The sequence below is a fragment of the Dreissena polymorpha genome, chromosome 13 (genome assembly GCF_020536995.1).
Source record: "Dreissena polymorpha isolate Duluth1 chromosome 13, UMN_Dpol_1.0, whole genome shotgun sequence".
Lineage (NCBI taxonomy): Eukaryota > Metazoa > Mollusca > Bivalvia > Myida > Dreissenidae > Dreissena > Dreissena polymorpha.
In genome coordinates, this window is record NC_068367.1 from 5,388,892 (window position 1) to 5,642,407 (window position 253,516).

At 36.7% G+C, this 253,516-nt stretch overlaps 4 protein-coding genes, 2 long non-coding RNA genes and 1 other non-coding gene across 7 annotated transcripts in view; 4 read left to right on the forward strand and 3 right to left on the reverse strand.

Moving 5' to 3' along the window:
- Nucleotides 1–3,111, forward strand: part of LOC127855437 (uncharacterized) — a 16,430-nt gene extending 13,319 nt beyond the window's left edge. Inside the window, exon 3 of the long non-coding RNA XR_008037529.1 lies at nucleotides 3,023–3,111. This is a non-coding gene — a long non-coding RNA (uncharacterized LOC127855437). The remainder of the gene's footprint in view (nucleotides 1–3,022) is intronic.
- Nucleotides 1–86,620, forward strand: part of LOC127855433 (potassium voltage-gated channel subfamily H member 6-like) — a 110,815-nt gene extending 24,195 nt beyond the window's left edge. Inside the window, exons 2-3 of the mRNA XM_052391014.1 lie at nucleotides 54,921–55,151; nucleotides 86,402–86,620. Of these exons, the coding sequence (XP_052246974.1) occupies nucleotides 54,921–55,151; nucleotides 86,402–86,553 (383 nt within the window). The 3' untranslated portion in view covers nucleotides 86,554–86,620. The remainder of the gene's footprint in view (nucleotides 1–54,920; nucleotides 55,152–86,401) is intronic.
- On the reverse strand, nucleotides 24,327–24,480 carry LOC127856683 (5.8S ribosomal RNA). The gene has a single exon (XR_008038191.1). It is a non-coding gene; the product is annotated as a 5.8S ribosomal RNA (ribosomal RNA).
- LOC127855436 (uncharacterized) lies at nucleotides 48,449–49,978 on the forward strand. The gene is made up of 2 exons (XR_008037528.1): nucleotides 48,449–48,821; nucleotides 48,967–49,978. It is a non-coding gene; the product is annotated as an uncharacterized LOC127855436 (long non-coding RNA).
- LOC127855429 (uncharacterized) lies at nucleotides 77,974–82,531 on the reverse strand. The gene is made up of 2 exons (XM_052391002.1): nucleotides 81,146–82,531; nucleotides 77,974–79,499 (listed from the first exon to the last, which is right to left on the reverse strand). Exon 1 carries the CDS (start codon nucleotides 82,189–82,191, stop codon nucleotides 81,151–81,153), a length of 1,041 nt encoding a protein of 346 aa, XP_052246962.1. The 5' UTR covers nucleotides 82,192–82,531; the 3' UTR covers nucleotides 77,974–79,499; nucleotides 81,146–81,150.
- Nucleotides 86,621–101,365: 14,745 nt separating the features above from the next.
- LOC127855424 (potassium voltage-gated channel subfamily H member 2-like) lies at nucleotides 101,366–233,563 on the forward strand. Its single transcript, XM_052390968.1, has 18 exons — nucleotides 101,366–101,410; nucleotides 111,260–111,634; nucleotides 127,168–127,224; nucleotides 133,153–133,388; nucleotides 184,418–184,834; nucleotides 187,719–188,115; nucleotides 188,450–188,649; nucleotides 191,480–191,567; nucleotides 196,833–196,997; nucleotides 198,234–198,257; nucleotides 201,226–201,249; nucleotides 206,022–206,215; nucleotides 213,171–213,312; nucleotides 213,871–214,131; nucleotides 218,812–218,936; nucleotides 223,925–224,118; nucleotides 225,130–225,508; nucleotides 225,955–233,563. The coding sequence occupies exons 1-18, from the start codon at nucleotides 101,398–101,400 to the stop codon at nucleotides 226,609–226,611; spliced, it is 3,948 nt and encodes a 1,315-aa protein (XP_052246928.1). The 5' UTR covers nucleotides 101,366–101,397; the 3' UTR covers nucleotides 226,612–233,563.
- Nucleotides 233,564–235,644: 2,081 nt separating this feature from the next.
- LOC127855892 (sepiapterin reductase-like) lies at nucleotides 235,645–241,867 on the reverse strand. Its single transcript, XM_052391784.1, has 4 exons — nucleotides 241,717–241,867; nucleotides 241,342–241,548; nucleotides 240,009–240,158; nucleotides 235,645–235,760 (listed from the first exon to the last, which is right to left on the reverse strand). Exons 1-4 carry the CDS (start codon nucleotides 241,865–241,867, stop codon nucleotides 235,645–235,647), a joined length of 624 nt encoding a protein of 207 aa, XP_052247744.1.
- Nucleotides 241,868–253,516: the final 11,649 nt, after the last annotated feature.

Consider the following 253,516-nt stretch of genomic DNA (forward strand, 5'->3'; position numbering starts at 1 on the left):
TAGGAATCAAAATTAGGATCTATAGATTCAAAGGCCTTCTTGCTGTCACTACACCATGCAAGGCTTTGATGTTATAATTAAGTTAGTTAAAACCTTGTATCCATATCATATACACCCTATGCTTAATTATCAATAATTAGAATTACAAATGCTTAATAATTTTTACAATTTTGATTTATATTTTTACGTTTTTCTGAGACAGGGGTTGTATTTGCTTGTTTGAATTGAATGCATTCAAGTGTTTTAAGTCCCTGTTATGAGAATGTGTGGTTTTGTTAGCAAAAGTTTAAGTCAAGGAGCAAAATTATCACTGCTCAAAACATAAACAAATTAATAACGACAATTGTCTTCATTGTTATCTTTGTATTCTGTGCTTTTGAGTAAATCTTGCTAGGTAATGTTTTTGAAACATCTTGCAAAAAGGTAATTAAGGACTTTATTAGCACTGATAAGGTGAGCACTATGGGCCAATGTGGTCCCTTGTTTTCATATTAATAACTAAGCTGCCATTAATGTGTGCTTTCTGCATCTCATCAGAGGATGTTTAATAGACTTTGATTAATAGTTTGATTGTATTGATTGGATTGGTGTATGATATCAATACAATATTCTTTACAGTCTCTTATTGCTACACCATTGTCTGTTCTTCCCATGGATCTTTCAACAAAGCTCATGGAGTCCTCTCAACTCAGGAGAACTAATTATCTTTATGCAAACAGAACAATTTCTAAATTGAATACATAAAATATCATGTATTAATTATTAATACATAAAAATGTGATAATTATACCATTGTGCATATGGATTTGCTTGTCATATCTTATATGTAGTGTTGCAAGGCTATTAAAACAAAATTCTGTTGGAAGTTTTAATCCTTAATGGCAGATAATATGTTATAATATTACCAGTCTGTGAAATGAATTGTTGACCCTCTTGTCATATCTTTATAGTAGTGGTTTTAGGCTAAAGAAGCAAACATCTATTGCAAGTATTAACCCTTCACCCCTTATAAATGCATTTTATTGTATTGTAGTCCCTCAGAAAATCTAATTAAATTTAAAAACTACTTAAGAATCAAGTTTTAAAGGCTTCATTTGAAACCTACTGATACTGATGAGCAGCAAACAGCATAAAACATGGACAGACTGTGAGTTACTTGCAGGCTGTTCTGGTTTTATGCTCAGGTTGAAAAGCCATTTTTACTGGGCTTCTGATGGGGAAAGTGTTAATCCTTTATGGCAACTATTCATGTGTAGCCTGCAGTCTCATGGCGACTATTCATGTGTAGCTTGCAGTCTCATGGCAACTATTCATGTGTAGCCTGCAGTCTCATGGCAACTATTCATGTGTAGCCTGCAGTCTCATGGCAACTATTCATGTGTAACCTGCAGTCCCATGGCAACTATTCATGTGTAGCCTGCAGTCTCATGGCAACTATTCATGTGTAGCCTGCAGTCTCATGGCAACTATTCATGTGTAGCCTGCAGTCCCATGGCAACTATTCATGTGTAGCCTGCAGTCCCATGGCAACTATTCATGTGTAGCCTTTAGTCTCATGGCAACTATTCATGTGTAGCCTGCAGTCTCATGGCAACTATTCATGTGTAGCCTGCAGTCCCATGGCAACTATTCATGTGTAGCCTGCAGTCCCATGGCAACTATTCATGTGTAGCCTGCAGTCTCATGGCAACTATTCATGTGTAGCCTGCAGTCTCATGGCAACTATTCATGTGTAGCCTGCAGTCCCTTGGCAACTATTCATGTGTAGCCTGCAGTCCCATTGTGTTAAGATGTGCATATTAAGTGGAATATTCTGCTATTGAATTCAGTGCATGTTAAACATGAATGAATGGGTACATTATGTAAATGTTTAATGGTTACAAATTGTGTATATATCAGAATAACATTGTATATGTATATAATAATTGAGTTAGTTATTTTGATTGATACATTAATACAAAAGATAAACCCTTTTTCACTCAGAAGCAAAGTGAAAATGGCTATGTGCAAACAGCATAAAACCAGAACAGCCCGTGAGAAACTCGCAGTCTGTTCAGGTTTTATGCTGTTTGCTGCTCATCAGTATATTAGGGTTGGAAATGACGCCTTAAAAACTTGAATGTAGTAAGAAAGGTCTTTAAATATATTTAATTTTCGAAGGGACTATGCGTCAAAATACGTATCTAAGTGGTTAAGGGTTATTTAGAGACCTTTCAGAGTCTGAGTTCACTGTATCCTTTGTAAATGTTTATTTTTTGCACAAGAATGAAACTCCAGTTTTGCCATACAAATTTACAACTTCATATTGCTGTTACAGCTAATAAAAATTGTGTTTGAATAAAAAACCCTTATGTTTAAATCTATCAAAACTGAAAGTTTTTACTTTGTAGTGTTTGTATAACAGAATTATTTAATCTAAATAAGAAATTTAACAATACAAAGATTCTATGGTATACAGTAAAATAGATTCTTGAAAAATTAAAAAATTTGTCACCTAAAATGCTGTTAAATTAGCTTGCTATTTTTATGTCCCCCACTATAGTAGTGGGGGACATATTGTTTTTGCCCTGTCTGTTGGTCTGTTGGTCTGTCTGTTGGTCTGTTTGCGCCAACTTTAACATTTTGCAATAACTTTTGCTATATTGAAGATAGCATCTTCATATTTGGCATGCATGTGTATCTCATGAAGCTGCACATTTTGAGTGGTGAAAGGTCAAGGTCAAGGTCATCCTTCAAGGTCAGAGGTCAAATATATGTGGCCAAAATCGCTCATTTGATGAATACTTTTGCAATATTGAAGATAGGAACTTGATATTTGGCATGCATGTGTATCTCATGGAGCTGCACATTTTGAGTGGTAAAAGGTGAAGGTCAAGGTCATCCTTCACGGTCATAGGTCATATATATGTGGCCCAAATCGCTTATTTTATAAATACTTTTGCAATATTGAAGATAGCAACTTGATATTTGGCATGCATGTGTATCTCATGAAGCTGCACATTTTGAGTGGTGAAAGGTCAAGGTCAAGGTCATCCTTCACAAGGTCAAGGTCATCCTACAAGGTCAAACATCATATAGGGGGACATTGTGTTTCACAAACACATCTTGTTTGCTTTTAATATTCAGCAAAATTTCAGATATATTTTATGAATAAACGTATAACAGTACATTATGCTTTTCATTATGATTCTTATAGCGCACATCCCACATGGGATGCACTTGTGCATAAACATGTGTATGCAAACAGAACAATCAGTAAGTTGCCTTATTCTTCTGTGACGTTTACCAGCATATGAAAAGGAATAAGCTTTTAGTGGTTTCAAAAATGTGTATTAAAAAAACTTGAAAAATGTTTAAAAACAATATGGGAGTTAGGTTCTGAGAAAACACAGCATAATGCATATGCTGAAAGTGTTGTCCCAAATTAGCCTGTGCAGTCTGTACAGGCTAATCTGGGACAACACTGTGACGTATAAACTGGATTTTTGCCAAGAAGAGACTTTCTTTAATAAACAACAACAACATAAAGCGGAGAATGTCATCCCAGATTAGCCTGTGAAGACTGCACAGGCTAATCAGGGACAACACTTTACTACATGCATTAAAACTCAGTTTTAGCAAGGCTCTGGATAATTTCAGGGTTTTGTAATAGTGTGACACTTTGCTTTGTGGCTACGGCTGACAAATTCATTTTATGAGCGCCAGAGGAATAGAATTTATTTCTAAGAAGTTGACAGTTAACTAATTAATGGAAATTCAACAGTTTGTATTTCACTAAATAACTCATTTAATCTTTCATGATTGCACACCTTTAGAATTACAGTTGTGATTTATTTCTATCGTACACAGCATGAATGGATATTCAACTTTTCAGACTTTTCAGAAATTTCAAATAAACAATTTGACCTGATTAATGCAATTTTGATTCCACATTTGCTGTTATTTCACATAGAATCGAAAATTAATTAATTAATAACAAAACTGTGGCGCTAAACACATCAATTATTCATTGTTTTCTCATATTCTTTGACGTACTCAAATGATTATATTCACAAATGAAATATTTGTGCTTTAAATTAATTATTGACTTAGGCTATAGTATGTTTAATGTGTAAGAATATCTGTTTAACCAGGCGTTCAATAAACTCTGAGAAATTAAATGAAAGTCCTATTAATAAACACAGTTTTTTGCTTCCAATAATATCTTGGCCTACCATAAGAACTACTAGGGCCTGATGATTAAACATATATATTTTGTTTTTGTTTGTACAGAATATCAGAATGAATTAAAGATTTGCACATAATGTTGGTCTAAGATGCAAACATTACATTTTTAAACATAAAAAACAAGGTGTGATTTGGTTTAAACCGATGGATTGAAGCTCAATCACATTGCAAAACCATAAGCTTATTCAGACATTCTCAAGGTTTTTTCCTATGTTAACAAGTACTTGGTGTCTTAAACATGTTTTGTCCATGGATTTTTTTCCATGTCATTAAATGACTTTACAATCAGAACTTGGTGTCTTAAACATGTTTTGTCCAAGGACTTTTATTTTCCATGTCATTTAATGATTTTACTATCAGAACTATAATATATGTAATTGTTGAAAAGAAATCATAAAGGCAAACAAAAAAATTGATTAAAAAAGGTTCGTATTCAGGGATACAAGAGAGCGACATTTGGAAGCTAAATCCATCTCTCCTGTGATAGGATAATTAACTGGAAGCAACTGAATGTGACTAATAATTGTGTCATCTAGTTTGTAATGAGGTCCAGTAATTGAAGAAACTTGCATGTGCTCCATGGGTGGATCCAGGCGTTATAGTTGAGGAGGGGCTTCATTTATTGTCCAATCTTCATGAAACTTGGTCAGAAGATTTGTACAGGGATATCTTGTCAGAGTTTGAAACAAGGTCATGTGAGGTCACTAGGTAAAATTTATAAGAAAAAAAGCTTCTGAATGCTTTAGGATAGTGTTTGTTAGGAGAGCGTTCAATAAACCTCAGGGTTGTCTTGTTTTTATAGATAACGGGGTAAGGAAATCCGAAGGATTAAAGGGTAGTTGATCTCATAATCTCTTGGTAATTGTTGGCATGCTTTAAAATAGTCAGATTTCCAGGAGTGGTCTACAAATAATTATGTTCTAAGACCCCCTAAATGTGGAAGTACTTACTCCAACCACTGACCTTATAATGAACTTTCAAATCTGATGCTATTGGTTGAGGCAGTCTTTATGCTTTCTGTTTTTGCCCATTAGATGTGTTTATATTTCTTGGGTTTAAAACCAGCTGTTGCATATTGCATGTCTGGTTTGTTAATCTCGGGAAAGCTGGAAATATCATTGTTTTGCATAACAATTTAGTAGAGAATGGCACTTTAAGTCCCTTTCTCTTCATAGCAAAAATCCAGTTAAGGCGGAAAGTGCTTACTGCACAGGCTTATCTTGGATGACACTTTACGCACATGCATTAAACCACCTTTTCACAGAGCAGGGCCCTTTAGAATTCTACTTGACTGCATTATATATTTTCTGTATCACAATTATAATTAATATCACCACAAAAAGTGTAATGTTAACATTGTTATTAAGAGTTCACTTTGTATTGTTTGTTTGTTATGACAGATGGCTGTTTGAGCACTAATTGTTATTTGGGTGTTTGAATATTAAAGGGAAGTTATCTGTTTCGGGCCACCCACCATAAATAATTATGTTATTGTTAATCATTTTGATGCCAATGAAATTATACTTGTTTACAATGAAGGTGATTGAATTTATGTTATTTATTGTTGCTGCACAGCTGTGAACCATCGTTAATAAAACAACAGAAGGTTTATCTAATCCCAAACATGTCAATCATGTTTAGGAACCTTATAACCTGCTCAAATTAATCTTCAGAGTGATTGTGATTGGTATGAATAAATGAGCCTCACTTTGAGACAAAGTGACTATGCATGTGATTGGTTTATTCTGTTAGTCAATACTGTCATAGCTGTGTGATTGGTTTATTCAGTGAGTCAATACTGTCATAGCTATCGGTTTGTTAAATGTTCCTAGCTGTCATAGTGATTGGTATATTTTATTAATCAACATTGTAAATGTAATAGTGTTCAGTTTATTTTTTATTATTCGCCATATTGCAGTGGTTTGTACATACAATGTGAGTTGACTTTTCCAGAATGAATGCTTAACCCATTTATGCCTAGTGGACTCTCCCATCCTTCTAAATTGGATCAATTTATTTAAAAAATTAGGGATGTCTAGGATATTTATTTCTATATTTAAAATATTTCTTACAAAAATTTCATTAAGCAAACAGCGCAGACCCAGATGAAACGCTGCATCATGCTGCGTCTCATCTGGGTCTACGCTGTTTGCCAAGGCCTTTTTTCTAGACGCTAGGCATAAATTGGTTAACAAACACAAACTAGCTTTATGCTGGTTTTGGTATAGGTGACCTGACCTGTGGTGTTTGTTGGTCATCTGCTGTTGTCTTCACTAATTTTACATAGTTTTTTGTGACCAAAAGAATAAGAGTTGCATTGAATTTAAAGAGCCAAATTTTATCAGAAACACATGGGAGCCATATTTTAGTGAATACTTGCAAATAGGCTTTTTTTCTGAGCATTGATGATTTGTTTGTCACACAATCCTACCTCAGCTGACACACTTCGCTAATAATTACATGAACTTGGATAAATAGTTTAGCAGCTTTGGTGTGAATAGCATCACTTATTAGCCTTTTTGTTTGTAAGGAAAAAAGATATTATAATATCAAAGCAGTCTTAACCTCTTTAAAACCCATCTTGTTTAATTATTATTCAGCACTATTCCAGTAATATGTTTATAAAATAATTGGATGCTTTTTTTTTTAAATGAATAACTTAACAGTGCCAGAATAATTTATTTATGACATGGATTTCATAAAAAAAAACACTGAATATTTTAACTATTTATCTGCAAGAAAACAAAAAGCTTTATTGGGGCATGGTCAATGTTTTCCAGTCTATCCACTGTAACCTTCTCATCAACTGTCCAGAGCATAATTAATGTCTGACAACACATTTAAGAAAAGTGCATTTGACGTTTCTGCAGACAAAATCAATTTAAAAGGTGCATCAATTGGCACTTCAGTATAATTTTAGGCTGAAGAAAGTTGTATGCTCTAACAATGCATCAAACAGGCAAGCAATAATTATTTATACAAAAGCCTTTCAATAAGTTTATGTCGTATGTCAGACAGATGACTTCGGAAAATTAAATAAGTAATGTAAAAATGTTAAGCACTGTTTGTTTTTTAGCTCACCTGATTGCTCAGGTGAGCTTTTGTGACCTGTCTGTGTCCGTCGTCCGTCCGTCAGTTAATATTTGTTCGTAAACACTCTAGAGGCCACATTGATTGTCCGATCTTCATGAAACTTGGTCAGAAGCTTTGTCCCAATGAAATCTCGGTCGAGTTTGAAACTGGGTCGTGCCGGGTCAAAAACTAGGTCACTAGGTCAAAAAAAAGAAAAACTTGTAAACACTGTAGAAGTCATATTTCATGCCCAATCTTCATGTAACTTTGTCTAAATGTTTGTCTTAATGATATGTTGGTTGAGTTCAATAGTGGTTCCAGTGCGTTAAAAAAACATCGCCACCAGTGGGCGGTGCAGTTTTCCTTATTTGGCTATAGAGAAACCTTGTAAACACTCTGAAGTCACAATTTTTGCTCAATCATCAAGAAAGTTGGTCAAAACATTGGTTAAATTGATTTCTCGGACGAGTTTGAAAATGGTCCAGATAGGTGAAAAACATGGCCGCCAGTATATAGTGAAAACATGTCAACACTCTAGAAGTCACATTTTTAACCGAATTTTCATGAAATTTTGTCAGCATTTTTGTTTCCTAAATACGTGAGTTAAGTTTGAAAATGGTTCCGGTCTGTTGAAAAACATGGTTGCCAGGGGGACGTGGCAGTTTTCCTTATATTTATATAGTAAAAAGGCTTGCAAACAATCATGAATTAAGGTCATGTAACATGTGAGACAACTCTTCTAAATATTGCATTTAAGAATACAGTAGTTACTCCCCTTTGATTATTAATGTTTTCAAAATAATACAGTGTAGTTGTGTTTCATTTATGTGTTAATTGTTCTTCGAGCTTGGATGTTTTTATGCCCCCTTTCGAAGAAAAGGGGGCATATAGTAATTGGACTGTTCGTCCGTCCGTCTGTCTGTCTGTTCGTCTGTCCGTCTTTCTGTCACACTTTGCATTTAGGTTTCCAAAAATGCTCATAACTTCTATGTCCCTTGAGATATAACCTTTATATTTGGTATGCATGTGTATATGGACAAGACCTTTCCATACGCACACAAATTTTTTACCCCTGTGACCTTGCCCTTGAACTTAGAGTCCACGTTTAGGTTTCATAATCTGCGTTTAGGTTTCGAAAAATGCTCATAACTTCTATGTTCCTTGAGATATAACCTTCATATTTGGTATGCATGTGTATATGGACAAGGCCTTTCCTTATGCACACAATTTTTAATCCCTGTGACCTTGACCTTGAACTTAGGGTCCGTGTTTAGGTTTCGAAATCTGCGTTTAGGTTTGGAAAAATGCTCATAACTTCTATGTCCCTTGAGATATAACCTTCATATTTGGTATGCATGTGTATAAGGACAAGGCTTTTCCATCTACAGTACAGCCAAAGCAGAACAAACGTATTTCGCAATCCGCGGCGGCAAGGCGAAATGAGTCGATGCCGCGTCAGTCGTTGAAGTTTGTTTCCTGCTCGTAGTGTATGTATTACACACATAAACAAGGTCACGTAATTATGTTTTTGCACATACAAGTGGTCAAGGCTCCAGCATATGGTGGATTTATAAATTAATTGCATGTTGATTTTGCTATTATATTTAAGCTGAGAAAATTAGCAGTTTGAAGCCACATCAATAATCAAGACGGTGACGACGTGTTTGTTGTTTTGTTAATTATCAGCTTATTATAACTATTGTTTGAATCAGGTCCCTGTTTGAATATGCGTATATAAACACGTTTATTTTGTTCATATTATACAGTTAATATCGCTACTAATTACCCGATAATCCCGTATATTCCAGTTTTAAAGCAAATGCTGGTAAATATTTATGATACACAAACATTCTCGATATTTCCTTAAGTATCAAATACATTTTGGCATTTGTTACTATTTATAGAGAAGATGAAATAACGTCTAATCGGGGCGTTTTTTTCCCCACTGAACACGCGATTTACGCCTGACGTGATGTTCATAAATTTATACAACACAAAATACACCCAAACTTTCCAAACGACGTTCTACATGTCTGCATAATTTTTGCGCGCTTTTTATGAAACAAAGGATATTTTACCACTGTTTATTTGATGCTAAAATTTGACAAAGGTCGCGTTAGCATTAAAATTTGGAAGTGTGTTTCGGATTACAAATTTAATAATGATAATCGAACGAAACATAAACAGTTGCGCGTAATTACTTCTACGCTACACATACATGTATGAACATGTAGGTGGATATCTTTTCACTCAATCCGCCACGTACGTATGCGGTGGATTTACTCCGCCAAAGTACGCTACGTTAATACAGACTCGGCGTCGTTTTGCGGATCGATGCCGAGTGCAACGGCGATACGCTGCGTGAACACACGATTCGGATGCCGCGTACTAATAATCTGGCCGTGGCGTAGCTGCGGATTATGTTTGTGCCGCGTTGGCTGTACTGTAAATCTGCATTTGTGTATAGTTTTATTCATTAGGCATTTTAGTCAGTAATCAATTATACAAATGTCAATAAGTGATCAAAATTGCAGCTTTCTTATTTAAACTGCAATGTAGTATAGAAAATGGGAAATTTGCATGGCAAAACACAATCTAGACCATATTTGGTTGACTCTGTATCCAGTAATGGATAGATTGATTGCAAAGATTGATAGATGGCTTTACAGACCCTGCTAATCAGACACTCTGATAAATGCTGGTTAGACCGTCTATACAGACCCTGCTAATCAGACACTGATAAATGCTGGTTAGACCGTCTATACAGACCCTGCTAATCAGACACTCTGATAAATGCTGGTTAGACCGTCTATACAGACCCTGCTAATCAGACACTCTGATAAATGCTGGTTAGACCGTCTATACAGACCCTGCTAATCAGACACTCTGATAAATGCTGGTTAGACCGTCTATACAGACCCTGCTAATCAGACACTCTGATAAATGCTGGTTAGACCGTCTATACAGACCCTGCTAATCAGACACTCTGATAAATGCTGGTTAGACCGTCTATACAGACCCTGCTAATCAGACACTCTGATAAATGCTGGTAAGACCATCTTATGCATGTGTAATTTGCAGCAATTGGTTACACCATACCACTTATAATTGTGCAAGATTACACATTGGAGAGAGAAACAGCAGCTAAATGACAATTACTTTGAGCCTCCCTCTGTGAAAACAGGGCTTAATGAATGTGTGTAGTGTCCAAGATTAGCAGGGCTTAATGAATGTGTGTAGTGTCCAAGAATAGCAGGGCTTAATGAATGTGTGTAGTGTCCAAGATTAGCAGGGCTTAATGAATGTGTGTAGTGTCCAAGATTAACAGGGCTTAATGAATGTGTGTAGTGTCCAAGATTAGCAGGGCTTAATGAATGTGTGTAGTGTCCAAGATTAGCAGGGCTTAATGAATGTGTGTAGTGTCCAAGATTAGCAGGGCTTAATGAATGTGTGTAGTGTCCAAGATTAGCAGGGCTTAATGAATGTGTGTAGTGTCCAAGATTAGCAGGGCTTAATGAATGTGTGTAGTGTCCAAGATTAGCAGGGCTTAATGAATGTGTGTAGTGTCCAAGATTAGCAGGGCTTAATGAATGTGTGTAATGTCCAAGATTAGCAGGGCTTAATGAATGGGTGTAGTGTCTAAGATTAGCAGGGCTTAATGAATGTGTGTAGTGTCCAAGATTAGCAGGGCTTAATGAATGTGTGTAGTGTCCAAGATTAGCAGGGCTTACTGAATGTGTGTAGTGTCCAAGATTAACAGGGCTTAATGAATGTGTGTAGTGTCCAAGATTAGCAGGGCTTAATGAATGTGTGTAGTGTCCAAGATTAGCCTGTGCAGCCTGCAGAGGCTTATCAGGGACAACACCTTCCACTTTATTGTACTATTTGTTTGAAGGAAGACTCTTCTTGGCAAAGACCCATTTTAGGCAGAAAGTGTCACCCCTGATTAGACTGTGCGGTCTGCACTTATGCACATGCATTAAGCGACATTTTCTCAAATCGGGAATCATTTTATTTTGGGCTGACCAGAACTTTGAAGCAACAGTCATTGTCAAGTCTTGTTCACATATTTGTCTTTTCTCAATGTGCTATGTGTATAAATACAGTGATTTATTGACTCTCAGCCTTAAATAAAAAAGTAGTTCCCTCATGACATATATCTGAATACATCTACTGAATGGTAAATCCAAAAAAGCTAAAATAATGTTACTAGTGTCTATTTTGTACAAGTTGTTATCTCTTCAAAAGGCGGAGGGATAAAGTATTGGCGTCATCCATCAGTCCTTCTGGCTATATCTCAGATAGGCTACACTATTTCAACATCAAACTTCATTGGTGTATATATATCAATGAGGAGAAATGCAAGACATAAATACGATTACCCTACACATAATTCTATTTTAAGGATTATACGCTATATCAAGGGATTTGCACCCGTACAAAAATAAAATTTATTTAATTGGGGATATTAACCCTTTGCATGCTGGGAAATTTGTTGTCTGCAAAAATGTTGTCTGCTGAATTTCTAAAATTAACATTTTCTTCGATTTGTTTTCAAAGAATACTATCAGAATAGCAAATAGTTTGGATCCTGATGAGACGCAACCTTCTGTTTGCAAAGGCCTTCAAAATTCGGTTCCAGCACTCAAATAGTTAATTCAAACACTTTGCTTGTTTGTACTGGAATATTTGGGTTCACCAACAGATTCATGTTCCACTGCAATCAAGTGTTAAAAAAAACAAATTTTGTATGAACAATGTTCTGCTAAATTTACTGGCACAGAATGTTCTAAATTAGACTGCTCTTAGTGTTGAGATATTTATACAACTTTTAGCCAACATCTTGAAGGCAATTAATTGCAATATGGTTTTGGATGCTAAAGACAATTAATAATGATGTTATGATTAATCAGTTTGGTGCCAATAAAAGTATTATTGTTTATAATGAAGGTGATTGATTATTGTTTATAATGAAGATGATTAAATTTATGTTATTTATTGTTGCTGCACAGCTGTGAACCATTGTTAATAAAACAACAGAAGGTTCATTTAATCCCAAACATGTCAATGATGCTTAGGAACCTTATAACTTGCTCATATATAGAAAAGCGTGGGGATATTGTGGTTATCTCTGCTGTCAGTCCGTCCATCCTGGCCACTATCTCCTCCTACACTATAAGCACTAGAACCTTGAAGCTTACACACATGGTAGCTATGAGCGGGGCCGAGTCAGAGATTTTCACTTATTTTTATGCCCCCCCCCCCCCCCCCCCCGTATGGTGTATTGGCCATAACTTTTGCAATATTGAAGATAGCAACTTGATATTTGGCAAGCATGTGTATCTCATGGAGCTGCACATTTTGAGTGGTGAAAGGTCAAGGTCATCCTTCAAGGTCAAATGTCAAAAAAACAAATCCAAGGGAAGTAATAAGCTTTAAAGGGAGGTAAGTAATGAACCTGCCAAATGAAAAAAAAATCATCAAAAAACAGAGCCGCATAGGTGGGGGCATTGTGTTTTTGACAAACACGTCTTTTGTTTTATTTTATTTTACATTAACTTCTTCATTTCTACACCGATTCACTTCCAATTGGTACTGAACATCTCTTGTGACAATACGGTAAATCTCAACTATGCATTGCCCCATTACCAACCCTGGGGTGCCCCCTGGGTCAAACATGTGGCGTGGGGATATGCGTCGGCCTTCTAGTTGAAACTGGGCTAAAATTATGTCCATAACTTGTTATATCAGATAGCCTGTGCAGTCTACATTGGCTAATCAGGGACAACACTTTCTTTTGAAACAAGATTTTCACAAAGAAGATGAGACTTTCTTTAAGCAAACAATACGATTCAAACAGAAAGTGTCGTTCTTGATAAGCTTGTGCAGACTGTGGGAAGACTGCATTAAGCCCAGTTTTCAAAGAACAAGGCTTCAGAGTAGTTGGGATTGGATTCTATTCAAACAAATCATAGGCTTGTGATTGGTTCATTGTAACAGACTCTAGCTGTCATGATCCTTGACTTGCATCCAGATTCCATACTGTCTTGGTGATTGATTTATTCTATCATCCAATAATTTCATAGTGATTGGTTTATTCTTTGATTCGATACTGTGATAGTGATTGATTTATTCTATGAACCCATGCTGCCATAGTGATTGGTTTATTCTATGATCCCATACTGTCATATTGATTGGTTCATTCTATGATTCATGACTGTCTTAGTGATTGGTTTAATCTATGATTCAATACAGTCGTAATGATTAGTTTATTCTGTTATTCAATACTGTCATAGTGATTGGGGTATTCTGTGATTCAATACTGTCTTAGTGATTGGTTTATTCTGTGAGTCAATACTGTCTTAGTGATTGGTTTATTCTATGATTCCATACTGTCATAATGATTGGTTTATTATATGGTTGAATTCTGTGATAGTGATTGGTTTATTGTATGATTCAATACTGTCATAGTTATTGGTTTATTCTATAATTACATACTGTGATAGTGATTGGTTTATTCTGTAATTCCATACTGTGATAGTGATTGGGTTTTTATATGATTCCATACTGTCATAGTGATTGGTTTATTCTATGATTAAAAAATCGTCATAGTGATTGGTTTATTATATTATTTCATACTGTCATTAAGTGATTGGTTTAAACTATGATTCCATTCTGTCATAAAGTTGGTCTATTCTATGAATCAATTGGTTTAGACTGATTCATTGGAATAATTGACTTGGGATAAAAAAAAATAAAAATAATATCAACCATTCATAACCCTTTGCTGTAACTGAATAATCATTGTGATACCATTATTACCAAAACATCAGGTGAGTGCTTTGGGCCATCATGGACCATCTTGTATATGCTTTGGGCCATCATGGACCATCTTGTTTATGCTTTGGACCATCATGGACCATCTTGTTTATTCTTTTGGGCCATCATGTACCAAATTGTTTATGCTTTGTACCATCATGGACCATCTTGTTGATGCTTTGGACCATCATGGACCATCTTGTTTATGCTTTGGACCATTATGGACCATTTTGTTTATGCTTTGGGCCATCATGGACCATCTTGTTTATGCTTTGGGCCATCATGGACCATCTTGTTTATGCTTTGGGCCATCATGGACCATCTTGTTTATGCTTTGGGCCTTCATGTTTATGCTTTGGACCATCATGGACCATCTTGTTTATGCTTTGGGCTATCTAGACCATCTTGTTTATGCTTTGGGCCATCATGGACCATCTTGTTTATGTGTTAGACCATCATGGACCATTTGTTTATGCTTTGGGCCATCATGGACCATCTTGTTTATGCTTTGGGCCATCATGGACCATCATGTTATGATTTAGGCCATCATGGGCCATCTTGTTTATGCTTTGGGTCATCATGGACCATCTTGTTTATGCTTGGGGCCATCATGGACCATCTTGTTTATGCATTAGGCCATCATGGACCATCTTGTTTATGCTTTTGTTCATAATGGACCATCTTGTTTATGTTTGGACCATCATGGACCATCTTGTTTATGCTTTTGGCCAACATGGACCATCTTGTTTATGTTTTGGGCCATCATGGACCATCTTGTTTATGCTTTGGGCCATCATGGACCATCTTGTTTATGCTTGGAGCCATCATGGACCATCTTGTTTATGCTTTGGGCCATCATGGACCATCTTGTGTATGCTTTGGGCCATCATGGATCATCTTGTTTATGCTTTGGACTGTCATGGACCATCTTGTTTATGCTTTGGGCCATCATGGACTACTTGTTTATGCTTTGGGCCATCCTGGACCATCTTGTTTATGCTTTGGGCTGTCATTGACCATCTTGTTTATGCTTTGGGCCATCATGGACCATCTTGTTTATTGTTTGGGCCATCATGAACCATCTTGTTTTGGCATTGGGCCATCATGGACCATCTTGTTTTGGCATTGGGCCATCATGGACCATCTTGTTTATGCTTTGGGCCATCATGGACCATCTTGTTTATGCTTTGGGCCATCATGGACCATCTTGTTTATGCTTTGGGCCATCATTGACATCTTGTTTATGCTTTGGGCTATCATGGACCATCTTGTTTATGCTTTGGGCCATGGTGGACCATCTTGTTTATGCTTTGGGCCATCATGGACCATTTGTTTATGCTTTGGTCCATCATGGACCATCTTGTTTATGTTTTGGTCCGTCATGGACCATCTTGTTCATGCTTTGGGCCATCATGGACCATCTTGTTTATGCTTTGGGCCATCATGGACAATCTTGTTTATGCTTTGGGCCATCATGGACCATCTTGTTTACGCTTTGGGCCATCATCGGCCATCTTGTTTATGCTTTGGGCCATCAAGGACCATCTTGTTTATGCTTTGGGCCATTATGGACCATCTTGTTTATAATTTGGGCCATCATGGATCATTTGTTTATGTTTTGGGCCATCATGGACCATCTTGTTTATGCATAAACAAGATGGTTCATGATGGCCAAAAGCATATACAAGATGGTCCATGATGGCCCAAAGCATAAACAAGATGGTCCATGATAGCCTTAAGCATAAACAAGATGGTCCATGTTGGCCCTAAGCATAAACAAGATGGTCTATGACAGCCCAACGCTTTGGGCCATCATGGACCATCTTGTTTATCCTTTGGGCCATCATGAACCATTTGTTTATGTTTTGGGCCATCATGGACCATCTTGTTTATGCATTGGGCCATCATGGACCATCTTGTTTATGCTTTGGGCCATCATGGACCATCTTGTTTATGCTTTGTGCCATTATGGACCATCTTGTTCATGCTTTGTGCCATTATGGACCATTTGTTTATGTTTTGGGCCATCATGGACCATTTTGTTTATGCTTTGGGCCATCATTGACCATTTGTTTATGCTTTGGGTCATCATGGACCATCTTGTTTATACTTTGGGCTGACATGGACCATCTTGTTTATGCTTTGGGCCACCATGGACAATTTTGTTTATTCTTTGGGCCATCATGGACCATCTGGTATAGGATTTGGGCCATCATTGACCATCTTGTTTATGCTTTGGGCCATCATGGACCATCTTGTTTATGCTTTTTGCCATCATGGACCATCTTGTTGATGCTTTGGGCCATCATTGACCATCTTGTTTATGCTTTGGGCCATCATGGACCATCTTGTAATGCTTTGGGCCATCATGGACCATCTTGTTTATTTTTTGGGCCATCATGGACCATCTTGTTTATGCTTTTAGCCATCATTGACCATCTTGTTTTTGCATATGACCATCATGGACCATCTTGTTTATGCTTTGGGCCATCATGGACCATCTTGTTTATGCTTTGGGCCATCAAGGACCATCTTGTTTAATAATTATTCAGCACTATTACAGAAATACGTTTTGGATGCTATCGTTTTTATTATTTATATAGCAGCACCTCAATGACATATTTATTATATTGATTTGATACAATGCAATTTATTATTTTAGTTATTTGTTTGGATGAAAAAACTTTAAAGACTCATTGTGAATGTTTTCCTATCATACATTCCCATCTTTAATTGTTTGTAGCATTGCCAAACATATTTTAAGCATTAAAATTACTGTCTGACCACCCATATGAGAAAAGTGCATTAAATGATCCTGCAGACAAAATTGTAAAGGTGAATAAATTGGTGCTTCAGTCAATAGACTTAGAAAAGTTGAATGCTAAAATCACTGCAATCATTCTTTATGCAATAGACTTTCAATAGGTTTATGTGGTTTGTCAGACAGGTTAATTCAGAAATTGTTATGCTGTTTAGAAAAACACATACAATGTTTCTTAACAAAATGTAATGGCTATATGCATGAGATAATGTTGGCGCACAAAATTAATTGAGTTTGTAAGCATATATTATTTTATCACATGTCATACTCTGTTTCCCATGTAATATAATCATTACATATATTTTACACATGTGTAATATACTTTTTAAGCATTTTCATTAGCTTAGTTTTCGTTTATTGACCAATCGCATTTTGTTATTTTGCTGAAATGACGTTGCAACGTCAAATGTGGTCACAAAAATGTAAACAACATTCGGGATTTATCATTATGTTTGCGTAAACAGCTTTTATACTGTAATTGGTAATATGCACGGCAAAACACAATCTTGACCATATTTGGTTGACTCTGTATCCAGTAATGGAAAGATTGATGGTAAAGATTGATAGATGGCTGTTACAGACCCTGCTAATCAGACACTCTGATAAATGCTGGTTAGATGTCTAATGCTGGTGTATTTTGCAGCAATTAGTTCCACCATACCACTTATAATTGGGCAAGATTCCACACTGGAGAGACAAACGGCAGCTAAATGACAATGTACTTTAATTGGGGCTGAAGAGATAGGCCAACTTTGTAGCAACAGTCATTGTCAAGTCTAAGGTATGCCTTACCATTTTGGTCAAAAGTACAAATACGCCACCATCTAAAATAGATATCACAATTTTGTCACTGCGGTAATATTTTAGTCATTGCGGTGATATCTTTTTTGTCATTTCAGTAACAATTTGGTCACAGCAGTGACAATTTATGACTGTTGGTATATTTTTATGCCTGCTGTTTCATTTATTTGTTTGGGTCAGATTTCAACCAATCATTTTCCCCGTAACAAACCGAGATTTTTTCAAGGAAGTAATTAAATATTTAACAATAGTTTATAATAAAATCATTACAGATGAATAAGGATAGTTGATAAGTTTATTCATATGTTTTTGTCCTTATTGATTTTATTAAGTAAAATAATTGGAAATATAAATATTGACCCCGCAGTAAATGCAATATTCGAAGAAGATGGTGGGGCAATTCGAGCAAAAGAAATCAATTTATCATGCAGAAGAATTTTTCTTGGTGATCAAAGTAGTAATGTTTTACAAAACTCATGGTCTTAACGCCAATGTTCTACAGTAATCCATGGAGGCAGTCATCTTGAGAACTTTGCAGTAAATATTCGCAGATTTGCCGTTTTGCAAGATATATATTTCATTGGTCAGTTTGATTTAGCTCTTATCAAACTCTTTGGTTCAGACAAAGTATCACCGCAGTTACAAATATATCACCGTGATAAATTTATTACTGCTGTGACAAAATTGTCACCGCGGTGACAATTTTGTCACCGCGATTATATCTATTTTTAGCTGTCGGGGTATATGTACTTTTGACCCAAAGGGTACGTCATACTTAGGCCAACTTTGTAGCAACAGTCATTGTGAAGTCTTTTTCACATGTTGTCTTTTCTGTAGACCTTTAGATGTGTCATTTTGAGGTTCATTTATGTACCAGTATTTAATAAGATACTTGTTCATACAAGAATTGGTGAATTGAAAAAACTACAATTTTTTAAATGGACTATAAACATTTTCAAACATTAGCTAAAATATATTGATAGGACAAATCTGGGGACAGCCACCACAATTCCTATCTGACTTCATTAAATAGCTGGATTTGTAAATTAAATAACTAAATATGCAAACAAAAGAGAAGTATTGCACCCATAACATTTGTACAAACTTACACTGCTTTGCAACAGAGGTCTCTTGTAACCATTGTTGACTTCAGATTATGTCATCTTAATGGGCCGTGCTCTGTAAAAATGGGGTTTAATGCATGTGCGTAAAGTGTCATCCCAGTCTGCACAGGCTAATCAGGGACGACACTTTCAACCTAAACTTGATTTTTGCTAAGAAGAGACTTTCTTGAAACAAAAAATGTCATTAAAGTGGAAAGTGTCGTCCCTGATTCCCCTCTGCAGACTGCACTGGCTAATCTGGGACAACATCTGGGTTGACACTTTATGCACATGAATTAAACCCCTTTTCACAGAGCACGGCCAAAATCTATTAGAGAACTGAGTCTATACCAGATTGATTTCCCAGTGACAAATGTCCATCCTGATTGTCTGTCAATGTGTCCTCCTCCCAGGACATCATTAGGACTCTCTACAAGCCTTCAATGAAAGGCAAGCCAGGGAATTGACAAAACATTTCAATCTTTGTCACACATAGCACACAGTCCAAATTTAAACAAGAAATATCTTTTAAAAAGATATACGGCGTTGATAGTTCAATGAATGAGATCAAGGATAGCGAATGTCTTTTTCTGTGCAGTTCTTAGCTGCATAACACGCAGTACGGGATGTTACGTGGAGTTTTTGCGGCTTATTAAGCATGTATTAAGCAAGAGCGCGATGATTCTCGATACTGTTAATAATCAAAACAAATAGCAATGCCCGACAAACCACTTAAACAGGTTTGAAGAACGCGAGTATACATATTTAAAATATGTACGGATACTTCGCGTGTGGTTGACTCATACGTTTTAATTTCACTTCCATTTTTCTTTTGGTTTTCTGTTTTGTATCTATAGGTTTATGACCAGCAATATGTAATAATGTAAAATATTTATATAAAAAAATACATTATTACGTATTGTTTGTCATAAACCTATAGTTTCGAAACAGAAAACCAAAAGAAGAATGGAAGTGAAATTTAAACATATGAGTCAACCGGCCACAAGCGAAATATCCGTACATATTTTAAATATTTATACGCGCGTTCTTCGAACAAACCTGTTTAAGTGGTTTGTTGGGCATTGCTATTTGATTCGATTATTAACAGTATCGAGAATCATCGCGCTCATGCTTAATACATTAGTCAATATAGTGGAATAATTCTTGTTAAATTAATTAAAAATAATATTTATCATGGCATTGTTGGAAACAAATTAAGAATCTATTATTGACATACCATAATAATATCGCTGAATATCTTCATTTAACATCTTTCTGGTCTAAAGAAAATTCCAATTCACCTAGTTCACAAGTAGCGTCTATATCATATTATAACGATTCTCTTACTAGCCGCGAACTCAGGTCAGCACATAAGCGTATTCGAAGACGCAGCTATGACTTGTAAATAAACCACACACTAACCGCAAACTGACCCGTGATATCTCGTGGGTTGAGATGCAATGCATTAAAGTGAGGCCACGCTTCCACTGCTCTTTATACTTTTACATGTTAAAATGTTGACAAGAATATGGAAGTCAGTACTAAATATAAGAAAATAGCCTTTAAGTATTAACGCTGTTGCCTCTGAAAATAAAAGGTGCACGCACAAACTGTATTGATGTCGAGATTGAGTGTAAAACTGTTCTATCTATTAAGCCTTTTCTTTAGAGATAAAAAATGTTTCATGCTGAACACGCAGTAAAACAGTGTTACAAAGACGCGGACATGTTTCCAATGTTCCGGTGGAATGCTCAAGTCGGCCTATGGGATAAATGAAGTCTATTCATTCTGAACTAGCCGCGGGAAGTTTTATTTGAATTTTATTGGACAGTTACAAAGGTCAGGTAAGGTGAAAAGCTGGCGTATACAGCTTCGCCGAAAAAGCATGGCATATCTTTTCATGTAGGATTGGTACTTTCTAAGTGATCCCATGATGTTTTTCCATGTTAATTAGATGTCTTGGTATCCAGAAATAGGAATGGGGGAAAAAAAAGAATTTGTTAGCCAAATTACCTACAAAGACAATATCACAAGGAGAAGATTAAAATTGTGTTTGTCAGTGAATGTGTGTGCATTTACAAGACAAGACCCTCCATGATGTGAGAGAAATTGTTTGAAAAAACAGCACAAGTGGTTTCTCATGATAAAATTATCAACATTATATTATATTTATCCTATTACCAGATCAAAATCGATAGTATTACAACGATCGTATAAACTTGATCTTCATACTATTGCTATTTTTAGATCAGATTTGGGTTTTTCCAAAAATCGGAGAATCTGTTTTTGTCCACTACGGAAAAACAAAATCGTCAAATATGCGATATTTAATAATTATTAATGGTAAACAGGGAGGAAATTATAGTATAAATAGAATATTATGTGAGTTATGTATAAAGATCAAGTTTATCATGCTCAGCTCGAACCATGTTAGCGTTCGGCAAGCCTCGTGCTACATCTGTTCTAAGCCTCGCATGATAATCTTGATCTTTATCCAAAACTCACATAATATTCTCTATTTTCATTATTGCATGAATTAATTATTTAATTTACTACAAAAATATAAAAGCTATAATATCTCTTTTGCAGCAAAAGTGCTTCACAGTTCAAACATATTAGCAGCTTGTGAGGAAAACTTCAGAAATCTGTTGGAATTCTGTGTCAGAAATCTGTTGGAATTTTACCTAATTTTCTTAATTAAACCAGGTTCAACATTATGTACTTCAGAGTTGTACTATTTAAGAACCAATTCATTAAAAACACATTTCTAGATCATGAAGAAATTCCTTTTAGCTCGGTGGATAATCACTTAGCAAATTTCAAACAGTAAGGCTTTTTGAATTTCTAAACATTTCAGAGTCATCTCTATCATCCAGAAACCATGTTGAAATTAATTGCCTTTGGGATGTTGGTTAAGTGCTTATGAATAAATCCTTCAGCACTTTGAGGGTCTAATTGAGAACATTATGTGCCAGTAATTATATAAGTCACTTGTTCATAAAAAAATTGGTGAATTGAAAAAACTACTTTTAATGAACTTTTAATGGTAGTGGCACATGAATCGGTTGGTAAACCCAAACATGACAGTACAAAAACATTAAAGCAGGTACACACTAGTGACCTCATTTTACATTTTCGTAACCATATTGATTGTAAGAGAAACCTTCTTTAAACTCTAGTGGCCACATTTACTGAATCATGATGAAACTGGTTTAGAATGTTTATCTTCACAATACATAGGCCAAGTTACTATAATGGGTCATTTGCATCTAGAAACTAGGTCACCACATCATATTTTCGAAAACCTTGCTACCACATCAACCCATCTATGCCTAGTGGACTCTCTGATCCTTCTAAATTGGATCAATTTATTTCCAAAATTAGAGATGTCTAGTATATTTATTTCTATATTTAGAATATTTCTTACAGAAATTTCTTTAAGCAAACAGCGCAGACCCTGATGAGACGCCGCATCATGCGGCGTCTCATCTGGGTCTACACTGTTTGCCAAGACCTTTTTTCTAGACGCTAGGCATAAATGGGTTAAATGCTACTCTTATGACTCATTCTTATGAAACTTGGTCACAATGATTATTTTGACAATATCAAGGCTGAGTTTAAATCTGGATCAGATACATAAAAAAAACTAGGTCACCAGGTCAAATCTTAGATAAACATTGTACACTTTAGTAACCTCTTGTATGATTCAATCTTGATGAAATTTTTTCAGAATATTTATCTTGACAATAATTGAATGCCATGTTTCAATCTGGGTCAAGTGGGTTCAAAAACTGGGTCAAAAGGTCATGTATTCAACAATTATTGTCCATGAACGTGAGTGCATAAGGGTCACCATGACCCTCTTGTTAAATTTGAATGTCCCATAAATTAAAACAAGTGTCATCTTCGAAATTAAGTAAGTAGACCTAATCATATTGATGTGCAATTAACAATAACTGTCACTTGTGCTCTCATATTTTGTTAGTTATAACCATTTTATCCCTGCCCAAAAAAAATTTGGAGGGGATAGTAGTAATTGGTCCTGTCCGTCGTCTGTCTGTCCATCCGTCAGTCCGGCTGAAACTTTGTCCAGAGCATAATTCCAAATCTATTCAATGGATTTACTTTAAACATAGAATATAAACAGATGGCAACTAGGAGAATTGCAGTGACCAAGCGCCATAACTGTATCTACCTTAGTTTTTTATAAATCTCCCCTTTTATATAACTTTAAAGTAATTTTTTGTCCGGAGCATAACTCTAAATATACTAAAGGGATTTACTTGAAACTGGAAATATAAACATATGGCAACTAGGAGAAGTGCAGTGACCAAGAACCATAACTCTATCTACCTTAGTTTTTTAATTATCTCCCCTTTTATATAATTTTAAAGTTAATTTTTGTCCGGAGCATTACTCTAAATGTACTGAAGGTATTTACTTGAAACTTGGAACTTAAACAGATGGCAAGTAGGAGAAGTGCAGTGAATAAGAACCATAACTCTATTTACCTTAGTGTTTAAATTATATCCCTTTATTTAATTTCAAAGTAAATTTTTGTCCGGAGCATAATGAATTATCTCCCTTTATTTGTTTTTACAAATATTTTTCTACTCTCTAAAACAAATGTTGTCATACAAGCAAACACATTTCAGCGGGGATTTGGCACTACTGTGACAAGCTCTTGTTTATAGTTTAATTTGTCCGAAAGATATTATGAACACTAAAGAGACATCAATCGGAAACTTAATAAGTATGAATATATCATTCAGGGGATGCAAGTTCACAAAAGGATTAACTCCTGCTTTTTACCGTTGTGTTCCTTCTTTAGTTTTTATTCTTAATTATTGTTTGGAGAATATTTTTTAATTATAAGACCTGGTATCAACTGAACATAATATGTAGGAAGGTGTCAATTCCTACCTTTACTATTGGTATTTTGGACCGATATACACCAGGGTCCAGTTAAATAAGAGCGACAATGGTCGGGTGACTATGGTTGTACCAGCGAATAATCGTTGTGCTCCAATAACCGGGTTTAATATAGAGCAACGATCGTCAGTCGACAGCGCGTTGTTTGACATACTGTAAAGCGACCGCAGTCCACCCCTCACACCACGACTGCTCGTCGCTTGACGCTTTGTCGGCATCCAAAACCTATGCAAAATGCTAATAAATTACTGATATGCTTAAGTTCAGCGGGTAATCTCGTCTGATCCGATGTCAGTTAGGCTAAAGTGTTCGTGGCCGGGCAGTGGGCGTGAAGGTCGCCTTTCGGCTGTGCGAGACAAGAGGCTCATTGAGCCCTGCCGTCTTGCCCTTCGCGAGTATACGCTTGAGCTGAGACCGCCACACATGTGGTCTCGAGACGGCCGGACCAGCCGCTGGTGGGCCAGTGCGATGCGTCAGAGTCCAGCTTCGTGGTGCCCGAGTCCCCCGCTGCAGTACTGCTAGGACACTGATAGCTCTGGAGAATGTTTAGCCGACCATCGGACAGGCGAGGCCCCGGCAAACAGCCGGGGCTTCAATGTGCGTTCAAGATGTCGATGTTCAATGTGTCCTGCAATTCACATTAATTCACGCAGCTGGCTGCGCTGTTCATCATCGCACGAGCCCAGTGATCCACCGCATAGAGTTGTTTTTGTCTGCACATTGATGGGTCGACTTGCGGCTTCCGTGAGGCAGCCGTAGGCCCGCGCTTCAACGCCGTGCAGGGCAAGCGAAGACTTGCGTTCTAGGGCAACTAATACTAGTCAAGACCAAGTGTTTCATGAACCACAATTGGGGCGGCAGACTCTTCACCGCCGATCTTTGAACCTCGTGGGACAACCTTGCAAGCGGTCCCGCTGGCCTCAGGGTTGCAAGACCACTAGGTGACCCATTGTCTGGACGCTTAGGCGGATTCCGCGTCCGTTCACATTTTGCCCTGGCGTTTCCAGCTTGTCGAACACGCCGCCATCATCAACGTGGGCTAGTAGCGCAGGCGGCAGCCAGTACGTCAGCCCCATGCTCATTGCCGCTCAACTTTGTTGGCTTCGCCGCAGCGCAAGGCCCCCACGACTGGGACCGCGCGCGACTGGCCGGTGGTTTTGAGATTCGCGAAGCGCTTCGACTTTCTGCGATAGTCTCGGTAATGATCCATATGAAGGGTCACCTATGGATACCTTGTAACGATTTGTACAACCTCTACCCCGGTTAACTTGCACATCTTATCGGCGTACTGTGAGCTGAACACAAAGCAAGCCCAAGGGTCCAATCCGAAGAAGTCATTGACTGGAGCTATCAGTAGTAGCGACGGGCGGTTTGTACAAAGGGCAGGGACATAATCAACACGAGCTGATGACTAGCGCTTACTAGGAATTCCTCGTTCATGGGAACAATTGCAAGCCCAAATCCCTAGCACGAATGGGGTTCAACGGATTTTCCGGCCTTCTCGGGCCAGGCAAGACGCACGCTGATCCATTCAGTGTAGCGCATATGCTTCCCCGAACATCCAAGGGAATCACAAACCTGTTATTGCACAATCTCGTGTGGCTAAATGCCACTCATCCTTGTAAGAAGCTCAAGGGGCGCAGCAGAGGACGCCTAAGCTATTTAGCAGGCCAGAGTCACTTTCGTTATCTGAATTAACCAGTCAGATTGCTCCACAAACTAACAACGGCCTTGCACTACCAACCACCAAATCAAGAAAGAGCTCTCAATCTGTCAATCCTCGCATTCCTCCTTGTGGGCCCTACCAGGCCTGGCACACGCTGCTGTACGAGCGCCTGATGTCCCTGCTTGTGAACACTGGCCCGCGACGTTCGGCTACTGCTTACTGGGAGACCACTACTAGTGGTAGACACATCGCGAGAGAAACTTTTTCTTTCAACATTTTTCCCCCCTATATATATATATATATAAATAGTAATATTTCAGCGGTCCCAAACAATATTGTACCTTGCCAGCGGTTCCGTAGTTCCTCTCGGGACACGAAATCGCAGACACCGGACAGTTCTCGGCCGACAGCAGGCCAGAAATGAAGCCACATCTGCGATCGGCAGGGCTTCCGAGGTCCTATACGAGGCCACAGATGCCTCGCGAGCTCGGAAGCCCGCTGGCCTGCGCGAGACCAGCCGGGCCGGCTAGCGAGTCCCGCAAGCCAGGCTGACTGAGACCACGCCGGCAAGTCAGCGGGTCCCGCTAGCGGGTCCTTAAGTCAGGCCGACCGATGCTGCGCAAGCACGGAAGCCCGCTGGCCCGTGCGAGGAGGCGGCAAAACCACAGCGGCGAGTCCCGCAAGCCAGACCGACCGAGACCACGCGAGCAAGTCAGCGGGTCTCCCAAGCCAGGCCCACCGAGGTCCTGCGAGCTGGAAAGCCCGTAAGCCCGCGCCACTAGTACGCAGGTACCACTGGTACTACTACTTCGACTACCCATACTACCACTGGCGGAGAATAATCACAGCTTCCACCATAGTCGTCGTTGGTTCCGCGAGCGGCCTTCGCTCAGGCCTCTTGTTCGCGGTTCAACTGGGGGTGTTTTTGCTTGTTAGGGTTATTCAGGGCTTAGTTCCCTTAGTCACGGCAGTGTCTATCTCCGAAATGCTAATAACAAATAAAGAGATATAAAAATAAAAATCCTAAAAATAGCAACTACCATGACCGCAGTCGACTGACCACACCGTCTTGCGACTACAGTCGCGGCGCTTTGCTCCTTGAACGCGATGAGTGGTTAGTTGGCGGCCAACGAGCAACGGTCGACCACACAGTCGCGCGACTACAGTAGGGTTTTGTAGTTTTTCATTAAACCGGACCCAGAAGAAACAATCTGCTGTTACCAAATAGCCCTGCCTTTAGCATTGCAGTTCTGTTTGTCTGTAACTGTAGCATTATCTTAGGGTGTAAGCTGATCATGGCATACCATATCATGTTTGTTCTCTTTGCAAGATCACCTGTTACCCACTGGCTAATGGCAGTCTGTTTGTATCAATGGCAAGACAGCTAATGAGGTCTGTCATCTTCAAATTGCCAGTACAGTCCACCTGGCCATCTGAGAAGGTATTAAACACCAAGTCACTTTTGTTGAATACACTGAATATTATATTTTAAGATGTTTAACCCCAAGCTGCTTTATTTATGACACTGTGTATTTAATCTCAAGATATTACACCACAAGCTGCTTTGGTTAAGTACACTGGGTATATATCCAGAGGTATTAAACCTCATGCAGGTTTGTCTGAACACACTGGATATTTTATTTAAAAAATCCTGAGACCCCAAGCCACTTTGGTTGGAAAGGTATTTTAAATTTAATATTAAAACTCGAGCTACTTTGGTTGAACAAACTGGTTATTTATCCAAAATAATTAACCCTAGGCTTCATTGATTATATGTGTTGGATATCATATCCAAAATGATCTACCTTTAAGTACTTCAATTGAATAATATTTATTGCATAGCTTATCCAAAAGTTATGACATACTTTTGAAATGTTCAATGATAGTGGCTGTCTCTCAAGAAGCATGAACACGTCAGGTTTTCTTTTGTTTGCTGCTCATCAGTATATTAGGGATGGAAATGAAGACTTACAAATTTAAATCTAATAAGAAAGGACTTAAAGTAAATTTAACTTGTAAAGAACTACAAATGCGTCAAAATACATATCTCAGTGGTAAAGGGTTAAATTCATCAATTTTAGCTCGGCTGTTTCCAGAGAAAACCCGAGGTATTGTCATAGCCAGCTCGTCGTGTCCGCCGTCCGTGTCAAGGTTTGTTAAGGTTTTGAACATTGGCTCTAAAATCAAAGTGCTTCAAACTACAACTTTGAAACTTCATATGTAGATGCAGCTTGATGAGTTCTACTAGCAACACCCATTTTGGGGTCACTAGGTCAAAGGTCAAGGTCAATGTGACCTCTAAAAAAAAAAAAAAAGAATCTGTCAAGCTTTCATTTATTTAAAACTGCACCCGCCGCCAAACTTGGCACCCGTTATGCGGTGCTCTTGTTACACATATGAAATTGGCATTGGTAAGTTGTTAATGTTTGTATCAAGACTTTTATTAAACTATTTTTTTTTACTGTGAACAAAGTAGGTAACACATCAAGACCATTGCCTTTTTTTCATAGTACAGAGTCATTACGGTTCATTGCACTATGTATATTATGTATACAATCAAATTTGGATTAGGCCAGAATTTTCTAATAAAATGATTTTTGGACCCACCGACTATAATTTTTGACGAAACCAAAAAAAAAAATTTAAAAAATTTAATCTCGATTTTTTTCGGATGCCAGAAGGACTTAAAACACGAAACTGGTGCTGGGTTTAAGAAAAAGTTCAATTGTGCTATAATTTACCAAAAGCTACGCCATCATTGTTTGTACAAGAACGCTGTACAATGCTTTCACCAGCAAAGTCTGCTAACTCCATTCTATACATAGATGGTGACGTCACTACGTTATTGTCAATAAGACCGGTGTGTACACAATGCTGATAACTCAATAATTATGCAACCTTCAAATGAAATCCTGAACAGAATCGATTTGTAAGTAAATATTTTATTATTTCTTTATGATTTTATAAAATTGATAGTATTAAAATGACTAAAAATTATTATGAAAGAAAAAAGAAAAGAACAATTTTAATTCAACAGGTGCCCAAAATGCGAAACCCGTTTACGCCTATCAACTTTAAATCTTCAATATTTTACGCACAAATACGGTCATATTTTAAAGAATAAAATTGTATGTGTTGTTTAATGCAGTTGTAGTGAAGAATTTGTGCATATAATACGTGTTTTTTCATTATTATGCACCCCTCCGAAGAAGAGGGGTATATTGTTTTGCACATGTCGGTCTGTCGGTCCGTCGGTCCTTCCACCAGATGGTTTCCGGATGATAACTCAAGAACTCTTAGGCCTAGGATCATGAAACTTCATAGGTACAATGATCATGACTGTCAGATGACACCTATTGATTTTCAGGTCACTAGGTCAAAGGTCAAGGTCACAGTGACTCGAAAAAGTAAAATGGTTTCCGGATGATAACTCAAGAATGCTTAGGCCTAGGATAATGAAACTTCATAGGTACATTGATCATGACTGGCAGATGACCCCTATTGATTTTCAGGTCACTAGGTCAAAGGTCACAGTGACTCAAAATAGTAAAATGGTTTCTGGATGATAACTCAAGAATGCTTAGGCCCAGGATCATGAAACTTCATAGATACATTGATCATGACTGGCAGATGACCCCTATTGATTTTCAGGTCACTAGGTCAAAGGTCAAGGATACATTGACTCGAAACAGTAAAATGGTTTCCAGATGATTACTCAAGAATGCTTACGCCTAGGATGATGAAACTTAAAAGGAATATTGATCATGACTGGCAGATGACCCCTATTGATTTTCAGGTCACTAGGTCAAAGGTCAAGGTCACAGTGACTCAAAATAGTAAAATGGTTTCCAGATGATAACTCAAGAATAATTAGGCCTAGGATCATGAAACCTCATAGGTACATTGATCATGACTGGCCGATGACCCCTATTTATTTTTAGGTCACTAGGTCAAAGGTCAAGGTCACAGTGACAAAAAACATATTCACACAATGCTGCCACTACAACTGACAACCCATATGGGGGGCATGCATGTTTTACAAACAGCCCTTGTTTTCAATGGGTACGAAATGGGTACAAAACTTCGGTTTTGTTCCGGACTGGTTCGTACCAAAAGTTCAAAAATCGCAAAATCAACAGTTTTTACAACGATTTCAAACCGTGAATGTCCAAATAAAATAAATAAATTATTTGAAATAGTTTTTTTTATTTTTTTCCGGTTAAAAATGTGCAGTTGTATCCAAAATGAAATTCCCTGGTCCAACATGTCAGGCATTTGTGTGAACTGTGAACATTGCAAAATCTTGACTCTTTGAACAATGGGTTAGTGATGGAAATAAACAAATTTTGCAAGAAAGAAAAGCAGAAGTTTGTATGGCCTATCAGAGAGGATACACAGACTGTAGAGAGAAAGTTCATTCTTGATGTTTTCGACCTGCCAGAGTGCATTACCTCAGGACACCACTGTTTTTTTTCCAAATTACATGTATGAACATTATGACATTCTTTTAAACAACTCATTTATTGTAAGTAACATTACTGTTGTTTAATACATTTAAGAGCAAAAGGGTTTTATTATGTTGTTTGTATTTGTCTGCGGTATTGATTTTTACTGGACAATAAACTATTAAATGTTTCTTTCAAACCTCAATAGCTTATTTGTTGTTTGTTGAGATAAAGTATTTTTAAAGCAAAAAATGGATTCCTTGAGAAAAAATATACATAGAGATGGCAAGTTTCAACCAAATGAGACAATTAAAACACAAAATAAATTCAAATGAAAGCAAAAAAAGTTATTTTGTTCCACACACTAAGTCCGCAAAACGCACAGGTACTTATATAATGATTAAAATGCTCAGCAAACAAAAAATCACCAAAAAGTTTTTTTTGGACAAGTGAAAAAAATGCATAACATTTGAACCATTTAAGATATTTTTAAAATTCAAACTGATTTAAAAACTGCAAATCAAGACAATACAGTCTGATACTGATCATTTAGCAAATCAACCTGTTTGAAAAAAATCGGTGCGGTTGCTTAGTAAAAAGAACTTCATACCATAACATTTTTAAAATGAGTGCATATTTGGTCACCCATCTTTTTTTTTCTTTTTTTCCCCTCCTCTTATCCGACACTTAAAAAAAATAATCTGAAAATCATTTTATTAAAAAATTCTGGCCTTATATAAAAAGTCACCAGATATATTTCTTATATCAGCAGTTCGGATTGATTTTGTAAATAACCCATGGGCATGAATTGAGCCTGCTGTTATGTTTTCCTATTGTAAATAAGTGAATGAAAACAGATGTTGTTGTTCTAACAGAAGGTCAATGTCTGATTCAGGCTAGCCATAGACAGACCTGCCATTTGGGAAATCATCTGATGGGTCTGCCAGTACCCACTGGCTTGCTTTTGTGTCAGACAGCTTAGAAACACAGCAGTTGATCCTCGGTGTATCTTAGAACAGATTGCTGTAGTTATGTTTTAGCAGATTACTGGCAACATTAATTTAGTGCTTTTGAGGCACTTAAAATGGAAGGCATCTACCGTAATTACTCTATGTTTTCAGATACTGTCTATTTTTTTACACCCCAAATTTTAGCTTGGCTGTTTTCGGAGAAAACCTGAGGTATTGTCATAGCCAGCCCATCGTCCGGCGTCTGCCGTCCGGCGTGCTAAAACCTTGACATTTTCCTCTAACATCAAAGTGCTTCCCCCTACAACTTTGAAACTTCATAATATGATATATAATTCTATGTTATGTTGTGAACTGTGTATATGCTTCCTATGCCAAAATAAATCTATCTACCTATTCATAATTACTGCCTCTTCATTTTCGTTCAGTTTATTTTACCATGCTATTTTACCAGAATTCTTCCCAGTTGCACTTATATAGCGACACTTCAATCATGTGTTTTTACTAGGGATGGCAAAAATATTGGAATATTGTTTGAATGGTCAGTATTCGAATAACAGAATTGATATTCGCATATTTGCATTTTTTGTAGTTATTTTTTTTCAAACTTAATTTATCTAATATTTAATGACATGCAAGCTGCTTACTAATAGGCAGCCGAAATCATTTGGGATTAAGACTAGGTACCTGTGAACTCAAGATATAGAGCGAATACTAATACAAAATAAACGCTAGTAATTATCTGGCTGATATGGCTGGAAAGTGAGCAGCATTTAAAAAATTAATACAAGTAATAAAGGGTATCAAACGTTGAAAAAAACCTGCCTCGGCATGGACGTCGCCATCTTGACTATCACATGATTAACTGCTCTGTAGAGGCCACATTTTTCATCCAAAGTTGATGAAATGTTGTCAAAATGTTTATCTTAACAATATGTAGGCCTAGTTTCAATCTAACAGATGTGTCCAAAAACTAGGTCAACCCTTTTTTAAACGTCAAACTACCCGTCCGGCCACATTCATTGCGCAGTCTTGATGAAACTTTGTCAGAATGTTTATCCTGACAGTATAAAGGTCATGTTTAACTCTTTCAGTGCTAGAACCGAATTTTGAAGGCCTTTGCAAACAGTTTGGATCCAGCTGAGATGCCACAGAATGTGGTGTCTCATCAGGATCCAAACTGTTTGCTATTCTGATAGTATCCTTTGAAAAAAATCGTAGAAAATGCTTAGAAATTAAGCAGACGACATTTTAGCAGACAACAAATTTCACAGCATGCAAAGGGTTAAATCTGGGTCAAGTGGGGTAAAAAACTAGGTCACCAGGTCATGTCTTCAACAATTTTAGTTAAATTGCTTTCTGGTTTGCAATGTCCAAAGAATGTTTTATATGACATTCTGAAAATTGTAAGTCATAAAAAAGCCGCAACTGTCACTTTTCATTGTTTTATCTACCTGTCTTGGGACTCAGGTGAGATCAAACAGTAATTTACTAATTGTTCCCTATAGTAATTTACTAATTGTTCCCTATAGCTGAATGCTGTTATATTGGCCATGGCTTGTGTTCCAGGTAAAACAGATGTGGCAGTAAATTTTCCTGTAAATTCCAGCACCCTTACACCCTTTGAACATAGCTGTTTATTTTTGTTTTATGGGCAGATTTATGACAACAAAAAATTGAACATAGCTGTTTATTTTTGTTTTATGGGCAGATTTATGACAATTAAAGTAACAGTTTGGATCCTGATGAGACGCCACGTTCTATGGCGTCTCATCTGGATCCAAACTGTTTGAAAAGGCCTTCAAAATTTGGTTCCAGCATTGGAAGAGTTAGTTATGCCCTTTTTCAACTTACAAATTCTATAGCATCATCCTTCATATTAACCCATTTATGCCTAGTGGACTCTCCCATCCTTCTAAATTGGATCAATTTATTTCCAAAATTAGGGATTTCTAGTTTATTAATTTCTATATTTAGAATATTTTTTACAGAAATTCCGTGCAGCAAACAGCGCAGACCCGGATGAGACGCCGCATCTCGCGGTGTCTCACCTGGGTCTACACTGTTTGCAAAGGCCTTTTTTTCTAGACGCTAGGCATAATGGGTTAAGCAAAGTTGCGTCAGGAGGTATGTTTCATCACTTGTGTGACTATTGATTTTACTGTCTTTGAACAATTTCTTATTTCAGTCATTCTGTAAACAAGAAGGTGTTGTTTAATAAAATTGGACTAATTCTCTTTGATTACTTTGATTGGTGTGTGGTGCCTAACAACACAGGGGTAAATAGATTGTTGATTCTGATTACATGTTCAATGAAGTTGTTACTTTTATTATAGGAGCCAATCTGAGCACAATGGTATATCCAAGTAGTTGGAAAAGGGCAGAGATAATAATAGGACTACGTTCTTCTAGAAAATGTTTCATATTTACCAACTGGTAGACGATAGGAAACTTGATACTGATTTTATAACTGTTATGATGGTAGAGTCAACAAGTTAATGTCCTGTCCAATCAAAGCCTTACATTCATCTTTAACAGGTTTACCAACTCATCTAATGACAAGACTGCATATTGACAGGTTAACCCTTTTACCAACTCGTCTAATGACAAGACTGCATATTGACAGGTTAACCCTTTTACCAACTCCTCTAATGACAAGACTGCATATTGACAGGTTAACCCTTTTACCAACTCATCTAATGACAAGACTGCATATTGACAGGTTAACCCTTTATGACAAGACTGCATATTGACAGGTTAACCCTTTATGACAAGACTGCATATTGACAGGTTAACCCTTTATGACAAGACTGCATATTGACAGGTTAACCCTTTATGACAAGACTGCATATTGACAGGTTAACCCTTTTTGACAAGACTGCATATTGACAGGTTAACCCTTTATGACAAGACTGCATATTGACAGGTTAACCCTTTATGACAAGACTGCATATTGACAGGTTAACCCTTTTCCCACTGGATCAGAAGCAAAGTGCAATTGCTATGTAACTCACAGTCTGTTCAGGTTTTATGCTGTTTGCAGCTCATAAGTATCTATGAGTTGGAAATGAAGCCTTTAAAAATTGATTCTAGTAAGAAAGGTCCAGGTTTTTTTCAGCTTTTTGGGAAGATAGCCCATGGCTTTGAAATTGGGAATTTTATCAGCATTTTGAAGAAATCGGGAAAATTAATTGGGATATAAAACTACATGAATGAGTTCAGCTTCTTCAATCACAAACACCACAATGATCAAATGTTTTCCATATAATTAGCTCTCACAAAGTCATCAGTCACATCAGGCACCATTTTATTAGGAGGCGCTTCATCTTCTTCTGGGGAACTACTGCTTTCAACATGTTGAATATCAATCAGCACTTTGCTTTCGGAAATCAACGATGACGATGCAAAAGGGTCACTTGTTATTTAATAATTGTCATTAACAATGGAAGGAGTTTCAATGGGAAGACTTGTACTTCTTAACGATCTTTGTTTTTTTAATGACGCTTGCTTGAAAAATATCAGTTTTCGTTTTGCTGCAAGGTTTTTGCTTACTGCAATCTTTTTCCCGTAATTTTTCGAATTGCTTGACATCTTTGTTTTTCATTCAGCCAAATCACAAAACGCTTGAATTTCATCGCTAATATAATAAGCGCCTGAGCAACACGGAGAATATCATGCATGTGAATAATGCCAACAGTATCCAAATCGAGGTATAGTCTAAAACCCGTACGAGACTGGATCGTACGCTTTGTTAAAAAGCGAAACAGCTTATGTCATTAGTGTTTTTTTTCCCAATTGGGAATTGTTTTGGCAAATTTTGTGGAAAAAGTATACTTTTTGGGATTGGGATTATAGCTGAATTTCGGCTATAAAATCGGGCCAAAAAAAGCCCTGAGGTCTTTAATTTAATTTAACTTTCTAAAGGACCACACATGCGTAAAAATTCGTATTTAAGTGGTTAAGGGTTGAATACGTATCTAAGTGGTAAAGGATTAAGTGGCTTAGACTAGCACTTACACATCTTGCTATATGTGTTACACTTACAAAGTGGTTGCTATGGAAACTTTTCTAAACACTCTTATCAACAAACCTCAGTTGAAATTATTTGGACATAAAAAATTAAATGTAATTGAATGATAGTCTGATCCCGGAATTTGCTCAAGATCAGAAAAAGCACAGTGATCCTCCGGTACAAACAATGCTGGTCCATTATATCAAACAATGATTGCTTGATTTAAACAATAATGGTGTGATTTTAAAAGGATTATAAATGTATCAGCTTTATTTGTACCAGCAGATTTTTTTTCAAAAGGTTGCTTTTCCAGGATACATATGGCCATTTACTTGTTTAATAGTAACTGGAGAACACTTTATTTATGAAACTTCATACATATATGACTTAAATTTAGATGGGATTGCATCTTGAGTGTTCAAGGTCAAGGTGGAGTGTTCAAGGTCAAGGTCACCATTATTGTTAAAAATATGACAAAATGCACACATTGAATATAACACTTTTGTGATCAATATTTTATATCAATAACAATTATGTGAAAAACATTTGAAATTTATCTCCTATGGTGAATTTTCATTAAACCCTTTCCCACTTAGAGGCAAAGTGAATATGGGTATGTGCAAACAGCATAAAACCAGAACAGCCGGCGAGTAACTCACAGTCTGTTCAGGTTTAATGCTGTTTGCTGCTCATCAATATCTAAGGTTTGGATATGAAGCCTTAGAAAATTGAATCTAGTATGAAAGGTCTTTAATTAAAGTTCATATTTTAAGGGACTACAAATACATGAAAATACGTATCTAAGTGGTAACGAGTTAAGTCTGAAAAATTACCAAACAGCATTGTTGAACAACTGCATGGTGACAATATACTGCAATATCTTATTCTTGGTCTACACATATAATCTTTCTTAGATGATTTGTCAAGTATGATTATTTAAGTTGTTAGACACATAATTCTTAGATTGATGAAATATGCACATATTTGACAGGCTAGTGTCAATGAACCACATTTCCAGTAATCAAAAACACCAGAGCCGCTAATGCATGAATTATTTATAAGTTCTTAAACCATCCCAGCCTATTTTGACTATGGAGGGAAGGTAGACTAGATTTGTTATAGATAAGTTGATGGATGACATGGAATGTATGCTGTTGATTAATGTTAACCCATTTATGCCTAGCGTCTAGAAAAAAGGCCTTGGCAAACAGCGTAGACCCAGATAAGACGCCGCATGATGCGGCGCCTCATCAGGGTCTGCGCTGTTTGCTTAAAGGAATTTCTGTAAGACATGTTCTAAATATAGAAATAAATATACTAGACATCCCTAATTTTGGAAATAAATTGAAACAATTTAGAAGGATGTGAGAGTCCACTAGGCATAAATGGGTTAAACAGGTAGCCTTTATTAGTTGTTTGCCATTTTTTATTAGGAATGACTTTAAATAAAAGTTTTTGAAAAATGTCTTCCAGTTTGCTTAATCATGACAACCAACTGCAATTTTTAAATGAAAGCTTTTGAAGAAAAATAGTGTGGCCTTTAGAAAGTCATTGTTTCATTTCATAAATAAAACATTGTTCATTTAATTTGCTGTTGAATTACAAACATTGATTTTGAGTGATACCATGGCAATCATGTTTGTCCTGTACCAGTATTTTCAACACTGACCAATGTCTCTGATTATATCACAATCAACTGCTATCAAGTTTGAGTCGGGATCATTGTGTCTTAACATTTCTGTTTAAACCCACTCAGAAGCAAAATGCAAATGGCTATGTGCAAACAGAATCAAACCAGAACAGCCTGCGAGTAACTCACAGTCTGTTCAGGTTTTATGCTGTTTACTGCTCACAAATATCTAAGGGTTGGAAATGAAGTCTTAAAAACTTTAATATAGGAAGAATGGTCTTTAATTAAATTCAACTTTCTAAGGGACTAAAAATGCGTCAAAACACATATTACACTGCAACTCTGTTACATCGCGATCCGTTATAAAAATTATTTAAAAAAAATCGTTGACAAGTTATAATCAGACAATATGCAAACTGCGATAACAACTGGTTCTGGCTAGTAATTGATCACCCGTTTTTTCGGGGCTTATACATGACACGCAGTGGAGCGTGAAAACAGACCGTAAGTGACAGTGTTGTTTTAACACGGATTGAGTTGTTTGCAGCACTTGAGTTATTAGTGTCTCATTCTCGATAATAATGTCAGTTTGCTATTATATTTTAGCTGAGACAATTAGCAGTTTGAAGCCTCATCAATAATCAACACTTAATTGTCGTTTTGTTAATTATCAGCTTATTATAACTATTGTTTGACTATGCGTATATACAGTCTTTTCATTTTGTTCATATTAAACAGTTGATATCATCATTACCCGATAATCCCGTATATTCCAGTTTTAAAGCAAACTCCGGTAAATATTTACGATAAAAGTGCTCAGTACACACACATTTGCAATTATTCTTAAGTATCAAATACTTTTTGGCATTTGTTACTATTTAAAGATGTGATGAAATAACGTCCAATCGGGGCGTTTTTTTACCCACTGAACACGCGTAAATTGTCTGACATGATGTTCATGTTTTAATACAACACAAAATACACCCTCACTTTCCATGCAACGTTCTACATGTCTGCATAATTTTTGCGCGCTTTTTATGGAGACAAAGGATATTTTAGCACTGTTTATTTGACGCTAGAATTTGTTTATGTCGCATTAGCATTAAAATTCGGAAGCGTGTTTCAGATTACAAATTTAGTAAAGCTCATTTGAGAATCAAATCAAACATTAACATTTTGAGTAATTAATGCAACGATAATTTGTTTAAGCGCATTACGTGCCATATCGCATATTAAAACGTTAAAATAATAACTAGGAAAGTAGCGTCAATCTAGGTTTCTACACTACACAAATGTAGGTGTATATCTTTTATACGCTACACAAATGTAGGTGCATATTATGCTGATCGTACCTGAAAATAAAAATTGTTAATGGCATTACAATTTCCACAGTAATCAAAATTTTAATTACGATATTACTTTTATACAAATAAATATTTTGTTGTTGTTCTACTAAAGTACATGTAAAATTGGTTTGCAATTATTACGATATAAAGATAAAGCAGCGCCTTACATTAAATGAAAACACCGATGAAATTCGACACGTTAACTGCACATCAACTGCTTAACATCTAAGTCAGACATGTCTGAATTTATATCGCGCTCCGGATATATCGCCATCGTGATCTTTGGACCCTGTCAATCGCGATATAATGGAAATGTTGTGTAGTAGTAAAGGTTTTAGGGGCCTTTTCACAGATTTTGGCATGTTTTGAAGTTTTACATTAAATGCTTTATATTGATAAATGTAAATATTAAATTTTAAAAGCTCCAGTAAAATATCAAAAATGAAATTTTAAAAAGGAAAAAAAAGTAGCCCGCAGCAGGGCTCGAACCAGTGACCCACACAATCCTGAAGTAAAAAGCATTAGCCAACTGAGCTATCCTGCCAAGCATACACACTGGCGTATTTTATACGTTATAGAAGCAATATTCGTAGTTTCACAAATTTAAACGACAACAACAGAACTCTCCAAATTATATTCGTTTCGCGTTGCAATGCTTTATAATTTTTAGGTTTTTAAATCGTCAAATGATGCATATAATGGCTATATTAGACCATGGCAAATGTTCAGTAATACTGTTTCCTCACAAATATCATAACTAAACCAAAAATTTGCGATTCTGAAACAACTTTTTTCAATTTTGTCAATTTACCAAACAGTAAAAAGATCCCTTTAAAATGACTCAACAAATGGCAACAAAACATTTGAACGGCACTCTGTAAAAGAGAGCCATAATGCATGCAGTAAAGGGGTTTAACCCTTTGCATGCTGGGAAATTTGTCGTCTGCTAAATTGTCGTCTACTAAATTTCTAAAATTAGCACTTTCTTCGATTTTTTTTCCAGAGAATACTATCAGAATAGCAAACAGTTTGGATGCTGATGAGACGCCACGTTCTGTGGTGTCTCATCTGGATCCAAACTGTTTGCAAAGGCCTTTACATTTCGGTTCCAACGCTCGAAGGGTTAATGCATGCATGTAAAGTGTTGTCCCAGAATATCCAGTCTACAGTCTGTCAGAAAATAGTCATCAGGGACAACACTTTTTGCTTTTATGACATTTTCATTTAAAGGAAGTCTTTTCTTAAGAAAATCTGGTTTAGGTGGAATATAATGTCCATTATTAGCCTGTGCATAATGCACTGGCTTATCTATGACAACATTTTATGCTTATGCGTTAAAGCCCTTTATTTCAGAGAAAGGTTCATATGTTACTGTACTTCAACAAAACAGTCATTCCAGTGGGTATTAGGCGAGAAAAACATCAAGTTTGATGACCATGTATTGGGATCTCGATATCAAATGAAATTGATAGTTAATGAGGTTGTATTTACATTATTTGCATTTTGGGTCATAGCTTAAATGGTCAACACCATTTTATCAAATCATGAAGTTGCCATAACAATGAATGTATTTTATTGTGCTCCCTCAAAATTTGTTTTGGGGGGAGCATAAAGTCACTGCTTCGTCTGTCCGTGCGTGTGTGTGTGCGTCCGTCCGTGCACAATTTTTGTCCGGGCTATTTCTCAGCAACTAATGACCGGAATTAAATGAAACTTTATGGGAAGCTCCACTACCAAGAGGAGATGTGCATATTATCAGCGGGTTCTGGTCGGATGATTTTTCAGAGAGTGATGTCCCTTTGAAATTTTCCATTAACTGTACAAATAGTGCAATTCTTGTCCGGGCTATTTCTCAGCAACTAATGACCGGAATTCAATGAAACTTTATGGGAAGCTTCACTACCAAGAGGAGATATGCACATTATCAGCGGGTTCTGGTCGGATGATTTGTCACAGAGTAATGGCCCTTTGAAATTTTGCATTAACTGTACATATAGTGCAATTCTTGTCCGGGCTATTTCTCAGCAACTAATGACCGGAATTCAATGAAACTTTAGGGGAAGCTTCACTACCAAGAGGACATGTGCATATTATCAGCCGGTTAGCGTCGGATGATTTGTCACAGAATTATGGCCCTTTGAAATTTTGCATTAACTGTACATATAGTGCAATTCTTGTCCGGGCTATTTCTCAGCAACTAATGACCGGAATTCAATGAAACTTTATGGGAAGCTTCACTACCAAGAGGACATGTGCATATTATCAGCTGGTTCTCGTCGGATGATTTTTCACAGAGTTATGTCCCTTTGAAATTTTCCATTGTACATATAGTGCAATTCTTGTCCGAGCTATTTCTCAGCAACTTATTACGGGAATTCAATGAAACTTTATGGGAAGCTTCACTACCAAGAGGAGATGTGCATATTCTCAGCCAGTTATGGTCGGATGATTTTTCACATAGTAATGGCCCTTTGAAATTTTCTATAAACTACATATAGTGCAATTCTTGTCCGGGCTATTTCTCCCCAATTACTGACTGGAATTCAATGAAGCTTTATGGGAAGCTTAACCACCTTGAGGAGATGCGCATTTTATTTGTGGGTTCTGGTTAGTTGATTTATTTAGAGAGTTATGGCCCTTTGAAATTATTAAGTTGCTAAACCATGCATCGTATTATTTTGTCCAAAGTTATGCCTCTCAAGACGTTTCCTTTTATCTGAATATATAGTTCAATATTGTGACAAAAAAAACTTTGGGGAGCATCACCCGTCTCCAACGGTTTCTTGTTGTAACTATGCACATTGATGTTCGATATGTACGGACATCGGAATGTATATGTGCACTGCACTGTGGAAAAATTGAGATTAATACCTGTGCGTAAAGTGTGCACAGGCTTATTTGGGAAGACACTCACAGATTGTTTTGAATTTTTCGTTCAAAGGAAGAGACTTCTTATGAAATCTCATTTGGGTGAAAAGTGTGGTTCCTGATTAGCCAATACAGATTGCACAGGTTAATATTGGAGGACACTTTACACACATGCATTTAGCCCCATTGTCACAGGTTAATATTGGAGGACACCTTACACACATGAATTTAGCCCCATTGTGACAGAGGTTAATATTGGAGGACACTTTACACACATGCATTTAGCCCCATTGTCACAGAGGTTAATATTGGAGGACACTTTACACACATGCATTTAGCCCCATTGTCACAGGTTAATATTGGAGGACACTGTACACACATGCATTTAGCCCCATTGTCACAGGTTAATATTGGAGGACACTTTACACACTTGCATTTAGCCCCATTGTCACAGGTTAATATTGGAGGACACTTTACAGACATGCATTTAGCCCCATTGTCACAGGTTAATATTGGAGGACACTTTACACACTTGCATTTAGCCCCATTGTCACATGTTAATATTGGAGGACACTTTACACACATGCATTTAGCCCCATTGTCACAGGTTAATATTGGAGGACACTTTACACACATGCATTTAGCCCCATTGTCTGCACAGGTTAATATTGGAGGACACTTTACACACATGCATTTAGCCCCATTGTCTGCACAGGTTAATATTGGAGGACACTTTACACACTTGCATTTAGCCCCATTGTCATAGAGGGAGATTGCACAGGTTTATATTTGAGGACACTTTACACACATGCATTTAGCCCCATTGTCACAGGTTAATATTGGAGGACACTTTACAGACATGCATTTAGCCCCATTGTCTGCACAGGTTAATATTGGAGGACACTTTACACACATGCATTTAGCCCCATTGTCACAGGTTAATATTGGAGGACACTTTACACACATGCATTTAGCCCTTATTGTCACAGAGGGAGACTGCACAGGTTAATATTGGAGGACACTTTACACACATGCATTACGCCCCATTGTCTTCACATGTTAATATTGGAGGACCCTTTACACACATGAATTTAGCCCCATTGTGACAGAGGTTAATATTGGAGGACACTTTACACACATGCATTTAGCCCCATTGTGACAGAGGTTAATATTAGAGGACACTTTACACACATGAATTTAGCCCCATTGTCACAGGTTAATATTGGAGGACACTTTACACACATGCATTTAGCCCCATTGTCACAGGTTAATATTGGAAGACACTTTTACACACATGCATTTAGCCCCATTGTCACAGGTTAATATTGGAGGACACTTTACACACATGCATTTAGCCCCATTGTCACATGTTAATATTGGAGGACACTTTACACACATGCATTTAGCCCCATTGTCACAGGTTAATATTGGAGGATACTTTACACACATGCATTTAGCCCCATTGTCTGCACAGGTTAATATTGGAGGACACTTTACACACATGAATTTAGCCCCATTGTCACAGGTTAATATTGGAGGACACTTTACACACATGCATTTAGCCCCATTGTCACAGGTTAATATTGGAGGACACTTTACACACATGCATTTAGCCCCATTGTCTGCACAGGTTAATATTGAAGGACACTTTACACACATGCATTTAGCCCCATTGTCACAGAGGGAGCACATGCATTTAGCCCCATTGTCTGCACAGGTTAATATTGGAGGACACTTTACACACATGCATTTAGCCCCATTGTCTGCACAGGTTAATATTTGAGGACACTTTACACACATGCATTTAGCCCCATTGTCACAGGTTAATATTGGAGGACACTTTACACACATGCATTTAGCCCTTATTGTCACAGAGGGAGACTGCACAGGTTAATATTGGAGGACACTTTACACACATGCATTACGCCCCATTGTCTGCACATGTTAATATTTGAGGACCCTTTACACACATGAATTTAGCCCCATTGTGACAGAGGTTAATATTGGAGGACACTTTACACACATGCATTTAGCCCCATTGTGACAGTGGTTAATATTGGAGGACACTTTACACACATGAATTTAGCCCCATTGTCACAGGTTAATATTGGAGGACACTTTACACACATGCATTTAGCCCCATTGTCACAGGTTAATATTGGAGGACACTTTTACACACATGCATTTAGCCCCATTGTCACAGGTTAATATTGGAGGACACTTTACACACATGCATTTAGCCCCATTGTCACATGTTAATATTGGAGGACACTTTACACACATGCATTTAGCCCCATTGTCACAGGTTAATGTTGGAGGATACTTTACACACATGCATTTAGCCCCATTGTCTGCACAGGTTAATATTGGAGGACACTTTACACACATGCATTTAGCCCCATTGTCACAGGTTAATATTGGAGGACACTTTACACACATGAATTTAGCCCCATTGTCACAGGTTAATATTGGAGGACACTTTACACACATGCATTTAGCCCCATTGTCACAGGTTAATATTGGAGGACACTTTACACACATGCATTTAGCCCCATTGTCTGCACAGGTTAATATTGAAGGACACTTTACACACATGCATTTAGCCCCATTGTCACAGAGGGAGCACATGCATTTAGCCCCATTGTCTGCACAGGTTAATATTGGAGGACACTTTACACACATGCATTTAGCCCCATTGTCACAGGTTAATATTGGAGGACACTTTACACACATGCATTTAGCCCCATTGTCACAGGTTAATATTGGAGGACACTTTACACACATGCATTTAGCCCCATTGTCTGCACAGGTTAATATTGGAGGACACTTTACACACATGCATTTAGCCCCATTGTCACAGGTTAATATTGGAGGACACTTTACACACATGCATTTAGCCCCATTGTCTGCACAGGTTAATATTGGAGGACACTTTACACATACGCATTTAGCCCCATTGTCACAGGTTAATATTGGAGGACACTTTACACACATGCATTTAGCCCCATTGTCTGCACAGGTTAATATTGGAGGACACTTTACACACATGCATTTAGCCCCATTGTCACAGGTTAATATTGGAGGACACTTTACACACATGCATTTAGCCCCATTTTCACAGAGGGAGATTGCACAGGTTAATATTGGAGGACACTTTACACACATGCATTTAGCCCCATTGTCACAGGTTAATATTGGAGGACACTTTACAGACATGCATTTAGCCCCATTGTCTGCACAGGTTAATATTGGAGGACACTTTACACACATGCATTTAGCCCCATTGTCTGCACAGGTTAATATTGGTGGACACTTTACACACATGCATTTAGCCCCATTGTCACTGAGGGAGGCTCGTATCCTTGAACAAGAATGTCATCATTTTTGGAAACCTGATTCTAATGATGGTGCCCTATAAAGACCCAAACATTGAATCTATGCTTGATTATTTATTTGCTGATTCTATTGGAACTCATTTACACATGATGTCCTTTGTTAATAATATAAACCTCTAAACTCTTTGTTTGGTAAGTAGACTCAGTTTTTAGTTTGAGAAAAAAATAAAAATAAACATGAAAGAAATGGCATCAATATTTTTTCACATGAAATAATGAAGATATACTTCTTGTACATGCATCCATGTGTCCCTCCTTGTAGGACTGAAACTAAATCATTTATCAACAAATTAAAAAAACAAATCACACCATGGTGAGACTGCCTGTAGCCCACTACATCTTTTTCACTAGGATAAGGTCTCATTTTTTGGGTCAAAGGTCAGATAGGGGCCAAATACTGCTGTATCAATTAGTTATGGGGACATATGTGTTTTAACCTTACTATGGAAAAACAGGGTTTAAGGCATGTACGTATAGTGTCTTCCCAGATAAGCCTGGGCAGACAACTCTTTCTGCCTAGACTGAATATTTTTGTAGAAGAGACTTTCTTTAAACAAAAAATTCCATAAAAGTGGAACAATGTATTCCTGATTAGCCTGTGCAGATTGCACAGGCTAATCTTGGACAACATTTTATGCACTTGTATTAAGCTCAATTTTCCCAGAACATTACTCCATTATTTGAGCCTTGTTCTGAGAAAGCTGGGCTTAATGCATATGCGTAAATAGTCATCCCAAATTAGCCTGTGCAGTCCGCACAGGCTTATCAGGGACGACACTTTGCGCCTGAACTTGATTTTCTGTACGGAGGGACTTCCTTGAAACTAAAAATACCATAAAAGTGGAAAGTGTCGTCCCTGATGAGCCTGTGCGGACTGCACAGGCTAATCTGGGACGACACTTTACGCACATGCATTAAGCCCAGTTTTCTCAGGACGCAGCTCATTTGGTCAAAGGTCAGATAGAGACCTAAAACTACTGTATGTTTGTGTTGTGGGGATTGTGTCTATGAAACAATTATGTATGTTCAGTTAGTTTCTAGCAGTGTTTGATATAAAGCTTACTGAAGGCAGCAAAGTGACATTTTTTCTGAAGTCTTGTCACGATGTCGGCTGGAATCCACAGGGAGCATTTGATTGGACAGTGATTAGATACGCCGGATGACTCTTTGATTTCCCAGCAAAACTTTAAATTATTCTCAGAGGCTGCAGCATGGAGAATTTATGCAACTGAATTTATTGGCCAAGATGCAGCAATGACAGAAATATAATCTGTACTGCTTGTTTTATAAGATAATTTTTCTGAGAGGGAGAAATCATGTTTTCTTGCAATTGTGAAAAAGTGATAGATGACTTCAACCTTTGTTCACAAAGCATTGTCATTCCCTTTTAGTTTTGTCTTCATCAAGTGCATGGTAGGTTTTTGATTCAACTCAAAATTGCTTGTATAAATATTTATTAGCTGTAAGTATTCCATTCAACAACACCAAAAAAGCTGACTTATGCCTTATTTTTCTTATGATATAAAGAGAAGTGCCTTTTTTTAGAGATCAATTGAGGTCACCCTATGTCCTGTAGCTTGCGGGCTGTAGGGGGTGCATCAACTTTGAGCTTGTTACCACTCACAAGGCCACATTATACAGTGAATCTTGATGAAATGTGGTCTGTATGTTTATTTAAATGATATCTAGGCTGAGTTGTTATCTGGGTCACCTGCGTCCAAAAACTAGGTAACCGGGTCAAATCTTAAGACAACATTGTTACCACTTGACAGGCCATAAACCAATCTTGATGAAACAGAATATCTGTCTTGACAATATCTTGTCCAAGTTTGAATCTGGGTTATGTGCTTCTAGTACCGGTAACAAGGTCTTTGGGACAAACATTGACCCAAGCTTAATTATTAAATTTGGTTGGTAGGTTTATCTGGAAAATATCTAGGCCACTAGTCAGATGCATCCAAAAACTAGGTCAAAAGTTCAAATCTTGAAAAACAACATGTTACCACTCTAGATGCCACATTTATGACTCAGTCTTGATAAAACTTGGTCGGAATGTTTGTTTAAATTGGAATCAAGTGGGATCCAAAAACTAGATCACCAGGTCAATGGGATCCAAAAACTTGATCACCAGGTCAATGGGATCCCAAAACTAGATCATCAGGTCAATTTGTCAACAATTTGTGTCTGTGAGCTCAGCTGAGTGCTTAACCCATTTATGCCTTGTGGTCTCTCCCTTCCTTCCTAATTGGATCAATTAATTTATAAATTTAGGGATTTCTAGAATATTTATTTCTATATTTAGAATATTTCTTACAGAAATTCCTTTAAGCAAACAGCGCAGACCCTGATGAGACACCGCATCATGCGGCGTCTCATCTGGGTCTACGCTGTTTGCCAAGGCCTTTTTTCTAGACGCTAGGCATAAATGGTTTATGGGCCATTCTAGCACTCTTGTTTTGTTTTCTCTCTTTAATATATTCATTGTTTTACAATTTCTGTCAAAATTAAATATGTTTGCGTTTTGCTTAGAGGAAATTGTTCTTTCTGGTTTGCTTTGTACAAAATATGCTTGTTATGACAGCATAAACTTATAAGCTATACAAAAAGCCACAAGTGTCACTTTTCATTGTTTTATGTACCTGTCTAACGATTTTGGTGAGATCAAGCAGTACTTTACTAATTATTACTAATAGCTGAATGTTGTAACATGGGTCATGCCTTGTTTACTAGGTACAACAAATGTTGCAGTAAATTATACTGTAAATTCCTGAACATGCACCCTTTGAACATAGCTGTTCATGTTTTGTTCTATTAGCAGATTTATAAGAACAAATGTGAAAAAAAAACAGAGGATGTTTGCTGCTTAGAATTTGTAATTAAGGATTCTTCAAAGAAGTGTTAACCCACAGGTTTGTGATCTGATCAGAAAAACAATAAATTGATATTAAAGGGACCTTTCATGTGTTGGTAAATTGACAGAATTTTGAAAAATTGTGTCAGATTTACAAATTTTTGTTGTAGTTATGATATTTGTGAGGAAACAGTAATACTTAACATATACCATGCTCTAAAATATCCATTATATGATTCTTTTGACGATTTAAAAACCTGACAATTTTAAAGCGTTGCAACACGAAACGATTGAATAATTTGGAGAGTTCTCTTGTTTTCATTATATTTTGTGATACTACAAGAATTGCTTTTATAAAGTATAAAATACATGGCATTGTATGAGTACTGATGGAGGAGTGGTCTAAGCGATAGACTTTTAGTCCAGGGATCAGTGGTTTCAGCCGAGTTGAGGGCTACTTTTTTTTTCTCTAGTTTTGTTAGTAGTCTTGATTTCAGATTTACTATACAATCATTTGCATTTGTTGGTAGGAAATTTCTTGTTTTATTCTCAATATGAATTTCTTGTGGAAACAAAAATTCATGCATTTCTGATTACAAATATTTAGGTCAGTCATTTGCCAATGTGTTCATGTTAAATTCATGAAAAGGTCAACACGTGAAATAGAATAAATATGAACCATGCTCTGTGAAAAGGGGGTTTAATCCATGTGCGTAAAGTGTTGTCTTAGATTAGCCTGTGCAGTCCGCACAGAAGTACTGCTAATCAGGGATGACACTTTCCGCCTTAACTGGACTTTGGCTAAAAAGAGACTTGATTGAAACGAAAAATATCACAAAAGCGGAAAGTGTCGACCCTGACAAGCCTGTGCGGACTGCACAGGCTAATTTGTGACGACACTTTATGCACATGCATTAAACCACTTTTTCACAGAGCACGGCCCATATGTGAGTCCTATGAATACTAATGACTTTACAGCATGAGAATGTCAGGTGTTGATGATTTTGGGCCTTTTTGTCTAGTTATTAGCAGATTCAAACTCATCATGCCTAAATATTCATCAGTAAAACAGCTGGTGATTGGGGTGTGATGTTGTATTTATGGCTTCTGTTAAAAGGAGACTTCCTGTTTATGAGGACCGCCTGGTCAGGGCTATATGATGATAGCCAACATTAAAACATGGTTGTTAGGTGTCTGTTCATTTTAAAATGGTGAGGTATCTTGTAATGTGATAGATCTGCAAGACATGAAACAGTGATTATAAATGATCCATCATGAATTATGTTCATAATTTCTTCCGAGTTTGCATGTTTTCATATCACCGTCACCAGTAAGGAAGTGAAGAGGATTAAAAAGTAATTTAGACAAAAATTCATTGGAAGTGTTCTCTTTCACTTTTTAACCAACAACCTTTGATATTGTAAAAATCACTTTTGCCTGTGTTCATTTTTTTGATTATGAATAATCTCTAATAAAGTATCAAAGATGTATTTTTATACGCCCGTCTATGACGGGACGTATTATGGTATACCCCGCGTCCGTCTGTCCGTCCGTCCGTCTGTCCGTCCGTATGTCTGTTAATGTCGTACGCTACGTCAAATATCCTTTGACAGATTTTCTTCAAATTTTAACACAATCTTAATATTGATAAACCCTGATCCCCTTTCGTTTTTGACGGAATTCTGAATTGTCGTTCCAGAGTTATGGGACTTTGTTCGTCAAAATTTCGTGATTTCATTGAATGTCCTACTGTAGCTATATAAAAATGTTAAAGTTGTTATAACTTTGGTATGCTTGGACCTAGAGTCTTGAAACTTGACATGAAGGTTGGCCAGAACTAGTAAGTAACCACTGGACATTTCAAGGTCATTCATTTGAAGGTCAAGGTCACTGTGACCTTGAATGTAAAAATGTTAAAGTTGTTATAACTTTGGTATGCTTGGACCTAGAGTCTTGAAACTTGACATGAAGGTTGGCCAGAACTAGTAAGTAACCCCTGGACATTTCAAGGTCATTCATTTGAAGGTCAAGGTCACTGTGACCTTGAATGTAAAAATGTTAAAGTTCTTATTTCATGTTATAACTTTGGTATGCTTGTACCTAGAGTCTTCAAACTTGAAATAAAGATTGGCCAGTACTAGAAGATGACCACTGGTCATTTCAATGTCATTCATTTGAAGGTCAAGGTCACTGTGACCTTAAATGTTAAAATGTTAAAATTGTTATAACTTTGGTATGCTTGGACATAGAGTCTTCAAACTTGACATGAAGGTTTGCAAGCACACTTAGATGACCACTGGTCATTATAAGGTCATTCATTCTAAGGTCAAGGTCACACAAGGTCACTGTGACCTTAAATGTTAAAATGTTAAAATTGTTATAACTTTGGTATGCTTGGACATAGAGTCTTCAAACTTGACATGAAGGTTTGCAAGCACACTTAGATGACCACTGGTCATTTCAAGGTCATTCATTCTAAGGTCAAGGTCACTGTGACCTTAAATGTTATTGTTGTTCATGTATCCTACCGTAGCTCAAATATCCCCCGATGGATTTTTTATACGCCCGTCTATGACGGGACGTATTATGGTATACCCCGCGTCCGTCTGTCCGTCCGTCCGTCCGTCCGTCCGTCTGTTAATGTCGTACACTACGTCAAATATCCTTTGACAGATTTTCTTCAAATTTTAACACAATCTTAATATTGATAAACCCTGATCCCCTTTCGTTTTTGACGGAATTCTGAATTGTCGTTCCAGAGTTATGGGACTTTGTTCGTCAAAATTTCGTGATTTCATTGAATGTCCTACTGTAGCTCAAATATCCTTCGATGGATTTTTTTCAAATTTCAACACAATCTTAATATTGATAAACCCTGATCCCCTTTCGTTTTTGACGGAATTCTGAATTGTCGTTCCAGAGTTATGGGACTTTGTTCGTCAAAATTTCGTGATTTCCATGCTCATGTACTTATAAAATAAACCATGTATTCAAATACAAATAAACTGAAGTAAAAAAATTATTCAAAGGGTTATTTATTACCTTACTACTTCATTGGCGAACGACGGGCGTATCATGCGCTCATGGCGCAGCTTTTATTAAGTTGTAATTTATCATTTTCCTCAAAACAAATTGTGCAGTTAAAACATTCACATTCTAAATTACCAAGCCAATATTACATTAGAACAGGATATTTTAACTGACATTACTATTTTTAATATTAAACATACATGCCCTACGTCCCAGATTGTCTGGGATTGTCCCGGAATGAAGAATGTGTCCCGCAGTCCCGGAAATTTGTCAAATGTCCTGGATTTTACAAAATCCATATATACATGTACCTTATCTTAGGCTTAACTGCACCTTGAATCTGTGTTCCCACTAATCCGCAGTGTCTCCACGGCAATGCCTACCGAAATAGGTGACTACGCTAGCCTAGAAATAGATAAATTAACAGGGGTCCTCTTATCCTATTGATAGTGTCACGTTCGCAGTCAAACCGAAATGGCGGCATTGTTTAATGTGGTTGTTAATTGGCTTGAATACTTTAATACTGATTATATGGCAGTTTGTTGGTGCATGCTTTGAATCAGCGACAACACTCCTAAGCAGTCATACCTGTACCTGCAGTAAGTTCATGCAGACGACAAATTACGTAATTTTCACACGCGTGTGATTTTATTGCAGTTTGTTGAATTAATTATGCACATTACTGTAAATGTTTCATTCGATTCTCAAATAAGCATTATTCAATTTGTAATCCGAAACACTATTCCGAATTAAAATGCTTACGCGGCATTAACAAATACTAGCATCAAATGCTTAATCCTTTGTCTTAATAAAAAGCGCGCGAACATTATGCAGACATGTACAACGTCGCATGGAAAGTGTGGGTGTATTTTGTGTTTAATAAAAAACATGAACATCACGTCAGGTGATTTACGTCTGTTCAGTGGAAAAAAACGCCCCGATTGGACGCTATTTTATCACATCTTTACATCTTTAAATAGTAACAAATGCGCTACTAAGTTGTTATGCGGCCGTCAATACGCGCACCCGTTTCATGCAGATGATGTGACATGTACACAAAAGCATTTTGGTGCTCTTTTCTAACACGAAAAACACCTGGCTTGTATCTAGTAACGGAAGTACTGATGTTTAATCTGATGTTAATAGATCTTGCGTATTTTGGATAGGCTTTCTAACTTAGCAATTTAGAATGTGAAAAAAAATGAGTACCCAAAATGCATATATGTCTCTATATATCGCTATATGTATACATGTCCCGGAAAATCGGCAAAAGTCCCGGAAAATTGAGCTCAATGTCCCGGAATCGATCTTAAAATTTATGGCATGTATGTATTTAATTTGCTTGATTCTATTAGGAATTATTACATATATATATCATATAATACGGCAAATATTATAACTCAAATAGACTTAGTTTATGTATATATTAGAGCTGAAATGATTCTCCAACAGCTCGATTTGATTCGATTTCGATTTCAGACAGTGCAATACCCATTGTTTCGATTCGATTCATCTTTCAACCTAGTTTTATTATAAATTCACTCTTCTGCCTCAAAATAAACATTTCTGTTCAAATGTGTTGCATTCCTAGATATCTTTGGCATGTGTGTGTTTGTTAGATATACAGTCTAATCTGTCAATAAAGACCACTTAAGGGATTTGGTCGTTGTGGTCTTTGTTCACAGGCGGTCTTTATTCGCACGGTCGATTGAAACTTTGCAAAATATGCTAGTAGGATTTTAACAGGTACCTTATCTATGTATGTGCTCTATTGCTTAAATGGTTGAATACTTATGCATGTATTATGTCATAAAGGATTGAGAACACAGTTTTGATTTTATATTTATTATTTCAATTTCCTTATGTTTTTATTATTTATTTCATTGATCATATCATGTATAAATAACTATTGGCATACATGAATATGTACTTGAACTGACAAATTCCGTATCGATAATCTTTGCACGTCTTATCACGGAGAAATTTAAGAAAGGAATGAATATCAAAATGTATGTATGTAATTGGCATTGCAATAGTAACGTAACCGTAAATTTCCTTTATGAGTTGAGGAAAGCCCCAAACTTTTGTTTGATATTTTCGGCAATTAGTTCATTAATCCCGAGTCACTTAAATACTAAGGCAACTTCTTACACTTTCGACAGACTGATAAATGCATAAAAGAAGCAGGCGGCTACCAAGAAGCAATGTGTGTTAAATAAACAAACAACTGCTATCGAGTGCAGTAAACTTTCACTTGCCAATATCTCCATAGCGACTGACGAGTCTACTGGTTAGATGTTTATCACGTGACTATTACAGCGTCATGCAGGCCTTTTTTGTTATTGAAAGTTGCGAAATCGTTGATTGTTATGATTGAAGTGGTCTTTGTTAGGTATCAAAATGGACATTTGGGAATGTAAAATGGTGGTCCTTGGTCTTTGTTTGCAGGTGGGCTTTATTCGCAGGTACAATATATAGTGAAATCGTTCGGGAGGAAATCGTTGTGGTCTTTATGGACAGGTGGTCTCTAATTGAAGGTGGTCGCTTGGACAGGTTTGACCGTAGTTTTGTTGGTTCAACAGTGTTTTAAAAACTGTTGACAGTGGGTTAAATTAACATGTGTAACAAATATTTAGCAAGAAACTGCCAATTTTCTTACAAACTATTTCAATATTTCAATAAAACACAAAAACAAGAATAGCAAATTAGGAACTCAATATTATTATCAATAAACTTCTGACTAGAATATTGCGTTAACTACACAATAATATAATAAATGAATAAATTATAATTAGGCTGGCGACTTGAGTAGTTGCACTGGTGCTATCTCCTGCTGAATCAACATTATGTTTGCGTTTGACATGTTGCATTAGATTAGTGGTTGAGCCGGACTTAGGATACACCTTGTTCGTGTAGCACAGTTTACACATAGCTTTATCGGGAGGGCTACCATCCGGAAACCCAAAATACTGCCACACTTTTGACTTAGCTTCTTAGGCGCATCTGATAATTTCAATTTATCACCCACAACTTTTTCAGCCATTTTGACGCTTTTTCCAAAAGTAGACCGTAACGCGTTTATTGATTGGATGACTAAAGTAACTAGAAATGGCGCGGCAGAAGCCGATGTGTATCCCCACGCCTTATGTTTGACCCAGGGGCGCCCAAGGGTTGGTAATGGGGCCATGCATAGTTGAGATTGACCGTATTGTCATAAGAGAAGTTCAGTATCAATTAGAAGTGAATCGTTGTAGAAATGAAGAAATTATAGTAAAAGGCAATTTTGGGTGGGCGTGGCCTATGTGGGCGGGGCGCCCCAGGGTTGGTAATGGGGCCATGCATAGTTGAGATTGACTGTATTGTAATAAGAGAGGTTCAGTATCAATTTGACGTGAATCGGTGTAGAAATAAGGAAATTATAGTAAAAGGCAATTTTGGGTGGGCGTGGCTTATGTGGGCGGAGCGCCCCAGGGTTGGTAATGGGGCCATGCATAGTTTAGATTAACCGTATTGTCATTAGAGAGGTTCAGTATCAATTTGAGGTGAATCGGTGTAGAAATGAAGAAGTTGTAGTAAAAGGCAATTTTGGGTGGGCGTGGCCTATGTGGGCATGGCCTATGTGGGCGGGGCGTCCCAGGGTTGGTAATGGGGCCATGCATAGCTGAGATGACGGTATTGTCATAAGAGAGGTTCAGTATCAATTTGAAGTGAATCAGTGTAGAAATGAAGAAATTATAGTAAAAGGCAATTTTGGGTGGGCGTGGCCTATGTGGCCGGGGCGCCTCAAGGTTGGTAATGGGGCCATGCATAGTTGAGATTGACCGTATTGTCATAAGAGAGGCTTATTATCAATTTGAAGTAAATCGGTGCAGAAATAAAGAAGTTCATGTAAAATAACATAAAAAAATGAGTGAAAATCTCTGACCCGGCCCGCCCCAACCCCCATAACTTTTGACCCAGGGGTCAGATCAAAATTCCGTCACTGTCACCGTCGGATATGCTCATAGCTACCATGCATGTAAGTTTCAAGGTTCTAGTGCTTATAGTGTAGGAGGAGCACTGGTGGCCAGGATCGATGCACGGACGGACGGACAGACGCACATCACCACAGTATCCCCACTTTTTCTCCGAAAAACGTGGGGATAATAAGTTACTAATGGTGCGCGTCGTAATTACAGGTCAAGATAAAACCTATACCTTTCCGTTTCAAATAGTCAGCCTACAGCGCGCTTAACGTATCTATGTTTTAATATTAAAGAATTGAATCATATTTGGTAGGGTTGGTATCCTTATCGAATCAACGCATTTAAAACCGATTTTAGATGCATCGGATCGAATCGTTGCAGCTCTAGTATATATATCTATGGTTGGAACAATTATGTAGTTACATTTAGTTTTCTTCTGTATTTTATATTAAATGGACTTTAACATGCATGAATTGGCAAAATGAAAATTAAAAAATAAATGATGACCAATCAAAACAAATTGTATGTATTTGTGACTAATAACATTTTTATAAATTTTTGGTTGTTTTTGAAAATTCATATAAATTGGAAAAAATAAGTATTTGTGATGCTTTTCATAGATAATTTTGCAAAAACATGTATTACCAACATAGCATTTCAAACTCCGTATAATTAATTTAAATGCCAGATTGGTACAGTGGTAGTGTAAGTTTTTTCTTTCAGAGTCTCTGGTTTGAAGCGTAGTGGAGGCAAATCTCTTTATTGAATCGTTTAATGAACAGGCTTATCAGTGCCGCCCCTTTCCGCCTAACTAAGATTTCAAAAGAGATATCTATACAACAAAAAATTTTATTAAGTGGAAAGTGTCAAACCTGATTAACCTGTGTGACTACAGAGGCTATAATCTGGTACCATTACGTTACAACAAGCATTAAGCCCAGTTTTTACAGAGATCATATATATTTTCAGATCGCAAGTTTGTGATCGCCAATGCCCAGATAGAGTCGAGTCCTGTGATCTTTTGTAACGATGGTTTCTGTGAGCTGTCAGGGTACTCCCGCGCCGAGGTTATGCAGAAGGCGTGCCTGTGTGACTTCCTGCACGGACCGCTCACCAGCGCCATGGCAATCATGCAGATACGTGATGCACTGCAGGGGTCGGAGGAGAAACAGGTCGAGATCCTGTACTATAAGAAGGAGGGTGAGTGACTCAGCAAAATTAATCTTACCTAGTTTGAACCTATTGAGCCTGTTTCTGGGAAAACCAATCTTGATGCATGGGTGTAAAGTGTTGTAACAGAGTAGCCTGTGGAGTCCGCACAGCCTAATCAGGGACAACATGTTACGCTTTTATGGAATTTTCCTTATAAATGGTCTTTTTTTTTTAAGTTTCCAGTTTAGGCGGAAAGTGCAGTCCCTTAATAGTCTGTGTGGACCTTCATGCCAAATTCATATATTGCCGTCTGCACAGGCTAATCAGGGATGACACTTTCTGCTTTTATCCCATCATCAGACGTGCATTGTCGAAATAAACCACTGTGAAATAAATTTACCTTTATTTCAGCAGTGCTGAAATATAGCTGTCACGCCCGGCGAAGAATGTTCATATTACTCGGAATCAACTATAAAGTAATCATTTTTAGTAAAATCGAATCAGATTCAACAAAACAAACAATTTGATACCAAGATGTAATACAGTTTTTACACATAATGCAACTCAAAAAGCAAATAAACATTATTTACAAATATTAAGTGCGCGTACTCGTGACGTCATTATTAATACGTCATACGACACAATGCATGTTGTTTCACGCTAAAGATGCAGTTGTTTAGTGTCTTTTTTTCCATTATTTCTTAAAAATCGGGGACGTAGAGGTATGATAAACGAAAAACAGGTTGGTTACTGATCTTTTTGTAATGTATTAGGCGCGACACGATTAAAATAATGAAACAATGTTTGCTTAAAATATCTTTGGGATTTTCCGTCTAGATCTAGTTCGATTTTCCTATTCTATGTTTAAAGAAATAATTTACGTCTAAGAAAATTGATGGGATAAATCGAATACTAGGTCGGTGCCGAATAAAGCAAAGTTTATCTTGCTCGGCACGAAAATCTGAACCACTCGCCAAGGCTCGTGGTTCAGATTTTCTAAGCCTCGCAAAATAAACTTTGCTTTATTCGGGACCGACCTAGTATTCTCTATAAACTGCATTTTTGCTAGGAAGTGACTAAATCTTTTAAATTAATAACATATCAAAACAGAAGCCTTATTAGCCTTTGTGGACTGTACAGGCTTATCTGGAATGACACATTACACAAATGCATTAAGCCTTGTTTTGCTAGAGCCAGACCTTTATATTAACTTGATTGTATAGAAAGCTTTGGTTAATAGAGGCAATTTCGAGTACATGAAAAAACCAGCACAAAGTTTGTTAGGAACATTCCTGAGAACATGTCCCTAATGAGAATTGAACCTCGGACCTCTTTGTTGCCATGCGGACAAAAGTGTGATTATTTTTTATTAGCTCACCTGTCATGAAGTGACATGGTGAGCTTATGTGACTGTGTGATGTCCGGCGTCCGTTGTGCTTGCGTGTGTGCGTGCGTCCGTCAACAATTTGTTTGTGTAGACAGTAGAGGTCACAGTTTTCATCCAATCTTTATGAAATTTGGTCAGAATGTTTATCTTGATGAAATCTGGGATGGGATTGTATTTGGGTCATCTGGGGTCAAAAACAAGGTCACTAGGTCAAATAATAGAAAAACCTTGTGTAGACAATAGAGGTCACAGTTTTCATCCAATCCGTATGAAATTTGGTCAGAATGTTTATCTTGATGAAATCAAGCCACTGCTCAATGTTACAAGCACGCCTATTGGTAATGCTTAATGTAATAAGTAGGGATGGCATCGAATACCAATATCGGTATTCGAATGTTCGCAAATTCATTCAATCGAATATTCGAATATTCGCATAAAACGGCTGGATTGATTTTTCCTTGTTATGTGTTAATTTCCATTGGTTTGTAAGTTATATCTGTTTGCTAAATACGAGGCTGTTTATTAACGTTGCTATCGAATAATTGTATCGCTGTCGTCTAATACTATGACCGATACTGTGATCGGGCACAAATAGAATGAAAAACATCGTGTCATAGAATTTTATTTTTTAATGATTCCACAGATTTGTAGCAGACCGCGCATATGTAAAACTACGTTTACACACATAACACGTTGCGGTCTTCTTATCCACAGACCGTGTAAAGTATTCCATACTGCAGAAAGGGCTGGTGGCATTTTCAGATTTGAATTATGATTCCTTGATGATTGTTTAATTTATATCATCTGTTACTTTTGAGTAATTCACATATTTAAATGTCTGTTCAAACTGTGATCACAAAAACTAAATTACTATTCGCCAGTAAATTGAAGCCCTTAATTTGTACCTAATTGACAAACAACAGTTCGGGCCCTTTCTTATAGTAGGTATATTGCATTGTGCGATTTGAGTAATTCACACATTTTAATGGCTGTACATACTGTGATCACAAAACGTAATTATTATTCGCCAGTCAATTGAAACCGTAAATTGGCACCCCATTGGCAAACAACAGTCGGGGCCTTTCTTAGAGCGTGTATATTGCATTGCGCAATCAACACTGATACGGGCCGCGTTATCAGTTTGACACGAAGAACGTCACGTCAAACATGTTACTCCCAGGTGATTTCGGTTGCATTTTTGTAAGCGGTTCGCAGGTCATTAAATATTGGTGAAATAACGTTAGGGAAAAAAAATGCGAATATGCGAATATCATTTTTATAATTCGAATGCTGACCATTCAATCGAATATTCAAATATTCGAATAATTTTGCCATCCCTAGTAATTAGCATGGTTATTGGTCACTGTTCAATGTTATAGCATATCTATTGGTCACTGCTCAGTGTTACAATCATGCCTATTGGTCACTTCTCAGTGTTATAAGCATACCTAGTGGTCACTGCTTAGTGAAACAAGCATGTGTATTGGTCACTGCTCAATGTAACAAGCATGCCTATTGGTCACTGCTCAAAGTTACAAGCATGCCTATTGGTCACTGCTCAGTGTTACAAGCATGCCTATTGGTCACTTCTCAGTGTTATAAGCATGCCTAGTGGTCACTGCTCATTGTTACAAGCGTGCCTATAGGGTCTCTGCTCAGTGTTGCAAGCATGCTTATTGGTCACTTCTCAGTGTTAAAAGCATGCCTATTGGTCACTTCTCAGTGTTAAAAGCATGCCTATTGGTCACTTCTCAGTGTTAAAAGCATGCCTATTGGTCACTTCTCAGTGTTACAAGCATGCCTATTGGTCACTTCTCAGTGTTGCAATCATGCCTATTGGTCACTTCTCAGTGTTAAAAGCATGCCTATTGGTCACTTCTCAGTGTTACAAGCATGCCTATTGGTCACTTCTCAGTGTTGCAAGCATGCCTTTGGTCACTTCTCAGTGTTTAAAGCATGCCTATTGGTCACTTCTCAGTGTTACAAGCATGCCTATTGGTCACTTCTCAGTGTTGCAAGCATGCCTATTGGTCACTGCTCAGTGTTTAAAGCATGCCTATTGGTCACTTCTCAGTGTTAAAAGCATGCCTATTGGTCACTGCTCAGTGTTAAAAGCATGCCTATTGGTCACTGCTCAATGTTAAAAGCATGCCTATTGGTCACTGCTCAGTGTTAAAAGCATGCCTATTGGTCACTGCTCAGTGTTAAAAGCATGCCTATTGGTCACTGATCAGTGTTAAAAAACAAACAAACACGTCTTAATGCCGAGCTAAGCCTTTATTTGTCAGTCAGCATTCCGCTGAAACATGACTGGCATGTATGTGCCCCGACCCGGGATCGAACCTGAGACCTCTGGATTTCAGCAAGCGCCTTATCGACTGAGCTATGGAGGCACATAAGCATGCCTATTGGTCACTGCTCAGTGTTAAAAGCATGCCTATTGGTCACTGCTCAGTGTTAAAAGCATGCCTATTGGTCACTGCTCAGTGTTAAAAGCATGCCTATTGGTCACTGCTCAGTGTTAAAAGCATGCCTATTGGTCACTGCTCAGTGTTAAAAGCATGCCTATTGGTCACTGCTCAGTGTTAAAAGCATGCCTATTGGTCACTGCTCAGTGTTAAAAGCATGCCTATTGGTCACTGCTCAGTGTTAAAAGCATGCCTATTGGTCACTGCTCAGTGTTAAAAGCATGCCTATTGGTCACTGCTCAGTGTTAAAAGCATGCCTATTGGTCACTGCTCAGTGTTAAAAGCATGCCTATTGGTCACTGCTCAGTGTTAAAAGCATGCCTATTGGTCACTGCTCAGTGTTAAAAGCATGCCTATTGGTCACTGCTCAGTGTTAAAAGCATGCCTATTGGTCACTGCTCAGTGTTAAAAGCATGCCTATTGGTCACTTCTCAGTGTTGCAAGCATGCCTATTGGTCACTTCTCAGTGTTGCAAGCATGCCTATTGGGCATTGCTCATTGCTATTCTTTCCCTCTCTCCTTTAAAAAAACAATACAAAAAACAACAATCATATAATAACAACATCATACTAATATTAATAATAAATAAGAATTAAAGTAGCATAACATAAACAAATCATGAATTTCTTTAAAAGTTCTTTTGGATGTAATTATCATTTTTCTTTCATTTATATTTTCTGCATAGAAACTATTATTGTTTACTTTTTTTAAAGTGCAATGCTTAGGTTGTCCGCCGTGGGAAAATTCTATTTTTGAACGGATTGACCTACTTGTAATTCTTAATAAGAAATTTTGGCCAATCAGCGCCATCGTTTTAAAAGTCTATCAACGAATAAAAACGCCGCTTTTTAACAGGGTTAGGCCCAGCCAGTGTAAAGCTATTTTTTAAACTACTAGATTTTTATTTAAGCACCGCACCAACACTGCAAAGTTTTATATTTGTATAAATGGTACAGCCCAGTAAAATCGGGCTGTCCATTTTATGGCCGTTTTCGACCTTTTAAATGCAGAGTTTTAATGTTAAGCAGTGTGCTTGGGCAATGGTTTATTAACCGAAGTCCCGAGGGTAAACAACCCCATAAGTCTATTGCTCTTTGTTACAAGCGTGCCTATAGGGTCACTGCTCAGTGTTGCAAGCATGCCTGTTGGTCCCTTCTCAGTGTAACAAGTTTTCCTATTGGCCACTACTCAGTGTTACAAGCATGCCTATTGGTGCTGCTCAGTGTTACAAACTTTCCTATAGGTCAATGCTTAGTGTTACAAGCATGCCTATAGATCACTGCTCAGTGTAACAAGCTTTCCTATTGGTCACTGCTTAGTGTAACTAGCATGCCTATTTGTCACTGCTAAATGTTTCAAGCATGCCTATTAAATGGTCAATGCTGAATGTAATAAGCATTCATATTGGTCAATGCTTATTGTTACAAGCATGCCTAATGGTCACTGCTCAGTGTTACAACACGCCTATTGGTCACTGCTTAATGTTATTAACATTCCTATTGGTCCAGCGTTTTTCCTCTATAGTAAGTTGGTAACGTAAAACAGCAACATTCCCAATGAGACAGTTTCTCCTAATGTCAAAATAATAAATTCCCTTTTACTGAGTACTGTCTAAAGTATACTTATTCAATAATGCATCATCTAAAAACCATAACGATAAAAATACAGCATGTTTGATTTTAAATTAATTTTGAGGAAATGTCTATGCAAAAACATTTGTGATACAATTTAGTTAAAATGAACAACAAAAGTTTTAACCAAAAATAAAATATTTGAAATGTCTCCATGCTACTTAGTTTGTATACAACAATCAAAACACCCACGCTTTCCATGTGGAAACGTGTCGTTTTACATAAGCAGCATATTTTTCGCGCGCTTTTTATTGGAACAAAGAATGAAACTAACACACAAAATATACATGACTTGCGCACTGTTGATTTGAAGCTAGAATTTGATAACGTTGCGTTAACATTTAAATTCAAAAGCATGTTTTGGATTTCACATTTAATTATGGTCAAAGAGAATGCAACGAAACATTTACAGGTTTAGGTAATTAAATTAATAATAATTATGCCCCCCTTCGAAGAAGAGGGGGTATATTGATTTGCTCATGTCGGTCTGTAGGTCGGTCTGTCGGTCGGTCTGTTGGTCCGTCCACCAGGTGGTTGTCAGACGATAACTCAAGAACGCTTGGGCCTAGGATCATGAAACTTCATAGGTACATTGATCATGACTCGCAGATGACCCCTATTGATTTTGAGGTCAATAGGTCAAAGGTCACGGTGACCCGAAATAGTAAAATGATTTTTGAATGATAACTCAAGAATGCATACGCCTAGGATCATGAAACTTCATGGGTAGATTGATCATGACTCGCAGATGACCCCTATAGATTTTGAGGTCACTAGGTCAAAGGTCAAGGTCACGGTGACCCGAAATAGTAAAATGGTTTCCGGATGATAACTCAAGAATGCATACGCCTAGGATAATGAAACTTCATGGGTGGATTGATCATAACTCGCAGATGACCCCTATAGATTTTGAGGTCACTAGATCAAAGGTCAAGGTCACGGTGACCCGAAATAGTAAAATGGTTTTCGGATGATAACTCAAGAACGCATATGCCTAGGATCATGAAACTTCACAAGTAGATTGATCATGACTCGCAGATGGCCCCTATTGATTTTCAGGTCACAAGGTCAAAGGTCAAGGTCACAGTGACCCGAAATAGTAAAATGATTTTTGGATGATAACTCAAGAACGCTTTTGCCTAGGATCATGACACTTCATAGGTACATTGATCGTGACTCGCAGATGACCCCTATTGATTTTCAGGTCACTAGGTCAAAGGTCAAGGTCACAGTGACAAAAAACGTATTCACACAATGGCTGCCACTACAACGGACAGCCCATATGGGGGGCATGCATGTTTTACAAACAGCCCTTGTTTGTTTAAGTTCTCGACGTTATAAGCATTCTTATTGGTCACTGCTCAATGTAACAACATGCCTATTGGTCACTGCTCAGTGTTGCAAGCATGCCAATTGGTCATTGCTCAGTGTTGCAAGCATGCCTATTGGTCACTGCTCAGTGTTGCAAGCATGCCTATTGGTCACTGCTCAGTGTTGCAAGCATGCCTATTGGTCACTGCTCAGTGTTACAAGCATGCCAATTAGTCATTGCTCAGTGATGCATGCATGCCAATTGGTTATTGCTCAGTGTTGCAAGCATGCCAATTGGTCATTGCTCAGTGTTACAAGCATGCCTATTGGTCACTGCTCAGTGTTGCAAGCATGCCTATTGGTCACTGCTCAGTGTTACAAGCATGCCAATTGGTCATTGCTCAGTGTTACAAGCATGCCTATTGGTCACTGCTCAGTGTTGCAAGCATGCCTATTGGTCACTTCTCAGTGTTATAAGCATGCCTATTGGTCACTGCTCATTGTTGCAAGCATGCCTATTTGTCACTGCTCAGTGTTACAAGCATGCCTATTGGTCACTGCTAAGTGTTCCATGTAAAAGCATACTTTTCGATCAACAGGTGACAATTCCAGAGATTGAAAATCCTAGTTTTAACTTGTACAAATAAAATATAAATGTTAATGTATATGCAAAGCATTTATGAAAACAATAACTGGTAAGGGACAACAAACACTTAGATTTATAATGAATATAAGTGCTACACATTTACAAAACATGTTTGCAGAAAGCTATTGTACAATTTTCTTAAAATTTAAACTAACAAATAAGTCAGTAGCTTTATCAATAGATGAGTACCACATTCTTTTCAACTCTAAATCCATTATTGTCTAGCTGTCTCTTATTCAGTCTTAATAAGGCTCCGTTAATCATGCATGAAACTAGAAAACTCATACAATGTGACAGTTACATGATTAATATGACAGCAATGGTGTTCAGTCTAAAATTATATTTTGTCTCATGCTGTTGATTTGAAGGGGACTTTATTTGACAGCAGGATATCTTGAAAAGATTGTTAGTGGGAAAAATAATTTTGGACATGTTTCATATTCCTTCTTCGCTTTATTGAAATATGGGTTATTCTGGAATCTTATTGATATTTGGGTATCAAAAGGGTCACAATTTACAGCCTAGTCTTTCTTCTGAAGAGGAAAAATGTACAGGCCAGTTGTAAATTTCACCAGCCTCAGTTCTGCTTGTGATAAATTTCAATGTGTTTTACTGTTCAATAGAAAAAACATGCCCATAATGTTTGTAAGTTTCAACTTTAATGACAAATAAGCCTGATTTATTCACAAAAATATAATAATAATCAATTTTACGTACAAGAAATACTATATGGTAATGTGGTTCACACACATTTCACATCTGTTTAGCAAAAAAGACAATGCAACACAAAAGTATGTGAATTTGGAAGAACTTTATATCATTTTGGTGATTTTTTCATCCAAAACTGCTCATTTTTCTGGATGTATTGTTTGTATAAATCTGTTTATAATTCAAATGGGCCTCGCTCTGTGAAAAAGGGGTGAAATGCGTGCATGTAAAGTGTCGTCCCAGATTAGCCTGTGCATCCGCTTTCATGATATTTTTCGTTTAATGAAAGTCTCTTCTTAGCAAAAATTAGTGTAGGTGTAAAGTCTAAAATTAGTGTATGTGTAAAGTGTCAAATTAGTGTAGGTGTAAAGTGTTAAATTAGTGTAGGTGTAAAGTGTTGTCCCTGATGCATGTGCGGACTGAACAGGATAATCTGGGAAGACACTTTATGCACATCCATTAAACCACCTTTTCATAGAGCATGGTTCAAATATAATAAGCTAATAAGCAGGTTTTTTTTTTACTTTTGCACGCACAGGGATGGGATTTTTTTATCATTTTGACTGCATTTTTCATGTAGGTGTGCATTGGAATGATTTCATTTTTAGGATTTTAATCAAATAAATAAATGAATACATGAGATTTACTTTTTCACTAATAATGTTTACAGATCAATAAACACAACAGTTTCAACTGCATATAATGAATTGTTGCAAAAACACAGTGTATTCCAAGATGATCTCTTATTCCAAGTTATAGTGTGTCATATATAGAAGCCATATTAATCATAAGAGTAAATATACTGACAGGTTGACACATTTCCATTCATTGATTTGTGGATGCAATAGAAATAGAAACAGAAAACCAAAATACATTTGTTCTTGCATGACATCACATCTTGTTTAAGACTCCTGGACCATAGAAATCTGGCAATAGATATGAGTTGTGCTCTGTGAAAAGGGGGTTTAATGCATGTGCTTAAAGTGTTGTTCCAGATTAACCTGTGCCGTTTGCACAGGTTATTCAGGGACATATCTATGCCTCTTGCACAGGCTATTCAGGGACATATCTATGCCGTTTGCACAGGCTATTCAGGGACATATCTATGCCGTTTGCACAGGCTATTCAGGGACATATCTATGCCGTTTGCACATGCTATTCAGGGACATATCTGTGCCGTTTGCACAGGCTATTCAAGGACATATCTGTGCCATTTGCACAGGCTATTCAGGGACATATCTGTGCCGTTTGCACAGGCTATTCAGGGACATATCTGTGCCGTTTGAACATGCTATTCAGGGACATATCTGTGCCGTTTGCACATGCTATTCAGGGACATATCTGTGCCGTTTGCACATGCTATTCAGGGACATATCTGTGCCGTTTGCACAGGCTATTCAGGGACATATCTGTGCCGTTTGCACAGGCTATTCAGGGACATATCTGTGCCGTTTGCACGTGCTATTCAGGGACATATCTGTGCTGTTTGCACATGCTATTAAGGGACATATCTGTGCCGTTTGCACAGGCTATTCAAGGACATATCTGTGCCGTTTGCACATGCTATTCAGGGACAAATCTATGCCGTTTGCACATGCTATTCAGGGACATATCTGTGCCGTTTGCACAGGCTATTCAGGGACATATCTGTGCCGTTTGCACAGGCTATTCAGGGACATATCTGTGCCGTTTGCACGTGCTATTCAGGGACATATCTGTGCCGTTTGCACAGGCTATTCAGGGACATATCTGTGTGGTTTGCACAGGCTATTCAGGGACATATCTGTGCCGTTTGCACAGGCTATTCAGGGACATATCTGTGCCGTTTGCACAGGCTATTCAGGGACATATCTGTGCGGTTTGCACATGCTATTCAGGGACAAATCTATGCCGTTTGCACAGGCTATTCAGGGACATATCTATGCCGTTTGCACATGCTATTCAGGGACATATCTATGCCGTTTGCACATGCTATTCAGGGACATATCTGTGCCGTTTGCTCAGGATATTCAGGGACATATCTGTGCCGTTTGCACATGCTATTCAGGGACATATCTGTGCCGTTTGCACAGGCTATTCAGGGACATATCTGTGCCGTTTGCACATGCTATACAGGGACATATCTGTGCCGTTTGCACAGGCTATTCAGGGACATATCTGTGCTGTTTGCACAGGCTATTCAGGGACATATCTATGCCGTTTGCACAGGCTATTCAGGGACATATCTGTGCCGTTTGCACAGGCTATTCAGGGACATATCTGTGCCGTTTGCACATGCTATTCAGGGACATATCTGTGCCGTTTGCACGTGGTATTCAGGGACATATCTATGCCGTTTGCACATGCTATTCAGGGACATATCTGTGCCGTTTGCACAGGCTATTCAGGGACATATCTGTGCCGTTTGCACAGGCTATTCAGGGACATATCTGTGCCGTTTGCACAGGTTATCCAGGGACATATCTGTGCCGTTTGCACAGGCTATTCAGGGACATATCTGTGCCGTTTGCACATGCTATTCAGAGACATATCTGTGCCGTTTGCACAGGCTATTCAGGGACATATCTGTGCCGTTTGCACAGGCTATTCAAGGACATATCTGTGCCGTTTGCACATGCTATTCAGGGACATATCTATGCCGTTTGCACATGCTATTCAGGGACATATCTATGCCGTTTGCACAGGCTATTCAGGGACATATCTGTGCCGTTTGCACAGGCTATTCAGGGACAATACTTTCCACTTTTATGATATATTTGGTTTAAAGAAAGTCTCTTCTTAGCTAAATTCTAGTTAAGGTGGAAAGTAACACACAGGCTAATCTGGGACGACACTTTATGCACATGCATTAAACCACTTTTTCACAGAGCACGGATAAATTTTATTCTTTTTTTCTTCCTAAGATATTACAGACATACATACAAGCATATTTTTACATAAGACATGTATTAGATGGGTACATAAACACATAGGCTATTCTTTCCGTAAGAGACAACATACATACATGCAAGCATGTTATTTACATAATATTTAAGTACAGCTATTTGCTAACAGCATACATGTTTGTTGTTATGAAACATACATTCATATACAATTCATACAATTTAATATTTCTAGCAGTATACCAACTAATGTGCTTGTACATGTTATATAAATTTTAATTGTAGAAATGTGTATCTTTTGTCTGTAATATATGACACATTTGAAAGGTAACTTAAGTGCCTTAAGTGCTGATTTGTATAGTGTAAAATACATTTAAAATGCAGAATTCACAAACAATACTATACTATCTAGATTATGTGTTAATATGATTAGTGTTGTTGTTATGGGAGATGTCTACAAATATTTGTATAAGGGACCAGTCTCATAATTCATCATCTGTTTTAAATATGGTTTTATATATTTCGAAATTGTGTTTCATGCTATTTACAAGTCCAAAAGTTGAAGGGATTCTGTTTTTCTTCTGACAATGAACAACATACCTTTTAATTTTTAAACACACAATGTTTAAATCATTCATTTTTGGGGTTGTGATTCCAAGTATTAGATCTTGACATGTTCAATCAATAGTTAAGCTTGGTCTTCTTCTATGAAAAGTCTCAACAACAAATTTAACAATTTCTTGGGAATATGGACAGTACCAGAACAAGTGCATAATATTTTCAACTTCATTATTACAAAATGTACAGAGATTATTGGCAGCAATTCTCATTTTGAACATAAGTGATTTTGTTCCTAAGATTCTGTGGACTATTCTGCATTGGAACCATCTAATATATGTATCTTTAGTTAGGTTGAACACGAGTTCATGTGTGTTTTTCCAGTCAATATTAACACATTCTGAATTCCATTTTGTTTGACAAGCTGGAATGTCATTGTTTTGGATTAAGATTTTATAGATATGTTTTTCTTCTTTTGGGCTGCTTACTATTTTTTATGTATGTAGGTAATATAGGCCCTTGAGTTTTATTATCCAAATTCGGCATATCTTCAAAAGGTTCTATATATTTACTTATAATACTAGTTAATCCTTGGTATAATAAGAAATGTATGTTTGTTCCAACATGTTGGTCCAAAGATTCTTTGGAAATAAAGCAAATATTTTTTTGTCATAATATCTCTCACAAAACGAATACCTCGATCATGAAGACTTTTAATATAAATATGACTATTGTTAATTTTAAAATTATGATAGTAAAATCGAGGATATCATTACAATTTATTATAGTCAGCTTTTCAATATACAAAACATAGTTTTTAATAACATAGAGCCAATATTTATTTTTCAAGTGTAAACATATTTTTTCTGCATACATTTTGCCAGTATTAAACATAGTTTTGAAATCTATTATCGACTTAACAAGTGTATAACAATTTCCGTCGGCTGACAATAATCTTTTAAGCCATGTTATTTTCATGTATTTTTCAAAAGAACATAAATCTGTCATATCAAGCCCACCTTTGTTACATTTATTAACAATTACACTAGCTTTTATTATGCCCCCCTTCGAAGAAGAGGGTGTATATTGCCTTGCACATGTCGGTCGGTCTGTCTGTCGGTCGGTCAGTCTGTCCGTCTGTCGGTCTGTCGGTCCGTCCACCTGGTGGTTACCGGATGATAACTCAAGAACGCTTAGGCCTAGGATCATGAAACTTCATAGTTACATTGATCATTACTTGCAGATGACCCCTATTGATTTTGAGGTCACTAGGTCAAAGGTCAAGGTCACGTTCACCCGAAATAGTAAAATGGTTTTCGGGTGATAACTCAAGAACGCTTATGCCTAGGATCATGAAACTTGATAGGTAGATTGATCATGACTTGCAAATGACCCCTATTGATTTTCAGGTCACTAGGTCAAATGTCAAGGTCACAGTGACTCGAAATATTAAAATAGTTTCTGGATGATAACTCAAGAACGCTTATGCCTAGGATCATGAAACTTGATAGGTAGATTGATAATGACTGGCAGATGACCCCTATTGATTTTCAGGTCACTAGGTCAAAGGTCAAGGTCACGGTGACCCGAAATAGTAAAATGGTTTCCGGATGATAACTCAATTACGCTTATGCCTAGGATCATGAAACTTCATAGGTACATTGATCATGACTCGCAGATGACCCCTATTGATTTTCAGGTCACAAGGTCAAAGGTCAAGGTCACGGTGACCCGAAATAGTAAAATGGTTTCCGGATGATAACTGAAGAACGCTTATTCCTAGGATCATGAAACTTGATAGGTAGATTGATCATGACTCACAGTTGACCCCTAATGATTTTCAGGTCACTATATCAAAGGTCAAGGTCACAGTGACCAGAAATAGCAAAATGGTTTCGGGATGATAACTCAAGAACGCTTATGGCTACGATCATGAAACTTCATAGGTACATTGATCATGACTCGCAGATGGCTACTATTGATTTTGAGGTCACTAGGTCAAAGGTCAAGGTCATGGTGACCCGAAATAGTAAAATGATTTCCGGATGATAACTCAAGAAGGCTTATGCCTAGGATCATGAAACTTCATAGGTACATTGATCATGACTCGCAGATGACCCCTATTGATTTTCAGATCACTAGGTCAAAGGTCAAGGTCACGGTGACCCGAAATAGTAAAATGGTTTCCGGATGATAACTGAAGAACGCTTATGCCTAAGATCATGAAACTTAATAGGTAGATTGATCATGACTCGCAGATGACCCCCTATTGATTTTCAGGTCACTAGGTCAAAGGTCTAGGTCACGGTGACCCGACATAGTAAAATAGTTTCCTGATGATAACTCAAGAACACTTATGGCTAGGATCATGAAACTTCATAGGTACATTGATCATGACTCGCAGATGACCCCTATTGAATATCAGGTCACTAGGTCAAAGGTCAAGGTCACAGTGACAAAAACATATTCACACAATGGCTGTCACTACAACGGAGAGCCCATATGGGGGGCATGCATGTTTTACAAACAGCCCTTGTTTTGCTTGGTCCTGCCTAAACGAAATCATAAAATTGTTGACTACTTGTTTTGATGATGTCTATTCTTGGAGTAGGTAGTGATACAAATAAGTGAGTTAGTAAAGGAAGAAGCAATGATTTGACAATAGTTATCTTTCCAAGCGGTGTTGTATTTGTACGGTTCCAATGACTTATTGTTCTTTTAATACTTTCAATTTTGTTCTCCAAATTTATCATTATCATGTTTTCTAAGTTAACATCAAACACAATTCCAAGAACTTTAAAAGTAGAAGCTCCCGAGCACGGATAATATTGAATAATGTTATATAATAAAACAGTGTTATAAGCTACAGACAGTCTTCTATAGAAAAAACAGTGTGTTAATCCTCTAACTACAAGACTCAAACTTTGTGCAGCATACTTTGTTCCAAGTTTTGTCTCACCAAAGAAACCAGCTCTTTTGCCTCAATTGTTCAAGGATGGAACTCAAATCACAAAGGTCAGAACATGCTACATAGGTGCCTAGCTCTGGGAAAACTGAACCCAATGCATGTACATTATATAAAGTGTTGTCCCATATAAGATTGTGAAGTCAGCAAAGATGTACATTATATAAAGTGTTGTCCCATATAAGATTGTGCAGTCAGCAAAGATGTACATTATATAAAGTGTTGTCCCATATAAGATTGTGCAGTCAGCAAAGATGTACATTATATAAAGTGTTGTCCCATATAAGATTGTGCAGTCAGCAAAGATGTACATTATATAAAGTGTTGTCCCATATAAGATTGTGCAGTCAGCAAAGATGTACATTATATAAAGTGTTGTCCCATATAAGATTGTGCTGTCAGCAAAGATGTACATTATATAAAGTGTTGTCCCATATAAGATTGTGCAGTCAGCAAAGATGTACATTATATAAAGTGTTGTCCCATATAAGATTGTGCAGTCAGCAAAGATGTACATTATATAAAGTGTTGTCCCATATAAGATTGTGCAGTCAGCAAAGATGTACATTATATAAAGTGTTGTCCCATATAAGATTGTGCAGTCAGCAAAGATGTACATTATATAAAGTGTTGTCCCATATAAGATTGTGCTGTCAGCAAAGATGTACATTATATAAAGTGTTGTCCCATATAAGATTGTGCAGTCAGCAAAGATGTACATTATATAAAGTGTTGTCCCATATAAGATTGTGCTGTCAGCAAAGATGTACATTATATAAAGTGTTGTCCCATATAAGATTGTGCAGTCAGCAAAGATGTACATTATATAAAGTGTTGTCCCATATAAGATTGTGCTTTCAGCAAAGATGTACATTATATAAAGTGTTGTCCCATATAAGATTGTGCTGTCAGCAAAGATGTACATTATATAAAGTGTTGTCCCATATAAGATTGCATGTACATTATATAAAGTGTTGTCCCATATAAGATTGTGCAGTCAGCAAAGGCTTATCAGGAATTACACTTACTGCATAGACTGGATTGTTGTGAAGAAAAAACTGCCTTTTAAAATTCCATAAAAGCAAAAAATGTTGTCCCTAATTGCAGACTGCACATGCTTATCTTGCATGCAGATAGTCCCTAATTGCAGACTGCACATGCTTATCTTGCATGCAGATAGTCCCTAATTGCAGACTGCACATGCTAATCTTGCATGCAGATAGTCTCTAATTGCAGACTGCACATGCTAATCTTGCATGTCCCTAATTGCAGACTGCGCATGCTAATCTTGCATGTCCCTAATTGCAGACTGCACATGCTAATCTTGCATGCAGATGCATTAAGCCCCATTTTTCCAGAGCAAGGCCAATTTGAATTTTGGTGATGAAGTTGCGGGTTTCAACACAAGTTATTGAAAATTCTTCCCCTTGCATACAGTGGGAATAGGTTTAGCAAACCATTAAATGAAAAGCCTTTTTATTTCACTGCAAACGTTTTGGAGCTTGGCTTCGAAATGTCAGACTTTGGGCTCACACCAAACTGTTGGAAAATTATTCTGTATTTTGAAATATGTTCTAAACTTTTTAAAAACAAACATCAAGTAAACCCAATCTCCACGCAGAGTTGTCGTTCCTTGCTCTCACATACAACTCTGCGAAAGGCTCAGCCCTCCATTTTGTCTATAAAATAGATAAAACCAAACAAACGCATTCAACGTATATTTGATTGGATATTTAAGATCGCATGCATTAAATTAAGAAATATGACTTTTAAATGTACGATAAATCGTGAAAAAACTTGCGAGTTTTAATGCAACTCTTTGGAACTAATTTATTGCCCATTTACGCAGATGGAATCATTCCACGCACTTCACAAATGTAAACAATTGAACATATTTTTTTTGAGTGACGTTAGGAATTGCTTCGACGTGTGTATGTATGTTGGTTTCTTAACATAAAAAAAACATATCAATTTTATAATAATGAATTAAGACTGATATAAGATATCATGGTATGAGATGGTTTTCTTTAATGCAGTGAATGCAATGTAACCGTCGTGCAAGAGATTGTTTAGTATTCTGTAACCTCAATGATGAACGCTTGGAATGATCATGACATAAATGAGACACTTTCATAACAATAGTCCGTTCTGAGCCCAACACAGAGGTGAATGTAATGTAACCGTCGTGCAAGAGATTGCAAGTAAACCATGTAAAAATAAAACATGACGATGTTATAAGCCTACCTGAGAACGATGTGCTCAATGTGAGCTTTTGTGATCACCTTTTGTTTTCATTTGTTGTGCCTATGGCATTGTATTTAGTCAACACATTTACCTAGTGAACACTGCAGAGACCAGATTTACTGACCAATCTTAATGAAACTTTGTCCCAACATTTTCCCCTAAAACATCTCTGTGGGGTCTGAAAAAGGGATTTTGTGGGTTCAAAAACTAGCACACTACATCAATTAAAAGGAAATAATTGAACTCTCTGTACAGGAGCATTTACTGGCAAGTGCTAATGAAACATGGTCGCAACATTTTATGATATTTTGGATGAGTTGGAAACTGAGTCTTATATCTATTTTAATGATACTTGGTTACAACAATTGCACCAATGGTATCTCAAACGAAAATGAAACAAGGTCAAATGGGTTCAAAAATAAGGTCACAAGGTCAAAGTGAAGAAAAAGCTTTTATTTTATGGCCCTTCTTTATGAAGCTGGTTAAGAACATTAAATGTCCTCATTTGAGCTTAGTAGAATGCCAGATTAGTAAAAATTACAATATAAAAAATCATTCTACTGAAGACAGTTGGCTCTGGGATCCAGCAACAATCTTAAACCCCACTTATTACTTATTCTTCGACTATGCAGATACATAAATAAGCCTTGGTATTGGATCCCCTGACAGCATATGCATGGCATCAAACAGCATTATGAATGAAGTCATAAGTAATCAGAATCAACATCTTTATTGAAGAAGACACCATGTACAGTCAATCTTGTGCTTGCGACCACTTGAATTAAGCAACCTTTGTCTTATGCGACCACTTTGAATCCCGCCCGAGGGTTTTTACTACATTTTCATATTGTATTAAGCGACTTTTGTCTTACGCGACTAGCGCGACCGCTGATTTTAGTGTATTTGATGTCCAAGTCTTGAATTAAGCGACCGCTTTGCGATAAAAGTGGTAAATCTGTTGACCATTCAGGTACAAATCAGTGTTAATTGTTTATCTAAGCCGATAAGATGATCGATTACATCTTCGTCGAAAAACATGGCTGCCAGGCAGGCTAGGCGTTTTTCATAATATGACTATAGTAAAACTTTGTAAACTCTCTAATTGATATTTTGGCCATTTTTGAAAATGGTTCCAGAAACATCTCAAAAGTTACTGAGAGCAGTTCAGTTCCCTCAAGTCTCAGGTGAGCGACCGTGGGCCTCTGGCCCTTTCATTATGTGTTATATTTTAATTGACCAGCAGCATTATGATACATTTTCTGTTAAAACACAGGGCCCTCAATCTATCCAATCTGCTGCCAAATTTCGGCTGCAGTCCCCCACCTGAAAAGTATTTTTCTATGTCCCCCACTATAGTAGTGGGGGACATATTGTTTTTGCCCTGTCTGTTGGTTGGTCTGTTCGTTGGTTGGTTGGTTGGTCTGTTGGTTGGTTTGCGCCAACTTTAACATTTTGCAATAACTTTTGCTATATTGAAGATAGCAACTTCATATTTGGCATGCATGTGTATCTCATGAAGCTGCACATTTTGAGTGATGAAAGGTCAAGGTCATCCTTCAAGGTCAGAGGTCAAATATATGTGGCCAAAATCACTCATTTTATGAATTCTTTTGCAATATCGAAGATAGCAACTTCATATTTGGCATGCATGTGTATCTCATGGAGCTGCACATTTTGAGTGGTGACAGGTCAAGGTCAAGGTCATCCTTCAAGGTCAGAGGTCAAAATATGTGGCCCAAATCGCTTATTTTATGAATACTTTTGCAATATTGAAGATAGCAACTTGATATTTGGCATGCATGTGTATCTCATGTAGCTGCACATTTTGAGTGGTAAAAGGTCAAGGTCATTCTTCAAGGTCAGACGTCAAATATATGTGTCGAAAATCGCTTATTTTATGAATACTTTTGCAATATTGAAGATAGCAAATTGATATTTGGCATGTATGTGTATCTCATGGAGCTGCACATTTTGAGTGGTGAAAGGTCAAGGTCAAGGTCATCCTTCAAGGTCAGAGTTCAAATATATGTGTCCCAAATCGCTTATTTTATTAATACTTTTGCAATATTGAAGATAGCAACTTGATATTTGGCATGCATGTGTATCTCATGGAGCTGCACATTTTGAGTGGTGAAAGGTCAAGGTCAAGGTCATCCTTCAAGGTCAAATATATGGGTCAAAATTGCTCATGTAATGTCACTTCTGCAATATTGAAGCTAGCAATTTTATATTTGAAATGCGTGTGTATCTCAAGGAGATGCACATTTTGAGTGGTGAAGGGTCAAGGTCAAGGCCATCCTTCAAGGTCAAACGTCATATAGAGGGACATTGTGTTTCACAAACACATCTTGTTTCACCCAAAAACTGATTTTTTCCCCCTCAGAAAATGTAAAAAAAAAATAATAAAAAAAATGCTGATTTATAGTTTGCAAATTGACTCCAATATACCGTAAAGCGCTGTGTATAACGCGCATTTATGTATAACGCGCATCTACTTTTTTAAGCTAAAAAATCGGGAAAAAAAGTTTTTGAAGCAAACAATTGGGGGAAACATTCCGTACCACAGGCTAACTGAAAATCGTTATATTTACATTGCCGATCTTCCGTGTTCTTTTATTGCCTCAATTATTCATTATTTTAAAGACGATAACAATACAACTAGTTTTCTGTGTTTTTTTTAATCATATTATGCATAAAAATAAATGTTTGGATTTAAATGAATTGTGCATGAAACGCACACTTTCCACGAGAATACCATCAAGGTTTTCATCATATGTCTCCGAAGTAACTATCCACGTTTTTATTGTGGAGGAGTTCACATAACGGATGGATTAGTTGTAACTAAGAAACTGACATTATCGATTGGTATTGTCACCTGGTTATTCATGCATGACTTAGTCACAACCGCGCGTTTATTTACATTGCTGATAATCATGCGTTCTTTTCGAGTGTCTATAATTTACAGGAAACTTTAACGACTCAAACTTCTCGACACCATTACGACATTACCGGCGATAAACAAACAATTAGAGGTGTGAAGCCGTTTGGCATGTTTTGATAATAGCCCAGCTACACAAAACTTGACAGGTGACGCAAATTGCTCGATAACCACATCCTCAATCTTGACAAGACGTATGAAAACGTGTAAACAAACACAGCATCAATTTTATGAACACATTTGAAAAGCATGAATAAAATTATAAATATATCGGGAAAGACCTTGCCGACATACTATTGTAAATCGACAAGTGCCTCCAAATAAATTGTGTAACCCTAGTACAGTAGGGTATAATATTGTTGGAAAACAATAACATTTAAATAAAAATGTCTTCCTTGTTTTTCATTCTCTTCTTCAAATTTATTTGATTTCAATGCTCTGTACGTACCTGAAAAAGATAAAAAATATTTATGTTAACTTTATAATGTTTGTCAATCTTATTCAGATCGTAAATAAAACACTATTATTAACATAGTTACAGTTTAAACACCGGGAAACAGAATGATACGAATTACCGCAACTGGGTAACTGACAGGGAAAAAATGTCTTGGCATGGCTGTAGTTGTGCATAACGCGCATCAAGTTTTTAAAATGAAATTTTGGGGTAAAAAAGTGGGCCTTATACACAACTTTTTACGGTATCACGGTCCGTTATATCCGTTATTTTGTCCAATATAGGCTAACAAAAAAGAAGTCTTGTTTCCGGTTACCCAACCGACCCTGTTTTTTAACCGCCGACTCAAAAGTTTTTTCTGTTATGACATCCGCATCCGAATTTAATGTCCGAAATTTACGCAACTGCGGAAAGCATCTGAATCGTTCATAACTTTTATTTTTGTTAATGTTTTGTTTCATTTACATTTATTCTAATCAATAAATGCTTTATTCAAAATGCAGTCTTGAGTTTTCAACGAATATTTATTTGTACAGTAATTTACAGATAAAAGCAAAAGCGTTTTCTGTTACAAAATCCGCATCCGAATTTTATGTCCGAAATTTACGCAACTGCGGAAAACGTCTGAATCGTTCAGAACTGTTATTAGCTCATTGTCATCACCTTGGCGTCGGCGTTGGCGTCGGCGTTTGCGTCGGCGTCCGGTTAAGTTTTGCGTTTAGGTCCACTTTTCTCAGAAAGTACCAATGCTATTGCATTCAAAAACTTGGTACACTTACTTACTATCATGAGGGGACTGGGCAGGCAAAGTTAGATAACTCTGGCGTGCATTTTGACAGAATAATGTGCCCTTTTTATACTTAGAAAATTGAAAATTTTGGTTAAGTTTTGTGTTTTAAGGTCCATTTTATTCCTTAAGTATCAAAGCTATTGCTTTCATACTTGCAACACTTACTAACTATCATAAGGGGACAGTACAGGCAAAGTTATGTAACTCTGACTGGCATTTTGACAGAATTATGTGCCCTTTTTATACTTAGAAAATTGAAAATTTTGTAAAGTTTTGTGTTTAGGTCCACTTTATTCCTACAGTATCAAAGCTATTGCTTTCATACTTGCAACACTTATTAACTATCATAAGGGGACTGTGGAAGCAAAGTTATGTAACTCTGACTGGCATTTGGATGGAATTATGGGCCCTTTATACTTAGAAAATTGAAAATTTGGTTAAGTTTTGTGTTTGGTCCACTACCCCTAAAGTATCATAGATATTGCTTTCATACTTGGAACACTCGCAAACTATCATAAGGGTACAGTAAAAGGACAAGTTGCATAACTCTGGTTGTCATTTTTACGGAATTATGGCCCTTTAATTTTGACTTAGTAACTTTGAATATATGATTAAATTTTGTGTTTCGATCCACTTTACTTCTAAGTATCAAGGCTATTGCTTTCAAACTTCAAATACTTTCATGCTATCATGAGGTTACTGTACCTGACAAGTTGAATTTTACCATGACCTTTGAATGACCTTGACTCTCAAGGTCAAATTATTAAATTTTGCTAAAATTGCCGTAACTTCTTTATTTATGATTAGATTTGATTGATACTTTGACAAAACTACTTTTACCTGACATACCACAATAGACTCCACCCAAACCATCCCCTGTGCCCTCCCCCCCCCCCCCCCCGAATCCCCCCCCTAATTTTTTTTTTTTTTAAGATCATCTCACAAATGACCACCACACCCTCACGCTATACCCCCCCACCCCACCCACCCCCAACAATTTTTTTTTTTAAATGGTTAAAAAACACAAATATTGATTTTTATTATTTTATTTTTGAAATACCGTCCAACCATCACACCTAAGAATCACCTCCCCCCCATCCCCCCCCCCCCCACCCCCGAATTTTTTTTTTTCTTTTTTTTTGCATTTTTTTGTGTGCATTTTTTGAAGATAATGTAATAAATGTCCACACCCCCACACTATGCACCCCTCTTCACTCCACCTCTCCCTCCTTTGTGATTGAAATTGAGAGTCCCTTCACCTTTAAAAAGAAAATAGATGAGCGGTCTGCACCCGCAAGGCGGTGCTCTTGTTTTTGTTAATGTTTTGTTTCATCTACATTTATTCTAGTCAATAAATGCTTTATTCAAAATGCAGTCTTTAGTTTTCAAAGAATATTTATTTGTACAATAATTTACAGATAAAGACAATCTGGATCAAACATCTATTTGTTAAGAACTATATCTTAAAGTTAGTACTATGTCGTCATGCATTTCACACTGCTGATACCTAAAAATAATGACATTCTTGTTGAGTTAAATATTCAATTAAGTGTTGTGGTAAGAAAAAAAAGCCTACCTACTGACCCACATTTAAATTAGATTACTGTTATATAGATTGAGTTAAAGTCCACTCTTTTGTCCTATAGATAGTCCCATATATAGAAATATATGTTTATAACAGTTAAACACAGTTGTTAAACTTGTTGTTTTTGATTAAAAAGTTCCCCCATTTACAAAAAATTCCCCCTCCTAAGGGTTGCGGACCCCTTCTCCGAAAGTAGTGTGAGGTCGCTGAAACACTGTATAATTCCCCCAAACAAACTAGACTTACCTTAAGTTGACGTTTGGTTGGAATTCTGTGTAGTCATATGACAACTGGAGGGATCAAATGAGATGTGCACGAGCAGATCGATATATTGTCAGTCTTCAACACGATTTCAAAAAAGTTATGTCCATATCAAATGAATACAGATGAAAATTTTAAACTCTCACCAAATAAAATAAAGGGTGGTGAGGGAGGGCATTTGATCCCTCCAGTTGTCATATGACTACACAGAATTCCAACCAAACGTCAACTTAAGGTAAGTCTAGTTTGTTTGGGGGAATTCTATTACGTCATACAACTTCCGTGCTCAAATGAGACTTCAACACTGAAGGACATGACTTTTTTGAGCTACGATATAAATATGGGCCAATATTTAAAGAAACCTTTAAATATTACCTTATAATAATGTGTATCTATTGCAGCACAGCAGATTGAAAATCTTCACAGTTCTCTATTGGCTTCTCATAATACTGGGCAAATGTTCTCTCACTTGACCACCCAGCAACTTTTAGAATCTCCGCCAATGGTAAACCACTCTGCTTAGCTTTTGAAGTTGTAGCACAACGAGCACTATGCGTTTTAAACTTATTTACATCAATCCCAGCTTTACTCATCATGAATTTGACCCATCTAGCAATAGTAGTAGGTCCAACAGAGTTATAAGGCTTAATATAACTGATAAACAAATTCATATTTACTCCACGTAATATCCTTGTACGTGAAATATATTCTTCAAGTGTAGTGTACACACATATAGCATTATCTAAATTGTATTTCTTTAGCATAACAAAAGGGTTTACTTTACCCTTACGACATTGCTTCAATAACCCACTATAGTATACAACAAAGAATGAATCTTCTTGTTTCATTCCGTCCAAAGTTAATAAACTAACTGAATGTGAACGACTTGCTTGAGTGAGCACAATAAGAGTTACTAATTTGCAACATAACATCTTCAAAGTCAAAGATGAAACTGGTGTCAACGTCTTCAAATAACGCAGAAGAATGGCCACATCCCAGGTCTCTGTATATTTAACACGTCTTGGCCGTAAATTGAAAACTCCTGTCATATATCTGACAACTAATGGATGTGAACCAACAGAATGTCCATCTACTAACTTACACAAATTTGACAATGCACTACGAGCAGTGTTCAATGTTTCATAGCTATATTTTTGTTTGTATAAATAAGTAAGAAATTCTATTACTGATTCAATAGTCGTTTGAAAAATATCACTTTTCCTTTCGCAACAGAAGAGAACCCATTTCTTGATGTAACACTGATATTGCTTCTTAGTGGATTTTCTCCAAGAAGCCATGAGAATTTCGACAGATTCTTCCGATAAAGCTCGGCTTTTGAAGGAATTCCTGATATATGACATACCATCAAATGCAACTTGTTCACCAGAGGATGTACCTTTTTGGTTCCTGGAACATTCAAAGTCTGTTTCTTCACCTTCAAGATGAGAGGATCCTGTATCAACATCTCGAGGATTGGAGTAAACCAATTCTGCGTTACCCAAAGAGGTGCCACCAGGACCATCTCCGCAGCATCCACCCGTACTTTCTGTACTAGGCGTCCCAGCAAACTGAAAGGTGGAAATGCATATATCAGCATATTTGACCAGTTTAATGCAAATGCATCCACAAAAGCTGCATCAGGATCAGGTTTCCAGGAGACATATCTGTCAAGTTGCTTGTTGAGCCTGGAGGCAAATAAGTCAATTTCAGGCATTCCAAAGCATTCGATTATCTCATTAAATAACATCGTATTTAACATCCACTCTGTATTATCTTGAAATTCTCTAGAAAACTTATCTGCAGAATTATCAACACCAGGAATATGGGTGGCAGACAACCAGATATTTTTCTGACAACACCATGACCAAATATCATTTGCCAAGGCATTCAAATGTTCTATTCTACCTCCCATATTATTGAGATATGTCACTGCACATGTATTGTCTGATCTTACTTGTACATGACAATTTTCGATAGATTTGCAAAATGACCTTAGTGCATGTGAAACAGCTAACAATTCCAGGTAGTTGATGTGATTTTGGTACTCAAGGTCTCTCCATCTACCTCCTATTTCATTTTGCTCACAAACAGCTCCCCAACCATCATTTTAAGCATCACAAGTGATTACTAAACTTGGATTTGCATGAATGAGTCTCCTTTTTTGGTGACCAAGATTATCAATCCACCATTGGAGCTCATTTTTAATGCCCTTACAGACATTCATCCACGAATCAAAATCACCCTTCATGTTTTGTAAAGATAATATTTTTTGTCTCTCAATTACTCTATAATGAAGAGGAGCAAACTCAACAGCAGAAAACGTTGAGACCATGAGACCCAAAACCCTAGCAACTTGTCGAATTTTTGCGAAAGTCATGTTTTGCAATTCTGAACATGCTTGGACAATGTTTGCAACTTTTTCTTTGGGTAAAGTTACTGTCATGCTTACAGAATCAATTAGATTCCCAAGAAATATTATTTGCTGTGTAGGGACCAAAACAGATTTCTGTTCATGTGTAATGAAACCTACATCAGTTATCAACCTGACAGTATCTTTAACATTTCTTTCACAATCTTGCATTGTGTGTGCTAAAATTATCGAGTCATCTATGAACCCAGAAATTGTGATACCAAGCATGCGCAAAGATGCGAAAACGGGCTTAAGCAGGCGAGTAAAACTTATTGGCGCCGATGAAATACCATTTGGAAGGCATTCAAACTGGTAGATTTTGCTCTTAAAGATGAAGCGCAATTTTACTTTATGTTCCGGTGCAATAGGCACTGAATAATATGCATGCCTTAGATCTACTGATGCAAAATAACAGCCAGGAGTGACTAGTTTGAGAACAGATTCAAGGGTATCCATTTTAAAATGGTGGTACTCGATAAATTGATTTAAATCTTTTAAATTCAATATCAGTCTACATGTACCATCCTTTTTCGGAACAGTGAAAATTGGAGAAATGAACTCGTTAGGGTCATGTTCAACTTGGGTAATAACTTTCATTGATAATAACTCTTGTATTTCATGATCAATTTGATCACTTTCATTTGAAGAAAATCTGTTTGCTTGACAAAATGTTTTAACTGGGTTTACATTATCAATGAACTTGATGTGAAAATGCTCCACCATATCCAAAATGGATTTATCACTAGTTATTTTTCTCAAATTTTCAACAAAATATTTCAATCTACCAGCTTCAAAGGTACTAACCTTGTCTATTTCCTCGGTGCCAATGCTCGGCCGTTTTTTGAAAAGCCAGCATCACCACGGCCTCGACCACGAAATCGGCCTCGACCTCTAAACCCCGATCTGTATGGATGGGGACGACGGAAGTCACGTCCTCTGCCAAATTGCTGCCCAATGCGGCCAATTTTGTTGAGATCGTTTATCTCACGAACATTCCTATTAACGTCATTGTCATCACCATACAAAAAATCTGTACATGGCAATGATGGAGAGGCAAGATAATGGTATTTGGGGTCCAAACTGCTTTTGTGAAGCTCTTTTCTTCTTATGTTAATGTTTCTGTAGGTCTGGCCTAAAAGGGCTATAGCATTGGTTGAAAGATCAATGGCCTTACTACATGCAACTGATGGGTCTTCTGTGGAATTGGCTAATATGTCAACAGATTTGGTAATGTTAGATGCTGCTTTCACCAAAAGTTCTTGAACACTTTGCATTTTATTATCATCATATTGAACCTGAGATCGCAGCAGACGCCATATCCCTTGATTAACACGAGTTTTAACAAGAGCATCACAATTTTCAGGCCGATGCACCTGTTTCAAAAGCTCATTCATTTTATCATCAGACAGTTCGTTCCTGAAAGAACTATTCACAAATTTTGCTAGATCATCATTGACCTTTTTATCAACAGGGTCAGAATTACTAAAACGTTCCATAAGGTTCCGAAAAACCGGATTGGGACTTACACTTTCTTGATCAATTTCATCAAAAGACTGTCCATCGTCATCATAGAACTGGTCCTCTGAATACTCTTCATCGTAATATTGAGTAGATTCAAGTTTCTCAATACGTTCTTTCTGACTTTTCATATTTTCATTGAGCTCTTGCAAAATAGAGAGAACTTCACGAGTGAGTTCAGGCTCCTTAGACATAGAACTTGTGGACGTAGAACACTGACCTTTGTTAGAAACAGTTTTAGGTGTGTCCTCAGACACCGAAGAGGTCTTATTTGCGACCAAAACCGACTTACTGGGTGGTTTTTTACTGTTCTGGACTTCTTTGTCCGCCATGACGTGTTAAATATACAGAGACCTAAGAAAAAATGTGCCGGATATCGTAAACCGGTCTCTAACACGTGTTTAGACTGGTAAAAATTTCCGAAGAAATTTTTTACGAAAAACAAGTTTCTTTTTATTTTTTCCGAAGAAAAATAACGAAATTCAGTAAAATTAGTTATGAATGACAAAATAATTCCAATAATTGCTACTAATAGCAATAAAACTGACATGTGCGATACCGAAGTATAAACCGCGAACGAACTAATTCGTTACGGAAATCGATCACGCCAAAGCGTCTGTACTCAACGAGTAGCTAAATCGCACTGACAATATATCGATCTGCTCGTGCACATCTCATTTGAGCACGGAAGTTGTATGACGTAATAGAATTATGTTGTTCAATGATAAAGCTTTATTAAATTGTTCATTAAAGACATACTGGATGACTATTAGTGAATAAAAGAGACTGTTAAAACTGGGAATAGCTTAGTGAAAACTTGCTTTGTTCAATTTAAGCAAGCAAAAGAATTGTGTATTTCACTCAAAATAGATACATAAGTATCAACTGTATTTCTTAACATGCAAATGGGCAAGTAATTTTGACAATAATCAATATAAAGGGCGTGTGTAATAACAAATAGTAAAACGTCTTGCACACATTACTTCAATTTTTCTTTCCCATGTTGTTGTTTTTTGCCACTTTCTGCATGGGCCTTTACAAAAATTATATGTTTTTTATGCTTAGTAAGTGATTTTAATAACTTAAACAATATTTGTGGCTGATTTTCTTTCAATTTTCTTTCATAAAAATACCATTTTTCTATGGGAAAAAATCCAATGAGAAAAAAAATGTACAAATCCATGGGAAAGTTTAGTTTAAATAACAACAAAAATATTTAAAAAAAAGAAATTAAAATATTATTTAAAAAAAAAACATCAATAAATGATCAAAACGAAGCATGTTATCACAAATGTCATATATAATATGAATGCCTTATAGGAAAACGGTACTTAAGTTTGCGAAATTTCACTTTTCATATTGATGCAGATTTAAATTTGATCTCAGTCGATAATGGGTTGGGATTTCATTGGAATATGCCAGAGTTGCAGAAATCAGTTCTGAGTGTGCCCTTGTGAAGGAAATTCAATATTAAAGCTATGAATGAGGATATTGTCAACTCTCTTCTCTGTTTCATTCAGTTAACGATTGTCAGATTGCATGTATGGCCATTCATCAAAAACGCATCTCTAATGGAGAAGCAATATTTTATAGCAGTTTGCATGATAAATTGTTTAGTGTGGCATTCACCAGAATGGAATTGTAGAACAAAAAATGTACCATGGAAATAAAGAGGAGACATTAATGCAGTTCTGCACTGCAATCGGAAAAAGGAAAAAACAACAACAGCCTTTTCCGTTGCAGACTGGAGTTTCAGATCTAGGGCTGAATAGATAACATGAGAAAATTGAAATACTGGCAATATGTACTTTGGCATTATTAAAGCCCTGTCACTTGACATTGATTTGATGTTTAAGATTATGCAGCAACATTTATCTTTATTTGCAAAGTTGTCTTCACATACTGGTGATAAATTAATGCGAGACTGGCTCTTGGGAAAATGGGGCTTAATGCATGAGTGTAAAGTGTGGTACAGACAGGTAATTCCCAGTTGAACGTTTCCAAAAAAGAATATATATTTTTAACCAGGTTTTCCGAAGGAAAAAACTGGTTATTAGATTGGCGAATGCGGGCGGGCTGGCGGGCTGGCTGGCTGGCGGGCGGGCGCAACAAGCTTGTCCGGGCCATAACTATGTCGTTCATTGTCAGATTTTAAAATCATTTGGCACATTTGTTCACCATCATTGGACGGTGTGTCGCGCGAAATAATTACGTCGATATCTCCAAGGTCAAGGTCACACTTTGAGTTCAAAGGTCAAAAATGGCCATAAATGAGCTTGTCCTGGCCATAACTATGTCATTCATTGTGAGATTTTAAAATCATTTGGCACATTTGTTCACCATCATGGGACGGTGTGTCGCACGAAAGAATCACGTCAATATCTCCAATGTCAAGGTCGCCAAGACTAAAAATAGATTAAAAAAAAAAAAAAATTACAAAGGGGGTTAATTTTGTTTGTTCATTTCAAAAGTTCAGTTTGAGTTTTCTCCCTTTATCAGATTTTTTTTCACAATGAAAACCTGGTTTTGTGACAATTTTGTCCCTTGTTTAGTAGTCTAACCATGTCATCAATCTCCAAATCCAGCTCTATAACTTGAACCTTAGAACATATAATATTGAAATCACTTTTATCATCAATTTTAAATTATTTGTACCATAAAATCAACAACATAAGTTTAAGTCAAAAGGACGCTTTTCCCAATCCAAAAGGACCTGGTCCCATTCCCAAAATGGTGAGAGAAAAACACAACACACTGTCATTCCATTTTATTTCCTATCAGTGTGGTATCACATAAATGCTTTTAATAATCATGGTGGCCTAATGCAATTGAATAAAACACATTCAATAATGCACATAAAAACTTATTAATTATGCTAGGTTTATGTTCTTTAAAGTATCAATTGAGACCCAAATTGTTATTTGTAAACCCAGTTTAATTCAGAGACTGAGTAGAGATAATCATGTCGGAAACGCCCAGTGTAATAATGGTAAGCACTTCATCAGGGAAATTATGAAAAAAAAACAAAAACAGATACAAAACTTATAAATTATTACTATATGTAAACTGATGTTAATCTTGATCTTTGGAAAAAACTATGTATTATTTTATTACAAATAATGCTGACTTATTGTACCCACCAATGATAGTTGATGGAAGAAATAAGGTTTGATTTGGGAAGTAACTTGAAAAAGATTTTAAATGTGTCACCTTTTATGGACTTCAACTGATAAGTGATTTGTATGCCCCCCTTCGAAGAAGAGGGGGTATATTGCTTTGCAATTGTCGGTCTGTCTGTCGGTCTGTCGGTCCGTCCACCAGGTGGTTTCCGGATGATAACTCAAAAAGGCTTGGGCCTAGGATCATGAAACTTCATAGGTACATTTATCATGACTCGCAGATGACCCCTATTGATTATGAGGTCGCTAGGTCAAAGGTCAAGGTCACGGTGACCCGAAATAGTAAAATGGTTTCCGGATTATAACTCAAGAACGCTTAGGCCTAGGATCATGAAACTTTATAGGTAGATTGATCATGACTCGCAGATGACCCCTATTGATTTTCAGGTCACTAGGTCAAAGGTCAAGGTCACGGTGATCCGTAATAGTAAAATGGTTTCCGGATGATAACTAAAGAACGCTTAGGCCTAGGATCATGAAACTTGATAGGTAGATTGATCATGACTTGCAGACAACCCCTGTTGATTTTCAGGTCACTAGGTCAAAGGTCAAGGTCACGGTGACCCGAAATAGTAAAATGGTTTCTGGATGATAACTCAAGAACGCTTATGCCTATGATCATGAAACTTCATAGGTACATTGATCATGACTCGCAGATGACCCCTTTTGATTTTCAGGTCACTAGGTCAAAGGTCAAGGTCACGTTGACCGGAAATAGTAAAATGGTTTCCGGATGATAACTCAAGAACGCTTATGGCTAGGATCATGAAACTTCATAGGTACATTGATCATGACTGGCAGATGACCCCTATTTATTTTCAGATCACTAGGTCAAAGGTCAAGGTCACGGTGACCCGAAATAGTAAAATGGTTTCCGGATAATAACTGAAGAACGCTTATGCCTATGATCATGAAACTTCATAGGTACATTGATCATGACTGGCAGATAACCCCTATTGATTTTCAGGTCACTAGGTCAAAGGTCAAGGTCACGGTGACCAGAAATAGTAAAATGGTTTCCCGATGATTTCTCAAGAACGCTAATGGCTAGGATCATAAAACTTCATAGGTACATTGATCATGACTCGAAGATGACCCCTATTGATTTTCAGGTCACTAGGTCAAAGGTCAAGGTCACAGTGACAAAAAACATATTCACACAATGGCTGTCACTATAACTGAGAGCCTGTATGGGGGGCATGCATGTTTTACAAACAGCCCTTGTATTAATTATCTTGTCTTAAACACAATTTCAAAAAAATTCCCCCCTTAACATGTGATATCCAAGTGGGAAGATAGGAATTAATACTGAAGACTTATTTGAATATGATCTACTTTAGTTCATGCTGCTTGTGTTTTTCAGGTTCAAAGTTCCTCTGCAGTGTACTGGTGGCGCCCGTAAAGAACGAGCATGGGGAGATAATCCTGTTCATTATAAACTATGAGGACATCACAGACGCCCCAAATAAAGTCCCAACTCTACCAGAAATCCGAAATCTTAGAAACAGTAATTGATTTTGGTGTTTTAATTGTTTGCTTCCTGTTTATGAATTGGTTTCATTATACAAAATGGTATAGTCAGCATAGCAGAAACTTGTTATATCTGATAGAGGAATAAGTTTTATTTTATGCTTTCCGGTGGTTTATAGAGAAATATCAGTGAAATAAAACTGGTATTCCACTGTTGTAAACAGTGAAAAATAACAGTGAAAAATATCGTTATTTGTCACTGTTTTACTGTGAAATGACGTCATTTTTTCAACGAAATGACGTCATAAATCCAGGGAAATTATCCAGTTAAACTCATTTGCAATGTAAATAAACGGTGAAAAAAAGCATAAAATAAAAAGAAATTTTTTTGGAATCTATGGAATATCGGTTTTATTTCACTCGTGATCATAGAAAAATATATTTTCACTCGTGACTGCGCCACTTGTGAAAATATTGTTTTCTATGATCACTCGTGAAATAAAATAGATATTCCACCGAATCCAACAAATATCCTCTATTTATTGTTGGTTTCATTTTAATAGGCAGGATTTTAACAAAGTTTGGGCTATAGAAGGAGGGCATGACCAATGTTGTAAAGTACAAACAAATATGGAGCATATCATCATTCTTGACAATTGCGTCAAATATATGTTATATTAACCCATTTATGCCTAGTGGACTCTCCCATCCTTCTTAATTGGATCAATTTATTTTCAAAATAAGGGATGTCTAGTATATTTATTTCTATATTTAGAATATTTCTTACAGAAATTCCTTTAAGCAAACAGCGCAGACCCTGATGAGATGCCGCATCATGCGGCGTCTCATCTGGGTCTACGCTGTTTGCCAGGGTCGTATTCTAGATGCTAGGCATAAATGGGTTAAAAGTATAAAATCTACACAAGTGTGAAAATAGACACATGAAAACATTATATTTTAGCTGTGTTTTAGTAGCATAAAATATGTTCACTAACCATTACTAAATATCAGCTATAGAAATCTCATTAATTACTATTATTGATGTCACTCTGAGACCACATTTATAATTAAATCTTGATGAAGTATTGAACAACCTTGACACTCTGACTAGAGGTCACAGTTGAAACTGAATATTGTTGAAAAGAGGTAACAATGATAATCTGGGTAATATCTAGGCTCAGTTGAAATCTGGGCAACATATGCCCAAAACAAAATCAGCAGGTCAAATCTTTGAAAAACCTTATTATCACTATACAGACCACATTTGTTACTCCATGTTGATGAACTGGGCTAGAATGTTTATATTGACAATAGGCTGAGTTAGAATCTGGTTCACATTTTTTATTTGTTCTCAAATCTTCTTATCACACTAGATGCCACATTTGTGACTTGAATTTGGTGACATGTGACATTTAAAGTGACAATATCTAGACCTAATTATAGGATTGAACAAGACTTACCTGTAAGGTGAAGTTTAATCCGGATTTCATCTCACACAAAATTCACAAAGGACTCACACGGAGATCACGCAGCGCGCAGCAGCCATTGGTCATATTTTAGAGTAATACCGAAGAATGATGTTTGCAAAATTTTAAAATTTTAATGGGTGGATGCGGGTGTGTGTGTGGGCCCTTTGGGAGTTTTGTGTGAGATGAAATCCAGATTAAACTTCACCTTACGGGTAAGTCTCGTTCCATCCTATAATTTCATCTCACACATAAACTCCCAAATGGGCCCCACAGAGACTTTAGAGTCTTTTTTTTCAAATATCATGATATTATGAGTGGTTTTTGTATATAAATTGTATCGCTCATAATATGATAATAAAGGTGCTGAATGAAACGATCTTTAGCTTGGATTATCAGCTATTCATTTTTATTCGAACATATTTACCGCTGTAACCGCGCATTAAGCTTATGTATTATTATCTGATAGTCAATAAAGCACATAAACTATACAATTACGTCCAATCTTTACTTCACAAATCAAAACATTGTTGAGACTAATTATTAACAAATAATAATGCTTCATAGTCATGTGATATCGCAATAATATAGAGAATTATCTAAATACAACAAACGAATGATCACTAATTCAAAAGTACTTTCTGCAGTGACATGTCAGAAATCCCATTATCCAAGGGCTTGTCATAATATTTAACAAATGTTTCTGCATTACTCCATCCTGCAGTCTATAATGGATTGTAATGACACACCGCACATTTTCGCTTTTGATGTTGCCGCCATACTTGTACTATGCAATTTGTACCTGTCACTAATATCTGCCTGCCGCAATGTCTCTTTAATCCATCTACCTATTGTTTGTTTCGAAACGTGCCCATGGGGCTTCACGGTAGGAATGAGTAGTTTATCTGACGTTCGTAACTCATGTGTTCGTTTCAAGTATTCTTCTAAGGTGCGCACAATACACAAATAATTATCAGGACTGAAACGTTTGAAGATGAACGGTGATTGATGTTTCCCAGGTTTAGACGTTTTCAATTGGAGTGGGGTCACTATAGTAGCCGCTATGCTAGATATTGTGACATCATTTACGTAAACCAGATCTAGCGTTTGGCATGTTTGTCCCGATAATAGGAGAAAAAGCATACTAAATTTCTGGAAAACATCAATAATGTATTTGATTGATCATGTTTCATGAAATCCAGAACAATTTGCACTTATTGATGAGTTGGGAGGTAAGGCTCCCATCATAAAACGGCACACCATTGGATGCAGTCCAATATTCATACCTCCAACAATATTTAAGAAAGAACTCACAGCCGAACGTGCAACACCTATTGCGCTGTAACTGAGTCCTTTGTTATACAGAGAAGTTAGAAAATGTATTACTATAATGTTATATCTGGTTCAAGGGGATTTCCTTCCCCTTTGCAGAAATTAAGCCACTGTTTAATATATGTTTGGTAATGTTTTCGTGTGGTATTTCGCCATGAGTTGATGATAATGTTCTGAGACTGTTTTGCAATGCCGCCCTGATATAGGAAAAAGGGCAAGTTGCATTTTTTTCAGTGGATGTATTTTTCCCGGCCGATGGCTGAGGCTGACAATTGTTTGTGGGTTTGGAAGTAGCAGGCATGGTGCGACAATCAGTCGAACAAGGGTTGGCCACCACGCTTGGGAAGGCCAAATTGGAGCCAAAAGGCACAACTGTTTGGTCTGGTCATTCTCTACCTTTTGAAGTACCCGGGCTATGAGGCTGAAAGACGGAAATGCGTAATAACTTTGGTCATGCCATATTATAGAAAATGCATTTATTGCAAATGCTGTTGGGCCTGGCGATCTAGAGACATACGTTTTCAATTTTGCATTTAATCGCGACGCAAACAAGTAAGTCTATGCATATATCTGGGACCAACTGGTTGATTTTATAAAACACTTCATGAGATAAACCCCATTCAAGATCATCATTGCCTGTCCTACTTAATTTATTTGCTGTATGATTTTTACTCCTGCTGATGTGATTAGCCGTAATTAAAATGTTTTTACCAATAGCCCACATCCAAATTTTCCGTGCCAGATTGTCTAGAGTTTTTATTCTACCCCCATATTTGTTGATGTACGCGACACTTGTAGTATTGTCCATGAATACCTGGATATGAATATTTGACCTTTGTTTGTAAAGCGATAACAAACCAAGTTCACATGCTTTTAATTCTAAAACGTTTATGTGCAATCTCTGTTCATCCGCTGACCAAAACCCATTTGTTTTGTTATTATTGTAACGTGGAAGGTGACTTTAACCAGACTGAAATTCATGCTGGCTAAGAATATATAATATTTTCGCCTGGCTGCTTTACCAGTGTGATTAGAAACAAAGGATTTGGAACAATGATTGGTGCATATAATAAATCACAGTAGAAATCAACAAAACTGGGTCAATATAACAAACTAATTAATAAGAACAACGGACGAGCCTGGTCTGCGACTATGGATGGACCTAGTCTGAAACTATGGATGAGCCTGGTTTGAAACTATGGATGAGACTAGTCTAAAACTATGGATGAGACTGGTTTGAAACTATGGATGAGACTTGTCTGAAACTATGGATGAGCCTGGTTTGCACCTATGGATGAGACTGGTCTGAGACTATGGATGAGCCTAGCCTGATACTATGGATGAGCCTAGCCTGATACTATGGATTAAACTGGTCTGAAACTATGGATGAACCTGGTTTGAGACTACGGATGATACTAGTCTAAAACTATGGATGAAACTGGTCTGAGACTATTTATGAGCCTAGTCTGATACTATGGATGAGACTGGTTTGAAACTATGGATGAGACTAGTCTGAAACTATGGATGAAACTGGTCTGAGACTATTTGCTTAGATGAACGTCAAAGCTTAAACTGTAAGCGTTAGATATAGATATGTCGCTTTTCCACCTAGGTTTACTCAGCAGACAAGCCCTTGTTAACAACTAGTTCTGTCACTTTTCCGACCACAATGTGGAATTACTCAGTAGACAGAAAGCTACAGTTATTTACCTAATAATATGCGATGTGTATGACTTGAGAACCAACTTCAAAATCATATTAATGCAGAGAAGCCACTGCTTATATACAGACGAGTCACGTGATAACCTAGACGAAACTATTCTACAAAATAGGTGAAAACTTATTTACTTCAGCCTTATGAAACAGCAATGAGATACTATTTAACAATATTCAATTCTCATTAGTGAGTTACCCAGTATAGTCATGCAGTAAAAAAGTGATATTGTAAGGCATTACTGCAAATTGTTTTATTAATTTCAGAATAAAAAAATATGTATTACCCAAATTGAAAATGCTAGCGTCCGATCTATTTTATCCAAATAACTGTAAGAGGACTATGCCGTATAGAGCAATGGTTACACTCTACTATTATTAACAAACTTATCGAAGGCAGGCAAATTCGCTACATTATCAGTCTTGTCAAAAGCTTCCCACATTTTAGAAGATGAGTCGTTATACATTATAGCATCTACCAGCGGTAATTGCATAAGTTTCCTGCTGGAAGAAATGTTCTGAATCCACCATTCTAATGTATTTTGTACTTGTGACGGCATAAAGAAACACTTTAACAAGAGTTCTTTTTCTTTTTCGAGTGCTTTTATGAATAATGGCGTGTGCTGGACACCTGGTCCCGCCGCTACTAGTTTCTTTATTAGTTGCACAAATTGTTGTAATGCTACGCGCTTCTTAGAAATAACGGATTTACACATGTTTATGATATCCTCACATTTCGATGTAGTTAATTGCACCGTCATGGTAACGGAACACAGTACAAAACCCAAAAACGTAATTTTTTGAGTAGGTTCCAGAACTGACTTTTCTAAAGAAATCATAAATCCAAGTTTGTCAAGAATTTGAACAATATCAGTAATATTATTTTTGCATGTTTCATATGACTGTCCTTGAAGACACGTGTCATCAATATAAACAGTGCTTATGTGGCCTTTTAATCATAATGTTGTAAACACGGGTTTCAAAATTTTACTAAATATGTAGGGTGACTTTATATCCCATAATTAACGCTTTAAATTGAAATTTAGTTTTATCAAAAACGAATCTGTTGGAATGGTATAGAAAGCGTCCGCTATATCAACCAAACCGAAATAACAGTTTTTGCATACTGCCGTAATAACTGATTGCAAAGTTTCCATCTTGAAATAAACGTCTTCTACAAAATCTTCATTGAATTTTTAGCTCATCTATTTTTTGAAAAAAATTATGAGCTATTGTCATCACTTTGGCGTCGGCGTCGGCGTCGGCGTCCTGTTAAGTTTTGCGTTAAGGCCCACTTTTCTCATTAAGTATCAATGCTATTGCATTCAAACTTGGTCCACTTACTTACTATCATGAGGGGCCTGGGCAGGCAAAGTAAGATAACTCTGGCTTGCATTTTGACAGAATTATGTGCCCTTTTTATACTTAGAAAATTGAAAATTTAGGTTAAGTTTTGTGTTTAGGTCCATTTTATTCCTTAAGTATCAAAGCTATTGCTTTCATACATGCACAGCTTACTAACTATCATAAGGGGACTGTGCAGGCAAAGTTATGTAACTCTGACTGGCATTTTGACAGAATTATGTGCCCTTTTTATACTTAGAAAATTGAAAATTTAGTTAAGTTTTGTGTTTAGGTCCACTTTTTTCCTAAAGTATCAAAGCTATTGCTTTCATACTTGCAACACTTACTAACTATCATAAGGGGACTGTGCAGGCAAAGTTATGTAATTCTGACTGGCATTTTGACAGAATTATGGGCCCTTTATACTTGAACATTTGGTTAAGTTTTGTGTTTTGGTCCACTTTACCCCTAAAGTATCATAGATATTGCTTTCATACTTGGGACACTCGCAAACTATCATAAGGGGACAGTAAAGGACAAGTTGCATAACTCTGGTTGTCATTTTTACGGAATTATGGCCCTTTCTTGACGTAGTAACTTTAAATATATGGTTACATTTTGTGTTAAGATCCACTTTACTTCTAAAGTGTCAAGGCTTTTGCTTTTAAACTTCAAATACTTTCATGCTATCATGAGGGTACTGTACATGGCAAGTTGAATTTTACCTTGACCTTTGAATGACCTTGACTCTCAAGGTCAAATTATTAAATTATGCTAAAATTGCCATAACTTCTTTATTAATGATTAGATTGGAATGATACTTTGACAAAACAACTCTTACCTGACATACCACAATTGACTCCACCCAAACCATCCCCCACGCCCCCTCTATCCCCCCCCCCCCCCCCCCCCCCCCCCCCCCCCCGAATCCAGCCTCAATTGCCCCGTTATTTTTTTTTTAATTAAAGATCATCTAATAAATGACCACCACACCATCACACTATACCCCCACCCCAAAAAAATAATTTTTATGCCCTCGGTAGGGTGGCATATATCAGTTGAACTGTCCGTCAGTATGTCAGTCAGTCTGTCTGTCCGAAATAAACTTTTACATTGGCCATAACTTTTTCACTTTTTAAGATTGCAATGTGATATTTGGCATGCATGTGTATCTCATGGAGCTGCCCATTTGCGTGGTGAAAGGTCAAGGTCATCCTTCAAGGTCAAATGTCAAATTTATGGTGTCTGTGCGTCCGAAAACTTTAACATTGGCCATAACTTTTTCAATATTTAAGATAGCAACTTGATATTTGGCATGCATGTGTATCTCATAGAGCTGAACATTTTAAGTGGTGAAAGGTGAAGATGAAGGTCATCCTTAAAGGTCAAATGTCAAATATATGGCATCTGTCCGTCCGGAATATTTAACATTGGCCTTAACTTTTTATGTCCCCCACTATAGTTGTGGGGGACATATTGTTTTTGCCCTGTATGTTGGTTGGTCTGTTGGTTGGTTGGTTTGCGCCAACTTTAACATTTGCAATAACTTTTGCAATATTGAAGATAGCAACTTGATATTTGGCATGCATGTGTATCTCATGGAGCTGCACATTTTGAGTGGTGAAAGGTCAAGGTCATCCTTCAAGGTCAAATATATGGGTCAAAATTGCTCATGTAATGTCACTTCTGCAATATTGAAGCTAGCAATTTTATATTTGAAATGCATGTGTATCTCATGGAGCTGCACATTTTGAGTGGTGAAGGGTCAAGGTCAACGTCATCCTTCAAGGTCAAACGTCATATAGGGGGACATTGTGTTTCACAAACACATCTTGTTTAATATTGAAGATAGCAACTTGATATTTGGCATGTATGTGTATCTCATGGAGCTGCACATTTTGAGTGGTGAAAGGTCAAGGTCAAGGTCATCCTTCAAGGTCATCCTTCAAGGTAAAAAAAAAATATATATAATTTCAAAGCGGCGTTCTCATAAAGCTGCAAATTTTGAGTGGTGGAAGTTCAAGGTCATCCTTTAAGGTCAAGGTCATCCTTCAAGGTCAAAGGTCAAAAAACAAATAAAAAAATTGAAAGCGGGGTTATCATGAAGCTGCACATTTTGAGTGGTGGAAGTTCAAGGTCAAGGTCATTCTTCAAGGTCAAGGCCATCCTTCAAGGTCAAAGGTCAAAAAAAAAATCAAAGTGGCGATATCATAAAGCTGCACATTTTGAGTAATGTAGGTTCAAGGTCAAGGATATCCTTCAAGGTCAAGATCATCCTTCAAGGTCAAAGGTCAAACAAACATAAAAAATCCCCCCCTCCCCCCCCCCCCCATTTTTTTTTTTTTTTGCATTTTTGGAAGATAATGTAATAAATGACCGCACCCCCACACTATACACCCCTCTCCAATCCACCCCTCCCTCCTTTGTGATTGAAATTAAGATAGGTCCCTACACCTTTAAAAAGAAAAATAGATGAGCGGTCTGCACCCGCAAGGCGGTGCTCTTGTTTAAGGTTAAGAATGAGTCATATACGTCCATCCGAACGCGAAAATATGTTTGAAATGTATTCGCCCGAAGTATCATCATCAGCAATCTCGATAATGTCATGAGATTAGAATCGATTAATTTCCGCTCAAATTTTTTGTTTTTAATCAGGTTTAAATTGATATGGTTTCGGCACCGAGTTTTGAATGGGAGTACTGGAAAGTTCCACTTTATAACCCCAGACAGTCTGTAATCATTATTTGTTACTTTTTCCCATTTGTGAATTGCATTGGCTGTTTTCCCGGCTCTAAAGTTCTCTTTTGTATTGTTCACTCTTAAATAACTTACATTTATTATTGCGTCAGAGACTGCCTTGCAGGTTGATACGGTCTGCAAGCTAGTGCTCTGTTCCTGTAGAACGGCTTGCCTCTGCCCCGGCGTTGTTGTAAGAATGTGTTAGGTTGCTTCCACGCATGGGGGTAGGTGTTTTTGTTGTTGTTGGCACAATGTTCAGGGTTTTTTTTCCACTTTTTGGGAAGATAGCCCATGGCTTTGGAATTGGGAATTTTATCGGCATTTTCATGAAATTGGGAAAATAATTTCATTAGCCTTTTTTTCCACATGAAAAGTCCACTGATTAGGGAAATACTAAATTTGATATAACTCTTTATAATCATTTAAATTAAAAGAACAAAATCATATAATACTTTGTTAGATGTAATTTAATTGATATTGAGATAAAATATGCATTAGAATTCTTTCTAAAAAAAAAAAAAAAAAAAAAAAAATTTTTTTTTTTTTTTTTTAAATTGGGAATTTTTTGCCACATTTTGGGAAAAAAGTATACTTTTTGGGATTGGGAACATAGCCGAATTTCGGCTATAAAATCAGGCCAAAAAAAACCCTGATGTTGTTCGTGCCCGTTCTTCGCCCTAAAAAAGGCTGATTTGTCAAAGTGATTTTCGGTTCTTTCAATTTTTTCAGTTCTTCCTCTAGTTTGCCGCCAAACAGCAAGGTAGCAGAGGGTGTTGTTTTGCAAAGCGTCTTTAACGAAGGCAGGAGCTGTGTTTTTTTTTTTTTTTTGTCGCCTTGCGGAAGTTGACGTGATGGAATACGACACGATTTTTAATACATCACCAAGAAGCTCTTTTAATTTGGAGTCTCCTGTTGGTTTAACCATGTCCATGGCCTTAAGTAAAGTGACCATGGCGGTGCAGGAGAGTTTCTGCGACGTCTGGAGAAGGAAGTCTTGGGATCTCAGGTTGTTATTGAGTTGATGCCGTATTTGGTCATTCACCTTGGGGACTTGCAGATTTTGTACGTTTTCCGGTTGACAATATTTCTTAAACAATTCTTGTGCCTTTTCTTCTTTTGCTTTTCCCCTCAGCACAGAATTACAAAGGGAAGCCAATGTCTGGCTGACTGGCGCGCCAGTTTCCTCTTCGCCCTCGAAAAAATTGCTCGATGAAAACCCATCCTCAGAATCCCCGATTTCCCCGTCTAGTGCCTCCGGGCCCTCAAAATATCCCGTGACTGATTCATTGTCTATCTCTGAGTGATCATCTCTTGAAGACCCGGGATCTGTGCAGTGTCGCTTTGCACTAGGCGTATCTGTGGTTTCATTAGTTCTGGTCATATCGGAATTATCTGATCAAACTTATTGTTTCAATTGCCCAATCTCAGATTGTATAACCGCCATAGACTGTGCAAGTCCCTGCAATGTTGCTTGCAGGTTAATTGCGGGTTCTGTGACATCAGAACTAGTTGAGGTGACCGCTCCACGCTTGACTGCTTGCTGGTCAGCTCGTCCGCCATTGAAATCTGCAAACCATAGCGACTTCATTTTAGTGTTACAGCCAATGTCTGAGAAATGTCCATTTCGCTTAATGGATTTATATTGAATATCTCAATTATGCCTTTTAGGCGGTTTAGCATTCTCATTTACAAACTAAGTCATGTCTTTCAGACTGGTGTAAAGAGCCTCAAAAGACTGAATTTGAAGGGAGACGCCTTTTAGGCAGTTTGGCGTATTATACTAATGCCTTATAGGCTTGGTAAAATATGCTTTTAGGTATTTTGCCTTCCCATTCACAATGCATGTCTTTTAGGCTGGTGTTGCGAGTAGAGCTGTAAAGATTCGGTTCGATGCATCGAAAAAACGGTTCAACGCCGCTGATTCGAATTCGATACCGATACGGCCAATTTCGATTCGATTAACTGCAATCCCAATTGATCCGCATTTTAAACCTTACTTTCCAAATCCGTCGTCCAAACTTTCTTGTCATTTATAATACGTCTTGTGATTGGTCAATAGCCAATATGGCATCCAATGAATGAATAACATGCTGAGCATTACATCAGCCGGTAAAATGGCTTCTTCAACCGCGCTGAAAGAAGCACCGTCAAAATTAAAATCATAAGTATGGGAACATTTTGGGTTTTGCGAAGGTTTTGATGCAATGGCGAATGTCAAATCGTGTTTTGTTGACGTAAGTTACCCTAAATCTGGAAGCACTACAAGTTTGAGTCAACATTTAAAGAGAAAACACTCGGTTGATATTAATTCATGCCCTTGACAAACCAAACATGAAATAGTTTGCAAACTAAGTAGCAAATAGTTTCATTTGAATCGAATCAAAAATAATCGAATTGGACCATTTGGTATCGAAAGCGAATCGAATCAAATGATGGGTGAATCGTTACAGCTCTAGTTGCAAATACTGAATTTTGAGGTAGACACCTTTTAAGCAGTGTACCGTACTGTAATATCGCCTTTTAGGGACATCACGTTGCTACAAGCCTTTAAGGCAACAGGTACTAGATCATTAATGCCTTTTAGGCCATTTTCTGTCTCACGCCTTTTAGGCAACAGATTAACTCATAAAATGCCTTTCAGGCAATTTTGAATACACCATCTGGAAATGTGTGCTGTAGTGTCCAATACCGGGCAATCATATTATATATATATTTAATAATCTCTAATTGATAACGCCTATTCCGTACCTTTGTGTATATATACATGTTATAGGTAAAGTGATAAATACATGTATTTATGATTCCCATCCCTTATGTTATCCGTTAACACAATTTTTAACACAATTTTAACAAAATATTCGTGCAATGTCTTGACCTGGCTGCTGCGCGCCTCGTTATGACCAACGGCTGCTGCGCGCTGCGTGATCTCTGTGGGGCCCATTTGGGAGTTTATGTGTGAGATGAAATTTGAATCTGGGCCATGTGCTAACAAAGACAAGGTTAACCGGTCAAATCTTTAAAAAAAAATAAGTAACCTCTTTTGAGGCTTCATCTATGACTCAATCTCTAAACAATGTTGTCAGATTGTTTATGTTGACAATATCTTGGCCTAATTTGATTCTTGGTCATGTTTGTCAAATAAACTAGGTAGCTAAGTAAAAATAATTTTATTAATCCAGAAGCCAGGTCTTTGACTAAGTCCTGAAAAACTTGGTCATACTGTAATTGTTTACATACGCTAGGCCTAGTTCACTACTGGGTAATGTGTGTACAAAAACTCAGGTCAAATGGTCAAGAGTCATCCATTGGTTAACTCTTTCAGTGCTGGAACTGAATTTTGAAGGCCTTTGTAAACAGTTTGGATCCTGATGAGATGACACAAAACATGCTAATTTTAGAAATTCAGCAGACAACATTTGAGCAGACAACAAATTTCCCAGCATGCAAAGGGTTAATCTCAAACTCAGGAGAACTTCTTGGTGCCATCTTCTGTGGTCTGAGATAAAGGGGTTTAATGCATGTGCGCAAAGTGTCGTCCCAGATTAGCCCGTGCAGTCTGCATAGGCTTATCAGGGACTACACTTTTCGCTTTTATGATATTTTCTGTTTAAAGAAAGTATCTTCTTAGCAAAAATACAGTTTAGGTGGAAAGTGTCACCCCTGTTTAGCCTGTGTGGACTGCACAGGCTAATCTGAAGGGACACTTTACTCACATGCATTAAACCCCTTTTTGACTGAGCATGGCCCAAATATCTTTCTGATGTGTGTCTGGCTATGAAGCTGCTGTGGACAGCTTGAAAGAAAATTCAGCCAATGGTTATTAAAACCATCAATACTGCACGCATTGTTGCAGCATAAGCAAATTGTTTTAATGACAAGCATTAATTGCAGTAAAGTGCTGGCATTTAGAAAATTGTGTCTGACAAAAAGAAATAAAATACATGTTTTGATTTGTTGGTCTTTAGAGAATTCTCATTAGTGGTTGGAGATTGTTTGGATATTGTGTTTATTTGAGAATGTTGAATTGATACACTGATTGTGGCGTTAATTCAATTCACTTGCGACATTTGCGAAATTAAAAAGCTGCTGCAAATTGAAAGCAAGGGATGAGTCTGAATACTTTGTGCTGAATATAGCAATAAGTTACACAGCTTGTTATTATCTGCTGATTCGGAAATTCTTTAATCAATTTTCCTGCCTTTTGATGAAAACATTAAAAGTTAATTCGACATTTTCAACTTTGCAAAAAAGCATATCTTTTATTTGCTTTTGATCATTAAACTATTAAAGTTTAATTGAAGACTGAAATTGTGAAAAAGTCAGATTTCATATATTGTAGTTTATATGCCCCCGGTAGTTGAACTGTCAGTCTGTCGGTCTGTCTGTTAGTCAGTCAGTCTGTCCATCCGAACAAAAACTTAATCATTGCCCATAACTTGTGCAATATTGAAGATAGCAACTTTATATTTCACAGAAATCAGTCTGTTTTACCAACATATAAATCTGAGTCTCAGTCTGGGACAATGGGGTTTAATGCATGTGCTTAAAGTCTTTGTCCCAGATCATCCTTTGCATTTTGAATAGGCTTATCAGGGACAACACTTTCTGCTTTTATGGTATTTTCATTTGATGCTATATGCTTTATGTATTGTCAGTTTTGAATGCATATGGTGGAATCATTTGGCTCTTAATTGATTTGTGCATATGCAATGTTAGAGTATATGTATGTTTCTGTTAATAAAGGTTAACTAAAAATTGGCTTTTACATTTCACATTAAGTATTTGATATCTTGTACTTTATTTGTCTAATTGAAGTACATTGTGTCTTTTTCTGATTATGAGTGCATTCTTTTGATTCAACTGATTTATGTGTGATGCCATATTGATGTGTGATGTCATATTGATGTGTGATGTCACATTGATGTGTGATGTCATATTGATGTGTGATGTCATATTGATGTATGATGTCATATTGATGTGTGATGTCATATTGATGTGTGATGTCATATTGATGTGTGATGTCATATTGATGTATGATGTCATATTGATGTGTGATGTCATATTGATGTGTGATGTCATATTGATGTGTGATGTCATATTGATGTGTGATATCATATTGATGTGTGATGTCATATTGATGTGTGATGTCACATTGATGTGTGATGTCATATTGATGTGTGATGTCATATTGATGTGTGATGTCATATTGATGTGTGATCTCATATTGATGTGTGATCTCATATTGATGTGTGAGGTCATTGATGTGTGATGTCATATTGATGTGTGATGTCATTGATGTGTGATGTCATATTGATGTGTGATGTCATATTGATGTGTAATGTCATATTGATGTTTTAATGTTTTTTTTATCCATTTAATTTAAGTGTGTTGAAAGTATCTTTCTGTTTTAGTAAAACTATTTGCTTCAGTTTGTGATTAATAATCCGCTGCTGCAAATTGGGTAAGCAATTATTGGAATGGCCTTTGCTTGTCTATCTGTCGGTCAGTTGGGCAGTCAGTCAGTCAGTCAGTCAGTCAGTTTATAAGTCAGTCAGTAAATCAGTCAGTCAACTGGGTCTAAGTAAAAGTCATACTTCAAGGTAAAATGTTTGATCCTCTTTTTTTGAGTCCGATCAATATCTTACATACACATTGAAAGATTTTAATGAATGAGCAGATGACATGCTTAGTTTTGTCGGTTCAATGTTAAGGTTACATAGGAATGTCTAACATTTTACCCTCCATATCCAAAGTCTTTCCTAAAAATGTTCTACATATAAAGGCATTAGTCAGTCATAGTTGCTCACGGTCAATGTAACAATTGAATTTCAATACTTGTGTCATTGTTTTTGTGTCTGCTTTATATCTCCTATTCACATTGAAGTATTTTCAAGTTAAGTTAATTTGATACAGAATATGTCAAGAAATCATGAGTCAATCACACTGTCATAGTTTAAACGTATATATTTTAGCTTGATTGCATAAAAAGACTCAGGCTTATTTGAAATGCTCTCGAGTCTGTTTGCTGGGACTAGAACCATTACTTAATGTCTATGGGGGAGATCTAAAGAACGCTCACACATTAGGGATTGAACCTGTGACCGTGATTGCAAGGCGGACACCATATCCACTATACCACTGTCTAAAAATCTTTTTAAGGTCAAAAGAATTTCTGCGGCCTGGGATGCAGCTGTCTCTTTGGCTACCTTGTTGTGATTGAAAGCTTTGTGTAAGTTGTTGTCATTCTTTCCCGACAGGCTACGATCTGAGGCGCCTTCAGGATGACAGACATGGGATGCCCCCGAAAAGTATGTTGTGTGACCCACCTTCTGAATGCATGGCCCGTCACTTTGTTTAACCCATTTATGCCTAGCGTCTAGAAAAAAGGCCTTGGCAAACAGCGTAGACCCAGATGAGACGCGGCATGATGCGCCGTCTCATCTGGGTTTGCGCTGTTTGCTTAAAGAAATTTCTGTAAGAAATATCCTAAATATAGAAATTAATATACTAGACCTCCCTAATTTTGGAAATAATTTGATCCAATTTAGAAGGATGGGAGAGTCCACTAGGCAAAAATGTGTTCATGTTGTCTCAGTCAGTGTTTTACAGTATCACTTGTCTGCCTGTTTTCTATTCAGTTATTGTCCCCTAGTAACATTTAATCCGCACTTTGGGGAAATGAGGCCCATTCATGTGAGTAAAGTGTCCTCCCAGATTAGCCTGTGCAGTGTGCACAGGCTCATGTAAGACAGCACTTAACACGTGCTTTAAGCCCAGTTTTTATCCCATCATCAGACGTGCATTGTCGAAATAAACCACTGTGGAATAAATTTTCCTCTATTAATTTCAATGTTTTGTGAATATTTTTCGTATCTAAATTTTGGAAATTTTTTAATTATTATAAGTGTCCGAAAACATAGAGTAATTACGGTAGGCTAATCAGGGACATTAATAATGGACGAAAACTTGTGTGTCCGAAAATTGAGAGTCACAAAAAATAATTATTTTTGCTAAAAAAAGGGGTGTCCGAAAACTTAGAGTGTCCGAAAACATAGAGTAATTACGGTAATTAGGCTAATCTGTGACTGCATATAACACACATCCCTTAAACATGGTTTTCCCAGAACAAAATCATATATTTATAATCAATTAACAATTAGGGATGGCAAAATTAGTCGAATATTCGATTAAATGGTCAGCATTCGAATAATAAAAATGATATTCGCATATTCGCATTTTTTTCATAACGTATACCAATATTTAATGAACTGCGAACCGCTTACTAAAAAGCAACAGAAATCACTTGGGAGTAACATGTTTGACGTGACGTTCTTCGTGTCAAACTGATAACGCGGCCTGTATCAGTGTTGATTGCGCAATGCAATATACACGCTCTAAGAAAGGCCCCGACTGTTGTTTGCCAATGGGGTGCCAATTAACGGTTTCAATTGACTGGCGAATAATAATTAAGTTTTGTGATCACAGTATGTACAGCCATTAAAATGTGTGAATTACTCAAATCGCGCAATGCAATATACAGTAGATTTCCCTTAATTGAATAGCCTATTTGTCACATCCAAATATTCAATTATCCGGAGTATTCAATTACACGGAATCAGTTTATTTCCAATGTTGTCACTGTTCATCCGAATTACTGTTCATCCGAATTACCGATGATGTTTGTACATACGCTTCTAAGTCACAGCGCGCGCATTTCCATTTAATAAATAAATAATGTCTTTTTCTTCTTTCAAGTATGTATTATTTTCGTGTTTTAAACCTATTTCATGGCTATATTGTTAAATATATTGCAAGATAAACTTGTTTTGTTCAATAAACGCAAAGAAAAGCGCAGACAGTCGTTCGTTATTCATTATACAGTGCATTGAAAATAATTCACTCATAATATTCGCTCACCGGTTACATTTCATACTGCGTTGTGTACATTTGCACTGACGAGTATACTGACGAGAAAAACACGTACAAACGATTTAAATATATTTTGTTGTTCTTGTTCATAAATGGATACGTGCATAATCATTCAGCATATAAACATAACAATACAGCATATAAACATAAACATACAGCATATAAACATAAGCATACATACATACAGCATATAAACATAAACATACAACGCATATACACAGTAACAATACAGCATATAAACATAAACATACAGCATATAAACATAAACATACAGCATATAAACATAAACATACAGCATATAAACATAAGCATACAGCATCTATACATACAGCACATAAACATAAACATACAACGCATATACACAGTAATTATGGAATCCAGTTGATGAACTCGGTGATCTTCGTTTGACGTCTGCTCTTTTCTGCTTCTTTCTCAACCAAATCTTCAAGGTCGTAGAAGGTTTTGTAGTCGCTACATCCAGTGTCCTCGAGGAATCGTCTTACTTCTTCTAGTGCTTTTCTCGCGTCGCTGGCTGTTCCGGGGAGTCGTATGGGCGTGTCGGCATCTTCTTCGGCGTCTTCATTGTCGTTGTTGAATTCTATATGGTTCCTTTGTTCCTCTTGTTCTCGTAGAATGTCGCTGCATATGTCGTCATCTGTTGGCATCCCATGGCACTCCAGGTCGTCGTCCTGTTGAACATATTCTGCGAAGCTGATGGCGTTCATTGATTCCGGGGGTTCGGCCATCTCCATCGGTTTCTCGGACGCGGTCTCCATTGGTTTCTCGGGCGTGGTCCTCTTTGTGAACCCTGCTTTAGCAAAGCAGTTCCGGATTGTGACATCCGTTACACAGTTCCATGCCTTGGTCAGCATGTGCATGGCGTCCAGCAGCGTAAGCTTCTTAGCCATTTCCGCCGCTGACATGTTGTTCTGGTCAATGTCTTCTATTATCTTCTTGACCACCTGTCGGCGATATAGGGACTTGAGGTTTCTAATGATACCCTGATTGCATGGCTGTATGAGGGATGTTGTGTTTGGTGGCAGAAAACTCAGTGTTACATTGCTGAGTTTTGTGGCTGCATCATGGGGATGGGCTGAGCAGTTATCCACCAGGAGGATGACCTTCCTCTTTTGGATCCTCATGTCCTTGTTGAAGGCCATCAGCCGTTGTGTGAATAAATTATGTCCCCCCGTCATCCACGCATTTGAGTTGCTTTCGTATACGACAGGCAATGTCTTCTTCAACCCCGGAGGCAGCGTGGTTGTCGGCTTTTGCCGATGACGAGTAACTGCCGTTTGTCCATACCTGTCATGTTGCAGGCGACCATAGCAGTTATCCAGTCCATTTTTTTGCTACCGGCCACCGCCTCTTCTTTGCTGACTAGCGTACCGTCTGGTAAGGCCCTGTAGTATATGCCCGTCTCGCCCGCGTTATATATATCGTCCTCCGCATAGTTCTTCAGGATGTCTGGAAGAACGTGCTTGATGTAGTGGTCAGCTTCTGGTAGATCCGCATCTTTTTTCTCGCCATGTAGTTTTTTGAAGACGATGTTATTTTGCTCTTTCCATCGAGATAACCACCCGCTAGACGGCTTGAATTCGGGCTTGTCCAGCGTCTTTGCCAGGTCACAGGCTTTTTCTTCGAGAACAGGCCCAGACACTGGGATGTCTCTTGACCTGGCATTTGTGAACCAGGTTGTGAGCGCTGCTTCCACATCAGCCGCTTTCCCGGACCGATGACGTTTTCGTTCCGGGTTAGCATTAGACTCATATTCCTCCATTATGTTGGCTCGGTTGGAGGATATACGAGACACTTGACCTTGAGAGCATCCCATCTTCTGCGCTATTTGTGACTGCGGCATTTTCTGGTCTAGCAGTTTGATGAATTCATATTTGTCAGCAAGGCTGAGATCGTTGCATTTTCGCTTGATCGTTGCGTTTTCGCTTGTTCGACATCATGTTTTGATATGATTTACTGTGACACAGTCGTGCAGGTTTATATACATGAACTGAGAATATAGTGTCACATTCCATCACCTTTTGCAAACTGTCGAGTAAGACACGTCAACAGTTTGTTTTCGGCAACACACTCTTTAATTGTTTCTGAGCGACAACAAACTGTTGAAATGTGTTACTCGACAGTTTGCATTCAAAGTTCATGCCTGACTGCACACTGGATACTCCAGTGTTTGCATTGTACAAGCTCGCATACTACACCTGTTAATCACGTGACGCTTAACAGACGCTGCATACATGCATGGTGTGAAATGAAAACAAAGGCTGTCAATTGAGCGCGTCTGTTAAAATCGTCGATACGATTCGTATCCTTGGAGATTTATGACATTCCATGCTGGATTATAGAACAGAACAGACATTTTATTTAGACTTATACGTAAGTACATCGTATTAATACAAACAGTATAAAATAAATATGTCACGTTTTCATTACATTTAAGTTGAAAACAAATATATACAAGTATATAAAACACAAATATTTTTTTTTAATAGTGTACACTCGAAAATTGGCTATTCAATTAACCAAATTACGCCATATTTTCTATCAGAATATGTGGAATATTTACAACGGGAAGAGATGCAAATGGTTTGGTGTTTTCAATTTCTATTCAGTTAACCGAATTATTCAATTATCCGATATTCAATTAAGTGGAATCTACTGTACTAACTATAAGAAAGGGCCCGAACTGTTGTTTGTTAATTAGGTGCCAATTAAGGGCTTCAGTTTACTTGCGAATAATAATTTAGTTTTTGTGATCACAGTTTGAACAGACATTTAAATATGTGAATTACTCAAAAGTAACAGATGATATAAATTAAACAATCATCAAAGAATCATAATTCAAATCTGAAAATGCCACCAGCCCCTTCTGCAGTATGGAATACTATACACGGTCTGTGGATAAGAAGACCGCAACGTGTAATGTGTGTAAACTTAGTTTTACATATGCGCGGTCTGCTACAAATCTGTAGAATCATTAAAAAATAAAATTCTATGACACGATGTTTTTCATTCTATTTGTGCCCGATCACAGTATCGGTCATAGTATTAGTCGACAGCGATACAATTATTTGATAGCAACGTTAATAAACAGCCTCGTATTTAGCAAATGGATATAACTTACAAACCAATGGAAATTAATACATAACAAGGTAAAATCAATCCAGCCGTTTTATGCGAATATCCGAATATTCGATAGAATGAATTTGCGAACATTCAAATACCGATATTGGTATTCGATGCCATCCCTATTAACAATGTGACTATCTTACCATTCAACCAATTATTTGATTAGATTTATTTGTGAAAAATACAGAACATGAATAAGTTTCATGCAAATATTATTTGAATATAATTATATATGTATAAAGGCCCAGTCTAACTATGATGCTGGTGGAGCCCGGTGTGTGATCCGGGATCTGTCGGGATGAACCTGGGCTCTACCGGGGGCCGACCGGGACGAACCAGGACAACCGGGGACAACCAGGGCTCTACCAGGAAAGTATTAAAATGTTAACTACCTCTGGGATGAACCAGGAAGGACCAGCAACGACTGGTGCAGCACCAGGAAAAACCTGAACGGCACAGGGAACAACCATTACGGCACCGTAGCTCCACCGGGGCCCATATAGACCCCTGCAGACCCCTGCAATGCCCCGGTTGTGGCTTGTGGTGGCCAGGTGGAGCACAGTGAATGCCTGCAGAGTCTCTTTATAGCTATGTTACATTGGTAAATTGGTGCTTTGCCGGGACGCCACCTGCATTCACCGGGGTTCCACTGGGGCATTACGGGCGACGACCAGGGTTATACCTGGGCGTTACCGTAGCTCTGCCGGCGTCTGATGCTGGTATAGCCCCGGTGAGTGCGGGCGGATTTACGGTATCCTGAGGCTCTGCTGGGACGCTGACGGCTTTCACCTGGGCTCCATCGGGGCATTACCAGGGACAACCAGGGCTCTGCTGGGACTTCACAGTGATAAACTGTATCTAGTCCGGGGTTGACCGGGACTCTGCAGGGTTGTTGACCAGCTTCAACCAGGGCAGCACCGGGAAATAGTGTGGCCACGTTAAAAATTTTGACGAATCTACCCGGTTCTCGCTGGTCGACTGGTGTTAGCAAACCGGGATGGACTGGGGCTCTATCGGCAATAGTGAGACTTGGGCTTAACCAATATAGAACTTGAATTAGCCTATCTTTCCTATCCACAAGGAATTTGATGAGAGGAAACAAATAGTACTTTATTTTAGTCCTAACTATCTAGTTAAAATTGATATCTTGATACTCCATGAATGTTCTGTGCTGGCAAGTGTTGTAGCTTACAGACATTATATTGCAACACTGACATTTTATTCACCTGTTGTGTGCTTTTTGATGCCCTTACAGAAGAGCTTATAGCAATACCCCTGTCTACATGTGTGTGTTTGTCTCTTTGTTTGGGACATTTCATGTTTTGCTCAGTACTTATTTATTAATTATGGGATTTAAAATAAATAAGCACAAATTATCATTAAATCAAGATAGCGTGCAGAATGCATAAATTGTAATAGCCATTTTGCTTCATGCCAGGTCAAGGTCACAGTGGAGTATTTGCATATAAGGATGGGAACGAATACTGAAAATGATATTTGAATATTCGTTTGTCATTATTCGAATATATTCGAATATTAGGTTTTTAAACCATATATTAAAATGTTCGAACTTTAAATTATGACTGTCCGGAGCAACGTGCTAGTTCATATTTCCACTAATACCACTATAGATCGTATCATATGTGCAGCTGTGAAACCCTTGATAGAGTAATAATTTTAGAAAAAAAAAGATTATTGATAATTATTTCTTTCTTTAAAAAAAATACTGTTGATTTTCATAAGATATAAGATATTTCCGGAAAATACATTACCGTAATTTAAATTTATTTCAATACTTCTAATTGATACGGATTACTTCCCATAGATTTATGCTTTTGTTTTCACTATTTTTTATAGAAGTAAGAATCACGACGATTTAATTGGTTAATATTTGAGTAACTAAATTCTGATTAAATAAACATTGATTAAATATATGGATAAAGCATTGAAAACAAACATGCCATACGTCCCGATCTCGGTGGGACAGTCCCGCTTTTGGGGTATTCGGTCCGGCGTCATGATATGAGCCAATTTTGCCCGACATTCGTAAGACACGACGAACGTTCCATAAATTAACGATAAAAATCGATATTCAAGGTCTGTCTTGGTAAAACTTACTATCACTAATCCCTTTATTGTCCCTTATAACCATCTACTTCTACTACTCGAGTGCAACAGTGTAGTTTTTGACACCTTATCAGCAATTTATCGGCAAATTATTGATTTTATCAGGCATTCACACCATGGTGTTTTTATGATATGGGTCGCTAATTGTTATTGATAGATGTGTCGCACTGAAATAAAAGCTGACTGCAGCCCAATCAAATCCAAAGATAATGTGTATTATACCACCTGAGCTAAAAAGACCTTTCAAAACACAGATTTTGTATATCAAACAAATTGAATGCTTATCGATACACATTGATGTTTCACATAAATTAATTTTCATTTTTGACTGATTCTCAGAAAATAGTTTAATGCCTCAATATAAATTGTAAGTAAATTGGCGATTGGTCCCTCTCCTTATTCCCTCCCGTATGCTAATTTTCATCTCGTTCATTGATGGCAGCTGTTATCAAAACAATGACTTATATAGGAAAGTCGTCTGCACTAAACCGGAACTGTGACTTTGTACATGTACGTATAACTTTTTAAGAAGTATCTTTGCATACGAATAGAATATTCAAATATGAATTTTGGATTCGAATATTCGAATATTTGGTCCCATCCCTAATTAAATACTAATATAGTGAAAGCTCATGGTCATATTCTGCCAATAAATTTGTTATACATCATGGTACTTAAATAAATGGGAAGAAATTATCATCATGATAAGAAGATGTGTCACATTTTTACAGGCAATTGTTGGCCATGTCAAGATCAAGGCCACAATTGACACTTGAAAATCTGTATTAACCCTTTACCACTTAGATACATATTTTTATGCACTTGTTGTCCCATAGAAAGTTAAATTTAATTAAAGGGATCTTTTCATGGTTTGGTAAATTGACAAAATTGAAAAAAGTTGTTTCAGATTTGCAAATTTTCTGTTTAGTTATGATATTTGTGAGGAAACAGTATTACTGAACTTTTGCCATGGTCTAATATAGCCATTATATGCATCTTTTGACAATTTAAAACATAAAAATTATAAAGCGTTGCAACGCAAAACGATTGAATAATTTGGAGGGTTTTGTTGTTGTCGTTTAAATTTGTGAAACTACAAAGATTGCTTATATAACATATAAAATACGCACCTTATGAATGCTTGGCAGAATAGCTCAGTTGGCTAATGCATTTTTACTTCAGGATTCCGGGGTCACTGGTTGGAGCCCTGCTGCGGGCTACTTTTTTTTCCTTTTTTAAATTTTATTTTTGATTTTTTTACTGGAGCTTTTAAAATTTAATGTTTACATTTATCAATATAAAGCATTTAATGACAAACTTCAAAACATGCCAAAATCTGTGAAAAAGCCCCTTTAAGAACCTTTTTTACTGTATTCAAGTTTTAAAGGCTTCATTTCCAACCCTACGATACTGATGAGCAGCAAACAGAATAAAACCTGAACAGATTGCCAGCTACCCGCATGCTGATCTGGTTTTATACTGTTTGCACATAGCCATTTTCACTTGGCTTCTGAGCGGCAAAGGGTTGAGTGAAAGTACAATGTTTGTGTCCTGCCCATAACTTTGTTGTGCATTATAGGATTTCAAAATAAATTGGTACAAGTGATTGTCATACCAAGGTTTCATTGTAAGCAGCCCGGTTAGCTCACTCTATAGAGCACTCACCTTGTAAGGGGGGGTTGGGGTTTAAGTCTTTTCACCACATGGCAACAAAGACAATGTGTTGCATGCAACAATATGTAGCTTGCCAAAAGGTAAAGGTCACAGTTGAACACTGGTGTTTTGTTTGAAATGAATTTGCACAAATACTTTTTGGCTGCAAACAAATTTGGCATCATTAAAACGCTTTTTCATTTTTTAATGCTGTAAAATCTTAGTTTCTTTAAGTTATATAGACTGAAGCATCTTGGTCAAAGATCCATAATGACAGTCAGATTTTGAAAGGCTAGTTCTACATTTATTTCTGAAACAAATGTTAGTTTCAGGTGAAGCCAATAATATGCTAAAGTGATGTATGTATCCGAACATGTACATTTCTAGTTATAGCGTCAGCTAGTTGGAAGCTTGTCAAGGAAGTAATAAGCCTTAATTAGATGTCTGATAACATTTTTTGTCTGCAAGATGACTATCATGATATAAAAGCTATGGCATATTCAATGTTGAACTGTAGATGTTTCTTTGACACTGTTAAACTGACTAAATGCTTGAAAAGGTTGTTTTATGCTCAGACTTCTCATGGTGATCATTTGTGATCACCTTTTGTATGTTGTCTTTTGTGTGTTGTACTTAGTCAATTCTTACATTTGTATTGTCAATGCCACATTTATTGCCAAGTCTTCATGAAACTTGTTCATAACATTTGTCCTAATGATATCTGAGTTAGAAATGGGTCAAATGGGGTCAAATTATGTCACTAAGTCATCTCAAGTTAAAAGCGTTTTGAACACTCATGAAGTGACCTTCTATGCCCAATCATCTTGAAAATCAGAACATTTTGCTAAGTTCATGTGGGGTCAAAATCTAGGTCACTAGGTCAAATAGATAAACCTTGTGAACTCTCTAGTTGTCATATTTTTCGCCGAATTGTTTTGAAAAATTTTCAGAACATTTGTCTCAATAACATCTCAATTGATTTGAAGCTGGTTAATGTGGGGTGTAAAACTCTTGGTGACTAGGTAAAAAAAGAAGCTTGTTCACATTCAAGAGACCACAGTTATTGCTTAATATTCATAAATCAGAATATTTGTCCCAATGATATCTTGGTCTAGTTTGAAACTGGGTAACTTGGTTTAGAATATCAGGTCTGATGCTATTATGACCAAGTTTTACAATGGTTCTTGTAACATCACAACAGCTGATAAAAACAGTTCACCATGAGTGGTCTAAAGCACCTGTTGTTTTAATTTGGAAAAATCCCCAAGTTTAAGTTATTGGTTATTGATTGCGTTTTTTTTCAGATCGTCACAGAAGTTTCAAGTTGAAACTTCCCTCTCTCAGGAAGGAATTGCGCGTCAAGTCAAAGGTCACCGATGTTAATACGGACCCGGAAAATCCCCCTATTCCTGAAGAATCAGTGGCCTTAAATCGGATCAATGGTTCGTACGATGAAATACAGCATTCTTACTCAAATACTCTTCCATCAACCAATTTTACCATGGAGAAAGGAACATGGGACAATTTGGACCAATCAAATTCAGTGAAATCTCCGACCCGTGTTTCGCAGGACAATACTCTGACCTTGCCAAGCGTTGGGTTCATACGACGGGCATCGTCGCTTGAACGGCTGGATTTGCAGAAGAATTGTGATACAAACCAGGAATCTAGTGGACAAGGTATGGAGTGCATATATGAGTCTTGTTCTGGACAAAACTGAGCTTAATGCATATTTGTCAAGTGTCATCCCAGATTAGCCTGTGCAGTCTGCACAGTGTAATCAGGGACAACACTTTCAGCTTAAAGTTTATTGTCATAAAGGAGAGATTTCCCTTTTAAACGACATATACCAGAACGGAAGACTGCACAGGCTTCTCTGGGATGAAACTCTATGCATTTGCTAAGTGATGCTCATATACAGGGTTGTATAGTTTTAACAATCATGTCTGGCAATCTCAATAAGTCATAATATAAGTCTTACTAGGTGATGGTTGTCAGTGTCGCAAAATCTTGAAATGTATGGAAGAGTCTTTGTCGTGTCTTCAGTTTAGATATGATAACTTTAATTGGGCCTTGGTCTTGCAAAATGGAGCTTAATGCACGTGTTTAAAGTTTGGTCCTAAATTAGCCTGTGAAGTTCATACAGGCTAAGCAGGGACAATACTTGTATGGTCTATTACTTTTAAAGGAAGTCTCTTCGTAGGGAATCCAGTTGAGGGGGAAAGTTTTGTCAGTGTGTTGTCCTGTGCCCACTGCAAAGAATAATCTGGGCCGACACTTTAGGCATATGGATTAAGCCCCATTTTCACAGAGTGAGGCTTTCGGAATCGTGTCTTAATCTACTTCAACAGGTGTATGAATGAAAGGTCTTGTGCTTTTTTTATGTGACAACTTGAAAAAGTGAAGAAGTATATTTAACTAATGGAACTTGGGGCTATTGTCAGTCTTTCTTGAGGCCAAATTAAGAAAATGAACTTTTCTTGGTGCATGTAAGATATTATTACCTTATTTAAACAGTGAATTATGTGAAGTTGTGTTGTTGTTTTTTTTGTGCTAAAAGGACACTACCGTAGGTTTCCACGTATAGTGCGCTCCCGTGTATAGCGCGCAGGCTTTTTTTTTTAATGCAAAAATGGAGAAAAAAACATTTAAAGACAATAAAACCACCAAATCAGACCGAAATTGGCCGCCATAGGAAGCGTCATTATGATTAGGAGCATGGGTTTCATAGCACTATACTTTTCTGACAATTTTGTAATTTTCTAGCAAAAGATTAACAGTCCACGTGCATTTCGTGAAAACGTGAGAAAATAAGAATTAGTGTACATCGTGTGATTTTTCCTCGGGGAAAGCATGGGCATTACCGGTAAATTTGAATGTCGCATGGGAGACAGGGATACAGTTGTTGACCGTTCAATATTTATACACACAAAATGCAATTGCATATCTTCACGTTCACAAGTGTCAATTAGTGTCTCAAATGTCAATTAGCGTCTTAATAAGTCGTGGCACATATTACTCAATAACATCTGCCAATTACGAAGTGCAAAATGACCCCCTTTCACACCTACCGTTACCCGCAAAAAAGACCACGTTCACACCTACCCTTGCCTGCTCTTTGGAATGTCGACAACAATCCCCATCGGAATTCATCAATAAAGAAGTGTAATAATACAAACAAAGAAATGTCCGCAAGTTTATTCAAACAAATTTATTTTTGACCAAAACTTCTTCTACCGCATTCATATCTACCAGTAGCGACTTCTTGTTGTTTCGACAATGGCCGCTCAGTCTGTACGATTATAGGTTGGTAGTTTTCTGGAAAAAAACATGGCGGCCATTTTGATTATTTTCGATTACACAACATATTTTTACCAATTTAGCAGCCAGGATAGAGTTGTATCAATGTATAGCGCGCACCAGCATTTTAATTTGAATTTTGGAGGTAAAACAATGCGCGCTATACGTGGAAACCTACGGTAATTGAATCATTTTGTGCTGTAAACCTGAATATTTCACGGAACATATCCATTTCAAGTATGATGTCTGGTTCCAACTTCACTAAAAAGGGTCAGTGTTTGCTGTTTCATTGGAAGTGTCAGTATGTTTCCAGGAAGTGTCAGTATGTTTCCAGGAAGTGTCAGTATGTTTTCAGGAAGTGTCAGTATGTTTCCAATATTGGCTTATTGAGATTTTTTGCGAAATGTTGACCTGTCAATGTTTTGAACTGATTACTGTCTCCTAAGCAGGTGTTTTTGTTACCAATGCTCAGCAGTATTCACAATAATCCAGACTATTTGCATAACAATATTCATACTTAATTACTATGTCACTCTAAGAAGTTATTTTCCCTATTCTTTGGCTTGAAAACCCCAACTGAATTGACGTCATAAAATGTACTGCAATAGATCTATGTTATTTTTGTGTCCTGTTGCGTTGAACTGCACGAGTTTATTCTGTTGAGTATTATTTCACCTGCCTTGCATGATCGTGTATTAAACATCACAAAATCAAGCTTGTGCAATACTATTTATGTGAATACCATAGTGATCTAATAATCACTATGTATAATAGGTGTTAAACAGTTCTTAAATCATGGACATTTGTGGAACAGTCAATTCTGTGGTCATTTGCTTGTCACATAGTGCATAAGATACATGAAGATTGCTAAGGAGTACTGAAATGGACCTGTTTACGTTATTGTGTTCGACCGACTATGTGACATGGTGTGGGAGACAGTTTTCCCTTGGTGAACAGTTAAAAAAACATCTCTTCTACCTCTGAACCACAGTTTTCACTGTTCTTCAAATGCCTATGTATTTGTAGAATTTTGTTCCCATGTCTTTTCATAGAATAAAGTTATAAGCCGATCAAGAAACTAATTATCCCGAAAGTAGTGCTTTCCTTTCTGGATAAGTCCTTCTTAGAATGTTCAATTGAGTGTAAATGAAGTGAATGTTGCGAGAATAATCTTATTGGAAATAATCAAGCAGTGACTGAAGGCAGGAAGTCAGCACACTCTGTCACACATTTCCATATTTGCACTCATAATGTTACCAGTACAAAATTCCTTTTGTTCAATATTTGTTGGTGTTGGTAATGGGATCAAGGAAATGCATACTTTTCCACTGAAACAGTCACTATAAACTGGAATAAAATTAAGACTATTAAGTAAGCAACCACTTTCAATTTCCCGGACCCTGTAGAATTCTGAAAAAATAAGGACACAGTTCAGTAACCTAGACAAGTTCAATTTTCAGGTTGTTTTAAGCTTTTAAAACTTTAAACCAAGATCAAACCGAAACAGTTGAGTAACTTAGTACATTTCAATGTTGAGGTTTCTTTTAAAGTTCTTGTAATACCTTATTGTCCCCTACCAGTGAAACCGGAGGGGACTAACAGTTTGCAACCCGTCTGTCTGTCAGTCTGTCTGTCAGTCTGTCTGTCAGTCAGTCACACTTTTCTGGATCCTGCGATAACTTTTAAAGTTCTTCATATTTTTTCATGAAACTTTAAACATGGATAGATGGCAAAATGGAGATTATGCATGTCATTTTTTATTTTGTTCATACGTAAAACATTATGGTTGCTATGGCAAAAAATATAACAAAAAATATCTTTTAAAAAGATGTACGACGCTGATTGTGGTTGGAGTTTATGAAAGGTAAAGAGTTCAATGAATGAGATCAAGGATAGCGAATGTCTTTTTCTGTGCAGTTCTTAGCTGCATCACACGCAGTATGGGATGTTACGCAGAGTTTTTACGGCTTATTTTACATTATTACATATTGCTGGTCATAAACCTATAGATACAAAACAGAAAACCAAAAGAAGAATGGAAGTCAAATTAAAACATATGAGTCAACCGGCCACATGCGAAGTTTTCGAACATATTTTAAATATTTATATGCGTGTTCTTCGAACAAACCTGTTTTAGTGGTTTGTCGGGCATTGCTATTTGATTCGATTATTAACAGTATCGAGAATAATCGTGCTATAGCTTAATACATTAGTCAATATGGTGGAATAATTCTTGTTAAATTAATTAAAAATAATATTTATCATGGTATTGTTGAAAACACATTAAGAATCTATTATTGACATACCATAATTATATCGCTGGATATCTTCATTAAACATCTTTCTGGTCTAAAGAAAATTCCAGTTCACCTAGTTCATGCTATGGCGTCTTTATTATGTAACGATTATTTTACTGGCTGCGAACTCCCGTCAGCACATAAGGTAGTCGTGAAGACGCAGAGATGACCTGTATATAAACACTGACATTCACACACACTAACTGCGAATTGACCCTGATACCTCGCGTGTTGAAATGCAATGCATTAAAGTAAGGCCTCGCTTCCACTGCTCTTTATACTTTTACATGTTAACAGGAATATGGAAGTTAGTACTAAATATGAGAACAAAGCCTTTAAGTACAAACGTTCTTGCGCTGGCAATCCTCTGAAAATAAAAGGTGCACGCACAAACTGTATTGATGTTGAGATTGAGTGTAAAACTGTTCTATCTATTAAGCCTTTTCATTAGAGATAAAGTTGTTTCATGCTGAACACGCAGTAAAACAGTGTTACAAAGACGCGGACATGTTTCCAATGTTCTGGTCGTATGCTCAAATGGGATAAATGAAGTGTATTCATTCTGACCTAGCCGCGGAAAATTTTATTTTAATTTTATTGGACAGTTACAAAGGTCAGGTAAGGTGAAAAGCTGGCGTATACATATACGCCGAATTTTTTTTACTGACAATCGTGGAGTTTTACTGGTAGGGGACCATATTGCCTGGCAATCACTTGTTAACTTCTCTATTAGCAGTCTCTTACAGAACTAACTTGTCTCTCTCAGTTCCTTGTAACGCAGATGAATAAACAAGATGTGGAGCATACTGCTAGATGCAATCTAAAACAACTCATTCATTATGTTCCTCAATTTGTGGTAAATGTCAGCATATTGACAGATGTGTTTGTTAGAAGAAACACACACTGTGCACAAATTGGAATCTGTACAGAACCACAGTCAATTTCTGAAGAATTTCTTGATTTTAATTAATGTAAATGTTTGCTATTTGTTAATTGGTCTTCCTTTTTTAAAAAGGTAAATTAAGAAATACCTTTTAGGGTTATCATTGTGTATTTATCACTTTATTAACAATTATTTGCGATTTCGGGCCCATTTGCACCAAACCATTAAATGTCTTAGGAATAAAGAATATACTTAGACCCAAGAAAAAACTCATGGTTTGCAATAAACAGGCTAGCTTTTGATGCTGATATCATGTACAAACTGCTCAAAATTAAGAATGGTGTGATATAAGAGGTGTTTTTTGTTAAAAATTACAAACACTTGGAACTAGAGCTGCAACGATTCACCAACAGCTCGATTCGATTCGATTTCGATTTCAGACACTCTGATACCGATTTTTTCGATTCAATTCATCTTCAAACCTAGTTTTATCATATATTCACTCTTATGCCTCAAAATTAACATTTCTGTTCAAATGTGATTTCAATAAAACACATAAAAAAGAATAGCAAATTAGGAATTATAATATAAAAACTTCTGACTAGAAGATTGTGTTGATTACACAATAATATAAAAAATAAATAAATAATCATAAGAACGTATCTGGAATCAGTTGAATGGTAGTACTATCACTATTATAATTTTACCCAAAACCGCTATAAGCATGTCTACCATTGTGCCATGACAGCATCACCTGTTACCTGTAGGACAAATCACATTCTCTAATAAACTTAACAAAATTCCAACAGAAATAGAACTACTTTTCTGGCTCGCGACTTCAGTTGTTGCACTTGTGCGACCCCTTAGTCTTGCTAAATCAACGTTATGTTCGCGTTTGACATGTTGCATTAGATTAGTGGTTGAGCCGGACTTAGCGTACGCCACATCCGTGAAGCACAGTTTACACTTTGCTTTATCGGTAGGGCTACCATCCCGAAACCCAAAATACTGCCACACTTTTGATTTTAGCTTCTTAGGTGCATCTGATAATTTCAATTTGTCGGCAACAACTTGTTCAGCCATTTTAACGCTTTTTCCGAAAGTAGACCGTAAAGCTCTTATTGATTGGATGACTAAAGTCATAAGCAGCCAATCGCGCGCTTCGTAATTACAGGTAATGATAAAACCTTCACCTTCCCTTATCAATAGTCAGAATACAGCATGCTTTACGTATCTATGTATATATATGAAAATATGTTAAAGAATCGAATCGAATTTGGTAGGTTTGGTATGGTAATCGAATCGAAGCATTTCGAATCGATTTTCGTTGAATCGGATCGAATTGTTGCAGCTCTACTTGGAACATTGAAATACTTTCACAATAATTTTGTTTAAGGTGTAAATATTTTCATTCTATCCTTGATAATTATGATGTATGTGGTCATCAAAGTAAAAAACAAAATAAACATGTTTTGATGATGTTGTTTTCATCCTTGGTTCCATTTTTTATCCTGCATATAACACTAGTTGGCAATGTAGCTAGTCCCAAACTTTACAGGAAATCTTTAACAATAGATGACAGTGGAGTATAGCCTTGACAGTGGAGTATAGCCTTAGTATGTCAGTTTGATGGATTTCATTGAATAAACTATGGCAAAAAAGGTGGCACCCACTCTATCTCAATAGCCTGTAACTGGTGCTGTTTGTATGACATGGAGCACACATTATTGCAAAAAGTGTTGTCCTTGATTGGCATTATCTAATCATGGAGGACACTTCATGCACATGGAGTAGGCACATTTTCTCCAGAACGTGGTGAATTCTGTAACAGGTCTGTGCTGTTTGTTTAACTCTTTCTCACTTTGATGCAAAGTGAAAATGGCTTTTGCAACCAGAATAAAACCAGAGCAGCATGCGTGTAACTCCCAGTCTGTTCAGGTTTTATGCTGTTTGCTGCTCATCAGTGTCTAAGGGTTGGAAATGAACTCTTAAAAACTTGAATCTAGTAAAAAAGGTTTAAATTTTTGATTTTGGTTTTGAGGAGATATTTTACACATGGTTTTATAGGGAAAATATGGGCTTGGACAATTTGTCCGGTTTATGGAGGGTTCCGTATGAAGAGGATCCGGTTTAGAGGGTTTCCACTGTAGGAAAGTTTAATTTTCTGGTTGCTTTAAATATAATGAATGTGCATGTAAAACCTGACTGACGTCTCTATTAGCAGTTTTGAACAGAAGCAATGTGTCTGTCTCAGTTCCTGGTAAGGTAGACGAGTAAACAATTTGTACAGGTTGGTTTTATCTTCTGCATAAACATATCTGTCAATAGGCTGACATTTACTGCAAATTCGGATACTTGATGAAGAAGTTGATACATATTGAATCCATCCGTGAGCCGCGCTCTGAGAAAAGGGTGTTAAATGCTTGTGCAGAAAGTGTCGTCCCAGATTAGCCTCTTCAGTCGGCACAGGCTAATCAGGGACAACACTTTCAGCTTTTAAGGTATTTATTGTCTAAAGGAAGTCTCTTCTTAACAAAAATCCAGTATAGGCGTAAAGTGTCATCCCTGATTAGCCTGTGCGAACTGCATAGGCTAATCTGGGACCACACTTTATAGACATGCATTTAACTCTCTTTTCACGGAGCATAGCTAAATTATTTATTAACTATAAGTCACCATATTCCTAACAGTTGCACTTGAACATACTTTCACAATGACTTTTTCCTAAGCTTTTATAAGTGATTTTGTTTCCATTCTTTCAGTGATTATCACTGAAAAAATGGAAACAAAATCACTTATTAAAGCTTAGGAAAAAGTCATTGTGAAACTATCACCGATAGTTTAATATGACGTCTGTTGTCATCAAAGTGATGAATAATAAAACATGCTTTGAGGATGATTTGTTTACATGTGGTTCCATTTTGTTCCCTGCATATAACCCTAGTTGGCAATATTGTAAGTCCCGGCATTCACAGGAAATCTTACAATAGATGTAGGTTATCATGGAGTATAGCCTATGTCTGTCAGTTGGATGTATTTCTGTGAATTGGTGTGTAAACTATGGCAAGAAATGTGGCACCCACTTGATCTCAATGGCCTGGAACCGCTGCCATTTGGTAAACATGGAACACGCATTAGTCTGAAGAGTGAATGTAATAATTTTAAAATGTAATCTTGAAAGGAATGTCATGGTTAAGATGCAAGAGTGGATGTAATAATTTTAAAATGTAATCTTGAAAGGAATGTCATGGTTAAGATGCAGTTTTCTTGCAAAGTATTTGAAAATGTTCCTTTTTTGCCAATAACTGTGTAGGGAATTCAGATTCTAGACAGCTAATTAGTGTTCTGTGGAAAGACACAGCCAAGCTGGGTGTCTTCTTTTTTATTTGCTTAGGTTAGAACTACTTGTAATCTCCTAATATTAAACAGCCTTTTATAGATTTCTTAAAAGCACTTTAAAGGGATTTGTTCATGGATTTTGGCCTTTTTTTGAAGGTTGCCATGAAATGTTTTAAATTTATAAATGTTAACAGAGGAATAAAAGTTATCAATAATTTTCACTTTTATACTGTGAAAGGACGTTGTTTTCAATATTTGCTGCGCCACTTGTGAAATATTATTTTCTATGTCACTTGTGAATTAAAATAGATATTCCACAAAATTCAACAAATTTTATTTTTATTTTATGTTGACAAATGATTATTTTTGTATTTTTTGCTGAAATAATGACCTCATAACATAATTATGAAAGCAATGTCATTTCACACTTTTAGTTTTCACTGTTTGAAACAGTTAAATATCAGTTTTAATTCACTGATGTCTTTCTATTGATGACTGCTCTTTAAGAAATTTAATCTGTGAAAAAAGCTGGAAAAAATGTTGTCAACAATCTGTCCACGAGTTCCTTTTATACTCATGTTTTGCAGAATGTGGGTTGTATAGGGGAGACAACTTTGTCTGTGTTACCCATTCATAAGTTTGCAGTTTATTCCCTTGGCTCTTTTGACTCTGTTATTAGTACATAGATTAGGTAATGTATGTTTAACCATTTGCCACTTCGAAGCAAAGTGAAAATGGCTATGTGCAAACAGCATAAAATCAGAGTAACTCACAGTCGGTTCAGGTTTTATGCTGTTTGCTGCTCATCATTATCTAAGGTTTGGAGTTGAAGCCTTAAAAAGTTGAATCCAGTAAAAAAGGTATTTAATAAATTTAACTTTCTAAGGGACTACAAATGAGAGAAAATAAGAATCTAAGTGGTAAAGGGTTAAACAAAAAGTTTTGGTTATAAAATTGCTCAGTTCTAATATAGTTACCATAGCAAAGTAAGTTTAAATGTGTTCAGGTGTTCTAACCCTCATATTTGGCCATGCATGGTTAATGCTGACAGGAAAAGTTATTTTAAAGATGAAGACAAATAAAAATAAAAATATATTATATATATATATATTATGAATATGCATTTGTCAATCTTGCAATTATCTTTGAAATTAAAAACCTTTGATGTACATTGTTGTTTTTTTAAACATATCTGGGTTGTTCCAAGAAAATAGTTATTTTGTCTTAAAGGGGCCTTTTCACAGATTTTGGCATGTTTTGAAGTTTGTCATTAAATGCTTTATATTGATAAATGTAAACATTAAATTTTAAAAGCTCCAGTAAAAAATCAAAAATAAAATTTAAAAAAAGGAAAAAAAAGTAGCCCGCAGCAGGGCTTGAACCAGTGACCCCCAGAATCCTGAAGTAAAAACGCATTAGCCAACTGAGCTATCCTGCCAAGCATACATAAGAAGCGTATTTTATACGTTATATAAGGAATCTTCTTAGTTTCCCAAATTCAAACGACAACAACAGAACTCTCCAAATTATTCAATTGTTTTGCGTTGCAACGCTTTATAATTTTTAGGTTTTTAAATCGTCAAAAGATGCAAATTATAATGGCTATATTAGACCATGGCAAATGTTCAGTAATATGTTTTCCTCACACATATCATAACTAAACCGAAATTTTGCGAATCTGTAACAACTTTTTTTCAATTTTGTCAATTTACCAAACCGTGAAAAGATCCCTTTAAACATGGTAGAAAGAGTCAAAGCAAATGCTCTTTTTAGCAGCTAAACATACAGTTGAAACTCGTTGGCTCGAGACCGTCAACAAAAGTTCGAGCCATCCAGAATTTGAGCCAACGGATTGATTATATTTGTTATATACTTATGTTTACTGACAGGAATCTGCAATAGATTTAAATCTCCAGTTGAAGAGTATTTCATACTGCCTAAAATCCGTACTACTTCCTGCTATAGAATTAACAAGAACTAAACAGATAATATTAATTATCCTGTCAAATGCCTTCAAATCAGCCCCATAACCAGGTAACCTTATATCCCAAAAGATATTAGGCTAGATGGCTCGGATTCGCAGACTGACAACAAAAGTTTGAGCCATCCGGAATTTGAGCCAACGGATTGATTATATTTATGCCCCCCTTCGAAGAAGAGGGGGTATATTGCTTTGCACATGTCGGTCGGTCGGTCTGTCGGTCTTTTGGTCCGTCCACCAGGTGGTTTCCGGATGATAACTCAAGAACGCTTGGGCCTAGAATCAAGAAACTTCATAGGTACATTGATCATGACTCGCAGATGACCCCTATAGATTTTGAGGTCACTAGGTCAAAGGTCAAGGTCACGGTGACCCGAAATAGTAAAATGGTTTCCGGATGATAACTCAAGAACGCTTATGGCTAGGATCATGAAACTTCATAGGTACATTGATCATGACTGGCAGATGACCCCTATCAATTTTCAGGTCACTAGGTCAAAGATCAAAGTCACAGTGACCCAAAAAAGTAAAATGGTTTACGGATGATAACTCAAGAACGCTTAGGCCTAGGATCATGAAACTTGATAGGTAGATTGATCATGACTAGCAGATGACCCCTATTGATTTTCAGGTCACTAGGTCAAAGGTCAAGGTCACAGTGACCCAAAATAGTAAAATGGTTTCCGGATGATAACTGAAGAACGCTTATTCCTAGGATCATGAAACTTGATAGGTAGATTGATCATGACTCGCAGATGACCCCTATTGATTTTCAGGTCACTAGGTCAAAGGTCAAGGTCACGGTGACCCGAAATAGTAAAATGGTTTCCGGATGATAACTCAAGAACGCTTATGGTTAGGATCATGAAACTTCATAGGTACATTGATCATGACTGGCAGATGACCCCTATTGATTTTTAGGTCACTAGGTCAAAGGTTAAGGTCACAGTGACAAAAAACATAATCATAAAATGGCTGTCACTACAACGGAGAGCCCATATGGGGGGCATGCATGTTTTACAAACAGCCCTTGTTGTTATATACTTATGTTTACTGACACGAAATCTGCAATAGATGTTAATCTCCAGTTGAAGAGTATTTCATACTGCCTAAAACCCGTACTACTTTCTGCTATTGAATTAACAAGAACTTAACAGATAATATTTATACTTTAATTAATCAATATTTTAAAATAGTTACACAAACAATCAAACGCGTATCATGTTTTTAACATATAATATATAATTGTGTTTTCATGTAGCACATTAATTTTACAGCACGTGTAAGAAACAGCACTAAGAAACAAAACATGAATAAGCACTACACTGTCTATACACATCCCTGAAATATTAAACAGCACTAAATGTATTTATTTATTTGCTTTTTATGCTCCCCAAAAAAAAATTGGGAGGGGAGCATATAGTGGCCGCTTTGTCTGTCCGTGTGTGTGTCTGTGTTTCTGTGTGTCCGTCTGTCCGTGCACAATTTTTGTCCGGGCTATTTCTCAGCAACTAATGACCGGAATTCAATAAAACTTTATGGGAAGCTTCACTACCAAGAGGAGATGTGCATATTATCAGCGGTTTCTGGTCGGATGATTTTTCACAGAGTTATGGCCCTTTGAAATTTTCCATTAACTGTACATATAGTGCAATTCTTGTCCGGGCTATTTCTCAGCAACAAATGACCGGAATTCAATAAAACTTTATGGTAAGCTTCACTACCAAGAGGAGATGTGCATATTATCAGCGGTTTCTGGTCGGATGATTTTTCACAGAGTTATGGCCCTTTGAAATTTTCCATTAACTGTACATATAGTGCATTTCTTGTCCGGGCTATTTCTCAGCAACTTTTGACTCGAATTCAATGAAACTTTATGGGAAGCTTCACTATCTTAAGGAGATGTGCTTATTATCAGCAGGTTCTGGTCGGATGATTTTTCACAAAGTTATGGCCCTTTGAAATTTCCAATAACTGTACATATAGTGCAATTTTTGTCCGGGCTATTTCTTAGCAAGTAATGACTGGAATTCAATGAAACTTTATGGGAAGCTTCCTTACCAAGAGGAAATGTGCATATTATCAGCCAGATCTTGTCCGATGATTTTTCACAGAGTTATGGCCCTTTGAAATTTTCCATTGTACATATAGTGCAATTCTTGTCATAGCTTTTTCTCAGCAACTTATAACGGGAATTCAATGAAACTTTATGGGAAGCTTAACTACCTTGAGGAGATGTGCATATTATCAGCCGGTTATGGTCGAATGATTTTTCACAGAGTTATGGCCTATTGAAATTTTCTATAAACTGTACATATAGTGCAATTCTTGTCCGGGCTATTTCTCCCCAACTACTGACTGGAATTCAATGAAGCTTTATGGGAAGCTTAACTACCTTGAGGAGATGCGCATGTTATTTGTGGGTTCTGGTTAGATGATTTATTTAGAGAGTTATGGCCCTTTGAAATTTTTAAGTTGCGAAACCATCCATCGTATTATTTTGTCCAAAGTTATGCCCCTCAAGACGTTTCCTTTTATCTGAATATATTGTGCAATATTGTGACAAAAAAAACTTTGGGGAGCATCACCCGTCTCCGACGGTTTCTTGTTTAAGAATGACATGATGTCAATATGTGTTATGTCAATAAAGTGTCCTATAGACAGAAACTTTTCTATTCAATGAAGTTGACACTTTAAATGTTATGATGCAGCCATTCCAGCCATAATAATATTATGCATCTACAAAAAACACAAGATTTGATACAGAATGTCATCTTTTACTTAAATCAATTAACAATTTACTTGATGACTTGTTTGCAATTATGGCGTGGCTTTAATCAAGTGTTCCTAATTGATTAACAACTGTATGCGACAGAAGCAAGTTCGACCCAAGCAAACAAAAGAAAGTTTTAAAATTGTGATCAGAACTGTACAAATAGTTCGAGCCATCTGATAATTTGACCCTCACCAATTTGAGCCATCTGACAGAAATTTATATAAATATATAGAAATAAAAAATCTGTGCTTCTGTGAGAGTTCAAGCCTACCGGAAATTCAAGCCAAGGGAGTTCGAGCCATCGGGTTTCCATTATGTTAATTAACAGGCCATCCTACTAATTATACTTAATCTATCGTAGGTGGTATGTAATTTTTAGAGTCAATAATTATTTCTGTTCATGTTTGAATGAGGAATACCAGCCTTTAAGGCAGGGCTTTCCACAGGCTATTTAACGATCCCTCGCCGGGGCGCTTGAATTTTAAAATCAGAGTCCCCTGGGTGCTTGAAATTTTCCGATCAGTGTATTTTTCAGTAAAAGAAAGTGGAGATTGTAAAACAAATCAAGGTTTCTCTATCAGTGTAACAATATTCCCTGTTTTAAAAGAGCACTTGGTACCTACTTTCACAAGTAATCGCCCTAAACACCACATGGGGTAATGGATAATCCACTGATAAGACGTGCGTATCGATTATTCTAGCCACATTACACAGTCATTTAAATGCTGACAAGGATGTATCAGTTAACTTTCCAGACTTTAAACTGTGATGTTCATCGTCCAATCTGTTATGGGAATGCTTATGAGGGCGGGGTTAACTATCGACCATTTTTTTTTTTTTTGGGTCATCCAGCTAAGAAATTTCACAGTAAAGTCGAGATATAGAGCGAATATTACTATGAAATAAATGCCAGTAACTTTCTTGCTAATATGGCTGGAAAGTGGGCAGAATTTAAAAAATAATACAAGTTATTAAAGGATATAAAAACGCGGAAAAATACCGGCCGCGGCATAGACGTCGCCGTCTTGATAATCACGTGATCACCCCCTCTGCCTATGACTCATAATTAATAAGATAAATTTATTGCATGTGGTAAACAATTAATTACTTATAGCGAGTAAGTTGTGCAAATTGTTATTACAATTATGCGATAACAATTTAATTCCAGTACATGTATATTTCATCATGTCCATTGCTAGAACTGATTCACCTCGTTTTTCTGACATTTATTCGACACGTAATGCGCTATAACAAATTTTCCTTGAATTAATTACGCACACTTCTAAATGTTAACAAGTTTCCCCGATAATGGGAATTTCCGTGTTTACTATTAACTGAGAAGTTTCCCTGATAATGGGAATTTCTGTATATTACTATTTCCCCGATGGTGGGAACAATATAAACGCCAAAATACCCGCTTTTGGTATGAAAATTTATTATCGATGTAAATATATGTACAATCCTTGTATCGAAAAATAGTTCATCTCTAAGTAACGAAGTCACGTCGTTAGTAACGACGTCCTGTCTATAACGTTACGTCATAAATCGACGTTACGTCATGGAACCAATTCGCTGGTACCAATTAAACGTTCAAATCTAATGTCCACTAAATGTTTTGTCCGATAATCGATACTTAGAAGTACTGATGATGGCAACCGGCGGTAAACCTTATGGACTTGGACAACGTGAATTTCATGCATAATTCCGTCAAAACATTTATTCGACTCGTGCTGTGTTTAAACAAATGATCGTTGAATTCATAACGCAACTGTTAATATTTGTTGAAATCTCAAATGGGAATAATTAAATTTGAAATCCGAAACCCATTCCCGTAAGTTGATGTTAACGCGTTTTTAATCCGAAACACACTTCCGAATGTAAATGTTACTGCATCGTTAAAATATTCTTGCTTCAAATTAGCAGGGCAAATTTATTTTGTGTCCAATCTTTTTCTCAATTAAAAAAGGCACGAAAATTATGAAGCATGCACAACGTCGCGTCAAGCGTGCGTGTATTGAGCGTTTTAACAAGCACACAACACGTCAGGGGATTGACGCATGTTCAGAGGCAATATTTCATCAAATCTATAAATAGTCACTTTAAATGTATTTGATACTATAGAAAAATGGCAAGGTTTGTGTTAAAGAAATAGTTGAGAGCTTTTATCGTAAATATTTACCATAAAGTGATTTATAAAAACAGAAAAAACGGGATTATCGGGTAAAAAATTGAAACTTGACAAGTAGTAAGTATATAGTAATAGAGTCGGGTTGAAACGGATGTATTGGGGAATCGTTCGAGTCGGGATTTTACTATCTGTGTGGGAAAGTTTTAAAGCAATTAAACAATATAAAAAATTATACATATTTTTAAATGACTGGGGGATTTTCTTGAACAGTCATAGCGCACCAAATGACGTCTTTTGACGCTGTTTTTCTTTGAGTTATAACGCACCACAGAACGTGAATTGACACGTTAAATTAAAAAAAAATTAACGCCGAACCACCCCTATCAGCCCCGGGGCGCCTGACAAAAATCCTGTGGAAAGCACTGCAGCCTTTAAGGAATCAGGAAATCTTTAATTTTTAATTTTCAGGAATGTGCCCTTTACCAAATCAGAAATTCTTTTTTTTCAGACATTAGGACTAGAGTGAATAATAGTAGACCAAGATCGAATACACTCAACGAGAAAGGTGAGCGAAGGGAAAGATATATGTCAGCTTTTCCCTGCACATGTTTTGTTGCTCACCTACTGTCACATTATAATGTCTTTATGTGTATGTTTGGAAACATGCATGAGTGCTTACAACTGTGTTGGCCATAATCAATAAGCTATTATTTTTAATTTAATTCCCAAATAATGTTTATTTAGCATGGTCCTTTTTTTCTAAGGGAAGTTGTTTCTTAGAGAATTTTAAATTCTCTCCCCTGACAAGTTGGGTCTATCATGGGGAGAAACTGCTGAGATAAAGTTTCTTAATAAAGTTTACTTCTCTCCCCTGATTAGTTCCAACAATTATGTAATATCTTTTTACCCTTAGAGCTTATAGATATGCATTTTGACGCATTTCTAGTTCCTTAGAATATCAAAGTTAAAGACCTTTCTTAATAGATTCAAGTACTGAAGGCTTAATTTTCTACTCTTTTGGTTAGTGAAGAGCAGCAAACAGCATAAACCTGAACAGACTGCTGGTTGCATACAGCCATTGTCTGAGTGGGAAAGGGTTAAAAAGATATTTGACAGATGTTTTGATTTTAAAAATAAATGTTAAAAATTTAAATGTTAAGAATTTAGAACAAAGGTTAAATTGTTTTTTTCATGAGTGTTTTTCATATGTACGTTGTTCATCCACTGCACAAAAAGTTTTTATGTACAAAGCAACGCCATTATACCATATTCCATTATATCCGGATGTCCAGTATATCCGTATATCTTAAGTTGGCAATGTGCTCAGAGTGAGCTTTTGTGATCGCTTTTTGTCCGTCATGCAGTGTCAACATTTGCCTTGTAAGCACACTAAAGGCCACATTTCTTGTCTGATTTTCATGAAACTTGGTAAGAAGATTTGCCCCAATGATATCTTGGACATGTTCGAAAATGGTTCCAGTCGGTTGAAAAACATGGCTGCCAGGGGGCAGGGCATTCTTTCTTACATGGCTAGAGTAAAACCTTGTTAACAGTCTAGAGCCCACATTTATAGTCAGACCTTCATGAAACTTGGTAGAACATTTGTCTTATTAATATCTTGGATGGGTTTGAAAATTGCTCCAGATGGTTGAAAAACATGGCTTCTGTGGGGGTTCATTTTTCCTGATATGGCTAAAGTAAAATCTTGTTAACACTTTATAGGCCACATTTATTTTCTATCTTTATGAAACTTGGTTTGATGATTTGTGGTATTGATATCTTGGACGAGTTTGAAAATGGTTCCGATTGGTTGAAAAACTAGGCCACTAGGGGGTGGGGCATTTTCCCTATATGGCTTTAATAATACCTTGTTAACACTCTAGAGGCCACATTTCTTGTCTGAGTTTCATAAAACTTGGTCAGAAGATGTGTCCCAATGATATCTACAAGTTTAAAAATGGTTTCAGTTGGTTGAAAAACATGGCCACCAGGGTGCGGTATTTTTCCTTATATATGGCTATAGTAAAACATTGTTAACCCTCTAAATGTCACATTTATAGCTCAATCTTCAAGATCCTTGGCCAGAAAATTTGTTTTAATGATATCTTGGGCCGCACAGAGGACATGACTTGTCAGTTCCTTTGTTTCTCAGGTGAGCATCTTTGGGTCTTTCAGGCAATCTTGTTTTTAAAAATCTGCCTCAATATTTTCAATCAAAGTAATGAAGTGATGTTGGAAATTAAGTGTAATTTTAGTCTGCTTTTGATCAGTACAAAGAATTTACAGGAAATACATTAGAAATTAACATTTGTGGCTAGCCTTTGTTTATTTAACTTTAATGCTTAAACCTCTCAATCCTTTTTGGATTACAATAATAATAAAAAACTTTAAACTTGAGCATTTGATTGAACGCCTATTTCTACGTATAAAACATATTCAATGGCGTTGTACAATATAAAATTAAAAAAATCTAAACACAAATTAAAAACAAACACAGGTACACCACGTTTTACCTTAAAAATTTGCAAAAAAGTCACTGAACAAGTATGTCTTAAGTCGTTTTTTGAAAGTGTCTATTGAAGTACATTGTCTTAAACTCAAAGGTAGGTTGTTCCATAGTTTTGGACCTACAGTGCTGAAGCTTCTATCACTGAATGATCTTTTCTTGTTGAAAGGTACATTGAAACAGCCTATTGATGATGCTGATGATCTTAGATTGCGTTTAGAAATCGGATATTGTGTTAAGGCATTTGAAAATACTTAGATTGACTAAGACGTTTTGTATAACATATGGATATAACACATTATGCAGTAAGGTAGGTAAATAACATGTTTTGAGATTGCCAAACAATGCTAATGCATGCATATGAACGCATGAATGACCTGAGAAATTATATATGGCGATTCGAATATATATATATATATATATACTTGATCCGTGGATCCTATGAACCGCAATATTAAAGAGTTGCAGTGTAGTGCATTGCATGTTTATGTACACATTTTCTCATTCTTATACAGTTGTATAAGCAATGCATGGTACCTATCACATTTTCTGTGCACTTGTATATTCTTATGCATGTTGGTATTTGCAGAATGCAAGACCGATTTGAAACATCCATGCTCAAAATTTAGCTGGTATGGTTGCACAATGTTATGCTGCATCACTAAAATTTTCAACTTGGCCAATCAAAGCGTATAATTGTATTCGTTTAAGGCTTTTTCTCCAACCTTGTTTTGGCTTTTGATAAAGGTTATTAAACGTCAAACCTGGATCAGAAAGCTATACAAAAAGCATAAACAGGATTTTCAATGAAGGCAACTGATATCAGAATGTCTCTGTGCGTAGTTGATATGATGTATGCCATGCAACAGGGAAGCCATGGGTTTGATCTCCACTGTGGCATAGTTGATATGACGTCTGCCATGCAACAGGGAGGCCATGGGTTTGATCTCCACTGTGGCGTAGTTGATATGATGTCTGCCATGCAACAGGGAGGCCATGGGTTATATCTCCACTGTGGCGTAGTTGATATGATGTATGCAATGCAACAGGGAGGTCATGGGTTTGATCTCCACTGTGGCGTAGTTGATATGATGTCTGCCATGCAACAGGGAGGCCATGGGTTTGATCTCCACTGTGGCGTAGTTGATATGATGTCTGCAATGCAACAGGGAGGTCATGGGTTTGATCTCCATTGTGGCGTAGTTGATATGATGTCTGCCATGCAACAGGGAGGCCATGGGTTTGATCTCCACTGTGGCGTAGTTGATATGATGTCTGCCTTGCAATAGGGAGGTCATGGGTTTGATCTCCACTGTGGCGTAGTTGATATGATGTCTGCCTTGCAATAGGGAGGTCATGGGTTTGATCTCCACTGTGGTGTAGTTGATATGATGTCTGCCATGCAACAGGGAGGCCATGGGTTTGATCTCTACTGTGGTGTAGTTGATATGATGTCTGCCATGCAACAGGGGGGCCATGGGTTTGATCTCCACTGTGGTGTAGTTGATATGATGTCTGCCATGCAACAGGGGGGCCATGGGTTTGATCTCTACTGTGGTGTAGTTGATATGATGTCTGCCATGCAATAGGGAGGTCATGGGTTTGATCTCCACTGTGGCGTAGTTGATATGATGTCTGCCATGCAACAGGGAGGTCATGGGTTTGATCTCCACTGTGGCGTAGTTGATATGATGTCTGCCATGCAACAGGGAGGCCATGGGTTTGATCTCCACTGTGGCGTAGTTGATATGATGTCTGCCATGCAACAGGGAGGCCATGGGTTTGATCTCCACTGTGGTGTAGTTGATATGATGTCTGCCATGCAACAGGGAGGCCATGGGTTTGATCTCCACTGTGGCGTAGTTGATTTGATGTCTGCAATGCAACAGGGAGGTCATGGGTTTGATCTCCATTGTGGCGTAGTTGATATGATGTCTGCAATGCAACGGGGAGGTCATGGGTTTGATCTCTACTGTGGCATAGTTGATATGATGTCTGCAATGCAACAGGGGGACCATGGGTTTGATCTCCACTGTGGCATAGTTGATGATGTCTGCAATGCAACAGGGAGGTCATGGGTTTGATCTCCACTGTGGCGTAGTTGATATGGTGTCTGCCTTGCAATAGGGAGGTCATGGGTTTGATCTCTACTGTGGCATAGTTGATATGATGTCTGCCTTGCAATAGGGAGGTCATGGGTTTGATCTCCACTGTGGCGTAGTTGATATGATGTCTGCCATGCAACAGGGAGGCCATGGGTTTGACCTCTACTGTGGTGTAGTTGATATGATGTCTGCCTTGCAACAGGGAGGTCATGGGTTTGATCTACACTGTGGTGTAGTTGATATGATGTCTGCCATGCAACAGGGAGGCCATGGGTTTGATCTCTACTGTGGTGTAGTTGATATGATGTCTGCCATGCAACAGGGGGGCCATGGGTTTGATCTCCACTGTGGTGTAGTTGATATGATGTCTGCCATGCAACATGGGGGCCATGGGTTTGATCTCTACTGTGGTGTAGTTGATATGATGTCTGCCATGCAATAGGGAGGTCATGGGTTTTATCTCCACTGTGGCGTAGTTGATATGATGTCTGCCATGCAACAGGGAGGTCATGGGTTTGATCTCCACTGTGGCGTAGTTTATATGATGTCTGCCATGCAACAGGGGGGCCATGGGTTTGATCTCCACTGTGGCGTAGTTGATATGATGTATGCAATGCAACAGGGAGGTCATGGGTTTGATCTCCACTGTGGCGTAGTTGATATGATGTCTGCCATGCAACAGGGAGGCCATGGGTTTGATCTCTACTGTGGCGTAGTTGATATAATGTCTGCCATGCAACAGGGAGGCCATGGGTTTGATCTCCACTGTGGCATAGTTGATATGATGTCTGCCATGCAACAGGGAGGCCATGGGTTTGATCTCCACTGTGGTGTAATTGATATGATGTCTGCCATGCAACAGGGAGGCCATGGGTTTGATCTACACTGTGGCGTAGTTGATATGATGTCTGCCATGCAATAGGGAGGTCATGGGTTTGATCTCCACTGTGGCGTAGTTGATATGATGTCTGCCTTGCAATAGGGAGGTCATGGGTTTGATCTCTACTGTGGTGTAGTTGATATGATGTCTGCCATGCAACAGGGAGGCCATGGGTTTGATCTCCACTGTGGTGTAGTTGATATGATGTCTGCCATGCAACAGGGAGGCCATGGGTTTGATCTCTACTGTGGCGTAGTTGATATGATGTCTGCCATGCAACAGGGAGGTCATGGGTTTGATCTCCACTGTGGCGTAGTTGATATGATGTCTGCCATGCAATAGGGGGACCATGGGTTTGATCACTACTGTGGTGTAGTTGATATGATGTCTGCCATGCATGGGTGTGATCTCCTCTCTGGGAAGGTTCTTTAGATCTGTCAAAAGACACCAAGTACTGGTTATACCCAGGAAATTACTCATTAGTGTTGCAATTAGCCTAAGACTCCTGATGCAATCACACTTTTAAAGTTTGTCATTAAATGCTTGAAATTCATAAATGTAAACATTGGAACTAAACAGCTCAAGTATAAAACAAGAATAACATTAAATAAAGAAAAATAGTAATCCTCAACTGGGCTCGAACCACTGACCCTTGGAGTAAAAGTCTAACACACCACTCAGCCATCTGTGCTCATATAGTGAATAGTGTGTTTTATACTTTATATAAGCAATCTTTGTAATGTCACAAAATATAACGTTAACATACGAACTTTCCAATTTATTCATTCATTTCGCGTTTGTAACGCTTTATTATTTTTTATAGTCAAAAGATGCATATTATGAATATTTTAGAGCATTGTAAATGTTCAGTATTACTGTTTCCTTGCAAATATCATCAATAAAATGAAAATTTGCAAATCTGAAACTATCTTTTTCAATTTTGTCAATGTTACTTGAAATAAATATTGATTATTGAAATTAATACTGTTTTCTAATTTCTAGTAGGCAACCACATAAAAGGGAACCAGCTTAACCAGGCAACCAGTGACTCGGAGCTTAACAACCTCCGCCCTAGGGACCTGCAGGGGGGCAGCGCGATAGATCTCACAGAAGCGGAGAAGTTGAGGGCGCTGGAGGGAGTGGATGGCCTTGACAGTCTCAATAAGGGGGCCAAGGGCGGGGCCTTCCTGCCCGGAGTGCGGGACATGAAGCAGAACGTGTCTGAAAAAGTGGTGCAGGTGAGATGGGTGTGAGTTGTTGGTGAATCATGTTGTGAAGACTGGGCTTTATGCTTGTGTGTAGAGTGTCTTCCCAGATCAGCCTGTGTAGTCTACATAGGCTAATCAGGGTACAAACTTTCTGTTTTATGGAATTGTTATTTTGAAGAATTTCTTGTCTAAACAAAAATCCAGTTTAGGGTAAAAGTATTGTTCCTGAGTAGCCTGTGGGGCACATGCATTAAGCCCAGTTTTCCAAGAACGCAGTTCAGTTATTGAGTTGTATCCTTGGGTGTGAATATATATGGTGTATCAGTAATTTGTGTTAGAGAAAATAGTGCAGATACGCTGTGCTCAGCGATATAAGATGTCAAAGATGTGTAAGAGAAAGTATCGCAGATAAGCTGTGCTCAGGGATATTAGATGTCCAGCAGACATTCCCAAAATAATTTTAAGTCCACAGGACATCCAGTCCGGTAGTCTTAGATAACTTGCAGGACCGGACTGGGATTCATAGGACCGAAACATCAACAAACATATATATTGTATTTATATATTTGCGAAGTTAGGTGTTATGTTGTTCGGCAACAACTCAGATGCTCCATTAATACTAAGTGTTGGTTGTTTTCCTAAGTCAATAAGTTGTATGGTTACATATTTGTTTTCTTAATTCCAGGGGTGTAAATTGACCCAAATTTGAAATCTGGAAAATTAAGCTAGGGGTCTGGGACCGCAGGACCCCAACGGGGATTAAGGGCCGAGTCCCTATGGGGGACACCCCCGTGGCCTAGCTTATTGTACTTTTTTTTGTAGTATTTCTAGTTGCAATTTCTGGTGACTACAATGCGAAATATTATAAACCATACCATCCGTATTACCGCATGTGTATCGTCATTCTATAAAAATGTTATAAACGTCAAAAAAATAAATTAAAATTGACAAATCATACTGTAACCGAATACGACAGTCCGAAAACAAATACATGTTTTGCATATATAATAAAATGTGCTTTATACATATCGTTTGAATGTAAAAACTGTAAACGAGTAACCAGTAACCTAGCAAATATGTAATCAATATATAATTCGGTTAACATATTGCTTTACAATATGCTACTGCAGTGCTTAACATTGCTATAAATCGATCACTTAAAATTTCAAGATGGCGGATATTTGCAGCATTTCGCCCTAATCGTAAGATTTTTCGGAAAGTAGCGAAAAGGTTTCGTCAGTTACCTTTCATTCTTTGCCAGCCACTAACCAATTAGAAATCTATAAATAAAAGACAGGACGAAATTGGTAACAAGCCCAAATTTCCGAAATGCCCAGGAATATTCGTTCTCAAATGATCGCACACTGGAACAAATTCTATAAAATAAATCAACTTTTCTTCTTGAATTATTTTCTGGACAGTAGGACCGGCAACATGGCATTTTCAATCGGACCTGTCTTTAAAACGTCGGTCAGGTCCGACGGTCCAACACTTTTTGGAATGTCTGGTTCAAGATGTGTCAGAGAAAGTAGTGCAGATAAACTGTGCACAGCGATATTAGATGTCCAAGATGTGTCAGAGAAAGTAGTGCAGATAAACTGTACTCAGCGATATGAGATGTCCAAGATGTGTAAGAGAAAGTAATAATGCAGATTAGCTTTGCTCAGCGATATTAGATGTCCAAGATGTGTCAGAGAAAGTAGTGCAGATAAGCTGTACTAAGCGATATAAGTTGTCCAAGATGTGTCAGAGAAACTAGTGCAGATAAACTGTGCTCAGCGATATTAGATGTCCAAGATGTGTCAGAGAAATTAGTGCAGATAAGCTGTACTAAGCGATATTAGATGTCCAAGATGTGTCAGAGAAACTAGTGCAGATAAGCTGTACTAAGTGATATTAGATGTCCAAGATGTGTCAGAGAAAGTAGTGCAGATAAGCTGTACTAAGTGATATTAGATGTCCAAGATGTGTCAGAGAAATTAGTGCAGATAAGCTGTACTAAGCGATATTAGATGTCCAAGATGTGTCAGAGAAAGTAGTGCAGATAAGCTGTACTAAGTGATATTAGATGTTCAAGATGTGTCAGAGAAACTAGTGCAGATAAGCTGTACTAAGTGATATTAGATGTCCAAGATGTGTCAGAGAAATTAGTGCAGATAAGCTGTACTAAGCGATATTAGATGTCCAAGATGTGTCAGAGAAACTAGTGCAGATAAGCTGTACTAAGTGATATTAGATGTCCAAGATGTGTCAGAGAAATTAGTGCAGATAAGCTGTACTAAGCGATATTAGATGTCCAAGATGTGTCAGAGAAATTAGTGCAGATAAGCTGTACTAAGCGATATTAGATGTCCAAGATGTGTCAGAGAAACTAGTGCAGATAAGCTGTAGTAAGTGATATTAGATGTCCAAGATGTGTCAGAGAAATTAGTGCAGATAAGCTGTACTAAGCGATATTAGATGTCCAAGATGTGTCAGAGAAACTAGTGCAGATAAGCTGTACTAAGTGATATTAGATGTCCAAGATGTGTCAGAGAAACTAGTGCAGATAAACTGTACTAAGTGATATTAGATGTCCAAGATGTGTCAGAGAAATTAGTGAAGATAAGCTGTACTAAGTGATATTAGATGTCCTAGATGTGTCAGAGAAACTAGTGCAGATAAACTGTACTAAGTGATATTAGATGTCCAAGATGTGTCAGAGAAACTAGTGCAGATAAACTGTACTAAGTGATATTAGATGTCCTAGATGTGTCAGAGAAATTAGTGCAGATAAGCTGTACTAAGCGATATTAGATGTCCAAGATGTGTCTGAGAAACTAGTGCAGATAAGCTGTACTAAGAGATATTAGATGTCCAAGATGTGTCAGAGAAAGTAGTGCAGATAAACTGTACTAAGTGATATTAGATGTCCAAGATGTGTCAGAGAAACTAGTGCAGATAAGCTGTACTAAGCGATATTAGATGTCCAAGATGTGTCAGAGAAAGTAGGTGCAGATAAGCTGTACTAAGCGATATTAGATGTCCAAGATGTGTCAGAGAAACTAGTGCAGATAAGCTGTACTAAGTGATATTAGATGTCCAAGATGTGTCAGAGAAACTAGTGCAGATAAGCTGTACTAAGCGATATTAGATGTTCAAGATGTGTCAGAGAAACTTGTGCAGATAAGCTGTACTAAGTGATATTAGATGTCCAAGATGTGTCAGAGAAACTAGTGCAGATAAGCTGTACTAAGTGATATTAGATGTCCAAGATGTGTCAGAGAAAGTAGTGCAGATAAGCTGTACTAAGCGATATAAGATGTCCAAGATGTGCAGAGAAAGTAGTGCAGATAAGCTGTACTAAGTGATATTAGATGTCCAAGATGTGTCAGAGAAAGTAGTGCAGATAAGCTGTACTAAGCGATATTAGATGTCCAAGATGTGTCAGAGAAAGTAGTGCAGATAAGCTGTACTAAGTGATATTAGATGTCCAAGATGTGTCAGAGAAACTAGTGCAGATAAGCTGTACTAAGTGATATTAGATGTCCAAGATGTGTCAGAGAAAGTAGTGCAGATAAGCTGTACTAAGCGATATTAGATGTCCAAGATGTGTCAGAGAAACTAGTGCAGATAAGCTGTACTAAGCGATATTAGATGTCCAAGATGTGTCAGAGAAAGTAGTGCAGATAAGCTGTACTAAGCGATATTAGATGTCCAAGATGTGTCAGAGGAATTAGTGCAGATAAGCTGTACTAAGAGATATTAGATGTCCAAGATGTTTCAGAGAAACTACAGTAGATTTCGCTTAATTGAATAACCCATTTGTCAAGTCCGAATATTCAATTATCCGGAGTATTCATTTATACGGAATCAATTATATTTTCAAATGTTTTCACTAACCAGGTGTAATCCTCCTGGAAATTGTGCTTTTCATGAATAATCAAAACATCGTTTCGACACGTCAAGCGTTTAATAAAGTTAATGTTGGAATTTAATATTGAATCCATTATATTTATAATATAAATGTTTTGTTGAATTACCAAATGAGAATACAAATTTTGTAATCCAAAACACACTTTCTAGGTTTAAATAAAACGTCCACATGTATTCCCTTTGCCCCCAACAAAAAGCTAGCGAAAACTATGCAGCAATGTACAATGTCACGCCATACGGTGCGTGTTATGATTTTTCCTATTTTCATTTTATTGCTTACCCAGCGCTTACGCTAGCAACATCTATTGCTCATGTATTGTCCTGGTAAAAAGCGCGCGAAAATTAGCGTGGGTGTATATACACTGTCGAAGGAAAACTTTGTAGCGAAGAGAATGCTGTATCTTTGACGCCATGCTCTTTCAGGTAGTTTAGTTTTGAAATAGGTAATGTACTGTGTACTGATTTATCGGAAAATCTGGTCAATACTGGATTTAATTTTGGTTATTGTGAAAACATGATCAGCAGTGTTAAGACTGCGATGTTTTGACAAATGTGTGCGTTTTCGATTGTTTGACATGTTTTGATATGATTTACTGCGACGCATTTGTCATAGATGCCATACGTCGCGGATCGTCTGGGACAGTCCCGGAAATGCATACCGTAGGTTTCCACGTATAGCGCGCTCCCGTGTATAGCGCGCAGGCTGTTTTTTTAATGCAAAAATGGAGAACAAATATTTAAAAACAATAAAACCAACAAATCGGACCGAAAATGGCCGCCATTTTTCTATTGCACAGTCCAATAATCCGGGACATTGGAAAGCTTAATTAAGCATTCAAAATAGGAAGTGTCATTATGATTAGGAGCATGGGTTGCATAGCACTATACTTCATTTACAATTTTGTAATTTTCTAGCAAAAGATTAACAGTCCACGTGCATTTTGTGAAAACGTGAGAAAATAAGAATTAGTGTTCATCGTGTGATTTTTCCTCGGGGAAAGCATGGGCATTACCGGTTAATTTGAATGTGGCATGGGAGACAGGGATACAATTGTTGAGGTACACCACTGTTCAATGTTCAATATTTATACACCCAAAATGCAATTGCATATCTTCACGTTCTCATGCATATCTTCACGATCTCAAGTGTCAATTAGTTTCTCAAATATCAATAAGCGTCTTAACAAGTCGTGGCACATATTACTCAATAACATCTGCCAATTACGAAGTGCAAAATGACCCCCTTTCACACCTAACGTTACCCGCAAAAAAGACCTCGTTCGCACCTACCCTTGCCTGCTCTCCGGAATGTCGACAACAATCCCCATCGGAATTCATCAATAAAGAAGTGTAAAAACACAAACAAAGAAATGTCCGCAAGTTTATTCAAACAAATTTATTTTTGACCAAAACTTCTTCTACCGCATTCATATCTACCAGTAGCGACTTCTTGTTGTTTCGACAATGGCCCCTCAGTCTGTACGATTATAGGGTGGTAGTTTTCTGGAAAAAAACATGGCGGCCATTTTGATTATTCACGATTACCGGTATACAACATATTTTTTACCAATTTAGCAGTCAGGATAGCGTTGTATCAATGTATAGCGCGCACCAGCTTTTTAATTTGAATTTTGGAGGTAAAACACTGCGCGCTATACGTGGAAACCTACGGTACCCTGTCCCGCAGTCCCGGAAATTTGTCAAATGTCCCGGATTTCAGTAAAACCTGTATGTTCCTTATCTTAGCATGCAAATCTGTACTTGCCACTGATATTGCGTCATCTCCAAAGCAATGCCTGTCCGATTAGGCAAAAACCCTACGTGTCAAAATCGATCAATTGACGGGGGGTCCTTTTATCTTGTCGATTGTCTCGTTATCACAGTCAAACAAAAGGGGTTTATTCGTTGTGAATTGGCTTGCTCAAAATTGATGGCTGTGTAGTTTTAACGGATTACGCGATGCACATTCATGAATAATTCCAGTTTCATTGCGACAAACAACACGCCTTTACACTCAGCGCATACAATGTAAGTTGTAACAGTTTGACGTCATAGCTTACACCGCGCGCGCCACCCATGACAACGTCCGAATTCATCACGCAGTCCACGTTTTAAGTGTATACAGTGACTGAAAATTAAAACAGCACTGAACTGTCTCATGTTTATATACATGTGCTCTTTTCAAATACGCAAAACACGTGGCTTGTATCTAGTAAAGGATGTAGAAATGTTTAATTTGTCAATTGTTTAAGCAATTTACGATGTTAATTTATTCTTCTTGTTTAAATAACGTTTTTTTGTGCATTGATCTTAAATGGATGTTAAATTTGTTTATTCCAGGTAAGTTACATAATTAATTTAACTAATTGGATATCACGAAAAAAATGCGTACCAAAAATACATGTATGACTTCATATATCGCTATTTGTATACATGTCCAGGAAAATCGGCAAATGTCCCGGAAAATTTAGCACAATGTCCTGGAATCGGTCTCGAAATTTATGGCATTTGTGTAGGGTTATATACACGAACTGAGAATATAGTGTAACATATTGCAAACTGTCGAGCAAGACACGTCAACAGTTTGTTTCTAATCAGCAACACACTCTTTATTTTTTTCTAAGCGACAACAAACTGTTGAAGTGTGTTACTCGACAGTTTGCATTCGAAAGTTTGCACCTGACTGCACACCGGAGATTCCAGTATTTGCATTGTACTTGCTCGCATACTACACCTGTTAGTAAAGAGACGCTTGACAGACGCTGCATACATGAATGGTGTGAAATGAAAACAAAGGCAGTCAATTGAGCGTGTCTGTCAAAATCGTCGATACGATGCGTATCCTTGGAGATTTATGACATTCTTTGCTGGATTATAGTGTGGATTAGAGTGTTCAATAGAAAATTGACTATTCAATTAACCGAAATACGCCGTATTTCCTATCAGAATATGTGGAGTTTTTACAACGGGAAGAGATGCAAATGGTTTGGTGTTTTCAATTTCTATTCAATTAACCGAATTATTCGATTATCCGATATTCAATTAAGTGGAATCTACTGTAGTGCAGATAAGCTGTACTAAGCGATATTAGATGTCCAAGATGTGTCAGAGAAATTAGTGCAGATAAGCTGTACTAAGTGATATTAGATGTCCAAGATGTGTCAGAGAAATTAGTGCAGATAAGCTGTACTAAGTGATATTAGATGTCCAAGATGTGTCAGAGAAATTAGTGCAGATAAGCTGTACTAAGCGATATTAGATGTCCAAGATGTGTCAGAGAAAGTAGTGCAGATAAGCTGTACTAAGTGATATTAGATGTTCAAGATGTGTCAGAGAAACTAGTGCAGATAAGCTGTACTAAGTGATATTAGATGTCCAAGATGTGTCAGAGAAATTAGTGCAGATAAGCTGTACTAAGCGATATTAGATGTCCAAGATGTGTCAGAGAAACTAGTGCAGATAAGCTGTACTAAGTGATATTAGATGTCCAAGATGTGTCAGAGAAATTAGTGCAGATAAGCTGTACTAAGCGATATTAGATGTCCAAGATGTGTCAGAGAAATTAGTGCAGATAAGCTGTACTAAGCGATATTAGATGTCCAAGATGTGTCAGAGAAACTAGTGCAGATAAGCTGTAGTAAGTGATATTAGATGTCCAAGATGTGTCAGAGAAATTAGTGCAGATAAGCTGTACTAAGCGATATTAGATGTCCAAGATGTGTCAGAGAAACTAGTGCAGATAAGCTGTACTAAGTGATATTAGATGTCCAAGATGTGTCAGAGAAACTAGTGCAGATAAACTGTACTAAGTGATATTAGATGTCCAAGATGTGTCAGAGAAATTAGTGCAGATAAGCTGTACTAAGTGATATTAGATGTCCTAGATGTGTCAGAGAAACTAGTGCAGATAAACTGTACTAAGTGATATTAGATGTCCAAGATGTGTCAGAGAAACTAGTGCAGATAAACTGTACTAAGTGATATTAGATGTCCTAGATGTGTCAGAGAAATTAGTGCAGATAAGCTGTACTAAGCGATATTAGATGTCCAAGATGTGTCTGAGAAACTAGTGCAGATAAGCTGTACTAAGAGATATTAGATGTCCAAGATGTGTCAGAGAAAGTAGTGCAGATAAACTGTACTAAGTGATATTAGATGTCCAAGATGTGTCAGAGAAACTAGTGCAGATAAGCTGTACTAAGCGATATTAGATGTCCAAGATGTGTCAGAGAAAGTAGGTGCAGATAAGCTGTACTAAGCGATATTAGATGTCCAAGATGTGTCAGAGAAACTAGTGCAGATAAGCTGTACTAAGTGATATTAGATGTCCAAGATGTGTCAGAGAAACTAGTGCAGATAAGCTGTACTAAGCGATATTAGATGTTCAAGATGTGTCAGAGAAACTTGTGCAGATAAGCTGTACTAAGTGATATTAGATGTCCAAGATGTGTCAGAGAAACTAGTGCAGATAAGCTGTACTAAGTGATATTAGATGTCCAAGATGTGTCAGAGAAAGTAGTGCAGATAAGCTGTACTAAGCGATATAAGATGTCCAAGATGTGCAGAGAAAGTAGTGCAGATAAGCTGTACTAAGTGATATTAGATGTCCAAGATGTGTCAGAGAAAGTAGTGCAGATAAGCTGTACTAAGCGATATTAGATGTCCAAGATGTGTCAGAGAAAGTAGTGCAGATAAGCTGTACTAAGTGATATTAGATGTCCAAGATGTGTCAGAGAAACTAGTGCAGATAAGCTGTACTAAGTGATATTAGATGTCCAAGATGTGTCAGAGAAAGTAGTGCAGATAAGCTGTACTAAGCGATATTAGATGTCCAAGATGTGTCAGAGAAACTAGTGCAGATAAGCTGTACTAAGCGATATTAGATGTCCAAGATGTGTCAGAGAAAGTAGTGCAGATAAGCTGTACTAAGCGATATTAGATGTCCAAGATGTGTCAGAGGAATTAGTGCAGATAAGCTGTACTAAGAGATATTAGATGTCCAAGATGTTTCAGAGAAACTACAGTAGATTTCGCTTAATTGAATAACCCATTTGTCAAGTCCGAATATTCAATTATCCGGAGTATTCATTTATACGGAATCAATTATATTTTCAAATGTTTTCACTAACCAGGTGTAATCCTCCTGGAAATTGTGCTTTTCATGAATAATCAAAACATCGTTTCGACACGTCAAGCGTTTAATAAAGTTAATGTTGGAATTTAATATTGAATCCATTATATTTATAATATAAATGTTTTGTTGAATTACCAAATGAGAATACAAATTTTGTAATCCAAAACACACTTTCTAGGTTTAAATAAAACGTCCACATGTATTCCCTTTGCCCCCAACAAAAAGCTAGCGAAAACTATGCAGCAATGTACAATGTCACGCCATACGGTGCGTGTTATGATTTTTCCTATTTTCATTTTATTGCTTACCCAGCGCTTACGCTAGCAACATCTATTGCTCATGTATTGTCCTGGTAAAAAGCGCGCGAAAATTAGCGTGGGTGTATATACACTGTCGAAGGAAAACTTTGTAGCGAAGAGAATGCTGTATCTTTGACGCCATGCTCTTTCAGGTAGTTTAGTTTTGAAATAGGTAATGTACTGTGTACTGATTTATCGGAAAATCTGGTCAATACTGGATTTAATTTTGGTTATTGTGAAAACATGATCAGCAGTGTTAAGACTGCGATGTTTTGACAAATGTGTGCGTTTTCGATTGTTTGACATGTTTTGATATGATTTACTGCGACGCATTTGTCATAGATGCCATACGTCGCGGATCGTCTGGGACAGTCCCGGAAATGCATACCGTAGGTTTCCACGTATAGCGCGCTCCCGTGTATAGCGCGCAGGCTGTTTTTTTAATGCAAAAATGGAGAACAAATATTTAAAAACAATAAAACCAACAAATCGGACCGAAAATGGCCGCCATTTTTCTATTGCACAGTCCAATAATCCGGGACATTGGAAAGCTTAATTAAGCATTCAAAATAGGAAGTGTCATTATGATTAGGAGCATGGGTTGCATAGCACTATACTTCATTTACAATTTTGTAATTTTCTAGCAAAAGATTAACAGTCCACGTGCATTTTGTGAAAACGTGAGAAAATAAGAATTAGTGTTCATCGTGTGATTTTTCCTCGGGGAAAGCATGGGCATTACCGGTTAATTTGAATGTGGCATGGGAGACAGGGATACAATTGTTGAGGTACACCACTGTTCAATGTTCAATATTTATACACCCAAAATGCAATTGCATATCTTCACGTTCTCATGCATATCTTCACGATCTCAAGTGTCAATTAGTTTCTCAAATATCAATAAGCGTCTTAACAAGTCGTGGCACATATTACTCAATAACATCTGCCAATTACGAAGTGCAAAATGACCCCCTTTCACACCTAACGTTACCCGCAAAAAAGACCTCGTTCGCACCTACCCTTGCCTGCTCTCCGGAATGTCGACAACAATCCCCATCGGAATTCATCAATAAAGAAGTGTAAAAACACAAACAAAGAAATGTCCGCAAGTTTATTCAAACAAATTTATTTTTGACCAAAACTTCTTCTACCGCATTCATATCTACCAGTAGCGACTTCTTGTTGTTTCGACAATGGCCCCTCAGTCTGTACGATTATAGGGTGGTAGTTTTCTGGAAAAAAACATGGCGGCCATTTTGATTATTCACGATTACCGGTATACAACATATTTTTTACCAATTTAGCAGTCAGGATAGCGTTGTATCAATGTATAGCGCGCACCAGCTTTTTAATTTGAATTTTGGAGGTAAAACACTGCGCGCTATACGTGGAAACCTACGGTACCCTGTCCCGCAGTCCCGGAAATTTGTCAAATGTCCCGGATTTCAGTAAAACCTGTATGTTCCTTATCTTAGCATGCAAATCTGTACTTGCCACTGATATTGCGTCATCTCCAAAGCAATGCCTGTCCGATTAGGCAAAAACCCTACGTGTCAAAATCGATCAATTGACGGGGGGTCCTTTTATCTTGTCGATTGTCTCGTTATCACAGTCAAACAAAAGGGGTTTATTCGTTGTGAATTGGCTTGCTCAAAATTGATGGCTGTGTAGTTTTAACGGATTACGCGATGCACATTCATGAATAATTCCAGTTTCATTGCGACAAACAACACGCCTTTACACTCAGCGCATACAATGTAAGTTGTAACAGTTTGACGTCATAGCTTACACCGCGCGCGCCACCCATGACAACGTCCGAATTCATCACGCAGTCCACGTTTTAAGTGTATACAGTGACTGAAAATTAAAACAGCACTGAACTGTCTCATGTTTATATACATGTGCTCTTTTCAAATACGCAAAACACGTGGCTTGTATCTAGTAAAGGATGTAGAAATGTTTAATTTGTCAATTGTTTAAGCAATTTACGATGTTAATTTATTCTTCTTGTTTAAATAACGTTTTTTTGTGCATTGATCTTAAATGGATGTTAAATTTGTTTATTCCAGGTAAGTTACATAATTAATTTAACTAATTGGATATCACGAAAAAAATGCGTACCAAAAATACATGTATGACTTCATATATCGCTATTTGTATACATGTCCAGGAAAATCGGCAAATGTCCCGGAAAATTTAGCACAATGTCCTGGAATCGGTCTCGAAATTTATGGCATTTGTGTAGGGTTATATACACGAACTGAGAATATAGTGTAACATATTGCAAACTGTCGAGCAAGACACGTCAACAGTTTGTTTCTAATCAGCAACACACTCTTTATTTTTTTCTAAGCGACAACAAACTGTTGAAGTGTGTTACTCGACAGTTTGCATTCGAAAGTTTGCACCTGACTGCACACCGGAGATTCCAGTATTTGCATTGTACTTGCTCGCATACTACACCTGTTAGTAAAGAGACGCTTGACAGACGCTGCATACATGAATGGTGTGAAATGAAAACAAAGGCAGTCAATTGAGCGTGTCTGTCAAAATCGTCGATACGATGCGTATCCTTGGAGATTTATGACATTCTTTGCTGGATTATAGTGTGGATTAGAGTGTTCAATAGAAAATTGACTATTCAATTAACCGAAATACGCCGTATTTCCTATCAGAATATGTGGAGTTTTTACAACGGGAAGAGATGCAAATGGTTTGGTGTTTTCAATTTCTATTCAATTAACCGAATTATTCGATTATCCGATATTCAATTAAGTGGAATCTACTGTAGTGCAGATAAGCTGTACTAAGCGATATTAGATGTCCAAGATGTGTCAGAGAAATTAGTGCAGATAAGCTGTACTAAGTGATATTAGATGTCCAAGATGTGTCAGAGAAATTAGTGCAGATAAGCTGTACTAAGTGATATAAGATGTCCAAGATGTGTCAGAGAAACTAGTGCAGATAAGCTGTACTAAGCGATATTAGATGTCCAAGATGTGTAAGAGAAAGTAGTGCAGATAAGCTGTACTAAGCGATATTAGATGCCCAAGATGTGTCAGAGAAACTAGTGCAGATAAGCTGTACTAAGTGATATTAGATGTCCAAGATGTGTCAGAGAAACTAGTGCAGATAAGCTGTACTAAGCGATATTAGATGTCCAAGATGTGTCAGAGAAACTAGTGCAGATAAGCTGTACTAAGTGATATTAGATGTCCAAGATGTGTCAGAGAAAGTAGTGCAGATAAGCTGTACTAAGTGATATTAGATGTCCAAGATGTGTCAGAGAAAGTAGTGCAGATAAGCTGTACTAAGTGATTTTAGATGTCCAAAATGTGTCAGAGAAATTAGTGCAGATAAGCTGTACTAAGTGATATTAGATGTCCAAGATGTGTCAGAGAAAGTAGTGCAGATAAACTGTGCTCAGCGATATTAGAAGTCCAAGATGTGTCAGAGAAATTAGTGCAGATAAGCTGTACTAAGTAATATTAGATGTCCAAGATGTGTCAGAGAAACTAGTGCAGATAAACTGTACTAAGTGATATTAGATGTCCAAGATGTGTCAGAGAAATTAGTGCAGATAAGCTGTACTAAGCGATATTAGATGTCCAAGATGTGTCAGAGAAACTAGTGCAGATAAGCTGTACTAAGTGATATTAGATGTCCAAGATGTGTCAGAGAAACTAGTGCAGATAAGCTGTACTAAGTGATATTAGATGTCCAAGATGTGTCAGAGAAACTAGTGCAGATAAGCTGTACTAAGTGATATTAGATGTCCAAGATGTGTCAGAGAAAGTAGTGCAGATAAGCTGTACTAAGTGATATTAGATGTCCAAGATGTGTCAGAGAAATTAGTGCTGATAAGCTGTACTAAGTGATATTAGATGTTCAAGATGTGTCAGAGAAAGTAGTGCAGATAAGCTGTACTAAGCGATATTAGATGTCCAAGATGTGTCAGAAAAATTAGTGCAGATAAGCTGTACTAAGTAATATTAGATGTCCAAGATGTGTCAGAGAAACTAGTGCAGATAAGCTGTACTAAGCGATATTAGATGTCCAAGATGTGTCAGAGAAAGTAGTGCAGATAAGCTGTACTAAGCGATATTAGATGTCCAAGATGTGTCAGAGAAATTAGTGCAGATAAGCTGTACTAAGTGATATTAGATGTCCAAGATGTGTCAGAGAAACTAGTGCAGATAAGCTGTACTAAGCGATATTAGATGTCCAAGATGTGTCAGAGAAATAAGTGCAGATAAGCTGTACGTAGTGATATTAGATGTCCAAGATGTGTCAGAGAAACTAGTGCAGATAAACTGTGCTCAGCGATATTAGATGTCCAAGATGTGTCAGAGAAAGTAGTGCAGATAAGCTGTACTAAGTGATATTAGATGTCCAAGATGTGTCAGAGAAAGTAGTGCAGATAAGCTGTACTAAGTGATATTAGATGTCCAAGATGTGTCAGAGAAAGTAGTGCAGATAAGCTGTACTAAGCACTATTAGATGTCCAAGATGTGTCAGCGAAATTAGTGCTGATAAGCTGTACTAAGTGATATTAGATGTCCAAGATGTGTCAGAGAAAGTAGTGCAGATAAGCTGTACTAAGTGATATTAGATGTCCAAGATGTGTCAGAGAAACTAGTGCAGATAAGCTGTACTAAGTGATATTAGATGTCCAAGATGTGCAGGGCTTCCCCTGGCTCAAAAATTTCTTTAGCCAACATTTTAGCCAATTGGATTTTTTTGTAGCCAAATTTTATAAAACTGTAGCCAAGTTTTAGCCAAGCATTTGGGACCGCCTCGTGAAAGTCTATGGGTATTTGAACACAAATAAGTACAATATGAAGCTTAAATATATTTATTACTATAATCATCCTTTTAAAATATTGTACATAACAGAATATAAGTGTATAACAAAAACATTTATAGATATGTATACATCTAGATATACATACATGAATGTAATAATCATACTTTTATTCTACATAACAGAATATCAGTTTATACATACATCATAAGCACATGTTCAGTTCACAATGTTTACAAAATAAGCACATTTTTATTACATTAAAGATATTCATTCATGAGCACATATTTCAATCTTTGCAAAACATAACAGTTGATCAAGACTAAAGATGCTTTATTTTCAAAGCCTCTCACTTCATATTGTTAAACAGTAATATTTGGTCATTTGGATATGATATACATCAGCTTTGACAGCTGCTGTTGTTAAAACATTTTCTGTAAATAGTGGATGATTTCTAGGCTCAAATAAATGAATGTTTTTCACGCATATTTCTTGACAGAAAGGCCCAGATAATTGCCACCATCCATTCTAGTTGCCTGAAATATGATAAAATATAGTTTTACAAACTATCAACACGAAACAAACACATAAATGTCCGCATCTTAAAATGTCCGAATTTTTAACATATCCGAAATATATTACAACGAGTGAATGGTATCCTTTTTATTTCCGAAATTGTTGGTTTCTTAATCAAACTTTACCTTTCCCAAAATATTAAAATAATGAAACTATTAAACAGAAATGCTCTCAAATTCCTGTTGAAACAAGATTTCATGTGTTTTTGTGAAGAAATAGTTTTTTGTTTAATGCTTTTGCCAGGCCCGTGGTATTGAGGTGTAAGGTGTCTGCTGTAGAGCGAATACTGTCAGAACCCCCCCCCCCCCGAACCCTTGATCTCGCGTTATCTCGGCAGTCTCGTTACGCGTGATTTAACAATGTCGAAATCGTGAATAATGTTCGATAACACCTTTTGTTTTCACACCAGCAAGCGTTCTATACATAGATGGTGACGTCACTGCCAGTACACAATGCACCAGCAAGTTTCCTTTGTTTCGATGACCGGTTCTGACCGGTGTTGCTGCAGACTGCGTATCAAATTTTCTGGTTAATAACACGATGATGTATTGACGCACATTCAACGGTTTAAAGAGTTTACTGTCTGGGATGGTACTTGACAGGCAAAAAACGTTTCGCCGAGCATTTTCGCCAACCGAAAATCTTATTCGCCGAATTTTAAAAACGTTTCGCCGAGCATTTTCGCCTACCGAGAATTTTATTCGCCGAATTTGCGAAATTTTCGCCAACGGCGAATTTGGCGAACGACAGCGGAAGCCCTGGATGTGTCAGAGAAAGTAGTGCAGATAAGCTGTACTAAGTGATATTAGATGTCCAAGATGTGTCAGAGAAACTAGTGCAGATAAGCTGTACTAAGTGATATTAGATGTCCAAGATGTGTCAGAGAAACTAGTGCAGATAAGCTGTACTAAGTGATATTAGATGTCCAAGATGTGTCAGAGAAACTAGTGCAGATAAGCTGTACTAAGCGATATTAGATGTCCAAAATGTGTCAGAGAAATTAGTGCAGATAAGCTGTACTAAGTGATATTAGATGTCCAAGATGTGTCAGAGAAAGTAGTGCAGATAAACTGTGCTCAGCGATATTAGATGTCCAAGATGTGTCAGAGAAATTAGTGCAAATAAGCTGTACTAAGTGATATTAGATGTCCAAGATGTGTCAGAGAAATTAGTGCAGATAAGCTGTACTAAGTGATATTAGATGTCCAAGATGTGTCAGAGAAAGTAGTGCAGATAAGCTGTACTAAGCGATATCAGATGTCCAAGATGTGTCAGAGAAAGTAGTGCAGATAAGCTGTGCTAAGCGATATAAGATGTCCAAGATGTGTCAGAGAAACTAGTGCAGAAAGGTGTGCTAGGTGATAGTTACTTCCCTTGATACAGGGCTTTTTGGCATTGTTTAGAGAAAAAAGCAACGCATGGAAGTCACAAATCCTGGGATGAGATGATTTTAAGGTAAAATCACATAACTGGAAAGACTTTTACCTATGGAATGATACTTTTTGATGGTCCCTACTGTGGATAAAAAAAAAAAAAAAAAAAAAAAATTACAGCATGTGAACAGATTTTTGAAAGTATAATGTATTTGCCCTGGCTCGGCATGGGTACATATACAGTACAGCCAACGCGGAACAAACGTATTTCACTATCTGCGGCGTCAAGGCGCAACGAGTCTATGCCGAGCCGGCCGTTGAAGCCGCGTCAGTATCCGGCGGCACGTCGCATTTCGCTGCAGTGCTTCTTATCTGTCCGCCGAGGCAAGAAGCGATCTGCGACATGACACAGAGTCGATGCGCATCCTAAATTAAAAATCTTTCTAAAATGATAAGTGAGTCAATAAATTTTATAAGAACAATTATAATTATATCTAAAATCATAATTAATTCAATGTATCTATTACTGCATACTTACTATTTTTCCCGTCGCTACTCATTACCCGATAGTCCCGTATATTCCAGTTTAAAAGCAAATTCTGGTAAATATTTACGATAAAAGTTCTCATGAATTTCAAGAAATACAAATATACGCCATTTTTCTTAAGTGTCAAATAAATTTTGGCATTTGTTTCTATAAAAAGATGTGATGAAATAACGTCCAATCGGGGCGGTTTTTTTCCACTGAACACGCGTAAATCGCCTGACCTGATGTTCATGTTTTTATACAACACAAAATACACCCACGCTTTCCATGCGATGTTCTACATGTCTGCATAATTTTTGCGCACTTTTTATAGAGACAAAGGATAAAGCACTGTTTATTTGACGCTTAATATATATAGAATTTAATTGTTAATGTTGCGTTAGCATTAAAATTCTGAGGCGTGTTTCGGATTACAAATTGAATAATGCCCATTTGAGAATCAAACGAAACATTTACAGTTGTGCGAAATTAATTCAACGATAATGTGTTACCGGGCATTACGTGTCGAATATATTTGAGGACGTGATATTATATAAATAGTCTATAAAGCATCATATAAAAATCATATCCGCTTATTAAAACGTGAAAATAATAACTATGAAAGTAGCGTAAATCTAGGTTTCAACGCTGCACAAATGTACATGTAGGTGTAAATCTTTGCACTCAATCCGCCATGTACATATGCGCCAGATTTATGCCACAAATGTACACGAGGTTTATACAGACTCAGCGTTGTTTCGCGGATCAATGCAGCGTTCCTCAGCGATACGCCGCGTGAACACATGACGCAGCCGCCAAGTACTAATTTTCTGGCCGTGGCGTGAGCGAGGATAATGTTTGTTCTGCCTTGGCTGTACTGTATCAAGAATTTAAGGGAAGGCAAAATTATGACATTGGTTTCATGTATGCAATCATTTTAAAGGGAGCTTATGACATTTTTGTTAAATAATGTGTTTTAAAAGTATGTGAATGATTTTCAAATAATTATTTTAAAAAAGCTTTTTGTTATGTATTGTGTCGAACAATAATCCCGCTAACAGTTTGGTTATTATGGTGCCATGGAGGACGTATTATAATTCAGATAGGTCAATGATATATATGATAAGTTTTGTATTGAGCAGTGGTCAGTAAAACATATTGATAAGTTTGGTATTGACCAGTGGTCAATAAAACATATTGATAAGTTTTGTATTGACCAGTGGTCAGTGAAATATATTTATAAGATTTGTATTGAGCAGTGGTCAGTGAAACAAATTTATAAGTTTATTATTGAGCTGAGCAGTGAAACACAGTGATAAAGTTTGTATTGTCCATAAACAAAATCAGTAAGATACAGAATCAGACAAATATCGTTTAAATAAAATTGGAAACCAATTTTAGCTCAACTTGTCAATAAAGTGCTTTAGATGAGCTCTTGTGGTCAGTCTATGTCAGGCGTCGTTTGCTGTTGGGTGTCATCATTTGTCTTTTAATTTTATGAAACTTTTTCAGAATAGTTATTTTTACAAGAACTAGGTCTGGTTTGAATATGAGTTATTTTTGTCGTAGCGGATGGTTACCAGGCTTTATCTTAGAAAAGCTTTGTTACCGCTCTGGAAGCCACATTGATGACTCAATGGTAACGAAACTTGGTTAAATTGTTTATCATGACAATGTCAAGGCTAAATTTGAATCTGGGTCATGTGTGTCAAACAAGGTGGTCATGTGTTTAACTATTAGACAAACCTTGTTATCAGACTAGAAGCCACATGTATCACTCAATATTGATTACATTTTATTGAACATTCATCTGGACAACATCTAGGCCAAGTTCTTACCTGTGTCATGTGAGTTTCCAATAAATTGGTCATCAGATCAGTAATGAGAACAATTGTGTAACTACTCTAGAAGGCATATCAATGACAATCTAAAATGAAACATAGTCTTAATATTTGTCTTGACAATACCAAAACCCATATTGAGTCTAGTCTTATGTGTCTAGAATTTAGGGAACCATGTCAAATCTTATACAAATTATATTACCACTCTTGAAGCTGCTTTATGACTCAATTTTGATGAAACGTAGTTAGAATGTTTGTTATGACAATATCAAGGCATGGTGGAATCTGCGTCAGGTGGGATTAAAAAGCTAGGTCACGAGGTCAAGTCTTCAAGTCTTCACTATAGGTGTACATTTTACTTAGGTAAGCACTTCAGGGCCATCATGGCCGTCTTGTTAAATAAAGTATTTGACATTGTACTTTACAAGTAAAACTATTTGTATCACATAGATATATATATAATATCATGATTTACAAGTAAAACTATTTGTGTAACTTAGATATAGATAATATCATTATTTACAAGTAAAACTAATTGTATCACTCAGATATAGATAATATCATGTGTAGGATATGCATTCAACTACACAGACTATATGAGGATAACAACCACTTCATACTCAATCCAATCAAAGTCTAATCAAGGGTCTTTGTTCATGCAGCACCCACATACTTGCAGACTGGTATGGATTTTACATTAGAGGTGCCAATTAAATCAGTGATTTATGGCCCATAATAGTCCTATGACTGGTTGTCACCAAGCTGTCATTAGTTCTCAGTTGTCTTTTTGCTGGAAGCATAAAGAGTACCAGTCATTGGTTTGATCATGATTAATGCTGCATCTTGCTAGCAATTATCTGATTAAACAAATTAGCTTTATATACCTTTAGCTGAACATGACCCTGCTCCAATGTATACATTATGTTATCTTAATTAAGAATTAGACAAAGGTGTTTGTTAAGTAAGTGGCTATTCTGTCCCCATTGGACAGATATCAGTTCCTATATGTCATATTCAAGCTAAATGCATGTGAGTAAAGTGTTCTTACAGATTAGCCTGTGCAGTCTGCACAGGCTAATAAGGGACGACACTTTTCACATTAAAGGTATTTTTTCTTGAAAAGGATGCTCTTATCAGCGAAAATCAGTTATGGTAGTTAGTTGGAAAGTGTCGTTTCTGGTTAGCCTGTACAAGGCTTATATTCAGATCCAATTAAAGCATTATTTACCACTCAGGTTATTGGCAAACTGTTGTATTCCATGGGTGTTATCAGCAACTTTGACAGGAAATCAAAGTTGACTTCAGGATTTCATTGTCTCCAGCAAACTGTGACGCACAACATGACAGCCAGTGGTGTATTACTTGCAGACAGGATGTGCCCTATCATTGCCTGGTAGACTGGTTCAAATTGTTGATGTAGACAGGAAGAGCCCTATCATGGCCTGGTAGACTGGTTCAAATTGTTTATGTTGTTGCCACAGCAATCTGTTACATAAACAAGAAACCAGCCAGGATATGCTTTATTAAGTGGGAATTTTCTACCAGCACTTGACAATTGAGTAAAGAACGTAATAAGGCTTAAAATATGTGAGGAATTTCACATACCAAGTGTTATTAAGGGCCCTGGGCCTATTGGACACAAAATCAATTGGCCTTTAACTCAATTTTAAGACCATGTGTCTTGATTATTTCAGACAGTAATTTAGACTAAAACCAACAAAACTTAGTTCTAAGCACTTCTTTTACTTTTATGTATACGTATTCTGCTTTATCATGACTATTTAAAGACTACTTAATAATGTGTTTTGTAACAAGTGTTTTATTAAATAAAGTTCAAAGTAAAGTTCTATGTAGTGAGCATTTGGCTTTTGCCTTAATAGGAATAAACCATTGATAGATAATGTTAACTTGCAGATGTGGTTTGTGCGGACAAATATGTATCAGTTCTAAGTAAAAAAAATATGAATGTGAAGCCTGTAAGTCTGATAAGGCCTTTGCAAACAGTTTGGATCCAGATGAGACGCCACAGAAAGTGGCGTCTCATCAGGATCCAAACTGTTTGCTATTCTGATAGTATTCTCTGAAAAAAATAAAAGAAAATGCTAATTTTAGAAATTCAGCGGACGACATTTTTGCAGACAACAAATTCCTCAGCAATGCAAAAGGTTAATGCATGTGTGCAAAAAATTATCCCAAATAAGCCTGTGCAGGCTTATCCCAGATGACAATATCAGCATAGACTTGATTTTTGTTAAAAAAGAGACTTCCATCCCTGATTAGCCCGTGCAGACTGCACACACCAATCATGAATGACACTTAACGCACATGTATTTAGTCAAGCTTTCCCTGAACCAGGCTTAAATTTGTCTGTGCTTCATGGAAAAATTACTGGGTACCATATTTTTATTGGCATTCCAAGGCTACAATTGTATTAATTCCGGATAAACCTGAAATTCCTGGTGATATATTTATACCATTGAACATTATTGGAAAGACTAGTACGGGTTTGTTGGGATTCACAGTGGGACAATCAGTTTGTTAGAATTCTTTGAACATTGATCTGTTACTCTGTAATCAATCTGAAACTAAATTATATACATACTTTAGATTTCATGATAAAATTTGTGACAAAAATTAGTGATAAGTGAATCAGATTTGCTTTAAAAGTGTGAAACAAAAATGTTCATTAAAAGCTTTAAATGGTTTCTGTGGTTTTGTATGATTGGATTCGAAAACAGTTTTGTTGTTGGATTCAGTGGGTAAGTGTTCATAATTAATTAACTTAACATACAGATAATGTGTGCCTTTTTCTGAAAAAACTGGGCTAAAAGCATGTGCAGTTCACACAGGCTCATCAGGGATGACACTTTCAGTTCACACAGGCTCATCAGGGATGACACTTTCAGTTCACACAGGCTCATCAGGGATGACACTTTCAGCATTTCACACAGGCTCATCAGGGATGACACTTTCAGCAGTTCACACAGGCTCATCAGGGATGACACTTTCAGTTCACACAGGCTCATCAGGGATGACACTTTCAGTTCACATAGGCTCATCAGGGATGACACTTTTAGTTCACACAGGCTCATCAGGGATGACACTTTCAGTTCACATAGGCTCATCAGGGATGACACTTTCAGCCACAGGCTCATCAGGGATGACACTTTCAGTTCACACAGGCTCATCAGGGATCACACTTTCAGCTAAAATTAGTTTGTTTAGAAGAGACTTCTTTTAAATTTTAAATTCCATAAAAGTGGAAAGTGTGTGATTAGCCTGTGTGGACTGCACAGGCAAAGCTTGGAATACATTTAACTTCCATGCATTTAGCCCAGTGTTCCTAGAACTCAGCTCATTTCTAGTATTGTGTGTTTATGACTGAGATGAACATGATTAATGATTTAGTTTGAAATATTACAGATTAGTTGTGCAAATCAAATTAGTAAACCAAATTATTAACTTTTCCCATTCTTTCTATGCTCTAATAATTGTATAGGTCTTCAAAATGTACAGTTTTAGAAAACAACACCACTAAAAACTACATTCTTTTCACCTGTAATTTTGCAGTTTATTTTTTCTTGTGGATTCTGTTTCCTTCCCAACTACAAATAATTTAAAAGCTTTCAATAATGTATACGTGTTTTACTTCATCTGATATTTATTGATTATTTTATCTGCAGTTCAATATTGTATAATGTCAATCTTGTTTCATGAATAAGTCAACACATATTGATATGAGTATCACTCTGGGAAAACGGGGCTTTATGCATGTAAAGTGTTATCCAAGATTAGCCAATGCAGTCTGCACAGGCTCATCAGGGACAACACTTTCTGCTTAAACTGAATTTCGCTAAAGAAAGACTTTCTTGAAATGAAAAATATTAGAAAAACAGAAAAACGTCATCCCTGATAAGCCTGTTCAGACTGCACAGGCTAATCTGGTACAATATTTAACACACATGTATTAAGCCCAGCTTTATCTGCATTTAAATATTGCACAATGGTCACAATGTTTCATTAATAAGTCAATTCATTATTATATACATTGGGTGCCTCATATTGACAGACTAATGCCCCAGACTGATGCCCAGGGGTATAGGGATGTGTGCCACAATATGTTTGCCATTGGTGACCTGAAGATTTTTTGATTATATGTATCCTATTTTCCAGCCTGGTTTAATGCTTATAATGACTCATGGGAGAAACTACGTTGTAAGCCCTGCTCTAGAAAATGGGGGCTTAATGCATATGCGTAAATTGTAGTCAAACATTAGCTTGTGCAGTCCACAATGGCATAAAAGGGACAACACTTTCTGCTTTTATGGATTTTTTCATTTCAACAAAGTATCTTGTAAACAAAAATTCAGTAAAGAGAAAAGCGTCATACTGAGATAAGCCAGTGCATCACACCAGATTTGCATTTGCATACTGAATAGGCTAATATGGGTGGATAACTTACACGCATGCATTAAGCCCAGGCTTGCATACTGAATAGGCTAATATGGGTGGATAACTTACACGCATGCATTAAGCCCAGGCTTGCATACTGAATAGGCTAATATGGGTCGATAACTTACACGCATGCATTAAGCCCAGGCTTGCCAGAGGGTGGCTTCTATATTTTAAATGCAAAAAACTATTGAAAACTTAATTGGACCAAAGGGTCAACAAGATGACCTTTACCTGCAAAACCAGTAAAGGTGAAGGTCAGAGTGGACACTGAAGGGAATTATTTCTTATATGAATAAAAGTGAATGTACATGTTTGTTTATTGTCTATAATTGTTTGTACATACTGAGACTTCAGAATGAAATTGCATAATTCCAGGGCCCTTAATCTATCAAATCTGCCGCCGAATTTCGGCGGCAGTCCCCCACCTGAAAAGTATATTTTTTTCCCCTTTGGGGGAAAAAATTCCCCCAAAAAATAAAAAAAATAAATATTTTTTTACTTTTTTTTAATAGAAAGATGTGTCTCATGATAATTATATCTCAATTCTATTTCAATTTAATCTTTTCAAACATACTAATATATGAAAAATGCAATAAATATAGTGCAAACATGTACAAATGTAATAATGAGAGAGTAAGTAAAAAATCCCCCAAAAATGGAAACGCCGCAAAAATTCCCCCTCCTAAGGGCTGCGGACCCCTTCCCCCAAAGTAGTGTGAGGGCCCTGAATTCATAATCATAGATGCAACATGACATCCAAAAATGTGTTGCTCTATCTAAGGTCAAGGACACAGCTCCAGGGATTATCCTAGCCCAAAATTTTAGGGAGAAGTGACTTCTCCTTCCAATGGTATTGGGGAGAAGTGAGCGGACCTTTGATCAAACGCGTAAAGGTACTTTAATATTAATGTTTCACAATAAATAACTAAATAACCATACATATATCTGCAATAAAATATGCTGAAACACTAACTAAACATTTTTATTTAAACTGCCATGATGCTAATGAGATATTGCTCTCTTAAGAACTGTAAAACGTGTGTTTTATTAAGCAAAAATACAAATTTCATTCATATGTAATTACTACTTAAGCAAAGAGCCTGAGGATGTAGGATAAAGGGAATATAGGGCAGAGCCCTATAATTTTTTTTTAGACTTTCTAGGTGCAATTTCTGGTTAGTACATTGCGAAATATTGTCAACCAGACCATCCGTAACATTGCATGTTTATTCGTCATTCTATAAAAATGTTATAAAGAACGTAAACAATAATTTAAATCGACGAACCATTCGTATCCGAAAAGGACTGTCCGAAAACATGTCGATATACGTCTTTTGCACATGGCACAAAATTAAAACCAGTAACCTGTAACCTAGCAAATACGCAATCAATAAATTATTAGGTTGACATATTGCTTTAAAATACAATATTGCAGTGCTTTTCTTTGCTAATAGATAGTTTAAAATAGCAAGATTACGGAAATTAGCAACATCCATAGATTGAACGGTTTTCGGACAGTACCGAAGAGGTTTCATCAGTTACTGCTCATGTCAGTACCAATCAGAAATCAATAAATAAAAGACCGGACAATGTCTCATGGCGATATAATAAACGCATAACAATAACACTGATTTTTAATTGGTAAAGTTTATTTTACGAACAATTGTACGCAATTTTCGTTGATTTTGTACATCAACGATTGTTCTCTTTAACGTGACATCGTCAAATTAACAGTTTGCAGATTTATCTCATATGTCAATAAGTGCCAATTAAAGTTAAAAGAGACATAACGGTTTTCACACGTGTATTTTGGGGACCTTATTACTCAATTGTTACTACTAGGGGACCGATTGAGCAGAGAATTGCAAATATTGTCAAAACAACATTGATAGCTATTAGCGAGCGGGGACCCACAAGATCGCCGCTTATTCGCTCTTGTCGACAATTATCGGCAATACTTTCATGCTTCAGTGCACATTAACCTCAAGCCTTGCTGTCAACAAAGATTAGCAGATTATTCTTCGTTATTACTCTGGTTGTTTTAAGAAAAGTTTATTTATTATGACTGTCAATCTCTAATTTCTATACGTTTACAGTATTTTATGAATACTTTTGCAATATTGATATTTGGCATGCATGTGTATCTCATGGAGCTACACATTTTGAGTGGTGAAAGGTCAAGGTCATCCTTCAAGGTCAAATATATGGGTCAAAATTGCTCATATTATGTCACTTCTGCAATATTGAAGCTAGCAATTTTATATTTGAAATGCGTGTGTATCTCAAGGAGCTGCACATTTTGAGTGGTGAAGGGTCAAGGTCAAGGTCTCCTTCAATGTCAAACGTCACATAGGGGGACATTGTGTTTCACAAACACATCTTGTTTTAACCCATTTATGCTTAGCGTCTAGAAAAAAAGGCCTTGGCAAACAGCGTTACTGTAAATAGACCCAGATGCGCTGTTTGCTTAAAGAAATTTTTGTGAAAAATATTCTAAATTTAGAAATAAATATACTAGACATCCCTATTTTTGGAAATTAATTGATCCAATTTAGAAGGATGGGAGAGTCCACTAGGCATAAATGGGTTAAAGATGCATACATCATCTTTTGCTTGTGTGCAGGTCCATGTCACATAAAGTTGGCGTTAATAGGCATAATGTGTATTAAGATTAAACATTATACCATAATTTGTTTACACTAAGGTACCATACAGAGTATTTGCTCTGTTTATTATTTTATGATATTGCAGATTTTATTGTTCAGTTAATGTTTTTCACACAACATGAATTTCTGTGTCCTTTGTGACAGGTAGTTAGAACATGTAATTTGTAATAAAGTACAAGAAATAAGCAAATTGTTATGCGTTTTTACTTTAAGATGCATCTGCCAAAGTTTTACTTGTTGCAAAACTTGTTTAGGTATAGATATAAAGAACCATTGAAAGGAGCCTTTGTTTCAGGATCACTCAGTGAAAGAGGAAATTGAGAAACTGGTAAGAGGAATTTTTAACAGAGTCACACACTTGATTTGGATTCTTTTATTGATACATTTTTGAATGTTTTTTATATCACAGTTCCATTGTTTATAATTCTCCCTTTTTACACATGTTTATGCAATTATCACACTTTTGAAATGTTTATTATTGTTTAATCTGTATAATTATGCTAGTAACTCATTTATTCAAGGTTTTCACCAATCATATAATAATGCTACTATCATATAAATCATCACTGGGAGAAATCCATATTTCATATCAAATACAATTTTTATAAATGATTTTCTGCATGACTACAAAAGTGGGGATACATTTATTTAGGCAAAACACCCCAGAATATTTGCATATGACAAGCATATTTATGCCCCCCTTCGAAGAAGAGGGGGTATATTGTTTTGCACATGTCGGTCCGTCGGTCAGTCGGTCCGTCCACCAGATGGTTTACGGATGATAACTCAAGAACGCTTAGGCCTAGGATCATGAAACTTCATAGGTACATTGATCATGACTGGCAGATGACCCCTATTGATTTTCAGGTCACTAGGTCAAAGGTCAAGGTCACACTGACTCAAAATATTAAAATGGTTTCCGGATGATAACTCAAGACTGCTAACACCTAGGATCATGAAACTTCATAGGTACATTGATCATGACTGGCAAATGACCCCTATAGATTTTCAGGTCACAAGGTCAAAGGTCAAGGTAACAGTGACTCGAAAAAGTAAAATGGATTCCGGATGATAACTCAAGAATGCTTAATTTTTTACGCCTAGGATCATGATACTTCATAGGTACATTGATCATGACTAGCAGATGACCCCTATTGATTTTCAGGTCACTAGGTCAAGGTCACAGGGACTCGAAACAGGAAAATGGTTTCCGGATGATAACTCAAGAATGCTAACGTCTAGGATCATGAAACTTCATAGGTAGATGACCCCTATTGATTTTCAGGTCACTATGTCAAAGGTCAAGGTCACGGTGACTGGAAATAGTAAAATGGTTTTCGGAATTTTTGATAACAAGGTCATAGTGACAAAAAACGTATTCACACAATGGCTGCCACTACAACAGACAGCCCATATGGGGGGGCATGCATGTTTTACAAACAGCCCTTGTTTAAACAAACGTCCGTTTTATCCCCTTTTCAACAAATTATGTTATCTAAATTTATGTTAGAATGGTCATTGAAATTAGTAGTGCCCAATGTGTGCACATTGCGTCTAATGATTAACTCATGTAATGGAAATATCCCAGTCCCAATTTGAAGTCAGTTACGGCAAACTTAGAAATAGTAACATAATTATGAAACATTTCAACAAATAATCTTTAGAATAACATCCAAAAGAATATTTACTCAGTAGTTCAACTTCAATAATCCTTCTGTGTGCTGTTGTTAAATTAACCCATTTATGCCTAGTGGACTCTCCTATCCTTCTAAATTGGATCAATGTATTTCCAATATTAGGGATGTATAGTATATCTATTTCTATATTTAGAATATTTGTTACAGAAATTTCTTTAAGCAAACAGCGCAGATCCTGATGAGACGCTGCATGATGCGGCATTTCATCTGGGTCTACGCTGTTTGCCAAGGCCTTTTTTCTAGATGCTAGGCATAAATGGGTTAATCTCTTGATATCACTGAGGTTTAATAAGGGAGATAAGCCACTAATTAAAACTAAATGGGCAAATATAAGTCTGCAAAAATATACTTTTTCTTGTCAAAATAATAAAAACACAATTTTAACTTGATTGACTAAATTTAGCAAAGTCTATATGTAAAAAAGCCTTTAAGTTTTGAGTTAACTTTGCATTTAACATTTTATGGGACTTGTATCACAATGATAAAAGATCACTTCCTTATATGCACTAATTATGTCATTGCAAGGACTAACTATTTTGTAATAAGCAGATGCCAAATAGTTTAGACTCCTAGAATGAGTCTCGTTTTGGGAAAATTGGGCTTAATGCATGTGCTTGCCCCGGATTAGCCTTTGCAGACTGCACAGGCTCATCTAGGACGACACTCCAGGTGCATGCATTAAGCCCCATTTTGCCAGAGCTAGGGTCATATATATATTGACAAAATCTGTCTTGGAGGTTAAGCGCTCTAAAACAGGTTTAAAACCCCAATGCTTTGCATTGACCCTTCCAAGGCGGTGACCCCAGCTGTATTCTTATATGTGTTTATGTTGTTTTGTAGTGTGCTGCTTTGTACTGTTTAGGCAATTGGTCTCTTGTCTTAAATAAAGGACCAACTTATTGTATATAATGAGAATGCAATACTGCTCCAGCAGCTGGAGTTTCACGTCTTTATATTGGAAAGTTTAAATCTTTGTGCATGTAAGATCTGCAGAACAGTCTATTTGTTCTTTTTTTTATAGTGAACAACAATACTTTTGACATCAGAAATGTGGTTTTCTTTAAAATAGTAAAGGTTTTTGTCTTTGACACGTTTTTGGGAACTGTTAAGCACTGCATGTTTTGGCATCATCTTATTGTCTCACATAAATTTTAACCCATTTATGCCTAAGCGTCTAGAAAAATGTCTCATCTGGGTCTATGCTGTTTGCTTAAAGGAATTTCTGTTAGAAATAAATATACAAGACATCCCTAATTTTGGAAATAAATTGATCCAATTTAGAAGGATTGGAGAGTCCACTAGGCATAATTTGGTTAATGACAATATTCATAATGGCATTCCTTCTCCAGTAGTTTTCTTTAAGGTTTGAACCCATGTATTGATGTTTGGCATCAATGGGATCTTTATGCTTAAACATTGTTAAGTGTGAACATTATCCATTACAAAATATGCTTCCTTCCTTGTCTTTAATAATTGGTGTCCTTGAACTGAGGTGAGCGCTCAAGAGCTGTCATGGCCCTCTTGTTTGATAAGCAATAATTGATTTCCATAATATTTTGTCGTCATTTTAGTTAAGTTTTGATATATAATCCACATAGAAGTTTGTGCTTAAAATTATAAGATATAAGGCAAATAAAGACGAAAATAAGCAATTCGCCAGTTTGATAGCCGATACATATGTATGTTGCTTTATGTAATCTACTTAGATTAATTAATCACATGCATAATACAATATGTTAATATTCACTGGTTACAAACAGAAATGTATGTTCAATGTCATCAAATTCTTGCTGTATTATTTATATGTGTATTCCTATTATATGTAGCAGGATTCGGTATAAGGAGAACTTATACTGCCTTGCTATATGAGCTAGCTCTTATAGCGAGGGCGGTAGAGTGTCTGCCTGATTTGGAACCGGGAGGTCCTGGGTTCGATCCCCATGGTGGTCGGGGATTTTTCTAGCTGGGTAACTTTGGCGCCCAACGTAAAAAAATCACCATGTGTGTCAGACGTCCCACAGATGTCATGGCACTAGGAATTCGTGTAAGAATTTCAGAATTGGAGGGGGTGTATGTAGCAGGGTTCGGTATAAGGAGAACTTATACTGCCTTGCTATATGAGCTAGCTTTTATAGCGACGCGGTAGAGTGTCTGCCTGATTTAGAACCGGGAGGTCCCGGGTTCGATCCCCATGGTGGTCGGGGATTTTTCTGGCTGGGTTACATATACAAAAAAAAATGCTAGAAGCTATATGAGCCTTGCTCTAGGAAATAATTGCGCAATTCATGTGGGTAGAGTGTTGTCCTAAATACCCTTGCTCTAGGAAAACATTGCTCAATTCATGTGGGTAAAGTGTTGTCCTAAATACCCTTGCTCTAGGAAAACATTATTCAATTCATGTGGGTAAAGTGTTGTCCTTAATACCCTTGCTCTAGGAAAACATTGCTCAATTCATGTGGGTAAAGTGTTGTCCTAAATACCCTTGCTCTAGGAAAACATTGCTCAATTCATGTGGGTAAAGTGTTGTCCTAAATACCCTTGCTCTAGGAAAACATTGCTCATTCATGTAGGTAAAGTGTTGTCCTAAATACCCTTGCTCTAGAAAAACATTGCTCAATTCATGTGGGTAAAGTGTTGTCCTAAATACCCTTGCTTTAGGAAAACATTGCTCAATTCATGTAGGTAAAGTGTTGTCCTAAATACCCTTGCTCTAGGAAACACTGCTCAATTCATGTGGGTAAAGTGTTGTCCTAAATACCCTAGAAAACATTGCTCAATTCATGTGGGTTAAGTGTTGTCCTAAATACCCTTGCTCTAGGAAAACATTGCTCAATTCATGTAGGTAAAGTGTTGTCCTAAATACCCTTGCTCTAGGAAAACATTGCTCAATTCATGTAGGTAAAGTGTTGTCCTAAATACCCTTGCTCTAGGAAAACATTGCTCAATTCATGTGGGTAAAGTGTTGTCCTAAATACCCTTGCTCTAGGAAAACATTGCTCAATTCATGTAGATAAAGTGTTGTCCTAAATAAGCCTTAGCAGTCTGTACTATTCTTTCTGACTAAACTGAATTTTCATTTAAAGGATTTTGCTTTAAAATAAAAGTTCAATACAAGCAGAAAGTGATGTTCCTGATTAGCCTGTGCACACTGCACAGTCTTATCTGGGATGACACTTTACGCACATGCATGAAGCCACATTTTGTCAGAGCAAGGGTCACTTTATGCCTTCACAAAATGGGGTCATCAATTATTGCACTTGTCTCCGTACATCTCTATAAGCAGATGCAGATAATGTCCAGAAGTTTGTGTACTCAACTCCTCTTTTACCCACTCAGAGGCAAAGTGAAAATAGCTATGTGCAAACAGCATAAAACCAGAACAGCCTGCAAGTAACTCCCAGTCTGTTAAGGTTTTATGCTATTTGCTGCTCATCAGTATCTAAGGGTTGGAAATGAAGCCTTTACAAATAAAACATGAATCAAGTAAGAAAGATCTTTAATAAAATATAACTTTGTAAGGGACTACAAACACGTCAACATACGTATCTAAGTGGTAAAGGGTTGGAAAACTGAAACTTAATCAGCTGATTTACCTTTATGTGTAAATGAAGGATGTGATTTTTTTGGGGGGAATAACGTCCCTTTGTCATTTTCCCACCAAAGCATATTTTCTCCATAAAATTGTGTGCACGACTGGGCTCCTTTTTAAGTGCTTGTTGGATTTGGGCCAAACTGTTTGCAGCTAAAAGACCTTATTGTAAAGGTAATTTTAAATGAAGGAATTTCGGCCATGTATAACAGATTTATGTCTCTATTTATTCTGATGAAATATTCATTCCCAAAACTGTTAAACTGACATTTGGATTTGTCTGTGTGCAAACATGTTCCATGGGGGCATCAATTGTCACTGAGTGTCTGTGACACATGGCATTGTCTCCTAAGGCCCTGCTGTTGATTGTTTTTTGTGGCTGAATATTTGTTTCCCACAAAAATTGTTCAAGGTAAAGGAACCCAAAGATAAATGGGTACCATTTTAATTAATTAGTCTAAGGCAAAATGAACCAAAAGAAAGTCTACATATCCAATGATAAATGAACCACATGTTCAAACAGCCAGTAAAATAAATATTTTTTATTTCATAGGCTGCTTTAGTGATGTTTCCCAAAATTCCTAAGGTAAGTTTAGTATTGAAAGGAATTGTTTGCAAGATCCCATTGTTCAATTGCAAGATTGTTCTTAACATCATTATTGATTTGTGGTGAGGCATGATGTTTTGTTCGTGCTACGGTGCAGTGACCTGCATTATTGTTATTTGGCTACTGGCACGAAAGCTTGACATGATAATCCCACTCCCATGATAGTTCCTTGGGTTGATGAACTATTAACATCCTTCTATCAACCCTTGAATAACACTTTATGCCCATATTTAGTTTGGTAAAGGTGCCCGTGTTTGCAATATTTGTACATATGGTGATTTTTGTCCTGCATTTGTAGCTCACCTGAGCACAACATGCTCATGGTGAGCTATTGTGATCGCCTTTTGTCTGTCGTACGTCATGCGTCCGTCAGTCAACATTTGTGTTGTGAACACTCTAGAGGCCACATTAATTGTTCCAATCTTCATGAAACTCGGTCAGAACATTTGTCCCAATGATACCTTGACCGAGTTTGAAACTGGGTCATGCTGGGTCAAAAACTAGGTCACTAGGTCAAAAAAAAAGAAAATCCTTGTGAACACTGTCGAAGTCACATTTGATGCCCAATCTTCATGTAACTTTGTCAAAATGTTTGTCTTAATGATATGTTGGTTGAGTTCAAAAATGGTTTCGGTCCATTGAAAAATATGGCCACCAGGGGGCGGGGCAGTATTCCTTATATGTCTATAGAGACACCTTGTGAACACTCTAGAAGTCACAATTTTTGCCCAAACATCATAAAACTTGGTCAAAACATTGGTTTTATTGACATCTCAGACGAGTTCGAAAATGGTCCAGATCGGTGAAAGAACATGGCCGCCAGGGGGCGGGGCAGTTTTCTCTATATGTATATAGTGAAAACATGTGAACGCTCTAGAAGTCACGTTTTTGGTCCAATCTTCACGAAATGTGGTCAGAACATTTGATTCCTGGATACGACAGTTGAGTTTGAAAATGGTTCAGATCAGTAAAAAAACATGGACGCCAGGGGGCAGGGCAGTTTTGCTTATATGGCTATAGTTAAACCTTATTAACACTCTAGGAGTCACATTTATAGTCCATTCTTCATGAAACTTGGTCTGAACATTTGTTTTTATGATAGCTAGGCTGAGTTTTAAAATGGTTTAGGTCTGTTGAAAATATGGCCGCCAGGGTGTGGGGCAGCTTTGCTTATATGGCTTTAGTGAAACTTTGTTAACACTCTAGAAGTAACATTGATAGGCCCAATCTTCATGAAACTTGGTACGAAGATTTGTTGTATTGTTAGCTTGGCTGAGTTTGAAAATGGTTACGGTTTGTTGAAAAACATGGCCACCAGGGTAGCAGCAGTTTTCATATTATGACTATATTAAAACCAAACTCTAGTTGTAATGTGGATGTTGGTGCACAATGATGATGATTATGATGATGATGATGAGGATGATAATGATGATGATGATGATGATGATGATGATGATGATGATGATGATGATGATGATGATGATGATTATGATGATACTGGAAATGGATTCAGAAACATTAACCACAACCCAAATATCTAATCATAATTATTGCATTACTCAAATTAATTATTGTCATTACTTATGATTGTTATCTATATCTTTGCAGAATTTAACATAGTGATAAAACCAATAAAACAACAAGAAGTGTTGCATATGACTCTTATTTGACTTTTTATTCACTTATCCTAGGCTACTCTCTATAAAACTCATTTATACCTGTGCCTGCATTGTGGCCAGGTGGTAATTGTGTAACACTCCTGGAAATTGACCCCAATTAACTGGGCACTTTCATCAAAGACCTTTGTGTGGATGTCAAATGGAAACCATTCATATGATGGATAAGACATTACAACTTAAAATGTTTTACCCCTACAATTTTCTGTTAGTCAGTAGTGTGTGTGTGTGATTATGAAAGATTTGTGATTTTAGCAAGTTTTATTGTTGTTATGCCCCCCTTTGAAGAAGAGGGGGTATATTGCTTTGCTCATGTCGGTCGGTCGGTCGGTAGGTCGGTCGGTCCGTCCCACCAGGTGGTTTTCGGATGATAACTCAAGAACGCTTGGGGCTAGGATCATGAAACTTAATAGGTACATTGATCATGACTCGCAGATGAACCCTATTGATTTGAGGTCACTAGGTCAAAGGTCAAGGTCATGGTGACCCGAAATAGTAAAATGGTTTTTGAATGATAACTCAAGAACGCATATGCCTAGGATCATGAAACTTCATGGGTAGATTGATCATGACTCGCAGATGACCCCTATTGATTTTGAGGTCACTAGGTCAAAGGTCAAGGTCACGGTGACCCGAAATAGTAAAATGGTTTCCGGATGATAACTCAAGAATGCATACGCCTAGGATCATGAAACTTCATGGGTAGATTGATCATGACTCGCAGATGACCCCTATTGATTTTGAGGTCACTAGGTCAAAGGTCAAGGTCACAGTGACCCGAAATAGTAAAATGGTTTTCGGATGATAACTCAAAAACGCATATGCCTAGGATCATGAAACTTCACAGGTAGATTGATCATGACTCGCAGATGACCCCTATTGATTTTGAGGTCACAAGGTCAAAGGTCAAGGTCACGGTGACCTGAAATAGTAAAATGATTTTCGGATGATAACTCAAGAATGCTTTTGCCTAGGATCATGACACCTCATAGGTACATTGATCGTGACTCGCAGATGACCTGATTTTCAGGTCACTAGGTCAAAGGTCAAGGTCACAGTGACAAAAAACGTATTCACGCAATGGCTTCCACTACAACGGACAGCCCATATGGGGGGCATGCATGTTTTACAAACAGACCTTGTTTCAACTGGAAATACAATGCAAGGTGAGTCCTTAAATTGTTCCAGTTGTTTTAAAAACACTTTGTCAAAAATGTTAACAATTTGGTAGGTAAAAAAACAACAACAACTTGTCACATCTTTTAAGAAGCACAAACAACTGTTTGAAGAAAAGTTGATTTGCATTTGTTTTTGCAATAATAATGGCCTACAGTGTTGTTGTGCATTTAAATTACAAATAGCTTGGTAGTTGTTTTGATATGATACATTTTCAAATGTCTTGTTTGTGTTTACTTCTATATTTGCACACATTTATAACTATAAGAAAGATCAAGTGATGTTTTGTACTATAAAAGGAGATCAATATTGAATTTCTAGTAGCTGTACATATTCTCGTACTTGTTTACTTTTTTATAACTGACTCTGATATTTGATAACAATTCAACATATTTTATTTAAGTATGCAAGAACTATTTTATAAAAACACAATCTCTTGAACAAATATGGTTGTTTTCAGTATCTAAAAGTGTTCTTGCTAAACAGATTGTAAACAGTCATCCCTTATAAGATGCTGAGATGCTTATCTAATGATCTCAAATTTTGACAACAATTTGTTGAAAAATGTACTTCCATTTTCTTTTGCTGATGCTCATTATTAAATTACTGTCCTCATATAACTTTTATCCAAAATAATAGCTATGTTGCAAGGGGTTACAAATGTCTATTTAAAAAATTTTAAACACACACACACACAAAATAATGATAACGCATAATGTATATATCTGCCGAAACAGCAAACCTTTTCTTTTCACAAAACAACGTTAACAACCCTTGTTTCCTGGATATGACGGTCGAGTTCAAAAATGGTTTTGATCAATCTAATAACATGAACGCTGGGGGGGGGGGGGGTCATTTTTCTTATATTTATATACTGAAAAAGACTGTGAACACTCTAAAAGTCACATTTTTTGGCCAATCTTTGATCATGAAACTTGGTCAAAACATTGGTTTTATTGATATGTCGGATGAATTTGAAAATGGTCGTGATCAGTGGAAAAACATTGCCGCCAAGGGATGGGTCAGTTTTCTCTATATGTTTGTAAGAAGCATTTTCCTTATATATATATTTTTTTTAAATCTGGGTATTAAAAACATTGACGCCAGGGTGGGTGGGGTAATTTTCTATATAGGTCTATTGTGAATACTTTGGAACACCTTATTTTTAAAGTCAGTCTTGTCATACTAATAATTTGAAATATTTGCTGAAGAGTTTTAATCTTTGTTTTTTTCCATCTAAGTCTCTCAGGTGAGTGACACAGGGCCCTTTGGGGCCTCTTGTTTGAGTCAATGTTCTGCATGTAAAGCTGGTAAAGTTGTTAAAGTTTGGCAGGCTGACAGGCAGCAGACTTTCCTCAAGGTGTATTTGACATTTAGAAATTAATAGTAAGTTAAGAAATATGATAATATTATCAGTTTACATTCAATACAGTTATGAAAAATGTATAATATATATCATTAGCCTATTGTTTTTTTTTTTTTATCTCAAAGTATATGACCACTATGAAATTGCATTGTTATCAAGTCTTCTTTCAGTAGGTAGTCCTTCCCTGGTCCTTCCTTCCGTCCATCAGTTTGTCTATCAGAAAAATGTGGATCTTAAAAATACTGAAGCCAGGTTGATGGAACTCTGTAGGCAAATAGAGGGCAGTATTTGGGAATACTCGCGTAATTTTAGAGATTTCTGTCAGAAAAAAAATGCAGAAATCATAGACAAATAAACTGGATTAACTCAGAACATGGATAGGGGGCTATATAGGATGAATATGAATGTTATTTTATTTAGTCCTGTTCTAGGAAAACTGGGCTTAATTGATATGCATTAAATGTCATCCCAGATTAGCCTGTGCAGTCAGTACATTCTAATTGAGATAATACTTTCCGCTTTAATTGCATTTTTTTATTTGAATGAAGACTTTTTTTAAACAACAACTCAGTCTAGGCCTAGAAGGTGTCGTCCCTGATCAGCCTGTGTGGAATGCACAGTCTAATCTGGTATGCCATTTTACGCACATGAATTAAGGCCCCCATATCCCCAGAGAGAGGCTCATAAGGGCCTCAGGTGTAATCAACATCCTCACAAATACATTCCTAAGCTTGGATCTTTTTGTCATTTGGCTAATTAGATTCCTCCTAATTACTGCTTGATTAAGCATTGGTGACAGTGTTTATTGGTTAGTTTCAGTTCTTTTATAAAGGCTGCAGCATCTCTGGAATATATGAGCCTCGCTCTGTGAAAAGAGGGCTAAATGCATGTGAGTAAAATGTCCTCCCAGATTAGCCTGTGCAGTCCACACAGACTAATCAGGGACGAAATTTTCGCCTAAACTGGATTTTCCTCAAGAAGGGTCTTCCTATAAACGAACAATACAAAAAAAAAAGGAAAATGTTGTCCCTTAATCATTTGCCTGTGCAGACTGCAGAGGCCAAACTGGGACAACACTTAACACACATGCATTAAAGCCAATTTCCAAACAATATCACATAAGAATTATCAAATGAAAGCACAAACCTTAATAACTTAAAATATGGTTCAAAGAAATAATGGTTTTTTTAGTATAATGAAACTTATGAAACATGCATTGTCATATCCTTATTTAAAATTTCACACTGGTATATAATATTATGGTAATCTACAAGCAAAAAAATGTTTCATCTGACAATCGTCAGTGTGAATTTTCTTAGCTGGTCCTGACAACTTTGAAATAACCATAATAAGGCAAATGTATTTTTCCCAACACCATTATTTGGAGACATCAGAATTGTATAGGACTGTTTATTGCTGATGAAAAAGCCATTGTCTACTCAAATTATATATCTGAAAATAAGAACAGTTTGAATTGTCAAATATGGGTCCCTGAAGATAAGTCTAGCTGACTGTCTGGGAAACGAATGTTGTTTTAATTGCTTTTCCCTACTTGCTGAATTTACATTATTGGCATTAAACTTGCAAAGAATGTTCCATTCTCTCAGAAATTGTGGATAGCTACTCTTATATATCACCCAAGATTTATGAGCCAAATTAAAACTTGGTCTTGATAACTAGTTCAAGTAAAGCCAGTATATAATTATGATCTTACCATGACATTTTAGCTCACCTTAACCCATTTATGCCTAGCGTCTAGAAAAAAGGCCTTGGCAAACATCATAGACCCAGATAAGACGCCGCATAATGCGGCGTCTCCTCAGGGTCTGCCCTGTTTACTTATAGGAATTTCTGTAAGAAATATTCTAAATATAGAAATAAATATACCAGACCACCCTAATTTTGGAAATAAATTAATCCAATTTAGAAGGATGGGAGAGTCCACTGGGTTAAGCTCACCTGAGCATGAGGTACTTATGGTGAGCTGCTGTTGTGATCAGTGGATGTCTGGTGTACCATCGTTCTAGAGGCCACCTTTTTCATCAGTCACCATGGGGCATCATTTTAGCTCCTTGTCGTACTAGAGGCCACCTTTTTCATCAGCCACTATGGGGCATCATTTTTAGCTCCTTATCGTACTAGAGGCCACCTTTTTTATCAATCACCATGGGGCATCATTTTAAGCTCCTTATCATACTAGAGGCCACCTTTTTCATCAGTCACCATGGGGCATCATTTTAGCTCCTTGTAGTACTAGAGGCCACCTTTTTCATCCAATCTTGAGGAAACCTATTCACATTTTTTATCCTCAATTATCTAGCCTGAGTTTAAATCTAGGTCATGAGGGTCCAACAAATAAATTACTAGTTCAAATCTTAGAAAATCCAAGAGGGCACATTTACTGATCAATCTTGATGAAACTTGGTCAGAATTTTTATTTTGATAATATCTAGGTCTTGTTTGAATCTTGATCATGTGCATCCAAAATCTAGGTCACCCGATGAAATCTAAGAAAAACCTTGTTATCAGCCTAGAGGCCACTTTCATGTCTCAATCTTGATGAAACTTGGTCTGACTGGTTATCTTGACAAAATCCAGAATGACTTCACATCTGGGCACTTGCCTCAAAAAGCTAGGTCACCAAGTAAAATCTTAGAAAAACATAGTTATCACTCTATAGGCCTGATTTATAACTCATTCTTGAGGAAACTTAGTCACGATGTTTTTATTGAAAGTATCTAGTCCATCTTTGAATGTGTATCACATGCTTATAAAAGCTAGGTCACAAGGTAAAATCTTAGGAAATCTTTCTGATCCTGAAAAGGCCAGATTTAAGACTAAATCTTTATGACACTTGGTCAGAATGTTTAAATCAACAATTTCTAGGCAAAGTTTGAATCTGGTTTACTTGCATCCAAAAAATAGGTTACCAGGTTAAATCATCTTTTATGACTTGAATTTTCAAGAAACTTGGTCAGTATGTTTGAACTTTTCCAAATCATCATTATGCCCCCTTTCGAAGAAGAGGGGGTATATTGTTTTGCTCATGTTGGTCGGTCTGTCCGTCCGTCTGTCTGTCCACCAGATGGTTTCCGGATGATTACTCAAGAACGCTTAGGCCTAGGATCATGAAACTTCATAGGTACATTTATCATGACTGGCAGATGACCCCTATTGATTTTCAGGTTACTAGGTCAAAGGTCAAGGTCACAGTGACTCGAAATAGTAAAATGGTTTCCAGATGATAACTCAAGAACGCTTAGGCCTAGGATCATAAGACTAAATAGGTAGATTGATCATGACAGGCAGATGACCCCTATTGATTTTCAGGTCACTAGGTTAAAGGTCAAGGTCACAGTGACTCAAAATATAAAAATGGTTTCCGGATGATAACTCAAGAATGCATAGGCCTAGGAACATGAAACTTCATAGGTAGATTGATCATGACTGGCAGACGACCCCTATAGATTTTCAGGTCACTAGGTCAAAGGACAAGGTCACAGTGACTCAAAATAGTAAAATGGTTTCCGGATGATAACTCAAGAACGCTTACGCCAAGAATCATGAAACTTCATAGGTACATTGATCATGACTGGCAGATGACCCTTATTGATTTTCAGGTCACTAGGTCAAAGATCAAGGTCACAGTGACTAGAAACAGTAAAATGGTTTCCGGATGATAACTCAAGAATGCTTACGCCAGGGATCATGAAACTTCATAGGTACATTGATCATGACTGGCAGATAACCCCTATTGATTTTCAGGTCACTAGGTCAAAGGTCAAGGTCACAGTGACTTGAAATAGTAAAATGGTTTCTGGATGACAACTCAAGAACGCTTAGGCCTAGGATCATGAAACTTCATAGGTAGATTGATAATGACTGGCAGATGATCCCTATTGATTTTCAGGTCACTAGGTCAAAGGTCAAGGTCACAATGACTCAAAATAGTAAAATGGTTTCCGGGTGATAACTCAAGAATGCTTACGCCTAGGATCATGAAACTTCATAGGTACATTGATCATGACTGGCAAATGACCCCTATTGATTTTCAGGTCACTAGGTCAAAGGTCAAGGTCACAGTGACTAAAAACAGTAAAATGGTTCCAGATGATAACTCAAGAATGCTTATGCCAAGGATCATGAAACTTCATAGGTAAATTGATCATGACTGGCAGATGACCCCTATTGATTTCCAGGTAACTAGGTCAAATGTCAAGGTCACAGTGACTTGAAACAGTTAAATGGTTTCCGGATGATAACTCAAGAATGCTTACGCCTAGGATCATGAAACTGCATTGTTAATGACTGTCAGATCACCCCCTATTAATTTTCAGGTCACTAGGTCAAAGGTCAAGGTCACAGTGACTCAAAACAGTAAAATGGTTTCCTAATGATAACTCAAGAATGATTAGTCCTAGGATCATGAAACTTCATGGGTAGATTGATCATGACTCGCAGATGACCCCTGTTGATTTTCAGGTCACTAGGTCACGGGTCAAGGTCACAATGACAAAAACCGTATTCACACAATGGCTGCCACTACAACTGACTGCCCATATGGGGGGCATGCATGTTTTACAAACAGCCCTTGTTCTGACTAATGGGATTGTTTACCCTCGGGACTTCGGTTATAAACCATTGCCCGAGCACACTGCTTAACATAGAACTCTGCATAAAAAAGCAGAAAACGGCCATAAAATGGACAGCCCGATTTTACTGGGCTGTACCATTGATATAAAAAGAAAACTTTGCAGTGTTGGTGCGGTGCCTTAATAAAAATCTATTAGTTTAAAAATATCTAACCTTTATAAGAAGCGTTAAAAAGAGGCAGTACTTTACTATGCCTATCGCTGTTAAAAAGCGGCGTTTTTATTGGTTGATGCACTTATAAAACAATGGTGCTGATTGGCCGAAAATTCTTATTAAGGATTGCAAGTAGGTCAATCCGTTTATGAATAGCAGCCCTTGTTAAACTTAGTCTTAACTTATATCCCCATTTTATACCAGCACAATTCAAACTGGGTCACTTAGGATAATAAAAACTAGGTCATATAGCCAAATTGAAGAAAGAGTTGTGAACTGTCTTGATGCAGCATTTATTGCCAAATCTCCATACAACTTAATCAAAACATTTCCCCTAGTTATATTTTTGCTAAGTTCAAAAACTTGGTTAAGTGGGGGGACAAACTAGGTAACTAGGTAATATTAAAGAAAAACCTTGAGCTAACATTTATTGCCAAATCTCCATTAAACTTAGTCAGGACATTTATCCCAATGAAACCACAGTGAAGTTGGAGACTGTGTCACACAATATTAAGAAATAGGTTTGAGTGCTAAAGAGGGATAATCAAATTCAAATGCCCAATTTTATGAAACTTTGCCATAACATTTGTTCCATGACATCTCAGTTTGGGACTGGGTCTCATGATGTCAAAAACGAGATAACAAGGTCAAAAATAGGAAAAAAAGCTTGTAAACTCTCTAGAAGTCATATTTCTTTTCATAACTTTAGGAAACCTGCTCAAAACATTTTTTTAATTATTTCTCTGATGAGTCATATATTTTTGCCGTCCATTGAAAAACATGGACACCGTGAGACAGGGAAGTTTTCTGCATATGGCTATACTAAAACCATTTGAATACTAAGAGTAACATTTTTTACCTAGCAATCATGAAACTTTCTTAGAACATTAAACAAATGTGTATTTATGATATATAAACTGTATGAGTTTGAAAATGATTGTTTTTTTTCAAAAGCGTGGCTACAGGTTGTTTTTTTTTCTTTTAAAATTCTTTTTTAAAATCTTCGTAACACTTCCTGCTCAGAACATTTTTGTTCTTTGGGCTCAATGCATGTGCATAGTGTCATGCCAGATTAGCCTTTATTGACAGCACTGGCTAATTAGGGATGACACTTTTGCCCGAGGCTTGATTTTAATTTAAAACCTTTTTCCATGAAACGAAAAATAATTCCACAGCAAGTGGTGCGCAGACTGCCCAGGCTAATCTGGTACGACACTTTGTCTGGTAGGCTATCGTGTTAGTTGTGACTCTCCTGGGACAGCTGAACATTGGGAAGCCAAGAAAACGCTGCGGAATTGTTTCCTATCATGGCCTTTATGTTCAAACGACATTTGCTACAGTGCGACACTGCCAATATTCCATTTCTAGAGGATAGATATTCTCTTAGCAGTTTGAGTTGTTGCTAGTTTCGAGGATTTTGTTAAGTATATTAACTTTGCTTTGGATAAATGAGGTTTAATGCATGTGCTTAAAGGTATTGTCCCAGATTAGCCTGTGCACTCTAGAGAGGCTAATAAGGGACAACATTTTGTGCTTTTATTGTACTTTTCATTTAAAAGAAACCTCTTCATAGCAAAAAGTGTTGGAGGAAAGATTTGTCCCTTATGAGCCTGTGCAGAAGGCACTTTACGCATATGCATTAAGCCTCATTTTCTCAAGTGCAGGTCATATGGTTATTGCTGTTTTCAGTTTGTACTTTGAGCTTAATGTGTTCAATAAATAGTCTTCATTATGTACGGAGGAAGTGACACAATACATTGTGCCAGTCTGTGAACATATAATGGAGGAAGTGACACAATACATTGTGCCAGTCTGTGAACATATAATGGAGGAAGTGACACAATACATTGTGCCAGTCTGTGAACATATAATGGAGGAAGTGACACAATACATTGTGCCAGTCTGTGAACATATAATGGAGGAAGTGACACAATACATTGTGCCAGTCTGTGAACATATAATATAAAAAAGAAAATGTTCAGCCTAGGAATCATTCAGAAATTTATAAAATTATGTTGGATATACTATTTCCTTTGGAAGGAAGCTAATCAGCAATGTAGCAAGGTAAAAAAAATAACTTTATAAGAATAAATTACTTTTAAATTTGTTATGAGTTTTTGTTCTAAACTATCTAGAACGTTACCCACATTTTTATCCATTTCAATCAGTAGATTGAATCCATTAAGTGATGCTTTAGAGAATCATTTAGTGAAAACGAGGCTTAATGCATGTACGTAAATTATCCTCCAAGATAAGCCTGTGCAGTCGACACAGGCTGATCAGGGACGAAACTTTCTGCATTTATTGTATTTTTGATTTAAAGGGATTCTCTTCTTAGCTAAAATACTGTTAAGGCAGACTGCAACGGCTAATCTGGGATGACTCTGCGCACATGCATGAAGCCCTGTATTCCCAGAGCACGGTTCATTTTAAATTAAAACTCTATGCTATCTGGAAACATAATTATTATAAGAAATGTTTTCAGGTGCTTGTAATTGTTAATTATACCCCCATTACCATTGGTAATGGGGGCTATATAGGAGTCACTTTGTCGGTCGGTCCGTCTGTTGGTCTGTCTGTCTGTCCCGAAATTTCATCCGATCTTCACAAAACTTGGTCAGAAGTTGTATCTAGATGATGTCTAGGTCAAGTTTGAATATGGGTCATGCCAGGTCAAAAACTAGGTCACGGGGTCACTTAGTGTGTTTTAAACTGAAAGTTTGTTCGGACCATAACAATGTCATTTATCGTTAGATTTTAAAATGACTTGGTACATTTGTTTATCATCATGGGACGGTGTGTCGTGTGAAAAAAGTACGTAGATATCTCAAAGGGCAAGGTCACATTTGCAGTTCAAAGGTCAAATGCTTGTCCGGGCCATAACTTTGTTTTTTATTGAGAGATTTTAAAATCATTTGGCAAATTTGTTCACCATCATTGTACGGTGTGTCACGCGAAAGAATAATGTCCATATCTCCTAGGTCAAGTTCACACTTTGAGTTCAACGATCATAAATGAGCTTGTCCGGACCATAATTATGTCATTCATTGTAAGATTTTAAAATCAGTTGGCACATTTGTTCACCATCATTGGACAGTGTGTTACGCGAAAGAATTACGTCGATATCTCCAAGGTCAAGGTCACATATAAAGTTCAAAGGTAAAAAATGGTCATAAATGACCTTGTCCGGGTCAATTTTGAGATTTTAAAATCATTTGGCACGTTTGTTCACCATCATTGGGAGGGTGTGTTGCGTGAAAGAATTACGTCGATATCTCCAAAGTCAAGGTCACACTTTGAGTTCAAAGGTAAAAAATGGCCATAAATGAGCTTGTCCAGGCCATAACTATGTCGTTCATTGTGAGATTTGAAAATCATTCGGCACATATGTTCACCATCATTGGACGGTGTGTCGCGCGAAAGAATTACGTCGATATCTCCAAGGTCAAGGTCACACTTTGAGTTCAAAGGTAAAAAATGGCAATAAATGATCTTGTCTGGGCCATAACTATGTCATTCATTGTGAGATTTAAAAATGACTCTGTACATTAATTTTGTTCACAGTCATTGGACAGCGTGTCATTTGAAAGAACTCAAGACTTCAAAGGTCAAAATGGCTATAAATGATAATGGCATAATAATTCTTAAAAATCGCCATAAATTAGGTTCTCTTGTTTTGTGAAGACAGGATGAAAAATAGTCTGTGTCAATGCAGCATGTGGGGGTATACGTCACGTCTGTGACAAGGCTCTAGTTGACTTTATTTTGTCTCTAATCTGCAGTTCATTACAAAATTCACCTGTAAAACTACAGATAAGCCTGCATATTCACTAACACCCATTTATTTGGTTTAATGCCCAGTGGTACTTTTTAATAATATCATTAGCTTGCATGGAAATGTCTGTTTTTTTACAGACATTGCAGGTTCATTAGGGTTTAGCTTAGGTAAAGTAAGCGTAACTTGCTCATGATGAGTTTATGTTAATTGGCTGTTGTCCTTCCTTTGTTGTGCGTCATTTACTTTAACCTTCTGAACACTCTAGGGGCCACATCTATTCTCCAATCTTCATGCAATGTGGTCAGAACATTTGTCACAACAATATCTTAGGTGCATTTGAAACTGGGTCATTTGAGGTAAAAAACTATGTCACTAGGTCAGATGAAAGAAAAATCTTCATCATAAAATGTGCTCAGAACATAACTTTTGTTTTATGATTTTTCAGCTGCGTTTGAAAGAATTACGATCTGTTGAAAACCATGGCTGCAAGGGGTTTAAACTGTTTTTGATATATGTCTACAGTGAAACCTTGTAAAGGCTCTAGAAGTCATTCTTTTGTCATCATCATGAAACTTGCACATCACATACATTTTGGTCTTATGATATCCCAGCTGAAAAATTAATGGTTCTAATCTGTTGAAAACTGGGCTGTCAGGTGATGGTGCAGTTTTTAGTCCTATATGACTATAGTGAAATAATATCTCTACCAACTTCTAAAATGGTTCTCTTAACATCACAAAAGCTTCTCAGAATAGTTTAGTTCCTTCAGGTCTCCTTTGAGCCTTATTGTATAATTTGAGCCGTGCTCTGTGAAAAGGGGGTTTAATGCATGACTGCGTAAAGTGTCTTCCCTGATTAGCCTTTGCAGTCCGCACAGGCTTAACAGGGACAACACTTTCTGCCTTAACCTATTTTTTTGCTAAGACTGAGACTTTCTGTAAAAGAAAAATACCATAAAAGTGTAAAGTGTGGCCCCTGATTAGCCTATTCTGGGACGACATTTAAGCACATGCCTTAAACCTCCTTTTCACAGAGCACTGGCTCATTTATTTACTTATAACAAATTCAGGATAGATAACTCTTGTTTGTGTTTATGTAAAAGTTGTCCATTAAGCCTTCCTGAAGAGATGTGGATGCTTGTTTTTATCAGCCAAAGATAAAAAGCATAGATTTTTATGAAGTTATTACCTAATCACATGTTAGGTAGGTATATTTCCTGTGCATTTAATTCTCAAGAATGTTTGGCCAGAATGTAGTGCTTTCATGGGCAGGATTAGAAGGTGAGGATAAACCTGGTAGTTTTGAATTTGAAACTTTGTTAGTGGATTTAATGGAGGACTGGGGTACAACTAGTGATGGACAGAGAAAGGGACATGTTAATTGTTTGTGTTGCAAAGGGATTGTTGTTTTTTAAGACAGTAATTGTTAAAGCATTAAGATATTTATTGTTTAAACATATCAGAAACATTTGAATATGGAGCCAAAAAATTACCAGTTGAAGGTTTCCAAAAAAAAGTGTCATTTTTATTTTTTAGTTCCCATCCAACTCTGTAAGTTAAACCTTAGTAAATATAATGATTTTTATGCTCCCCCAAAATTTTTGGGGGGAGCATATAGTTCGACTGTCAGTGCGTGTGTCCGTCCGTGCACAATTTTTGTCCGGGCTATTTCTCAGCAATTAATGACCGGAATTCAATTAAACTTCTATGGGAAGCTTCACTACCAAGAGGAGATGTGCATATTATCAGCCGGTTCTGGTCGGATTTTTCAGAGTTATGGCCCTTTGAAATTTTCTATAAACTGTACATATAGTGCAATTCTTGTCCCCCCAACTACTGACTGGAATTCAATGAAGCTTTATGGGAAGCTTAACTACCTTGAGGAGATGCACATGTTATTTGTGGGTTCTGGTTAGATGATTTATTTAGAGAGTTATGGCCCTTTTAAATTTTTAAGTTGCTAAACCATCCATCGTATTATTTTGTCCAAAGTTATGCCCCTCAAGACGTTTCCCTTTATCTGAGTATATAGTGCAATATTGTGACAAAAAAACTTTGGGGAGCATCACCCGTCTCCGACGGTTTCTTGTTTCTCTCTGTGATTTAAGTCACAATTAAGTAATTAGTGGTCAGGAAAATGAAGGTACCACTTAGCATTCAGTAACTCAAGCTACTGTACATTAGAGCTTTTCTATCAGTGTGATATGTATGAACATAGTGTTATTACATGAATATGGGTGTTATGACATGAATATGGGCTTTGCTCTGTGAAAAGGGGGTTTAATGCATGTGCATAAAGTGTGGTCCCAGATAAGCCTGTGCAGTCTGCACAGGCTTAACAGGGAGGACACTTTCCGTTTTTATGGGTTTTTTTTGTTTAAAAAAAAGTCCCTTTTTAGCAAAAATCCAGTTTAGGCAGAAAGAGTTGTCCCTGATTAGCCTGTGCAGACTGCTTAAGCTAATCTGTGACGACACTTTACGCACATGCATTTAACCCCCTTTTCACAGAGCACGGCTCATATGTATAGTTCATTATTTACATTTGATGAAATAGGTTCATGAACAGACAGCTATGTGAACTTGGTACTACTTAAAAAATAATCTGTGTGAAATTGACACCGTTGGAAAGTTTTTTTAAACAAGTCATGGAAATGGAAAAAAAAATGAAATAAACATTCTGTTATATTTGAATCGACTTTAAATTGGAAGAAACTTTGGACTTTTTCATCTTTGTACAAAGAAAACAGAAGGGAAATCTGTTACAACAAATTTGAAGGACTAAACAATCATCTAATTGAACTACAATGGATTAAGCAATAAAACAAATTGCATTATAAATCATGGATGAGCTTGCAAGATTTGTTCTTGCCAAAACTGTCCATAGGGGAGTGTTTGCTGATGAGAAAAGAAAGGAGGAAGCAGTGAGTTCATTGCGCTACAATAAACGACGGTCTGCTGTGGCCGAGGTAAAACATCATGTCATCATGTGCCAGCTACATGTTTGTCAATCTGTGCATCTGTGCAAAAAATCTTGTCTCAGAGCTAACTTTGCCAAATATTAATGGATTTTTAGCTCGACTATTAGATATGAAATATATATAGTGAAGCTATCCTACTCACCCCGGCGTCGGTGTTATCGTTCCGGTTAGCGTTAGCGTGCAAATGTTAAAGTTTGCGTACCACCTCAAATATTTTCTATGTCCTTTGACATATTGCTTTCATATTTTGCATACTTCTTTACCAATTTGATCCCAATCTATAAACAAGAGCAGACAACTGTATCAAGCATTTTGACAGAATCATGGCCCCTTTGACACTTAGATAATTGAACATTTTGCTTAAATTGCCATAACTTCTTTATTTATGATCACATTTGATTCATACTTTGACAAAACAACACTTAAATGACATACCACAATGCACTCCACCCAAACCATCCTCCATGCCCCACCCCAGAATCCCCCCCCCCCCCAAAAAAAAATAAAATAATAATAGTAATATTTTTTTTTTCCTTATTTTTAAAAGATCATCAATTAAATGACCACACACCCACATTATACCCCCCCCCCCCCCCCTTCTCCATGATGTCTTACGTTATACTGTCAAGCACTCGAATAGTCGAGCGCGCTGTCCTCTGACAGCTCTTGTTAAATAACTGGGCACATATGTTTACCGTCATAAGATAACCTGAAACATGTAGACTGGTCTCCATACCTCAGAAGTTAAGATCACAAGTAGAGGTCAAAGGTCAAATTTGGCAATAAAGCAGTTTTAAAATTCCTGTCTCAGCCATTAGTTTGCCATTTGTTGATGGATTTTAATATAACTTGGCACAAATGCAATTCATGATAACTAGATGTGTCACAGGTAACAATCATCTCTCTATCTTTAAGGTCAAAGTCACACTTAGAGTTCAAAGATCCCATTTGGCCATAAAGCATGTCCAGACTGTAACATAGTATTTCGTCATGCTATTTAAAAACTGTCTCCTAATGACTTCTATAAGAGGAATTAGCATCTGTGTGTGCCATCCTTCTACCTACCTTAAAGAACAATTAATTGAGAGCATAAAGGTCCACTAGGCAATAAAATACTTGTTTTGTACATAGGCAAAATTTTTAGGCAAATGTTGAATATGGGGGCATACATCCCTACCTACACCATAGGGACCGTTAAGTAAAAATATTATACTACATATATATATATATATAGTATAATAGAGTATTTTTTACCTAACGATCCCTGTGACCTACACATGTGTTTCCTCAAAATTACAACTATTATTTGTTATACCTTCTCCATGAGGATTGTATGCCTGGCACTGGGAAAACACTCGGGGCTTAATATGTGGGCTAAAGGCGTTGTCTCATATAAGTCTGTGTTGTCCGCACAGGCTTACCAGAGGTTACACTTTTTTCCTTGACTGGACTTTTTATAAGAATAGAAACCTTTAATTAAACTCAACATACCATTAAAACAATAAGTTTTGTTCTTGAATAGCCTGTGCAGCAAGCACAGGATGATCAGGGACTACATTATATGTACATGCATTAAGCCCTATTTTCTAAGAGCAAGTCTAGTTTTTAATGACTTTGGATGTCTTATTTTTTAACACAGATGGCAGTTTTTACGAAGAAGAGAGTCTTGGCATTTTGATTATATTCCTTCTTTCTGGAGGATCCATGACAAGATGCCAATTAAAGCAAGATAATCATATTATTCGGCAATGAAGAAGATGCCAGTTCTGACGCCTAAACCACACTGCATGTGAATTGGGATTGGTTTCAAAGCTTCTGAAAAATAACAAAGCAATTACAAGACTTTCAGTTTTAATGTTTTTTATATTGCTTGTTTGACACTGAAGCAAGTACTGGGAATTACAAGACTTTCAGTTTTAATGTTTTTTAGTTTGCCTGTTTCACACAGAACATTTTGAATGAAAGAGTTTATAATATCAAAATATATAAATCTTTAAAACTTGAATTTAGTAAGAAAGGTATTTGATTAAATGTAACTTTCTAAGGGACAACCAATGCATAAAAATACGTTTTTAAGCAGAAAAGGGTTCAAAATGAGCATGCGAGCTCTGCGATGTTTTCATGTCCATGAGGATTTTAGTATGGTGCCAATTAGGTAACAAATAAGGAGACCCAGTCAGTCCTGTGTGTCTCCTGTTAGAAATACAATTACAATATGTTGGAAATCAGTCCCAAAGGAAGAGTAATATGTTTTAAAAATTCCTGTACACCTTGAAAGTGATCTGATATTTGGTTTGGTGGGTTCTCTATGTGGTTGCTATCTTGATACCTTGCAGCAGGCGGATTATATTCACACCTGTAATATTATTATTATGCATGGGGCATGAATTTTCATTGATTTTGTGTTTTAAACAATCCAAAAAATCCCAATCAATAATAATTTGTTGTTTTTTGTATGCTTTTTTTGAGAAATAAGAAATCCATGAATTTTCATGTCCATGAAAAATTCATTAAAAAAAAAACACAAAATTTTGCGCCAACATATATTAATGATTTAACAGTATCTGTCTATATTTTTCACAACTGACTATTGATTGATAAATGCCGGATTGATAACTTAAACATTGCCAACAAAATAAATGGTAGGTAAACTGTGCTGAGTTTGTGTTGCAGTGTTTATGTTGAAATATCAGGGGGTTTTTTTGGCCCGATTTTATAGCCGAAATTCAGCTATGTTCCCAATCCCAAAAAGTATATTTTTTCCCAAAATGTGGCCAAAAATTCCCAATTGCCAAAAAAAAAAAGTCTTATGTGTATTTTATCTCAATTTTAATTTAATTACATCTAACAAAGTATTATATGATTTTTTTCTTTTAATTTGAATGATTATAAAGAGTTAAATCAAATTTAGTATTTCCCTAATCAGTGGACTTTTCGTGTGAAAAAAAGGCTAATTAATTTATTTTCCCAATTTCATGAAAATGCCGATAAAATTCCCAATTCCAAAGCCATGGGCTATCTTCCAAAAAAGTGGGAAAAAAAAACCTGAATATGCATATCCAAACATTTGATACAAAACTGACAATAGGTGAACCTGGCTCAGGTGTTGCATCAGTGCTCAAACTGAGGAGTTTTATATATAACATACATATAGCGGGTTTATAAAAAAAATCCTCATGCAAAATCATTTTACATATTAAAATATCATTGTCATCAGGGCAAGGTCATATTACCCCTAGGGCATATTTTCAATATTGCATGTATTATATTTGAATATATTTAATATTACACATATTTTCATTTAAAACATTGTTTCTGAAATGTAAAAAAAAGTAGTTTTACTTTTAATTTTTAATTTATTGATTGAAACTTCAAATTAAATTTCCTGTATAATAATGTTATCAAATAAACAAAGGGTATGGGTTGGGGTCTAAGTGGGCAGGGTGGGACCGTGGGGCCCATCTGTTGAGGCCTAACTGGAGCATTGATTGTGTGTAGGCAACATCAGCAGAGTGTTCACACACTTTCAACTACATTATTAGCCCACTTATGCCTAGTGGATTCTCCCATCCTTCTAAATTGGATCAATTTATTTCCAAAATTTAGGGATGTCTAGTATATTTATTTTTATATTTAGAATATCTCTTACAGAAATTCCTTTAAGCAAACAGCGCAGACCCAGATGAGACTCCGCATCATGCGGCGTCTCATCTGGGTCTACGCTGTTTGCCAAGGCCTTTTTTCTAGACGCTAGGCATAAATGGGTTTAAATGCTAAAATAAGCACTTTGCTTTGTAGGTGTTGTCACTAGGGGCAGACGTTTTACCAGAGTACAAGCTGCAGTCACCACGGATACACAAGTGCACGATCCTACACTACTCACCGTTCAAGGCAGTCTGGGACTGGATCATCCTCCTGCTCGTCATCTACACAGCGGTCGTGACTCCCTACATGGCCGCCTTCCTCCTCAACGAACACAACCGGGACGCCAAGACCCGCTACTCTGACCCTCTCACCATCACCGACCTCATCGTGGACATCATGTTCATCATCGATATTCTCATCAACTTCCGCACGACGTATGTGAACAAGAATGACGAGGTGGTGAGTCATCCTGGGAAGATCGCGGTGCACTATTTCAAGGGCTGGTTCCTGATCGATGTCGTCGCGGCGATACCATTTGATCTGCTGCTATGGGGATCGGAAACTGATGAGGTGAATTAGTTTAAACCTATTTATTGTCCCCTACCGGTTAAACCGGAGGGGACTTATGGTTTGCGCTCTGTGTGTCAGTTTGTTTGTCAGTCTGTTAGTCTATCACACTTTTCTGGATCCTGCGATAACTTATAAAGTTCTTCATATTTTTTCATGAAACTTGTATCATGGACAGATGGCAATATGGAGATTATGAACGTCAATTCATTTTGTTCCTACATCAAAAATTGTGGTTGCTATGGCAACAAAAAATAATAATTTTTTACTGACAATGGTGGAGTTTCACCGGGAGGGGACAATATTGCTTGGCAATCTCTTGTTTAAGCTTGATTGCATTTAAAGCCTATGGCTTATTGAAACGCTCTCGAGTCCGTTTCCTGGGACTATGGACCAGTACCTGGGGTCTTTGGGAAGATCGAAAGAAAGCTCCCACATAGGGGATCGAACGCAGAAATATGAAGTCTCATTCCTTCAGAAGTAAAAATGTTCATGACTTTAATGGTCATTAACACTGCTGAAATATCATTTTGACCCATTTGTAATTCTTTAGAAAAGAAAATTAAGATGAAGATCTTTCTTAATAGATTCAAGTTTGAAAGGCTTATTTCCAACAGTATGGTACTGATGAGCAGCAAACAGCATAAAACCTGAGCAGTCTGTGAGTTACTTGCAGGCTGTTCTTGTTTTATGCTGGTTGCATACAGCCATTTTCACTTTTCTACTGTGAAGGAAGCGTTAATCATTTGATGATATTTTTGTCTATTCATTCTGTCACTTCCGTAACCATTAAAGAACAGGACTGGTGAAAATTGTAATTCTTGAAAAGATTAATAAAATTTGCTATTGTGGCACAGTGCAAGAACTTGAAATAATTGATGAGAAATTACAATAGTACTTGCAAATATGCAAACTATCTGAGAGGTTTTATATGATAATGTATTATAATAAAATAGTCTTCTGCAGTAAAAAAGACATAATCACCATGGACATTTATTTGTCTCATTGACTGAACTATTTCTTGTTGTTATCATTCATTCATAAAGTAAGAAAACAGACGGTTTGATTATCTACAATAGCAAATATGTTCAAAGAAAAATATTTAATCCAAAGTGGATCTATTATATATCATCACATCATAATTCTTATTCAAGCAATTCTGATGTATTACATCGTTTCAGATAAAAAAGTTTTTAACATTCTTCAAGGTAAGCTCCCCGAATTTTTTTTTATCTCTGAAATGTTATCATCATACACAAATGTTTGGATCACAAGTTTGTGTTGTTCAATATGTCTGTTATGTATGATTATCTTCTCAGCTTTTGTTTTCTTTGCTGTCTCAGAGCCTCCTTTGATGAAACAAAAACACATCTTTTTCAGACATGAACAATTACAGTTCTTTCTTTAAGGAAATGTATCTGTTCTTCAGTATGATCAGACAATTTGAAATAGTCAACATTTATGAGAAATCATATGAGATCAGATGTGGAAAAATGGGGCTTAATGTAAAGTGTCATCCCAGAATAGCCTATGCAGTCCACACATGCATTAAGCCCTATTTTCCAAGTACGATGCTCATGTAAAAGATGCTTAAAATAATAACTGGTGTTTCTTTGTAGTAAAATTAACAAAACGTTATGTATTGTTTTTACATCATGAGATGCAGTCTTTACATGATTAATTTTTATTTCTAAAAAAAAAATATTTCAAAGAAGATATGCTTGCTATTGAATCTTTTACCCAAGCAATGCTATGACTAAACTGAACAGCTGCTACATCCTGATTATTTAAGAGGTTTGTAACTACAAGTTTTTTTATGCTAAATATTGGCAAGGTCTCATTTGCAAGATATTTGCTGAAAGGATTTAATGTGTTGTTGTTATTTCATATTGTGCAGGTGAAAAATTGGACCAAGAACGAAAAGGGCACAAATAGCACCTGCAGAGTATAGATAAATGACCATTAGCCATATTCATTAATTATTAAATTAAACTTGTTGATCTCAAAGCCAGACTTTGACTCAGATATAGACTTATTTAACCCTTTACCACAAAGATAGGTATTTTGAAGCATTTGTATTCCCTTACAAAGTTAAATTAAATTAGAGACCTTTCTTACTAGATTCAAGTTTGAAATGCTTCTTTTCCAAACCTTAGATACTGATGAACAGCAAACAGCATAAAACCTGAACAGACTGCGAGTTGCTCACAGACTGTTCTGGTTTTATGCTGTTTGCACATAGCCATTTCCACTTTGCTTCAGAGCGGGAAAGAGTTTCGACAGAATCAAGATTTGTATGGCAAAGTATTTCAAACTTACCTAACTGAGTCTGGGTTTGCAGTTTACCTTTAGTTAAAACGTATTTATTCATTTGGTAATCATACAATTCAATACATTGTAACAAAGTAAGAAATTCATGGATTAGAAAACAAACGTAAAGCTTATATTATTTCTTTTCCATGGCGGAGTTGACTCATATGTTTAGCATTTAGGCAGCCACAAGAACATGGATGTGCTCACTTAATTGTTAGGATTGTGATTGGATCGGGTTCAAAGTTAAAACGGAATCATGGTAGTGTGGATATATGTCATACAAACGAAGTTTACCTTTGTTTTTGGCATTAGGTGCACTAAGTCTGAGTCTGATTCTAAACTTGAGTCCAAAACTTGAGCTATATTAAGTATAAAAAACAGACTTAATTATGTCATTGATGAATAAAGCTCCAGGCCATCTCTTCTCCTTAACTTACTTGCTTGTTTAGAGATCCCAATATCTTTCCAAATAACAAAGACTCCCCAAAAATAGCAAGATTTTAGTATAAAAAAATCATAGTAATAAAATTATGTGCAGCCATGTACAATAATTGTTTATAATTCTACATTTCAGACAACAACATTAATTGGTTTGTTAAAGACAGCTAGATTGCTTCGACTTGTACGAGTGGCCCGCAAGTTGGATCGATACTCAGAATATGGGGCGGCCATGCTGCTGTTGCTTATGGCGACCTTTGCCCTCATCGCTCATTGGTTGGCATGCATCTGGTACGCCATTGGAAACTTCGAGCGCCCACACCTGCCGTACCCCAAGATAGGTTGGTTGGATGAGTTGGCGAGGCAGACGCACCAGGAGTACAACAGTACGCACGATGGGCCCTCGATGAAGTCGAAATACGTGACCGCCTTGTACTTCACGTTCAGCAGTCTCACCAGTGTGGGCTTCGGAAACGTCTCTCCGAATACAAACTCCGAAAAAATCTTCAGTATTCTTATCATGTTAATTGGATGTAAGTTGATTTCCTTTTTAATGTTTTATGACATGAACAATTGCAAGGTAACAATCAGCTAGAGAACAGACTTCTTTATTATGCTGCTTTATAAAAGCATTATAATCATTTAAGGATCACTTTCTGATATATTTTGGTGTGTTAATAGACAAATCTGATTGTTTGATGTAAATCTATTGAATCTACTGATCTTATTGAGCCTCGCTAATTGAAAACTGGGCCGCATGTGCATTAAGCATTGTCCCGGATTAGCCTGCGAAGTCTGCAAAATTAAATTTGCTGATCTAATTGTAAAATTGGTTGAATCTACTGATCTAGTTCTCCAACATTTCAGCTCTAATGTACGCCAGTATATTTGGTAACGTGAGCGCCATTATACAGCGCCTCTACTCGGGCACGTCACGCTACCACACGCAGATGCTTCGCATTAGGGAGTTCATACGCTTCCACCAGATACCCAATCCTCTGCGACAGCGACTCGAGGAGTACTTCCAACACGCCTGGTCATACACTAATGGCATCGACATGAATATGGTATGTAAAGCAAACAAAACTGGGCTTTATGCATGTGTGCAAAGTGCTGTCCCAGATAAGCCTGTGCAGTCGGGGACTACATTTTGTGATTTTATTAGCTCCGCTGTTTTCGGAGAAAACCCGAGGTATTGTCATAGCCTCCTCGTCATCCGCCGTCCAGGTGTCGTGCTAAAACCTTTACATTGGTTCTAAAATTTAAGTGCTTCCACCTACAACTTTGAAACTTCATATGTGCATGCAACTTGATGAGTTCTACATGCCAAACCCATTTTTGGGTCACTAGGTCAAAGGTCAAGGTCACTGTGACCTCTAATATAAAACTTTAACTTTGCCTCTAACATCATAGTGCTTTCACCTACAACTTTGGAACTTCATATGTACATGCACCTTGATGAGTTCTGCATACCACACCCATTTTTGGGTCACTAGGTCAAAGGTCAAGGTCACCGTGACCTCTAATATAAAAATTTAACTTTGCCTCTCACATCATAGTGCTTCCACCTACCACTTTGAAACTTCATATGTACATGCACCTTGATGACTTCTACACGCCACACCTATTTTTGGGTCACTAGGTCAAAGGTCAAGGTCACTGTGACCTCTAATAAAAAACTTAAACTTTGCCTCTAATATCACAGTGCTTCCACCTACAACTTTGAAAATTCATATGTACATGCACCTTAATGAGTTCTACACACACACCCATTTTTGGGTCACTTGGTCAAAGGTCAAGGTCACTGTGACCTCTAATATAAAACTTTGCCTCTAAAATGATAGTGCTTCCACCTACAAATTTGAAACTTCATATGTACATGCACCTTGATGACTTCTACATGCCACACCCATTTTTGGGTCACTAGGTCAAAGGTCAAGGTCACTGTGACCTCTAATATAAAACTTAACTTTGCCTCTAACATCACAGTGCTTCCACCTACAACTTTGAATCTTCATCTGTAGATGCACCTTGATGAGTTCTACACGCCACACCCATTTTGGGTTACTAGGTCAAAGGTCAAGGTCACTGTGACCTCTAAAAAAATAAATAAAATCTGATCAGCTTTTGCAGCCGAGCGTGGCACCCGTTATGCGGTGCTCTTGTTGTATTTTTGTTTAAAGGAAGTCTTTTTTTACCAAATATCCAGGTAAGACTGAAATTGTTTACACCCATGATAAGCCTGTGCAGACTGCACAGCCTAATCTGGGACATCACTTTAAGCACATGCATTAAACCCTGTTTTCTGAGAGTGAGGCTCATAGAGTGACACAAACCATCAACATGCCACTGCCGTCCACATATTTAAAGATTTAGTTAACAAGTGTCATCAAGTGTGGCAAAGAAACATGATTGAGAACAAAACCTGGAATGCCGCAGCTGTTTAGTATTCGCAGGAAAAAATTACGGCTGGTCAGGAAAGTTGCAACAAACATTTGTATGCCCCCGGTAGGGTGGCATATAACAATTTGAACTGTCCGTCTGTCCATCCGAAAACTTTAACATTGGCCATAACTTTTGCAATATTGAAGATAGCAACTTGATTATTGGCATGCATGTGTATCTGAAGGAGCTGCACATTTTGAGTGGTGAAATGTTAAGGTCATGATTATCCTTCAAGGTCAAAAGTAAAAAAATACATCCAAGGAAAGTTAAATGCTTTAAAAGGTAGATAATTTCTAAACCTGCCAAATGATACATTAAAATTTTATTTCAAAGCTGCGCAATAGGGGGCATTGTGTTTCTTACAAACACATCTCTTGTTATGTCTTAAACCTGATTTACAGTTGTGGTCACCAAATGGATGTCATGATATCAGGGATATGGTGCTATGGATGTCATGATATCAGGGATATGGTGCTATGGATGTCATGATATCAGGGATATGGTGCTATGGATGTCATGATATCAGGGATATGGTGCTACGCTACATATGGCACACTTTTTTCTTCAAACAAAATATTTTGAAAGTCATCATGGGTTAGCCTAACCCTAACCCTACAAGTTTGGAAACTCATAGTACATGCTTAATTAATCAATGCATTTGTGAATATTATGTATGTGTGATTATGATGCTATTGTTATTAAAAGATTGAATATTAAAAAATGTGTTAACTCCCACAGGATTAGCAAAAACCCTTAGCTTGAATAATAAAATTGGCATGTAAGAAATATTGGACAATTTATGTAATGAATAATTGTTCATTTGGTTTGCTTGTATTCTTCTTTTGTATGTTTTGTTTATGACACTCAACAAATTTCACCATCCAAATCTCAGCTTCTCTTATTAATGTTTCCAAAATCCATGTTTAGACTAATAATACCAATTACTTTCCGGGAGAAAAAAACGATTTTGAACAGAAAAGGTTAACGGTCCCAGCATTATGAATCAATTAAGAGAATAAATGTCTGCCTTTTCCACAACAAAATTATGGTGCCCCTTGCTAAAACAGCAATTTTAGTGAAATCCCGTATAATTATTTTCCACTTGAATTTATGTCTTTGCATAAAACCTGGTTGCAATGAATATTGATTACCTGGAAACATTGTCTCTCTATTTTCCACCAGTGTTTTAGAAGATTATATTGATGATCTAACATTTTGGTGCCCATAAATATTGCATCTCATCTTTTGACTTGACATTTGGTCATGGTTACTTTATAAATAGTTTGTTTCAGACACTATTCAACTGAAATATCATCTGATACATTATTAGAGGGCCTGTTGACACAAAGACTGCAAAGGCTTATTTGGGGCAACACTTTTCGCTCAGGCATTAAGCCCTGCTTTCCCAGAGCAAGCCTCTAATATTCTATGATCTTTGATCTTGTAAATCAGGTGCTGAAAAGCTTTCCAGAGTGTCTACAGGCAGACATCTGCTTTCATCTTAACCGCACCTTGCTCAGTAACTGTTCAGCCTTCAGAGGTAGGTGGAGATGTGTTAGTGACCCACAAACTAATAAACTACATTTAAATAATTTATGATTCTTAATTATTATTCATAAGCCTTCCACATAATTAATTTGACATCCAAATGTAACAAGCTTTATCACTGGTTGATCCAAATGTAACAAGTATTCTCATTGATCAATCCAAATGTAACAAACATTCTGATTTGTAAATCCAAATGTAATAAGCATTTTCAGTTGGTAAATCCAAATGTATCAAGCATTCCAATTGGTAAATATTTTTCATTTGAAGTCTTAATTTCTGTACTCGTGGGACCAAGTTTTAATGCATGTCTTATGGTCTTATGGATAGAGTACACATTGTCATTCTAACAATAATGGTATCAATATAAAATACCGTAAATCCACGAATATAATACGCCCTCGTGCATAATACGCAATCCCGAGTTTGGTCAAAATTTATCGGTAAAAATTGAAAATCCGAGTAAAATACGCACTAAAAAATCAGTTTCTGAAATTGGCCATTTCCGAAAAAATGTGTCAATATATTTTTTGTTGTGAAAATAGCAAATCAATTTGGTGTTGTCAACTATCTGTTACCCCGGTATATTGATCGGGATGTGTTATAGTACTGTTGTTATGACAGTTGCATAATAAATATCTCTGTCTATTGTTTATATTACCATTGATTGTTACCGATAACACACGGGCCCCTTGTTGACATCCGGGTCAAGCAGTCATAATTACAAAAGAAAGAAGCAGAGACGCTGATTTTTGTTTTCACATTTAATTCAATTCGACAATATTTGGGACGATAATAATTATAATAATAATAAAGTAATAAGAAGACAAAATGGTTACTTCCGTTTTTATAGTTGTCTAGATGAATAACTTTTTCTTTTATCGAGTTACAAACTCGATAATTTAATATAATTTAAAATACAGTAGACTCTGCCAATACCGGACTCTCTGAATACCGGAACTCTCCCGATTCTGGACGGTCGGGCCAGTCCCGTATTTTCTCCTTCTATTTCTTTGTTATAAAATGTTGAATAAACCGAACTCTCTGAAAACCGGAAACCAGACGGGTATCTCCGTAAATTTGGTCATTTTCAACGTAAAATACATTGAGTATACCGGACGGTCTAAATTCTCAAAATGCCCGAGGCGTGAAAATAACAATACCTAGTCAGCACAGCGAGTGCGGTGTCACACATTTTGCTCGCGCAATTATCGATAATCGGATTAAACATACCATAAAGGTGTCAAGTCATTACCGCGCTTTGGGAGTCCGATTAAGTAATGTAAAACTAACTGTGAATGTCTATAATAGACGTGCGGTAACACCAAAATGTGATTGACTCAATCGTTTTATTAATTATTTATTATCGCCTATGATAAACAATTTTATTAAAAAATTAATGCATGCCGTTGCGACAATTACTTTCTTGTGATCTTCTCGGGTATTTTAAAAGATCTTATAGCCATGTTTTTAACGCTGAAATGGTTGTTTGTTTGTTTGTCAGATAAACTGTAAGAAATATGACTGTTAAATATCCATCCATCTGTATGCAAATTCATTCATCCTGGCAACGGCAGACATCCTCCTTAACATTGCAGAAAATAAGATCGTAAAGGAGAAATAATGTGCTTTCAAGCAGAGAGTGATCTTGGACTTTTTCGTGAAATCGTAAACTTCAAGAATTGGTAGGTTTTGTGATTATGAATATCTTAACAAATAATTATGACGCTGTTTTTTGCTTGTGTGTATGTTTTATGAAATGTGGTACATGTATGTATTGAATAATAAATCGTGTATCTACAACAATCTTATTTGTGTCGTCACTCGCCTATATGACAAATGCCACGTACGTACATGTATAAAGCACCACGCTTACTTTGGGATTAATCAAAACAAGTCGGTGTGGATTTTTTTGCTTTTAATCGATTAAAAACACATTTTTTAAGAATGCAATTAACATCATAAGTACCTGTGTACAGTTATCACATGGTACATGTAAATGTATATGGTTTGTTTTATTTTTATGTGATTCTGTACACAATGTATACCATGTATATTTCGGCGATATGAAAACTCTTGGTAAACCGGAACTCTCTGAAAACCGGATGATCAGGCCGGTCCCGAGACCATCCGGTTTACAGAGAGTCTACTGTACAATAAAACCGCTAGTGTTTTTCATGATCTCTTTAATTAAAATACGTTGCTGTCATTAAGGCTAGTTTGGGAGTAAAAAACAAATTAATTAATTATCACCTTTCAATTTAATTCGGCAATCGGCAGACAGGTGTAATAGACTCTATTAGCATCATAAAACTAATCATTTAATTACCACTCTTTTCTTAAGTTATGGTAAATATGCGGTAGAAAGATAAATAGTGGTCAGCTAAGAAATATTTATTTACGGGTATTATCATTTTTTTTTTTTTATTTGCTAATCTCTTTATACGACTTAGCGTCCAGTCCCTATTTTGTAGGCAGACGACGATATTAACTGTGTATTCAAAGTATACAGTGTCTGCGCATGGATGACCCAATATTATCCGATAGCTCCTCCTGTTCTCACGTTTCATTCGACAACATCATTTCATGTGTAAGCGAGCTCAATGTTGATTGGCCAGCTACCATGTGCACTTCAATAACAATAAGGTCAAGCGATGTCTCATAATCGTGTACAGACTGGGTTTCGTTTACTGTTCGAATTGCGAACACTTTCATTAAAACAAAGAGACAAATATAGAAAACCAGTCCGATATAAATGGCGGATGTTTTCAATGAAATTTTACTAGATTTTTGCATTTTCACAAATAAGATTTTTATTGAGCCAAATTCTTAATATTTTCGCAAATGACTCAAATGGCGAACGACAGCGCGAGCCCTGTTGCACCCCTTTGATGTAATGGTGTAGTTCAAAATGGCTGCCGCGAAGCGAATAACAGCGATTGAGTTGAAAATTTGCACAGATAAATGTTTGTTCTGCTCTAAACTCGTATATTATACGCACCCCCTACTTGAAGAAAAAATCGGCAGGTAAAAAAGTGCGTATTATATTCGTAGATTTACGGTAGACAAGAGCAACAAACTGTGTGACATTGATTTCTTAAATGTTGTTTACTCATTGACTGTTGATGGCGACAGATATAAAATATTACATGTTTTGTTTATAAACAAAAAAACAAAGCATCTATTAAATTATTTATACAAATAAGCTAACATTTATTTGGTTATTTTCAATTGAAAAATATTGCAATTTTGGCTTGGTAAAAATGCGTAAACCTTAATGGTGTTCTTTTGAGACAATAAAGAAATATTTATTGTTCTGATGCATGGCAGTGAACCAACTCAGGTTAACCCATTTATGCCTAATGGACTCTCCCATCCTTCTAAATTGGATCCATTTAATTCCAAAATTAGGAATGTCTAGTATATTTATGCCCCCCTTCCAAAAAGAGGGGGTATATTGTTTTGCTCATGTCGCTCTGTCCGTATGTCCGTTCACCAGATGGTTTCCGGATGATAACTCAAGAACACTTAGACCTAGGATCATGAAACTTCATAGATACATTGATCATGACTCGCAGTAGACCCCTACTGATTTTTATGTCCCTAGGTCAAAGGTCAAGGTCACCGTGACATGAAATAGTAAAATGGTTTCCGGATGATAACTCAAGAACGCTTATGCCTAGGATCATGAAACTTCATAGATACATTGATGATGACTCGCAGATGACCCCTATTGATTCTCAGGTCACTAGGCCAAAGGTCAAGGTCACGGTGACCCGAAATAGTAAAATGGTTTCCGGATGATAACTCAAGAACGCTTATGCCCAGGACCATGAAACTTCATAGGTACATTGATCATGATTCGCAGATGACCCCTATTGATTTTCAGGTCACTAGGTCAAAGGTCAAGGTCACGGTGACCCGAAATAGTTAAATGGTTTCCGGATGATAACTCAAAGAACGCTTATGCCTAGGATCATAAACTTCATAGGTACATTTATCATGACTCGCAGATGACCCCTAATGATTTTCAGGTCACTAGGTCAATGGTCAAGATCACGGTGACTCAACTTAGAAAAATGGTTTCCGGATGATAACTCAAGAACACTTATGCCTAGGATCATGAAACTTCATAGGTTCATTGATCATGACTCGCAGATGACCCCTATTGACTTTAATGTCACTAGGTCAAAGGTCACGGTGACTTGACACAGTAAAATGGTTTCCGGATGATAACACAAGAAAGCTTACGCTTAGGATCATGAAACTTCATAGGTACATTGATCATGACTCACAGATGGACCCCTGTTGATTTTCAGGTCACTAGGTCAAAGGTCAAGGTCACAGTGCCAGAAAACTTATTCACACAATGGCTGCCACTACAACTGACAACCCATATGGGGGGAATGCATGTATACAAACAGCCCTTGTTATTTCTATATTTAGAATATTCTTACAGAAATTCCTTTAAGCAAACAGCGCAGACCCAGATGAGACGCCGCATCATGTGGCGTCTCATCTGGGTCTACGCTGTTTGCCAAGGCCTTTTTTCCAGACGCTAGGCATAAATGGGTTAATGCTTTCATGAAAGTCAGATAGTCCAAAATGTGTTTTATTGGTGATTAAAACAATGATCTCTAAAGCATAAGTTATCACACATTTATCTTCATAGACACTGTATTTTAAGCGTTTTCCATTCAGAAACAAAGTAAAAAACGGCTATATGCAACCAGCATAAAGCCACAACAGCCTGCAAGTAACTTGCAGACAGTCTGTTCAGGTTTGATGCTTTTTTGTGCCCATCAGTATTTAGGGTTGGACATCAAGCCTTTTGAACATAAATCTATTAAGAAAGGTCTTCAATTTTATATGATTTGTTAAGGGATTACAAAAGGGTAAATTGTGCTACTGAGGGTACTGTCTCTGTGCTACTGAGGGTACTGTCTCTGTGCTACTGAGGGTACTGTCTCTGTGCTACTGAGGGTACTGTCTCTGTTATCTCATGTGGTATGTAAACTGTGCTACTGAGGGTACTGTCTCTGTGCTACTGAGGGTACTGTCTCTGTGCTACTGAGGGTACTGTCTCTGTGCTACTGAGGGTACTGTCTCTGTGCTACTGAGGGTACTGTCTCTGTGCTACTGAGGGTACTGTCTCTGTGCTACTGAGGGTACTGTCTCTGTGCTACTGAGGGTACTGTCTCTGTTATCTACTGAGGGTACTGTCTCTGTTATCTCATGTGGTATGTTCACATATCACCAGGTGCTAGCCCGGGCTGTCTGCGGGCGCTATCCATGAAGTTCAAGACGACCCACGTACCCCCCGGGGATACCCTGGTACACAGGGGCGACATCCTGACCGCCCTCTACTTTGTGTCCCGAGGGTCCATTGAGATACTGAAGGATGATATTGTGGTTGCTATTTTAGGTAAGAGCTTTGGGATTTCTAGGGGTACATTTTTGTTGTGAGAAACACATCAAAATTGGGATGAAGTCTATTTATTATGCCCCCTCCCCCATCAAAGTGGCAGGAAACTCATTGGTTTGCTTACACTGTATAGCTGGTCATTCGTTTAGTAGATGGCTCTTGGCCCCTATCCACCAACCAATTCTTAGTCTTAACCCTTTTAGCGCTGGAACCAAATTTTGAAGGCCTTTCCAAACAGTTTGGATCCAGATGAGACGCCACAGAACGTGGAGTCTCATCAGGATCCAAACTGTTTGCTATTCTGATAGTATTCTTTGGAAAAAAAATCAAAAAAAATGCTAATTTTAGAAATTCAGCAGACGAAATTTTAGCAGACAACAAATTTCCCAGCATGCAAATTAAGGGTTAAAATTAAAAATTAAAAATATTCTTGAGAAAAAAATGCTGTATGAGAATGAATTTAATACTTCAAACTCTACATATCTTCATTTGGCACAATTTATTTATGAGTAAAGCAAAATGTATAGCCTGTATATATTCAAACACTTAACGCTTTGCATGCTGGGAAATTTGTTGTCTGCTAAAATGTCGTCTGCTGAATTTCTAAAATAAGCATTTTCTTCTATTTTTGTTTCAAAGAAGGAAAAGGCCTTCAAAATTCGGTTCCAGCACTGAAAGAGTTAACATATTTTCTTTAGATTATGTTCTTTTATTGATTGTTCCCAATGTCCAACTGCTATATACCTTTGTCTTACTCATCCTTTGATTTCAGAAAGACGCATACTATTTTAGAAACAGCTCATATTTTAATTAAAATGTCAACCTTTGCTTGTATTTATATTTGTATTTATTCTTTTATTTGTATGTAGTCTGTCTTAGTAAATGCTATTTGCTTTCTTGTAACATGTAGGACAAATGACTATATATTATTAAAAATGTTGAATTTTTCCTGATATTTTAATGTTATGTGTGTATTTCCTTTTTCTTTTGATTGTCAGTTGCATTTCAATGTGATATCTCGGAAAAGCATAAAAAATATTGCATTAGTGGATTTGATTTTCTATGGATTTATCATTGTTATATTTGTCATTTAATCTGCATGCATATATATTTTGCTTCTTGTGAGTGTCATCATAAACTCTGTTAACTTAATTATTTTTAAGTGATATTGTTTTTTTGTTTTTGTTTTGTTCCATCTGTTCATTTCCATGACGATGATATCTGTTACCATTTTAGCGGGCCAAGAAGATGAATCAAAAGGTATTATAACATTATTGTTTTATCCACTTTTTCCTCATGAATACTTGGATGCTTCAAGAGGAACACTCATAAAGCATGATTAAGTCATTTTTAAAACATTATTTTCTTTGAATAAGTTAAAAAAAAAATTCCTAAGAGGCATTTAGGAAATATAATTTTTATGTTTAAACATTTTAATTGTTTTAAGATTATTATCAAACAGCTCTACATGATCATTATTCAAAAGATACAAAGGAATACATATGGGCCGTGTTTTGTGAAAACGGAGTTTAATGCATGTGCATGAAGTGTCATCCCAGATTAGCCTGTGCAGTCCACACAGGCTACAAAGTGACAACAATTTCCGCCTAAACTTGAATTTTCCTTCCTTGAAATGAAAAATGCAATAAAAGCGGAAATTGTCTCCCCTGATTAGCCAGTGCTGACTACACAGGCTAATCTGGGACATCACTAAACGCGCATGCATTAAACCCACTTTTCACAGAGCACAGCCCGTATTTATTCATTTGAATAGGGAGCACTTCATTTTTATGCTCTCCTTTACATTTAAATTGAAGTCGGTCATGTTTAAATAACATTTTTGTGAAACAACAAACATGTACATTCTGCTTGACATGTTGTAGTTTTAGAAGTAACTGGCTGTCCATTAGCGTAGAAGTTTTAAATTATTTCAAAGCATTAGGTCCCAAACAATAGTTACCCACTCTTGTGTGTAAAAAAATCTTAATCATCATGCAACAATATAAACCTATATGACAAAGTGATCCCACATAAGAATACATATCTACTTCTTAGGTCAATTGCAAGATCTTACTGTGATGTCAAAATGATGCACTTTTATGTATACAAAATGTGTAAGAGATTAGCTCTGTGAAAAGGGGGTTTAATGCATGTGAGTAAAGTGTTGTCACAGATCAGCCTGTGCAGTGTGCACAGGCTAATCAGGGACAATACTTTACACCTTATCTAGATTTTTACTAAGAAGAGACTTTCTTAAATGAAACATATAAAACAAGAAATATCTTTAAAAAAGATATACAGAGTTGATTGTGGTTGGAGTTTGTGAAAGGTAAAGAGTTCAATGAATGAGATCAAGGATAGCAAATGTCTTTCTGTGCAGTTCTTAGCTGCATCACACGCAGTACGGGATGTTACGCGGAGTTTTTGCCAATTATTTTACATTATTACATATTGCTGGTCATAAACCTATAGATACAAAACAGAAAACCAAAAGAATAATGGAAGTGAAATTAAAACATATGAGCCAACCGGCCACACGCGAAGTATCCGTACATATTTTAAATATTTATTCACGCGTTCTTCGAACAAACCTGTTTTAGTGGTTTGTCGGTCATTGCTATTTGATTAACAGTATCAATAATCATCGCGCTCATGCTTAATACATTAGTCAATATGGTGGAATAATTCTTGTTAAATTAATTAAAAATAATATTTATCATGGTATTGTTGAAAACACATTAAGAATCTATTATTGACATACCATAATTATATCGCTGGATATTTATTTTCATTTAACATCTTTCTGGTCTAAAGAAAATTGCAGTTCTCATAGTTCGCGCCATAGCGTCTTTATTTTATAACGATTATTTTACTGGCCGTGAACTCCGGTCAGAACTTAAGGTATTCATGAAGACCTAGCGATGACCTGTATATAAACTCTGACATTCACACAAACTAACCGCGAACTGACGAAGGTGTAGAATCTATGCACAAATTGCATTGATGTGAAGAGTTGAGTGTAAAACTGTTCTATCTATCATGCCTTTATCATAAGAGCTAAAATTGTTTCATGCTGAACACGCAGTAAAACAGTGTTAGAAAGATGCGGCCATGTTTCCAATGTTCTTGTGGTATTCTCAAATCAGCAAATGGACTAAATGAAGTGTATTCATTCGTGGGTAGCCGCGGGCATTTTTATGAATGTAACCTAAAGATCACCTAAGGTCAAAAGTGACATTAATCAGCTACGCCGCAAAAAGCAGAAATTGTCGTCCCTGTTTAGCCTGTGCAGACTGCACAGGCTAATCTGGGACAACACTTTACACACATGCATTAAACCCCCTTTTCACAGAGCGCGGCTCATATGTATCAAAATAATGCCTGTCCACTCTGGAGCTGTGAAGCTTACCTGTGAATTGATGGATTGCAAATAATTAAATTGTGCGCACATTTACGTATTTGTGGGACTGTCTTGCCGTTCAAAATAAGGTGGCGGCCTTTAAGGTCGAGGTCAAAATATTGCTTTTAGTGTAAAATCTCTACAAAAGCTGTAATCCTATGTGTTTTAAAGTACCTTGTGATTGCTTTGGTTAATTTTGATGGGAACCAAATTTACAACAATGGGTATTTTGTTTTAATGTTTTGTTTCAAGATTAGCGCTAAGAATTTATTTTGAAGCTTTTATGTTGTTGAAAATGTAATCATGTTATCACATATGAGTATGCAAAATTATGATGAAGCACATATTAACAACATGTCTTCAAATATTTGGACTGTGCTCTGTTAAAAGGGGGTTTAATGCATGTGCGTAAAGTGCCATCCCAGACTAGCCTGTGCAGTCTGCACCGGCTAATCAGGGATGATACTTTCCGCTTTTATGATATTTTTCCTTTCAATAAAGTCTCTTCTTAGAAAAAATAAAGTTTAGGCAGAAAGTGTTGTCACTGATAAGCTTTTTCAGACTACAAAGGCTAATCTGAGACAACACTTTACGCACATGCATTATACCCCATTTTCAAAGAGCAAGGCTTATTAAGTTTGCAACTAATATTGTATTCTTGGCATAATAAAGTATATTTAATTATCGTATTATAGTGTACTAATGTAAAGAATTCTCAACATCTCATTTAAATGTATTTATCCAAAAATTATATTATGTTTTACTAAATGCTCATACAAAGCCACTTTCTATATCTGACTATTATTTTGTTTTTCTTTGAAATTATAGCTAAGAAAAAAACGCCAAATAAATGTGAGTGACACGTTTTCACAAGTTTTGCTTCTACAGAAGTATTCACCTCTTAATAATTAAACAATCTGTATAAAACATTTAACAACTCTTAATTACCTTCATTTTTCAGATTTTTGCATGAAGCACTAATTGTGTAAATCATTAGCTGTGGGCGATAACTGATGTCCGAGAAATTCTCTCGACTTCTCTGATCAAGACCTGCATGACACACTAATTTTGTAAATCATTAACTGTGGGCCATAATTGATGTCCAAGACAACTTTGCTTCTTCTCTATTCAAGGCCTAGTATTATCAGAGAGGGTAATCATGTGATCATCGAGATGGCGACGTCCATGCAGAGACAGTTATTTATCGCCGTTTTATACCCTTAATAACTTTTGTTAAATTTTTAAATGACACTTACTTTCCAGCCATATCAGTAAAAATGTGTAAAAATGTGATAAGTGTTTATTTCGTATTAAAATTCGCTATATATCTCGACTTTACTCTTCGCAAATTTTCTTAGTGGAGTTGTAATTGGGTCAAACTGCTAAGAAATTTTGCAGCGAGAAAAGTCAAGATATAGACCGATCAATACAAAATAAATGCTAGTAACTTTCTTGCTGATATGGCTGGAAAGTGAGCGGCATTTTAAAAATTAATACAAGTAAAAAAGGCATAAAACTGCAAAAAATACCTGCCTAGGCATGGACGTTGTCATCTTGACTATCACGTGATTATCCCCTCTGATTATAGGTCTGTCAAAGTATGTGTGCACATGAAAATGTGCTGCATGCATATTTTAAAGACACCTTTTCACAGATTTTAGCATGGTTAGAATTTTGTCATTAAACGCTTCAAAGTTGATAGATGTAAACATTGGAACTAAAGCTCCAGTCAAAATAAAGAATAAAATTTAAAAAAAAAGTAGCCCATAACTTTAGAAACTTATTTAACCCTTTACCACTAAGATACATAATTATTAAACCCTTTACCACTTAGATACATAATTAATAAACCCTTTACCACTTAGATACATATTTAACCCATTGCCACTTATATACGTATTAAACCCATTACCAGATAGATATGTATTTAACCCTATACCACTAAGATACGTATTTAACCCTTTACCAGATAGATATGTATTTAACCCTATACCACTTAGATACTTATTTAAATACGTATCTAAGTGGTAAAGGGTTAAATATTTATCTAAGTGGTAAAGGGTTTAATAATTATGTATCTTAGTGGTAAAGGGTTAAATAAGTTTATAAATCTCTAAGGGTTAAATACGTATCTATGTGGTACAGGGTTAAATACGTATCTAAGTGGTAAAGGGTTGAATATTTATCTAAGTGGTAAAGGGTTTAATAATTATGTATCTTAGTGGTAAAGGGTTAAATAAGTTTCTAAATCTTTAAGGGTTAAATACGTATCTATGTGGTACAGGGTTAAATACGTATCTAAATGGTAAAGGGTTAAATATGTATCTAAGTGGTAAAGGGTTAAATATGTATCTAAGTGGTAAAGGGTAAAATATGTATGTAAGTGGTAAAGGGTTAAATATGTATCTAAGTGGTAAAGGGTTAAATTTGTATCTAAGTGGTAAAGGGTTAAATATGTATCTAAGTGGTTAGGGGTTAAATATGTATCTAAGTGGTAAAGGGTTAAATATGTATCTAAGTGGTAAAGGGTTAAATATGTATCTAAGTGGTAAAGGGTTAAATATGTATCTAAGTGGTAAAGGGTTAAATATGTATCTAAGTGGTAAAGGGTTAAGCCTAATTTTCTCAGAATGAGACTCGTAATATTGGCTGTATGGCATGTGCAGTGATTGGTTGGCTAATAACTAATTGCTAGGGATGAGGTTTTTATGGAACAGTAGACATCTGTCAATCAATGCTTGAGGTGACCAACTATGGTTGTATGTTTCTATTTATAAATAGAAGTGCGTGTTTGCACAATCCAACTTAGTATCTGTAAACCTGTGAACAAAAAACAGACCAGCTTAGCCCAACATTTAATTGTGTCAGTATCTCTCTGACCTAAGTTATTGCCCAGGAGTTGCAGCTGATCACAAGTACACTTTTTTATTAGCTCGACTATTATATATGAAATATATAGTGGAGCTATCCTACTCACCCCGGCGTCGGTGTTAGCGTGAGGGTTAGTCTGAGCGTTAGCGTGCAAATGTTAAAGTTTCGTAATACCCCAAATATTTCCTATGTCCCTTGACATATTGCTTAAATATTTTGCATACTTCTTGACCAACATAACCCCAACCCATAAACATGAGCAGACAACTGTATCAAGCATTTTGTAAGAATTATGGCCCTTTTTTCATTTAGAATATGCATATTATTGATAAATCTATGTTAAAGTTTGTGTACCACCTCAAATATTTTCAATGTCCCTTGACATATTGCTTTCATATTTTGCAAACTTCTTTACCAACATGACCCTAATCTATAAACAAGAGCAGACAACTGTATCAAGCATTTTGTAAGAATTATGGCCCTTTTTTGTCTTAGTAACTGAATATTTTGTTAAATTTTGTGTTTAGATCCACTTGACTTCTAAAGTATCAAAGCTATTGCTTTCAAACTTCAATTATTTTCTTACTATCATGAGGGTAATGTACCTGGCAAGTTCAATTTGACCTTGACCTTTGAATGACCTTGACTCTCAAGGTCAAGAGTAAATTTTAGTTAAATTGTCATAACTTCTTTATTTATGATCAGATTTTATTAATACTTTGACAAAACAACTCTTACCTGAATACCACAATGGATTCCACCAAAACAATACCCCACGCCCCAACCCAGAATCCCTGCCCCCCCTCCCCCCCCCCCCCATTTTTTTTTCCTTTTTTTATGTTCCCAACCCCCTCCCTCAAAAAAAAATTTTTTTTGTTCACTTTTTTTATTTTTATAAGATTGTCTAATAAATGACCACACCCCACATTATACCCCCTCTCACCGCCCCACCCAACCCAAAAGAATATTTTTTTCTTTGAAACATGGTTAAAAAAAACCAACAACAAATATTTATTTACTTTATTTTTGAAGGACACTCCAAACTTCCCACCCAAGCTATTGCTATCAAACATGAAATAAAATCTTATCAGTTTGTTTTATGTCTTTACAAATGTTCAATAGATTGTGGAAAATATACCTGAACTATTACCTTGACCTTATTGAATAATTTGAACAATTACCCCATGATGGCTTACGTTATACTGTCAAGCACTCGAATAGTCGAGCGCGCTGTCCTCTGACAGCTCTTGTTTTGAAAACTGTTTCTTTTGTTCCAGATTGGACACATAGGGGTTTTTAGACATTCATTATTCTTCGGTTGAGCTTTGATCATGATTGTTTCACTAACATGAAGCATTTTGAGTAACTTTTCTACTTAGCACTTTATTTGATATAAGTCACTGTTAAGATGGTTATGGACCCTCAGAAAATGGTAACAGATATATCCATAAACAAATTCCTTCTTGCTTTGTTGTGGTTATCTGTGGTAAAGGCATTTTGATATATTTTAGCTCATGTATAATTCTTGAATATCATTCTTCAAAAAGTCATAAATGTTGTTTCAATTTTTCTGTCATGAACAGTAAATAATGATACTCAGTACAATGATAAACCCATTTATGCCTAGTGGACTCTCCCATCCTTCTAAATTGGATCAATTTATTTCCAAAATTAGGGATGTCTAGTATATATTTATTTCTATATTAAGAATATTTTTCACGGAAATTCCTTTAAGCAAACAGCGCAGACCCTGATGAGACGCCGCATGATGCAGCGTCTCATCAGGGTCTGCGCTGGGTCTACGCTGTTTGCAAAGGCATTTTTCTAGACGTTAGGCATAAATTGGTTAAGCTCCATTTAGTTATCATACTACGAAACATGTTGTTCAAATTCAGCACTAATATGTATATGCTAAGACTGTTAATTGAATGGTAATGTATATGTTAAGACTGTTAATTGAATGGTAATGTATTGATGCTGCATTTTGTTTTTTGTTCATCATATGCACAACTGAAATGTTGCCACCCCTGGCATGTATATGAAGCATGGTCATCATTTATGAGTAAGTTTTCCCTTTCGAAATGTGTAAAGAAGAACTAGTACAGGTGTCCACCTGTAGTTGTGCTTTTACAAATCTCCACTTGTATACTTACTATTACAGGTCATAATTTGCATAAGTGCTATTACAGAATCCAATGTGTATAATTGCTATAACAGATCCTAATTTGAATATGTGAGAATACAGCTTCCAATTCAAATATGAGTGCTATGTATAGGTGCTAATACAGGTCCCTATTGTATAAGTGCTATTAACAGATTCCGATAAGTATAAGTAGTATTACAGATTCCAATTTGTATGAGTGCTATTACATGTCACATTTTTTATAAGTGGTACATTGTATTAGAGCTTCCATCTGTATTAGTGCAATTACTGATTCCAATTTGTATTATTGCTATTACAGGTTCCAATTTGTATTAGTGCTAATACAGGTCCCAATTTGTCAAAGTATTATTACATATTCCAAGTTGTATAAGTGCCATTACAGGTTCCAATTTGTATAAGTGCCATTACAGGTATTAAAGGCTAATTAGGGTTGACACTTTCTGATTTTATAGAATTTTTTGTTTAAAGGGAGTCTCATCTAAACAAAAATCCAGTTTAATTGGACAGTGTAGTTTTGGACCGCACAGGCTAATCTGGGAGGACACTTTAAGCACATGTTTTCTCAGAAGGTGCCTTCTATATATTGCAGGGAAGGACGATGTGTTTGGTGAGAATATATGTAAGTACAAGACTGTGGGGAAGTCGAGTTGTAATGTACGGGCACTCACCTACTGCGACCTGCACAACATCCACCGTGACGATCTATTGGAGATTCTGGACATGTATCCGGAATTCGCTGAACAGTTCAAGAAAAATCTTGAGGTCACATTCGATCTCAGAGATGTAAGTCTTCATATAATGAGCAACAAAATGGACTTAAAGATTGTTATTAACCATCTATATCAGGATATGGTAAAAATGGCATTTGCATTGTGTGTCCGTCCATCTGTGCGTCGGTACGTCTGTGTGTTTGTCTGTCTGTATCAAATTTTTTATGAACACATGTCTTATTTATGTCGATATAAAATTGGCACAAACTTCATTTAAAAAATATTCATAGCTTATTTTGAAAATTAGATGTGATCTATTTAATATAAATACTATTTTCTTAGACACCTTAAGTTTCAAAATAGTAACAAAGGTGAAACCCAATTGCTAGAACTCGTTTGGCTGAAATTTCCGGTTGGCTTGAATTCTCCTGGAAGCACTACTTTTTAGCTCACCTGAGCACAACGTGCTCATGGTGAGCTTTTGTTATCGCCTTTTGTCCGTCGTGCGTCATCAACAATTTGCCTTGTGAACACTCTAGAGGCCACATTTATTGTCTGATTTTCATGAAACTTGGTCAGAACATTTGTCCCATTGATACCTCGACTGAGTTCGAAACTGGGTCATGCTGGGTCAAAAACTAGGTCAAAAAAAGAACACTGTAGAAGTCACATTTGATGCCCAATCTTCATGTTACTTTGTCAAAATGTTTGTCTTAATGATATGTTGGTTGAGTTCAAAAATGGTTCTTGTCCATTGAAAAGCATGGCCGCCAGGGGGCGGGGCAGTATTCCTAATATGGCTATAGAGAAACCTTGTGAACACTCTAGAAGTCACAATTTTTGCCCAATCATCATGAAACTTTGTCAAAACACTGGTTTCATTGATATCTCGGACGATTTTGAAAATGGTCCAGATCGATGAAAAACATGGCCGCCAGGGGGCGGTTCAGTTTTACTCTCTATATATATAGTGAAAACATGTGAACCCTCTAGAAGTCACATTTTTGGTCCAATGTTCATGAAATTTGGTCAGAACATGTGTTTTCTGGATATGATGGTTGAGTTTGAAAATGGTTTGGATCGATAAAAAAGCATGGTCGCTGGGCGGGGGCATTTTCGTTATATTCTTATAGTAAAGCAGCTTGTGAACACTCTAGTTTAGCATGTCAAGGGAAGTAACTGCAAAATGGCTTTTGAAAAATTATGTTGATTATACAGAGTTGTCTCTCTTTTTTTTTTTTTATTTTTTTTTAAGCACAAGAAGATTAAGTGGAATTAAATATAATTGATAGTTTTACATTCTGGAAGATAGCAAACTTTTGAATATGTTTTTTATTGTTTGATGATTCTGTACAATATGGCATTTTTTTGTCAAACGATTAAAGCGAGACTATACGATTTTTATATGTGTTAAATTGTAATATATTGATAAATACATGTTATAATAACACAAAAAAGGCAAGACATTGAAGACGAATTTCATAAAATGCATCAAAGACAAATTAGCGCCCCGAGCCGATGGTGATATTTCGTACCTATTTTCCTACAATAACCGAAGAATTCATCTTTATATTAGGATCGGAGTTAAGTGTTTGTGTGTCGTATGAATAGACATCGCTGCAGAAATTTAAAAACAACCATTAAACTAAATTAAGATTGACATCGTACATGCATGATATACATTCTGGCAAATTCGTCTTTACAGACATTTTCGATTTCAGAATTAAATATCTGGCTTATTTTGCATTTTTCGACACATATTCTTCTCAACTTTTATTTTAAATTAAACTAAAATTAAAGAAAGTAGTAAGTTGTTTAGAACAATTATATGATGAATACTTTTCCACTGCAGGTGCAAATCTGTTGCAGACTTATGCAAGTAAATAAATTACAGTCTACTCTCGTTATCTCGACATCGGATATCACGATTTTCTCGATATGTTGAAGTAAGCTCAATGTCCCAACTTTTTTCCTTCTTTATCTATATTTATAAACATCGCATATCTCGATTTTTGTTATTTTCAAATAATTCCATATCTCAATATAAAAAATTGTCCCAAGTCCCGATTTTACATGTATTTACTGTGGTTTATCTCAAAGTGTGAATAACTGTCCCAGTGTCGGCAAAGGTGAGAAATTTTTATGTCCCCCACTAGTAGTAGTGGGGGACATATTGTTTTTACCCTGTCTGTTGGTCTGTTGGTTGGTCTGTTGGTTGGTTGGTTTGCACCAACCTTAACATTTGCAATAACTTTTGCAATATTGAAGATAGCAACTTGATATTTGGCATGCATATGTATCTCATGGAGCTGCACATTTTGAGTGGTGAAAGGTCAAGGTCAACCTTCAAGGTCAAAGGTCAAATATATGTGGCCAAAATCGCTCATTTTATGAGTACTTTTGCAATATTCAAGATAGCAACTTGATATTTGGCATGCATGTGTATCTCATGGAGCTGCACATTTTGAGTGGTGAAAGGTCAAGGTCATCCTTCAAGGTCAGATGTCAAATATATGTGGCCAAAATCGCTCATTTTATGAGTACTTTTGCAATATTGAAGATAACAACTTGATATTTGGCATGCATGTGTATCTCATGGAGCTGCACATTTTGAGTGGTGAAAGGTCAAGGTCAAGGTCATCCTTCAAGGTCAGAGGTCAAATATATGTGGCCCAAATCGCTAATTTTATGAATACTTTTGCAATATTGAAGATAGCAACTTGATATTTGGCATGCATGTGTATCTCATGGAGCTGCACATTTTTAGTGGTGAAAGGTCAAGGTCAAGGTCATCCTTCAAGGTCAAATATATGGGTCAAAATTGCTCATGTAATGTCACTTCTGCAATATTGAAGCTAGCAATTTTATATTTGAAATGCATGTGTATCTCATGGAGCTGCACATTTTGAGAAGTGAAGGGTCAAGGTCAAGGTGATCCTACAAGGTCAAACGTCATTTTGGGGGACATTGTGTTTCACAAACACATCTTGTTTCTTTCACACTTCACCATCCCGCTTCGCCTGGCTGCTTCCGATACTGGGCGGTAGATAATTGATCCTTTAATTGCATCATTGATCACACGTGTGTAATGTCGTTAGCCATGAACATTTGAGTAAGGCCTGTCACTTTATAACCTGTGGGTTTATTTTATCCTGTGCTAATAATAGATTGAACTTTGCATTTTAAACTACAAAATGTTCATATACCGTTCAGTATTCCGGAACGTGATTTACGCATGTTCGGATGAAAAACCATCGTCTTTATTGGACGTCAATTGCATCATAACTTTAAATAGCAACATAACAGGATGTTTACTCAACAGTTTAGAAAATGATAACCGCATGTATTCATGAAATTCGATCAGTAAAATGTAAAACATCATTTTAAGCACTTAAATAGCAAATTTAATCATGCCTCATTAAAACGCGTTTTTATCAGGTAATAGATAGGGTAGTAGAGAGTATAATGCCACACGGTGATGGCTTTAGTTACACCACTTAGCAGGTATATAGATGTTAAAAACAAGGTAAATTTCTTCTCATTTTTTCGTTGAAAACGCCTAATCGGATATCTCAAACTCTTGTTATCTCGATATTTTTTCTTGTTCCCCCCGTCTTAAAGATAACGAGAGTAGACTGTATATTACAAATCATTAAGCTCGAATTTTGGAGGGCTTAAACTTGTCTTGTTGGTCCCGTGATGGACATAAGTGATTTTTGCCAATTATTCTTAAATCAGGCTTAAGAATTTTGAAGAAATTGGGGCCTGGTTATTGATTTAGGGTGCTGCATCTGCTTAACGTAACGATATTGGAGACAGTGGTTTTGCATTCAAACCTGACATGCTATAAAATGGATACAAGTTTAACCAGTTTTCATTTGGAAAAAAAGTTGAGAGACTTTCTCTGTACCCAGTAAATGAAAATCAATAAAGCATTTGTATGTATTCATCAATCATTTGTCAATAAAGGAAGATTGTTATGAAAACCTTAGTTAAATACCATTCCTTCTAAGGTTATCCTTTTTTTTATTATGTCTTATTATGCCCCCCTTAGAAGAAGAGGGGGCATATTGTTTTGCACATGTCGGTCGGTCCGTCCGTCTGTCGGTCGGTCGGTCGGTCTGTCCACCAGATGGTTTCCGGATGATATCTCAAGAACGCTAAGGCCTAGGATCATGAAACTTCATAGGTACATTGATCATGACTGGCAGATGACCCCTATTGATTTTCAGGTTACTAGGTCAAAGGTCAAGGTCACAGTAACTCAAAAAAGTAAAATGGTTTCCGGATGATAACTCAAGAATGCTTACGCCTAGGATCATGAAACTTCATAGGTACATTGATCAAGACTGGCAAATGACCCCTATTGATTTTCAGGTCAATAGGTTAAAGGTCAAGGTCACTGTGACTTGAAACAGTAAAATGGTTTCCCGATGATAACTCAAGAACGCTTAGGCATAGGATCATGAAACTACATTGATCATGACTAGCAGATGACTCCTATTGATTTTCAGGTCACTAGGTCAAGGTCACAGTGACTTATAATAGTAAAATGGTTTCCGGATGATAACTCAAGAATGCTTATGCCTAGGATCATGAAACTTCATAGGTACATTGATCATGACTGACAAATGACCCCTATCGATTTTCAGGTCACTAGGTCAAAGGTCAAGGTCACAGTGACTTGAAACAGTAAAATGGTTTCCGGATGATAACTCAAGAATGCTTACGCCTAGGATCATGAAACTTCATAGGAACATTGATCATGACTGGCATATGACCCCTATTGATTTTCAGGTCACTGGGTCAAAGGTCAAGGTCACAGTGACTCGAAACAGTAAAATGGTGTCCCGATGATAACTCAAGAATGCTTATGCCTAGGATCATGAAACTTCATAGGTACATTGACCATGACTGGCAGATGACCCCTATTGATTTTCAGGTCACTAGGTCAAAGGTCAAGTTCAAAGTGACTTGAAATAGTAAAATGGTTTCCTGATGATAACTCAAGAATAATTAGGCCTAGGATCATGAAACTTCATAGGTACATTGACCATGACTGGCAGATGACCCCTATTGATTTTCAGATCACTAGGTTAAAGGTCAAGGTCACAGTGACAAAAAACGTATTCACACAATGGCTGCCACTACAACTTACAGCCCATATGGGGGGCATGCATGTTTTACAAACAGCCTTTGTTAAAAGATGGTTAAAGAAAATTGTGCAACGCTTTAATATTAGTGCTTAGTCTTTCCATCTGTGGGCAACTTCCTGTCTCACTTTGCCAAACATTGATGGATTTGAAAATAACTTTGCACAAATGTGAAACATCAACACAGAATGTGTCACATGTAACATTTGTCTTTCTTAGCTCTTTTCCACTCAGAAGCAAAGTGAAAATGGCTTTGTGCAAACAGCATAAAACCAGAAAAGAGCCTGCAAGTAATTCGCAGTCTGTTTAAGTTTTATGCTGTTTGCTGCTCATCCGAATCTAAGGGTTGGAAATGAAGCCTTTAAAACTTGAATAAAGTACGAAAGGTCTTCATTTAAATGTAACTTTCTAATTGGGGTATTCCCCTACAATCCGCTTCCTAACGATTTGTCCCGATTTCCAAGATTTTTAGGTCGGGGACATTCGTAGCTCAATCGGCGAAGGTCCTAACTCATTCGTAGCTAGTCGTAGGCCAGTCGTAAGTGATTCCTGCAACTCGTGAGCTCTCAAAAAATCATAACCAGATTTTAAACATGTTTAAAATTTGGCCAGGACCTCCAAGACTGAATTTAATCGCAGTTGACTCGTAACAGCGTCGTAGTGCGTTCTTGGAAGTTGTAATAGAATTGTAGGTAATTCGTGACTCAATCGGGAAATCGGTGATCACGTGATCTATCTATGAATCAGCTACAACTTTGTCAAGACTCTCCCGAGTTCACCCCGAGTGAGTTGCGAGCCAGCTAAGAGTCTCGTGATTTAGATCAAGACTCTCACGAGTTCACCCTGAGTGAGTTGCGAGCCCGCTAAGATTCTCGCGATATATCAATATCAATAGATATTGGCGCCTAATACAAAGGTTCGTTCGGGGAGGTCCTAGGTAAGTCGTGACCAATTTGCATCAGTACAGTCGCAGTAGATTCTTACACATTGTAGTGAAGTTGCAACCCTATTTGCAAGACTACAACCAAACCCCACGATTCGACGTAACTCAATCGTACCAGTGTCATAACTGAATCGTAGACTGTGATAAATGTGATAAATCTTAGCAAATCATGAGCTTGTTTTCGTAGCGGAATAGGGCCATAAGGGACTACAAATCCGTGAAATACGTATGTAAGTGGAAGAGGGTTAAATAAGTATCTAAGTGGTAAAAGGTTAAATACGTATCTAAGTGGTAAAGGGTTAAATACCTATCTTAAGTGGTAAAGGGTTAAATACGTATCTAGGATGTCAGATTTGACCATGAAACAGCTTGTTTTTGACACTAGTGGAGTTTTTAAGTCTATGGTGGAATGGCATCTGTATGTGAAAAATGTCTTGTTGAAATCAGATTAAGACACAAAGAATTTCATGAAAAACATATGGGCAGCACTCTGGGAAAATGGGGTTTAATGCGTGTTTGTAGTGTATCCTCATAGATTAGCCTTCGCAGTCTGCACAGGCTTATCAGGGGTGACTTTCCACCTGGATATGTATTTTGTTAATAAAATTCTTCATTTAAAAGAAAAAATTCATAAAAGCAGAAAGTGTTGTGTCTGATTAGCATGGGCAGACTGCCCATATCTGACTGCCAGACTGCAGACTGCCCATATCTGACTGCCAGACTGCAGACTGCCCATATCTGACTGCCAGACTGCAGACTGCCCATATCTGACTGCCAGACTGCAGACTACACAGGCTAATCTGCGATGACACTTCAAAAAAATGCATCAAGCCCCCATTTTCCCTGATTGTGACTCATATATGGGATATTCCTGTCTGAAATATATTGTGTTTTTAAGAGCACCTTATAAACACCATTTGTGTTTCTTTCAGCGAACATTGGCAGGAGATGAGGAGGACTTCTTTGGAACATTCTGGATGGGTCGCTCTTCAGATCACGATGACAACAGTCCTCAAAAACCTCAAAACCTTCGTAAACGGAGAGCAAAAACAAAGTCCAACATACAGCCTGCAGGTTTGAATCCTTACTTAAAGGCCTCAAACAAATTTCTCAAACCAGAAATTCACAAACCTATTTGTCTACAAACAAGTCAATTTATAAACAACACAGGAAATTTCATGCCCACAAATGTAAATTATTTTACAGTAAGAGAGGTGTAGGAGCTTCACATTGTAATGGAATGTCTCCTGTATCTCACACTATTCTTGTGATCCTACTACAAGATCTTCTTGGGTTGTCATGGCCATATGGAAGAATAACAATGCACTCAATAACAATTACTACCTTAGTTTACAATGTAGTACGTGCAACCATGTATAAAGTGCACACAATTTTTGAATAGCAAAACAAATCAAATAAAATTTGTAAGTAGAAAATTATAAAATCTGCTGCCATTTTACTATTGCATAATCAGTTTTATCAATGTATAAAGCACACATCTTTTAAAATCGAAATTTAGGTTATAAAACTGCGTGTAATACATGTTAAAGTAAATCCAAATTTGGGGGTTTAAAACTGACATACTACATGTTGATGTACAGTACACATTGTTCATGATTATTTTATTTCCAGAAGATGAAAATGACGGTCTACATTTCCGACCGCGACGTATTCGCCGGATGCTTGCATTAACGGAGCCAGGCCCCACCGTCTCAATGTCGTTTGAAGACTCTTCAGAGGAAGAAATTCGCCAGAGCGGTGCTGGCATACTTGAGTTCTCTCCCTTGAAAGCCGGTCAAGACGTTACCCCTGCAAATTTAGACTTCAGTCATCATAGCCATTGGGACAGGGAAAAGGAGAGGAAACGGTCGTCTGGATTTACGACACTTACTGGTAAATTGCAAATTGTTATTGCCTTAAGAGTTTGTTTAAGATGGAAATGTGTTGTTTTTTTTAGCAAATTTTAAAAAGTGTATTCATTAAAAAAACAGCAGGGTTACTTGCTTACTGAGGAAATGTGGTAGTCAAGAAAATAACTGAATTTGATTAGGAAATGTGTCCGCTTTCTATCAAGTTTTGATCTTGCATCTATGGGAAACATGTTAAATTATATATGGGATATTTGATTGTTTTTAGCTCGACTATTATATATAAAATATATATAGTGGAGCTATCCTACTCACCCCGGCGTTGGCGTTAGCGTCTGCGTAGCATTAGGGTTAGCTATAGCGTGCCAATGTTTAAGTTTAGTACTACCCCAAATATTTTCTTTGTCCCTTGACATATTGCTTTCATATTTTGCATACTTGTTTTCCAACATGACCCCAACCTATAAACAAGAGCAGACAACTCTATCAAGCATTTTGTAATAATTATGGCCCCTTTTCCACTTAGAATATGCAGCCAATGTTAAAGTTTGCGTACTACCCCATTTATTTTCATTGTCCCTTGACATATTGTTTTCATATTTTGCATACCGTACATTCGCGGCCATAAGTCTACCTCGGCCATAAGTCGAGGGGTATAATGTGGCTAGAAAAACTTTGTTTTTTGCCTTGACTCTGCCATAAGTCGGGGGGTAAATTTCCTTTATCTCGGACATGTTTAAGTGACGTTTTAGTCATGGTTCTGAGGGCTTTTGTACCGGCAGTTGACATTTTTTGGGATATTAATAATTAGAATATATTTAAAACGAAACATTCAACGTTTCAATGATTTATTATCACGAAAAATATATTTTATTGTTCAAAATCATAATAACATATCATTGATTATTTCGAACTTAATATATATTTCACAAATCAAAATTAGTATCCCATTTAACGTAATAACTTTCAGTGTTTATATTATGAGCAGATATTTTTGTATTCAAATGTTAGTGCTATTGATGTGAAAATTCGGTAAAATCTTGAACGCAGAAATTCATTATATGGTCAAAATAATTGTAACTTGCTCTCAAATAATCAACAACGCTTTCGCCATTATGCGTGAAACACGTGAATTTACCAACACTCGCATCGCTCGCTATTCGACTGTTATATACATATTCGTAAATCACGAGATACCCGAGGAATATTTTTTGCATTCTGGAAAAACGTCTTATCTGATAATACTAAGCAGATGATCCAAAGTAATTGTGTATTTGATATGTCCAATTACACTTTTTAATAATTCAGGGTGAGTGCGTTTTATTATTATAATCATTCAATGAATGAAATCTTCAATCAGATAAGATCTATTTATTTACGAAACGATTATGCATAAATTGTGGGACAGTTGTGAATAAATCAACGAAACCACACCTTCATCCAATCAAAAAATATACCATGTGAAGTTGAACAATAGCGATTGGTTAAAGGCGTATCCAACGATCAAGTAATTATTTTTGATTGGTCAGAAGTAGTTTGTAGCAGAACCGTTGTGCATATCATTAACGGATAACTATTTTAGGCGTGACGCAATAAAGACAAATGATCGAAAGGATGCTAACACTAAACTTTACACTTTGATCTTAGTCAAAGGCCGAGAAGCGATAATTGGTGGCATGAAGACACCTGCAACTGTTAACAGTTTGTATTTACACGGATTAACTTTAAATGGGTACAAGTGTCAGCAGTCGATTTACTATTGTTCTTAGCAGACAGCGGGCGATGTATCAATAGACAAATTGATATGTATAATTTTCACCACTTTACAGTATGTCACAAATGTTTAATATTTTCGAAGTTATTTTTACATGTTTTTATTTGGACTTATTACGAAGATTAATGAATTAAAAACCAATGTAAACATGAATATTTTGTTATCGGCGGACATATAAGTAAAAGACGAGTCGGCCTTACCGTAAACAGTCATCATTCCTCCGCTTCAGAGATTTATTACTTTAAAAAAACGGTACAGAAATATGTTTTTTTATTTTTTTATTTAGTACCTCATCCATAAGTCGAGTTGACTTATAAAGTCAATTTTGGCAGCGTTTTTAGGTCGACTTATGGCTGCAAATTTACGGTACTTGTTTACCAACATCACCCCAACCTATAAACAAGAGCAGACAACTCTATCAAGCATTTTGTCATAATTATTGCCCCTTTTATACTTTTAATATGCATATTATTGATAAATATATGTTAAAGTTTGCGTACTACCCCAAATATAACCTATATCCTTTGACATATTGCTTTTATATGTTGCATACTTGTTTACCAACATGACCCCAACCTATAAACAAGAGCAGAGCACTTTGATCAAGCATTTTGACATAATTATGGCCCCTTTTACACTTAGATAATTGAACAAATTGCTATAACTTCTTTATTTATGATCACATTTTATTATAACTTTTACAAAACAACACTAACCTGAATACCACAATGGATTCCACCCAAACTATGACCCACGCCCCTACCAAGAATCCCTCCCCCCCCCCCCAACCTCCCCCCCAAAACTTTTTTTTTAAACATCATCTAATAAATTACCACACCCCACATTATACTAGCCTCTCACCCCCCACCCCCCTATCCCCCCCATTTTTTTTTTAAACATCATCAAATAAATTACCCCCCCCCCCCCACATTATACCCCCCTCTAACCCCCCCCTACCCCCCCCCAAAAAAAAATAAGTAAATCGTTTTTCCTTTTTTTATTTTTGAAAGATCGTCTAATAAATTATTGAATATGATCAATTTCCCCATGATGGCTTACGTTATACTGTCAAGCACTCGAATAGTCGAGCGCGCTGTCATTTGACAGCTCTTGTTTTATTTCTTATACATTCAACCTTATTCAGCAACTCATTGTATTTGAAAAATGCATGTGCCCAGAGTGTTGTCTCAAGTTAGCCTGTGCAGTCTGCACAGGCTGAATGCATGTGTCCAGAGTGTTGTCTCAAGTTAGCCTGCGCAGTCTGCATGTGCCCAGAGTGTTGTCTCAAGTTAGCCTGCACAGGCTGAATGCATGTGCCCAGAGTGTTGTCTCAAGTTAGCCTGCACAGCCTGCACAGATTTAACAGGGATAACACTTTGCACCTTAACTGGATTTTAAAGTCCAAAATTAGCTTGCAAAGTCCACAAAGGTTAAACAGGGATAACACTTTGCATCTTAACTGGATTTTAAAGTCCAAAATTAGCTTGCACAGTCCACAAAGGTTAAACAGGGATAACACTTTGCACCTTAACTGGATTTTAAAGTCCAAAATTAGTTTGCACAGTCCACAAAGGTTAAACAGGGATAATACTTTGCACCTTAACTGGATTTTAAAGTCCAAAATTAGCTTGCACAGTCCACAAAGGTTAAACAGGGATAACACTTTGCACATTAACTGGATTTTAAAGTCCAAAATTAGCTTGCACAGTCCACAAAGGTTAAACAGGGATAACACTTTGCACCTAAACTGGATTTTAAAGTCCAAAATTAGCTTGCACAGTCCACAAAGGTTAAACAGGGATAACACTTTGCACCTTAACTGGATTTTAAAGTCCAAAATTAGCTTGCACAGTCCACAAAGGTTAAACAGGGATAACACTTTGCACCTTAACAGGATTTTAAAGTCCAAAATTAGCTTGCACAGTCCACAAAGGTCTAACAGGGATAACACTTTGCACCTTAACTGGATGTTAAAGTCCAAAATTAGCCTGTTTAGTCCACAAAGGTTAAACAAAGATAACATGTTGCACCTAAATTGGATTTTAAAGTCCAAAATTAGCCGGCACAGTCCACAAAGGTTGAACAGGGATATCATTTTGCACCTAAACTGGATTTTAAAGCCTAAAATTAGCCTGCACAGTCCACAAAGGTTAAACAGGGATAACACTTTGCACCTTAACTGGATTTTAAAGTCCAAAATTAGCTTGCACAGTCCACAAAGGTTAAACAGGGATAACACTTTGCACATTAACTGGATTTTAAAGTCCAAAATCAGCTTGCACAGTCCACAAAGGTTTAACAGGGATAACACTTTGCACCTAAACTGGATTTTAAAGTCCAAAATTAGCTTGCACAGTCCACAAAGGTTAAACAGGGATAACACTTTGCACCTTAACTGGATTTTAAAGTCCAAAATTAGCTTGCACAGTCCACAAAGGTTAAACAGGGATAACACTTTGCACCTTAACAGGATTTTAAAGTCCAAAATTAGCTTGCACAGTCCACAAAGGTCTAACAGGGATAACACTTTGCACCTAAACTGGATGTTAAAGTCCAAAATTAGCCTGTTTAGTCCACAAAGGTTAAACAAAGATAACATGTTGCACCTAAATTGGATTTTAAAGTCCAAAATTAGCCGGCACAGTCCACAAAGGTTGAACAGGGATATCATTTTGCACCTAAACTGGATTTTAAAGCCTAAAATTAGCCTGCACAGTCCACAAAGGTTAAACAGGGATAACACTTTGCACCTAAACTGGACTTTCACTAAGAAGAGACTTCCTTTAAACAAAAAATACGATAAAAGCAGAAAGTGTCGTCCCTGATTAGCATGTGATGACTGCAAGGCTTATCTGGGATGAAACATTACGCACATGCATTAAGCCTGGTCTTCCCAGACCAAGACTCAAATGTACGTACTTCTATCCCCAGGAGCGTTGACCAGTGTGAATAATCTGGTGAACTTCCCGCTGTGTCGTGAGCAGAGACGCAGCCCTCGCTCTTCAGACACTGCACCCTTACTGACTGAGTCCGTCTCACCTACATCACACCATCATGTAAGTGTATCACTGACTGAGTCAGTCTCACCTACATCACACCATCATGTAAGTGTATCACTGACTGAGTCAGTCTCACCTACGTCACACCATCATGTAAGTGTATCACTGACTGAGTCAGTCTTACCTACATCACACCATCATGTAAGTTTGTTACTGACTGAGTTAGTCTCACCTTCATCACACCATCATGTAAGTGTATCACTGACTGAGTCAGTCTCACCTTCATCACACCATCATGTAAGTGTATCACTGACTGAGTCAGTCTCACCTACGTCACACCATCATGTAAGTGTATCACTGACTGAGTCAGTCTCACCTACGTCACACATTCATGTAAGTGTATCACTGACTGAGTCAGTCTCACCTACATCACACCATCATGTAAGTTTGTTACTGACTGAGTTAGTCTCACCTATGTCACACCATCATGTAAGTTTGTTACTGACTGAGTCAGTCTCACCTACATCACACCATCATGTAAGTGTATCCCTGACTGAGTCAGTCTCACCTTCATCACACCATCATGTAAGTGTATCACTGATTGAGTCCGTCTCACCTACGTCACAACATCATGTAAGTATATCACTGACTGAGTCAGTCTCATCTACGTCACTATCATGTACATTTGTTACTGACTAAGTCAGTCTCACCTACGTCACACCATCATGTAAGTGTATCACTGACTGAGTCAGTCTCACCCACATCACACCATCATGTAATGTTTGTTACTGACTGAGTCAGTCTCACCTACATCACACCATCATGTAAGTGTATCACTGACTGAGTCAGTCTCACCTTCATCACACCATCATGTCAGTGTATCACTGACTGAGTCCGTCTCATCTATGTCACAACATCATGTAAGTGTATCACTGACTGAGTCATTCTCACCTACGTCACACCATCATGTAAGTTTGTTACTGACTAAGTCAGTCTCACCTACGTAATACCATCATGTAAGTTTGCTACTGACTAAGTCAGTCTCACCTACATCACACAATCATGTAAGTTTGTTACTGACTGAGTCCATCTCACCAATGTCACACCATCATGTCAGTGTATCACTGACTGAGTCAGTCTCACCTACGTCACATTATCATGTAAGTTTGTTACTGAGTGAGTCAGTCTCACCTACGTCACACCATCATGTAAGTTTGTTACTGACTGAGTCAGTCTCACCTACATCACACCATCATGTAAGTGTATCACTGACTGATTCAGTCTCACCTACATCACACCATCATGTAAGTTTGTTACTGACTGATTCAGTCTTACCTACGTCACACCATCATGTAAGTTTGTTACTGACTGAGTCAGTCTTAGCTATGTCACACCATCATGTAAGTATATCACTGACTGAGTCAGTCTCACCTAAATCTCACCATCATGTAAGTTTGTTACTGACTGAGTCAGTCTTACCTACGTCACACCATCATGTAAGTGTATCACTGACTGAGTCAGTCTCACCTTCATCACACCATCATGTAAGTTTGTTACTGACTGAGTAAGTCTCACCTACGTCACACCATCATGTAAGTGTATCACTGACTGAGTCAGTCTCACCTACATCTCACCATCATGTAAGTTTGTTACTGACTGAGTCAGTCTCACCTACGTCACACCATGATGTAAGTTTGTTACTGACTTAGTTAATCTCACCTACATCACACCATCATGTAAGTTTGTTACTGACTGAGTCAGTCTCACGTACGTCACACCATCATGTAAGTATGTAACTGACTGAGTCAGTCTCACCTACATCACACCATCATGTACGTTTGTTACTGACTGAGTCAGTCTCACCAACATCACACAATCATGTAACTGTGTAACTGACTGAGTCAGTCTCACCTACGTCACACAATCATGTAAGTGTATCACTGACTGAGTCTGTCTCGCCTACATCACACCATCATGTAAGTTTGTTACTTACTGAGTCGGTCTCACCTACGTCACACCATCATGTAAGTTTGTTACTGACTAAGTCAGTCTCATTTATGTCAAACCATCATGTAAGTTTATTATGCCCCCCTTCGAAGAAGAGGGGGTATATTGCCTAGCTCATGTCGGTCTGTTGGTCGGTCGGTCGGTCTGTCCGTCCACCAGGTGGTTGTCAGACGATAACTCAAGAATGCTTGGGCCTAGGATCATGAAACTTCATAGGTACATTGATCATGACTCGCAGATGACCCCTATTGATTTTGAGGTCACTAGGTCAAAGGTCAAGGTCACGGTGACCCGAAATAGTAAAATGGTTTTTGAATGATAACTCAAGAACACATACGCCTAGGATCATGAAACTTCATGGGTAGATTGATCATGACTCGTTACTGACTGAGTCAGTCTCACCTACGTCACACCATCATGTAAGTTTGTTACTAACTGAGTCAGTTTCACCTACGTCTCACAATCATGTAAGTGTATCACTGACTGATCCCGTCTAACCTATGTCACACCATCATGTAAGTTTGTTACTGACTGAGTCAGTCTCTCCTACGTCACACCATCATGTAAGTGTATCACTGACTGAGTCCCTCTCACCTACAAGCATCATGTAAGTGTATCCCTGACTGAGTCAGTCTCACCTACATCACACCATCATGTAAGTGTATCACTGACTGAGTCAGTCTTACCCACATCACACCATCATGTAAGTGTATCCCTGACTGAGTCAGTCTCACCTACATCACACCATCATGTAAGTGTATCACTGACTGAGTCATTCTCAGCTACATCACACCATCATGTAAGTGTATCACTGACTGAGTCAGTCTCACCTACGTCACAACATCATGTAAGTGTATCACTGACTGAGTTAGTCTCACCTTCATCACACCATCATATAAGTTTGTTACTGACTGAGTCTGTCTCACCTACGTCACACCATCATGTAAGTGTATCACTGACTGAGTCAGTCTCACCTACGTCACACAATCATGTAAGTTTGTTACTGACTGAGTCCATCTCACCAATGTCACACCATCATGTCAGTGTATCACTGACTAAGTCAGTCACACCTACATCACACCATCATGTTAGTTTGTTACTGACTGAGTAAGTCTCACCTATGTCACACCATCATGTAAGTGTATCACTGACTGAGTCAGTCTCAGCTACGTCACACCATCATGTAAGTTTGTTACTGACTGAGTCAATCTCACCTTTGTCACACCATCATGTAAGTGTGTTACTGACTGAGTCAGTCTCACCTACGTCACACAATCATGTAAGTGTATCACTGACTGAGTCAGTCTCACCTACATCACACCATCATGTAAGTTTGTTACTGACTGAGTCAGTCTCACCTATGTCACACCATCATGTAAGTTTTTTACTGACTGAGTCAGTCTCACCTATGTCACACCATCAGGTAAGTTTGTTACTGACTGAGTCAGTCTTACCTACGTGACACCATCAAGTAAGTTTGTTACTGACTGAGTCAGTTTCACCTACATCACACCATCATGTACGTGTATCACTGACGAGTCCGTCTCACCTTCATCACACCATCATGTAAGTTTGTTACTGACTCAGTCAGTCTCACCTACCTCACATCATCATGTAAGTGTATCACTGACTGAGTCAGTCTCACCTACATCACACCATCGTGTAAGTTTGTTACTGACTGAGTCAGTCTCACCTATGTCACACCATCATGTAAGTTTTTTACTGACTGAGTCAGTCTCACCTATGTCACACCATCATGTAAGTTTGTTACTGACTGAGTCAGTCTCACCTACGTGACACCATCAAGTAAGTTTGTTACTGACTGAGTCAGTTTCACCTACATCACACCATCATGTACGTGTATCACTGACTGAGTCCGTCTCACCTTCATCACACCATCATGTAAGTTTGTAACTGACTGAGTCAGTCTCACCTACGTCACACCATCATGTAAGTGTATCACTGACTGAGTCAGTCTCACCTACGTCACAGCATCATGTAAGTGTATCACTGACTGAGTCAGTCTCACCTAAATAACAGCATCATGTAAGTGTATCACTGACTGAGTCAGTCTCACCTACGTCACACCATCATGTAAGTGTATCACTGACTGAGTCAATCTCACCTATGTCACACCATCATGTAAGTTTGTTCCTGACTGAGTCAGTCTCACCTTCGTCACACCATCATGAAAGTTTGTTACTGACTGAGTCAGTCTCACCTTTGTCACACCATCATGTAAGTTTGTTACTGACTGAGTCAGTCTCACCTACGTCATACCATCATGTAAGTTTTTTACTGACTGAGTCAGTCTCACCTACGTCACACCATAATGAAAGTGTATCACTGACTGAGTCAGTCTCACCTACGTCACACCATCATGTAAGTGTATCACTGACTGAGTCAGTCTCACCTACGTCACACCATCTTTTACGTTTGTTACTGACTGAGTCAGTCTCACCTATGTCACACTATCATCTAAGAGTATCACTGACTGAGTCAGTCTCACCTATGTCACACCATCATGTAAGTTTGTTACTAACTGAGTCAGTCTCAGCTACATCACACCATCATGTTAGTGTTTTAGGCTAGATTGCACTACACAAAGCGGGAGTTTGGGGGCAGTAGATCCTGATACTATGGAAATATGTAGGATAAAAAGGATTATAAGGGGGTGCGTTAGGTGTTATGTGTAAGATGTTGCGGGTCATGGTTAGGGTACGCTTTTCCGTTCTGTTTTACGTACTGGTAAAGTGCAATTGCCCCGTGTTTTATACGTGGAAGCTCATAGTGGGTATCTATTAATGATAAATGTGATGATGAATCTTAATGCATGTGAGAAAAGTGTTGTCCTGCATTAGCAGTCTGTGCATGTTAATCAGTGGCAACACTTTCCACATAGGCAAGATTTTTGTAAAGAAGAGACTTTTTTTAAACACAACATTCCATAAAAGTAGAAAGTGTCGTCCCTGATTAGCCTGTGCAGACTTTGTGTGATGATGAATAATATTGATATTCTTTCCATGTCTATTTCACAGACCAAGACTACGTCCAGTTCAAGTGTTCCAAAGTCCTCATCAAGCATGACCCTGCCTGTGTCAACTCCCTCCAGCCACTACCAGTTTGACGAGCCTGTTCAGATACATAGCACACAACTTACAGAATCCTTGCAGGTGCTCCTTCCTGCTTCGCAGTTGGCAGACGTGGAGACAAGGATAGAACTGCTGGGAAAGTATGACTGAGCTTACGTTTTCACAAATTTGCAGAAATTATTTATAGGCATTTATTTGGGATAGATTGTTAAAACTCCGTAATACATTGAAATGTTAAAAAAAAAACTTGTTAATGTTATTCATAAGCTGGGAAATTAAAACATTCTCAATTTGAAACAGGCCATTCATTTCAATAAACTTGCTAAATTTACAGATTTATTTATTTGAGGGGGCTGTAGAATTTTACACCTGCCTTCGATTTCCAAAAACGTGAGAATGTTCACATACTTTAAATTTCAGGCAACTTTAGAATGTGCACATGCTTTCAATTTCAGGCAACTTGAGAATTTACACATGCCTTTAATTTCAGGCAACTTGAGAATTTACACATGCCTTTAATTTAGGCAACTTGAGAATTTACACATGCCTTCAATTTCAGGCAACTTTAGAATGTGCACATGCTTTCATTTTCAGGCAACTTGAGAATTTACACATGCCTTTAATTTCAGGCAACTTGAGAACTTACACATGCCTTTAATTTCAGGCAACTTGAGAATTTACACATGCCTTCAATTCAGGCAACTTGAGAATGTACACATGCCTTCAATTTCAGGCAACTTGAGAATTTATACATGCTTTCAATTCAGGCAACTTGAGAATTTACACATGCCTTTAATTTCAGGCAACTTGAGAATTTACACATGCCTTCAATTTCAGGCAACTTGAGAATTTACACATGCCTTCAATTTCAGGCAACTTCAGAATTTACACATGCCTTCAATTTCAGGCAACTTGAGAATTTACACATGCCTTTAATTTCAGGCAACTTGAGAATTTACACATGCCTTTAATTTCAGGCAACTTGAGAATTTACACATGCCTTCAATTCAGGCAACTTGAGAATTTACACATGCCTTCAATTTCAGGCAACTTGAGAATTTACACATGCCTTCAATTTCAGGCAACTTCAGAATTTACACATGCCTTCAATTTCAGGCAACTTGAGAATTTACACATGCCTTCAATTTCAGGCAACTTGCAAGATTAGAGCTTAAGTTGAGTTCGGATATCACAATGATTTTGTCGCTTCTACAACAACAACAGCAGCTAAGTGCCTCGTCGGGTGGGGCCCAACACGCGGCACATCCCTCTGGTGCTGTCTCTAGGTCACACCCTGTGCATCAAACTGTGCCTGAACATATAACGGAAGCGTCGGAAGGGTTTTGTCTGCTACATGGTCTCCATGGTGATAGCAATGAAGAAAATGTACCCCGTCGTAAGCCCCAAGTGTTGGGAAGGGGCCAGGAGAGGCAACTGGGTCGGAGCTTCTCTCTGGACCAGACCCAAGGTCAGATACGTGGAGGTCACAGGGAGCCTGCTACCCAGAGATTTAGTCTGCCGCTAGTAAATGTAAGTAGAGATCAGAGCCTGTTTTCACCAAACCATTTGTTAGACTTGTCTAAGAATTTAAACTGAAATGTGGTATAAACCACCTCTATCTACAGCACAATTAATTAAGAACATTTATCTGGACTGCACATGCAACACTTTACCCTTTCCAACTTAGAGGCAAAGTGAAAATTGCTATATGCAAACAGCATTAAACCAGAACAGCGCACAAGTAACTCGCAGTCTGTTCAGGTTTTAAGCTGCAAGTGGCTCATCAGTATCTAAGGGTTTAAAAATGAAGCCTTTAAAACTTTAATCTTGTAAGAAAGGTCTTGAATTCGATGCAACTTTCTTAGGGACTACAAATGCGTAAAAATACGTATCTATGTGGAAAAGAGCACATGCATTAAGCCCAATTTTCCCAGAACTCGGCTGATATCATATCACTTTATGCATTCTGTGTACAGGTGGTGGACGTAGAGAGTCGGGAGGTTGCAGACAATCTTTGGCAGCTGCAGTCTGATACCAAATCTTCCTGTGGTTGTATCCGTAGTCATGGTAACGGCCAATCAGAATCAACCTTCCCTCCAGATAGCCAATCACTTTCAATCTTCCCAACAACCAGCCAATCAGAACCCTTCTCTAGAACTTCAGATTCGAATTCTCAGTCTGTTATTCAATCAGAGAATAGACTGTCTTCAATTATCAGTTCACCCAATATAGAGGAGGATACACAGATGACTTCACTGTCAGAGGATCAAACCTGTGATGAACTTCAGTCCAGTCAACATTGTGATCATTTGTCTGATGATTTTGAGGAGGAGAAGGGAGAGGAAGACTGTGGGGAGAGATACCTTGGCATGCAAGCATCTTGTGACACTAATCAAGCTTCTAGGGACATGGATCTTTATCAAGCGTCTGGGGGACATGAGCAGCAAAGAAGTGCTTCTTGTGATGCAGATCAGTTTGAATATGATTCAGGGGATGAGTTACTTGAAAATGAAATGCTGGACTTCCGTTTGATGCCTCATGATGGTTCATGTGACCTGGACAAACAATCAAACAGCATATCTGTAGAAACTGTGTGTACACCTAGTAAAAGCACAAAGAATACTGCAGTGTAACGTATTTCTTTAAATAAATTTGAGCTGCGCTCTGTGATAAACAGGTTTACTGCATGCGCGTAAAGTTGTGTCCCAGTTAAGCCTGTAAAGTCCATGCAGGCTAATCAGTGACGACACGTTCTGCTTATATGGTATTTTTCTTTTAAGGGAAGTCTCTTCTTAGAGAAAATTCAGTTTAGGCGGAAAATGTCCCTTAAAAACGTGTCTGTATTGCACAGGCTGATCTGGGACAGCGCGTTATGTACATGCATTAAGCCCCAGTCTGTACTGCACAGGCTGATATGGGACAACGTGTTATGTACATGCATTAAGCCCCATTTTCGCAGAGCTAGGCTCATATGTCGTATGTTTTGTTATAGCATAAATATTTGCACTGTTTAATCAAATATTTGCAAAACAAAAACTGAAGTTGTTAAGTGTTCATATAGAATATGTATATAATACATGTGTATTATGCTGTGCAAATGTTTAATATGCCATTTATACTTGATTAAGCACAATTCAATGCACTAAATTAAATAGATAGAAAATGTAGATCAATCCAGTGATTTTATTTGGTTGCAGTGCTAGAGTGTTGAACATAGTTCCAGTATTAGACAAAATCACAATCATTGTAGCAATTGATCAACATTGTGTTATATAATTATAGGAAAATATGTTTTGTTGGATATATTGTTGTTATTAAATATTTGGCATGAATTATGAATTTATGACATTTTGCATATTTAAAATGGTTGTGGTTTTATAATTTGTAAATCATTATATTCTCCAATACACCAGGCACAACTGAAAAATGTTTCTATTTACACTATATTTTCACTATTAATAGGTACAAAGTTATCATATTAGTTTTATTATACACTTAAAATGATATTCAGTGCAGCTTTTTGATGTTCTTCTATTTATATTCTATTATTATTTCATAAAAAAGTGTAAAGATAACGTTAAGAATTTAGCCTTGCACCAAGAACTTGGCTTTATGCATGGGCTTAAAGTGTTAGCCTAGATAAGCCTGTGCAGTCCACACAGTTTAAACAGGGACGACATGTTAGCCTAGATAAGCCTGTGCAGTCCACACAGTTTAAACAGGGACGACATGTTAGCCTAGATAAGCCTGTGCAGTCCACACAGTTTAAACAGGGACGACATGTTAGCCTAGATAAGCCTGTGCAGTCCACACAGTTTAAACAGGGACGACATGTTACACTTAGACTGGAGACTTCCTTTAACCCAGATTGGAAATGGCTATGTGCAAACAGCATAAAACCAGAACAGCCTGCGAGTAACTCCCAGTCTGTTCAGGTTTTATGCTGTTTGCTGCTCATCAGTATTAAAGGTTTTGAGATGAAGACTTAAATACTTGAATCTGTTAAGAAAGGTCTTAAATTAAATATAATTTTCTATGGGACTACATGATGTGTGAAAATATGTCTCTAAGTGGAAAAGAGTTAAACGTTATATTCTATTTTATTATACCTCACTTTTATTCATAGAAATACTGACAGACCCAGTGGGGAAAAATTTACTGTCCTAAACATACTGTCGCCTGCTCCAAAAAATACCGTACCCCACTACCTTAGCAATCACTTGCAGAATAGTAAAAAATTATACGGTCTCATTTGCCCTTGCGCAGCACGCAGTTTTGCATTTCTGTTGAAAACAGATGACCAAATTCATGGTTCATTAAAATTGTTCATGTTTGAATAGTTTTTTCGGTATAATAAAATAAATATTACAAAAGTGAGTTCTAGTCATCTAGTGAGTTTTAAAATGGTTATGATTTGTCCAAAATTATGGCCACCAAGGGGCGGGGCATTTTGCCTTATATGGCTATCGTAAAACAATGTTAGTATTGTAGAAGTCACATTTTTTTGTCCAATCTTCAAGAAACTTGGTCATAACATTTGAACTAATGATATCTGGGCTGAGTTTGAAAAAAGTTCCAGCCTGCTAAAAATATGGCCACCAGGGGGTGGGGCATTTTTCCTTATATGGCTGTGGTAAAACTTTTTTAACTCTTTAAAAGTCAAATTTATGGTCAAATCCTTATGAAACTTAGTCAGAAGATTTGTTCTGAAGATTTCATTGAAAAACATGGCTGCCTGGAAGCTGGGCATTTCTCTCAATATGGGTATAGTTAATTCTTGTTAACTCTCTAGTTTATTTTTTGACCAAGTTCGAAAATGGTTTTAGAAACGTCTCAAAAGTTGCTGAGGGCAGTTCAGTTCCCTGAAGTCTCGGGTGAGCCACCGTGGGCCTCTGGCCTTCTTGTTTTTTTTAAACACAATATTGAATGGAACAAATATTTTAGACTTGCTATGGGAAAAGGGGGCTTGATGCATGTGTGTTAAGTATTGTCACAGATAACTCTGTGCTGTCCACACAGGCTAATCGGGAACAATACTTAAATATTGCATTTATGGGATTTCTCATAAAAAGGAATTCTGTTCTAAATGAAAATCTCTTTAGGACTGCACGGGACTGTACAGGCTAAACTGGGACAGCACTTAGCGCACATGCATTAAACACTGTTTTACCATACCAAGGCTCATTAAAAATCATGCCTTTTTTCCTATATAGCTAATTGCACAGGCTTATCTGAGACGACACTTTACGCACATGCATTAAGTCGAGTTTTCCCAGAACGAGGCTCAATTGAAAACCATCAATCTGATAGAAATGGAGTTGTGTTCTGTTCTGAGTTGTTTTCTCCCTTTATCATTTTTTTTTTCACAATGAAAACCTGGTTTTGTGACAATTTTGTCCCTTGTTTTTAATGTTCTGTTTGTTCCTTAGTAATTTTTATGCCTCTGATAGGGTGGCATATAGCATTTGAACTGTCTGTCAGTCCGTCTGTCTGAAAACTTTAACATTGGCCATAACTTTTGCAATATTGAAGATAGCAACTTGATATTTGACATGCATATGTATCTCATGGAGCTGCACATTTTGAGTGTTGAAAGGTCAAGGACATCCTTCAAGGTCAAAGGTAAAAAAAACAAATCCAAGGGAAGTAACAAGCTTTAAAGGGAGATAATTTCTATTGATCCTTTGGCAGGTACAGATCATTTTCACAAGGGAAGTAATATTTTTAAAGGGATATAATTTTTAAAAATCAAAGTGATGCAGTAGGGTGCATTGTAATTCTGACAAACACATCTCTTGTTTTTTAATGTTTTGATGAATATTTTTTTATTGTTTCTTGTTTTTTCTTATTTGTTGATAATTATATAATGTTTTGGTATTATGTTTGTTGATTTATTAGAAATTGTTTACCATACAAATTTAGTAATTACCTCATTACTTTTCAATTATACTGTGCTCATTAATACATTTATTTTATATGAGCCTTGTTCTGAGAAAACTGCGCTTAATGCACTTTCTGCCTTTATGACATTTTTCGTTTAAATGAAGTCTCTCCTTACCAAAAATTAAGTTTAATTTCCAACCCTAATATACTGATGAGCAGCAAACAGCATAAAACCTGAACAGACTGCGAGTTTATCGCTAGGTCAGTTTTGACTGTATAATATCACAGAAAAGTTCCTTGATTAACCATGAACCAAATGCCTCATGCTTCTTTTGATTGTTTAATCAAGATGGATAGTACAGTATCCATTTTCTGGCTATACAGAAAACTTTTTAAATCTTCTCACAGAGACCGCTATCAAGATTTCTAGAATCCTAATAAATGTCTTTGGTAAATTTAATTTAACTTTGTTTCAGTGCACTTGATTAAACTCATCGTGATCATAAAGTGGTCTTTTTAAATTGTTTCTTATTATCTGTATGTAAAAGACATTTTAGTTTTGTACAATGTACAAGTTGTAGTTTTTGTAGAACAGGGGTGAGCAACCGAGGGCCATGATGGTTCTTTTGATATAAATGGCTTTTAAATATAGGAAGAGATTCCAGGTATGTTCTCCACTGTATACCAACAACATACCTTATAGAAAGTCTTGATATTCTGGCATTGGGAAAACTGGGCTAAATACATGTAGATAGTGTCTTTCCTGATAAGCAACAGTTTACATATATGCAATAAACCCTGTTTTCCCAAGTGAGGCTCATATCTCTGTAGAACTGTAGAATGGCGTAGATGGGTTGCAATCATGGTGCAAGATACATCTAATGGAGTATTCAAGTATTGCAGTAATTACTGTCTTTTCCATCAAAGAGGATGGAGTGGTACGTTGGTTTGCTGTACTTGGTTTGTTGGTAGACTTGCTAGGTTTGGTTTGATGGTACACCTCTCTTACTTGCGTTTTAATTGATCATAACTATTCTCATGTATTGTTGTTATGATGATGTTAAATAGGAAGTCATGTGGAACACAATTATATTAAAGCAATTATATATGATTTTAGTATCAACCTTCTATTTTTAAAACTTATAAACCAATGCAATATCTGCAAGGAATTGTGTGTACTATATATAGGATCTGGCATGAGTTGTCTTATAATACCATATTTTATTAAACGAGTTCAGGAATTTTGTTAGTAAGCGAGCCTTTGACGAGCTTACTAATGAATTTCCTGGACAAGTTTAATAAAATATGGTATGATATGACAACCAGTTTCAGATTTTTGTATCACATGCTTTTAAACGAGCAAATTAAATAAATATTTATGCAAACATAATGATTAATCCCGAATGTTGTTTACATTTTGTGACGTCATTTGACGTTGCAATGTCATTCCAGCAAAATAACAAAATGCGATTGGTCAATAAACGAAAATTAAGCCAATGAAAACGCTTCAAAAGTATATTACACATGTTTAATATGAAAATATATGTAATGTTTATATTACATGGGAAACAGGGTATGGCATGTGATGAAATTGAATTCATTTACAACAACAACAAAGGTTTAAGCCAATTCCAACTGCTTAACTCGTATTTCATGTTTTTGTACATGAAGGAGTTTTATAATGTACAGGCGAAAATTATATCTTATTGTGTACCTCAAATGAAATTTATTATCTGGTAACATTTCTTCTGAGATTGTTATCTATTTGTTTTTTAATTCATCTACTAATGATTTGTTTTCAACAATTATTCCGGTATGATTTCTTTATTTTTAGACAGGTTGTATAAGCTTGCTTTAATGAAAACATTGTTCATGTATATACTACAGATCTTCTGCACTATTTCACATAATTTCTGTCAGATTAAAAGCATACGCTTGCACAAACATCATATATTTAAGTATTGTAATATTATCCAATGGTGTTAGTTGATAAGTTTATGCTTAATGAAATGTTACATTCCATTGTAACTTGTTATATTGTTAAACCAATGAAGAGCTTTATGTACAATATTTGTTTGATTTTTTAACTCACCTGTCATGAAGTGACACGGTGAGCTTATGTGATCGTGTGATGTCCGGCGTCCGTTGTGCGTGAGTCCGTCAACAATTTGTTTGTGTAGACAGTAGAGGTCACAGTTTTCATCCAGTCTTTATGAAATTTGGTCAGAATGTTTATCTTGATGAAATCTGGGTTGTGATTGTATTTGGTTCATCTGGGGTCAACAACTAGGTCAAATAATAGAAAAACTTTGTGTAGACAATAGAGGTCACAGTTTTCATCCAATCTTTATGACAGAATGTTTATATTGATGAAATCTGGGTTGGGATTGTATTTGGGTCATCTGGGGTTAACAACTAGGTCACTAGGTCAAATAATAGAAAAACCTTATGTAGACAATAGAGGCCACAGTTTTCATCAGATCTTTATAAAATTTGGTCAGAATGTTTATCTTGATGAAATTTGGGTTGCGATTGTATTTGGGTCATCTGGGGTCAAAAACTAGGTCACTAGGTCAAAGTTTAAAAAACTTGTGTAGACAATAAAGGTCACAGTTTTCATCCAATCTTTATTAAATTTGGTCAGAATGTTTATCTTGATGAAATCTGGGTTGGGATTGTATTTGGGTCATCTGAGGTCAAAAACTAGGTCACTAGGTCAAATAATAGAAAAAAACTTGTGTAGACAATAGAGGTCAAAGTTTTCACCATATTTTTATGAAATTTGGTCAGAATGTTTATCTTGATGAAATCTGGGTTGGGATGGTATTTGGGTCATCTGTGGTAAAAAACTAGTTCAAACAATAGAAAAACCTTGTGTAGACAATAGAGGTTACAGTTTTCATTCAATCTTTATGAAATTTGGTCAGAATGTTTATCTTGATAAAATCTGGGTTGAAATTGTATTTGGGTAATCTGGGGTAAAAAACTAGGTCACTAGTTCAAATAATATAAAAAAAACTTGTGTAGACAATAGAGGTCACAGTTTTCACCAGATCTTTATGAAATTTGGTCAGAATGTTTATCTTGACGAAATCTGGGTTGGGATTGTATTTGGGTCATCTGTGGTCAAAAGATAGGTCACTAGGTCAAATCATAGAAAAACCTTGTGTAGACAATAGAGGTCACAATTTCCATTAGATCTTTATGAAATTTTGTCAGAATGTTTGTCTTGATGAAATCTGGATTGGGAAAGTATTTGGGTCATCTGGGGTCAAAAACTAGGTCACTAGGTCAAATCATAGAAAAACCTTGTGTAGATAATAGAGGTCATAGTTTTCATCTGATCTTAATGAGTCAGGTGAGCAATTCAGGGCCATCATGCCCCTCTTGTTTATTATTTTGGAACATGCCAATTGAAATTTTCAAATTCTGTTTTAACTTGAAAATATCGATGGATACTTATGAACTGTTAGAATTGCAAAATATAATTTTTGTACATTGATTATAAAATACTTTCATTTTCTATAAGGAACCAGATATTAGGCAATAAAATGAAATAATGTATGCAGACATAATATTTATCAAATAAGTCCCATAATTCAGAAAGATACCAATTATGTTATATTATAAACAACAATTGTGTTCTTCGAAACATATATTCATATGTACGTTACCCATGACATTAAATTTCTACACAGACAAGCTGGTGTTCTTGTATTTTCTTTTTGCAGGACATCATTATTCATATGAATTGTCCATGTAAACAGAGAAGAGCATCACATTTTTGGTATATGGTTGTTTTAAGTGAAATTTTATTAAATGGTTCTTTTGTTGTTTATTTTTTAACATGAAAACACAATGATAATTATGATATTATTTGTTATGTTAAATAGTCTAATAAGGTTTACCTGAAAATAAAACATGGATTATCAATACTTTTATAATAATGCATACTATTCAAAATAGAAAGAAATGCATTTCACAAATCTTTAACAAATTCAGTCTACATAATCATTACATAAATAGCTTATTAGCAGCTTATTTCCATAAAAGAGTTTTATCATCAAATGGACATATTTAAAGCTTTTTGTAGGTAAGGTGTGAAAAACATGCTGATTTCACTTTAGTCTGACACCATGCGGAAAACATCAAACGCTGGATAACTGTTGTACAGAGAATAATAGAATAATGTTAGACTGGGAAATGTAAATCACAGGAATTTAAGTTTAATTTTATATGGTTCAATATTTTATAAGCTCAACACAGCACTTAAAATCTTGTAACAACTATATAACTCAAATTTAATCAAACTTTGTCAGATCGTTTATCTTGAGAATATTTAGGCCGAGTATAAATCTTGTTCACGATTGTCCGAAACCAGGTCACAGTGTCAAGGTTTGATGAGTGGTAATTAAAAATTGGGTATAAGATTTTAATTTTTTACACAAAACCAATATCCAACATTTTATTTTTCTACACAAAAAACAATATCCAACATTTATGAAGGCTACCGTAATAAACAACCATGTATATTAACAATGAAACATATTAACTAAATTATTAGTTCAATGATACATTCAAAGTTTACAAGTATATTAAATCAACAAAGACTAGTAAAACACAATAAACAAGAGATGTGTTTGTCAGAAACAAATTGCCCCCTACTGCACCGCTTTGATTGATTTATTTTCGTTTTTGAAAAATTGTTTAAAAAATATTACTTTCCTTGTAAAAATGATCTGTATCTGCCAAATGTTAAATATAAATTATCTCCCTTTAAAGCTTGTTACTTCCCTTGGATTTGTTTTTTGACATTTGACCTTGAAGGATGACCTTGACCTTTTACCACTCAAAATGTGCAACTCCATGCGATACACATGCATGCCAAAAATCTAGTTGCTATCTTCACTATTGCACAAGTTATGTCCAATGTTAAAGTTTTCGGACGGACTGACAGACAGTTCACATGCTATATGCCACACTACCGGGGGAATAAAAATCAAACTGAAATGAGCATCGCTGGCAACAGCCTGCATTGACATGATCCATATTACAAATATCCTAGTTGTTTTGCAAGGTAAATAATTTTAAATATGTTTAGAATTAGGCCATCTATAATTATTTGTTATTTTCAATCTTAATTTGATGAAGTAACTGGTTATTAATTATCATTCATTGAACTTTTAAGTATCTCAGCATAAAAAAAACTGACAATAAATACATTATACAAACAAAGATTTAATTCATGTAAGGCAAACAAGTAAAAATATAAATGTTTCCCTGTTTAGAACCATGCAAAATAGGGCAGGGTAGATATGTAATTTTTTTTTTTCAATTTGTAATTGAAGATTCTCTCAAAATGAACCAAGTGTGTGTAAAATTGAATGATTCAACATTATGTACACGAGCTTAAGGCTGGATAGAAAATTGACTAGGTTGTCAAATACACCAATATACAATTATGGCATGTAAGAATGGATATATAATATTAATATACTTTTCAAGAATGAACTAGAAATATGACTATAATAATTCTTACCAATACTAAGGGATTTTATACACAGGAATAGGGAGGGGGGGGGGGGTAAAATAAAGAAAGGATTAAAATAGGCCTATTAGAGTTCAGACAGCATTGAAGCCTCGTACACATCAATGTGCGAGCCAGATTTGTAGTCATTCCTGTCTAGACATCATACACATTAATGTGCAAGCCAGATTTGCAGTTATTCTTGTCTAAACATCGTACACATCAATGTGCCAGCCAGATGTGTAGTCATTTCCGTCTAAACATCATACACATCAATGTGCGAGCCAGATTTGTAGTCATTCCTGTCTAGTACAATGACCAGTTTGTCTGCAGATTCCTCACAACTCAGCAGCTTGCCTTGCTCGTATGCATCTGTAAAGAAGGGGAAGGGAAGTGAGAGGAAGAAGATATTTGAGTCGTCTTCTGGGAAAACTGGGCTTAACTCATGTTTGTAAAGTGTCATCCAAGTCTGCACAGGCTAATCAGGCACAACACTTTCTGTGTTGATGGTTATTTTCTTTTAAGGGAAGTCATTTCTTAGCGAAAATCCAGTTTGACAGAAAGAATTGTTCCTGATTAGCCTGTGTGGACTGCAAAGGCATCATTAACGAAAACATATAGAAAAACGCGACACACGAGTACATAAAAACTATTACTAAGTATGTACGAAATGAAGAGGTGATAATCCAAAATGACATCTAGGAGTAGAGAGCAATTTGGACATGTCAAGTTCTTCAAAGAGGTATGTCAAAAAATTGTGTACAGACTCCCATTTAGGATTTAAGACTGTTTTGCATTTCTTACTTTGGTTATATTTTGAATTTTTTGTAGAATTATATTATTGGTGACTTTGTGTTTAAATTGGTAATATCACTAATAAAGAAATTTAACTTTAATAAATTGAATTGTCATTAGAATTACGTTACATAGCCAGCCATCATATACTTGGATCCAAATAGAGTGAAAGAAATGTGGTATCATTTACTAGTAGTTTAAAAACTATTTCTCAATCTCAAAATGTTATTTAGCCAATTGTAACTTTAAATTCCGTTCGCTTTTTTTCGGCGAAGCGGTCTAACCCAGCTTTTCATCTGAGTTGACCTTTGTAAGCGACAAACCAATCTAAATATAAAATTTCCCACCGGTTCGCCTGAAACTTTTCGCAGTAGAAAACGTGCAATCTACAGTTTTCAATTTACCATTAATATGTTATTCAATCGACTTTCTATTTTTGGGAAGTTTAGGGTATGAAAAGGGATACTATAGTTCATTTATCAACGATGTTAACTGCTTGTTCAGCATGTAACAATGTTATCTCTAATGATAAGGCTTGAGCGATAGAGCAGTTTCACACTCAACGATGCCAATGATTATCGAGGAATTACACTTTTCAGCACACCAGGAAAATTATTTACCAAAATATTAAATAATAGATTATCTGTTTGGGCAGAAAATTACCATGTATATATAGAAGCACAGGCGGGATTCAGGTCCCAAATGAGCACAGTTGATAATATTTTTGTTTTACATGGACTAATATCTAACATTTTAAATCATGGTAAACAGTTGTATTGTGCCTTTATAGATTTTACTAAGGCATTTGACTACGTCGTAAGGGATCATTTATGGTATAAACTGATAAAGTTAAGTATTCGTGGTCCTATTCTTGATATCATGAGGTCGATGTATAATGCGATTAAGTCCAAAAGTCATGCATTGTAACGAAATAAGTGATAGTTACGAATGCATGCTTGGAGTGAGACAAGGTGAATGTTTGTCCCCATTTTTAGTTTCAATGTATTTAAATGACTTAGAGTCAGAATTTTACATTAAAGGAATAGAAGGTATTCATGTTAATACTTTTAAAATGTTCCTTTTACTTTATGCTGATGATATGATTATTTTCGGTAACACAGCAGAAAAATTACAAAAAGGATTAGATTTACTTCAAGATTATTGTCAGCGCTGGAAACTTATTGTTAACACTGAACAAACAAAACTCATGATTTTCAGAAAAGGTGGGCGACAAACCTCTACACATTTGTACTATAACGGTCAACGGGTTGCTTTTGAAAATAAGTTTAATTTTCTCGGTATCGTTTTTACACCTAGAGGTTCCTTTTCGGAAGCACAAACTACGCTTTCAGGACAAGCATTAAAAGCTATTTTCAAACATGAATAAATATTTACATAAATTTACTGACCTGTCTGTGAGTAACAGATTAAATCTTTTTAGCTCACCTGATTGCTCAGGTGAGCTTTTGTGACCGGTCTTTGTCTGTCGTATGTCCGTCCGTCCGTCCGTTAACATTTGCTCGTAAACACTCTAGAGGCCACATTTCTTGTTCCATCTTCATGAAACTTGGTCAGAAGCTTTGTCCCAATGAAATCTCGGCCGAGTTCGAAACTGGGTTGTGCCGGGGCCGGGTCAAAAACTAGGTCACTAGGTAAAAAAACAACCTTGAAAACACTGTAGAAGTCACATTTTATGCCCAATCTTCATGTAACTTTGTCAAAATGTTTGTCTTAATGATCTCTTGGTTGAGTTAAAACGTGGTTCCGATCCGTTGAAAAACATGGCCGCCAGTGGGCGGGGCAGTTTTTTTATTTAGCTATAGAGAAACCTTGTAAACACTCTAGAAGTCACATTTTTTGCCCAATCATCCTGAAAGTTGGTCAAAACATTGGTTCAATTGATGTCTCGGACGAGTTCGAAAATGGTCGAGATCGGTGGAAAAACATGGCCGCCAGTGGGCGGGGCATTTTTCTCTATATGTATATAGTGGCAGTTTTCCCTTTTTGGCTATAGAGAACCCTTGTAAACACTCTAGAAGTCACAATTTTTGCCCAATCATCATGAAAGTTAGTCAAAACTTTGGTTTTATTGATAGCTCGGACGAGTTTGAAAATGGTCGGGATCGGTGAAAAAACATGGCCGCCAGTGGGCGGGGCATTTTTCTCTATATGTGTATACTGAAACCATGTGAACACAGTAGAAGTCACCTTTTTGGCCCAATTTTCATGAAAATTGCTCAGAACATTTGTTTCCTTGATACGAGAGTCGAGTTAAAAAATGGTTCCGGTCAGTTGAATAACATGGCTGCTGGGAGTGGGGCAGTTTTCTCATTATGCCCCCCCCCCCTCTTTCGAAGAGGGGTATATTGTTTTGCTCATGTCGGTCCGTCCGTCCAACAGATGATTTCCGGATGATAACTCAAGAGCGCTTATACCAAGGGTCATGAAACTTCATAGGTACATTGATCATGACTCGCAGATGACCCATATTGATTTTCAGGTCACTAGGTCAAAGGTCAAGGTCACGGTGACCCAAAGCAGTTTTCTAATTGTGTATTGATGGATTTAAACGTTCGTCTTTGTACGATAGCGACATTTAACATGTATTATACTAAAATGTTAACGGAAACAGACCGAGTTATCTTCATTTTTTTGGAGTTGATAGTGAGAAAAACTACATAAATGAGCCAAATTAAGATTCGTTGACCTTGGCCTTTTAGTAAATTAAGTATTTGGATTAACAACCACAAATCATAGTTTCAAGAATAAGTGTTATCTTATACTTATTTCGTGAATTATCATACTGAATACACATATTGATGTCGAGGCATTATTTTAATAATGTTGAACATTAAGTTATTGGTTTCATGGAGTATTACACATTTTGGTATACATCGTACAATATGTTTTATTCATGTTGGTGACTTCTTAATTGAGTTGATCCTTTATACATTGTGTATATCTAAAAAAAACTGCATCTTATTTATTATAGATTGTGTTTATGTTTTGTAAAGAATTGGTATGTACGTTGAAAAATAAATTTAATATTACAAATAACATTATCTATCAAATCTACGTCAGGTGATAATGTCATTGTGTTACGATTGTTAATTGATTCATCCTGCATTGGCGCCACCTCCTTTCATTAGCACCATCTACTAAGCATTGGCTCCATCTCTTTTGGAAAAATGCAAAATAATCTACTACGTCGGCAAAAAGCAATATTTTTGTGCAAGCAGCATCTAATGTATGGTGTACACAATCGCTTGATGCCGTTAGCGATTTAATTGGGTGGACATTTCTCGTCACACAGGAAAAACTCATCGAAATGCTTCTTAAAACTCCACCATGCCACAACTTATAAAGGTTCTCACGTTTTTAAATGGGTTGAGAATGTACGTGTCGGTACATTTTTGGACGAATCAATCTTCGCTGAATCGCACTACATTGCCCGATTTTTAAAAATAATGCGATCTATGTTGAAAAAAACATGTAAAATTTAACCACCCTGTAAAATTGACCATGACATTTCAAAACATCCGGGCCTGAGCGCTACCTCGGAAGTTGTATTGGCGCGCGTGATTAACGGCCGTGGATTAGGGTATGTCGTAGTGTGTTTTCAACAATTGCATAATAAGTACAAGGTTTGATTAATTTAATTATAAATATTCCACCATATAGACGAATTTATTAAGCATGAGCGCGATGATTCACGATACTATTAATAATAGAATCAAATAACAATGTCCGACCAACCACAAAAACAGGTATGTTTGAAGAATGCGCGTATAAATATTTCAAACAAGGCTCAACTCTTCTGCGTACCTATTGCGTTATGTCGTATGGCGTCATCGGCACACTCCCTACAACGGGCCTGCATGTCAGTGTCCAGTAGGCCCGGGCCCCAGTTGAGGACCCGAACTGCTTCTTTCTCAGTAGCAACCACTTGGAAGAACATGTACCTGGCAGCCTTGCCTGAAAATCACAAATATTATGATATGACTTCAGGTTGTTTTTTTCTTGATTTTGGGAAAGGCCTGGCCTTCCTTTTTGGAAAAAATATCGACACAACTAAAACAGGGGAAGACATTTCCCAAAATTTGGTTGAATTTTGAGAAAATTACATCATTTTAACAAAATTCTCTTACGGGGAAGACTCCTATCTCTTGGGGGAAGGGGCCTATATAAGGCGCTTTCTTAAGAAGGAAAACACATTCTGGGAAAAATTGGCTTAATGTATGCAAGTAAAGTGTCATCCCAGGTAAGGCTGTGCAGTTGTTTTTCGGCTCATTCATATTTGAAAAAGGTATATGTTTTTAATCAATGTTACTTTAAAATTCCTATTGAAGGTGTTTTGTGTGTGTAGATTTCAACATTTAGTTCTCATCCAGGTCTATAATGAACCCTAGTAAATGTAATATTGAAAACACTTATTCTCTAGTATGAAGCATTTATTAGCAAAACAACAACAGCAACACTTCTTTCCCAACTTTCAATTTTAGTTAAGACGCCCCTATTTTACCTAATCCAAAGAGACCCGGCCCCATTCCCAAAATGTCAAACAAAAACACTGGATAAAATAAAGTATTCGTAAGACTTGTTTATGAAATCATACTGTACTAAATTATTAAGTGAATGGTCACTCATAATGTTTATAAATGACCATTCACTAAATAATTTAGTACAGTACATTTGATAAGCACACCCCAAATCAAAGTAGCTATTTTAGTGTACAATTATCATGCAGACTACTCTTTGTTCGTTATGCATGTCATTGAGAGCTAAATAATCTCTGTTAAACTTTAATTTGTTGGGAATTTATGCAGGGCATATTCACACTCCTATAGTCCAGGGCCCTTCCAGTGGTGAAGTGCTAAATTCCTTACAATGGTGGAATTTATTAACATTTTTTAATAACTTTAAATAATGAATGTAAAATTTATTTATTTTATATTAATTTAACACTTGTTTTCGTATATTTAATTAAAATTTAAACCTTTTTTACAAAGGAGATAGTCCAAAATGTGGACCAAAATAAATCCTCTTATAAGAATGAAATTCCAATTAAAAGTAAATCAAATTAAAAAAAATTCCTCTTTTACTGTTTAAATGTAATTTTTCTTGATATCAAAATATATATCAATAATACCAAGAGTACCTGCACAGTAAATAGACCAAGATGATAACGGCTTGATAGCAGCTCGGGACGACACATTAATGATGACCATAGACTCCGTGCCAGCACAGCATTCCATGAATGCAGTATTCACAAGAATGGCACCTGTCACATTGACCTTCATGGCATGATCAAGTATCTCTGCATCTTTAATCTGCAACGTGAACTTCGTGACATCGCCTATAACGCCTGCATTGTGAATGATAATACACTGCTCAAAATCTGATGGGCTGATGTTACTTTTATTTATTATAGTTCTTAAATTTTCAGTTGAACATTCCTTCAACACACTTTGGTCAAATTTGTGAAAATGTACACGAACATTTGGACTTTGGTAGTGTATCTTTTCTGTTACACCTTTAAGCTTTTCTGCGTTTCGAGCTAAAAGCAACAGCGCTGAATTTGCCGGTAAAAGTGAAGCAAATTTCTCTGCCAGGCTGGCCCCATAGCCTTGGCTGGCCCCAGTCACGATGCAAAATGTTTTCTTCGAGAAGAATGTGCCACTCATTCTGGGATCTAATCTGAAAGCTTGTTCTTCGTTGTTCTAAAATGAAGTAAGAAAAGAAGAATAACTTATGAATCTCGTTTACATAATTGATCACAAAAGCATAGGATTTTATTCCTTTGCAAGTTAATATTCTGTTTCTCTGAAGCATATTAAACCATTGAGTAATTAAACTGTAATCAAATCAATTTTAAATTAACCTTTTTATGTCCCCCACCACCATTGTTTTTGCCCTGTCTAATGGTTGGTTGGTTTGTGTGTTTGTTTGCTCCAACTTTAACATTTTGCCATAACTTTTGCAATATTGAAGAAAGCAACTTCATATTTGGCATGCATGTGTATCTCATGGAGCTGCACATTTTGAGTGGTGAAATGTCAATCTCAAGGTCATCCTTCAAGGTCAAAGGTCGAATATATAGCTTCAAAGCGGCGCAGTAGGGGACATAGTGTTTCTGACAAACACATATCTTGTTCTTTTTATGTTCAATAAAAATACTAAGAAAGTTATTCATTAAAGTGTGATAGGGGACGTTATCGATGGGAACTTATTCTCAACGAGTTTGTTAACATTAAGAAAGAGACTCTCGTGATGGCGTTTCACGCATGCTATCCCGAGTACTGTGAAACCATTTATTTTCGTCGGCACAAAATTTCGCCCTTTTCATAAAAATGACTATTTCGTCCGCTCTTAAATTCGTCCATTTCTGGTTTTGAAAAAAAAAACAACGTCCGATTTGTTTGTAATACATGTAATACGCGGTTGCGATAAAATCGTGCTGGGGAAAGAGAGGTGACACTTGGTAGTCACTTGCAGGAGGTGGGCCTTATTTGGCATATACCAATTAACAAGTCTGTTATTTTAGGTGATAGTAACTGTCCCTTATTATTTTATGTCATTGACACTTTCTTTGTTATGATTAGCGGATAAGTGGGACTGAATAATCGTTAACGAGTGTTTTAAACAACGAAGCCAATTGCCAATATATTGCGCAGAATATATTTCAGTCAGGTGTTGGTCACACATCGTCATATTTTAATTGCGTTTAATAGTATTGTCTTTAATCCGGATTCGCCGCGTGTAGGCTGTATAATCTGCAACACCCCTGAAAAACACTATACACACAATGGGTAATAAGTTGTTAACAATTAGCGCTAATCAACACTATTATACCTAAACGAAGTCGACGCATTCGATACAGCCTTATTGCATTCGCGTTTTACAAGAAATGTCAGTTGTCAGTACACTGTATAATGAACAACCCTTTGTGTCAAAACCGGATTTAACTTGAGTGTGAATAGTCGACTGTTTCATGTTCTTTGTATCATTACCATCTGTGTATCTGTATTATAAGTATACCAGTCAACAAACAAGGTGCGCGCTTCCGCATATGGGTATTCGGAGGTTCAAAAAATTGATCTACGGTTTAGCGTTTATGCCGTCGAACGCATTAAGCAATATAACTCGTTTTTGTTCACTATTTCTTTATTTGCAAAAAATACTAGTGGCTTATAACTTACCTATAACAAATAAGACTGAATTACTTTGTTTCAAATATGGGACATGATTGTTCGTTAGGATCTTGAATTCGTCCATCGGTCGAAGGACGGAAAGGCGAAAATTAATGTCGGACGAATAATAATGGTTTCACAGTATTTTGTTTTACTACCAATACTATGATTGAAAATAAACACACATACAAAAGAAACAGAAACAACTTGTTTAAATGCATTTCAAAAACTTGCTTCCACTAAAATAATCCAAATGTATCCATATTCAGTGTGTGTTCGACACTAACGGGAGTCCGTAGGTCCGAGACTCCAGGAAATGAGACTCGGACTCCTTGTTTTTGTGTCAAAGATGTCCGTTGGACTCCTTCAAAATCATCTTTGAATTATAAAAAATCCATTTGTTTTGTAAAATCAGAATATCTGTTAAAAAATATCTTACTCAGAAATAGTCATTGTCGAACACTGTCTACACAAACCTTAATTTGCATTTTTTATTGCCACATTAAAATTGGAATAATTTAATATTAACCCTCTACATACGGCAGAAGTAAATTTTAGTACCATGTCATAGCCGCACAATTCAACCACTGCTTGAGAACTGTACAAGTTCCTCTTTACAAGAAAGATTATAGACAGTTTGTCTATTGAAAGTGAGAAGTGTTCAATCAAAACTAAGTGATGTCAGAAGCATATACAAAACCAGAACTATACATCATTGTGACTATGCACTTGAATAGTATTTTTCTTTAATCCGATGAAAACCACTGTCTGGTCTACACGTTTGTTTTGAGAAGATGCATTGTTTATATTTATAATTGTATTATAATGATGAAAAAACTTTTATTGTCAATTGTATAGTTTATGTAAGCAAAAAAATGAAATTCCATTTACCAGTTTTAGTGAAACGACTTGGAACGCAAAGGACCCCAGTCTGTTCACATTTTTTTATAAATAAAAACACTGTTTACAGTGCTCTGTCATATATTACGAGTCTTTTTTAGATCTAATGAGCACAACTTACTTACAGCGAGCTTTTGAGATAACATTTTGCACATTTGTAATCATCGTTCTTACATGGTCCGCTATCAAAATATACATTGTTAACACAAGATATTATATTTATTTCCAATTTATAAGAACATTTGTAAGAAGATTGGTCTTAATGACAATTGGGTAAATTACAATACTGCATTCATAAACTTGGTTACCATGTCAAATTAAATGAAAAATTGCTTAACACTCCAGAAGTAACATGTTTACCAAATCCTCAGGAAACTTGCTACGAACGCTTTTTAAATGTTGTATCTGCCGAGTTTGAAACGGGTTCAGGTCTACTGAAAAATATGCATTGGGCTTAGACGTATTCCTTATGCGGGTGAAACTTTGAACAATCTAGAAGACAAATGTTCTGTCAAATCATCATGAAACAATCAGAACAATTGTACTCATGATATTTCTACTGAATACGAAATTGATTATATCCGTTCCAAAATACGACTTAAGGTGAAAGTAGCTTAGGGAGGGATTATATAGAAGTCACTCTTGTTAATCGTTCGGTTCGTCCGAAATGTTTAAATGTGTTTTAATAATACACTGTAGTGAAAATTTGCCCCTCTCTGAGGGTTACTTGCTTTATAATAATGGAACAAACACTTAAAAACGTCTTCTCTGAAACCGCAAGGCCAAGAATTTTGGTTATTAGCAGGTATCATTTAATTGTGGTCCTCTACCAAGTTTTTTAAAATATCGTCCATCGGGTAAAAACTGGCCACGTCAAATAATGAAGTCATTTTTTAAGACTTACATATTAAAAAAAAAGTTTTCTCTCAAAACGTTAGGGCAGGGATTTAATTTTTGTTTAACATCATATTCTGGTCCTGTAACAACTTTGTTAAAATCATCCCTCTTGGGTTAAAATTGACCCAGCCCTATGTGTTACTTGTTTAATTATATGTATTAGTGAACACTTTGAAAATCGTTTCTAAAGCAGCAGAGCCCAGAGGCTTGATATTTTGCATGTAACGTCTTATTATAGTCCACTGCTACAGGTGTTCAAATCATGCCCTCTGGGCTCAAAACTTGTCACATCCAGGGACTCAACTTATTTATAAAGACTTGTTTAGTAAATATCGATAACTTCAAAAATAATTGTCTTTAAAACCGCAAGGGTCACGGGTTTGCTATTTGGAGTGTAACTTCAAATAATTTTCATCTTTTCTTCTTATAAGTTTTCTCAAATCATGTGTCTGGGTTCAAAACTAACAACGACGGAATAATCTTTGAATTATGGAAATATCCCGTAACGCGAGATCAGAATGTCCGCACCTTTTAATATCCGATAAAAAGCCAATTATCATTCTGCTCAAACACGTTGACAAAACAAAACAATCCGAAATTTATGTATTTTGGTTCCTTGTCGCAGTGCTTGCGAGTAGCAATAAGAGAAGCTCTCGAACTCTAAATCAACCCAATCTTGCTCGTTTTTTTACTAAGATATTTTCGGTTGTAAGACTAGCTTTACACAATGCACGTTTAACGGTCCCAATGCACTGAGGATGAGAACGACTGTGAATCAGTTGTGCGTAAATAACCCTATGTCTCAATCAATTAATAATTGCAGGGGCTATGTGGCGGTTAGTTGGCTTTGTTGTATTATGTTAACTATTATAGGAAACATGTATAAAGCAATGGGCTGTTACAACAAATCCCGAAGCTCAACAAGCAAGCATATATAAATGCATCATATAAAATTATATGTTTTTAAATTACATGTACAATAATAAGCTTTGATATTACTGGCATGTGTAAAATAATTTTGCAATCTGAGATAACAAATGACAACACAGATTGAACAGCAGTCCCGTTGAACTTCGATCTGAAACCAAACGAGAAAGAGGATTTAACAATTCATGGTTAAGATGTGTCATAAACCGAAAAATACGGTACATAAAGTGTCATAATTTTTGAACTTCCTGAAGTATGATCGGACTCCAAAATTTCAGAACGAGGAAGTCCAAAGAACTTCTTACTCAGAATAGTCAGTTTCGAACACTGAATTATTCCATATATGTTATTGGTTCTCTGCATTAAATTGCAACATACATTTCAAATTAAAACTGACTTTAAACACAACACTTCCATTTTTGATCTATTAAAAAATAATTTGACTTTCTCACAATTTTCAGAAAATGTTGCATTAAATCATTTTAGATTCTAGCATAAGAACTGTGCACACACATCCGGTCAGTTGATTTACGCCTGTCCAGAGAGAATACCCCCCCCCCGGTCGATTGAGCGTTCCATTAATCAAATCTTTAAATAGTTAACAAATATGACCACATTTATCTGATACATAAAACAATCAAAGCGCTGAAGGCACTTGAGTTGTTCGCTATTGACTTATTTAAGACGCAACTCATTTTCAAAATTAATCAAAATTAATATAAGTTTAATATCTGTAAAGAATTCCAACCAGAAGTACAGCTGTACGAATGATCACGGGCCACGGAAAAAAGAAAACTTTGATTTATTTTAACGATGGCAATCAGATTGGGGACTTAACAATTTATAAAGTTATAGATAGAAATTTGAACGCATCATGACAACAAATCTTTTCAAAATTGTTTAGAAAAATTGTATATTGTTATATATTAAATAAATAGCACATATATACAGATATAAGAATGTGTAAAATTTATCTTGTATTTGTAAATTGATTTTAAATTCCGTTAAATTAGGAACATACAAACATTCGAACGTATCCAAATTTTACGCTGCGTAATGTATAATACGGGCAAATGCCCGCGAAGCGGACGTTGATCGTTCATACATTTGGAAATTTAGACCATAAAAGTACATAAGAATACCATATAGGGATGAGTCTAAAAAAAATGCCACGCGACATATATTTTCATGATGCTATTTATGACCTTGAACAAATCAAAAACACTTTGACATATGCTATATCACATGTAAATACATACTTCAGGAAAAATTATTTCAATGACATCATATTTGTGAAGCGAATTGCACTAAATATTCTCGCATTATTTGTTTTTCTTCGCAACCGTTCCAGAATTAAGTCATTACTCAATTATCTCCCCTGAATACTCATCTTCAGCCGAAGACTGGTTCACTACATATAGTGACAGTATTTACCAAACACAATTTAGGTGAACATAACCCGTCTATAATATATTGCCGAATCTCAATTTTCTGTCAAATTTATTTGCTTTGATCTTTTCGATATCTTTTTGTTATTATTATCCTGACAAATCACAAACGCTTGTTAAAAAATTATTTGTTTTAAACATTATAGTTGGCATCTCTATTCTTCCAATATTCTCGCGGTATTTCTATAACGACACCCTACTGTTTATTTGTCAGAATTTGTGACGCATTTTCCATTCGCTCTCAGAAAGAAGTTTTACGTGTGATCATGAGCAATATTCTGGTAAGTTGTCGTTGTTATCCACCAGAAACACATTTATTCACAAAATTTAAAGATATTCCGATCTAACTTTTTAGTCTTTTAGCTTTAATTTTTAACGTATTTACACCTCGTCTGCTCGCACTTTACCGATATCCCTAAAGGTTACATATCACTATGATTAGTTTAGGCCTAAAGCCACAAAATCCGATACCGTTGGTTTTCGTACCACAATCTAACGTAAAAAAAACTTCCAGATTCGAAATCAACAAAAAACAAGACATTTATAAATGGTCTGCATTATTGATCAAATTTTAAGATATTTGTTGGTTTTCTGTTTTTAGAAGCTGTTCTGCAAAGGCAAGAGCTGGGCATCATACAAGCCATTCTATCCAGCAAAACTGACCGTTTTGGTTTACAGAAATCAACAAAGGAGGGATTCCTGAACTATCAAAATTTCCAAGCTATACACACAGTTATTATATGTGGTGATCTTTATTGGTTCTGTTGGTTTACTTGGATGGAACATGTGTGAACTTTTATAGAACTTTGAAAAGTCTATATATGTCTTTCTATAAACAAAAATCAGCTATGGTATAATAAGATCAGATGTGCAAACAATGTCAAAGGGTTGTTAAATTAACAATTTGAAGGCAATTATGCTGAAAAAATATGAAAGTTCCCATGCAAATTTTGTCTGTATATCGACAAGTGTCTGCCAATAAATGTCAAACTAGTAATACAAAAATTACCACAAGTATGTAAAAGCACTAAGTACCTGTGATCATTTTTAGTAAGATAGTGTAATTCTAAACAGTAGCAAATAGCTTGTTTAGTAAATGCATAATGCAATTAATATGATTTCCGTTCTATTGTTTAATTAATAAATTGGTTGTTACTTGTTAATCCATGATAAATGTTTTATGGCTAGTACAAAACCAGCAATGTTAATTTTGTAAAAGGTAATACAATAACACTACTTTGTAATTTCATATACTAGTACGTAAATATTCTTGTACTGTAGGTTGATGACAGTGTTTTAGTATTACTTATTTTGTACCTATTATTTTATGTGCAAATGAATGATGTGAAGTGTTTTGTATCTCCACACAATACCACATACCAATTTTTATATGTACTGTTTTATGTGTTATTTGAATGTTTAAATAAAAAAATGATGCATTCTAATATTTGCATTCAAATTGTAACTATAGAGCTAAGTATTTGCAGTTTAGACTGTGATTTTAGAATTGCTACACAATGGCTAGTTTTTTAGTGGCGACAAAATTTAAACTTTTCAACAATAGTTTGCGAAAGAAAATTAGAAACCTGCAAGATACCTGTATTTATCACATGCTATACCCTGTTTCCCATGTAATACAACCATTACATATTTTTTTATTACACATGTATAATACAACATTTTTAAGCGTTTTCATTGGCTTAGTTTTCGTTTATTGACCAATCGCATTTTGTTATTTTGCTGAAATGACGTTGCAACGTCAAATGACGTCACGAAATGTAAACAACTTTCGGGATTTATCATTATGTTTGCGTAAATATTTAATAGATTTGCTCATTTAAAAGCATGTGATAAAAAAGATCTGACACTCCTTGTAAAATCATACCATATTTTTCATCCAGGAAATTCGTTAGTAAGCTCGCCAAAGGCTCGCTTACTAACAAAATTCCTGAACTCGTTTAATAAAATATGGTATGATATGACAACTCGTGCCAGATCCTATATTTATTAAATATTTTAATTGCGAAACAAGTATGTTGTTATGCTGTTACACATAATTATACATTGATAATAAATAAGAAGACAATTAGTGGTGTTAACGTTTCCCAACAGTAGAAATCATTCTTCTGATGAAGTCAGTTATATACAGACGAAAGCTCCAGGTATGGCTTTCAATACGTAGTGTGTGTTATTTGACAGTCTAAAACTTATTGGATTAAAAAAATCCTGTCAAATTTGTCAATCAAAATTGATTTGACACATCACATGATTTTGATTATGTTAAATCAGTGTACCGTATGCTAAATGCAACTGCTTTAGCAAGCTGTCATGTTGAATTGAGACATTTGATGAAACAAACTGTTTCCTGGGTAGGACCAGTACTTAGTGTCTATATGACGTACCATGACGTCGAAAGTCTACAAGACCTACTAGGTAGAACGAGAAATGTACTTCGACGTACAATTTTCACCGACCATTGAGTGTTAGCATATCAGAAGACACCTTACATCTGTTGCTTTTAGAGATATTTGACATTGAACAATATCATTATTATTATTTATACCGAATTATGCGACTATCGACCGCTTACTCATAGATATTGTGCGTATTTATTAAACATTATTATTATTATAATTTATACCAAATTATGCGACTATCGACCGCTAACTCATAGATATTGTGCGTATTTATTGACCTGGCGTGGCGGAATTAACCTCTGACTTATGCAAGTTATGGTTATCACAAAATACGACCAACGGGGAGGTTATTATACATTATTTATCCCGTTAATGCTTGGTAACTGTTTGGTTACCGTTGGGAATTTCCTACACAGTAATGCGCTGGACGGTCGTGATACTCCGCCCCGCATGATCAATAAATACTCACAATATGCTGAATAATTTTAATTTTAAAAAGGTAACAATTGAATCTTCTTCAAATTTGTATATAATCTATTTCAATGTATTAAATACTTGAAACTTCTTTGTGTTGTTATTTTTGCCATTCTGATATTTTTATTCATTTTGTCCTCAATTAAAAAAGAGATTTTAAACATTTATTACACATTAATCTGAAGGAAAAGCGGCTCAAGTGTTTTGAGTGGCTGTTCAGAAAATGTGTACGTCGAAGTACAAACATGTATGTCGAAGTACAAATTGTACTTAGACGTACAAATATATACTTCGAAGTGTATTTTATATTTATGTCGACGTACAATTATTGTACTGCGACGTACATTTCTCTTTTTACCTTGTAGGTCTTCTTAACTTTCAACCCAAATGGTATGCCATAGTATGTCTTTAGGGTAATCTAAAGAATGCTCCCACTTAAGGGATCAATACAGAGACCTCCCAGTGACTAAGCCAGTTAGCAGACACCACATCCACTATACCACAGACACCGAACCAGCTATAAATGTCTGTGGCTAGAAAACAAAAAAACTATTAGATGCTTGATCTTTAAGCTTGGAACATGTAACTCGTTTTAAGATTGATTTTTTTGGATGTATTACTTAATTATTGCAACAATTATAATATTTTGAACACAATCATGTCCATATATTTATAAAAAAAATACATGGCTATCAAAAAAACTTTAAAAGCTTTTGCCCGTAAATTAGGTAGCACCTAAAATCGTATTAGAAAAAACGATATTAAATTCATGAACAGTACATCTCTAACATAGCTCCTTATTCGTATTGAAAACAGAATAAGGAACTGGTTGACGCATTGACATCATTTTGCATCCTTAATCATATCCCCTTGTTACTGTTTAGTTAAAAGAACGGAATGGGATAGCTAAATCATGACTGGTAATCAACTATCGGAAAGTCTTCTCTAGAAGTTAGGGTCAGAAAAAAACTTCAAGAACTGTATCAGACATGTAAATTTACAAAAAAATCTTACATTAAAAATAGCCAATACTGACGAATATATAGCTGTGCTTTTCTAGAATTATCCGAATTTAAATATCCGAAATTATGGCCTCTGAATAAGGAATTGGCGTATAGTTAGTTCCTTATTCGGAAGCCTGTATTTCGGAAAATCACTTTCGGATATGTTATATTTAATATGTAGTGTGGGCTATTAAAGCAATATTTTGTTATATGGACGTATTCTGTCACATTTCTTGTTATATTCTGTGTAACTATACACGCTGAAAACAAGTATTATGAAGAGGATAATTAGGAAATGGTAGTTCCTTTCTTTCTCAAACATAAATTTAAATTAACCAAATAATATAAAATGTCGATTTTTGGTTCATTTTAATATTTTGTTTTGTATGAAAATTCAAGTTCCTTATTCGATTTGAATAAGGAATAAGGAAACAGTTCCTTATTCAAACCGATTAAGGAACTGTGTTATTATTAAATGAAACAAAGTAGAAATGTACTGCAATTAATATTTGTTGCACCCGACATACATTTACAATAATTTTCGTTGAGTTATTCGTCTCGTTGGTTCATTTCGAATTTCAATAGAAATTATATATAGAAAATTCCAGTTCCTTATTCGCTTTGAATAAGGAATAAGGAACCAGTTCCTTATTCCTTATTCACACTGAATAAGGAACTGGATAATCACCACTTAAAACTTAGTAGAAATGTATTGCAATTAGAATTTTACATAAGAAACCAATATATAAATAATATGTTCATGTATATGTGGTTAATATTGGATCAATTTCATTGATGTTTAAGTAAGAAAATGCCAGTTCCTTATTCGGCTTGAATAGGGAATAAGAAACTGGTTCCTTATTCAGCTTCTAATAAGGAAGTGGATTATAAATAAAAACAAACATGTTTAAATGTACAAGATTGATTTTATCACATAAATGTAAAATGATAGTGTATGCTTTAGGTTTTGTTGATGTGAAGTAAGTATTCGAATTAGAAAATATCGGTTCGGTTTAAACAAGAAATCCTATACAGGCGCGTAAAAAAACAACATGAATATGTAACGTAATACATAAAGTAAATGTATTCGAGTTATTTTGTTTTGATTTACTTCAAAAATGTTTGCATTATTGTTCTTTTAAACCCAATAACAAATATGTGACGCGTGAATAAGGATTAAGGAACAGTTCCTTATTCCTTATTCGAAAAAGGAATAAGGGACTAGGAAAAAGGAACCAACTTATCACCAATAAACAAATTAACACACATCAATGAAATATCAACAGGTCAAGCAAAATGGAATAGCATTTTCACTATTCAGAGCTCGGAATGGTCTACATGCATGGGTATTTAAACCACATTCATACAATCAATGGTTCCAAGTAAGACTGACTCTCAATATGCTAGCAAAAAACATTTGTTGCAAAATGAAAATAGGTGACACAGATAAATGTACTTTATGTGAAACAGAAATAAAAACCATTGTTAATTTTTTCTGGAGTTGTCATACAAGTGTTCTTATATCACATCATCTCTGCTATTAAACATATTGATAACAATTTCAGTTTCGCTTGTTAAACCTTTATATTAGGATCAGTTGGTAAACAATTTTAAAAGTATGCCATGTCATGTCTTTACTAATTATTGTAGACTAACAATTGTCACTCCTAAATTCATGATCTTCGCAGGAGATGAAAACTCTGCAGTTATACGCGAAAAAAGCAAATATTTATAAAATTTTATGGGAGTTGGTTGAGTCTGTTTGTAACAGTAATTAACCTCCATAACAATTAGTGTGTTTTGTATTAATTTTTTTTTTATTCAATATAATACATACAATGTATACATGTATATGATCATATAACATATTATAGTGATTGTACAAAGCAATAAATTCAGACATGTTATACAAGATATGCTAATATATATATTTTTTTTAAAGAGAAAAGAAAAGAAAAACAGAAGAATAGTTATGAAAAATGATGAGTTGTATAAAGTCGGAAGAAAGCATACTGGACTTGTGTGTTTTGTTATACATTCACAATGATCTTATAAGATTGAAAAAAAAAATATATA

Bases quoted from the DNA above. Each gene is read 5' to 3' on its own strand.
- LOC127855424 (XM_052390968.1), top strand. The intron at 127,225-133,152 runs GTGAGCGAAGGG...TCTAATTTCTAG, and splicing joins GAATACACTCAACGAGAAAG to TAGGCAACCACATAAAAGGG. The intron at 224,119-225,129 runs GTATGACTGAGC...CTTCAATTTCAG, and splicing joins AGGATAGAACTGCTGGGAAA to GCAACTTGCAAGATTAGAGC.
- LOC127855429 (XM_052391002.1), bottom strand. From the start codon at position 82,191: ATGGCGGACAAAGAAGTCCAGAACAGTAAAAAACCACCCAGTAAGTCG.
- LOC127855892 (XM_052391784.1), bottom strand. From the start codon at position 241,867: ATGAGTGGCACATTCTTCTCGAAGAAAACATTTTGCATCGTGACTGGG. The intron at 240,159-241,341 runs GTACTCTTGGTA...TGTGATTTTCAG, and splicing joins TTGGTCTATTTACTGTGCAG to GCAAGGCTGCCAGGTACATG. The intron at 235,761-240,008 runs GTACGCAGAAGA...CCTTCTTTACAG, and splicing joins CATACGACATAACGCAATAG to ATGCATACGAGCAAGGCAAG.